Raw genomic sequence first — 288,358 nt, forward strand, 5'->3', positions numbered from 1 at the left:
AGCGAGTCCTTCAGCTGCCCCCTAGAGAGTCCTTCAGCTGCCCCCTAGCGAGTCCTTCAGCTGCCCCCAAGCGAGTCCTTCAGTTGTCCCCTAGCGAGCTCTTTGGCTGCCCCCCTAGCGAATCCTTCAGCTGCCCTCCTAGCGAGTTCCTCAGCTGCCCTCCTAGCGAGACCTTCAGCTGCCCTCCTAGCGACTCCTTCAGCTGCCCTCCTAGCGAGTTGTTTGGCTGCCCTCCTAGCGAGACCTTCAGCTGCCCCCCTAGCGAGTTCTTCAGCTGCCCTCCTAGCGAGTCCTTCAGCTGCCCCCCTAGCGAGACCTTCAGCTGCCCCCCTATCGAGCTCGTTGGCTGCCCTCCGTGCGAGACCTTCAGCTGCCCTCCTAGCGAGTCCTTCAGCTGCCCCCTAGCGAGTCCTTCAGCTGCCCTCCTAGCGAACTCTTCAGCTGCCCTCCTAGCGAGCTCTTCAGCTGCCCTCTTAGCGAGTCCTTCAGCTGCCCCCCTAGCGAGACCTTCAGCTGCCCTCCTAGCGAACTCTTCAGCTGCACCCCTAGCGAGCTCTTCAGCTGCCCCCATAGCGAGTCCTTCAGCTGCCCTCCTAGCGAGACCTTCAGCTGCCCTCCTAGCGAGCTCTTCAGCTGCCCTCTTAGCGAGTCCTTCAGCTGCCCCCCTAGCGAGTCCTTCAGCTGCCCCCCTAGCGAGTCCTTCAGCTGCCCCTTAGCGAGACCTTCAGCTGCCCTCCTAGCGACCTCTTCAGCTGCCCCCCTAGCGAGTCCTTCAGCTGCCCCCTAGCGAGTTCTTCAGCTGCCCCCCTAGCGAGTCCTTCAGCTGCCCCCCTAGCGAGCTCCTCAGCTGCCCTCCAAGCGAGCTCTTCAGCTGCCCTCCTAGCGAGACCTTCAGCTGCCCCCCTAGCGAGCTCTTCAGCTGCCCTCTTAGCGAGCTCTTCAGCTGCCCTCCTAGCGAGACCTTCAGCTGCCCTCCTAGCGAGACCTTCAGCTGCCCCCCTAGCGAGCCCCTCAGCTGCCCTCCAAGCGAGTCCTTCAGTTGCCCCTTAGCGAGCTCTTTGGCTGCCCCCCTAGCGAGTTCCTCAGCTGCCCTCCTAGCGAGACCTTCAGCTGCCCTCCTAGCGAGTTCTTCAGCTGCCCCCCTAGCGAGTCCTTCAGCTGCCCCCCTAGCGAGACCTTCAGCTGCCCTCCTAGCGAGTTCTTCAGCTGCCCCCCTAGCGAGACCTTCAGCTGCCCCCCTAGCGAGTCCTTCAGCTGCCCCCCTAGCGAGCTCTTCAGCTGCCCTCCTAGCGAGACCTTCAGCTGCCCTCCTCGCGAGTCCTTCAGCTGCCCCCATATCGAGTCATTCAGCTTCCCTCCTAGCGAGCCCCTCAGCTGCCCTCCAAGCGAGTCCTTCAGTTGCCCCCTAGCGAGCTCTTTGGCTGCCCCCCTAGCGAGTCCTTCAGCTGCCCTCCTAGCGAGTTCCTCAGCTGCCCTCCTAGCGACTCCTTCAGCTGCCCTCCTAGCGACTCCTTCAGCTGCCCCTTAGCGAGGTCTTCAGCTGCCCTCCTAGCGAGACCTTCTGCTGCCCTCCTAGCGAGACCTTCAGCTGCCCCCCTAACGAGTCCTTTAGCTGCTCCCCTAGCGAGTTCTTCAGCTGCCCTCCTAGCGAGTCCTTCAGCTGCCCCCCTAGCGAGACCTTCAGCTGCCCCCCTATCGAGCTCTTTGGCTGCCCTCCCTGCGAGTCCTTCAGCTGCCCCCCTAGAGAGCTCTTCAGCTGCCCTCTTAGCTAGCTCTTTGGCTGCCCCCCTAGCGAGTCCATCAACTGCCCTCCTAGCGAGTTCTTCAGCTGCCCCCCTAGCGAGTCTTTCAGCTGCCCCCTAGAAAGTCCTTCAGCTGCCCCCTAGCGAGTCCTTCAGCTGCCCTCCTAGCAAACTCTTCAGCTGCCCCCCTAGCGAATCCTTCAGCTGCCCCCCTAGCGAGTTCTTCAGCTGCCCCCCTAGCGAGACCTTCAGCTGCCCCCTAGCGAGTCCTTCAGCTGCCCCCATATCGAGTCATTCAGCTTCCCTCCTAGCGAGCCCCTCAGCTGCCCCCTAGCGAGTCCTTCAGCTGCCCCCCTAGCGAATCCTTCAGCTGCCCCCCTAGCGAGACCTTCAGCTGCCCCCTAGCGAGTCCTTCAGCTGCCCCCATATCGAGTCATTCAGCTTCCCTCCTAGCGAGCCCCTCAGCTGCCCTCCTAGCGAGTCCTTCAGCTGCCCCCCTAGCGAGTCCTTCAGCTGCCCTCCTAGCGAGTCCTTCTGCTGCCCTCCTAGCGAGTCCTTCAGCTGCCCCCATATCGAGACCTTCAGCTTCCCTCCTAGCGAGCCCCTCAGCTGCCCCCTAGCGAGTTCTTCAGCTGCCCCCCTAGCGAGACCTTCAGCTGCCCCCTAGCGAGTCCTTCAGCTGCCCCCATATCGAGTCATTCAGCTTCCCTCCTAGCGAATCCTTCAGCTGCCCCCCTAGCGAGACCTTCAGCTGCCCCCTAGCGAGTCCTTCAGCTGCCCCCATATCGAGTCATTCAGCTTCCCTCCTAGCGAGCCCCTCAGCTGCCCTCCTAGCGAGTCCTTCAGCTGCCCCACTAGCGAGTCCTTCAGCTGCCCTCCTAGCGAGCTCTTTTGCTGCCCTCCTAGCGACTCCTTCAGCTGCCCCCTAGCGAGCTCTTTGGCTGCCCTCCTAGCGAGTCATTCACCTGCCCCCCCTAGCGAGTCCTTCAGCTGCCCCCCTAGCGAGCTCTTCAGCTGCCCCCCTAGCGAGTCCTTCAGCTGCCCTCCTAGCGAGTTCTTCAGCTGCCCCCCTAGCGAGACCTTCAGCTGCCCTCCTAGCGAGTCCTTCAGCTGCCCCCATATCGAGTCATTCAGCTTCCCCCCTAGCGAGCTCTTCAGCTGCCCCCCCTAGCGAGTCCTTCAGCTGCCCTCCGAGCGAGACCTTCAGCTGCCCCCCCAAGCGAGTCCTTCAGCTGCCCTCCTAGCGAGTCCTTCAGCTGCCCCCTAGCGAGACCTTCAGCTGCCCTCCTAGCGAGACCTTCAGCTGCCCCCCTAGCGAGACCTTCAGCTGCCCCCAAGCGAGTCCTTCAGTTGTCCCCTAGCGAGCTCTTTGGCTGCCCCCCTAGCGACTCCTTCAGCTGCCCTCCTAGCGAGTTGTTTGGCTGCCCCCCTAGCGAGTCCTTCAGCTGCCCTCCTAGCGAGACCTTCAGCTGCCCCCCTAGCGAGACCTTCAGCTGCCCCCATAGCGAGCTCTTTGGCTGCCCTCCCTGCGAGTCCTTCAGCTGCCCCCCTAGCGAGCTCTTTGGCTGCCCTCCTAGCGAGACCTTCAGCTGCCCCCCTAGCGAGCTCTTCAGCTGCCCTCTTAGCTAGCTCGTTGGCTGCCCTCCCTGCGAGTCCTTCAGCTGCCCCCCTAGCGAGTTCTTCTGCTGCCTTCCTAGCTAGCTCTTTGGCTGCCCCCCTAGCGAGTCCATCAACTGCCCTCCTAGCGAGTTCTTCAGCTGCCCCCCTAGCGAGTCTTTCAGCTGCCCCCTAGAAAGTCCTTCAGCTGCCCCCTAGCGAGTCCTTCAGCTGCCCCCCTAGCGAGTCCTTCTGCTGCCCTCCTAGCGAGTCCTTCAGCTGCCTCCTAGCGAGTCCTTCAGCTGCCCTCCTAGCGAGACCTTCAGCTGCCCTCCTAGCGAGCTCTTCAGCTGCCCCCCTAGCGAATCATTCAGCTGCCCCCCTAGCGAGCTCTATGGCTGCCCCCCTAGCGAGTCCTTCAGCTGCCCTCCAAGGAGTCCTTCTGCTGCCCTCCTATCGAGCTCTTTAGCTGCCCCCCTAGCGAGTCCTTCAGCTGCCCCCTAGCGAGTCCTTCACCTGCCCCCCTAGCGAGCCCCTCAGCTGCCCTCCAAGCGAGTCCTTCAGTTGCCCCCTAGCGAGCTCTTTGGCTGCCCCTCCTAGCGAGTTCCTCAGCTGCCCTCCTAGCGACTCCTTCAGCTGCCCTCCTAGCGACTCCTTCAGCTGCCCCCCTAGCGAGTCCTTCAGCTGCCCCTTAGCGAGTTCTTCAGCTGCCCTCCTAGCGAGACCTTCTGCTGCCCTCCTAGCGACTCCTTCAGCTGCCCTCCTAGCGAGTTCCTCAGCTGCCCTCCTAGCGAGTCCATCAACTGCCCTCCTAGCGAGTTGTTTGGCTGCCCTCCTAGCGAGTCCTTCTGCTGCCCTCCTAGCGAGACCTTCTGCTGCCCTCCTAGCGAGTCCTTCAGCTGCCCCCCTAGCGAGTTCTTCAGCTGCCCTCCTAGCGAGTCCTTCAGCTGCCCCCCTAGCGAGACCTTCAGCTGCCCCCCTATCGAGCTCTTTGGCTGCCCTCCCTGCGAGTCCTTCAGCTGCCCCCCTAGCGAGACCTTCAGCTGCCCCCCTATCGAGCTCTTTGGCTGCCCCCCTAGCGAGTCCTTCAGCTGCCCCCCTAGCGAGACCTTCAGCTGCCCCCCTATCGAGCTCTTTGGCTGCCCCCCTAGCGAGTCCATCAACTGCCCTCCTAGCGAGTTCTTCAGCTGCCCCCCTAGCGAGTCTTTCAGCTGCCCCCTAGAAAGTCCTTCAGCTGCCCCCTAGCGAGTCCTTCAGCTGCCCCCCTAGCGCGCTCTTTGGCTTCCCCCCTAGCGAGCTCTATGGCTGCCCCCCTAGCGAGACCTTCAGCTGCCCCCCTAGCGAGTCCTTCAGCTGCCCCCCTAGCGAGTCCTTCAGCTGCCCTCCTAGCGAGTCCTTCAGCTGCCCTCCTAGCGAGTCCTTCAGCTGCCCTCCTATCGAGCTCCTCGAAAGCCCCCCTAGCGAGCTCTTCAGCTGCCCTTTTTACGAACTCTTCAGCTGCCCCCCTAGCGAGCTCTTTGGCTGCCCCCCTAGCGAGCTCTTTTGCTGCCCTCCTAGCGAGACCTTCAGCTGCCCTCCTAGCGAGTCCTTCAGCTGCCCCCTAGCGAGCTCTTCAGCTGCCCTCTTAGCGATTCCTTCAGCTGCCCTCCTAGCGAGTCCTTCAGCTGCCCCCCTAGCGAGCTCTTCAGCTGCCCCCCTAGCGAACTCTTCAGCTGCCCCCCTAGCGAGCTCTTCAGCTGCCCCCCTAGCGAGACCTTCAGCTGCCCTCCTAGCGAGTCCTTCAGCTGCCCTCCTAGTGAGTCCTTCAGCTGCCCTCTTAGCGAGTCCTTCAGCTGCCCTCCTAGCGAGTCCTTCAGCTGCCCCCCTAGCGAGCTCTTCAGCTGCCCCCCTAGCGAACTCTTCAGCTGCCCCCCTAGCGAGCTCTTTGGCTGCCCCCCTAGCGAGCTCTTTACTAAAATCCGCGTCTTTCTTGGCACGTGTTCGCGTCTCTAACATCGATGTGGAGGCATCGATATTGGCTGCCCACCACCTCGTGTTCCCTGCTGGCCATTCGTGGATTCACCTCGCTTAGAGCACTGCATGATGATGTGATGATGTGATGCTGTGATGATGTGATGATGTGATGATGTGATGGTGTGATGATGTGATGATGTGATGATGTGATGATGTGATGGTGTAATGATGTGATGATGTGATGCTGGGATAGTGTGATGATTTGATGCTGTGATGGTGTGATGATGTGATGGTGTGATGGTGTGATGATGTGATGGTGTGATGATGTGATGATGTGATGGTGTGATGGTGTGATGATGTGATGGTGTGATGGTGTGATGATGTGATGGTGTGACGATGTGATGATGTGATGGTGTGATGGTGTGATGATGTGATGGTGTGATGGTGTGATGATGTGATGGTGTGATGATGTGATGGTGTGATGGTGTGATGGTGTGATGGTGTTATGGTGTGATGGTGTGATGATGTGATGATGTGATGGTGTGATGATGTGATGGTGTGCTGATGATGTGATGATGTGATGATGTGATGATGTGATGCTGTGATGATGTTATGGTGTGATGATGTGTTGATGTGATGATGTGATGGTGTGATGATGTGATGATGTGATGCTGTGATGACGTGATGATGTGATGATGTGATGGTGTGAGGGTTTGATGATGTGATGGTGTGATGGTGTGATGATGTGATGATGTGATGGTGTGATGGTGTGATGGTGTTATGGTGTGATGGTGTGATGATGTGATGGTGTGATGATGTGATGATGTGATGGTGTGATGATGTGATGCTGTGATGGTGTGATGATGTGATGGTGTGATGATGTGATGGTGTGATGGTGTGATGAATTGATGATGTGATGGTGTGATGATGTGATGATGTGATGGTGTGATGATGTGATGCTGTGATGGTGTGATGATGTGATGGTGTGATGATGTGATGATGTGATGGTGTGATGATGTGATGCTGTGATGATGTGATGATGTGATGGTGTGATGATGTGATGATGTGATGGTGTGATGATGTGATGATGTGATGGTGTGATGATGTGATGGTGTGATGATGTGATGCTGTGATGCTGTGATGCTGTGATGATGTGATGGTGTGATGGTGTGATGATGTGATGGTGTGATGGTGTGATGGTGTGATGATGTGATGATGTGATGGTGTGATGATGTGATGGTGTGATCTTGTGATGATGTGATGGTGTGATGGTGTGATGATGTGATGGTGTGATGATGTGATGATGTGATGGTGTGATGATGTGATGATGTGATGATGTGATGATGTCATGATGTGATGATGTGATGATGTGATGGTGTGATGGTGTGATGATGTGATGGTGTGATAGTGTGATGCCGTGATGGTGTGATGGTGTGATGATGTGATGATGTGTTGATGTGATGATGTGATGATGTGATGGTGTAATGATGTGATGATGTGATGGTGTGATGATGTGATGGTGTGATGATGTGATGATGTGATGGTGTGATGGTGTGATCATGTGATGGTGTGATGGTGTGATGCTGTGATGGTGTGATGATGTGATGGTGTGATGCTGTAATGGTGTGATGATGTGATGATGTGATGATGTGATGATGTGATGCAGTGATGATGTGATGATGTGATGATGTGATGGTGTGATGATGTGATGCTGTGATGATGTGATGATGTGATGGTGTGATAATGTGATGGTGTGATGGTGTTATGGTGTGATGATGTGATGCTGTGATGGTGTGATGATGTGATGATGTGATGATGTGATGATGTGATGATGTGATGGTGTGATGGTGTGATGCTGTGATGATGTTATGATGTGATGATGTGATGGTGTGATGGTGTGATGCTGTGATGGTGTGATGATGTTATGATGTGATAATGTGATGCTGTGATGGTGTGATGATGTGATGCTGTGATGCTGTGATGATGTGATGATGTGATGATGTGAGGATGTGATGATGTGATGGTGTAATGATGTGATGGTGTGATGATGTGATGATGTGATGCTGTGATGCTGTGATGATGTGATGGTGTGATGATGTGATGATGTTATGATTTAATGGTGTGATGGTGTGATGATGTGATGATGTGAGGGTGTGATGGTGTGATGGTGTGATGCTGTGATGATGTGATGATGTGATGATGTGATGATGTGATGATGTGATGCTGTGATGATGTGATGATGTGATGGTGTGATGATGTGATGATGTGGTGGTGTGATGCTGTGATGATGTGATGGTGTGATGATGTGATGATGTGGTGATGTGATGGTGTGATGGTGTGATGATGTGATGCTGTGATGGTGTGATGATGTGATGGTGTGATGGTGTGATGATGTGATGATGTGATGATGTGATGGTGTGATGGTGTGATGGTGTGATGGTGTGATGATGTGATGCTGAGTCCGTGCAGACGGACGCAGCATCAACAAGGGTCCGATTCCCGCTCACGGCCAACACCAGTGTCGATTATCGGAACCGGTCGTGGGCCTCCCCTAGGTCGACTCAGCCTCAAATGAGTACCCGGTGCGGTGTGCGGTGAGCATCGCAACTGGGGAGACAAAGGCGGCCGGGCGTGGTGCTGGCCACCCACCACCTCGTGTGCCGTGCCGAACTTCACGGGTGCTCGCTAAGAGCACTTGCCCCTATAGTCTGTGCAGGCTACACGGCGGATCTTTGTCTTTGTCTATGATGGGAGGTGGTGATGGTGGTGGTGAGGGCGGCGGGGATGGTTGTAGTGGTGGTGATGGTGGTGATTGTGGTGATGGTGATGTTGGTTGTAGTGGTGGTGATGGTGGTGATGGTGTGATGGTGGTGATGGTTGTGGTGGTGGTGATGGTGGTGGTGGTTGTGTTGGTGGTGATGGTGGTGATGGTTGTAGTGGTGGTGATGGTGGTGATGGTGTGATGGTGGCGATGGTGTGATGGTGGTGATGGTTGTGGTGGTGGTGATGGTGATCATGGTTGTAGTGGTGGTGATGGTGGTGATGGTGTGATGGTGGTGATGGTTGTGGTGGTGGTGATGGTTGTGGTGGTGGTGATGGTGATGTTGGTTGTAGTGGTGGTGATGGTGGTGATGGTGTGATGGTGGTGATGGTTGTGGTGATGGTGGTGGTGGTTGTGTTGGTGGTGATGGTGGTGATGGTTGTGGTGGTGGTGGTGATGGTGGTGATGGTTGTGGTGGTGGTGGTGGTTGTGGTGGTGGTGATGGTGGTGATGGTTGTGGTGGTGGTGATGGTGGTGATGGTTGTGGTGGTGTTGATTTGGTGATGGTTGTGGTGGTGGTGCTGATGGTGGTGATGGTTGTAGTAGTGGTGATGGTAGTAATGGTTGTGGTGGTGGTGATGGTGGTGATGGTTGTCGTGGTGGTGATGGTGGTGATGGTTGTATTGGTGGTGATGGTGGTTGTGGCTATGCTGCTGCACGTGGTGGTGGTGGTGGTGGTAGTGGTGATAGTGGTGATGGTTGTGGTGGTGGTGATGGTTGTAGTCGTGGTGGTGGTGATGGTTGTGATGGAGGTGGCTATGCTGCTGCACGAGGTGATGGTGGTGGTGATGGTTGTGGTGGTGATGATTGTGGTGGTGGCAATGATTGTGGTGGTAGCAGTGATTGTTGTGGTGATGGTTGTGGTAGTGATGATTGTGGTGGTGGCAGTGATTGTGGTGGTGGGCGTGATAGTTGTGGTGGTGGTGATGATTGTGGTGGTAGCTGTGATTGTGGTGGTGATAGTGGTGATGATTGTGGTGGTGGTGATGGTTGTAGTGGTGGTTGTGGTGGTGATGATTGTGGTGGTGGCAGTTTTTGTGGTGGTGATAGTGGTGATGCTTGTGGTGGTGGTGGTGATGGTTGTGGTGGTGATGATTGTGGTGGCGGCAGTGATTGCGGTGGTGATAGTGTGATGGTTGTGGTGGTGGTTGTGGTGGTGGCAGTGATTGTGGTGGTGATGGTTGTGGTGGTTGCAGTGATTGTGGTGGTGATAGTGGTGATGGTTGTGGTAGTGGTGATGGTTGTGGTGGTGGTGATGGTTGTGGTGGTGGCAGTGATTGTGGTGGTGATAGTGGTGATGGTTGTGGTGGTGGTGGTGGTGGTGGTGGTGATGGTTGTGGTGGTGATGATTGTTGTGGTGGCAATGATTGTGGTGGTGATAGTGGTGATTGTGGTGGTGGCAGTGATTGTGGTGGTGGTTGTGGTGGTGGTGATGATTGTGGTGGTGATGACTGTGGTGGTGATGATTGTGGTGGTGATGATTGTGTTGGTGCATCAGCCACTCATTTTAGTCTGGGAACCCGTGGCACCTGCTGGGTCTGCCCCGTGACCTCCTGCCAGCAGCGAGGCCTTCAACACTTCACGTTGTCGCCTCGAAGTGCACCTAGCCTGGCACAGGCGCCGTGGTGAGGTCACTGTCACTCAGTGGCGAATGGCGGGGATTGGTATTGTTGGCGATGGTGGTGGTGGTGGTGGCGGTAGTAATTGTGGTGCTTACGCTGATGACGTGGTGGTGGTTGTGGTGATGGTGGTGATGCTGGTTGTGATGGTGATGGTGGTGTATGTGGCTGGGTGGTGGTGATGGTGATGATGATAATGGTGGTGTGGGTAGCTGCGTGATTTTAGCTGATGGTAGGTGATGGTGGTGGATGTGTGGCGGGGTGATGGTAATGGTGGTGGTGGTGATGGTGGGTGATGGTGGTGTGGGTGGCTGGGTGATGGTGGGTGATGGTGGTGTGGGTGGCTGGGTGATGGTGGGTGACGGTGGTGTGGGTGGCTGGGTGATGGTGGGTGATGGTGGTGTGATGGTAGTGTGATGGTGGGGTGATGGTGGTGTGGGTGGCTGGGTGATGGTGGGGTGATGGTGATGTGGGTGGCTGGGTGATGGTGGGTGATGGTGGTGTGGGTGGCTGGGTGAAGGTGGTTTGGGTGCCTGGGTTATGGTGGGTGATGGTGGTGTGGCTGGCTGGGTGATGGTGGGTGATGGTGGGTGATGGTGGTGTGGCTGGCTGGGTGATGGTGGGTGATGGTGGTGTGGGTGGCTGGGTGATGGTGGGTGATGGTGGTGTGGGTGGCTGCGTGATGGTGGGTGATGGTGGTGTGGGTGTCTGGGTGATGGTGGGTGATGGTGGTGTGGGTGGCTGCGTGATGGTGGGTGATGGTGGTGTGGGTGGCTGGGTGATGGTGGGTGATGGTGGGTGATGGTGGTGTGGCTGGCTGGGTGATGGTGGGTGATGGTGGTGTGGCTGGCTGGGTGATGGTGGGTGATGGTGGTGTAGGTGTCTGGGTGATGGTGGGTGACGGTTGTGTGGGTGGCTGGGTGATGGTGGGTGATGGTGGTGTGGGTGTCTGGGTGATGGTGGGTGACGGTTGTGTGGGTGGCTGGGTGATGGTGGGTGATGGTGGTGTGGGTGGCTGGGTGATGGTGGTGTGAGTGGCTGGGTGATGGTGGAGTGATGGTGGGTGATGGTGGTGTGGCTGGCTGGGTGTTGGTGGGTGATGGTGGTGTGGGTGGCTGGGTGATGGTGGGTGATGTTGGTGTGGGTGGATGGGTGATGGTGGTGTGAGTGGCTGGGTGATGGTGGGTGATGGTGGTGTGGGTGACTGGGTGATGGTGGGTGATGGTGGGTGATGGTGGTGTGGGTGGCTGGGTGATGGTTGAGTGATGGTGGGTGATGGTGGTGTGGCTGGATGGGTGATGGTGGGTGATGGTGGAGTGATGGTGGTATGGGTGACTGGGTGATGGTGGGTGATGGTGGGGTGATGGTGGGTGGATGTGCGGGCGGGCTGGTCGTTAAAACGAAACCTTCGAATAAATTAAAGCCGCTCTCGGAATTCGATCGACTGATCTACATGCAGGCCGACATCCTTCTCTCTCTCCCTCCCTCCTCTCCTCTCTGACACTGTGGGGGGCCAGCAACCACAGCGGCATCGCCATACACAGCACGGTTGACCGCTTCGTGCGGGGAAGTCGCCACCACCTCCACCACCACCCCACCACCACCCCCTGGGGCGCATCGATCAGCCCCTCCCTGCCCTCCCTCGCCTCCCCAGAGAACACATCCACGCGACCACGGGGGGAGAGAGACCGCAAACCCCGAATTTATAGCAGGCGCAGTGGACCTATTATCCAATTGGCCACAGTAGGCACTGTGCCTAGAGCCCACTCACTCAGTCAAACACTCACTCACCCACTCACCCACTCACTCACTCACCCACTCACTCACTCAGCCACTCACTCAGTCAACCAGCCACTCACTCAGCCAGCCACTCACTCACCCACTCACTCAGCCAGCCACTCACTCAGCCAGCCACACATTCAGCCAGCCACTCATCCATCCACTCACTCACCCACTCACTCACCCACCCACTCATCCAGCCACTCACTCAACCAGCCACTCACTCAGCCAGCCACTGACTCAGCGAGCGATTCACTCACCCATCCAGCCACTCACTCACCCACCCACTCATCCACCCAGCCACTAACTCACCCAGCCACCCACTCATCCAGCCAGCCACTCACCTTCTAGGCCAGCCACTTACTCAACCACCCAATCATCCAGCTAGCCACTCACTCACCCAGCCAGCCACTCACTCAGCCTGCCACTCACTCACTCACCCACCCACCCACTCATCCAGTCAGCCACTCAATCACCCCGCTACTTACTCACCCAGCCAGCCACTCACACACCCACCCACTCACCCTTCCACTCACTCAATCAGCCAACCACTCACTCAGCCAGCTACTCACTCAGCCACCCACTCATTCAGCCAGCCACTCACTCACCCACCCACTCATCCAGCCAGCCACTCAATCACAAAGCAAACCACTCACCCAGCCACCCACTCACCCAGCCAGCCACTCACTCACTCACCCACCCACACATCCACCCAGCCACTCACACACCCACCCACTCATCCAGCCAGCCACTCACTCACCCACCCACTCATCCGGCCAGCCACTCACTCACCCACCCACTCATCCAGCTAGCCACTCACTCACCCACCCACTCATCCGGCCAGCCACTCACTCCCCCACCCACTCATCCAGCCAGCCACTCACCCACCCACTCATCCAGCCAGCCACTCACTCACTCACCCACCCACTCACCCAGCCATCCAATCACCCACCCACTCACCCAGCCAGCCAGCCACTCACTCACCCACCGACTCATCCAGCAAGCCACTCATTCACCCAGCCAATCATACACCCAGCCACTCACTCACCCTCCCACTCACCCAGACAGCCAGCCACTCACTCAGCCAGCCAGCCACTCACTCACCCACCCACCCACTCATCCAGCCAATCACTCACCCAGCCATCCAATCACCCATCGACTCATCCACCCAGCCACTCACTCACCCACCCACTTACCCAGCCAGTCAGCCACTCACTCACCCAGCCGGTCACCCACTCACCCACACACCTGGGTGATATTGTCCAATAGTCCACAGTAGGCACCATGCTTAGGGCCCATAAGGTGAGAGATAAATTAACACGGGAGATTAATTTTTCGAGATTTTTTTTCATTGAAAAATTAGCAAATGCAAATCGTCGAATGCATTTTCCGCCCACAATCTCATTCTCAATGGAGAATGGTGGTGTGAGGAGAGACAAAGGCGGCGTTGTTGTCTAACTCGGATTGATCGAAATAGAAGCGCCTTAGAGCCTGCAAGAATCTTACTCCGGACCATAGCAGGCGCCAGGGTCGTGATCGAACCCACGACCTCTTGTATACCTATGAGTTGCAGTGTTGAGTCTATGGTGCAGTGTTGAGTCTATGGGCAGTGTTGAGTCTATGGGTAGTGTTGAGTCTGTGGTGCAGTGTTGAGTCTACGGGTAGTGTTGAGTCTTTGGGCAGTGGTGAGTCTATGAGTTGCAGTGATGAGTCTACGGTGGAGTGTTGAGTCTATGGGCAGTGTTGAGTCTATGGGCAGTGTTGAGTCTATGGGCAGTGGTGAGTCTCTGGGTGGCAGTGTTGAGTCTATGGGTAGCGGTTTTGTGTCTGTGGGTAGCAGTGTTGAGTCTATGGGAAAAAGTGTTGAGCCTATGGGCAGTGATGAGTCTATTGGTGGCAGTGTTGAGTGTATGGGTAGCAGTGTTCAGTCTATGGGGAGCAGTGATGAGTCTATGGGCAGTGTTGAGTGTATGGGTAGTATATTCTGAACAACTGCCAGTTGCTGTCCGTGGTGCTAACGTTAGTGACAAACGCCACTTTTTCAATTTTTTTTGCGGTGGTTTTCACACCTGATGATGATTGCTTGTGTTGCAATCGAAACGTTGTGAGACTTTTAATATTTCATTTGTATTATTTTAGTATTTCCCTTCAACGTGACTTTACCAAAAGAACCAAGAATATGAATCCCTGCAGTCACGAAAGCTTTAAATCGAAATCTATGGGTAGTGTTGAGTTTATGGGCAGTGCTGAGTCTATAGGTAGCAGTGTTGCGTCTATGGGTAGCAGCATTCAGTCTATGGGTAGCGGTGCTGAGTCTATGGTAGCGGTGTTGAGTCTATGGGTAGCGGTGCTGAGTCTATGGGTAGCGGTGTGGAGTCTATGGGTAGCGGTGTTGAGTCTATGGGTAGCGGGGCTGAGTCTATGGTAGCGGTGCTGAGTCTATGGGTAGCAGTGCTGAGTCTATGGTAGCGGTGCTGAGTCTATGGGTAGCGGTGCTGAGTCTATGTTAGCAGTGTTGAGTCTATGGGTAGCGGTGTGGAGTCTATGGGTAGCGGTGTTGAGTCTATGGGTAGCGGGGCTGAGTCTATGGGTAGCGGTGCTGAGTCTATGTTAGCAGTGTTGAGTCTATGGGTAGCAGTGCTGAGTCTATGGGAAGCAGTGTTGAGTCTATGGGTAGCAGTGTGCAGTCTATGGGGAGCAGTGTTGAGTCTATGGGTATCAGTGCTGAGTCTATGGGTAGTGGTGTTGAGTCTGTGGGTAGCAGTGCTGGGTTTATGGGTAGCAGTGCTCAGTCTATGGGTAGCAGTGCTGAGTCTATGGGTAGCGCTGCTGAGTCTATGGGTAGCGGTGCTGAGTCTATGGGTAGCGGGGCTGAGTCTATGGGTAGCGGGGCTGAGTCTATGTTAGCAGTGTTGAGTCTATGGGTAGCAGTGCTGAGTCTATGGGAAGCAGTGTTGAGTCTATGGGTAGCAGTGTGCAGTCTATGGGGAGCAGTGTTGAGTCTATGGGTATCAGTGCTGAGTCTATGGGTAGTGGTGTTGAGTCTGTGGGTAGCAGTGCTGGGTTTATGGGTAGCAGTGCTCAGTCTATGGGTAGCAGTGCTGAGTCTATGGGTAGCGCTGCTGAGTCTATGGGTAGCGGTGCTGAGTCTATGGGTAGCGGGGCTGAGTCTATGGGTAGCAGTGTTGAGTCTATGGGTAGCAGTGCTGAGTCTATGGGTAGCAGTGCTGGGTCTATGGGTAGCGCTGCTGAGTCTATGGGTAGCGGGGCTGAGTCTATGGGTAGCAGTGCTGAGTCTATGGGTAGCGCTGCTGAGTCTATGGGTAGCGGTGCTGAGTCTATGGGTAGCGGGGCTGAGTCTATGGGTAGCAGTGTTGAGTCTATGGGTAGCAGTGCTGAGTCTATGGGAAGCAGTGTTGAGTCTATGGGTAGCAGTGTTCAGTCTATGGGGAGCAGTGATGAGTCTATGGGCAGTGTTGAGTGTATGGGTAGTATATTCTGAACAGCCGCCAGTTGCTGTCCGTGGTGCTAAGGTTAGGAAAAAAACGCAACTTTAAAAAAAAATGTTGCCGTGGGTTTCACACCTGATGATGATTGCTTGTGTTGCAATCGAAACGTTGTGAGAATGTTATTGTTTCATTTGTATTATTTCAGCATTTCCCTTCTATGTGACTTTACCGAAAGAACCAAGAATATGAATCCCTGCAGTCACGAAAGCTTTAAATCGAAATCTATGGGTAGTGTTGAGTTCATGGGCAGTGCTGAATCTATAGGTAGCAGTGTTGAGTTTAAGGGCAGTGTTGAGTCTATGGGTAGCGGTGCTGAGTCTATGGGTAGCAGTGCTGAGTCTATGGGTAGCGGTGTTGAGTCTATGGGTAGCAGTGTTGAGTCTATGGGTAGAGGTGTTGAGTCTATGGGTGGCGGTGCTGAGTCTCTGGGTAGCGGTTCTGTCTATGGGTAGCGGGGCTGAGTCTATGGGTAGCGTTGCTGAGTCTATGGGTAGCGTTGCTGAGTCTATGGGTAGCGGGGCTGAGGCTATGGGTAACAGTGCTGAGTCTATGGGTAGCAGTGTTGAGTCTATGGATAGCGGGGCTGAGTCTATGGGTAGCAGTATTTAGTCTATGGGTAGCGGTGTTGAGTCTATGGGTAGCAGTGTTGAGTCTATGGGTAGCAGTGTTGAGCCTATGGGTAGCAGTGCTGAGTCTATGGGTAGCAGTGCTGAGTCTATGGGTAGCAGTGTTGAGTCTATGGGTAGCGGGGCTGAGTCTATGGGTAGCGGGGCTGAGTCTATGGGTATCAGTGTTGAGTCTATGGGTAGCGGTGTTGAGTCTATGGGTAGCAGGGCCAAGTCTATGGGTAGCAGTGCTGAGTCTATGGGTAGTGGTGCTGAGTCTATGGGTAGCGGGGCCAAGTCTATGGGTAGCAGTGCTGAGTCTATGGGTAGCAGTGTTGAGTCTATGGGTAGCGGTGCTGAGTCTAAGGGTAGCGGGGCTGAGTCTATGGGTATCAGTGTTGAGTCTATGGGTAGCGGTGTTGAGTCTATGGGTAGCAGGGCCAAGTCTATGGGTAGCAGTGCTGAGTCTATGGGTAGTGGTGCTGAGTCTATGGGTAGCGGGGCCAAGTCTATGGGTAGCAGTGCTGAGTCTATGGGTAGCAGTGTTGAGTCTATGGGTAGCGGTGCTGAGTCTAAGGGTAGCGATGTTGTGTCTATGGGTGGCGGTGTTGAGTCTATGGGTGGCGGTGTTGAGTCTATGGTTAGCAGTGCTGAGTCTATGGGTAGCGGTGTTGAGTCTATGGGTAGCGAGGCTGAGTCTATGGGTAGCGGGGCTGAGTCTATGGTTAGCGGGGCTGAGTCTATGGGTAGCGTTGTTGAGTCTATGGGTAGCAGTGTTGAGTCTATGGGTAGCGGGGCTGATTCTATGGGTAGCGGGGCTGAGTCTATGGGTAGCAGTGCTGAGTCTATGGGTAGCGGTGCTGAGTCTAAGGGTAGCGTGGCTGAGTCTATGGGTAGCGATGTTGTGTCTATGGGTGGCGGTGTTGAGTCTATGGTTAGCAGTGCTGAGTCTATGGGTAGCGGTGTTGAGTCTATGGGTAGCGAGGCTGAGTCTATGGGTAGCGGGGCTGAGTCTATGGGTAGCAGGGCTGAGTCTATGGGTAGCGGTGTTGAGTGTATGGGTAGCGGTGTTGAGTCTATGGTTAGCAGTGTTGAGTCTATGGGTAGCGAGGCTGAGTCTATGGGTGGCAGTGCTGAGTCTATGGGTAGCGAGGCTGAGTCTATGGGTAGCGGTGTTGAGTCTATGGGTAGCGAGGCTGAGTCTATGGGTGGCGGTGCTGAGTCTATGGGTAGCGAGGCTGAGTCTATGGGTAGCGTTGTTGAGTCTATGGGTAGCAGTGTTGAGTCTATGGGTAGCGAGGCTGAGTCTATGGGTGGTGGTGCTGAGTCTATGGGTAGCGAGGCTGAGTCTATGGGTAGCGTTGTTGAGTCTATGGGTAGCAGTGTTGAGTCTATGGGTAGCGAGGCTGAGTCTATGGGTAGCGGGGCTGAGTCTATGGGTAGCGGTGTTGAGTCTATGGGTAGCGAGGCTGAGTCTATGGGTAGCGGGGCTGAGTCTATGGGTAGCAGTGCTGAGTCTATGGGTAGCGGTGTTGAGTCTATGGGTAGCGAGGCTGAGTCTATGGGTGGCGGTGCTGAGTCTATGGGTAGCGAGGCTGAGTCTATGGGTAGCGTTGTTGAGTCTATGGGTAGCAGTGTTGAGTCTATGGGTAGCGAGGCTGAGTCTATGGGTAGCGGGGCTGAGTCTATGGGTAGCGGTGCTGAGTCTAAGGGTAGAGTGGCTGAGTCTATGGGTAGCGTTGTTGAGTCTATGGGTAGCAGTGTTGAGTCTATGGGTAGCGGGGCTGATTCTATGGGTAGCGGGGCTGAGTCTATGGGTAGCAGTGTTGAGTCTATGGGTAGCGGTGTTGAGTCTATGGGTAGCGGGGCTGAGTCTATGGGTAGCAGTGCTGAGTCTATGGGTAGCGGTGCTGAGTCTAAGGGTAGCGTGGCTGAGTCTATGGGTAGCGATGTTGTGTCTATGGGTGGCGGTGTTGAGTCTATGGGTAGCAGTGTTGAGTCTATGGGTAGCGGGGCTGATTCTATGGGTAGCGGGGCTGAGTCTATGGGTAGCAGTGTTGAGTCTATGGGTAGCGGTGTTGAGTCTATGGGTAGCGAGGCTGAGTCTATGGGTAGCGTTGCTGCGTCTATGGGTAGCGGGGCTGAGTCTATGGGTAGCGGGGCTGAGTCTATGGGTAGCGTTGCTGAGTCTATGGGTAGCGGGGCTGAGTCTATGGGTAGCGAGGCTGAGTCTATGGGTAGCGGGGCTGAGTCTATGGGTAGCGAGGCTGAGTCTATGGTTAGCGGGGCTGAGTCTATGGGTAGCGTTGTTGTGTTTATGGGTAGCGAGGCTGAGTCTTTGGGTAGCGGGCCTGAGTCTATGGGTAGCGGGGCTGCTCATTGTACTGCCGACGTTGATCCTAGTGGCGCGTCGCCGGGAGGGTTGATAGGATCGAAGCCGGGACCGGTTCCGCCGCTGCGTCGTCTGCGTCTGCACCAGCCGGAGACTCCTTCCACCACAGCACCCACGGTGAAGCCTTCTGGAACCACGAGGGCTGTGTGCACGCGGACCGGCCCGCGGGGGTCAACGCCGCTCTGCCCTGGGCCTTCCAGCGCACCGCCGCCATGGTCTTAACCCGGGAGGTGCGGTCGCGATGGCTACGGCGACGATGGACGTGGCGGTGCATGCGGTTGTGCTGGGCGGTGGTTGTGATGATGGTGCTGGTACCAGCGCTGTCAAGATCGACCTCTGTGGAGGAGGAAGAGGAGGAGGAGGAGGAGCAGGAGCAGGAGCAGGAGCAGGAGGAGGAGGATGAATAGGGCGGAGGAGCGACGCTCACAACCACGAGCGTGAGCTGAGCCGCCCTCTTTCACTCTCTGACTCGTCCTCTCTCTCCGACTTAACTTTATATTTCTCTCTCTCTCTCTGTATCATCCCCTCTCTCCAAATCGTTCTCTCTATCTGACTCGTCCCTTCTCCCTCCGAGTCGTCCTCTCTCTCTGAGTCGTTCTCTCTCTCTGAGTCGTCCTCTCTCTCTGAGTCGTTCTCTCTCTCTGAGTCGTTCTCTCTCTCTGAGTCGTTCTCTCTCTCTCTGAGTCGTCCTCTCACTCTCTGAGTCGTTCTCTCTCTCCGAGTCGTCCTCTCTCTCTGAGTCGTTCTCTCTCTCTGAGTCGTTCTCTCTCTCCGAGTCGTCCTCTCTCTCTGAGTCGTTCTCTCTCTCTGAGTCGTCCTCTCTCTCTGAGTCGTTCTCTCTCTCTGAGTCGTTCTCTCTCTCTCTGACTCGTCCCTTCTCCCTCCGAGTTGTCCTCTCTCTCTGAGTCGTTCTCTCTCTGAGTCGTCCTCTCTCTCTGAGTCGTTCTCTCTCTCTCTGAGTCGTCCTCTCTCTCTCTGAGTCGTCCTCTCTCTCTGAGTCGTCCTCTCTCTCTGAGTCGTTCTCTCTCTCTGAGTCGTTCTCTCTCTCTGAGTCGTTCTCTCTCTTTCTGAGTCGTCCTCTCTCTCTCTGAGTCGTCCTCTCTCTCCAAATCGTTCTCTCTCTCTCTCTGACTCGTCCCTTCTCCCTCCGAGTTGTCCTCTCTCTCTGAGTCGTTCTCTCTCTCTGAGTCGTTCTCTCTCTCTGAGTCGTCCTCTCTCTCTCTGAGTCGTCCTCTCTCTCCAAATCGTTCTCTCTCTCTCTGACTCGTCCCTTCTCCCTCCGAGTTGTCCTCTCTGTCTGAGTCGTTCTCTCTCTCTGAGTCGTCCTCTCTCTCTCTCTGAGTCGTCCTCTCTCTCTGAGTCGTCCTCTCTCTCTGAATCATCCTCTCTCTCTGAGTCGTCCTCTCTCTGAGTCGTCCTCTCTCTCTCTGAGTCGTCCTCTCTCTCTGAGTCGTCCCTTCTCCCTCCGAGTCGTCCTCTCTCTTTCTGACGCTGCCAGCGGCTCAAACTCAATGTTCCGCCTTTTGAGGGACATCTTCAGTAAACTGGGGGGTGCCCTTCTACAACAGCAGCTTCGTTTATGGGGTGGTGCCTTACCTGGCTAACAAGCGCCATGACCTCGCCAACTTCGCCTGTGCTCAGGCCAAGTTGGCGGTGTACAGGACGAGGAAGAAGACGCTGCAAGGTGACACTGACGGCTGCTCTGAGCTGCTTCCAGTGTTCAGGTTCCTGCTCAAGGCGCGGCTCCGGCTGGAGCACGCCACGTGACACAGCCACGTGTCGGTGATGTGCAGCGCGTCTTGTTCTAACGCTGGTGAGCCGGACAAGCCCCTCTCTGTACCAGCGTGGACGTCACCCCCCACGTGTTCACCTTCTGAAGCGCTCGCTCGTCACCGTGACGTGCGCGATGACCACCACCACCACGTGACTTTTATCTCGTGTTGTGCGCGGTGCATTTAGCGCCACAGCGCGTGGATTTACAGCGTTTGTTGTTTTTGTGTTGCTGGTGACTTTGTGTTATTTGTGTTGCTGGTGACTTTGTGTATTTCGTATCGGAATCGCCTCCCGTGCTGTTGTTGCTGCTGGCGGCAATGAAAGTTATTTAAAAGTCAAAAGTCTCTCTCTGTCTCTCTCTCTCTCTCCCGCACGCCGTGTCAACCGGAGAGCCCCTCCCGGGGACTTCGCGGGCCGAATTTGGCCCCTCGTGTCGATGGACTTAACAACACAAACACACACAAACACAACCGCCATTCGCCACTAAGTGACGGTGACGTCACCACGACGCTTGTGCCAGGCCATGTGCACCTTGAGGCCACGTGAAGTGTCGAACGCCCGCGGGCAGGAGGTCATGGGGCAGACCCAGCAGGTGCCACGGGTCGACTGACTGAGATGACTCAGATGACTGGCTGATGCACCACCTGTGCCCCCTACTGTGCCAATCTGCTGTGCTTTAGCAACCCGGCGCTCCGCTCGTTGTTGTGAGCGTCGCTCCTCCGCCCTCCGTTGTTGTTGGAGGGCGACTGCCTCCAACTGCCCAGTAGCGTCCTTCACGAGCCTCCTCCACAGAGGCCGATCTTGACACCGCTGGTACCAGTCATCGGCAAGTCCACTCAGCTCCACGTCCTCCTGTACTACATCACTCCATCTCTTCTCTAGCCCGTGCCGCGCCCGTTTAGACCCCTCGATCCGGCCGAACAAAAGCTGTTTCGGCATCCGGTGGCTGGACACAAACATACACACACACATACAAAGATCCCCCGTGTAGCCTGTAACAGACCGTAGGGGCAAGTGCTGTTAGCGAGCAACGCCTATGAAGGCCGGCACGGCACACGAGGGAGTGGGTGGCCAGCACCACGCCCGGCCGCCTTTGTCTCACCCCCACTGTCGATGTTCGCTACACACCGCACCAGGTACTCATTTGAGGCTGAGTCGACCTAGGTGGGGGGGGGGGGCAGGGGACCGGTTCAGATAATCGTCACGTGGTGGTGTTGGCCGTGAGCGGGAATCAAACACAAAACACCGAGATGATCTCGACCACCAGCTCCAAAGAGCCACGCGCGTGGCAGGAGAACAGCGAATCATAGAAGTGAGAAATAAAGGTTTGGCACGTAGAAGAAGACAACCCGATGATGATGATGGTGGTGGTGGTGCAGGCAGTGATGAGAAGGAAATTGGAAGAATTTGGACACGCGTTGTTGACGACATCAGATATCGGTGCCGGCAGGAAGAAGCCGCCGTTAACTTGAGCATGTTGGCACCACAAGACGGAGGACAGTGGAAACGTTTGGCGAAATGTGCAGCGGACACTCCCACCACTAGGACTATCTGCCCATGGATCGTGATGGTGATACACTACACTATACACTACACTACTATACACTACACTATATACTACACTACTATACACTACACTATATACTACACTACTATACACTACACTATACACTACTGTACACTACACTATACACTACACTACTATACACTACACTACTATACACTACACTAAACACTACACTACTATACACTACACTACTATACACTACACTACTATACACTACACTATACACTACACTATACACTACACTACTATACACTACACTATACACTACACTACTATACACTACACTATACACTACACTACTATACACTACATTACTATACACTACACTATACACTACACTACATACTACACTACTATACACTACACTATACACTACTATACACTACACTATACACTGCACTACTATACACTACACTATACACTACACTACTATACACTACACTATACACTACTATACACAACACTATACACTGCACAATACACTAAACTATACACTACACTATACACTACACTATACACTACTATACACAACACTATACACTACACTATACACTACACTATACACTACTCCACACTACATTATACACTGCACGATACACTACACTACTATACACTACACTATACACTACACCATATACTACTCTACACACTATGCTACTTTACACTACACAACTATACACTACACTATACACTGCACAATACACTAAACTATACACTACACTATACACTGCACTATACACTACACTATACACTACACTATACACTACTATACACTACACTACTATACACTACACTACTATACACTACACTACTATACACTACACTACTATACACTACACTACTATACACTACACTATACACTACACTTCTGTGATGTGCCACCACTTGAGCATGTCGGCATTACAAGAATCAGAGAATAAGTGGCCACCTCCTACAGGGATATCTCCCCATTCGTCGTGATGATGTTTCAACAAAAAAAAAAAACTGCTCTCGAATAAGCGAGACAATTGACAGCTTGCACGTTTTTCATCAGAAGATTTCCAGACGGGGACCCAGAGGCTCTTACGTTGGAGCCAGGCGCAGGGCTTCAGATTCCCGAAAGAGCGAAATGCTTCCAGGAGAGTCACCGACCGTAAAACACAAAACACAAAAGAGGAGAATGAATCTCAAAATGGGCCGTCGCCCCCGGAGAGAATGAAGGACGACCGTTTGATTTTGTATTTCTTTATTATTCATCTCGTCTCGGTAATCAGTTTGTGAAAAAGGGTCAGAGCGGTAAAATGAAGAAGCGTAAATCGTAGGCGGAACTCGCAAACCTTGATGGAATCAACCGAATCAAAACAAGATCCTGCCGGTAGCCGTAGTACCCAAATTGTCGATGCTAACCGTGGGCCGCAGGCAAGGCCTCCTCCCTGCCCCCCCCCCCCAACCCCCCAACCCCCAACCTCCTGCGCTCCAAACCACAGCCAGACTCGAACTCTCCATTAAACCCTTTCCCGTTCCGAGGCAACATCTGAAAGTTGCAGGGTGGGGGAATCCCGTTCCACCTTCGGATCTCGGGAACGCGCGAGAGCGGCTCGGCTTTGTTGTGGTTGTTGTTGTTTATTTTTTTTTTAAAGATGCCGTTTTGCTCAAGACGTCAAACTCGCCGCAGGTTTCAAACATCGGCGAACGCGACCGAGCTCCGCGAAAGCCCGTGCCGAAAACTGTGACGCACCCGCCCGTCCCACGTGGCCTCGTGGCGAGCCCCAGTACATCCTTCAGACCGGAAAAACGCACCGAGTTATCTTTTTCGGTTGAACGCTTTCTGCCGATTCGGTTTCCGAAGACGCACGCGTGCGTCATCGAAAACAAATGTTGGAGGAGGAACTCACAAAATCATCCGCTGCACGCGCACGAACGTCATCGGAATGGGAAAGGTTTAACCCTTGGCAAGAATATAAATAAAACGCGGGGGGCCTCTCACCAACACCCACAGCCAAACTTCCACACTAACCCCACCCTCCCACCCCCTGCCGAATGCCCCCTTACCCCGAGAACACATTTCTAGAACGCATCCCCATCGCCTCCCCACAAACAAACCCGGTCACCTATGGACTCACCCAACCATCGCCCACCCCCCCACCCACTCCCCCGCATCTCACAATAACACAACAACAACAACACGCAGCTTATTCCTTAGACAACAATCCCTCCATTCTACCCCCCCCCCCAACCTCACCATCCCACACACAAACCCACACATCCATCCCCTCCATCAATCTCACAACAGCAACACGCATCACAATCCCTTGGTCAACATTGCCCCCATTACCACTCCTCTCCCACAAACCCACACACAAGCCCACCTATCCACCCCCTGTTGTCACCCCAATCTTACAACAACAACAACAGCAACTTGCAGCATATTCCTCCGTCAACATGCCTCCCTTGCCCTCCATTCCACCCCACCTTTCACCGACGCGACAGTAATTGCCAGGCCATTTCCTCCCGAAAACCTCCTGTAACCGCTGCTTTAAGGCAAAATCTTCTTTGCATTCTGAGAAAAAAAAAACACACACACACAAGATGGCTGCCTGTAACGAGGAGATAAATAGCACGTGGCAGTTGTTGTTGTTGTTGTTGTTGCTGTTGTTGCTGTTGTTGCTGCTGCTGTTCATGTTGCGCTGAGGTGGTGTTGGCGGTGATGTTGGTTTGCCGTGTGGCTTCGAATGCAAAAATTAACTTCGTGCTCGAGACTGCACGCAGGGGAGAGTTGGCTATGGCTGCTGGCGGCCGGACGGAAAACAAATAATAAAATATTTTGGCGGCAACAATCCTCAACTGCAGCCATTCTGGGTGGGGCACACAATTCAAGGGGGGGGGGGGGGGCGAAACGGTCAGAGCAGAGACAGGTATGGTTTGGCGTATGGGTTCCGGGTAAGGGGCGGACCAGGATCAGGTCGTCGGGGTAAGGTTCGGATCAGGGGGCCCGGGTGCGGAGGGAAACGGGGGATGCATCTAAGTTATGGTGAGGGTGTGACATTTCCCCCCTTGTGTCCACGTTTCATTACCATCCCCTTCCACAACCACCCCCCCCCACTTAAACAAGGAAAAAATGGTCACGAGGCCGAAGTGACCCCCCCCCTTGGAGAGTCTGGCAGAGTAATCCGTATCAAATCCGGCGGTGGCTTCGTCCGACGAGAAAGGGATCTTTCTCTCCGTGTCTCTCGGTCTCTCTCTGGCGACGGACCTCTCCATCTCTCCCCGTATCACTCACACTCTCTCCCGCTCTCTCTCTCTCTCTCACCGTCTCTCTCTCTCTCTGCGCCGCTGTATATCCGATCGCGAAGCCAAGCCCCCCCCCCCCACCCCCCAACCCCTGCATCTGCCGGGGGCCAGTTCCTCGCGCGGTAAGAAACAAAAATCCACCACCACCACCACCACCCCATTGAACATCCACGTCCGGCTCAAATCTGCGTCTCCTGCACGTTCTCCTTGGAGCTCGATCGCAGCAGCAGCGGTTCGTGTACCGACGTGTGGTGGTACGAGTTGAGCGCCGGGTGTCCCAGCGTACCAGCGTGGTGCTGCTGCTGCTGCTGCTGGTGCTGGTGCTGGTGGTGGTGGTGGTTGTATCCGTACGGCAGCGGCGGCGGCGGCGGCAGCGGCAACGTCTTTCCGTAACCGTAGTGCGCGGCCAGCGACGATCCCGGCCCTCCGGCCATCCCGGCCGCGAGGGCCACGTTGGCGCTGCACAGGCCCACGCCCGGCCCTCCGCTGTCGTGCGGGCGCTTGCCGCTCGGTGGCGAGGGCAGGCCGAGAGCGAGATGCTGCTGCTGGTGGTGGTGGCGGCCGGGGCCGACGCCCAGAGGCCCGCCGGCGCCGCCCCCAGCGACGTCCTCGTCCACGCTAATGATCTCGATGGCGCGCGACTGCATCATGCGGTGGCCCTGCCGGTGGTGCTGCTTCCGCAGTTTGTAGAAGACCACCAGCATGGCGGCGGCCATCAGCGTGATGGCCACGAAGCAGCCGATGATGATCTTCGTCGTCTTCATCACCTCGTCGAGGCCCGCCGGGGCCGCCGGGGCGCCGGCCGCGCCGCCGGGCGGCTGCTGCCGGGGCGGCGGGGGGCCCTGGGACCCCGGCGGAGGGGTCAGCGGCGGGGGCCTCGGCTCGCCGGGGCCTCCCGGGGCGGCCGCCCCCTCGTCCCGCCCGGTCACCGGCTCCGCGGCCTCCGACGTCTCCACGGTGACGGTGGTGAAGTAGGTGTAGTTGGGGCCGGCGCCCGGCGGGGCCGGCGGGAACGCCGCCGGGGCGACGGCGAGGGTGGCCGAGGCCGAGGCGTTCCCGGCCGCGTTGCCGACCAGGCACGTGTAGAGGCCGGCGTCGCGCGCCGCCACGCTCGTGAAGTTCAGCGACCCCTCGGCCGTGAGCGACGGCCTGCGGAGGCCGGGGCCGGGGCCGCTGCCGGGGCCGGGGCCGCCGCGGCCCCGCCCCGCGGCCGGCGCCTCGGGCGCCAGGGCCACGGCCGCGCCGTCCGGCCCCAGCCACGTCACGGAGCTCGTGGGCGACGGCGCCCGGCAGCGCATCTCGGCGGCCGCCCCCTCGCTCACGTTGACGTCGGCGGGGCCCTCGACGATGACGGGCGGCGGGCAGCGCGAGGCCGCCGGCGGGTCGAGGCCGCCGACGTGTCGGCCTTTGAGCTCGGGCGGCGAGGAGCATCGGGCGCAGCACGTGACGTTGCCGGGCTCGTTGCCGCGGAGCCAGCGGGAGAGCCAGGCGACGTCGCAGTCGCACGCCCACGGGTTGTGGTGTAGGTGGACCCGCCGCAGGCCTCCGAGGGGCCCGAACAGCTCGTGGGGCAGCGACGCCAGCCGGTTGTGGGCCAGGTTGAGGTCCTGGAGGGAACGCAGGCCGTCGAGGGAGCCGCGCTGCACCAGGCGGACGCCCGCGTGCATCATCCACAGCTTGCGCAGGCTGCCGAGGCCGCGGAAAGAGGCCGGCCGCAGCGACTCGACGCGGTTGCCCGACAGGTCGAGCTCCTCGAGGCTGGCCAGCGGCTCCAGGTTGGGCACCTCGCGGAGCATGCACATGCCCAGGTTGAGGTACTGCAGGTTGCCGAGGCCCTCGAAGGCGCCCTCCGAGATGAACTGCAGGTGCTTGAGCTCGCCCAGGTCGAGGCGCTGCAGCGATTCGAGTGGGCGGAAGGCGAACGCGGGGATGCTCTCGATGGGGTTGCTGCGCAGCCACAGCTCCCGGAGGCCCGCGACGGGCCCGAACGCGGCGCTGGGCACGGCCGTGAGGCGGTTGTCGAAGAGCTCCAGCGTGGTGAGGCTCGCGAGGCCGTGGAAGGCGCCCGCCTCCACCTGGCGGATGGAGTTGCGGCTCAGCTGGAGCACGCGCAGCTGCCGCAGCTGCCGGAAGCTGTCGGCCTTCACCACGTGCAGGCTGTTCTCCTGCAGGTTCAGGAAGTGGGCGCCCGAGGGCACGCCCGACGGCGCCTCCCGCAGCGACTTGCGCGTGCAGATGACGCGGCTCAGCTCCTGCGTGCAGGTGCAGAGCGAGGGGCAGGCCCGGGCCGCCGCCGCCGAGGTCGGCGAGGCCCCGGCGCCGACTCCGGCGCCGACTCCGCCGCCGCCGCCGCCGGGCGCCAGCAGAGCCGTCGCGGCCAACGCGCAGAGCCACCAGCGGCCCCCGCCGACGCCGCCGCCGATGCCGCCGACGCCGACGCTGCCGCCGCCGCCGATACCGCGGTCGGCCGTGGTCGTTGACGGGGGAGCCGGCGACGGAGCCGGCGGTGGCGCTGCTGAGGCGCCACGGCCGTGCCCGAGCCTCCAGCAGTGGCGGCAGCACCACCACCACCACCACCAGCAGCAGCAGCGGCACCACCACCACCACCACCACCACCAGCAGCGGCGGCCGAGATGCCTCCAATCGAATTTTCTCTCCTCCTCCTCCTCCTCCTCCTCCTCTGCTGTCTTGTTTCCCTCCTCCTCCTCCTCCTCCGCTGTCTTGTTTCCCTCCTCCTCCTCCTCCTCCTCCGCTGTCTTGTTTCCCTCCTCCTCCTCCTCCTCCTTCGTCTTCCTCCGCCTCGCCCTCTCCGCCGCCTGCTGACGACGCCGATACTCCCGGCCCTGCTGCCGGGGAGCGGCGCGAGGAGATGTCGCGAGCGGTGGCGGAGGAGGTGGAAGGGAAGAAGGAGCTGGCGGAGGAGGCGGCGGAGGAGGTGGAAGGGAAGAAGGAGCTGGCGGAGGAGGTGGCGGAGGAGGTGGAAGGGAAGAAGGAGCTGGCGGAGGAGGTGGCGGAGGAGGTGGAAGGGAAGAAGGAGCTGGCGGAGGAGGTGGCGGAGGAGGTGGAAGGGAAGAAGGAGCTGGCGGAGGAGGTGGCGGAGGAGGTGGAAGGGAAGAAGGAGGTGGCGGAGGAGGTGGCGGAGGAGGTGGAAGGGAAGAAGGAGGTGGCGGAGGAGGTGGCGGAGGAGGAGGCGGAGGAGGCGGCGGAGGAGGAGGAGGCGGAGTTCCTCGTCGGCGAGACGCGGAGGTTGGCGGAACGCAGGGCGGTGAGACGGAGACCCGGGGGTGATCGGGAACCACCGAGCGTCGTGCACGCGCTGCTGCTGCTTCTGATGCTTCTACCGCTGCTTCTGATGCTTCTGATGCTTCTTCTGCTTCTACCGCTGCTGCTTCTCCCACTGCTGCTGCTGTTGCTTCTTCTGCTTCTGCTGCTTCTGCTGCTTCTTCCGCTGCTGTTGCTTCTTCTGCTTCTTCTGCTGCCGCTTCTCCCGCTGCTGTTGCTTCTCCCGCTGCTGCTGCTGCTGCTGCCGCTTCTCCTACTGCTTCCGCTGCTTCCGCTGCTGCTTCTCCTGCTGCTGCTGCTGCTACTCCCGCTGCTTTTGCTGCTGTTGCTTCCGGCGGCTGTGCGCGCATGTTTAGGTTTGCGAGCAACGGGTCCGGCCAGGGTGGGCAGGAATGCCGCTACAATGTTCATAGTGGGCTGGGAGACCCGAGCAGGTGAAGAAGGAGGTGGACGAGGAGGAGGAGGAGGTGGAGGAGGAGGTGGTGGTGTTGTAGGAGTAGGCAGAAGAGGGACGAGGCCGGAGGACGAGGAGAAGGTGAGGTCCTTGGGACGTTGAGGATGGAGTCCATGAGAGGCCTGTACCAGGCCTCAGGTGGCACGCTACAACACTGTCGAGAGAGAGAGATGAGAGGGGGTCAAGGCGGTGAGCAGAGAGAGAGACGGAGAGAGAGACGGAGACTTTGACTTTATAAGCAACTTGCGTTGCCGCCAGCAACAACAGCGCCGGATGGCGATTCCGATGGGGAACGCACAAAGTTCACCAGCAGACAAACAACACGAACGCTGTCCATCCACAGGCGCTGTGGCGCAAAACTCGAAATAAAAGCCACGTGGTGGTGGTGGTGGTGGGGGTCATGGGGGTCATCGCGAGCACTTCAGAAGGTGAACGTGAGGGTGCCGAGGGAGGGGATGGACGTTTACAGAACGACATGGAAAGGGAGTGACATGGGGGGGGAGGGGGTGGGAGGACATGGGGGAGGAGGAGGAGGGGGAAAGGTTAGGGGTGAAAGGGGATGGGGGAGAAGGGAGGGTGAGAGGGGAGGGGGGAGGGGGGAGGTGCGGAACGTGGCCGTCAAACGCAACTTGAGAATTGCTGCTGATGATGGTGACGATGGTGGTAGTGGTGACGATGGTTGTAGTGGTGAAGATGGTGACGGTGGTGGTAGTGGTGATGATGGTGACGGTGGTGGTAGTGGTGACGATGGTTGTAGTGGTGAAGATGGTGACGGTGGTGGTAGTGGTGATGATGGTGACGGTGGTGGTAGTGGTGATGGTGGTGGTAGTGGTGACGATGGTGGTAGTGGTTACGATGGTGGTAGTGGTGACGATGGTGGTGACGATGGTGGTAGTGGTGATGATGGTGACGGTGGTGGTAGTGGTGATGGTGGTGGTAGTGGTGACGATGGTGGTAGTGGTGACGATGGTGATAATGGTGGTAGTGGTGGTGATGGTGACGATGGTGGTAGTGGTGACGATGGTGGTAGTGGTGTTGGTGGTGGTAGTGGTGATGATGGTGTTGGTGGTGGTAGTGGTGATGGTGGTGGTAGTGGTGACGATGGTGATAATGGTGGTAGTGGTGACGATGGTGACGATGGTGGTAGTGGTGATGATGGTTGTAGTGGTGATGATGGTGTTGGTGGTGGTAGTGGTGATGGTGGTGGTAGTGGTGACGATGGTGGTAGTGGTGGTGTAGTGGTGATGATGGTAGTAGTGGTGATGATGGTGACGGTGGTGGTAGTGGTGATGGTGGTGATGATGGTGGTGATGACGGTGATGATGGTGGTAGTGGTGGTGGTAGTGGTGATGACGGTGATGATGGTGGTAGTGGTGACGATGGTGGTAGTGGTGGTAGTGGTGATGATGGTGGTGATGACGGTGATGATGGTGGTGATGACGGTGATGATGGTGGTAGTGGTGGTGTAGTGGTCAGTGCTACGCTGCGCTACGAATCCAACGACCTGAGTTCAATTCCCGCTCACGGCCAACACCACCAGTGACGATTATCTGAACCGGTCCTGGGCCTCCCCTAGGTCGACTCAGCCTCAAAGGAGTACCTGGTGCGGTGTGTAGTGAACATAGCCACTGGGGAGACAAAGGCGGCCGGGGACGGTGTTAGCCAATCACTCCACGGTGTGCCGTAGGTGCTCGCTAACAGCACTTGCCCCTACAGTCTGTGAAGGCTGCACGGGGGATCTTTGTCTTTGTGTCCCCCCCTCCCCCCAAAGCCCCTCCCCCCAAAGCCCCTCCCCCCAATGCCCCTCCCCCCGTGAGTGTCACGTGGGACCCCGAGTCTCTGAGTGGTGCTGGTGGAGTTCCACCCCTGTGGAGGGATCGGAGACTCGACGGAGTTCCACTCCTGGTGCTGCTGCCTCGAACCTCCCACAACTCCCTCCACTTCCGGCCCCCCCCGTTCTCCATCCCCCCTCCCTCCATCACCTCCCCCACTCCTCCATCTCCTACCCCCCCCATCTCCACCCCCTCCTCCCTCCCTCCTCCATCTCCTACCCCCCCCATCTCCACCCCCTCCTCCCTCCCTCCTCCATCTCCTACCCCCCTCTTCCACCTCCCTCCTCCACCCCCTCCACCCCTCTCTCTTCACCCCCCTCCCCATCCCCCTCATCCCCCCTCCTCCATCTCCTCTCTGTCCACAGCCCCCCTACATCTCCCCCCTCCTCCACCCCCTCCTCCACCCCTCCACCCCCTCCACCCCCTCCCCCCTCCTCCGTCTTTTGTTTCGCGCCGCCGATCTCTCCCACAGCGGCGGCGCGTGACGGGGAGAGCGAGAGGGAGAGAGGGGGGGAGTGCAGGGGGAGAGAGAGGGGGGAGAGTGAGAGGGGAGAGTGCAGGGGGAGAGTGAGAGGGAGAGAGGGGGGGGAGAGTGCAGGGGGAGAGTGAGGGGGGAGAGTGAGAGGGGAGAGTGCAGGGGGAGAGAGAGAGGGAGAGTGAGAGGGGAGAGTGCAGGGGGAGAGTGCAGGGAGAGTGAGAGGGGAGAGTGCAGGGGGAGAGAGAGAGAGGGGGGAGGGGGTAGAGTGCAGGGGGAGAGTGCAGGGGGAGAGTGCAGGGGGAGAGTGCAGGGGGAGAGTGCAGGGGGAGAGAGAGGGGGGAGAGTGCAGGGGGAGAGTGCAGGGGGAGGGAGAGTGCAGGGGGAGAGTGCAGGGGGGGGAGAGGGAGAGGGAGAGTGCAGGGGGAGAGTGCAGGGGGAGAGTGCAGGGAGAGTGAGAGGGGAGAGTGCAGGGGGAGAGAGAGAGAGGGGGGAGGGGGTAGAGTGCAGGGGGAGAGTGCAGGGGGAGAGTGCAGGGGGAGAGTGCAGGGGGAGAGTGCAGGGGGGGGAGAGGGAGAGGGAGAGTGCAGGGGGAGAGTGCAGGGGGAGAGTGCAGGGAGAGTGAGAGGGGAGAGTGCAGGGGGAGAGAGAGAGAGGGGGGAGGGGGTAGAGTGCAGGGGGAGAGTGCAGGGGGAGAGTGCAGGGGGAGAGTGCAGGGGGAGAGTGCAGGGGGAGAGAGAGGGGGGAGAGTGCAGGGGGAGAGTGCAGGGGGAGGGAGAGTGCAGGGGGAGAGTGCAGGGGGGGGAGAGGGAGAGGGAGAGTGCAGGGGGAGAGTGCAGGGGGAGAGTGCAGGGGGAGAGTGCAGGGAGAGTGAGAGGGGAGAGTGCAGGGGGAGAGAGAGAGAGGGGGGAGGGGGTAGAGTGCAGGGGGAGAGTGCAGGGGGAGAGTGCAGGGGGAGAGTGCAGGGGGAGAGTGCAGGGGGAGAGAGAGGGGGGAGAGTGCAGGGGGAGAGTGCAGGGGGAGGGAGAGTGCAGGGGGAGAGTGCAGGGGGGGGGAGAGGGAGAGGGAGAGTGCAGGGGGAGAGTGCAGGGGGAGAGTGCAGGGGGAGAGTGCAGGGGGGGGAGAGAGAGAGGGAGAGTGCAGGGGGAGAGTGCAGGGGGAGAGCGAGAGGGGGAGAGGGGGGGGAGAGTGCAGGGGGAGAGTGCAGGGAGGGAGTGCAGGGGGAGAGTGCAGGGGGAGGGAGAGTGCAGGGGGAGAGTGCAGGGGGGGGAGAGGGAGAGTGCAGGGGGAGAGTGCAGGGGGAGAGAGAGGGGGGAGAGTGCAGGGGGAGAGTGCAGGGGGAGAGTGCAGGGGGAGAGAGAGGGGGGAGAGTGCAGGGGGAGAGTGCAGGGGGAGAGCGAGAGGGGGAGAGAGAGGGGGTAGAGAGGGGGGGAGAGAGGGGGGAGAGAGAGAGGGGGTAGAGAGAGGGGGTAGAGAGAGGGGGGAGAGAGGGGGGGTGAGAGAGAGGGGAGAGAGAGGGGGTAGAGAGGGGGAGAGTGAGAGGGGGGTGAGAGGGGGGGGGCGAGTGAGACGCGAGAGGCGCGCATCGAATAAGAATGCAAGGAGGGGGTTGGGAGAGACGAGGGGAGCGGTGGCGCAGCGGTTAGCGCGCTGCGCTAGGATTTCACGTGTCCCTGTGTGTGTCTCTGCGTGTCCCCGTGTCTGTGTGTGTCTCTGTGTGTCCCTGTGTGTGTCTCTGCGTGTCCCCGTGTCTGTGTGTGTCTCTGTGTGTCTCTGTGTGTGTCTCTGCGTGTCCCCGTGTCTGTGTGTGTCTCTGTGTGTCCCTGTGTGTGTCTCTGCGTGTCCCCGTGTCTGTGTGTGTCTCTGTGTGTCCCTGTGTGTGTCTCTGCGTGTCCCCGTGTCTGTGTGTGTCTCTGTGTGTCTCTGTGTGTGTCTCTGCGTGTCCCCGTGTCTGTGTGTGTCTCTGTGTGTCTCTGTGTGTGTCTCTGCGTGTCCCCGTGTCTGTGTGTGTGTCTGTGTGTCCCTGTGTGTGTCTCTGCGTGTCCCCGTGTCTGTGTGTGTATCTGCGTGTCTCCGTGTGTTTCCCTGTCCCAGTGTGTCTGTGTGTGTGTCTGTGTGTGTCTCTGTGTGTGTGTGTGTCTGTGTGTGTCTCTGTCCGAGTGTGTCTGTGTGTGTCTCTGTCCGAGTGTGTCCCTGTGTGTCTCTGTGTGTGTCTGTGTGTGTCTGTGTGTGTGTGTCTGTGTGTGTGTCTGTGTCTGTGTGTGTCTCTGTGTGTGTGTGTGTCTGTGTGTGTGTCTGTGTGTGTCTCTGTGTGTCTGTGTGTGTGTCTGTGTCTGTGTGTGTGTCTGTGTGTATCTCTGTGTGTGTGTGTCCCCTATGAACTCGGTGTAGCCGAGTTCGATTCCCGCTCACGGCCAACACCAGTGACGAGTAAACGGTCATGGGCCAGCCCCTAGGTCCACTCAGCCTCAAAATGAGTGCGCTGCGTAGCAAAGCATCGCAACATGGGGAGACAAAGGCGGTCGGGCGTGGTTCCAGGCCATAGGTCCTGCTCGCTGACTGACAGCACTTTGCCCCGACAGCCTGCTGAGGCTATCCGGGAGAGGTGGGTATCTTTGCCTCTGTGTCTCAGAGGCGTGTCTGTGTGTGAGTCTCTGTGCGTGTGTGTGTCTGACTGTGCGAATGTGCTGTGAATGCGTAAACAAGCGGACAGGGGAGATGTGCTGGCCGTGTGTGTGTGTCAATATCTGTGCGGTTGTGCGTGCGGGGAGTGGTGGTGCAGCGGTTAGCGCTACGCTGCGCTACGATCCCGGCGGCCCGGGTTCGATTCCCGCTCAAGGGCAACACCGGTGGCGATTATCTGAACCGGTCCTGGGCCTCGCCTAGATCGACTCGGCCTCAAATGAGTACCTGGTGCGGTGTGTAAACATTGCCACTAGGGAGACAAAGGCGGTCGGGCGTGGTGCTGGCCACCCACCCCCTCGTGTACCGTTCCGGCCTTCATTAGTGCTCGCTAACAGCACTTGCCCCTACAGTCTGTTAAGGCTATACGAGGGATCTTTGTCTTTGTGTATGTGTGTATGTGTGTGTGGGTATGTGTGTGTGGGTATGTGTGTATGTATGTGTGTGGGTATGTGTGTGTGGGTATGTGTGTGTGTATGTGTGTATGTATGTGTCGGTGGGTTGGTGTGTGTGGGTATGTGTGTGTGTATGTGTGTATGTATGTGTCGGTGGGTTGGTGTGTGTGGGTACGTGTGTGTGTGTGTATGTGTGTCGGTACGTGTGTGTATGTGTGTGCGTCTTCGTGTAGGTGGGTTGGTGTGTGTAGGTACGTGTGTGTATATGTATGCCGGGAAAGGTCCTGGCAAAGGTTATTCAACATCGCCTTGCCAGGCACGCTGAGGAGCGGCTTGCAGAGCCCCACTGCGGTTTCAGGAAAGGGCGGTCCTGCACAGATGCCATATTTTCTGTCCGTCTGCTACAGCAGAGGTGTAGGAAATTCCAACAAGACCTACATCTCTGCTTTATACACCTGGTCAAGGCCTATGATACCATCAGTAGGCCTGGGCTCTTTCGGAGTCCCTGACCCTCTGCTCACGATCATTAAGGACCTTCATGATGGTGAGTGGGCTCGGGTAAAACTACGTGGCCGGGAGTCAGAGCCATTCCCTGTACACCTTGGGGTGTGACAGGGATGTCCTCTGGCTCCCACATTATTTAACATCTATTTTTACCACGTAGTTCGTGAAGCCTTCAATAGCTGTACCGGGGGAATCTCCATATGGTACAGATATAATGGGAGGTTGATCGATGGCCGGGAGCGGTCAAGGGATGACTCCCTATTGCGCAACCACGTTATGTATGCTGATGACTTGGTAATAGCTGCTCAGTCAGAGGAGGAGTTGGATACACTGCTGCTGAGACTGGAGCGTGCCACTAAGAGGTGGGGCCTTACCATCAGCCCCACAAAAACTAAGCACCTGCCTGGGTATTTTGTACCATCGGACCCTCCACCCCCACATCTCCCAATCGGTGATGGGGCAATTGTGGAGAGAGTGGAGAGTTTCCCATACCTGGGCAGTGTGCTTATGACTGGCTCCAGTTTAACAGCAGAGGTCTCACTCTGAAACAGTCGAGCGGCAATGTATTTTCATCGGTTGCGTAACGCTGTGTGGAAGCTACCTGGTCTGTCGCTCCGCACTAAGCATCAGGTCTTCTCGGCCAGGGTCATTCCCTCCCTTCTCTACGCTTGCAAAACGTGGACCCCCTTAATGGAATATCTTCGCCGGTTAGAAACATTTAGGCTGGCCTGCCTACGATCTATCCTGGGTTTAACCAGGCTGGATTGTGTGAGGAGCTCACAAATCCTCGAAAGATCTGGGCAAGGTCCCATCGGTGAGCTCCTCCGGCAGGCAAGGCTGCGTTGGCTGGGTCATGTAGCCCGCATGCCCAGCCACCACATGCCGAAACAGCTTTTGTTCAGCGGATCGAGGGGGCTAAATGGGTGCGGCACGGGTTAAAGAAGAGATGGAGTGATGTGGTACAGGAGGACGTGGAGCTGAGTGGACTTGCCGATGACTGGTACCAGTGGTGTCAATATCGGCCTCTGTGGAGGAGGCTCGTGAAGGATGGTACTGGGCAGTTGGATGCAGTCGCCCTCGAACAACAACGGAGGGCGAAGGAGCGACGCTCACAACAACGAGCAGAGCGCCGGGTTGCTAAAGCACAGCAGGTTGGCACAGTACGGGGCACAGGTGGTGCATCATCCAGTCATCTCAGTCATCTCAGTCAGTCGACCCGTAGCACCTGAGCCTGCCCCGTGACCTCCTGCCAGCGGGCATTCGACACTTCACGTGGCCTCACGGTGCACATGGCCTGGCACAAGCGTCGTGGTGACGTCACCGCCACTTAGTGGCGAATGGCGGTTGTTGTTGTTGTTGTGTGTATGTGTGTGTGTATGTGTACAGTGAGGGAAAAAAGTATTTGATCCCCTGCTGATTTTGTACGTTTGCCCACTGACAAAGAAATGATCAGTCTATAATTTTAATGGTAGGTTTATTTGAACATTGAGAGACAGAATAACAACAACAAAATCCAGAAAAAGGCATGTCAATAATGTTCTAAATTGATTTGCATTTTAATGAGGGAAATAAGTATTTGACCCCCTCTCAATGAGAAAGATTTCTGGCTCCCAGGTGTTTTTTATACAGGTAACGAGCTGAGATTAGGAGCACACTCTTAAAGGGAGTGCTCCTAATCATAGCTTGTTACCGGTATAAAAGACACCTGTCCACAGAAGCAATCAATCAGATTCCAAACTCTCCACCATGGCCAAGACCAAAGAGCTCTCCAAGGATGTCAGGGACAAGATTGTAGACCTACACAAGGCTGGAATGGGCTACAAGACCATTGCCAAGCAGCTTGGTGAGTACATGACAACATTTGGTGCGATTATTCGGAAATGGAAGAAACACAAAATAACTGTCAATCTCCCTCGGCCTGGGGCTCCATGCAAGATCTCACCTCGAGGAGTTGCAATGATCATGAGAACGGTGAGGAATCAGCCCAGAACTACACGGTAGGGTCTTGTCAATGATCTCAAGGCAGCTGGGACCACAGTCACCAAGAAAACAATTGGTAACACACTACGCCGTGAAGGACTGAAATCCTGCAGCGCCCGCAAGGTCCCCCTGCTCAAGAAAGCACATATGCATGCCCGTCTTAAGTTTGCCAATTAACAACTGAATGATTCAGAGGACAACTGGATGAAAGTGTTGTGGTCAGATGAGACCAAAATGGAGCTCTTTGGCATCAACTCAACTCGCCGTGTTTGGAGGAGGAGGAATGCTGCCTATGACCCCAGAAACACCATCCCCACCGTCAAGCATGGAGGTGGAAACATTATGCTTTTGGGGTGTTTTTCGGCTAAGGGGACAGTACAACTTCACCGCATCAAAGGGACGATGGACGGGGCCATGTACCGTCAAATTTTGGGTGAGAAGCTCCTTCCCTCAGCCAGGGCATTGAAAATGGAACGTGGATGGATATTCCAGCATGACAATGACCCAAAACACACGGCCAAGGCAATAAAGGAGTGGCTCAAGAAGAAGCACATTAAGGTCCTGGAGTGGCCTAGCCAGTCTCCAGAACTTAATCCCATAGAAAATCTGTGGAGGGAGCTGAAGGTTCGAGTTGCCAAACGTCAGCCTGGAAACCTTAATGACTTGGAGAAGATCTGCAAAGAGGAGTGGGTCAAAATCCCTCCTGAGATGTGTGCAAACCTGGTGGCCAACTGCAAGAAACGTCTGACCTCTGTGATTGCCAACAAGGGTTTTGCCACCAAGTACTAACTCATGTTTTGCAGAAGGGTCAAATACTCATTTCCCTCATTAAAATTGCAAATCAATTTATAACATTATTGACATGCGTTTATCCGGATTATCTTGTCGTTATCCTGTCTCTCACTGTTCAAATGAACCTACCATTACAATTATCGACTGATCATTTCTTCGGCAGTGGGCAAACGTACAAAATCAGCAGGGGATCAAATACTTGTTTTCCCTCACTGTACGTGTGTTTGTGTGTGTCTCTTTGATGAGGTGGGTTGGTGTGGGTAGGTACGAGTGTGTCAGAGTGTGAAGAGCGGTGACGCTCCCAAACCCGGCCACCGTAGTTCAATTCCCGCTCACGGCCAACACCGGTGACGATTAACCTGAAGCGGCGGTCCTGGGCCTCCCCTAGGTCGACTCGGCCAACAAACGAATTCCCGGTGCGGTGCGTAAACCCCAACGCCACAGGGGGGGGGTGGGGGAGGGGGGGGGGACAAAGGCGACCGAGCGTGTTTAGGGTCGGATATTCGTCACTGGCATTGGCCGTGAGTATTGGGTAGCGAACTTGGGAACCTGCTGGTTCAAAGACAGAGATTCCACTACCCCCCCCCACCACCACCACACCCCACCCATCACCACCCCCCTACAGCCTGAACGGACTGTTGGGGCAAACTGTGACCCGCGAGACTTTGCCGCGGTGTGAGGTCACGTTTACGAAACTCCGCTCGATGCTCATTTGAGGCTGAGTCGACGTAGGAGTGGCCCGGGGGCCTGCGTTGGGCCCTTTGAGCGGGCATCGAACTCCGCGTCAGTGGCCCGGCGAGCTAACCCCGCAAACACGCGCAACGTGTCCGCAATCGCACGCTTCATGCATAGATTCATAGCCATGCGTGCGTGCGTGTGCCATCAAGACATGCGAACACGAGGACAAAGATCACCCGTACCGCCTGGCCAGACTGGTACGGGGGCACGTGCTGTTGGCGGGACAGCAGCGGCGCCTGTGAAGGCCGGCGCGCGAGCGGGTGGCGTGGCCGGCAAAACCACGCCCGGCCGCCTTTGTCTTCCCCAGCGGCGATGGTTCACGCCACACTTGACCAGGCGCTCATTTTAGTCTGAGTCGACCTAGGGGAGGCCCAGGACCGTTGCAGATAATCGTCACCGGCGTTGGCCGTGAATGGAACTCGGCACGCGATGGCACAAAGACAAAGATCCCCGTATAGCGTCAACGGACTGTTGGGACAAGTGCTGCGATTGAGCACCGGCGAAGGCCGGCACGGCACGCGAGGGCGGCGGGCGGCCGGCACCACGCACGGCCGCCTTTGTCTCTCCCCAGTGGCGATGTCTACCTAGCGGAGGACCAGGACCGGGTCAGATAATCGACACGTGGTGTTGGTGGCCGTGAGCGGGCAAGGAACTCGGCTTGCCATGTCCGTAGGGCAGCGTAGCGCGGAAACACTACACTACCGCTCCCCAACTAATGTTGAAACACACACAGACACACACAGACACACACAGACACACACACACAGACACACACATAGATACACACACACAGACACACAGAGACACACACAGACACACACAGGCACACACACACAGATACACACACAGATACACACAGATACACACAGACACACACAGACACAGATACACACGCAGATACACACAGACACACAGACACACACAGATACACAGACACACACACAGACACACATAGACACACACACACAGATACACAGAGAGACACACACACACAGTTACACACACAGACACACAGAGACACACACATACAGATACACACACAGATACACACGCAGATGCACACAGCGACACACACAGACACACACACAGACACGCACAGACACACACAGATACAAAGACACACACACAGACACACACAGAGACACACACAGACACACACAGATACACAGACGCACACACAGATACACAGGCAGACACACACACCGATACACACAGAGACACACACAGATACACACTCAGAGACACACAGACACACACAGATACACACACAGACACACAAAACCCAAAGGCAAAGATCCCCCGTAAAGCCATCAACGGACTGTCGGGGCCAAGTGCTCCTAAAGGAGGAGTGGGTTTGGCGAGAACCACCAACACCCGGCCGTCTTTGTCTTACCCAGTGCTAATTTTAAGGCTGAGTTGACCGAAAACATAAAAAACATACGAACATTCACTTACACGACGCATGGCTTGTGTGTAGCAGTAGAGCATTGGATTGTTGAATCCATCTAAGCGGAGCTTTGAGTGTCAGCAGGTTTTTCAGTTACATCGGAAGCGAAGCTAAAACCCCCACACAAAGACTCACACAGAGACCCACAGATTAATACAGTGACCCACAGACTCACACAGAGACTCATACACTGACATAGATATACTGGAAACACATAGACACTCATAGACTCCTATAGAGACGCATATACTCACACAGACACACGCAGACTCACAAAGAGACCCACATACTCGCACAAAGACTCTTAGACTCACACAGAGACCAACAGACTCACAAAAAAGACCCACAGACCCACACAGACACTTGTACACTCACATATAGATATTAGCACACGTAGACACCCATATACTCCTATAGAGACACATAGACTTACATAGAGACCCATAAACTCACAGAAAGATCTACAGACTCACACAGAGACTCTGGAACTCACACAGAGATTGATACACGCACACAAAGACCCATACACTCGCATAGAGAACCACAGACTCACATAGATATATTGACAGACGTAGACACCCATAGGCTAATATAGATATCTAAAGAATCAAACAGAGACCTAAAGACGTATACATAGACTGACAAAGACTCACACAGAGACCCACAGATTCATACAGAGACCCACAGACTCACACAGAGACTCATACACTGACATAGATATACTGGCACACGTAGATATTCATAGTCTCCTAGAGAGAGGCATATACCCACACAGACACATGCAGACTTACAAACAGACCCACATTCTCACACGGAGAACCACAGACTCAGAAAGTGACCCAAATACTCACAGGGAGACCCACAAATTCGTATATAGACCCAGAGACTCACACAGAGATTCAGACAGAGACACACAGACTCCCACAGAGTCCCATAGACTCATATGGAGAAGCATAGACTCACATAGAGACTCACAGATTCACACAGAAACTCATGGACGCACATAGCGTTGTTGTCCCAGGTAGAGACGCATAAACTCATACAGAGACTAATAGATTCGCACAGAGACCCATAGACTCCAATTGAGACCATGAACTCGCATACATATATTGACCCACGTAGAATCCCAGACGTATTTAGAGACAAATAGACTCACAGTTACCCATAGACGTAAAGAAAGATCCTTAGACTCACATATAGACCCGTAGACACCCATACGCTCACAGCTATACACTTAGACTCACAAAGAGACCCACAAACTCACACAGAGACCCACAGGCTCACACATACAGCCAGAGACTCACATATAGACCCACAGACTCGCACAATTACCCACAGACTCACACAATTATCCACAGAGTCACACGGAGACCCATAGACTCACACAAAAACCCATAAACTCATGTAAAGATACACAAACTCTAACAGAGAACCACAAACTCACAAAGAGACCCACAGATCCACACAGAGACATATAGACTCACACAATGACCCGTATACTCACACAGAGACTAATATACTTATATAGAGACCCACAAACTCCCATAGAGACCCAAAGACACACACAAAGAGCAATATACTAAAATAGAGACCGACAGACTCACCGAGGTATATTGACATACGTAGACACCCATCAACTCACACAGAGAGCCACAGACTCACAGAGAGATAATATACACTCACAAACAGATATTGACACCCGTAGACACCCATAGACTCCTATAGAGACCCGTCGAATTCGCCAGGAACCTATAGACTCACACAGAGCCCCACAGACTAACACAGAGACCCAACGATCCACATAGAGTCTCACAGATACACATGGTGACTCACATACTCACGTAAAGATTTTGCACCACGTAGAGTCACATAGACTCATATCGAGACACATAGACTCACAGATACCCACAGACTTGAAGAGGTATTTATTGACTCACGAATAGACCCATAGACTCACAGAGATACCCATATTCTCACATTGAGACCCATAGACAACATATATATCCATAGACTCGCAGACAACCGTAGACTTGCAGAGACCCATATACTCATATAGAGACCCATAGACTCACAGAGACCCAAAGCCTCACAGGGCAACCCGTAGAGTCACTCACAGACCCACAGACTCACACAGAGACATTGACCCACGTAGAGACACATAGACTCACAGGGAGTTCCATAGAGTCAGACAGAGACCCATAGACTAATTTAGAGATCCGTATATTCACACAGAGACACACAGACTCACAAATAAAACGAATAGACTCACGTCAGAGACCCATAGACTCGCAGAGAGGCCCGTAGATTCACACAGAGACCCATCGAATCACATAGAGAACCATAGACTCACAGCGACGCACAGACTCACAAATAGACGAATAGACTTCACATCAGAGACCCATAGACTCACACAGAGACCCGTAGATTCACATAGAGACCGATAGACTCATATAGAGACCCATAAACTCACAGAGATCCACCGACACACAAATAACCAAATAGACTCACGTCAGAGACCCATAGACTTGCAGAGAAACCCGTAGATTCACACAGAGACCCATCAACTCATAAAGAGACCCATAAACTCACAGAGACCCACAGACTCACAAATAAACGAATAGACCCACACAGAGACCCATAGACTCGCAGATAGACTCGTATATTCACACAGAGAGCCACAGACTCACATAGAGACCCATAGACTCACAGAGACCCACAGACTTACAAATAGACGAATAGACTCACGTCAGAGACCCATAGACTCGCAGAGAGACCCGTAGATTCACACAGAGACCCATCGACTCACATAGAGACCCATAGACTCACCACGACCCAAAGACGCATAAATAGACGAATAGACTCACGTCAGAGACCCATACATTCGCAGAGAGACCCGTAGATTCACACAGAGACCCATTGACTCATATACAGACCCATAGACTCACAGAGACCCACAGATTCACAAATAAACGAATAGACTTACGCAGAGACCCATAGACTCGCAGATAGACACGTAGATTCACACAGAGACCCATCGACTCATATAGAGACCCGTATATTCACACAAAGACCCACAGACTAAAAAAAAAACGAAAAGACTCACGTCAGAGAAATATACACTCACAGAGACCCACAGACTCACAAATAAATGAATAGACTAACATCTTAGACCCATAGACTCGAAGATAAACCCGTTGATTCACACAGAGACCCATCGACTCGTATAGAGAACCATAGACTCATATAGAGACCCGTATATTCACACAGAGACACACAGACTCACATAGAGACCCATAGACTCACCGAGACCCACAGACTCACACATAGACGAATAGACTCATGTCAGAGACCCATAAACTCGCAACGAAACCTGTAGATTCACACAGAGACACATCGACTCATTTAGAGAACCTTAGACTCACAGAGACGCACAGACTCCCAAATAAACGAAAAAATCACGTCAGAGACCCATAGACTCGCAGAGAGACCCGTAGATTCACACAGAGACCCATAGACTCACAGCGCCCCACAGACTCACAAATAGACGAATAGCCTCACGTCAGAGACCCATATACTCGCAGATAAACCCGTAGATTCACATAAAGACCCATAGATTCACATAGAGACCCATATACTCACAGAGACCCACAGACTCACAAATAAACAAACAGACTCACGTCAGAGACCCATAGAATCGCAGAGAGAGCCGTAGATTCACACAGTGACCCACAGACTCACATAGAGACCCATAGACTCACCGAGACCCACAGACTCACACATAGACGAATAGACTAATGTCAGAGACCCATAAACTCGCAACAAAACCCGTAGATTCAAACAGAGACACATCGACTCATTTAGAGAACCTTAGACTCACGGAGACCCACAGACTCCCAAATAAACGAAAAAATCACGTCAGAGACCCATAGACTCGCAGATAAACGAATAGACTCACGTCAGAGACCCATAGAATCGCAGAGAGACCCGTAGATTCACACAGAGACCCATCGACTCATATAGAGAACCATAGACTCACAGCGACCCACAGACTCATAAATAGACGAATAGACTCACGTCAGAGACCCATAGAGTCGCAGAGAGACCCATATACCCATAAAGAGAACCATAAACTCACAGAGACACAAAGACTCACAAATAACCGAATAGACTCACGTCAGAAACCCAGAGACCCGCAGATAAACCCGTAGATTCACACAGAGTCCCAATGACTCATATAGAGACCTATAAACTCACAGACACCCACCGACACACAAATAACCGAATAGATTCACGTCAGAGACCCATAGACTCGTAGAGAAACCCGTAGATTCACACAGAGAACCATCAACTCATATAGAGACCCATGAACTCACAGAGACCCACAGACTCACAAATAAACGAATAGACTCACACAGAGACCCATAGACTCGCAGAGAGACCCGTAGATTCACACAGAGACCCATCGACTCACATAGAGAACCATAGACTCACAGAGAACCACAGACTCAAAAATAGACGAATAGACTCACGTCAAAGACCTATAGACTCACAGAGAAACCCGTAGGTTCACACAGAGACCCATCAACTCATATAGAGACCCATAGACTCACAGAGACCCACAGACTCACAAATAAACGAATAGACTCACGTCAGAGACCCATAGACTCGCAGAGAGAGCCGTAGATTCACACAGAGACCCATCGACTCATATAGAGACCTATAAACTCACAGAGATCCACTGACACACAAATAACCGAATAAACTCACGCAGAGACCCATAGCCTCGCAAAGAGACCTGTAGATTCACACAGAGGCCCATTGAATAATATAGAGACCCAGAGACTCACAGAGACCCACCGATACACAAATAACCGAATAGACTCACGTCAGAGACCCATAGACTCACAGATAACCCCATAGATTGACATAGAGTCCCATAGACTCACATTGAGACCCATAGACTCACAGAGACCCAAAGACACACAGATAACCAAATAGACTCACGTCGACTCACAGAGACGCACAGACTCACAGAGAGAAGCGTAGATTCACACAGAGACCCATTGACTCATATACCGACCCATAGACTCACAGACTCACGAATAAACGAATAGACTTACGCAGAGACCCATAGACTCGCAGATAGACACGTAGATTCACACAGAGACCCACAGACTAAAAAAAAAAACGAATAGACTTACGTCAGAGACCTATAGACTCACAGAGACCCACAGACTAACAAATAAATGAATAGACTAACATCTTAGACCCATAGACTCGCAGATAAACCCGCTGATTCACACAGAGACCCATTGACTCGTATAGAGAAAAATAGACTCACCGAGACCCACAGACTCACACATAGATGAATAGACTCACGTCAGAGACCCATAGACTCGCAACGAAACCCGTAGATTCACACAGAAACCCATCGACTCATATAGAGAACCATAGACTCACAGAGACCCAAAGACTCACAAATATACTAAAGAATCACGTCAGAGACCCATAGACTCGCAGAGAGACCCGTAGATTTACACAGAGACCCATAGACTCACATAGAGACCCACAGACTCACAGAGACCCACAGACTCACAAATAAACGAATAGACTCAGGTCAGAGACCTATAGAATCGCAGAGAGACCCGTAGATTCATACAGAGACCCATAGACTCACATAGAGACCCATAGACTCACAGAGACCCACAGACTCACAAATAAACGAAGTGACTCACGCAGAGACCCATAGACTCGCAGATAAGCCCATAGATTCACACAGTGACCCATCGACTCAGTTAGAGAACTATAGACTCACAGCGCCCCACAGACTCACAAATAGACGAATGGACTCACGTCAGTGACCCATAGACTCGCAGATAATCCCGTAGATTCACATAAAGACCCATAGGCTCACATAGAGACCCATAGACTCACAGAGACCCACATACTCACAAATAGACGAATAGACTCACGTCAGAGACCCATAGACTCGCATAAAATCCCGTAGATTCACATAAAGACCCATAGACTCACATAGAGACCCATAGACTCACAGAGACCCACGTACTCACAAATAACCAAATAGACTCACGTTAGAGACCCAAAGACTCGCAAAGAGACCCGTAGATTCACACAGAGATGCATAGACTCATATAGAGATCCATAGACTAACAGAGACCCACACACTCACAAATAAACGAATAGACTCATGTCAGAGACCCATAGACTCGCAGAGAGACCGGTAGATTCACACAGAGACCCATAGACTCATATAGAGACCCATAAACTCACAGCGACCCAAAGACTCACAAATAAACGAATAGACTCACGTCAGAGACCCATAGACTCGCAGAGAGACCTGTAGATTCACACAGAGACCCATCGACTCATATCAATACCCATAGACTCACAGAAACCCACAGACTCACAAATAAACGAAGTAGAGAACCACACTCAGCCATGCGATTCATGGCCAAGCATCCCAATGTAGCAGCAGCAGCGGCGGCGATGAGGACCCTCTTGAAAACTCTCAGTGATGCCTCGTCGGATTCATGAAGGATGATCAGTGTGCGTCACCGTGAGTGACCGTGAGTGACCGTGAGTGACCCTGAGTGACCCTGAGTGACCGTGAGTGACCGTGAGCGAGAGTGAGTGGATAACCTAAACGAAACTACATATATAAAAGGCAAAGTTGTGAACGTGTGCGTCTGCTCAAAATGTTTAGCGTACTTCCCGACATGCAACAAACTTGAAATTTGCCATGTGGGTACTTTCCAGGCTGTACGCCACGCAAAAATTATAAAAATACACTTTTTTTTTGTGGGGGGGGGGGGGGAGCTCAATAATGTATATTTTTTGCACGGCAAGTGAGCTTGCCGTGACGCATGCACGTGGAAGCGTAACGCATTGTAGTGTAGCGGTTAGCGTACTGTCGTCTGTGTGTGTGTCTGTGTGTGTGTCTGTGTGTGTGTGTCTGTGTGTGTGTGTCTGTGTTTGTATCTGTGTGTGTGTGTGTCTGTGTGTGTATCTGTGTGTGTGTCAGGAAAGGGCGGTCCTGCACAGATGCCATATTTTCTGTCCGTCTGCTACAGCAGAGGTGTAGGGAATTCCAACAAGACCTACATCTCTGCTTTATTTACCTGGTCAAGGCCTATGATACCATCAGTAGGCCTGGGCTCTGGGTCGTTCTTCGTGCTTTTGGAGTACCTGACCCTCTGCTCACGATCATTAAGGACCTTCATGATGGTGAGCGGGCCCGGGTAAAACTACGTGGCCGGGAGTCAGAGCCATTCCCTGTACACCTTGGGGTGCGACAGGGATGTCCTCTGGCTCCCACATTATTTAACATCTATTTTGACCACGTAGTTCGTGAAGCCTTCAATAGCTGTACCGGGGGAATCTCCATATGGTACAGATATAATGGGAGGCTAATCGACGCCCGGGTGCGGTCAAGGGATGGCTCCCTATTGCTCAACCACGTTATGTATGCTGATGACTTGGTAATAGCTGCTCAGTCAGAGGAGGAGTTGGAGACGCTGCTGCTGAGACTGGAGCGTGCCACTAAGAGGTGGGGCCTTACCATCAGCCCCACCAAAACTAAGCACCTCTCTGGGTATTTTGTACCATCGGACACTCCACCCCCACAACTCCCAATCGGTGATGGGGCAGTTGTGGAGAGAGTGGAGAGTTTCCCATACCTGGGCAGTGTGCTTATGACTGGCTCCAGTTTAACAGCAGAGGTCTCACTCCGAATCAGTCGAGCGGCAATATCTTTTCATTGGTTGCGTAACGCTGTGTGGAAGCTACCTGGTCTGTCGCTCCGCACTAAGCTTCAGGTCTTCTCGGCCACGGTCATTCCCTCCCTTCTCTACGCTTGCGAAACGTGGACCCCCCTAATGGAACATCTTCGCCGGTTAGAAACATTTAGGCTGGCCTGCCTACGATCCATCCTGGGTTTAACCAGACTGGATTGTGTGAGGAGCTCACAAATCCTTGAAAGATCTGGGCAGGGTCCCATCGGTGAGCTCCTCCGGCAGGCAAGGCTGCGATGGCTGGGTCATGTAGCCCGCATGCCCAGCCACCGCATGCCGAAACAGCTTTTGTTTGGCCGGATTGAGGGGGCTAAGCGGGCGCGGCACGGGCTAGAGAAGAGATGGAGTGATGTGGTACAGGAGGACGTGGAGCTGAGTGGACTTGCCGATGACTGGTACCAGCGGTGTCAAGATCGGCCTCTGTGGAGGAGGCTCGTGAAGGATGCTACTGGGCAGTTGGAGGCAGTCGCCCTCCAACAACAACGGAGGGCGGAGGAGCGACGCTCACAACAGCGAGCGGAGCGCCGGGTGGCTAAAGCACAGCAGGTTGGCACAGTAGGGGGCACAGGTGGTGCATCAGCCAGTCATCTCAGTCAGTCGACCAGTGGCACCTGGGTCTGCCCCGTGACCTCCTGCCAGCGGGCGTTCGACACTTCACGTGGCCTCAGGGTGCACATAGCCTGGCACAAGCGTCGTGGTGACGTCACCGCCACTTAGTGGCGAATGGCGGTTGTTGTGTTGTGTATCTGTGTGTGTGTCAGTGTGTGTGTCTGTGTGTGTGTCTGTGTGTGTATCTGTGTGTGTGTCTGTGTGTGTGGAGGGAGTTGTAGTGTAGTGCTTAGCGCTACGCCGCGCTACGAACCCGGCGACCCGAGTTCAATTTCCCGCTCACGGCCACCGCCGGTGACGATGATTTCAACCGCTCCTGGGCCTCCCCCTAGGTCGACTCAGCCTCAAACGACTAACTGCTGTGGTGTGTAGTGAACATCGCCACTGGGGAGACAAAGGCGAACTGGCGCGGTGGATCCAAGCCCCGGGCGAAGCCGGGGTAGTACAGCTAGTCCTGTATATATATATAAACGTACAGCGACTCATACTCCTTGGTTTCATTCGGAAAAAGTCACGCAAATAAAATAAAACAAAACAAAATAAAATAATGAAATCACGACGTTTCGGAGGCAACGCAAGCTTCCGCCTTCAGGTGGAAAAAGTCGACGCGGAATATTTCATTATTTTCTTTTATTTAGTCTTCATTTTACCTACGTGATTTCGCCGAATTAAAACCCAAAGAGTCTGAATGCTTGCAGTCACGAAAGCTTCGAATCTAGAAAGCACAGCGACTCCTCGACTTTCGTTCACTCTGACGGTCGTAGATTTCGCTCTGTCGGCCGTTTTCAACGGCAAACGACGTTTCGAATTTAGTCCGAATTCGTCGTGCGAGACTTCCGTTGAGCGAGCGTCTCGTATGTATGCGTGTACTCGTACGGTATTAATGCTCTACTTATCTCCGTGATTATGCTGTACGCAATTCGTAGGGGGGGTTTTTTCGTGTGCGTGTGTGTGTGTGTGTGATAACAGTATGATACTACAGTGTTCACAGTAATTTTCGTGATCATAAAACACGTTGTGCACAGCATTCATGCTCAGCTTCATTACACGGCATCGCACGAGACTTGGATTATCGTCTTGGATTAATGGACACGCCTACGCGGAGGGTTGGAGGGGGGGGGAAGGTGACGTCAGCAGGCACACTGAGTCACGCTGCCGCGTGCGGGTGACATGACAGGGATGTGACGTCACAGCTCACATGACGTGCAAAATGTATGCATTATTGCGCCCACCCACCCCCCCAAAAAAAAGAAATACAAAAGTTATTTTTTATAACGTTTGCATGGTGCACAGTCTGGAAAGTACCCGCATGGAAAATTTAAAGTTCGTTGCATGTCGGGAAGTACGCTAAACATTTTGAACAGACACACAGAATCACATATTTCCCTTTTTTTATATAAACATAGAGAGAGATTACTGTAAAATACTAAAGTCTTCACTTAAAGCTGTCGTGACTGCAGGAATTAATATGCTTTGGGTCTTTCGGAAAAGTCACGTGGACAGGTTGAGAGTCACGTGGACAGGTTGAGAGTCACGTGGACAGGTTGAGGGTCACGTGGACAGGTTGACAGTCACGTGGACAGGTTGACAGTCACGTGGACAGGTTGAGAGTCACGTGGACAGGTTGAGAGTCACGTGGACAGGTTGAAAGTCACGTGGACAGGTTGAGAGTCACGTGGACAGGTTAGGAGTCACGTGGACAGGGTGACAGTCACGTGGACAGGTTGAGAGTCACGTAGACAGGTTGAGAGTCACGTGGACATGTTGAGAGTCACGTGGACAGGTTGAGAGTCACGTGGACAGGTTTACAGTCACGTGGACAGGTTGAGAGTCACGTGGACAGGTTTACAGTCACGTGGACAAGTTTAGAGTCACGTGGACAGGCTGACAGTCACGTGGACAGGTTGAGAGTCACGTGGACAGGTTGAGAGTCACGTGGACAGGTTGAGAGTCACGTGGACAGGTTGAGAGTCACGTGGACAGGTTTACAGTCGCGTGGACAAGTTTAGAGTCACGTGGACAGGCTGACAGTCACGTGGACATGTTGAGAGTCACCTGGACAGGTTGAGAGTCACGTGGACAGGTTGAGAGTCACGTGGACAGGTTGAGAGTCACGTGGACAGGTTGAGAGTCACGTGGACAGGTTAAGGGTCACGTGGACAGGTTGACAGTCACGTGGACAGGATGAGCGTCACTTGGACAGGGGAAGAGTCACGTGGACAAGTTGAGAGTCACGTGGAGAGGTTGAGAGTCACGTGGACAGGTTGAGAGTCACGTGGTCAGGCTGAGAGTCACGTGGACAGGTTGAGAGTCACGTGGACAGGTTGGGAGTCACGTGGACAGGTTGACAGTCACGTGGACATGTTGAGAGTCACGTGGACATGTTGAGAGTCACGTGGACAGGTTGACAGTCACGTGGACAGGTTGAGAGTCACGTGGACAGGTTGACAGTCACGTGGACATGTTGAGAGTCACGTGGACAGGTCGCGAGTCACGTGGACAGGTCGAGAGTCACGTGGACAGGTTTAGAGTCACGTGGACAGGTTAAGTGTCACGTGGACAGGTCTCGAGTCACGTGGACAGGTTGATAGTCATGTGGACAGGTTGACAGTCACGTGGACAGGTTGACAGTCACGTGGACAGGTTGGGAGTCACGTGGACAGGGTGAGAGTCACATGGACATGTTGAGAGTCACGTGGACAAGTTGAGAGTCACGTGGACAGTTCGAGAGTCACGTGGACAGGTCGAGAGTCACGTGGACAGGTTAAGAGTCACGTGGACAGGTCTCGAGTCACGTGGACAGGTTGATAGTCATGTGAACAGGTTGACAGTCACGTGGACAGGTTGACAGTTACGTGGACAGTTCGAGAGTCACGTGGACAGGTTGAGAGTCACGTGGACAGTTTGAGAGTCACGTGGACAAGTTGAGAGTCACGTGGACAGGTTGAGAGTCACGTGGACAGGTTGAGAGTCACGTGGACAAGTTGAGAGTCACGTGGACAAGTTGAGAGTCACGTGGACAGGTTGAGAGTCACGTGGACAGTTTGAGAGTCACGTGGACAAGTTGAGAGTCACGTGGACAGGTTGAGAGTCACGTGGACAAGTTGAGAGTCACGTGGACAGGTTGAGAGTCACGTGGACAGGTTGAGAGTAAAGTGGACAGGTTAAGAGTCACGTGGACAGGTTTAGAGTCACGTGGACAGGTTTAGAGTCACGTGGACAGGTCTCGAGTCACGTGGACAGGTTGACAGTCACGTGGACAGGTTTGGAGTCACGTGGACAGGTTGAGAGTCACGTGGACAGATCGAGAGTCACGTGGACAGGTTGAGGGTCACGTGGACATGTTTAGAGTCACGTGGACAGGTTGAGAGTCACGTGGACAGGTTAAGGGTCACGTGGACAGGTTGAGAGTCACGTGGACAGGTTGAGAGTCACGTGGACAGGTCGAGAGTCACGTGGACAGGTTGAGGGTCACGTGGACAGGTTGAGAGTCACGTGGACATGTTGACAGTCACGTGGACAGGTTGACAGTCACGTGGACAGGTTGAGGGTCACGTGGACAGATTGAGCGTCACTTGGACAGGTTGAGAGTCACGTGGACAGGTTGAGTGTCACGTGGACAGGTTGAGAGTCACGTGGACAGGTTGATAGTCACGTGGACAGGTGAAGAGTCACGTGGACAAGTTGAGAGTCACGTGGACAGGTTGAGAGTCACGTGGACAGGTTGACAGTCACGTGGACAGGTTGAGAGTCACGTGGACAGTTTGAGAGTCACGTGGACATGTTGACAGTCACGTGGACAGGTTGAGAGTCACGTGGACAGGTTAAGAGTCACGTGGACAGGTTGAGAGTCACGTGGACAGGTTGATAGTCACGTGGACAGGTGAAGAGTCACGTGGACAAGTTGAGAGTCACGTGGACAGGTTGAGAGTCACGTGGACAGGTTGAGAGTCACGTGGACAGGTTGCCAGTCACGTGGACATGGTGATAGTCACGTGCACAGGTTGAGAGTCACGTGGACAGGTTTAGAGTCACGTGGACAGGTTGAGAGTCACGTGGACAGGTTTAGAGTCACGTGGACAGGTTGACAGTCATGTGGACAGGTTTACAGTCACGTGGACAGGTTGAGAGTCACGTGGAAAGGTTGACAGTCACGTGGACAGGTTGAGAGTCACGTGGACAGTTTGAGAGTCACGTGGACAGGTTGAGAGTCACGTGGACAGGTTGACAGTCACGTGGACATGGTGATAGTCACGTGCACAGGTTGAGAGTCACGTGGACAGGTTTAGAGTCACGTGGACAGGTTGAGAGTCACGTGGACAGGTTTAGAGTCACGTGGACAGGTTGACAGTCATGTGGACAGGTTTACAGTCACGTGGACAGGTTGAGAGTCACGTGGAAAGGTTGACAGTCACGTGGACAGTTTGAGAGTTACGTGGACAGTTTGAGAGTCACGTGGACAGGTTGAGAGTCACGTGGACAGGTTGACAGTCACGTGGACAGGTTGAGAGTCACGTGGACAGGTTGACAGTCACGTGGACAAGTTGAGAGTCACGTGGACAGGTTGAGAGTCACGTGGACAGGTTGAGAGTCACGTGGACAGGTTGACAGTCACGTGGACAGGTTGAGAGTCACGTGGACAGGTTGACAGTCACGTACGTAGGTTAAACCGATCGACCTAACTTTACCGAAAGACCCAAATAATAAGTTGCGCGTTCATTTTTGTGCTTTAACTTCTTCAAAATGGTTCCTACGTGTTGCGATTGCGAAGCTAAAATAATGCGTGGTGAGGTGCTCAAATTTGCAGGAGCAGCTTTACATCATCAAAGCTAACGTGCAAGGCTGAAATAAAGGCTCCGCTTTGGCATTCGCCCACGCTCTGGTCCGCAGTCCGATGAAGAGTTGCGACTCATCCCCCTGTATTCTTAGTTTTTTCGGTAAAGTCACGTTGAAAAGAAACAACAAAATAATAAAATATATATATAAAACAATAAAAAAAATTCTCACGACGTTTCGACCATAACTCAAACGGTCATCTTCAGGTGTGTTGGTTTGCATAAATTTATTTTTAAACGGCGCATTTATTTATTTATTTAAAAAAAAAACCGTTAGCGTCACGCGCAGCGATTTGGCAGTTTGCCCAGGACTAGTCCATCTATATTTTGAAAAGAGGAGGGGGGAGACGAAATTTTTTATAATGTATGCTAGTTAAAATAAATGCGCCGTTTAAAAATAAATTTATGCAAACCAACACACCTGAAGATGACCGTTTGAGTTATGGTCGAAACGTCGTGAGAATTTTTTTTATTGTTTTATATATATATATTTTATTATTTTGTTGTTTCCCTTCAACGTGACTTTACCGAAAAAAAACTAAGAATATGAATTACTGCAGTCACGAAAGCTTTAGATCAAAATTTCATCTCCCTGTGTTTACATTTTCACCTTACCAATGGAACTCCTGTTTTTTTTTCTCTCTCCCTCTCTCTCTCTCCTTCCCCCACCTCGCCGCGGGACAAAATGTACCGCCGCTTAACGGCGTGGCCGGGAGTCGCCGCCGCGTGCCTCCGAGGCGCGTCGGTGTTGATTCGAAATGGTGGAGGAGAGGATTCAGAAGAAAAAAATATATATTTTTTTTGTAAATAAAAGCGGCGAACCCAGCAAACGCGGAGTGGCATTGCTGTAGTCGTAGCTGTTAGCGGCCTGCACCAACACCCCGGTGGGCCTCCCCTAGGTCGGCTCAGCCTCAAAATTTGTAGTAAACGTCGCCAAACTGGGTGGGGGGGGGGGTGGGGTGGGGGGGGAGACAAAGGCAGCCGGGCATGGGGCTGGCCACCCCACAACTCCACACCCCGCCCACGTGACGTGCCGTGCCGGTCTTCGTAGGCGCTGCTACTCGCTGTGACAGCACTTGTCCCGACGGTCTGCCGATGCTACGGGGGAGGGTGGGTGGCGGAGCTTTGTCTCTGTTGGCATACACACGTGGTCACGCGCAGCCCCTCGGCCGATCCACTGCTGGATGGGCACGTGTTGGTGACGGGCGCACAGCACAAAGGCAAAAAAGATTCCCCCCGGGTGGCCATGCAGACGTTTCGGGCCAAGTGCTGTTAGCCAGCAGCAGCTCCGATGGAGTTCGGCACCGTTGCACGATGGGGGTGGGTGGCAAGCACCGCTCCCGGCCGCCTTTGTCTCCCCGCAGTGGCCATGTTTACTGCACACCGCACCTGGGTGCTCATTGTGAGGCTGAGTCGACCTAGGGGAGGAGCCCAGGACCAGGTTCAGATGATCGTCAATGGGTGTTGGCCGTGAGCGGGAATCGAACTCGGGCCGCCGGGTTCATAGAGCAGCGTAGAGCTACCGGCTACACCACCGCTCCCCATACACACTGACAAACTACCATACACACACACACACACTGACACACACACACACTCCCATACACTCACACACTAACACAACAACAACAACCGCCATTCGTCACTAAGTGGCGGTGACGTCACCACGACGCTTGTGCCAGGCTATGTGCACCCTGAGGCCATGTGAAGTGTCGAACGCCCGCTGGCAGGAGGTCACGTGGCAGACCCAGGTGCCACGGGTCGACTGATTGAGATGACTGGCAGATGCACCACCTGTGCCCCCTACTGTGCCAACCTGCTGCGCTTTATCCACCCGGCGCTCCGCTCGTTGTTGTGAGCGTCGCTCTTCCGCCCTCCGTGGCTACTGCCACCAACTGCCCAGTAGCGTCCTTCACGAGCCTCCTCCACAGAGGCCGATCTTGACACCACTGGTACCAGTCATCGGCAAGTCCACTCAGCTCCATGTCCTCCTGTACCAAATCACTCCATCTCTTCTCTAGCCCGTGCCACGGCCGTTTAGCCCCCTCGATCCGCCGAACAAAAGCTGTTTCGGCATGCGGTGGCTGGGCATGCGGGCTACATGACCCAGCCAATGCAGCCTTGCCTGCTGGAGGAGCTCACCGATGGGACCTTGCCCAGTTCTTTCAAGGATTTGTGAGCTCCTCACACAATCCAGCCTGGTTAAACACAGGATGGATCGCAGGCAGGCTAGCCTAAATGTTTCTAACTGGCGAAGATGTTCCATTAAGGGGGTCAACACACACACACTCCTATACACACACACACTGACATACACACACACTCCCATACACACACAGACTAACACACACTCACTCCCATACACACACTGACACACTGGAACACACGCACTCCCATACACACACTGACACACACACACTGACGCACACTGACACACACTGGCACACACACACACACACTGACAAAGACCCCCCATATAGCCTTAACAGACTGTAGAGGCAAGTGCTGTTAGCGAGCACCTATGAAGGCCGGAACGGTACACGAGGGGGTGGGTGGCCAGCACCACGCCCGACCGCCTTTGTCTCCCTAGTGGCAATGTTTACACACCGCACCAGGTACTCATTTGAGGCTGAGTCGACCTAGGGGAGGCCCGGGAGCGGTTCAGATCATCGTCACTGGTGTTGGCCGTGAGCGGGAATCGAATCCGTGTCGCTAGATTCATAGCGCAGCGCGCTAACCGCTACAATATCGCTCCCCACACACACTGACACACACTCCCATACACACACTCACACACACACACTCCCATATACACACACACACACTCCCATATACACACACACACACTCCCATACACACACACTGACACACTCCCACACACCCACTCCCATACACCCACACACACTATCATACACACACACACACACTGACACACACTCCCACACACATTCCCACACACACACTCCCATACACACACACTCCGATACACACACACACACTGACACACACACACACTCTCATACACACACACTGACACACACTCCCATACACAAACACACACTGACACGCACTGACACACACACTCTCCCATACACACACACTCCCATACACACACACACTGCCATACACACACACTCCCATACACACACACACTCCCATACACACACACTCCCATACACACACACACACACTCCCATACACACACACTCCCATACACACACACACTCCCATACACACACACACACACACTGACACACACACACTCCCATACACACACACACACACTGACACACACACACTCCCATACACACACACACACTGACACAAACTCCTATACACACACACACACTGACACACACCCTCATGACATATACGCAGATCACTGGGCTTACTACCGAAACCAAATCCATTATCACACGGATCCAGTAAGCATAAGCCGACATTACAATACAGACACGCCTATCTCGTATGTGTTATAGTGTTAATGTCACACATGCACAAAAACAGTGGCAAACACACACACTAGGACACACACAGATACACACTAGGACACACACACACACAGATATACACTTGAACAGAGACACACACAGATACACACTTGGACACACACACACACGGATACACACTAGGACACACACACACAGATACTAGTACACACACATAGACACACAGTAGGACACACACACACATAGACACACTAAGACACACACACGTACAACGACAAAGATCCCCCATATAGCCTGAACAGACTGTAGGGGCAAGTGCTGTTAGCGAGCACCTATGAAGGCCGGAACGGTACACGAGGGGGTGGGTGGCCAGCACCACGCCCGACCGCCTTTGTCTCCCTAGTGGCAATGTTTACACACCGCACCAGGTACTCATTTGAGGCTGAGTCGACCTAGGGGAGGCCCGGGACCGATTCAGGTAATCGTCACTGGTGTGGTCCGTGAGCGGGAATCGAACCCGGGTGGCCAAGTTCATAGCGCAGCATAGCGCTAACCGCTACACTATCGCTCCCCACACACACAGACACACACACACACTGAGACACACACAGACACACACGTACATACACTTAGATACACACGCGGACATATTAACAGGCACAGATAGACACACACACATACAAGACAAAGACACACATAGACAACAACAACCGCCATTCGCCACTAAGTGGCGGTGACGTCACCACAACGCTTGTGCCAGGCCATGTGCACCTTGAGGCCACGTGAAGTGTCGAACGCCCGCTGGCAGGAGGTGTCACGGGGCAGACCCAGGTGCCACGGGTCGACTGACTGAGATGACTGAGATGACTGGCTGATGCACCACCTGTGCCCCCTACTGTGCCAACCTGCTGTGCTTTAGCCACCGGGCGCTCCGCTCGTTGTTGTGAGCGTCGCTCTTCCGCCCTCCGTTGTTGTTGGAGGGCGACTGCCTCCAACTGCCCAGTAGCGTCCTTCACGAGCCTCCTCCACAGAGGCCGATCTTGACACCGCTGGTACCAGTCATCGGCAAGTCCACTCAGCTCCACGTCCTCCTGTACCACATCAATCCATCTCCTCTCTAGCCCGTGCCACGTCCGTTTAGCACCCTCGATCCGGCCGAACAAAAGCTGCTTCGGCATGCGGTGGCTGGGCATGCGGGCTACATGACCCAGCCATCGCAGCCTTGCCTGCCGGAGGAGCTAACCGATGGGACCTTACCCAGATTTTTTTTTGTCCGGCAAAAACAACCCCCTACCTCCTCGCAGTGTCGGACAGGCAACTCTGTCGTGGACAGTGCTGTGGGGAGAGGGCTAATTCCGATTGGCCCTCTCCCCTCATGGCGTCTGTCACCACCACAGTGGCTAAACGGTGGCTCTGGACGGGTGCGAGGGGCTGGTAACCCCTCCACCTTCAAAAAATTACCACCAAACCACGACTTAAATATCTAACTAATAATCTTGTGCCGGAGGCCCCGGGGGGACAGGCGTCTATGACGTCACCTGGCCAAACCCCAATTGGCGGAGCCAGGAAATTGAATCTCTACCCTCGGGGCTCCTCCAGAAACAACGAAAAGCCACTGCGTGTGGCCACGTGGAATGTTCGAACGCTTACTGCGGAGGAGAGGCTGCCACTCCTCTGCCGGGAGCTGGACCTGTACCGACTGGATCTCTGTGGCATTCAGGAGGTCCGGTGGACCGGTTCTGTCTCCTGCCACCATGAGGGGTGGACAGGCCTCTTCTCGGGGCAGCAGATTGCCAAACAACAGGGTGTGGCTCTCCTTTTGAACAAAATAATGAAGGTTGCGTGGGAGCGTGGCGTTGAGGTGTGGGAAGCTGTAAGCCCCAGGCTGCTTTGGGCTCGCCTTCCCATCAACCGGAGGCGAGGAGTGGTGGTCGTGGTTACTTATGCCCCCACCTAAGACGAACGGATGCAGGCAAAGCCGATGAGTAAGATGCCTTCTATGACCTCCTGTCACAGGTGCTGGCTGAAGTGGCCCCTCGGGATAGAGTCATCTTGTTGGGTGACTTCAATGCCCGAGTTGGTCATGATGCTGGCACCTGGTCTGGAGTGATTGGAGGGCATGGGCCAGATCAGCTCAATAACAACGGTAGGAGGCTGCTAGATTTTTGTGCAGCCCATGGGCTTGTAATTACCAACATGCTGTTCCGGCATCAGCGCATCCACACAACGTCATGGATGCATGCCGGGTCCAAACAAGAACATCTGCTGGACTACATAGTGACGGACTAGCGGATGCGAGCCCATGTCCTTGACACCAGGACCCACCGTGGAGCTGATCTGCCCTCTGATCATCGAATAGTCATCTGTAAGATGCGCCTGCCATTCTTCCACTCCGGTGGTGGGTGTACACCCAGGACACAAAGACAACAACAACAACCACCATTCGCCACTAAGTGGTGGTGACGTCACCACGACGCTTGTGCCAGGCTATGTGCACCCTGAGGCCACAAAGACACAAACTAGGACACACATACACATAGACACACTAGGAAACAAACGTACACACTCGGACATATATACACGCACAGATAGACACACACATACAAGACAAACACACACACATGCACACACACTTGGACACACACACACACATATACACACAATTAGGCACACATATATACACACACGTACACACTTGGACAAAGCCACATACTTAGATACACACTAGGACATATAAACATGCTTAGATAGACACACACATTAACAAGACAAACACACACACACGTTAGTGAGAATACCGACGTTAGTGAACATTCTAATGTTAGTGAACCTACCAACGTTAGTGAACCTACCAACGTTAGTGAACCTACCAACGTTAGTGCACCTACTAACGTTAGCGATCCTATAAACGTTAGTGAACCTACCAACGTTAGTGAAACTACCAACGTTGGTGAACCTACTAACGCCACTGAACCTACCGACGTTAGTGAACCTACCAACGTTAGTGAACCTACCGACGTTAGTGAACCTACCGACGTTAGTGAACCTACCAACGTTAGTGAGACTACCAACGTTGGTGAACCTACCGACGTTAGTGAACCTACCAACGTTAGTGAACCTACCGACGTTAGTGAACCTACCAACGTTAGTGAACCTAACAACGTTAGTGAACCTACCAACGTTAGTGAACCTGCTAACGTTAGTGAACCTACCAACGTTAGTGAACCTACTAACGTTAGTGAACCTACCGACGTTAGTGAACCTACCAACGTTAGTGAACCTAATAACGTTAGTGAACCTACCAACGTTAGTGAACCTAACAACGTTAGTGAACCTACCGACGTTAGTGAACCTACCAACGTTAGTGAACCTACTAACGTTAGTGAACCCACCAACGTTGGTGAACCTACCAACGTTAGTGAGACTACCAACGTTGGTGAACCTACTAACGTTAGTGAACCTACCAACGTTAGTGAACCTACCAACGTTTGTGAACCTACCAACGTTAGTGAGACTACCAACGTTGGTGAACCTACTAACGTTAGTGAACCTACCAACGTTAGTGAACCTACCGACGTTAGTGAACCTACCAACGTTAGTGAACCGACCAACGTTAGTGAACCTACCAACGTTAGTGAACCTACTAACGTTAGTGAACCTACCGACGTTAGTGAACCTACCAACGTTAGTAAACCTAATAACATTAGTGAACCTACCAACGTTAGTGAACCTAACAACGTTAGTGAACCTACCGACGTTAGTGAACCTACCAACGTTAGTGAACCCACCAACGTTGGTGAACCTACCAACGTTAGTGAGACTACCAACGTTGGTGAACCTACTAACGTTAGTGAACCTACCAACGTTAGTGAACCTACCAACGTTTGTGAACCTACCAACGTTAGTGAGACTACCAACGTTGGTGAACCTACTAACGTTAGTGAACCTACCAACGTTAGTGAACCTACCGACCTTAGTGAACCTACCAACGTTAGTGAACCGACCAACGTTAGTGAACCTGCTAACGTTAGTGAACCTAATAACGTTGGTGAACCTACAAACGTTAGTGAACCTGCTAACGTTAGTGAACCTAACAACGTTAGTGAACCTACCAACGTTAGTGAACCTACCGACGTTAGTGAACCTACCAACGTTAGTGAACCTAATAACGTTAGTGAACTTGCTAACGTTACTGCACCTGCTAACGTTAGTGAACCTACTACCGTTAGTGAACCTACCAACGTTAGTGAACCTACCAACGTTAGTGAACCTACCAACGTTAGTGAACCTACCAACGTTAGTGAACCTACCAACGTTAGTGAATCTGCTAACGTTAGTGAACCTACCAACGTTAGTGAACCTACCAACGTTGGTGAACCTACTCAAGTTAGTGAACCTACTAAGGTTAGTGAACCCACCAACGTTGGTGAACCTACTAACGCCACTGAACCTACCGACGATAGTGAACCTACCAACGTTAGTGAACTTACCAACGTTAGTGAACCTGCTAACGTTAGTGAACCTGCTAACGTTAGTGAAACTACCAACGTTAGTGAACCTACTAACGTTGGTGAACCTACCAACGTTAGTGAAACTACCAACGTTAGTGAAACTACTAACGTTAGTGAACCTACCAACGTTGGTGAACCTACTCAAGTTAGTGAACCTACTAACGTTAGTGAACCCACCAACGTTGGTGAACCTACTAACGCCACTGAACCTACCGACGATAGTGAACCTACCAACGTTAGTGAACTTACCAATGTTAGTGAACCTGCTAACGTTAGTGAACCTGCTAACGTTAGTGAAACTACCAACGTTAGTGAACCTACTAACGTTGGTGAACCTACCAACGTTAGTGAAACTACCAACGTTAGTGAAACTACTAACGTTAGTGAACCTACCAACGTTGGTGAACCTACTCAAGTTAGTGAACCTACTAACGTTAGTGAACCCACCAACGTTGGTGAACCTACTAACGCCACTGAACCTACCGACGATAGTGAACCTACCAACGTTAGTGAACCTAACAACGTTAGTGAACCTGCTAACGTTAGTGAACCTGCTAACGTTAGTGAAACTACCAACGTCAGTGAACCTAACAACGTTAGTGAAACTACTAACGTTAGTGAACCTGCTAACATTAGTGAATCTACTAACGTTAGTGAACCTACCAACGTTAGAGAACTACTAACGTTAGTGAACCTAATTACGTTAGTGCACCTAAAAACTATAGTGAACCTACCAACGTTGGTGAACCTACTAACGTTGGTGAACCTATCAACGTTAGTGAAACTACTAACGTTAGTGAACCTACTAACGTTGGTGAACCTAACAACGTTAGTGAACCTACCAATGTTAGTGAACCTACTATCGTTAGTGAACCTACCAACGTTAGTGAAACTAATGACGTTAGTGAACCTACCAACGTCGGTGAACCTATCAACGTTAGTGAACCTACCAACGTTAGTGAAGCTAACAACGTTAGTGAACCTACTATCGTTAGTGAACCCACCAACGTTGGTGAACCTACCAACGTTATTGAACCTACCAACGTTAGTGAACCTAACAACGTTAGTGAACCTACCAACGTTAGTGAACCTACCAACGTTAGTGAACCTACCAACGTTAGTGAACCTACTAACGTTATTGAACCTACCAACGTTAGTGAACCTACCGACGATAGTGAACCTACCGACGTTAGTGAACCTAACAACGTTAGTGAACCTACCAACGTTAGTGAACCTACCAACGTTAGTGAACCTACTAATGTTAGTGAACCTACTAACGTTAGTGAACCAACTCACGTTAGTTAACCTACCAACGTTAGTGAACCAACCAGCGATAGTTAACCAACTCACGTTAGTTAACCTACCAACGTTAGTGAACCTACCAACGATAGTGAAACAAATCAGGGTAGTGAACCTTCAAGACACAGGTCGTCGGTGTCGTCCGTGACCCAATTCCCACGACCATCTGCGCCGATTTCTACCCAGGCACCGCTTTAGTTGCGACCGCTACATTTTGAGTTTCATTTCAGTAGTTAAGGACCCCATCCCCACCCACCCCCCCCCCCCCCCCAATCTGAGCTTCAAGCATCTCTCGTGGTTTTTAACAGATAGCAAACCCTGCCTATCACTCATATAGTGGACCTGCCATGAGCTTAAGATGCAAACTCTCTAGACGCTCTCTAGACAGTCTCTAGACACTCTCTAGACACTCTCTAGACACACTCTAGACACTCTCTAGACACTCTCTAGACACACTCTAGACACTCTCTAGACACACTCTAGACACTCTCTAGACACACTCTAGACAATCTCTAGACACACTCTAGACACACTCTAGACACACTCTAGACGCTCTCTAGACAGTTTAGACACTCTCTAGACACTCTCTAGACACTCTCTAGACACACTCTGGACACTCTATAGACACTCTAGACGCTCTCCAGACAGTCTAGACACTCTCTAGACACACTCTAGACACTCTCTAGACTCACTCTAGACACTCTCTAGACACACTCTAGACACACTCTAGGCACACTCTAGATACTCTCTAGACACTCTCTAGACACTCTCTAGACACTCTCTAGACACTCTCTAGACATACTCTAGACACTCTCTAGGCACTCTCTAGACACTCTCTAGACACTCTCTAGACACTCTCTAGACACACTCTAGACACTCTCTAGACACTCTCTAGACACTCTCTAGACACTCTCTAGACACACTCTAGACACTCTCTAGGCACTCTCTAGACACTCTCTAGACACTCTCTAGACACTCTCTAGACACTCTCTAGACACACTCTAGACACTCTCTAGGCACTCTCTAGACACTCTCTAGACACTCTCTAGACACTCTCTAGACACTCTCTAGACACACTCTAGACACTCTCTAGACACACTCTAGACACACTCTAGACACTCTCTAGACACTCTCTAGACACACTCTAGACACTCTCTAGACACACTCTAGACACTCTCTAGACACACTCTAGACACACTCTAGACACTCTCTAGACACACTCTAGACACTCTCTAGACACTCTCTAGACACTCTCTAGACACACTCTAGAAACACTCTAGACACTCTCTAGATACTCTCTAGACACTCTCTAGACACTCTCTAGACACACTCTAGACACTCTCTAGGCACTCTCTAGACACTCTCTAGACACTCTCTAGACACTCTCTAGACACACTCTAGACACTCTCTAGACACTCTCTAGACACTCTCTAGACACACTCTAGACACTCTCTAGGCACTCTCTAGACACTCTCTAGACACTCTCTAGACACTCTCTAGACACACTCTAGACACTCTCTAGGCACTCTCTAGACACTCTCTAGACACTCTCTAGACACTCTCTAGACACACTCTAGACACTCTCTAGACACACTCTAGACACACTCTAGACACTCTCTAGACACTCTCTAGACACACTCTAGACACTCTCTAGACACACTCTAGACACTCTCTAGACACACTCTAGACACTCTCTAGACACACTCTAGACACTCTCTAGACACTCTCTAGACACTCTCTAGACACACTCTAGAAACACTCTAGACACTCTCTAGACACTCTCTAGACACTCTCTAGACACACTGTAGACACACTCTAGACACTCTCTAGACACTCTCTAGACACTCTCTAGACACACTCTAGACACACTCCAGACACTCTCTAGAAACTCTCTAGACACACTCTAGACACTCTCTAGACACTCTCTAGACACTCTCTAGACACTCTCTAGACACTCTCTAGACACACTCTAGACACTCTCTAGAACACTCTAGACACTCTCTAGACACTTTCTAAGACACTCTCTAGACACTCTCTAAGACACTCTATAGACACCATCTAGACACACTCTAGACAAACTCTAGACACTCTCTAGACACCCTCTAGACACACTCTAGACACACTCTAGACACTCTCTAGACAAGCTCTAAGACACTCTCTAGACACTCTCTAAGACACTCTCTAGACACTCTCTAGACACACTCTAGACACTCTTTAGACACTCTCTAGGCACTCTCTAGACACTCTATAGACACTCTCTAGACACTCTCTAGACACACTCTAGACACTCTCTAGACAGTCTAGACACTCTCTAGACACACTCTAGACACACGCTAGACACTCTCTAGACACTCTCTAGACACTCTAGACACAATCTACACACTCTCTAGACACTCTCTAGACACACTCTAGACACACTCTAGACACACTCTAGACACTCTCTAGACACTCTCTAGACACTCTCTAGACACTGTCTAGACACTCTCTAGACACTCTCTGGACACACTCTAGACACTATCTAGACACTCTTTAGACACTCTCTAGACACTCTCTAGACACGTTCTAGACACTTTCTAGACACACACTAGACACTCTCTAGACACTCTCTCGACACTCTCTAGACACACTCTAGACACTCTCTAGACATACTCTAGACACACTCTAGACACACTCTAGACACACACTAGACACTCTCTAGACACACTTTAGACACACTCTAGACACACTCTAGACACACACTAGACACTCTCTAGATACTCTCTAGACACAATCTAGACACTCTCTAGACACTCTCTAGACACTCTCTAGACACTCTCTAGACACACTCTAGACACTATCTAGACACTCTTTAGACACTCTCTAGACACTCTCTAGACACTTTCTAGACACTTTCTAGACACACACTAGACACTCTCTAGACACTCTCTCGACACTCTCTAGACATACTCTAGACACACTCTAGACACTCTATAGACACTCTAGACACACTCTAGACACACTCTAGACACACTCTAGACACACTCTAGACACACACTAGACACAATCTAGACACTCTCTAGACATAATCTAGACACACACTAGACACTCTCTAGACACTCTCTAGCCACTCACTAGACACTCACTAGACACTCTCTAGACACACTCTAGACACTCTCTAGACACACTCTAGACACACTCTAGACACACTCTAGACACACTCTAGACACACACTAGACACTCTCTAGACACTCTCTAGACACAATTTAGACACTCTCTAGACACTCTCTAGACACTCTCTAGACACTCTCTAGACACTCTCTAGACACTCTCTAGACACTTTCTAGACACTTTCTAGACACACACTAGACACTCTCTAGACACTCTCTCGACACTCTCTAGACACACTCTAGACACTCTCTAGACATACTCTAGACACACTCTAGACACTCTATAGACACTCTATAGACACTCTAGACACACTCTAGACACACTCTAGACACACTCTAGACACAATCTAGACACTCTCTAGACACACACTAGACACTCTCTAGACACTCTCTAGACACTCACTAGACACTCTCTAGACACACTCTAGACACACTCTAGACACACGCTAGACACTCTCTAGACACTCTCTAGACACTCTCTAGACACAATCTACACACTCTCTAGACACTCTCTAGACACACTCTAGACACACTCTAGACACACTCTAGACACTCTCTAGACACTCTCTAGACACTCTCTAGACACAATCTAGACACTGTCTAGACACTCTCTAGACACTCTCTGGACACACTCTAGACACTATCTATACACTCTTTAGACACTCTCTAGACACTCTCTAGACACGTTCTAGACACTTTCTAGACACACACTAGACACTCTCTAGACACTCTCTCGACACTCTCTAGACACACTCTAGACACTCTCTAGACATACTCTAGACACACTCTAGACACACTCTAGACACACACTAGACACTCTCTAGACACACTTTAGACACACTCTAGACATACTCTAGACACACACTAGACACTCTCTAGATACTCTCTAGACACAATCTAGACACTCTCTAGACACTCTCTAGACACTCTCTAGACACTCTCTAGACACACTCTAGACACTATCTAGACACTCTTTAGACACTCTCTAGACACTCTCTAGACACTTTCTAGACACACACTAGACACTCTCTAGACACTCTCTCGACACTCTCTAGACACACTCTAGACACTCTCTAGACATACTCTAGACACACTCTAGACACTCTATAGACACTCTAGACACACTCTAGACACACTCTAGACACACTCTAGACACACTCTAGACACACACTAGACACAATCTAGACACTCTCTAGACATAATCTAGACACACACTAGACACTCTCTAGACACTCTCTAGCCACTCACTAGACACTCACTAGACACTCTCTAGACACACTCTAGACACTCTCTAGACACTCTCTAGACACACTCTAGACACACTCTAGACACACTCTAGACACACTCTAGACACACATTAGACACACATTAGACACTCTCTAGACACTCTCTAGACACAATCTAGACACTCTCTAGACACTCTCTAGACACTCTCTAGACACTCTCTAGACACTATCTAGACACTCTTTAGACACTCTCTAGACACTCTCTAGACACTTTCTAGACACTTTCTAGACACACACTAGACACTCTCTAGACACTCTCTCGACACTCTCTAGACACTCTCTCGACACTCTCTAGACACACTCTAGACACTCTCTAGACATACTCTAGACACACTCTTGTCACTCTATAGACACTCTAGACACACTCTAGACACACTCTAGACACACTCTAGACACACTCTAGACACACTCTAGACACACACTAGACACAATCTAGACACTCTCTAGACATAATCTAGACACACACTAGACACTCTCTAGACACTCTCTAGCCACTCACTAGACACTCACTAGACACTCTCTAGACACACTCTAGACACTCTCTAGACACTCTCTAGACACACTCTAGACACACTCTAGACACTATCTAGACCCTCTTTAGACACTCTCTAGACACTCTCTAGACACGTTCTAGACACTTTCTAGACACACACTAGACACTCTCTAGACACTCTCTCGACACTCTCTAGACACACTCTAGACACTCTCTAGACATACTCTAGACACACTCTAGACACACTCTAGACACACACTAGACACTCTCTAGACACACTCTAGACATACTCTAGACACACTCTAGACACACACTAGACACTCTCTAGACACTCTCTAGACACAATCTAGACACTCTCTAGACACTCTCTAGACACTCTCTAGACACACTCTAGACACTATCTAGACACTCTTTAGACACTCTCTAGACACTCTCTAGACACTTTCTAGACACTTTCTAGACACTCTCTAGACACTCTCTCGACACTCTCTAGACACACTCTAGACACTCTCTAGACATACTCTAGACATACTCTAGACACACTCTAGACACTCTACAGACACTCTAGACACACTCTAGACACACTCTAGACACACTCTAGACACACTCTAGACACAATCTAGACACTCTCTAGACATAATCTAGACACACACTAGACACTCTCTAGACACTCTCTAGCCACTCACTACACACTCACTAGACACTCTCTAGACACACTCTAGACACTCGCTAGACACTCTCTAGACACACTCTAGACACACTCTAGACACACTCTAGACACACTCTAGACACACACTAGACACTCTCTAGACACTGTCTAGACACAATCTAGACACTCTCTAGACACTCTCTAGACACTCTCTAGACACACTCTAGACACTATCTAGACACTCTTTAGACACTCTCTAGACACTCTCTAGACACTTTCTAGACACTTTCTAGACACACACTAGACACTCTCTAGACACACTCTAGACACTCTCTAGACATACTCTAGACACACACTAGACACAATCTAGACACTCTCTAGACATAATCTAGACACACACTAGACACTCTCTAGACACTCTCTAGCCACTCACTAGACACTCACTAGACACTCTCTAGACACACTCTAGACACTCTCTAGACACTCTCTAGACACACTCTAGACACACTCTAGACACACTCTAGACACACACTAGACACTCTCTAGACACTCTCTAGACACAATCTAGACACTCTCTAGACACTCTCTAGACACTCTCTAGACACTCTCTAGACACTTTCTAGACACTTTCTAGACACACACTAGACACTCTCTAGACACTCTCTCGACACTCTCTAGACACACTCTAGACACTCTCTAGACATACTCTAGACACACTCTAGACACTTTATAGACACTCTAGACACACGCTAGACACACTCTAGACACACACTAGACACAATCTAGACACTCTCTAGACATAATCTAGACACACACTAGACACTCTCTAGACACTCTCTAGCCACTCACTAGACACTCACTAGACACACTCTAGACACTCTCTAGACACTCTCTAGACACACTCTAGACACACTCTAGACACACACTAGACACAATCTAGACACTCTCTAGACATAATCTAGACACACACTAGACACTCTCTAGACACTCTCTAGCCACTCACTAGACACTCACTAGACACTCTCTAGACACACTCTAGACACACGCTAGACACTCTCTAGACACTCTCTAGACACTCTCTAGACACAATCTACACACTCTCTAGACACTCTCTAGACACACTCTAGACACACTCTAGACACACTCTAGACACTCTCTAGACACTCTCTAGACACTCTCTAGACACAATCTAGACACTGTCTAGACACTCTCTAGACACTCTCTGGACACACTCTAGACACTATCTAGACACTCTTTAGACACTCTCTAGACACTCTCTAGACACGTTCTAGACACTTTCTAGACACACACTAGACACTCTCTCGACACTCTCTAGACACACTCTAGACACTCTCTAGACATACTCTAGACACACTCTAGACACACTCTAGACACACACTAGACACACACTAGACATTCTCTAGACACACTTTAGACACACTCTAGACACACACTAGACACTCTCTAGATACTCTCTAGACACTCTCTAGACACTCTCTAGACACTCTCTAGACACTCTCTAGACACTCTCTAGACACACTCTAGACACTATCTAGACACTCTTTAGACACTCTCTAGACACTTTCTAGACACTTTCTAGACACACACTAGACACTCTCTAGACACTCTCTCGACACTCTCTAGACACACTCTAGACACTCTCTAGACATACTCTAGACACACTCTAGACACTCTATAGACACTCTAGACACACTCTAGACACACTCTAGACACACTCTAGACACACTCTAGACACACACTAGACACAATCTAGACACTCTCTAGACATAATCTAGACACACACTAGACACTCTCTAGACACTCTCTAGCCACTCACTAGACACTCACTAGACACTCTCTAGACACACTCTAGACACTCTCTAGACACTCTCTAGACACACTCTAGACACACTCTAGACACACTCTAGACACACTCTAGACACACACTAGACACTCTCTAGACACTCTCTAGACACAATCTAGACACTCTCTAGACACTCTCTAGACACTCTCTAGACACTCTCTAGACACTATCTAGACACTCTTTAGACACTCTCTAGACACTCTCTAGACACTTTCTAGACACTTTCTAGACACACACTAGACACACACTAGACACAATCTAGACACTCTCTAGACATAATCTAGACACACACTAGACACTCTCTAGACACTCTCTAGACACTCTATAGACACTCACTAGACACTCTCTAGACACACTCTAGACACTCTCTAGACACTCTCTAGACACACTCTAGACACACTCTAGACACACTCTAGACACACACTAGACACTCTCTAGACACTCTCTAGACAAAATCTAGACACTCTCTAGACACTCTCTAGACACTCTCTAGACACTCTCTAGACACTCTCTAGACACACTCTAGACACACTCTAGACACTTTCTAGACACTTTCTAGACACACACTAGACACTCTCTAGACACTCTCTCGACACTCTCTAGACACACTCTAGACACTCTCTAGACATACTCTAGACACACTCTAGACACTTTATAGACACTCTAGACACACGCTAGATACACTCTAGACACACACTAGACACAATCTAGACACTCTCTAGACATAATCTAGACACACACTACACACTCTCTAGACACTCTCTAGCCACTCACTAGACACTCACTAGACACTCTCTAGACACACTCTAGACACTCTCTAGACACTCTCTAGACACACTCTAGACACACTCTAGATACACTCTAGACACACTCTAGACACTCTCTAGACACAATCTAGACACTCTCTAGACACTCTCTAGACACACTCTAGACACTATCTAGACACTCTTTAGACACTCTCTAGACACTCTCTAGACACTTTCTAGACACACTCTAGACACTCTCTAGACATACTCTAGACACACTCTAGACACACTCTAGACACACACTAGACACACACTAGACATTCTCTAGACACACTTTAGACACACTCTAGACACACACTAGACACTCTCTAGATACTCTCTAGACACTCTCTAGACACTCTCTAGACACTCTCTAGACACTCTCTAGACACTCTCTAGACACACTCTAGACACTATCTAGACACTCTTTAGACACTCTCTAGACACTTTCTAGACACTTTCTAGACACACACTAGACACTCTCTAGACACTCTCTCGACACTCTCTAGACACACTCTAGACACTCTCTAGACATACTCTAGACACACTCTAGACACTCTATAGACACTCTAGACACACTCTAGACACACTCTAGACACACTCTAGACACACTCTAGACACACACTAGACACAATCTAGACACTCTCTAGACATAATCTAGACACACACTAGACACTCTCTAGACACTCTCTAGCCACTCACTAGACACTCACTAGACACTCTCTAGACACACTCTAGACACTCTCTAGACACTCTCTAGACACACTCTAGACACACTCTAGACACACTCTAGACACACTCTAGACACACACTAGACACTCTCTAGACACTCTCTAGACACAATCTAGACACTCTCTAGACACTCTCTAGACACTCTCTAGACACTCTCTAGACACTATCTAGACACTCTTTAGACACTCTCTAGACACTCTCTAGACACTTTCTAGACACTTTCTAGACACACACTAGACACACACTAGACACAATCTAGACACTCTCTAGACATAATCTAGACACACACTAGACACTCTCTAGACACTCTCTAGACACTCTATAGACACTCACTAGACACTCTCTAGACACACTCTAGACACTCTCTAGACACTCTCTAGACACACTCTAGACACACTCTAGACACACTCTAGACACACACTAGACACTCTCTAGACACTCTCTAGACAAAATCTAGACACTCTCTAGACACTCTCTAGACACTCTCTAGACACTCTCTAGACACACTCTAGACACACTCTAGACACTTTCTAGACACTTTCTAGACACACACTAGACACTCTCTAGACACTCTCTCGACACTCTCTAGACACACTCTAGACACTCTCTAGACATACTCTAGACACACTCTAGACACTTTATAGACACTCTAGACACACGCTAGATACACTCTAGACACACACTAGACACAATCTAGACACTCTCTAGACATAATCTAGACACACACTACACACTCTCTAGCCACTCACTAGACACTCACTAGACACTCTCTAGACACACTCTAGACACTCTCTAGACACTCTCTAGACACACTCTAGACACACTCTAGATACACTCTAGACACACTCTAGACACTCTCTAGACACAATCTAGACACTCTCTAGACACTCTCTAGACACACTCTAGACACTATCTAGACACTCTTTAGACACTCTCTAGACACTCTCTAGACACTTTCTAGACACACTCTAGACACTCTCTAGACATACTCTAGACACACTCTAGACACTCTATAGACACTCTAGACACACTCTAGACACACTCTAGACACACTCTAGAAACACACTAGACACAATCTAGATACTCTCTAGACATAATCTAGACACACACTAGACACTCTCTAGACACTCTCTAGCCACTCACTAGACACTCACTAGACACTCTCTAGACACACTCTAGACACTCTCTAGACACTCTCTAGACACACTCTAGACACTATCTAGACACTCTTTAGACACTCTCTAGACACTCTCTAGACACGTTCTAGACACTTTCTAGACACACACTAGACACTCTCTAGACACTCTCTCGACACTCTCTAGACACACTCTAGACACTCTCTAGACATACTCTAGACACACTCTAGACACACTCTAGACACACACTAGACACTCTCTAGACACACTCTAGACATACTCTAGACACACACTAGACACTCTCTAGACACTCTCTAGACACACTCTAGACACTCTCTAGACACTCTCTAGACACAATCTAGACACTCTCTAGACACTCTCTAGACACTCTCTAGACACTCTCTAGACACACTCTAGACACTATCTAGACACTCTTTAGACACTCTCTAGACACTCTCTAGACACTTTCTAGACACTTTCTAGACACACACTAGACACTCTCTAGACACTCTCTCGACACTCTCTAGACACACTCTAGACACTCTCTAGACATAATCTAGACACACACTAGACACTCTCTAGACACTCTCTAGCCACTCACTAGACACTCACTAGACACTCTCTAGACACACTCTAGACACTCTCTAGACACTCTCTAGACACACTCTAGACACACTCTAGACACACTCTAGACACTCTCTAGACACAATCTAGACACTCTCTAGACACTCTCTAGACACTCTCTAGACACTCTCTAGACACTCTCTAGACACACTCTAGACACTTTCTAGACACACACTAGACACTCTCTAGACACTCTCTCGACACTCTCTAGACACACTCTAGACACTCTCTAGACATACTCTAGACACACGCTAGACACTCTATAGACACTCTAGACACACGCTAGACACACTCTAGACACACACTAGACACAATCTAGACACTCTCTAGACATAATCTAGACACACACTAGACACTCTCTAGACACTCTCTAGCCACTCACTAGAGACTCACTAGACACTCTCTAGACACACTCTAGACACTCTCTAGACACTCTCTAGACACACTCTAGACACACTCTAGACACACTCTAGACACACTCTAGACACACTCTAGACACACACTAGACACTCTCTAGACACTCTCTAGACACTCTCTAGACACTCTCTAGACACTCTCTAGACACTCTCTAGACACACTCTAGACACTATCTAGACACACTCTAGATACTATCTAGACACTCTTTAGACACTCTCTAGACACTTTCTAGGCACTTTCTAGACACACACTAGACACTCTCTAGACACTCTCTCGACACTCTCTAGACACACTCTAGACATACTCTAGACACACTCTAGACACTCTATAGACACTCTAGACACACTCTAGACACACTATAGACACACACTAGACACAATCTAGACACTCTCTAGACATAATCTAGACACACACTAGACACTCTCTAGACACTCTCTAGCCACTCACTAGACACTCACTAGACACTCTCTAGACACACTCTAGACACTCTCTAGACACTCTCTAGACACACTCTAGACACACTCTAGACACTATCTAGACACTCTTTAGACACTCTCTAGACACTCTCTAGACACGTTCTAGACACTTTCTAGACACACACTAGACACTCTCTAGACACTCTCTCGACACTCTCTAGACACACTCTAGACACTCTCTAGACATACTCTAGACACACTCTAGACACACTCTAGACACACACTAGACACTCTCTAGACACACTCTAGACATACTCTAGACACACTCTAGACACACACTAGACACTCTCTAGACACTCTCTAGACACAATCTAGCCACTCTCTAGACATTCTCTAGACACTCTCTAGACACACTCTAGACACTATCTAGACACTCTTTAGACACTCTCTAGACACTCTCTAGACACTTTCTAGACACTTTATAGACACACACCAGACACTCTCTAGACACTCTCTCGACACTCTCTAGACACACTCTAGACACTCTCTAGACATACTCTAGACACACTCTAGACACTCTATAGACACTCTAGTCACACTCTAGACACACTCTAGACACACTCTAGACACAATCTAGACACTCTCTAGACATAATCTAGACACACACTAGACACTCTCTAGACCCTCTCTAGACACACTCTAGACACACTCTAGACACACTCTAGACACACACTAGACACTCTCTAGACACTGTCTAGACACAATCTAGACACTCTCTAGACACTCTCTAGACACTCTCTAGACACACTCTAGACACTTTCTAGACACTTTCTAGACACACACTAGACACTCTCTAGACACTCTCTCGACACTCTCTAGACACACTCTAGACACTCTCTAGACATACTCTAGACACACACTAGACACAATCTAGACACTCTCTAGACATAATCTAGACACACACTAGACACTCTCTAGACACTCTCTAGCCACTCACTAGACACTCACTATACACTCTCTAGACACACTCTAGACACTCTCTAGACACTCTCTAGACACACTCTAGACACACTCTAGACACACTCTAGAGACACACTAGAAACTCTCTAGACACTCTCTAGACACAATCTAGACACTCTCTATACACTCTCTAGACACTCTCTAGACACTCTCTAGACACACTCTAGACACTTTCTAGACACTTTCTAGACACACACTAGACACTCTCTAGACACTCTCTCGACACTCTCTAGACACACTCTAGACACTCTCTAGACATACTCTAGACACACTCTAGACACTCTATAGACACTCTAGACACACTCTAGACACACTCTAGACACACACTAGACACAATCTAGACACTCTCTAGACATAATGTAGACACACACTAGACACTCTCTAGACACTCTCTAGCCACTCACTAGACACTCACTAGACACTCTCTAGACACACTCTAAACACTCTCTAGACACTCTCTAGACACACTCTAGACACACTCTAGACACACTATAGACACTCTCTAGACACTCTCTAGACACTCTCTAGACACACTCTAGACACTCTCTAGACACTCTCTAGACACTCTCTAGACACACTCTAGACACTCTCCAGACCCTCTCTAGACACACTCTAGACACTCTCTAGACACACTCTAGACACAATCTAGACACTCTTTAAAAACACTCTAGACACACTCTAGACACTCTCTAGACACTCTCTAGACACTCTCTAGACACACTCTAGACACTCTATAGACACACTCTAGACACTCTCTAGACACAATCTAGACACACTCTAGACACTCTCTAGACACTCTCTAGACACACTCTAGACACACTCTAGACAGTCTCTAAGACACTATCTAGACACTCTCTAGACACTCTCTAAGACACTCTCTAGACACTCTCTAGACACTCTCTAGACACTCTCTAGGCAGTCTAGACACTCTCTAGACACACTCTAGACACACGCCAGACACTCTCTAGACACTCTCTAGACACTCTCTAGACACAATCTAGACACTCTCTAGACACACTCTAGAAACACTCTAGACACTATCTAGACACTCTTTAGACACACTCTAGACACACTCTAGACACACACTAGACACAATCTAGACACTCTCTAGACATAATCTAGACACACACTAGACACTCTCTAGACACTCTCTAGCCACTCACTAGACACTCACTAGACACTCTCTAGACACACTCTAGACACTCTCTAGACACTCTCTAGACACACTCTAGACACACTCTAGACACACTATAGACACTCTCTAGACACTCTCTAGACACACTCTAGACACTCTCTAGACACTCTCTAGACACTCTCTAGACACACTCTAGACACACTCTAGACACTCTCCAGACCCTCTCTAGACACACTCTAGACACTCTCTAGACACACTCTAGACACAATCTAGACACTCTTTAAAAACACTCTAGACACACTCTAGACACTCTCTAGACACTCTATAGACACTCTCTAGACACACTCTAGACACTCTATAGACACACTCTAGACACTCTCTAGACACAATCTAGACACACTCTAGACACTCTCTAGACACTCTCTAGACACACTCTAGACACACTCTAGACACTCTATAGACACACTCTAGACACTCTCTAGACACAATCTAGACACACTCTAGACACTCTCTAGACACTCTCTAGACACACTCTAGAAACACTCTAGACACTATCTAGACACTCTTTAGACACACTCTAGACACTCTCTAGACACAATCTAGACACTCTCCAGACACTCTCTATACACACTCTGAACACACTCTAGACACAATCTAGACACACTCTAGACACACTCTAGACACACTCTAGACACTCTCTAGACACTTTCTAGACACTCTCTAGACACTTTCTAGACACTCTCTAGACACACACTAGACACTCTCTAGACACTCTCTCGACACTCTCTAGACACTCTCTAGACACAATCTAGACACTCTCTAGACACTCTCTAGACACACTCTAGACACACTCTAGACAGTCTCTAAGACACTATCTAGACACTCTCTAGACACTCTCTAAGACACTCTCTAGACACTCTATAGACACCCTCTAGACACTTTCTAGACACTCTCTAGACACACACTAGACACTCTCTAGACACTGTCTCGACACTCTCTAGTCACTCTCTAGACACAATCTAGACACTCTCTAGACACTCTCTAGACACACTCTAGACACTATCTAGACACTCTTTAGACACACTCTAGACACTCTCTAAACACTCTCTAGACACTCTCTAGACACACACTAGACACTCTCTAGACACTCTCTCGACACTCTCTAGACACACTCTAGACACTCTCTAGACACACTCTAGACACTCTCTAGACACAATTTAGACACCCTCTAGACACTCTCTAAACACTCTCTAGACACACTCTAGACACTCTCTAGACACTCTCTAGACACTCTCTAGACACTCTCTAGACACACTCTAGACACTCTCTAGACACTCTCTAGACACACTCTAGACACACTCTAGACACTCTCTAGACACTCTCTAGACACACTCTAGACACTCTCTAGACACACTCTAGACACACTCTAGACACTCTTTAAGACAGTCTCTAGACACTCTCTAGACACTCTCTAAGACACTCTCTAGACACTCTCTCGACACTCTCTAGACACACTCTAGACACTCTCTAGACACACTCTAGACACTCTCTAGACACACTTTAGACACCCTCTAGACACTCTCTAAACACTCTCTAGACACTCTCTAGACACACTCTAGACACTCTCTAGACACTCTCTAGACACTCTCTAGACACTCTCTAGACACTCTCTAGACACTCTCTAGACACACTCTAGACACACTCTAGACACTCTCTAGACACTCTCTAGACACACTCTAGACACTCTCTAGAAACTCTCTAAGACACTCTCTAGACACTCTCTAGACACCCTCTAGACACACTCTAGACACACTCTAGACACTCTCTAGACACTCTCTAAGACACTCTCTAGACACTCTCTAAGACACTCTCTAGACACTCTCTAGACACACTATAGACACTCTTTAGACACTCTCTAGACACTCTCTAGACACTCTCTAGACACTCTCTTGACAGTCTAGACACTCTCTAGACACACTATAGACACAAGCCAGACACTCTCTAGACACTCTCTAGACACTCTCTAGACACAATCTAGACACTCTCTAGACACACTCTAGACACAATCTAGACACTATCTAGACACTCTTTAGACACACTCTAGACACTCTCTAGACACTTTCTAGACACTCTCTAGACACTTTCTAGGCACTCTCTAAACACACACTAGACACTCTCTAGACACTCTCTCGACCCTCACTAGACACACTCTAGACACTCTCAAGACACACTCTAGACACTCTCTAGACACACTTTAGACACACTCTAGACACACTCTAGACACAATCTAGACACTCTCTAGACACTCTCTAGCCACTCACTAGACACTCTCTAGACACTCTCTAGACACACTCTAGACACTATCTAGACACTCTTTAGACACTCTCTAGACACTCTCTAGACACTTTCTAGACACTCTCTAGACATTTTCTAGACACTTTCTAGACACACTAGACACTCTCTAGACACTCTCTCGACACTCTCTAGACACACTCGAGACACTCTCTAGACATACTCTAGACACACTCTAGACACTCTCTAGACACTCTAGACACAATATAGACACACTCTAGACACACATTAGACACACTCTAGACACTCTCTAGACATAATCTAGACACACACTAGACACTCTCTAGACACTCTCTAGCCACTCACTAGACACTCACTAGACACTCTCTAGACACTCTCTAGACACACTCTAGACACTCTCTAGACACTCTCTAGACACTCTCTAGACACTCTCTAGACACTCTCTAGACACTCTCTAGACACACTCTAGACACTCTCTAGACACTCTCTAGACACTCTCTAGACACACTCTAGACACACTCTAGACACTCTCTAGACCCTCTCTAGAAACACTCTAGACACTCTCTAGACACACTCTAGACACAATCTAGACACACGCTAGACACACTCTAGACACTCTCTAGACACTCTCTAGACACACTCTAGATACTCTTTAGAAACACTCTATACACACTCTAGACACTCTCTAGAAACTCTCTAGACACTCTTTAGACACACTCTAGACACTCTCTAGACACACTCTAGACACTCTCTAGACACAATCTAGACACACTCTAGACACTCTCTAGACACACTCTAGACACTCTCTAGACACACTCTAGACACACTCTAGACAGTCTCTAAGACACTATCTAGACACTCTCTAGACACTCTCTAAGACACTCTCTAGCCACTTTCTAGACACTCTCTAGACACTCTCTAGACAGTCTAGACACTCTCTAGACACACTCTAGACACACGCCAGACACTCTCTAGACACTCTCTAGACACTCTCTAGACACAATCTAGACACTCTCTAGACACACTCTAGACACTATCTAGACACTCTTTAGACACACTCTAGACACTCTCTAGACACAATCTAGACACTCTCTAGACACTCTCTAGACACACTCTGGACACACTCTGGACACACTCTAGACACAATCTAGACACACTCTAGACACACTCTAGACACTCTCTAGACACTTTCTAGACACTCTCTAGACACTTTCTAGACACTCTCTAGACACACACTAGACACTCACTAGACACTATCTCGACACTCTCTAGACACTCTCTAGACACAATCTAGACACTCTCTAGACACTCTCTAGACACACTCTAGACACACTCTAGACACTATCTAGACACTATCTAGACACTCTTTAGACACACTCTAGACACTCTCTAAACACTCTCTAAACACTCTCTAGACACTCTCTAGACACTCTCTCGACCCTCACTAGACACACTCTAGACACTCTCAAGACACACTCTAGACACACGCCAGACACTCTCTAGACACTCTCTAGACACTCTCTAGACACAATCTAGACACTCTCTAGACACACTCTAGACACTATCTAGACACTCTTTAGACACACTCTAGACACTCTCTAGACACAATCTAGACACTCTCTAGACACTCTCTAGACACACTCTGGACACACTCTGGACACACTCTAGACACAATCTAGACACACTCTAGACACACTCTAGACACTCTCTAGACACTTTCTAGACACTCTCTAGACACTTTCTAGACACTCTCTAGACACACACTAGACACTCACTAGACACTATCTCGACACTCTCTAGACACTCTCTAGACACAATCTAGACACTCTCTAGACACTCTCTAGACACACTCTAGACACACTCTAGACACTATCTAGACACTATCTAGACACTCTTTAGACACACTCTAGACACTCTCTAAACACTCTCTAAACACTCTCTAGACACTCTCTAGACACTCTCTCGACCCTCACTAGACACACTCTAGACACTCTCAAGACACACTCTAGACACTCTCTAGACACACTTTAGACACACTCTAGACACACTCTAGACACAATCTAGACACTCTCTAGACACTCTCTAGCCACTCACTAGACACTCTCTAGACACTCTCTAGACACTATCTAGACACTCTTTAGACACTCTCTAGACACTCTCTAGACACTTTCTAGACACTCTCTAGACATTTTCTAGACACTTTCTAGACACACTAGACACTCTCTAGACACTCTCTCGACACTCTCTAGACACACTCTAGACACTCTCTAGACATACTCTAGACACACTCTAGACACACTCTAGACACTCTCTAGACACTCTAGACACAATATAGACACACTCTAGACACAATCTAGACACACTCTAGACACACATTAGACACACTCTAGACACTCTCTAGACATAATCTAGACACACACTAGACACTCTCTAGACACTCTCTAGCCACTCACTAGACACTCACTAGACACTCTCTAGACACACTCTAGACACTCTCTAGACACTCTCTAGACACACTCTAGACACTCTCTAGACACTCTCTAGACACTCTCTAGACACACTATAGACACTCTCTAGACACTCTCTAGACACACTCTAGACACTCTCTAGACACTCTCTAGACACTCTCTAGACACACTCTAGACACACTCTAGACACTCTCTAGACCCTCTCTAGAAACACTCTAGACACTCTCTAGACACACTCTAGACACAATCTAGACACACGCTAGACACACTCTAGACACTCTCTAGACACTCTCTAGACACTCTTTAGACACACTCTAGACACTCTCTAGACACACTCTAGACACTCTCTAGACAATCTAGACACACTCTAGACACTCTCTAGACAAACTCTAGAAACACTCTCTAGACACACTCTAGACACACTCTAGACAGTCTCTAAGACACTATCTAGACACTCTCTAGACACTCTCTAAGACACTCTCTAGACACTTTCTAGACACTCTCTAGACACTCTCTAGACAGTCTAGACACTCTCTAGACACACTCTAGACACACGCCAGACACTCTCTAGACACTCTCTAGACACTCTCTAGACACAATCTAGACACTCTCTAGACACTCTCTAGACACACTCTAGACACACTCTAGACACACTCTAGACACTATCTAGACACTCTTTAGACACACTCTAGACACTCTCTAGACACAATCTAGACACTCTCTAGACACTCTCTAGACACACTCTGGACACACTCTAGACACAATCTAGACACACTCTAGACACACTCTAGACACTCTCTAGACACTTTCTAGACACTCTCTAGACACTTTCTAGACACTCTCTAGACACACACTAGACACTCACTAGACACTCTCTAGACACTCTCTAGACACAATCTAGACACTCTCTAGACACTCTCTAGACACACTCTAGACACACTCTAGACACACTCTAGACACTATCTAGACACTCTTTAGACACACTCTAGACACTCTCTAAACACTCTCTAAACACTCTCTAGACACTCTCTAGACACATACTAGACACTCTCTAGACACTCTCTCGACACTCTCTAGACACACTCTAGACACACTCTAGACACTCTCTAGACACACTCTAGACACTCTCTAGACACACTTTAGACACCCTCTAGACACTCTCTAAACACTCTCTAGACACTCTCTAGACACACTCTAGACACTCTCTAGACACTCTCTAGACACTCTCTAGACACTCTCTAGACACAATCTAGACACACTCTAGACACTCTCTAGACACTCTCTAAACACACTCTAGACACTCTCTAGACACACTCTAGACACACTCTAGACAGTCTCTAAGACACTATCTAGACACTCTCTAGACATTCTCTAAGACACTCTCTAGACACTCTCTAGACACCCTCTAGACACACTCTAGACACACTCTAGACACTCTCTAGACACTCTCTAAGACACTCTCTAGACACTCTCTAAGACACTCTCTAGACACTCTCTAGACACTCTCTAGACACTCTCTAGACAGTCTAGACACTCTCTAGACACACTCTAGACACACGCCAGACACTCTCTAGACACTCTCTAGACACTCTCTAGACACAATCTAGACACTCTCTAGACACTCTATAGACACACTCTAGACACACTCTAGACACTATCTAGACACTCTTTAGACACACTCTAGACACTCTCTAGACACAATCTAGACACTCTCTAGACACTCTCTAGACACACTCTGGACACACTCTAGACACACTCTAGACACACTCTAGACACTCTCTACACACTTTCTAGACACTCTCTAGACACTTTCTAGACACTCTCTAGACACACACTAGACACTCTCTAGACACTCTCTCGACACTCTCTAGACACTCTCTAGACACAATCTAGACACTCTCTAGACACTCTCTAGACACACTCTAGACACACTCTAGACACTATCTATACACTCTTTAGACACACTCTAGACACTCTCTAAACACTCTCTAGACACTCTCTAGACACAATCTAGACACTCTCTAGACACTCTCTAGACACACTCTGGACACACTCTAGACACACTCTAGACACACTCTAGACACTCTCTACACACTTTCTAGACACTCTCTAGACACTTTCTAGACACTCTCTAGACACACACTAGACACTCTCTAGACACTCTCTCGACACTCTCTAGACACTCTCTAGACACTCTCTAGACACAATCTAGACACTCTCTAGACACTCTCTAGACACACTCTAGACACACTCTAGACACTATCTATACACTCTTTAGACACTCTCTAGACACTCTCTCGACCCTCTCTAGACACACTCTAGACACTCTCTAACCACTCTCTAGACACTCTCTAGACACACTCTAGACACTCTCTAGACACTCTCTAGACACTCTCTAGACACACACTAGACACTCTCTAGACACTCTCTAGTCACTCTCTAGACACACTCTAGACACTCTCTAGACACTCTCTAGACACTCTCTAGACACACTCTAGACAGTCTCTAGACACTCTCTAGACACACTGTAGACACACTCTAGACACTCTCTAGACACTCTCTAGACACACTCTAGACACTCTCTAGACACACTCTAGACACACTCTAGACATTCTCTAAGACACTCTCTAGACACTCTCTAGACACTCTCTAGACACCCTCTAGACACACTCTAGACACACTCTAGACACTCTCTAGACACTCTCTAAGACACTCTCTAGACACTCTCTATGACACTCTCTAGACACTCTCTAGACACACTATAGACACTCTTTAGACACTCTCTAGACACTCTCTAGACACTCTCTAGACACTCTCTTGACAGTCTAGACACTCTCTAGACACACTCTAGACACACGCCAGACACTCTCTAGACACTCTCTAGACACTCTCTAGACACAATCTGGACACTCTCTAGACACTCGATAGACACACTCTAGACACAATCTAGACACTATCTAGACACTCTTTAGACACACTCTAGACACACTCTAGACACTTTCTAGACACTCTCTAGACACTTTCTAGGCACTCTCTAGACACACACTAGACACTCTCTAGACACTCTCTCGACCCTCACTAGACACACTCTAGACACTCTCAAGACACACTCTAGACACTCTCTAGACACTCTCTAGCCACTCACTAGACACTCTCTAGACAATCTAGACACACTCTAGACACTCTCTAGACAAACTCTAGAAACACTCTCTAGACACACTCTAGACACACTCTAGACAGTCTCTAAGACACTATCTAGACACTCTCTAGACACTCTCTAAGACACTCTCTAGACACTTTCTAGACACTCTCTAGACACTCTCTAGACAGTCTAGACACTCTCTAGACACACTCTAGACACACGCCAGACACTCTCTAGACACTCTCTAGACACTCTCTAGACACAATCTAGACACTCTCTAGACACTCTCTAGACACACTCTAGACACACTCTAGACACTATCTAGACACTCTTTAGACACACTCTAGACACTCTCTAGACACAATCTAGACACTCTCTAGACACTCTCTAGACACACTCTGGACACACTCTAGACACAATCTAGACACACTCTAGACACACTCTAGACACTCTCTAGACACTTTCTAGACACTCTCTAGACACTTTCTAGACACTCTCTAGACACACACTAGACACTCACTAGACACTCTCTAGACACTCTCTAGACACAATCTAGACACTCTCTAGACACTCTCTAGACACACTCTAGACACACTCTAGACACACTCTAGACACTATCTAGACACTCTTTAGACACACTCTAGACACTCTCTAAACACTCTCTAAACACTCTCTAGACACTCTCTAGACACATACTAGACACTCTCTAGACACTCTCTCGACACTCTCTAGACACACTCTAGACACACTCTAGACACTCTCTAGACACACTCTAGACACTCTCTAGACACACTTTAGACACCCTCTAGACACTCTCTAAACACTCTCTAGACACTCTCTAGACACACTCTAGACACTCTCTAGACACTCTCTAGACACTCTCTAGACACTCTCTAGACACAATCTAGACACACTCTAGACACTCTCTAGACACTCTCTAAACACACTCTAGACACTCTCTAGACACACTCTAGACACACTCTAGACAGTCTCTAAGACACTATCTAGACACTCTCTAGACATTCTCTAAGACACTCTCTAGACACTCTCTAGACACCCTCTAGACACACTCTAGACACACTCTAGACACTCTCTAGACACTCTCTAAGACACTCTCTAGACACTCTCTAAGACACTCTCTAGACACTCTCTAGACACTCTCTAGACACTCTCTAGACAGTCTAGACACTCTCTAGACACACTCTAGACACACGCCAGACACTCTCTAGACACTCTCTAGACACTCTCTAGACACAATCTAGACACTCTCTAGACACTCTATAGACACACTCTAGACACACTCTAGACACTATCTAGACACTCTTTAGACACACTCTAGACACTCTCTAGACACAATCTAGACACTCTCTAGACACTCTCTAGACACACTCTGGACACACTCTAGACACACTCTAGACACACTCTAGACACTCTCTACACACTTTCTAGACACTCTATAGACACTTTCTAGACACTCTCTAGACACACACTAGACACTCTCTAGACACTCTCTCGACACTCTCTAGACACTCTCTAGACACAATCTAGACACTCTCTAGACACTCTCTAGACACACTCTAGACACACTCTAGACACTATCTATACACTCTTTAGACACACTCTAGACACTCTCTAAACACTCTCTAGACACTCTCTAGACACTCTCTAGACACACTCTGGACACACTCTAGACACACTCTAGACACACTCTAGACACTCTCTACACACTTTCTAGACACTCTCTAGACACTTTCTAGACACTCTCTAGACACACACTAGACACTCTCTAGACACTCTCTCGACACTCTCTAGACACTCTCTAGACACAATCTAGACACTCTCTAGACACTCTCTAGACACACTCTAGACACACTCTAGACACTATCTATACACTCTTTAGACACTCTCTAGACACTCTCTCGACCCTCTCTAGACACACTCTAGACACTCTCTAACCACTCTCTAGACACTCTCTAGACACACTCTAGACACTCTCTAGACACTCTCTAGACACTCTCTAGACACACACTAGACACTCTCTAGACACTCTCTAGTCACTCTCTAGACACACTCTAGACACTCTCTAGACACTCTCTAGACACTCTCTAGACACACTCTAGACAGTCTCTAGACACTCTCTAGACACACTGTAGACACACTCTAGACACTCTCTAGACACTCTCTAGACACACTCTAGACACTCTCTAGACACACTCTAGACACACTCTAGACATTCTCTAAGACACTCTCTAGACACTCTCTAGACACTCTCTAGACACCCTCTAGACACACTCTAGACACACTCTAGACACTCTCTAGACACTCTCTAAGACACTCTCTAGACACTCTCTATGACACTCTCTAGACACTCTCTAGACACACTATAGACACTCTTTAGACACTCTCTAGACACTCTCTAGACACTCTCTAGACACTCTCTTGACAGTCTAGACACTCTCTAGACACACTCTAGACACACGCCAGACACTCTCTAGACACTCTCTAGACACTCTCTAGACACAATCTGGACACTCTCTAGACACTCGATAGACACACTCTAGACACAATCTAGACACTATCTAGACACTCTTTAGACACACTCTAGACACACTCTAGACACTTTCTAGACACTCTCTAGACACTTTCTAGGCACTCTCTAGACACACACTAGACACTCTCTAGACACTCTCTCGACCCTCACTAGACACACTCTAGACACTCTCAAGACACACTCTAGACACTCTCTAGACACACTTTAGACACACTCTAGACACACTCTAGACACAATCTTGACACTCTCTAGACACTCTCTAGCCACTCACTAGACACTCTCTAGACACTCTCTAGACACACTCTAGACACTCTCTAGACACTCTCTACACACACTATAGACACTCTCTAGACACTCTCTAGACACTCTCTAGACACTCTCTAGACAAACTCTAGACACTCTCTAGACACTCTCTAGACACTTTCTAGACATTCTCTAGACACACACTAGACACTCCCTAGACACTCTCTCGACACTCTCTATACACTCTCTAGACACTCTCTAGACACTCTCTAGACACACTCTAGACACACTCTAGACACTATCTACACACTCTTTAGACACACTCTAGACACTCTCTAGACACTCTCTAGACACTCTCTTGACAGTCTAGACACTCTCTAGACACACTCTAGACACACGCCAGACACTCTCTAGACACTCTCTAGACACTCTCTAGAAACAATCTGGACACTCTCTAGACACTCGATAGACACACTCTAGACACAATCTAGACACTATCTAGACACTCTTTAGACACACTCTAGACACACTCTAGACAATTTCTAGACACTCTCTAGACACTTTCTAGGCACTCTCTAGACACACACTAGACACTCTCTAGACACTCTCTCGACCCTCACTAGACACACTCTAGACACTCTCAAGACACTCTCAAGACACTCTCTAGACACTCTCTAGACACACTCTAGACACACGCCAGACACTCTCTAGACACTCTCTAGACACTCTCTAGACACAATCTGGACACTCTCTAGACACTCTTTAGACACACTCTAGACACAATCTAGACACTATCTAGACACTCTTTAGACACTCTCTAGACAGTTTAACACGTAGGCTTTCGCGACCAATATTATTCATAATAAAGGTTTTTGGGTTAGATCGCGTTTATTTATAAATGTGTCGTAACCCTCCACCACCCGACACGGCCAATCAGCAAAGAAAAGTGTCACGTTGACAAAAGACAAATAATTCACTACTTCAGCCCACCGGTGTGTTGAAGAGTTAATCCACATTTACAGTTTGAGTACGACGTTTCGCTGGTAAATACTTCCAGCATCATCGGGCAATTCGCCAGAATGGTAAAGCCCTCGCTTGCTCCCGGTTTTATATAGAGCAGAAGAGTGACGTCATCACTTAACTCATCAGGTGCAGTGATTAGAGGCGGAGGGGGGGGTAATGTAATTATATAATCGATTAGTAATCAGTCATTGGTTATGATTAGTAATGAGTTGTAGATTAGTAATTCTTTAAATCAAAATGTAATGTGTATTATTTAATAATACGCTTCCAGGCCGCACTGAGCCGGTAGCTGTCAGAGCGATTAAAGTTATTCTTGTTCCTCTCAATTTCAATGGATTCTCTAATTAGTCTTTGCCAGTAATAATTAGTTTTACACACCACTGCAACATTGTCAAAATCAATTGAGTGTCCTTGTTGACAAGCATGTTCTGCCACTGCCGACAGTTGTGTTTGAGATAATTTAATATTTCTCTGATGTTCTTTTAGTCTTACGCTGATGTTACGTCCCGTCTGCCCAATGTAGCAGCTGCCACATGAACAACTAAGGTTCCAGTGGACGAATCGCTTAAATTACTTGATACACTAGTAAAGAATACCGGTTTACAAAAAGACATTCCGAAACTTGCTGGCCATTGCTTAAATAACACTTACTTCTTATGGAGAGGGGATTTCTTTAAACAAAAGGAAGGAGCAGCAATGGGTTCTCCTTTATCCCCTGCTATAGCAAATTTGTACATGGAAAACTTTGAAATAAGAGCACTTGCCTCGAGCACATTAAAACCATCCTTTTGGTTTAGGTATGTGGATGACACTTTGGTTGTCTGGCCACATGGTAAAGATACACTTAATGATTTTCTAAATCATCTCAATGCACAAAACCCGGCCATCCAGTTCACCATGGAAATGGAGGTGAATAATACACTCCCATTCCTAGATATTTTGCTTGGACATGGCCTAAACGGTAAAATAACACACAGCGTTTACAGAAAGCAAACGCACACTGATGCCTATCTGAATGCAGAATCACATCATCATCCAGCTCAAAAATCCTCTCTTATTAAGACGCTCGTGCATCGGGCGAAAACAGTGTCAGATGGTGAGAGTCTAGTGAGAGAGATTAAACACGTTAAAGACGCACTACGACAGAATGGCTACAATAATGCTCAAATTAACAGAGCACTGAATGCCAAATCACGATCGCAAAGCAATACTACTGAAAGCGACCAGATTGTTAAAACAATAAAAATTCCATATATCTCAGGAGTAACTGACAAATTAGCCCGCGTTTTGCAAAAGCAAAACATTACAGTAAGATTTGGTACAGTACACAAAATTCAAAAACTAGTATCTTGCACTAAAGACGCATTACCTAAACTATCAACAGAAGGTGTATATCGGATTAATTGTTCATGTGGCAGCTGCTACATTGGGCAGACGGGACGTAACATCAGCGTAAGACTAAAAGAACATCAGAGAAATATTAAATTATCTCAAACACAACTGTCGGCAGTGGCAGAACATGCTTGTCAACAAGGACACTCAATTGATTTTGACAATGTTGCAGTGGTGTGTAAAACTAATTATTACTGGCAAAGACTAATTAGAGAATCCATTGAAATTGAGAGGAACAAGAATAACTTTAATCGCTCTGACAGCTACCGGCTCAGTGCGGCCTGGAAGCGTATTATTAAATAATACACATTACATTTTGATTTAAAGAATTACTAATCTACAACTCATTACTAATCATAACCAATGACTGATTACTAATCGATTATATAATTACATTACCCCCCCCTCCGCCTCTAATCACTGCACCTGATGAGTTAAGTGATGACGTCACTCTTCTGCTCTATATAAAACCGGGAGCAAGCGAGGGCTTTACCATTCTGGCGAATTGCCCGATGATGCTGGAAGTATTTACCAGCGAAACGTCGTACTCAAACTGTAAATGTGGATTAACTCTTCAACACACCGGTGGGCTGAAGTAGTGAATTATTTGTCTTTTGTCAACGTGACACTTTTCTTTGCTGATTGGCCGTGTCGGGTGGTGGAGGGTTACGACACATTTATAAATAAACGCGATCTAACCCAAAAACCTTTATTATGGACTCTCTAGACACTCTCTAGACACTCTCTAGACAAACTCTAGACACTCTATAGACACTCTCTCGACCCTCACTAGACACACTCTAGACACTCTCTCGACCCTCACTAGACACACTCTAGACACTCTCAAGACACACTCTAGACACTCTCTAGACACAATCTAGACACTCTCTAGACACACTCTAGACACAATCTAGACACTCTCTAGACACTCTCTAGACACACTCTAGACACTCTCTAGACACTCTCTACACACACTATAGACACTCTCTAGACACTCTCTAGACACTCTCTAGACAAACTCTAGACACTCTCTAGACACTCTCTAGACACTTTCTAGACACTCTCTGGACACACACTAGACACTCCCTAGACACTCTCTCGACACTCTCTAGACACTCTCTAGACACAATCTAGACACTCTCTAGAAACTCTCTAGACACACTCTAGACACACTCTAGACACTATCTAGACACTCTTTAGACACACTCTAGACACTCTCTAGACACACTCTAGACACTCTCTAGACACAATCTAGACACACTCTAGACACTCTCTAGACACTCTCTAGACACACTCTAGACACACTCTAGACAGTCTCTAAGACACTATCTAGACACTCTCTAGACACTCTCTAAGACACTCTCTAGACACTCTCTAGACACCCTCTAGACACACTCTAGACACACTCTAGACACTTTCTAGACACTCTCTAAGACACTCTCTAGACACTCTCTAAGATACTCTCTAGACACTCTCTAGACACTCTCTAGACACTCTCTAGACAGTCTAGACACTCTCTAGACACACTCTAGACACACGCCAGACACTCTCTAGACACTCTCTAGACACTCTCTAGACACAATCTAGAAACTCTCTAGACACTCTATAGACACACTCTAGACACTCTCTAAACACTCTCTAGACACACTCTAGACACTCTCTAGACACACTCTAGACACACTCTAGACACTCTCTAAGACACTCTCTAGACACTCTCTAGACACTCTCTAAGACACTCTCTAGACACTCTCTAGACACCCTCTAGACACCCTCTAGACACACTCTAGACACACTCTAGACACTCTCTAAGACACTCTCTAGACACTCTCTAGACACTCTCTAAGACACTCTCTAGACACTCTCTAGACACCCTCTAGACACACGCTAGACACACTCTAGACACTCTCTAGACACTCTCTAGACACTCTCTAGACACACTCTAGACAGTCTCTAGACACTCTCTAGACACACTGTAGACACACTCTAGACACTCTCTAGACACTCTCTAGACACACTCTAGACACTCTCTAGACACACTCTAGACACACTCTAGACACTCTCTAAGACACTCTCTAGACACTCTCTAGACACTCTCTAAGACACTCTCTAGACACTCTCTAGACACCCTCTAGACACACTCTAGACACACTCTAGACACTCTCTAGACACTCTCTAAGACACTCTCTAGACACTCTCTAGACACACTATAGACACACTATAGACACTCTTTAGACACTCTCTAGACACTCTCTAGACACTCTCTAGACACTCTCTTGACAGTCTAGACACTCTCTAGACACACTCTAGACACACGCCAGACACTCTCTAGACACTCTCTAGACACTCTCTAGACACAATCTGGACACTCTCTAGACACTCGATAGACACACTCTAGACACAATCTAGACACTATCTAGACACTCTTTAGACACACTCTAGGCACACTCTAGACACTTTCTAGACACTCTCTAGACACTTTCTAGGCACTCTCTAGACACACACTAGACACTCTCTAGACACTCTCTCGACCCTCACTAGACACACTCTAGACACTCTCAAGATACACTCTAGACACTCTCTAGACACACTTTAGACACACTCTAGACACACTCTAGACACAATCTAGACACTCTCTAGACACTCTCTAGCCACTCACTAGACACTCTCTAGACACTCTCTAGACACACTCTAGACACACTCTAGACACTCTCTACACACACTATAGACACTCTCTAGACACTCTCTAGACACTCTCTAGACAAACTCTAGACACTCTCTAGACACTCTCTAGACACTTTCTAGACATTCTCTAGACACACACTAGACACTCCCTAGACACTCTCTCGACACTCTCTATACACTCTCTAGACACTCTCTAGACACTCTCTAGACACACTCTAGACACACTCTAGACACTATCTAGACACTCTTTAGACACACTCTAGACACTCTCTAGACACTCTCTAGACACTCTCTTGACAGTCTAGACACTCTCTAGACACACTCTAGACACACGCCAGACACTCTCTAGACACTCTCTAGACACTCTCTAGACACAATCTGGACACTCTCTAGACACTCGATAGACACACTCTAGACACAATCTAGACACTATCTAGACACTCTCTAGACACACTCTAGACACTATCTAGACACTCTTTAGACACACTCTAGACACTCTCTAGACACACTCTAGACACTCTCTAGACACAATCTAGACACACTCTAGACACACTCTAAACACTCTCTAGACACACTCTAGACACACTCTAGACAGTCTCTAAGACACTATCTAGACACTCTCTAGACACTCTCTAAGACACTCTCTAGACACTCTCTAGACACCCTCTAGACACACTCTAGACACACTCTAGACACTTTCTAGACACTCTCTAGACACTTTCTAGACACTCTCTAGACACTTTCTAGACACTCTCTAGACACACACTAGACACTCACTAGACACTCTCTAGACACTCTCTAGACACTCTCTAGACACTCTCTAGACACACTCTAGACACACTCTAGACACACTCTAGACACTATCTAGACACTCTTTAGACACACTCTAGACACTCTCTAAACACTCTCTAAACACTCTCTAGACACTCTCTAGACACATACTAGACACTCTCTAGACACTCTCTCGACACTCTCTAGACACACTCTAGACACTCTCTAGACACACTCTAGACACTCTCTAGACACACTTTAGACACCCTCTAGACACTCTCTAAACACTCTCTAGACACTCTCTAGACACACTCTAGACACTCTCTAGACACTCTCTAGACACTCTCTAGACACTCTCTAGACACTCTCTAGACACAATCTAGACACTCTCTAGACACTCTCTAAACACACTCTAGACACTCTCTAGACACACTCTAGACACACTCTAGACAGTCTCTAAGACACTATCTAGACACTCTCTAGACATTCTCTAAGACACTCTCTAGACACTCTCTAGACACCCTCTAGACACACTCTAGACACACTCTAGACACTCTCTAGACACTCTCTAAGACACTCTCTAGACACTCTCTAAGACACTCTCTAGACACTCTCTAGACACTCTCTAGACACTCTCTAGACAGTCTAGACACTCTCTAGACACACTCTAGACACACGCCAGACACTCTCTAGACACTCTCTAGACACTCTCTAGACACTCTCTAGACACAATCTAGACACTCTCTAGACACTCTATAGACACACTCTAGACACACTCTAGACACTATCTAGACACTCTTTAGACACACTCTAGACACTCTCTAGACACAATCTAGACACTCTCTAGACACTCTCTAGACACACTCTGGACACACTCTAGACACACTCTAGACACACTCTAGACACTCTCTACACACTTTCTAGACACTCTCTAGACACTTTCTAGACACTCTCTAGACACACACTAGACACTCTCTAGACACTCTCTCGACACTCTCTAGACACTCTCTAGACACAATCTAGACACTCTCTAGACACTCTCTAGACACACTCTAGACACACTCTAGACACTATCTATACACTCTTTAGACACACTCTAGACACTCTCTAAACACTCTCTAGACACTCTCTAGACACAATCTAGACACTCTCTAGACACTCTCTAGACACACTCTGGACACACTCTAGACACACTCTAGACACACTCTAGACACTCTCTACACACTTTCTAGACACTCTCTAGACACTTTCTAGACACTCTCTAGACACACACTAGACACTCTCTAGACACTCTCTCGACACTCTCTAGACACTCTCTAGACACAATCTAGACACTCTCTAGACACTCTCTAGACACACTCTAGACACTATCTATACACTCTTTAGACACTCTCTAGACACTCTCTCGACCCTCTCTAGACACACTCTAGACACTCTGTAACCACTCTCTAGACACTCTCTAGACACACTCTAGACACTCTCTAGACACTCTCTAGACACTCTCTAGACACACACTAGACACTCTCTAGACACTCTCTAGTCACTCTCTAGACACACTCTAGACACTCTCTAGACACTCTCTAGACACTCTCTAGACACACTCTAGACAGTCTCTAGACACTCTCTAGACACACTGTAGACACACTGTAGACACACTCTAGACACTCTCTAGACACTCTCTAGACACACTCTAGACACTCTCTAGACACACTCTAGACACACTCTAGACATTCTCTAAGACACTCTCTAGACACTCTCTAGACACTCTCTAAGACACTCTCTAGACACTCTCTAGACACCCTCTAGACACACTCTAGACACACTCTAGACACTCTCTAGACACTCTCTAAGACACTCTCTAGACACTCTCTAAGACACTCTCTAGACACTCTCTAGACACACTATAGACACTCTTTAGACACTCTCTAGACACTCTCTAGACACTCTCTAGACACTCTCTTGACAGTCTAGACACTCTCTAGACACACTCTAGACACACGCCAGACACTCTCTAGACACTCTCTAGACACTCTCTAGACACAATCTGGACACTCTCTAGACACTCGATAGACACACTCTAGACACAATCTAGACACTATCTAGACACTCTTTAGACACACTCTAGACACACTCTAGACACTTTCTAGACACTCTCTAGACACTTTCTAGGCACTCTCTAGACACACACTAGACACTCTCTAGACACTCTCTCGACCCTCACTAGACACACTCTAGACACTCTCAAGACACACTCTAGACACTCTCTAGACACACTTTAGACACACTCTAGACACACTCTAGACACAATCTAGACACTCTCTAGACACTCTCTAGCCACTCACTAGACACTCTCTAGACACTCTCTAGACACACTCTAGACACTCTCTAGACACTCTCTACACACACTATAGACACTCTCTAGACACTCTCTAGACACTCTCTAGACACTCTCTAGACAAACTCTAGACACTCTCTAGACACTCTCTACACACTTTCTAGACACTCTCTAGACACTTTCTAGACACTCTCTAGACACACACTAGACACTCTCTAGACACTCTCTCGACACTCTCTAGACACTCTCTAGACACAATCTAGACACTCTCTAGACACTCTCTAGACACACTCTAGACACACTCTAGACACTATCTATACACTCTTTAGACACACTCTAGACACTCTCTAAACACTCTCTAGACACTCTCTAGACACAATCTAGACACTCTCTAGACACTCTCTAGACACACTCTGGACACACTCTAGACACACTCTAGACACTCTCTACACACTTTCTAGACACTCTCTAGACACTTTCTAGACACTCTCTAGACACACACTAGACACTCTCTAGACACTCTCTCGACACTCTCTAGACACTCTCTAGACACAATCTAGACACTCTCTAGACACTCTCTAGACACACTCTAGACACACTCTAGACACTATCTATACACTCTTTAGACACTCTCTAGACACTCTCTCGACCCTCTCTAGACACACTCTAGACACTCTCTAACCACTCTCTAGACACTCTCTAGACACACTCTAGACACTCTCTAGACACTCTCTAGACACTCTCTAGACACACACTAGACACTCTCTAGACACTCTCTAGTCACTCTCTAGACACACTCTAGACACTCTCTAGACACTCTCTAGACACTCTCTAGACACACTCTAGACAGTCTCTAGACACTCTCTAGACACACTGTAGACACACTCTAGACACTCTCTAGACACTCTCTAGACACACTCTAGACACTCTCTAGACACACTCTAGACACACTCTAGACATTCTCTAAGACACTCTCTAGACACTCTCTAGACACTCTCTAGACACCCTCTAGACACACTCTAGACACACTCTAGACACTCTCTAGACACTCTCTAAGACACTCTCTAGACACTCTCTATGACACTCTCTAGACACTCTCTAGACACACTATAGACACTCTTTAGACACTCTCTAGACACTCTCTAGACACTCTCTAGACACTCTCTTGACAGTCTAGACACTCTCTAGACACACTCTAGACACACGCCAGACACTCTCTAGACACTCTCTAGACACTCTCTAGACACAATCTGGACACTCTCTAGACACTCGATAGACACACTCTAGACACAATCTAGACACTATCTAGACACTCTTTAGACACACTCTAGACACACTCTAGACACTTTCTAGACACTCTCTAGACACTTTCTAGGCACTCTCTAGACACACACTAGACACTCTCTAGACACTCTCTCGACCCTCACTAGACACACTCTAGACACTCTCAAGACACACTCTAGACACTCTCTAGACACACTTTAGACACACTCTAGACACACTCTAGACACAATCTTGACACTCTCTAGACACTCTCTAGCCACTCACTAGACACTCTCTAGACACTCTCTAGACACACTCTAGACACTCTCTAGACACTCTCTACACACACTATAGACACTCTCTAGACACTCTCTAGACACTCTCTAGACACTCTCTAGACACTCTCTAGACAAACTCTAGACACTCTCTAGACACTCTCTAGACACTTTCTAGACATTCTCTAGACACACACTAGACACTCCCTAGACACTCTCTCGACACTCTCTATACACTCTCTAGACACTCTCTAGACACTCTCTAGACACACTCTAGACACACTCTAGACACTATCTACACACTCTTTAGACACACTCTAGACACTCTCTAGACACTCTCTAGACACTCTCTTGACAGTCTAGACACTCTCTAGACACACTCTAGACACACGCCAGACACTCTCTAGACACTCTCTAGACACTCTCTAGAAACAATCTGGACACTCTCTAGACACTCGATAGACACACTCTAGACACAATCTAGACACTATCTAGACACTCTTTAGACACACTCTAGACACACTCTAGACAATTTCTAGACACTCTCTAGACACTTTCTAGGCACTCTCTAGACACACACTAGACACTCTCTAGACACTCTCTCGACCCTCACTAGACACACTCTAGACACTCTCAAGACACACTCTAGACACTCTCTAGACACTCTCTAGACACACTCTAGACACACGCCAGACACTCTCTAGACACTCTCTAGACACTCTCTAGACACAATCTGGACACTCTCTAGACACTCTCTAGACACACTCTAGACACAATCTAGACACTATCTAGACACTCTTTAGACACTCTCTAGACAGTTTAACACGTAGGCTTTCGCGACCAATATTATTCATAATAAAGGTTTTTGGGTTAGATCGCGTTTATTTATAAATGTGTCGTAACCCTCCACCACCCGACACGGCCAATCAGCAAAGAAAAGTGTCACGTTGACAAAAGACAAATAATTCACTACTTCAGCCCACCGGTGTGTTGAAGAGTTAATCCACATTTACAGTTTGAGTACGACGTTTTGCTGGTAAATACTTCCAGCATCATCGGGCAATTCGCCAGAATGGTAAAGCCCTCGCTTGCTCCCGGTTTTATATAGAGCAGAAGAGTGACGTCATCACTTAACTCATCAGGTGCAGTGATTAGAGGCGGAGGGGGGGGTAATGTAATTATATAATCGATTAGTAATCAGTCATTGGTTATGATTAGTAATGAGTTGTAGATTAGTAATTCTTTAAATCAAAATGTAATGTGTATTATTTAATAATACGCTTCCAGGCCGCACTGAGCCGGTAGCTGTCAGAGCGATTAAAGTTATTCTTGTTCCTCTCAATTTCAATGGATTCTCTAATTAGTCTTTGCCAGTAATAATTAGTTTTACACACCACTGCAACATTGTCAAAATCAATTGAGTGTCCTTGTTGACAAGCATGTTCTGCCACTGCCGACAGTTGTGTTTGAGATAATTTAATATTTCTCTGATGTTCTTTTAGTCTTACGCTGATGTTACGTCCCGTCTGCCCAATGTAGCAGCTGCCACATGAACAACTAAGGTTCCAGTGGACGAATCGCTTAAATTACTTGATACACTAGTAAAGAATACCGGTTTACAAAAAGACATTCCGAAACTTGCTGGCCATTGCTTAAATAACACTTACTTCTTATGGAGAGGGGATTTCTTTAAACAAAAGGAAGGAGCAGCAATGGGTTCTCCTTTATCCCCTGCTATAGCAAATTTGTACATGGAAAACTTTGAAATAAGAGCACTTGCCTCGAGCACATTAAAACCATCCTTTTGGTTTAGGTATGTGGATGACACTTTGGTTGTCTGGCCACATGGTAAAGATACACTTAATGATTTTCTAAATCATCTCAATGCACAAAACCCGGCCATCCAGTTCACCATGGAAATGGAGGTGAATAATACACTCCCATTCCTAGATATTTTGCTTGGACATGGCCTAAACGGTAAAATAACACACAGCGTTTACAGAAAGCAAACGCACACTGATGCCTATCTGAATGCAGAATCACATCATCATCCAGCTCAAAAATCCTCTCTTATTAAGACGCTCGTGCATCGGGCGAAAACAGTGTCAGATGGTGAGAGTCTAGTGAGAGAGATTAAACACGTTAAAGACGCACTACGACAGAATGGCTACAATAATGCTCAAATTAACAGAGCACTGAATGCCAAATCAAGATCGCAAAGCAATACTACTGAAAGCGACCAGATTGTTAAAACAATAAAAATTCCATATATCTCAGGAGTAACTGACAAATTAGCCCGCGTTTTGCAAAAGCAAAACATTACAGTAAGATTTGGTACAGTACACAAAATTCAAAAACTAGTATCTTGCACTAAAGACGCATTACCTAAACTATCAACAGAAGGTGTATATCGGATTAATTGTTCATGTGGCAGCTGCTACATTGGGCAGACGGGACGTAACATCAGCGTAAGACTAAAAGAACATCAGAGAAATATTAAATTATCTCAAACACAACTGTCGGCAGTGGCAGAACATGCTTGTCAACAAGGACACTCAATTGATTTTGACAATGTTGCAGTGGTGTGTAAAACTAATTATTACTGGCAAAGACTAATTAGAGAATCCATTGAAATTGAGAGGAACAAGAATAACTTTAATCGCTCTGACAGCTACCGGCTCAGTGCGGCCTGGAAGCGTATTATTAAATAATACACATTACATTTTGATTTAAAGAATTACTAATCTACAACTCATTACTAATCATAACCAATGACTGATTACTAATCGATTATATAATTACATTACCCCCCCCTCCGCCTCTAATCACTGCACCTGATGAGTTAAGTGATGACGTCACTCTTCTGCTCTATATAAAACCGGGAGCAAGCGAGGGCTTTACCATTCTGGCGAATTGCCCGATGATGCTGGAAGTATTTACCAGCGAAACGTCGTACTCAAACTGTAAATGTGGATTAACTCTTCAACACACCGGTGGGCTGAAGTAGTGAATTATTTGTCTTTTGTCAACGTGACACTTTTCTTTGCTGATTGGCCGTGTCGGGTGGTGGAGGGTTACGACACATTTATAAATAAACGCGATCTAACCCAAAAACCTTTATTATGGACTCTCTAGACACTCTCTAGACACTCTCTAGACAAACTCTAGACACTCTCTAGACACTCTCTCGACCCTCACTAGACACACTCTAGACACTCTCTCGACCCTCACTAGACACACTCTAGACACTCTCAAGACACACTCTAGACACTCTCTAGACACAATCTAGACACACTCTAGACACAATCTAGACACTCTCTAGACACTCTCTAGACACACTCTAGACACTCTCTAGACACTCTCTACACACACTATAGACACTCTCTAGACACTCTCTAGACACTCTCTAGACAAACTCTAGACACTCTCTAGACACTCTCTAGACACTTTCTAGACACTCTCTAGACACACACTAGACACTCCCTAGACACTCTCTCGACACTCTCTAGACACTCTCTAGACACAATCTAGACACTCTCTAGACACTCTCTAGACACACTCTAGACACACTCTAGACACTATCTAGACACTCTTTAGACACACTCTAGACACTCTCTAGACACACTCTAGACACTCTCTAGACACAATCTAGACACACTCTAGACACTCTCTAGACACTCTCTAGACACACTCTAGACACACTCTAGACAGTCTCTAAGACACTATCTAGACACTCTCTAGACACTCTCTAAGACACTCTCTAGACACTCTCTAGACACCCTCTAGACACACTCTAGACACACTCTAGACACTTTCTAGACACTCTCTAAGACACTCTCTAGACACTCTCTAAGATACTCTCTAGACACTCTCTAGACACTCTCTAGACACTCTCTAGACACTCTCTAGACAGTCTAGACACTCTCTAGACACACTCTATACACACGCCAGACACTCTCTAGACACTCTCTAGACACAATCTAGAAACTCTCTAGACACTCTATAGACACACTCTAGACACTCTCTAAACACTCTCTAGACACACTCTAGACACTCTCTAGACACACTCTAGACACACTCTAGACACTCTCTAAGACACTCTCTAGACACTCTCTAGACACTCTCTAAGACACTCTCTAGACACTCTCTAGACACCCTCTAGACACCCTCTAGACACACTCTAGACACACTCTAGACACTCTCTAAGACACTCTCTAGACACTCTCTAGACACTCTCTAGACACTCTCTAGACACCCTCTAGACACACGCTAGACACACTCTAGACACTCTCTAGACACTCTCTAGACACTCTCTAGACACACTCTAGACAGTCTCTAGACACTCTCTAGACACACTGTAGACACACTCTAGACACTCTCAAGACACTCTCTAGACACACTCTAGACACTCTCTAGACACACTCTAGACACACTCTAGACACTCTCTAAGACACTCTCTAGACACTCTCTAGACACTCTCTAAGACACTCTCTAGACACTCTCTAGACACCCTCTAGACACACTCTAGACACACTCTAGACACTCTCTAGACACTCTCTAAGACACTCTCTAGACACTCTCTAAGACACTCTCTAGACACTCTCTAGACACACTATAGACACTCTTTAGACACTCTCTAGACACTCTCTAGACACTCTCTAGACACTCTCTTGACAGTCTAGACACTCTCTAGACACACTCTAGACACACGCCAGACACTCTCTAGACACTCTCTAGACACTCTCTAGACACAATCTGGACACTCTCTAGACACTCGATAGACACACTCTAGACACAATCTAGACACTATCTAGACACTCTTTAGACACACTCTAGGCACACTCTAGACACTTTCTAGACACTCTCTCGACCCTCACTAGACACACTCTAGACACTCTCAAGATACACTCTAGACACTCTCTAGACACACTTTAGACACACTCTAGACACACTCTAGACACAATCTAGACACTCTCTAGACACTCTCTAGACACTCTCTAGACACTCTCTAGACACTCTCTACACACACTATAGACACTCTCTAGACACTCTCTAGACACTCTCTAGACAAACTCTAGACACTCTCTAGACACTCTCTAGACACTTTCTAGACATTCTCTAGACACACACTAGACACTCCCTAGACACTCTCTCGACACTCTCTATACACTCTCTAGACACTCTCTAGACACTCTCTAGACACACTCTAGACACACTCTAGACACTATCTAGACACTCTTTAGACACACTCTAGACACTCTCTAGACACTCTCTAGACACTCTCTTGACAGTCTAGACACTCTCTAGACACACTCTAGACACACGCCAGACACTCTCTAGACACTCTCTAGACACTCTCTAGACACTCTCTAGACACAATCTGGACACTCTCTAGACACTCGATAGACACACTCTAGACACAATCTAGACACTATCTAGACACTCTCTAGACACACTCTAGACACTATCTAGACACTCTTTAGACACACTCTAGACACTCTCTACACACACTCTAGACACTCTCTAGACACAATCTAGACACACTCTAGACACTCTCTAGACACACTCTAGACACACTCTAGACAGTCTCTAAGACACTATCTAGACACTCTCTAGACACTCTCTAAGACACTCTCTAGACACTCTCTAGACACCCTCTAGACACACTCTAGACACACTCTAGACACTTTCTAGACACTCTCTAAGACACTCTCTAGACACTCTCTAAGACACTCTCTAGACACTCTCTAGACAGTCTAGACACTCTCTAGACACTCTATAGACACACTCTAGACACTCTCTAAACACTCTCTAAACACACTCTAGACACTCTCTAGACACACTCTAGACACACTCTAGACACTCTCTAAGACACTCTCTAGACACGCTCTAGACACTCTCTAAGACACTCTCTAGACACTCTCTAGACACCCTCTAGACACATTCTAGACACACTCTAGACACTCTCTAAGACACTCTCTAGACACTCTCTAGACACTCTCTAAGACACTCTCTAGACACTCTCTAGACACCCTCTAGACACACTCTAGACACACTCTAGACACTCTCTAGACACTCTCTAAGACACTCTCTAGACACTCTCTAAGACACTCTCTAGACACTCTCTAGACACACTATAGACCCTCTTTAGACACTCTCTAGACACTCTCTAGACACTCTCTAGACACTCTCTTGACAGTCTAGACACTCTCTAGACACACTCTAGACACACGCCAGACACTCTCTAGACACTCTCTAGACACTCTCTAGACACAATCTGGACACTCTCTAGACACTCGATAGACACACTCTAGACACAATCTAGACACTATCTAGACACTCTTTAGACACACTCTAGACACACTCTAGACACTTTCTAGACACTCTCTAGACACTTTCTAGGCACTCTCTAGACACACACTAGACACTCTCTAGACACTCTCTCGACCCTCACTAGACACACTCTAGACACTCTCAAGACACACTCTAGACACTCTCTAGACACACTCTAGACACACTCTAGACACAATCTAGACACTCTCTAGACACTCTCTAGCCACTCACTAGACACTCTCTAGACACTGTCTAGACACACTCTAGACACTCTCTAGACACTCTCTACACACACTATAGACACTCTCTAGACACTCTCTAGACACTCTCTAGACAAACTCTAGACACTCTCTAGACACTCTCTAGACACTTTCTAGACATTCTCTAGACACACACTAGACACTCCCTAGACACTCTCTCGACACTCTCTATACACTCTCTAGACACAATCTAGACACTCTCTAGACACTCTCTAGACACACTCTAGACACACTCTAGACACTATCTAGACACTCTTTAGACACACTCTAGACACTCTCTAGACACTCTCTAGACACTCTCTTGACAGTCTAGACACTCTCTAGACACACTCTAGACACACGCCAGACACTCTCTAGACACACTCTAGACACTCTCTAGACACACTTTAGACACCCTCTAGACACTCTCTAAACACTCTCTAGACACTCTCTAGACACACTCTAGACACTCTCTAGACACTCTCTAGACACTCTCTAGACACACTCTAGACACTCTCTAGTCACACTCTAGACACTCTCTAGACACAATCTAGACACACTCTAGACACTCTCTAAGACACTCTCTAGACACTCTCTAGACACCCTCTAGACACACTCTAGACACACTCTAGACACTTTCTAGACACTCTCTAAGACACTCTCTAGACACTCTCTAAGATACTCTCTAGACACTCTCTAGACACTCTCTAGACACTCTCTAGACAGTCTTGACACTCTCTAGACACACTCTAGACACACGCCAGACACTCTCTAGACACTCTCTAGACACTCTCTAGACACAATCTAGACACTCTCTAGACACTCTATAGACACACTCTAGACACACTCTAGACACTCTCTAAACACTCTCTAGACACACTCTAGACACTCTCTAGACACACTCTAGACACACTCTAGACACTCTCTAAGACACTCTCTAGACACTCTCTAGACACTCTCTAAGACACTCTCTAGACACTCTCTAGACACCCTCTAGACACTTTCTAGACACTCTCTAAGACACTCTCTAGACACTCTCTAAGATACTCTCTAGACACTCTCTAGACACTCTCTAGACACTCTCTAGACATTCTAGACACTCTCTAGACACACTCTAGACACACGCCAGACACTCTCTAGACACTCTCTAGACACAATCTAGACACTCTATAGACACACTCTAGACACTCTCTAAACACTCTCTAGACACACTCTAGACACTCTCTAGACACACTCTAGACACACTCTAGACACTCTCTAAGACACTCTCTAGACACTCTCTAGACACTCTCTAAGACACTCTCTAGACACTCTCTAGACACCCTCTAGACACACTCTAGACACACTCTAGACACTCTTTAGACACTCTCTAGACACTCTCTAGACACTCTCTAGACACTCTCTAGACACTCTCTAGACACTCTCTAGACACACTCTAGACAGTCTCTAGACACTCTCTAGACACACTGTAGACACACTCTAGACACTCTCTAGACACTCTCTAGACACACTCTAGACACTCTCTAGACACACTCTAGACACACTCTAGACATTCTCTAAGACACTCTCTAGACACTCTCTAGACACTCTCTAGACACCCTCTAGACACACTCTAGACACACTCTAGACACTCTCTAGACACTCTCTAAGACACTCTCTAGACACTCTCTATGACACTCTCTAGACACTCTCTAGACACACTATAGACACTCTTTAGACACTCTCTAGACACTCTCTAGACACTCTCTAGACACTCTCTTGACAGTCTAGACACTCTCTAGACACACTCTAGACACACGCCAGACACTCTCTAGACACTCTCTAGACACTCTCTAGACACAATCTGGACACTCTCTAGACACTCGATAGACACACTCTAGACACAATCTAGACACTATCTAGACACTCTTTAGACACACTCTAGACACACTCTAGACACTTTCTAGACACTCTCTAGACACTTTCTAGGCACTCTCTAGACACACACTAGACACTCTCTAGACACTCTCTCGACCCTCACTAGACACACTCTAGACACTCTCAAGACACACTCTAGACACTCTCTAGACACACTTTAGACACACTCTAGACACACTCTAGACACAATCTTGACACTCTCTAGACACTCTCTAGCCACTCACTAGACACTCTCTAGACACTCTCTAGACACACTCTAGACACTCTCTAGACACTCTCTACACACACTATAGACACTCTCTAGACACTCTCTAGACACTCTCTAGACACTCTCTAGACACTCTCTAGACAAACTCTAGACACTCTCTAGACACTCTCTAGACACTTTCTAGACATTCTCTAGACACACACTAGACACTCCCTAGACACTCTCTCGACACTCTCTATACACTCTCTAGACACTCTCTAGACACTCTCTAGACACACTCTAGACACACTCTAGACACTATCTACACACTCTTTAGACACACTCTAGACACTCTCTAGACACTCTCTAGACACTCTCTTGACAGTCTAGACACTCTCTAGACACACTCTAGACACACGCCAGACACTCTCTAGACACTCTCTAGACACTCTCTAGAAACAATCTGGACACTCTCTAGACACTCGATAGACACACTCTAGACACAATCTAGACACTATCTAGACACTCTTTAGACACACTCTAGACACACTCTAGACAATTTCTAGACACTCTCTAGACACTTTCTAGGCACTCTCTAGACACACACTAGACACTCTCTAGACACTCTCTCGACCCTCACTAGACACACTCTAGACACTCTCAAGACACACTCTAGACACTCTCTAGACACTCTCTAGACACACTCTAGACACACGCCAGACACTCTCTAGACACTCTCTAGACACTCTCTAGACACAATCTGGACACTCTCTAGACACTCTCTAGACACACTCTAGACACAATCTAGACACTATCTAGACACTCTTTAGACACTCTCTAGACAGTTTAACACGTAGGCTTTCGCGACCAATATTATTCATAATAAAGGTTTTTGGGTTAGATCGCGTTTATTTATAAATGTGTCGTAACCCTCCACCACCCGACACGGCCAATCAGCAAAGAAAAGTGTCACGTTGACAAAAGACAAATAATTCACTACTTCAGCCCACCGGTGTGTTGAAGAGTTAATCCACATTTACAGTTTGAGTACGACGTTTTGCTGGTAAATACTTCCAGCATCATCGGGCAATTCGCCAGAATGGTAAAGCCCTCGCTTGCTCCCGGTTTTATATAGAGCAGAAGAGTGACGTCATCACTTAACTCATCAGGTGCAGTGATTAGAGGCGGAGGGGGGGGTAATGTAATTATATAATCGATTAGTAATCAGTCATTGGTTATGATTAGTAATGAGTTGTAGATTAGTAATTCTTTAAATCAAAATGTAATGTGTATTATTTAATAATACGCTTCCAGGCCGCACTGAGCCGGTAGCTGTCAGAGCGATTAAAGTTATTCTTGTTCCTCTCAATTTCAATGGATTCTCTAATTAGTCTTTGCCAGTAATAATTAGTTTTACACACCACTGCAACATTGTCAAAATCAATTGAGTGTCCTTGTTGACAAGCATGTTCTGCCACTGCCGACAGTTGTGTTTGAGATAATTTAATATTTCTCTGATGTTCTTTTAGTCTTACGCTGATGTTACGTCCCGTCTGCCCAATGTAGCAGCTGCCACATGAACAACTAAGGTTCCAGTGGACGAATCGCTTAAATTACTTGATACACTAGTAAAGAATACCGGTTTACAAAAAGACATTCCGAAACTTGCTGGCCATTGCTTAAATAACACTTACTTCTTATGGAGAGGGGATTTCTTTAAACAAAAGGAAGGAGCAGCAATGGGTTCTCCTTTATCCCCTGCTATAGCAAATTTGTACATGGAAAACTTTGAAATAAGAGCACTTGCCTCGAGCACATTAAAACCATCCTTTTGGTTTAGGTATGTGGATGACACTTTGGTTGTCTGGCCACATGGTAAAGATACACTTAATGATTTTCTAAATCATCTCAATGCACAAAACCCGGCCATCCAGTTCACCATGGAAATGGAGGTGAATAATACACTCCCATTCCTAGATATTTTGCTTGGACATGGCCTAAACGGTAAAATAACACACAGCGTTTACAGAAAGCAAACGCACACTGATGCCTATCTGAATGCAGAATCACATCATCATCCAGCTCAAAAATCCTCTCTTATTAAGACGCTCGTGCATCGGGCGAAAACAGTGTCAGATGGTGAGAGTCTAGTGAGAGAGATTAAACACGTTAAAGACGCACTACGACAGAATGGCTACAATAATGCTCAAATTAACAGAGCACTGAATGCCAAATCAAGATCGCAAAGCAATACTACTGAAAGCGACCAGATTGTTAAAACAATAAAAATTCCATATATCTCAGGAGTAACTGACAAATTAGCCCGCGTTTTGCAAAAGCAAAACATTACAGTAAGATTTGGTACAGTACACAAAATTCAAAAACTAGTATCTTGCACTAAAGACGCATTACCTAAACTATCAACAGAAGGTGTATATCGGATTAATTGTTCATGTGGCAGCTGCTACATTGGGCAGACGGGACGTAACATCAGCGTAAGACTAAAAGAACATCAGAGAAATATTAAATTATCTCAAACACAACTGTCGGCAGTGGCAGAACATGCTTGTCAACAAGGACACTCAATTGATTTTGACAATGTTGCAGTGGTGTGTAAAACTAATTATTACTGGCAAAGACTAATTAGAGAATCCATTGAAATTGAGAGGAACAAGAATAACTTTAATCGCTCTGACAGCTACCGGCTCAGTGCGGCCTGGAAGCGTATTATTAAATAATACACATTACATTTTGATTTAAAGAATTACTAATCTACAACTCATTACTAATCATAACCAATGACTGATTACTAATCGATTATATAATTACATTACCCCCCCCTCCGCCTCTAATCACTGCACCTGATGAGTTAAGTGATGACGTCACTCTTCTGCTCTATATAAAACCGGGAGCAAGCGAGGGCTTTACCATTCTGGCGAATTGCCCGATGATGCTGGAAGTATTTACCAGCGAAACGTCGTACTCAAACTGTAAATGTGGATTAACTCTTCAACACACCGGTGGGCTGAAGTAGTGAATTATTTGTCTTTTGTCAACGTGACACTTTTCTTTGCTGATTGGCCGTGTCGGGTGGTGGAGGGTTACGACACATTTATAAATAAACGCGATCTAACCCAAAAACCTTTATTATGGACTCTCTAGACACTCTCTAGACACTCTCTAGACAAACTCTAGACACTCTCTAGACACTCTCTCGACCCTCACTAGACACACTCTAGACACTCTCTCGACCCTCACTAGACACACTCTAGACACTCTCAAGACACACTCTAGACACTCTCTAGACACAATCTAGACACACTCTAGACACAATCTAGACACTCTCTAGACACTCTCTAGACACACTCTAGACACTCTCTAGACACTCTCTACACACACTATAGACACTCTCTAGACACTCTCTAGACACTCTCTAGACAAACTCTAGACACTCTCTAGACACTCTCTAGACACTTTCTAGACACTCTCTAGACACACACTAGACACTCCCTAGACACTCTCTCGACACTCTCTAGACACTCTCTAGACACAATCTAGACACTCTCTAGACACTCTCTAGACACACTCTAGACACACTCTAGACACTATCTAGACACTCTTTAGACACACTCTAGACACTCTCTAGACACACTCTAGACACTCTCTAGACACAATCTAGACACACTCTAGACACTCTCTAGACACTCTCTAGACACACTCTAGACACACTCTAGACAGTCTCTAAGACACTATCTAGACACTCTCTAGACACTCTCTAAGACACTCTCTAGACACTCTCTAGACACCCTCTAGACACACTCTAGACACACTCTAGACACTTTCTAGACACTCTCTAAGACACTCTCTAGACACTCTCTAAGATACTCTCTAGACACTCTCTAGACACTCTCTAGACACTCTCTAGACAGTCTAGACACTCTCTAGACACACTCTATACACACGCCAGACACTCTCTAGACACTCTCTAGACACTCTCTAGACACAATCTAGAAACTCTCTAGACACTCTATAGACACACTCTAGACACTCTCTAAACACTCTCTAGACACACTCTAGACACTCTCTAGACACACTCTAGACACACTCTAGACACTCTCTAAGACACTCTCTAGACACTCTCTAGACACTCTCTAAGACACTCTCTAGACACTCTCTAGACACCCTCTAGACACCCTCTAGACACACTCTAGACACACTCTAGACACTCTCTAAGACACTCTCTAGACACTCTCTAGACACTCTCTAGACACTCTCTAGACACCCTCTAGACACACGCTAGACACACTCTAGACACTCTCTAGACACTCTCTAGACACTCTCTAGACACACTCTAGACAGTCTCTAGACACTCTCTAGACACACTGTAGACACACTCTAGACACTCTCAAGACACTCTCTAGACACACTCTAGACACTCTCTAGACACACTCTAGACACACTCTAGACACTCTCTAAGACACTCTCTAGACACTCTCTAGACACTCTCTAAGACACTCTCTAGACACTCTCTAGACACCCTCTAGACACACTCTAGACACACTCTAGACACTCTCTAGACACTCTCTAAGACACTCTCTAGACACTCTCTAAGACACTCTCTAGACACTCTCTAGACACACTATAGACACTCTTTAGACACTCTCTAGACACTCTCTAGACACTCTCTAGACACTCTCTTGACAGTCTAGACACTCTCTAGACACACTCTAGACACACGCCAGACACTCTCTAGACACTCTCTAGACACTCTCTAGACACAATCTGGACACTCTCTAGACACTCGATAGACACACTCTAGACACAATCTAGACACTATCTAGACACTCTTTAGACACACTCTAGGCACACTCTAGACACTTTCTAGACACTCTCTCGACCCTCACTAGACACACTCTAGACACTCTCAAGATACACTCTAGACACTCTCTAGACACACTTTAGACACACTCTAGACACACTCTAGACACAATCTAGACACTCTCTAGACACTCTCTAGACACTCTCTAGACACTCTCTAGACACACTCTAGACACTCTCTAGACACTCTCTACACACACTATAGACACTCTCTAGACACTCTCTAGACACTCTCTAGACAAACTCTAGACACTCTCTAGACACTCTCTAGACACTTTCTAGACATTCTCTAGACACACACTAGACACTCCCTAGACACTCTCTCGACACTCTCTATACACTCTCTAGACACTCTCTAGACACTCTCTAGACACACTCTAGACACACTCTAGACACTATCTAGACACTCTTTAGACACACTCTAGACACTCTCTAGACACTCTCTAGACACTCTCTTGACAGTCTAGACACTCTCTAGACACACTCTAGACACACGCCAGACACTCTCTAGACACTCTCTAGACACTCTCTAGACACAATCTGGACACTCTCTAGACACTCGATAGACACACTCTAGACACAATCTAGACACTATCTAGACACTCTCTAGACACACTCTAGACACTATCTAGACACTCTTTAGACACACTCTAGACACTCTCTACACACACTCTAGACACTCTCTAGACACAATCTAGACACACTCTAGACACTCTCTAGACACACTCTAGACACACTCTAGACAGTCTCTAAGACACTATCTAGACACTCTCTAGACACTCTCTAAGACACTCTCTAGACACTCTCTAGACACCCTCTAGACACACTCTAGACACACTCTAGACACTTTCTAGACACTCTCTAAGACACTCTCTAGACACTCTCTAAGACACTCTCTAGACACTCTCTAGACAGTCTAGACACTCTCTAGACACTCTATAGACACACTCTAGACACTCTCTAAACACTCTCTAAACACACTCTAGACACTCTCTAGACACACTCTAGACACACTCTAGACACTCTCTAAGACACTCTCTAGACACGCTCTAGACACTCTCTAAGACACTCTCTAGACACTCTCTAGACACCCTCTAGACACATTCTAGACACACTCTAGACACTCTCTAAGACACTCTCTAGACACTCTCTAGACACTCTCTAAGACACTCTCTAGACACTCTCTAGACACCCTCTAGACACACTCTAGACACACTCTAGACACTCTCTAGACACTCTCTAAGACACTCTCTAGACACTCTCTAAGACACTCTCTAGACACTCTCTAGACACACTATAGACCCTCTTTAGACACTCTCTAGACACTCTCTAGACACTCTCTAGACACTCTCTTGACAGTCTAGACACTCTCTAGACACACTCTAGACACACGCCAGACACTCTCTAGACACTCTCTAGACACTCTCTAGACACAATCTGGACACTCTCTAGACACTCGATAGACACACTCTAGACACAATCTAGACACTATCTAGACACTCTTTAGACACACTCTAGACACACTCTAGACACTTTCTAGACACTCTCTAGACACTTTCTAGGCACTCTCTAGACACACACTAGACACTCTCTAGACACTCTCTCGACCCTCACTAGACACACTCTAGACACTCTCAAGACACACTCTAGACACTCTCTAGACACACTCTAGACACACTCTAGACACAATCTAGACACTCTCTAGACACTCTCTAGCCACTCACTAGACACTCTCTAGACACTGTCTAGACACACTCTAGACACTCTCTAGACACTCTCTACACACACTATAGACACTCTCTAGACACTCTCTAGACACTCTCTAGACAAACTCTAGACACTCTCTAGACACTCTCTAGACACTTTCTAGACATTCTCTAGACACACACTAGACACTCCCTAGACACTCTCTCGACACTCTCTATACACTCTCTAGACACAATCTAGACACTCTCTAGACACTCTCTAGACACACTCTAGACACACTCTAGACACTATCTAGACACTCTTTAGACACACTCTAGACACTCTCTAGACACTCTCTAGACACTCTCTTGACAGTCTAGACACTCTCTAGACACACTCTAGACACACGCCAGACACTCTCTAGACACACTCTAGACACTCTCTAGACACACTTTAGACACCCTCTAGACACTCTCTAAACACTCTCTAGACACTCTCTAGACACACTCTAGACACTCTCTAGACACTCTCTAGACACTCTCTAGACACACTCTAGACACTCTCTAGTCACACTCTAGACACTCTCTAGACACAATCTAGACACACTCTAGACACTCTCTAAGACACTCTCTAGACACTCTCTAGACACCCTCTAGACACACTCTAGACACACTCTAGACACTTTCTAGACACTCTCTAAGACACTCTCTAGACACTCTCTAAGATACTCTCTAGACACTCTCTAGACACTCTCTAGACACTCTCTAGACAGTCTTGACACTCTCTAGACACACTCTAGACACACGCCAGACACTCTCTAGACACTCTCTAGACACTCTCTAGACACAATCTAGACACTCTCTAGACACTCTATAGACACACTCTAGACACACTCTAGACACTCTCTAAACACTCTCTAGACACACTCTAGACACTCTCTAGACACACTCTAGACACACTCTAGACACTCTCTAAGACACTCTCTAGACACTCTCTAGACACTCTCTAAGACACTCTCTAGACACTCTCTAGACACCCTCTAGACACTTTCTAGACACTCTCTAAGACACTCTCTAGACACTCTCTAAGATACTCTCTAGACACTCTCTAGACACTCTCTAGACACTCTCTAGACATTCTAGACACTCTCTAGACACACTCTAGACACACGCCAGACACTCTCTAGACACTCTCTAGACACAATCTAGACACTCTATAGACACACTCTAGACACTCTCTAAACACTCTCTAGACACACTCTAGACACTCTCTAGACACACTCTAGACACACTCTAGACACTCTCTAAGACACTCTCTAGACACTCTCTAGACACTCTCTAAGACACTCTCTAGACACTCTCTAGACACCCTCTAGACACACTCTAGACACACTCTAGACACTCTTTAGACACTCTCTAGACACTCTCTAGACACTCTCTAGACACTCTCTTGACAGTCTAGACACTCTCTAGACACACTCTAGACACACGCCAGACACTCTCTAGACACTCTCTAGACACTCTCTAGACACAATCTGGACACTCTCTAGACACTCGATAGACACACTCTAGACACAATCTAGACACTATCTATACACTCTGTAGACACACTCTAGACACACTCTAGACAATTTCTAGACACTCTCTAGACACTTTCTAGGCACTCTCTAGACACACACTAGACACTCTCTAGACACTCTCTCGACCCTCACTAGACACACTCTAGACACTCTCTAGACACTCTCTAGACACTCTCTAGACACTATCTAGACACACTATAGACACTCTCACACTCTCTCGACCCTCACTAGACACACTCTAGACACTCTCTAGACACTCTCTAGACACTCTCTAGACACTATCTAGACACACTATAGACACTCTCTAGACACTCTCTAGACACACTCTAGAAACACTCTAGATACTCTCTAGACACGCTCTAGACATTCTCTAGACACACTCTAGACACACTCTAGACACTCTCTAGACACTCTCTAGACACTCTCTAGACACCCTATAGACACTCTCTAGACACACTCTAGACACTCTCTAGACACTCTCTAGACACACTCTAGACACTCTCTAGGCACACTCTAGACACACTCTAGACACTCTCTAGACACTCTACACACACTATAGACACTCTCTAGACACTCTCTAGACACTCTCTAGACAAACTCTAGACACTCTCTAGACACTCTCTAGACACTTTCTAGACACTCTCTAGACACACACTAGACACTCCCTAGACACTCTCTCGACACTCTCTAGACACTCTCTAGACACAATCTAGACACTCTCTAGACACTCTCTAGACACACTCTAGACACACTCTAGACACTCTCTCGACACTCTCTAGACACACTCTAGACACTCTCTAGACACACTCTAGACACTCTCTAGACACACTTTAGACACCCTCTAGACACTCTCTAAACACTCCCTAGACACTCTCTCGACACTCTTTAGACACACTCTAGACACTCTCTAAACACTCTCTAGACACTCTCTAGACACACACTAGACACTCTCTAGACACTCTCTCGACACTCTCTAGACACACTCTAGACACTCTCTAGACACACTCTAGACACTCTCTAGACACACTTTAGACACCCTCTAGACACTCTCTAAACACTCTCTAGACACTCTCTAGACACACCCTAGACACTCTCTAGACACTCTCTAGACACTCTCTAGACACTCTCTAGACACTCTCTAGACACTCTCTAGACACACTCTAGACACTCTCTAGACACAATCTAGACACACTCTAGACACCCTCTAGACACTCTCTAGACACACTCTAGACACTCTCTAGACACACTCTAGACACACTCTAGACAGTCTCTAAGACACTATCTAGACACTCTCTAGACACTCTCTAAGACACTCTCTAGACACTCTCTAGACACCCTCTACACACACTCTAGACACACTCTAGACACTCTCTAGACACTCTCTAAGACACTCTCTAGACACTCTCTAAGATACTCTCTAGACACTCTCTAGACACTCTGTAGACACTCTCTAGACAGTCTAGACACTCTCTAGACACACTCTAGACACACGCCAGACACTCTCTAGACACTCTCTAGACACTCTCTAGACACAATCTAGACACTCTCTAGACACTCTATAGACACACTCTAGACACACTCTAGACGCTATCTAGACACTCTTTAGACACACTCTAGACACTCTCTAGACACAATCTAGACACTCTCTAGACACTCTCTAGACACACTCTGGACACACTCTAGACACAATCTAGACACACTCTAGACACACTCTAGACACACTCTAGACACTCTCTACACACTTTCTAGACACTCTCTAGACACTTTCTAGACACTCTCTAGACACACACTAGACACTCTCTAGACACTCTCTCGACACTCTCTAGACACTCTCTAGACACAATCTAGACACTCTCTAGACACTCTCTAGACACACTCTAGACACACTCTAGACACTATCTAGACACTCTTTAGACACACTCTAGACACTCTCTAAACACTCTCTAGACACTCTCTAGTCACACACTAGACACTCTCTAGACACTCTCCTGACACTCTCTAGACACACTCTAGACACTCTCTAGACACACTCTAGACACTCTCTAGACACACTTTAGACACACTCTAGACACTCTCTAAACACTCTCTAGACACTCTCTAGACACACTCTATACACTCTCTAGACACTCTCTAGACACTCTCTAGACACTCTCTAGACACACACTAGACACTCTCTAGACACTCTCTAGACACTCTCTAGACACACTCTAGACACTCTCTAGACACTCTCTAGACACACTCTAGACACTCTCTAGACACACTCTAGACACACTCTAGACACTCTCTAAGACACTCTCTAGACACTCTCTAAGACACTCTCTAGACACTCTCTAGACACCGTCTAGACACACTCTAGACACACTCTAGACACTCTCTAGACACTCTCTAAGACACTCTCTAGACACTCTCTAAGACACTCTCTAGACACTCTCTAGACTCACTATAGACACTCTTTAGACACTCTCTAGACACTCTCTAGACTCACTATAGACACTCTCTAGACACTCTCTTGACAGTCTAGACACTCTCTAGTCACACTCTAGACACACGCCAGACACTCTCTAGACACTCTCTAGACACTCTCTAGACACACTATAGACACTCTTTAGACACTCTCTAGACACTCTCTAGACACTCTCTTGACAGTCTAGACACTCTCTAGACACACTCTAGACACACGCCAGACACTCTCTAGACACTCTCTAGACACTCTCTAGACACAATCTGGACACTCTCTAGACACTCGATAGACACACTCTAGACACAATCTAGACACTATCTAGACACTCTTTAGACACACTCTAGACACACTCTAGACACTTTCTAGACACTCTCTAGACACTTTCTAGGCACTCTCTAGACACACACTAGACACTCTCTAGACACTCTCTCGACCCTCACTAGACACACTCTAGACACTCTCAAGACACACTCTAGACACTCTCTAGACACACTCTAGACACACTCTAGACACAATCTAGACACTCTCTAGACACTCTCTAGCCACTCACTAGACACTCTCTAGACACTCTCTAGACACACTCTAGACACTCTCTAGACACTCTCTACACACACTATAGACACTCTCTAGACACTCTCTAGACACTCTCTAGACACTCTCTAGACAAACTCTAGACACTCTCTAGACACTCTCTAGACACTTTCTAGACATTCTCTAGACACACACTAGACACTCCCTAGACACTCTCTCGACACTCTCTATACACTCTCTAGACACTCTCTAGACACTCTCTAGACACTCTCTAGACACAATCTGGACACTCTCTAGACACTCGATAGACACACTCTAGACACAATCTAGACACTATCTAGACACTCTTTAGACACACTCTAGACACACTCTAGACAATTTCTAGACACTCTCTAGACACTTTCTAGGCACTCTCTAGACACACACTAGACACTCTCTAGACACTCTCTCGACCCTCACTAGACACACTCTAGACACTCTCAAGACACACTCTAGACACTCTCTAGACACACTTTAGACACACTCTAGACACACTCTAGACACAATCTAGACACTCTCTAGACACTCTCTAGCCACTCACTAGACACTCTCTAGACACTCTCTAGACACACTCTAGACACTCTCTAGACACTCTCTACACACACTATAGACACTCTCTAGACACTCTCTAGACACTCTCTAGACAAACTCTAGACACTCTCTAGACACTCTCTAGACACTTTCTAGACACTCTCTAGACACACACTAGACACTCCCTAGACACTCTCTCGACACTCTCTAGACACTCTCTAGACACAATCTAGACACTCTCTAGACACTCTCTAGACACACTCTAGACACTATCTAGACACTCTTTAGACACACTCTAGACACTCTCTAGACACACTCTAGACACTCTCTAGACACAATCTAGACACACTCTAGACACTCTCTAGACACTCTCTAGACACACTCTAGACACTCTCTAGACACACTCTAGACACACTCTAGACAGTCTCTAAGACACTATCTAGACACTCTCTAGACACTCTCTAATACACTCTCTAGACACTCTCTAGACACCCTCTAGACACACTCTAGACACACTCTAGACACTTTCTAGACACTCTCTAAGACACTCTCTAGACACTCTCTAAGATACTCTCTAGACACTCTCTAGACACTCTCTAGACAGTCTAGACACTCTCTAGACACACTCTAGACACACGCCAGACACTCTCTAGACACTCTCTAGACACTCTCTAGACACAATCTAGACACTCTCTAGACACTCTATAGACACACTCTAGACACTCTCTAAACACTCTCTAGACACACTCTAGACACTCTCTAGACACACTCTAGACACACTCTAGACACTCTCTAAGACACTCTCTAGACACTCTCTAGACACTCTCTAAGACACTCTCTAGACACTCTCTAGACACCCTCTAGACACACTCTAGACACACTCTAGACACACTCTAGACACTCTCTAAGACACTCTCTAGACACTCTCTAGACACTCTCTAAGACACTCTCTAGACACTCTCTAGACACCCTCTAGACATACTCTAGACACACTCTAGACACTCTCTAGACACTCTCTAAGACACTCTCTAGACACTCTCTAAGACACTCTCTAGACACTCTCTAGACACACTATAGACACTCTTTAGACACTCTCTAGACACTCTCTAGACACTCTCTAGACACTCTCTTGACAGTCTAGACACTCTCTAGACACACTCTAGACACACGCCAGACACTCTCTAGACACTCTCTAGACACTCTCTAGACACTCTCTAGACACAATCTGGACACTCTCTAGACACTCGATAGACACACTCTAGACACAATCTAGACACTATCTAGACACTCTTTAGACACACTCTAGACACACTCTAGACACTTTCTAGACACTCTCTAGACACTTTCTAGGCACTCTCTAGACACACACTAGACACTCTCTAGACACTCTCTCGACCCTCACTAGACACACTCTAGACACTCTCAAGACACACTCTAGACACTCTCTAGACACACTCTAGACACACTCTAGACACAATCTAGACACTCTCTAGACACTCTCTAGCCACTCACTAGACACTCTCTAGACACTCTCTAGACACACTCTAGACACTCTCTAGACACTCTCTACACACACTATAGACACTCTCTAGACACTCTCTAGACACTCTCTAGACAAACTCTAGACACTCTCTAGACACTCTCTAGACACTTTCTAGACATTCTCTAGACACACACTAGACACTCCCTAGACACTCTCTCGACACTCTCTATACACTCTCTAGACACAATCTAGACACTCTCTAGACACTCTCTAGACACACTCTAGACACACTCTAGACACTATCTAGACACTCTTTAGACACACTCTAGACACTCTCTAGACACTCTCTAGACACTCTCTTGACAGTCTAGAAACTCTCTAGATACACTCTAGACACACGCCAGACACTCTCTAGACACACTCTAGACACTCTCTAGACACACTTTAGACACCCTCTAGACACTCTCTAAACACTCTCTAGACACTCTCTAGACACACTCTAGACACTCTCTAGACACTCTCTAGACACTCTCTAGACACTCTCTAGACACTCTCTAGACACACTCTAGACACTCTCTAGACACAATCTAGACACACTCTAGGCACTCTCTAAGACACTCTCTAGACACTCTCTAGACACCCTCTAGACACACTCTAGACACACTCTAGACACTTTCTAGACACTCTCTAAGACACTCTCTAGACACTCTCTAAGATACTCTCTAGACACTCTCTAGACACTCTCTAGACACTCTCTAGACAGTCTAGACACTCTCTAGACACACTCTAGACACACGCCAGACACTCTCTAGACACTCTCTAGACACTCTCTAGACACAATCTAGACACTCTCTAGACACTCTATAGACACACTCTAGACACACTCTAGACACTCTCTAAACACTCTCTAGACACACTCTAGACACTCTCTGGACACACTCTAGACACACTCTAGACACTCTCTAAGACACTCTCTAGACACTCTCTAGACACTCTCTAAGACACTCTCTAGACACTCTCTAGACACCCTCTAGACACTTTCTAGACACTCTCTAAGACACTCTCTAGACACTCTCTAAGATACTCTCTAGACACTCTCTAGACACTCTCTAGACACTCTCTAGACAGTCTAGACACTCTCTAGACACACTCTAGACACACGCCAGACACTCTCTAGACACTCTCTAGACACACTCTAGACACTCTCTAAACACTCTCTAGACACACTCTAGACACTCTCTAGACACACTCTAGACACACTCTAGACACTCTCTAAGACACTCTCTAGACACTCTCTAGACACTCTCTAGACACACTCTCTAGAAACACTCTCTAGACACACTCTAGACAATCTCTAGACACTCTCTAGACACTCTCGAGACACTCTCTAGACACACTCTAGACACTCTCTAGACACTCTCTAGACACTCTCTAGACACACTCTAGACACTCTAGACACACACTAGACACTCTCTAGACACACTCTAGACACTCTCTAGAAACACTCTCTAGACACACTCTAGACATACGCCAGACACTCTCTAGACACTCTCTAGACACTCTCTAGACACAATCTAGACACTCTCTAGACACTCTCTAAACACACTCTAGACACAATCTAGACACTATCTAGACACTCTTTAGACACTCTCGACACTCTCTAGACACTTTCTAGACACTCTCTAGACACTTTCTAGGCACTCTCTAGACACACACTAGACACTCTCTAGACACTCTCTCGACCCTCTCTAGACACACTCTAGACACTCTCTAGACACACTCTAGACACTCTCTAGACACTCTCTAGACACACTTTAGACACACTCTAGACACACTCTAGACACTCTCTAGACACTCTCTAGCCACTCACTAGACACTCTCTAGACACTCTCTGGACACTCTAGACACTCTCTAGACACACTCTCTAGACACACTCTAGACACTCTCTAGACACTCTCTAGACAATCTCTAGACACTCTCTAGACACTCTCTAGACACACTCTCTAGACACACTCTAGACACTCTCTAGACAATCTCTAGACACTCTCTAGACACTCTCGAGACACTCTCTAGACACACTCTAGACACTCTCTAGACACTCTCTAGACACTCTCTAGACACACTCGAGACACACTCTAGACACTCTCTAGACAGTCTAGACACTCTGTAGACACTCTCTAAACACTCTCTAGACACACTCTAGACACTCTCTAGACACTCTCTAGACACACTCTAGACATACTCTAGACACTCTCTAGACACTCTCTAGACACTCTCTAGACACTCTCTAGACACTCTCTACACACTCTCTAGACACACTCTAGACACTCTCTAGACACTCTCTAGACCCTCTCTAAACACTCTCTAGACACACTCTAGACACTCTCTAGACACTCTCTAGACACACTCTAGACATACTCTAGACACTCTCTAGACACACTAGGGACACTCTCTAGACACTCTCTAGACACAATCTAGACACTGTCTACATACTCTCTAGACACTCTAGACACTCTCTAGACAATCTTTAGACACTCTCTAGACACTCTCTAGACACAATCCAGACACACTCTAGACACTTTCTAGGCACTCTCTAGACACACACTAGACACTCTCTAGACACTCTCTCGACCCTCTCTAGACACACTCTAGACACTCTCAAGACACAATCCAGACACACTCTAGACACTTTCTAGGCACTCTCTAGACACACACTAGACACTCTCTAGACACTCTCTCGACCCTCTCTAGACACACTCTAGACACTCTCAAGACACACTCTAGACACTCTCTAGACACACTTTAGACACTCTCTAGACACACTCTAGACACTCTCTAGACACTCTCTAGACAAACTCTAGACACTCTCTAGACACACTATAGACACTCTCTAGACACAATCTAGACACACGCCAGACACTCTCTAGACACTCTCTAGACACTCTCTAGACACAATCTAGACACTCTCTAGACACTCTATAGACACACTCTAGACACACTCTAGACACTCTCTAAACACTCTCTAGACACACTCTAGACACTCTCTGGACACACTCTAGACACACTCTAGACACTCTCTAAGACACTCTCTAGACACTCTCTAGACACTCTCTAAGACACCCTCTAGACACTCTCTAGACACCCTCTAGACACTTTCTAGACACTCTCTAAGACACTCTCTAGACACTCTCTAAGATACTCTCTAGACACTCTCTAGACACTCTCTAGACACTCTCTAGACAGTCTAGACACTCTCTAGACACACTCTAGACACACGCCAGACACTCTCTAGACACTCTCTAGACACACTCTAGACACTCTCTAAACACTCTCTAGACACACTCTAGACACTCTCTAGACACACTCTAGACACACTATAGACACTCTCTAAGACACTCTCTAGACACTCTCTAGACACTCTCTAGACACACTCTCTAGAAACACTCTCTAGACACACTCTAGACAATCTCTAGACACTCTCTAGACACTCTCGAGACACTCTCTAGACACACTCTAGACACACTCTAGACACTCTAGACACACACTAGACACTCTCTAGACACACTCTAGACACTCTCTAGAAACACTCTCTAGACACACTCTAGACATACGCCAGACACTCTCTAGACACTCTCTAGACACTCTCTAGACACAATCTAGACACTCTCTAGACACTCTCTAAACACACTCTAGACACAATCTAGACACTATCTAGACACTCTTTAGACACTCTCGACACTCTCTAGACACTTTCTAGACACTCTCTAGACACTTTCTAGGCACTCTCTAGACACACACTAGACACTCTCTAGACACTCTCTCGACCCTCTCTAGACACACTCTAGACACTCTCTAGACACACTCTAGACACTCTCTAGACACTCTCTAGACACACTTTAGACACACTCTAGACACACTCTAGACACTCTCTAGACACTCTCTAGCCACTCACTAGACACTCTCTTGACAGTCTAGACACTCTCTAGACACACTCTAGACACACTATAGACACTCTTTAGACACTCTCTAGACACTCTCTAGACACTCTCTAAGACACTCTCTAGACACTCTCTAGACACACTATAGACACTCTTTAGACACTCTCTAGACACTCTCTAGACACTCTCTAGACACTCTCTTGACAGTCTAGACACTCTCTAGACACACTCTAGACACACGCCAGACACTCTCTAGACACTCTCTAGACACTCTCTAGACACTCTCTAGACACAATCTGGACACTCTCTAGACACTCGATAGACACACTCTAGACACAATCTAGACACTATCTAGACACTCTTTAGACACACTCTAGACACACTCTAGACACTTTCTAGACACTCTCTAGACACTTTCTAGGCACTCTCTAGACACACACTAGACACTCTCTAGACACTCTCTCGACCCTCACTAGACACACTCTAGACACTCTCAAGACACACTCTAGACACTCTCTAGACACACTCTAGACACACTCTAGACACAATCTAGACACTCTCTAGACACTCTCTAGCCACTCACTAGACACTCTCTAGACACTCTCTAGACACACTCTAGACACTCTCTAGACACTCTCTACACACACTATAGACACTCTCTAGACACTCTCTAGACACTCTCTAGACAAACTCTAGACACTCTCTAGACACTCTCTAGACACTTTCTAGACATTCTCTAGACACACACTAGACACTCCCTAGACACTCTCTCGACACTCTCTATACACTCTCTAGACACAATCTAGACACTCTCTAGACACTCTCTAGACACACTCTAGACACACTCTAGACACTATCTAGACACTCTTTAGACACACTCTAGACACTCTCTAGACACTCTCTAGACACTCTAGACACTCTCTAGATACACTCTAGACACACGCCAGACACTCTCTAGACACACTCTAGACACTCTCTAGACACACTTTAGACACCCTCTAGACACTCTCTAAACACTCTCTAGACACTCTCTAGACACACTCTAGACACTCTCTAGACACTCTCTAGACACTCTCTAGACACTCTCTAGACACTCTCTAGACACACTCTAGACACTCTCTAGACACAATCTAGACACACTCTAGGCACTCTCTAAGACACTCTCTAGACACTCTCTAGACACCCTCTAGACACACTCTAGACACACTCTAGACACTTTCTAGACACTCTCTAAGACACTCTCTAGACACTCTCTAAGATACTCTCTAGACACTCTCTAGACACTCTCTAGACACTCTCTAGACAGTCTAGACACTCTCTAGACACACTCTAGACACACGCCAGACACTCTCTAGACACTCTCTAGACACTCTCTAGACACAATCTAGACACTCTCTAGACACTCTATAGACACACTCTAGACACACTCTAGACACTCTCTAAACACTATCTAGACACACTCTAGACACTCTCTGGACACACTCTAGACACACTCTAGACACTCTCTAAGACACTCTCTAGACACTCTCTAGACACTCTCTAAGACACTCTCTAGACACTCTCTAGACACCCTCTAGACACTTTCTAGACACTCTCTAAGACACTCTCTAGACACTCTCTAAGATACTCTCTAGACACTCTCTAGACACTCTCTAGACACTCTCTAGACAGTCTAGACACTCTCTAGACACACTCTAGACACACGCCAGACACTCTCTAGACACTCTCTAGACACACTCTAGACACTCTCTAAACACTCTCTAGACACACTCTAGACACTCTCTAGACACACTCTAGACACACTCTAGACACTCTCTAAGACACTCTCTAGACACTCTCTAGACACTCTCTAGACACACTCTCTAGAAACACTCTCTAGACACACTCTAGACAATCTCTAGACACTCTCTAGACACTCTCGAGACACTCTCTAGACACACTCTAGACACTCTCTAGACACTCTCTAGACACTCTCTAGACACACTCTAGACACTCTAGACACACACTAGACACTCTCTAGACACACTCTAGACACTCTCTAGAAACACTCTCTAGACACACTCTAGACATACGCCAGACACTCTCTAGACACTCTCTAGACACTCTCTAGACACAATCTAGACACTCTCTAGACACTCTCTAAACACACTCTAGACACAATCTAGACACTATCTAGACACTCTTTAGACACTCTCGACACTCTCTAGACACTTTCTAGACACTCTCTAGACACTTTCTAGGCACTCTCTAGACACACACTAGACACTCTCTAGACACTCTCTCGACCCTCTCTAGACACACTCTAGACACTCTCTAGACACACTCTAGACACTCTCTAGACACTCTCTAGACACACTTTAGACACACTCTAGACACACTCTAGACACTCTCTAGACACTCTCTAGCCACTCACTAGACACTCTCTAGACACTCTCTGGACACTCTAGACACTCTCTAGACACACTCTCTAGACACACTCTAGACACTCTTTAGACACTCTCTAGACAATCTCTAGACACTCTCTAGACACTCTCTAGACACACTCTCTAGACACACTCTAGACACTCTCTAGACAATCTCTAGACACTCTCTAGACACTCTCGAGACACTCTCTAGACACACTCTAGACACTCTCTAGACACTCTCTAGACACTCTCTAGACACACTCGAGACACACTCTAGACACTCTCTAGACAGTCTAGACACTCTGTAGACACTCTCTAAACACTCTCTAGACACACTCTAGACACTCTCTAGACACTCTCTAGACACACTCTAGACATACTCTAGACACTCTCTAGACACTCTCTAGACACTCTCTAGACACTCTCTAGACACTCTCTACACACTCTCTAGACACACTCTAGACACTCTCTAGACACTCTCTAGACACTCTCTAAACACTCTCTAGACACACTCTAGACACTCTCTAGACACTCTCTAGACACACTCTAGACATACTCTAGACACTCTCTAGACACACTAGGGACACTCTCTAGACACTCTCTAGACACAATCTAGACACTGTCTACATACTCTCTAGACACTCTAGACACTCTCTAGACAATCTTTAGACACTCTCTAGACACTCTCTAGACACAATCCAGACACACTCTAGACACTTTCTAGGCACTCTCTAGACACACACTAGACACTCTCTAGACACTCTCTCGACCCTCTCTAGACACACTCTAGACACTCTCAATACACAATCCAGACACACTCTAGACACTTTCTAGGCACTCTCTAGACACACACTAGACACTCTCTAGACACTCTCTCGACCCTCTCTAGACACACTCTAGACACTCTCAAGACACACTCTAGACACTCTCTAGACACACTTTAGACACTCTCTAGACACACTCTAGACACTCTCTAGACACTCTCTAGACAAACTCTAGACACTCTCTAGACACACTATAGACACTCTCTAGACACAATCTAGACACACGCCAGACACTCTCTAGACACTCTCTAGACACTCTCTAGACACAATCTAGACACTCTCTAGACACTCTATAGACACACTCTAGACACACTCTAGACACTCTCTAAACACTCTCTAGACACACTCTAGACACTCTCTGGACACACTCTAGACACACTCTAGACACTCTCTAAGACACTCTCTAGACACTCTCTAGACACTCTCTAAGACACTCTCTAGACACTCTCTAGACACCCTCTAGACACTTTCTAGACACTCTCTAAGACACTCTCTAGACACTCTCTAAGATACTCTCTAGACACTCTCTAGACACTCTCTAGACACTCTCTAGACAGTCTAGACACTCTCTAGACACACTCTAGACACACGCCAGACACTCTCTAGACACTCTCTAGACACACTCTAGACACTCTCTAAACACTCTCTAGACACACTCTAGACACTCTCTAGACACACTCTAGACACACTATAGACACTCTCTAAGACACTCTCTAGACACTCTCTAGACACTCTCTAGACACACTCTCTAGAAACACTCTCTAGACACACTCTAGACAATCTCTAGACACTCTCTAGACACTCTCGAGACACTCTCTAGACACACTCTAGACACTCTCTAGACACTCTCTAGACACTCTCTAGACACACTCTAGACACTCTAGACACACACTAGACACTCTCTAGACACACTCTAGACACTCTCTAGAAACACTCTCTAGACACACTCTAGACATACGCCAGACACTCTCTAGACACTCTCTAGACACTCTCTAGACACAATCTAGACACTCTCTAGACACTCTCTAAACACACTCTAGACACAATCTAGACACTATCTAGACACTCTTTAGACACTCTCGACACTCTCTAGACACTTTCTAGACACTCTCTAGACACTTTCTAGGCACTCTCTAGACACACACTAGACACTCTCTAGACACTCTCTCGACCCTCTCTAGACACACTCTAGACACTCTCTAGACACACTCTAGACACTCTCTAGACACTCTCTAGACACACTTTAGACACACTCTAGACACACTCTAGACACTCTCTAGACACTCTCTAGCCACTCACTAGACACTCTCTTGACAGTCTAGACACTCTCTAGACACACTCTAGACACACTATAGACACTCTTTAGACACTCTCTAGACACTCTCTAGACACTCTCTAGACACTCTCTAAGACACTCTCTAGACACTCTCTAGACACACTATAGACACTCTTTAGACACTCTCTAGACACTCTCTAGACACTCTCTTGACAGTCTAGACACTCTCTAGACACACTCTAGACACACGCCAGACACTCTCTAGACACTCTCTAGACACTCTCTAGACACTCTCTAGACACAATCTGGACACTCTCTAGACACTCGATAGACACACTCTAGACACAATCTAGACACTATCTAGACACTCTTTAGACACACTCTAGACACTTTCTAGACACTCTCTAGACACTTTCTAGGCACTCTCTAGACACACACTAGACACTCTCTAGACACTCTCTCGACCCTCACTAGACACACTCTAGACACTCTCAAGACACACTCTAGACACTCTCTAGACACACTCTAGACACACTCTAGACACAATCTAGACACTCTCTAGACACTCTCTAGCCACTCACTAGACACTCTCTAGACACTCTCTAGACACACTCTAGACACTCTCTAGACACTCTCTACACACACTATAGACACTCTCTAGACACTCTCTAGACACTCTCTAGACAAACTCTAGACACTCTCTAGACACTCTCTAGACACTTTCTAGACATTCTCTAGACACACACTAGACACTCCCTAGACACTCTCTCGACACTCTCTATACACTCTCTAGACACAATCTAGACACTCTCTAGACACTCTCTAGACACACTCTAGACACACTCTAGACACTATCTAGACACTCTTTAGACACACTCTAGACACTCTCTAGACACTCTCTAGACACTCTCTTGACAGTCTAGACACTCTCTAGATACACTCTAGACACACGCCAGACACTCTCTAGACACACTCTAGACACTCTCTAGACACACTTTAGACACCCTCTAGACACTCTCTAAACACTCTCTAGACACTCTCTAGACACACTCTAGACACTCTCTAGACACTCTCTAGACACTCTCTAGACACTCTCTAGACACTCTCTAGACACACTCTAGACACTCTCTAGACACAATCTAGACACACTCTAGGCACTCTCTAAGACACTCTCTAGACACTCTCTAGACACCCTCTAGACACACTCTAGACACACTCTAGACACTTTCTAGACACTCTCTAAGACACTCTCTAGACACTCTCTAAGATACTCTCTAGACACTCTCTAGACACTCTCTAGACACTCTCTAGACAGTCTAGACACTCTCTAGACACACTCTAGACACACGCCAGACACTCTCTAGACACTCTCTAGACACTCTCTAGACACAATCTAGACACTCTCTAGACACTCTATAGACACACTCTAGACACACTCTAGACACTCTCTAAACACTCTCTAGACACACTCTAGACACTCTCTGGACACACTCTAGACACACTCTAGACACTCTCTAAGACACTCTCTAGACACTCTCTAGACACTCTCTAAGACACTCTCTAGACACTCTCTAGACACCCTCTAGACACTTTCTAGACACTCTCTAAGACACTCTCTAGACACTCTCTAAGATACTCTCTAGACACTCTCTAGACACTCTCTAGACACTCTCTAGACAGTCTAGACACTCTCTAGACACACTCTAGACACACGCCAGACACTCTCTAGACACTCTCTAGACACACTCTAGACACTCTCTAAACACTCTCTAGACACACTCTAGACACTCTCTAGACACACTCTAGACACACTCTAGACACTCTCTAAGACACTCTCTAGACACTCTCTAGACACTCTCTAGACACACTCTCTAGAAACACTCTCTAGACACACTCTAGACAATCTCTAGACACTCTCTAGACACTCTCGAGACACTCTCTAGACACACTCTAGACACTCTCTAGACACTCTCTAGACACTCTCTAGACACACTCTAGACACTCTAGACACACACTAGACACTCTCTAGACACACTCTAGACACTCTCTAGAAACACTCTCTAGACACACTCTAGACATACGCCAGACACTCTCTAGACACTCTCTAGACACTCTCTAGACACAATCTAGACACTCTCTAGACACTCTCTAAACACACTCTAGACACAATCTAGACACTATCTAGACACTCTTTAGACACTCTCGACACTCTCTAGACACTTTCTAGACACTCTCTAGACACTTTCTAGGCACTCTCTAGACACACACTAGACACTCTCTAGACACTCTCTCGACCCTCTCTAGACACACTCTAGACACTCTCTAGACACACTCTAGACACTCTCTAGACACTCTCTAGACACACTTTAGACACACTCTAGACACACTCTAGACACTCTCTAGACACTCTCTAGCCACTCACTAGACACTCTCTAGACACTCTCTGGACACTCTAGACACTCTCTAGACACACTCTCTAGACACACTCTAGACACTCTCTAGACACTCTCTAGACAATCTCTAGACACTCTCTAGACACTCTCTAGACACACTCTCTAGACACACTCTAGACACTCTCTAGACAATCTCTAGACACTCTCTAGACACTCTCGAGACACTCTCTAGACACACTCTAGACACTCTCTAGACACACTCGAGACACTCTCTAGACAGTCTAGACACTCTGTAGACACTCTCTAAACACTCTCTAGACACACTCTAGACACTCTCTAGACACTCTCTAGACACACTCTAGACATACTCTAGACACTCTCTAGACACTCTCTAGACACACTCTAGACACTCTCTAGACACTCTCTACACACTCTCTAGACACACTCTAGACACTCTCTAGACACTCTCTAGACACTCTCTAAACACTCTCTAGACACACTCTAGACACTCTCTAGACACTCTCTAGACACACTCTAGACATACTGTAGACACTCTCTAGACACACTAGGGACACTCTCTAGACACTCTCTAGACACAATCTAGACACTGTCTACATACTCTCTAGACACTCTAGACACTCTCTAGACAATCTTTAGACACTCTCTAGACACTCTCTAGACACAATCCAGACACACTCTAGACACTTTCTAGGCACTCTCTAGACACACACTAGACACTCTCTAGACACTCTCTCGACCCTCTCTAGACACACTCTAGACACTCTCAAGACACAATCCAGACACACTCTAGACACTTTCTAGGCACTCTCTAGACACACACTAGACACTCTCTAGACACTCTCTCGACCCTCTCTAGACACACTCTAGACACTCTCAAGACACACTCTAGACACTCTCTAGACACACTTTAGACACTCTCTAGACACACTCTAGACACTCTCTAGACACTCTCTAGACAAACTCTAGACACTCTCTAGACACACTATAGACACTCTCTAGACACAATCTAGACACACGCCAGACACTCTCTAGACACTCTCTAGACACTCTCTAGACACAATCTAGACACTCTCTAGACACTCTATAGACACACTCTAGACACACTCTAGACACTCTCTAAACACTCTCTAGACACACTCTAGACACTCTCTGGACACACTCTAGACACACTCTAGACACTCTCTAAGACACTCTCTAGACACTCTCTAGACACTCTCTAAGACACTCTCTAGACACTCTCTAGACACCCTCTAGACACTTTCTAGACACTCTCTAAGACACTCTCTAGACACTCTCTAAGATACTCTCTAGACACTCTCTAGACACTCTCTAGACACTCTCTAGACAGTCTAGACACTCTCTAGACACACTCTAGACACACGCCAGACACTCTCTAGACACTCTCTAGACACACTCTAGACACTCTCTAAACACTCTCTAGACACACTCTAGACACTCTCTAGACACACTCTAGACACACTATAGACACTCTCTAAGACACTCTCTAGACACTCTCTAGACACTCTCTAGACACACTCTCTAGAAACACTCTCTAGACACACTCTAGACAATCTCTAGACACTCTCTAGACACTCTCGAGACACACTCTAGACACTCTCTAGACACTCTCTAGACACTCTCTAGACACACTCTAGACACTCTAGACACACACTAGACACTCTCTAGACACACTCTAGACACTCTCTAGAAACACTCTCTAGACACACTCTAGACATACGCCAGACACTCTCTAGACACTCTCTAGACACTCTCTAGACACAATCTAGACACAATCTAGACACTCTCTAAACACACTCTAGACACAATCTAGACACTATCTAGACACTCTTTAGACACTCTCGACACTCTCTAGACACTTTCTAGACACTCTCTAGACACTTTCTAGGCACTCTCTAGACACACACTAGACACTCTCTAGACACTCTCTCGACCCTCTCTAGACACACTCTAGACACTCTCTAGACACACTCTAGACACTCTCTAGACACTCTCTAGACACACTTTAGACACACTCTAGACACACTCTAGACACTCTCTAGACACTCTCTAGCCACTCACTAGACACTCTCTAGACACTCTCTGGACACTCTAGACACTCTCTAGACACACTCTCTAGACACACTCTAGACACTCTCTAGACACTCTCTAGACAATCTCTAGACACTCTCTAGACACTCTCTAGACACACTCTCTAGACACACTCTAGACACTCTCTAGACAATCTCTAGACACTCTCTAGACACTCTCGAGACACTCTCTAGACACACTCTAGACACTCTCTAGACACTCTCTAGACACTCTCTAGACACACTCGAGACACACTCTAGACACTCTCTAGACAGTCTAGACACTCTGTAGACACTCTCTAAACACTCTCTAGACACACTCTAGACACTCTCTAGACACTCTCTAGACACACTCTAGACATACTCTAGACACTCTCTAGACACTCTCTAGACACACTCTAGACACTCTCTAGACACTCTCTACACACTCTCTAGACACACTCTAGACACTCTCTAGACACTCTCTAGACACTCTCTAAACACTCTCTAGACACACTCTAGACACTCTCTAGACACTCTCTAGACACACTCTAGACATACTCTAAACACTCTCTAGACACACTAGGGACACTCTCTAGACACTCTCTAGACACAATCTAGACACTGTCTACATACTCTCTAGACACTCTAGACACTCTCTAGACAATCTTTAGACACTCTCTAGACACTCTCTAGACACAATCCAGACACACTCTAGACACTTTCTAGGCACTCTCTAGACACACACTAGACACTCTCTAGACACTCTCTCGACCCTCTCTAGACACACTCTAGACACTCTCAAGACACAATCCAGACACACTCTAGACACTTTCTAGGCACTCTCTAGACACACACTAGACACTCTCTAGACACTCTCTCGACCCTCTCTAGACACACTCTAGACACTCTCAAGACACACTCTAGACACTCTCTAGACACACTTTAGACACTCTCTAGACACACTCTAGACACTCTCTAGACACTCTCTAGACACACTATAGACACTCTCTAGACACTCTCTAGACACTCTCTAGACAAACTCTAGACACTCTCTAGACACACTATAGACACTCTCTAGACACAATCTAGACACTCTCTAGACACTCTCTAGACACACTCTAGACACACTCTAGACACTATCTAGACACTCTTTAGACACACTCTAGACACTCTCTAGACACTCTCTTGACAGTCTAGACACTCTCTAGACACACTCTAGACACACGCCAGACACTCTCTAGACACACTCTAGACACTCTCTAGACACACTTTAGACACCCTCTAGACACTCTCTAAACACTCTCTAGACACTCTCTAGACACACTCTAGACACTCTCTAGACACTCTCTAGACACTCTCTAGACACTCTCTAGACACTCTCTAGACACTCTCTAGACACACTCTAGACACAATCTAGACACACTCTAGGCACTCTCTAAGACACTCTCTAGACACTCTCTAGACACCCTCTAGACACACTCTAGACACACTCTAGACACTTTCTAGACACTCTCTAAGACACTCTCTAGACACTCTCTAAGATACTCTCTAGACACTCTCTAGACACTCTCTAGACACTCTCTAGACAGTCTAGACACTCTCTAGACACACTCTAGACACACGCCAGACATTCTCTAGACACTCTCTAGACACTCTCTAGACACAATCTAGACACTCTCTAGACACTCTATAGACACACTCTAGACACACTCTAAGACACTCTCTAGACACTCTCTAGACACTCTCTAGACACTCTCTAGACAGTCTAGACACTCTCTAGACACACTCTAGACACACGCCAGACACTCTCTAGACACTCTCTAAACACTCTCTAGACACACTCTAGACACTCTCTGGACACACTCTAGACACACTCTAGACACTCTCTAAGACACTCTCTAGACACTCTCTAGACACTCTCTAAGACACTCTCTAGACACTCTCTAGACACCCTCTAGACACTTTCTAGACACTCTCTAAGACACTCTCTAGACACTCTCTAAGATACTCTCTAGACACTCTCTAGACACTCTCTAGACACTCTCTAGACAGTCTAGACACTCTCTAGACACACTCTAGACACACGCCAGACACTCTCTAGACACTCTCTAGACACTCTCTAGACACTCTCTAAACACTCTCTAGACACACTCTAGACACTCTCTAGACACACTCTAGACACACTCTAGACACACTCTAGACACTCTCTAAGACACTCTCTAGACACTCTCTAGACACTCTCTAGACACACTCTCTAGAAACACTCTCTAGACAATCTCTAGACACTCTCTAGACACTCTCGAGACACTCTCTAGACACACTCTAGACACTCTCTAGACACTCTCTAGACACTCTCTAGACACACTCGAGACACACTCTAGACACTCTAGACACACACTAGACACTCTCTAGACACACTCTAGACACTCTCTAGAAACACTCTCTAGACACACTCTAGACATACGCCAGACACTCTCTAGACACTCTCTAGACACTCTCTAGACACAATCTAAACACTCTCTAGACACTCTCTAAACACACTCTAGACACAATCTAGACACTATCTAGACACTCTTTAGACACTCTCGACACTCTCTAGACACTTTCTAGACACTCTCTAGACACTTTCTAGGCACTCTCTAGACACACACTAGACACTCTCTAGACACTCTCTCGACCCTCTCTAGACACACTCTAGACACTCTCTAGACACACTCTAGACACTCTCTAGACACTCTCTAGACACACTTTGGACACACTCTAGACACACTCTAGACACTCTCTAGACACTCTCTAGCCACTCACTAGACACTCTCTAGACACTCTCTGGACACACTCTAGACACTCTCTAGACACACTCTCTAGACACACTCTAGACACTCTCTAGACACTCTCTAGACAATCTCTAGACACTCTCTAGACACTCTCTAGACACACTCTCTAGACACACTCTAGACACTCTCTAGACAATCTCTAGACACTCTCTAGACACTCTCGAGACACTCTCTAGACACACTCTAGACACTCTCTAGACACTCTCTAGACACTCTCTAGACACACTCGAGACACACTCTAGACACTCTCTAGACAGTCTAGACACTCTGTAGACACTCTCTAAACACTCTCTAGACACACTCTAGACACTCTCTAGACACTCTCTAGACACACTCTAGACATACTCTAGACACTCTCTAGACACACTCTAGACACTCTCTAGACACTCTCTACACACTCTCTAGACACACTCTAGACACTCTCTAGACACTCTCTAGACACTCTCTAAACACTCTCTAGACACACTCTAGACACTCTCTAGACACTCTCTAGACACACTCTAGACATACTCTAGACACTCTCTAGACACACTAGGGACACTCTCTAGACACTCTCTAGACACAATCTAGACACTGTCTACATACTCTCTAGACACTCTAGACACTCTCTAGACAATCTTTAGACACTCTCTAGACACTCTCTAGACACAATCCAGACACACTCTAGACACTTTCTAGGCACTCTCTAGACACACACTAGACACTCTCTAGACACTCTCTCGACCCTCTCTAGACACACTCTAGACACTCTCAAGACACAATCCAGACACACTCTAGACACTTTCTAGGCACTCTCTAGACACTCTCTAGACACTATCTAGACACACTATAGACACTCTCTAGACACTCTCTAGACACACTCTAGACACTCTCTAGACACTCTCTAGACACACTCTAGAAACACTCTAGATACTCTCTAGACACGCTCTAGACACTCTCTAGACACACTCTAGACACACTCTAGACACTCTCTAGACACTCTCTAGACACTCTCTAGACACCCTATAGACACTCTCTAGACACTCTCTAGACACACTCTAGACACTCTCTAGACACTCTCTAGACACTCTCTAGACACACACTAGACACTCTCTAGACACTCTCTCGACCCTCTCTAGACACTCTCTAGACACAATCCAGACACACTCTAGACACTTTCTAGGCACTCTCTAGACACACACTAGACACTCTCTAGACACTCTCTCGACCCTCTCTAGACACACTCTAGACACTCTCAAGACACAATCCAGACACACTCTAGACACTTTCTAGGCACTCTCTAGACACTCTCTAGACACTATCTAGACACACTATAGACACTCTCTAGACACTCTCTAGACACACTCTAGACACTCTCTAGACACTCTCTAGACACACTCTAGAAACACTCTAGATACTCTCTAGACACGCTCTAGACACTCTCTAGACACACTCTAGACACACTCTAGACACTCTCTAGACACTCTCTAGACACTCTCTAGACACCCTATAGACACTCTCTAGACACTCTCTAGACACACTCTAGACACTCTCTAGACACTCTCTAGACACTCTCTAGACACACACTAGACACTCTCTAGACACTCTCTCGACCCTCTCTAGACACACTCTAGACACTCTCAAGACACACTCTAGACACTCTCTAGACACACTTTAGACACTCTCTAGACACACTCTAGACACTCTCTAGACACTCTCTAGACACACTATAGACACTCTCTAGACACTCTCTAGACACTCTCTAGACAAACTCTAGACACTCTCTAGACACTCTCTAGACACTCTCTAGACACTATCTAGACACACTATAGACACTCTCTAGACACTCTCTAGACACACTCTAGACACTCTCTAGACACTCTCTAGACACACTCTAGAAACACTCTAGATACTCTCTAGACACGCTCTAGACACTCTCTAGACACACTCTAGACACACTCTAGACACTCTCTAGACACTCTCTAGACACTCTCTAGACACCCTATAGACACTCTCTAGACACTCTCTAGACACACTCTAGACACTCTCTAGACACTCTCTAGACACACACTAGACACTCTCTAGACACACTCAAGACACACTCTAGACACTCTCTAGACACTCTCTCGACTCTCTCTAGACACACTCTAGACACTCTCAAGACACACTCTAGACACTCTCTAGACACACTTTAGACACACGCTAGACACACTCTAGACACAATCTAGACACACTCTAGATACTCTCTAGACACACTCTAGAAACTCTCTAGACACTCTCTAGACACACTATAGACACTCTCTAGACACTCTCTAGACACTCTCTAGACAAACTCTAGACAGTATCTAGACACACTATAGACACTATCTAGACACTCTCTAGACACACTCTATACACTCTCTAGACACTCTATAAACACACTCTAGACACACTCTAGATACTCTCTAGACACTCTCTAGACACACTCTAGACACACTCTAAACACTCTCTAGACACTCTCTAGACACTCTCTAGACACCCTCTAAACACTCTCTAGACACTCTCTAGACACTCTCTAGACACACTCTAGACACTCTCTAGACACTCTCTAGACACTCTCTAGACACACACTAGACACTCTCTAGACACACTCAAGACACACTCTAGACACTCTCTAGACACTCTCTAAGACACTTTCTAGACACTCTCTAGACACCCTCTAGACACACTCTAGACACACTCTAGACACTCTCTAGACACTCTCTAAGACACTCTCTAGACACTCTCTAAGACACTCTCTAGACACTCTCTAGACATACTTTAGACACTCTTCAGACACTCTCTAGACACTCTCTAGACACTCTCTAGACACTCTCTAGACACTCTCTTGACAGTCTAGACACTCTCTAGACACACTCTAGACATACGCCAGACACTCTCTAGACACTCTCTAGACACTCTCTAGACACAATCTAGACACTCTCTAGACACTTTCTAGGCACTCTCTAGACACACACTAGACACTCTCTAGACACTCTCTCGACCCTCTCTAGACACACTCTAGACACTCTCAAAACATACTCTAGACACTCTCTAGACACACTTTAGACACACTCTAGACACACTCTAGAAACAATCTAGACACTCTCTAGACACTCTCTAGCCACTCACTAGACACTCTCTAGACACTCTCTAGACACACTCTAGACACTCTCTAGACACTCTCTAGACACACTATAGACACTCTCTAGACACTCTCTAGACACTCTCTAGACAAACTCTAGACACTCTCTAGACACTATCTAGACACTCTCTAGACACTATCTAGACACACTATAGACACTCTCTAGACACTCTCTAGACACAATCTAGACACTCTCTAGACACTCTCTAGACACACTCTAGACACTCTCTAGACAATCTCTAGACACACTCTAGAAACACTCTAGATACTCTCTAGACACTCTCTAGACACTCTCTAGACACACTCTAGACACTCTCTAGACACTCTCTAGACACTCTCTAGACACTCTCTAGACACACTCTAGACACTCTCTAGACACTCTCTAGACACTCTCTAGACACACACTAGACACTCTCTAGACACACTCAAGACACACTCTAGACACTCTCTAGACACTCTCTACACACTCTCTAGACACTCTATAGACACACTCTAGACACTCTCTAAACACTCTCTAGACACTCTCTAGACACACTCTAGACACTCTCTAGATACTCTCTAGACACTCTCTAGACACACTCTAGACTCTCTCTAGACACTCTCTAGACACTCTCTAGACACTCTCTAGACACACTAGGGACACTCTCTAGACACTCTCTAGACACAATCTAGACACTGTCTAGATACTCTCTAGACACTCTAGACACTCTCTAGACAATCTCTAGACACTCTCTAGACACTCTCTAGACACAATCCAGACACACTCTAGACACACTCTAGACACTCTCTAGACACACTCTAGACACTCTCTAGACACTCTCTAGACACTCTCTAGACACAATCTAGACACTCTCTAGACACTCTCTAGACACACTCTAGACACAATCTAGACACTATCTAGACACTCTTTAGACACACTCTCGACACTCTCTAGACACTTTCTAGACACTCTCTAGACACTTTCTAGGCACTCTCTAGACACACACTAGACACTCTCTAGACACTCTCTCGACCCTCTCTAGACACACTCTAGACACTCTCAAGACACACTCTAGACACTCTCTAGACACACTCTCTAGACACACTCTAGACACTCTCTAGACAATCTCTAGACACGCTCTAGACACTCTCTAGACACACTCTAGAAACACTCTAGATACTCTCTAGACACACTCTAGATACTCTCTAGACACTCTCTAGACACTCTCTAGACACTCTCTAGACACAATCTAGACACTCTCTAGACACTCTCTAGACACTCTCTAGACACAATCTAGACACTCTCTAGACACTCTCTAGACATTCTCTCGACTCTCTCTAGACACACTCTAGACACTCTCAAGACACACTCTAGACACTCTCTAGACACACTTTAGACACACGCTAGACACACTCTAGACACAATCTAGACACTCTCTAGAAAATCTCTCTAGACACTCTCTAGACACACTATAGACAAACTCTAGACACTCTCTAGACACTCTCTAGACAAACTCTAGACACTCTCTAGACACTCTCTAGACACTCTCTAGACACTATCTAGACACACTATAGACACTCTCTAGACACTCTCTAGACACACTCTAGACACTCTCTAGACACTCTCTAGACACACTCTAGAAACACTCTAGATACTCTCTAGACACGCTCTAGACACTCTCTAGACACACTCTAGACACACTCTAGACACTCTCTAGACACTCTCTAGACACTCTCTAGACACCCTATAGACACTCTCTAGACACACTCTAGACACTCTCTAGACACTCTCTAGACACACACTAGACACTCTCTAGACACACTCAAGACACACTCTAGACACTCTCTAGACACTCTCTCGACTCTCTCTAGACACACTCTAGACACTCTCAAGACACACTCTAGACACTCTCTAGACACACTTTAGACACACGCTAGACACACTCTAGACACAATCTAGACACACGCTAGACACACTCTAGACACAATCTAGACACTCTCTAGACACTCTCTAGACACTCTCTAGACACACTATAGACAAACTCTAGACACTCTCTAGACACTCTCTAGACAAACTCTAGACACTCTCTAGACACTCTCTAGACACTCTCTAGACACTATCTAGACACACTATAGACACTCTCTAGACACTCTCTAGACACACTCTAGACACTCTCTAGACACTCTCTAGACACACTCTAGAAACACTCTAGATACTCTCTAGACACGCTCTAGACACTCTCTAGACACACTCTAGACACACTCTAGACACTCTCTAGACACTCTCTAGACACTCTCTAGACACCCTATAGACACTCTCTAGACACACTCTAGACACACTCTAGACACTCTCTAGACACTCTCTAGACACACACTAGACACTCTCTAGACACACTCAAGACACACTCTAGACACTCTCTAGACACTCTCTCGACTCTCTCTAGACACACTCTAGACACTCTCAAGACACACTCTAGACACTCTCTAGACACACTTTAGACACACGCTAGACACACTCTAGACACAATCTAGACACACTCTAGACACTCTCTAGACACACTCTAGAAACTCTCTAGACACTCTCTAGACAAACTCTAGACAGTATCTAGACACACTATAGACACTATCTAGACACTCTCTAGACACACTCTATACACTCTCTAGACACTCTATAAACACACTCTAGACACACTCTAGATACTCTCTAGACACTCTCTAGACACTCTCTAGACACACTCTAGACACACTCTAAACACTCTCTAGACACTCTCTAGACACTCTCTAGACACCCTCTAGACACTCTCTAGACACTCTCTAGACACTCTCTAGACACACTCTAGACACTCTCTAGACACTCTCTAGACACTCTCTAGACACACACTAGACACTCTCTAGACACACTCAAGACACACTCTAGACACTCTCTAGACACTCTCTAAGACACTCTCTAGACACACTCTAGACACACTCTAGACACTCTCAAGAACACTCTATAGACACTCTCTGGACACACTCTAGACACTCTCTAGACACACTCTCTAGACACACTCTAGGCACTCTCTAGACAATCTCTAGACACTCTCTAGACACTCTCTAGACACACTCTCTAGACACACTCTAGACACTCTCTAGACAATCTCTAGACACTCTCTAGACACTCTCTAGACACAATCCAGACACACTCTAGACACACTCTAGACACACTCTAGACACTCTCTAGACACACTCTAGACACTCTCTAGAAACACTCTCTAGACACACTCTTAACAATCTCTAGACACTCTCTAGACACTCTCGAGACACTCTCTAGACACACTCTAGACACTCTCTAGACACTCTCTAGACACACTCTAGACACTCTCTAGACACTCTCTAGACACACTCTAGAAACACTCTAGATACTCTCTAGACACGCTCTAGACACTCTCTAGACACACTCTAGACACACTCTAGACACTCTCTAGACACTCTCTAGACACTCTCTAGACACCCTATAGACACTCTCTAGACACTCTCTAGACACACTCTAGACACTCTCTAGACACTCTCTAGACACACACTAGACACTCTCTAGACACACTCAAGACACACTCTAGACACTCTCTAGACACTCTCTCGACTCTCTCTAGACACACTCTAGACACTCTCAAGACACACTCTAGACACTCTCTAGACACACTTTAGACACACGCTAGACACACTCTAGACACAATCTAGACACACTCTAGACACTCTCTAGACACACTCTAGAAACTCTCTAGACACTCTCTAGACACACTATAGACACTCTCTAGACACTCTCTAGACACTCTCTAGACAAACTCTAGACAGTATCTAGACACACTATAGACACTATCTAGACACTCTCTAGACACACTCTATACACTCTCTAGACACTCTATAAACACACTCTAGACACACTCTAGATACTCTCTAGACACTCTCTAGACACTCTCTAGACACACTCTAGACACACTCTAAACACTCTCTAGACACTCTCTAGACACTCTCTAGACACCCTCTAAACACTCTCTAGACACTCTCTAGACACTCTCTAGACACACTCTAGACACTCTCTAGACACTCTCTAGACACTCTCTAGACACACACTAGACACTCTCTAGACACACTCAAGACACACTCTAGACACTCTCTAGACACTCTCTAAGACACTTTCTAGACACTCTCTAGACACCCTCTAGACACACTCTAGACACACTCTAGACACTCTCTAGACACTCTCTAAGACACTCTCTAGACACTCTCTAAGACACTCTCTAGACACTCTCTAGACATACTTTAGACACTCTTCAGACACTCTCTAGACACTCTCTAGACACTCTCTAGACACTCTCTAGACACTCTCTTGACAGTCTAGACACTCTCTAGACACACTCTAGACATACGCCAGACACTCTCTAGACACTCTCTAGACACTCTCTAGACACAATCTAGACACTCTCTAGACACTTTCTAGGCACTCTCTAGACACACACTAGACACTCTCTAGACACTCTCTCGACCCTCTCTAGACACACTCTAGACACTCTCAAAACATACTCTAGACACTCTCTAGACACACTTTAGACACACTCTAGACACACTCTAGAAACAATCTAGACACTCTCTAGACACTCTCTAGCCACTCACTAGACACTCTCTAGACACTCTCTAGACACACTCTAGACACTCTCTAGACACTCTCTAGACACACTATAGACACTCTCTAGACACTCTCTAGACACTCTCTAGACAAACTCTAGACACTCTCTAGACACTATCTAGACACTCTCTAGACACTATCTAGACACACTATAGACACTCTCTAGACACTCTCTAGACACAATCTAGACACTCTCTAGACACTCTCTAGACACACTCTAGACACTCTCTAGACAATCTCTAGACACACTCTAGAAACACTCTAGATACTCTCTAGACACTCTCTAGACACTCTCTAGACACACTCTAGACACTCTCTAGACACTCTCTAGACACTCTCTAGACACTCTCTAGACACACTCTAGACACTCTCTAGACACTCTCTAGACACTCTCTAGACACTCTCTAGACACACTCAAGACACACTCTAGACACTCTCTAGACACTCTCTACACACTCTCTAGACACTCTATAGACACACTCTAGACACTCTCTAAACACTCTCTAGACACTCTCTAGACACACTCTAGACACTCTCTAGATACTCTCTAGACACTCTCTAGACACACTCTAGACTCTCTCTAGACACTCTCTAGACACTCTCTAGACACTCTCTAGACACACTAGGGACACTCTCTAGACACTCTCTAGACACAATCTAGACACTGTCTAGATACTCTCTAGACACTCTAGACACTCTCTAGACAATCTCTAGACACTCTCTAGACACTCTCTAGACACAATCCAGACACACTCTAGACACACTCTAGACACTCTCTAGACACACTCTAGACACTCTCTAGACACTCTCTAGACACTCTCTAGACACAATCTAGACACTCTCTAGACACTCTCTAGACACACTCTAGACACAATCTAGACACTATCTAGACACTCTTTAGACACACTCTCGACACTCTCTAGACACTTTCTAGACACTCTCTAGACACTTTCTAGGCACTCTCTAGACACACACTAGACACTCTCTAGACACTCTCTCGACCCTCTCTAGACACACTCTAGACACTCTCAAGACACACTCTAGACACTCTCTAGACACACTCTCTAGACACACTCTAGACACTCTCTAGACAATCTCTAGACACGCTCTAGACACTCTCTAGACACACTCTAGAAACACTCTAGATACTCTCTAGACACACTCTAGATACTCTCTAGACACTCTCTAGACACTCTCTAGACACTCTCTAGACACAATCTAGACACTCTCTAGACACTCTCTAGACACTCTCTAGACACAATCTAGACACTCTCTAGACACTCTCTAGACATTCTCTCGACTCTCTCTAGACACACTCTAGACACTCTCAAGACACACTCTAGACACTCTCTAGACACACTTTAGACACACGCTAGACACACTCTAGACACAATCTAGACACTCTCTAGAAAATCTCTCTAGACACTCTCTAGACACACTATAGACAAACTCTAGACACTCTCTAGACACTCTCTAGACAAACTCTAGACACTCTCTAGACACTCTCTAGACACTCTCTAGACACTATCTAGACACACTATAGACACTCTCTAGACACTCTCTAGACACACTCTAGACACTCTCTAGACACTCTCTAGACACACTCTAGAAACACTCTAGATACTCTCTAGACACGCTCTAGACACTCTCTAGACACACTCTAGACACACTCTAGACACTCTCTAGACACTCTCTAGACACTCTCTAGACACCCTATAGACACTCTCTAGACACACTCTAGACACTCTCTAGACACTCTCTAGACACACACTAGACACTCTCTAGACACACTCAAGACACACTCTAGACACTCTCTAGACACTCTCTCGACTCTCTCTAGACACACTCTAGACACTCTCAAGACACACTCTAGACACTCTCTAGACACACTTTAGACACACGCTAGACACACTCTAGACACAATCTAGACACACGCTAGACACACTCTAGACACAATCTAGACACAATCTAGACACTCTCTAGACACTCTCTAGACACTCTCTAGACACACTATAGACAAACTCTAGACACTCTCTAGACACTCTCTAGACAAACTCTAGACACTCTCTAGACACTCTCTAGACACTCTCTAGACACACTATAGACACTCTCTAGACACTCTCTAGACACACTCTAGACACTCTCTAGACACTCTCTAGACACACTCTAGAAACACTCTAGATACTCTCTAGACACGCTCTAGACACTCTCTAGACACACTCTAGACACACTCTAGACACTCTCTAGACACTCTCTAGACACTCTCTAGACACCCTATAGACACTCTCTAGACACACTCTAGACACACTCTAGACACTCTCTAGACACTCTCTAGACACACACTAGACACTCTCTAGACACACTCAAGACACACTCTAGACACTCTCTAGACACTCTCTCGACTCTCTCTAGACACACTCTAGACACTCTCAAGACACACTCTAGACACTCTCTAGACACACTTTAGACACACGCTAGACACACTCTAGACACAATCTAGACACACTCTAGACACTCTCTAGACACACTCTAGAAACTCTCTAGACACTCTCTAGACAAACTCTAGACAGTATCTAGACACACTATAGACACTATCTAGACACTCTCTAGACACACTCTATACACTCTCTAGACACTCTATAAACACACTCTAGACACACTCTAGATACTCTCTAGACACTCTCTAGACACTCTCTAGACACACTCTAGACACACTCTAAACACTCTCTAGACACTCTCTAGACACTCTCTAGACACCCTCTAGACACTCTCTAGACACTCTCTAGACACTCTCTAGACACACTCTAGACACTCTCTAGACACTCTCTAGACACTCTCTAGACACACACTAGACACTCTCTAGACACACTCAAGACACACTCTAGACACTCTCTAGACACTCTCTAAGACACTCTCTAGACACACTCTAGACACACTCTAGACACTCTCAAGAACACTCTATAGACACTCTCTGGACACACTCTAGACACTCTCTAGACACACTCTCTAGACACACTCTAGGCACTCTCTAGACAATCTCTAGACACTCTCTAGACACTCTCTAGACACACTCTCTAGACACACTCTAGACACTCTCTAGACAATCTCTAGACACTCTCTAGACACTCTCTAGACACAATCCAGACACACTCTAGACACACTCTAGACACACTCTAGACACTCTCTAGACACACTCTAGACACTCTCTAGAAACACTCTCTAGACACACTCTTAACAATCTCTAGACACTCTCTAGACACTCTCGAGACACTCTCTAGACACACTCTAGACACTCTCTAGACACTCTCTAGACACTCTCTAGACACACTCGAGACACACTCTAGACACTCTAGACACACACTAGACACTCTCTAGACACACTCTAGACACTCTCTAGAAACACTCTCTAGACACACTCTAGACATACGCCAGCCACTCTCTAGACACTCTCTAGACACTCTCTAGACACAATCTAGACACTCTCTAGACACTCTCTAAACACACTCTAGACACAATCTAGACACTATCTAGACACTCTTTAGACACACTCTCGACACTCTCTAGACACTTTCTAGACACTCTCTAGACACTTTCTAGGCACTCTCTAGACACACACTAGACACTCTCTAGACACTCTCTCGACCCTCTCTAGACACACTCTAGACACTCTCTAGACACAATCTAGACACTGTCTAGATACTCTCTAGACACTCTAGACACTCTCTAGACACTCTCTAGACACACTCTAGACACACTCTAGACACTCTCAAGAACACTCTCTAGACACTCTCTGGACACACTCTAGACACTCGATAGACACACTCTCTAGACACACTCTAGACACTCTCTAGACAATCTCTAGACACGCTCTAGACACTCTCTAGACACTCTCTAGACACACTCTCTAGACACACTCTAGACACTCTCTAGACAATCTCTAGACACTCTCTAGACACTCTCGAGACACTCTCTAGACACACTCTAGACACTCTCTAGACACTCTCTAGACACACTCGAGACACACTCTAGACACTCTCTAGACAGTCTAGACACTCTGTAGACACTCTCTAAACACTCTCTAGACACACTCTAGACACTCTCTAGACACTCTCTAGACACACTCTAGACATACTCTAGACACTCTCTAGACACTCTCTAGACACACTCTAGACACTATCTAGACACTCTCTACACACTCTCTAGACACACTCTAGACACTCTCTAGACACTCTCTAGACAGTCTCTAGACACTCTCTAGACACACTCTAGACACTCTAGACACTCTCTAGACACTCTCTAGACAATCTCTAGACACACTCTAGAAACACTCTAGATACTCTCTAGACACTCTCTAGACACTCTCTAGACACACTCTAGACACACTCTAGACACTCTCTAGACACTCTCTAGACACTCTCTAGACACTCTCTAGACACTCTCTAGACACACTCTAGACACTCTCTAGACACTCTCTAGACACTCTCTAGACACACACTAGACACTCTCTAGACACACTCAAGAAACACTCTAGACACTCTCTAGACACTCTCTACACACTCTCTAGACACTCTATAGACACACTCTAGACACTCTCTAAACACTCTCTAGACACTCTCTAGACACACTCTAGACACTCTCTAGATACTCTCTAGACACTCTCTAGACACTCTTAACACACTCTCTAGACAGTCTAGACACTCTCTAGACACTCTCTAGACACTCTCTAGACACACTAGGGACACTCTCTAGACACTCTCTAGACACAATCTAGACACTGTCTAGATACTCTCTAGACACTCTAGACACTCTCTAGACAATCTCTAGACACTCTCTAGACACTCTAGACACACTCTAGACACACTCTAGACACTCTCTAGACACACTCTAGACACTCTCTAGACACTCTTAACACACTCTCTAGACAGTCTAGACACTCTCTAGACACTCTCTAGACACTCTCTAGACACACTAGGGACACTCTCTAGACACTCTCTAGACACAATCTAGACACTGTCTAGATACTCTCTAGACACTCTAGACACTCTCTAGACAATCTCTAGACACTCTCTAGACACTCTAGACACACTCTAGACACACTCTAGACACTCTCTAGACACACTCTAGACACTCTCTAGACACTCTCTAGACACTCTCTAGACACAATCTAGACACACTCTAGACACAATCTAGACACTATCTAGACACTCTTTAGACACTCTTTAGACACACTCTCGACACTCTCTAGACACTTTCTAGACACTCTCTAGACACTTTCTAGGCACTCTCTAGACACACACTAGACACTCTCTAGACACTCTCTCGACCCTCTCTAGACACACTCTAGACACTCTCAAGACACACTCTAGACACTCTCTAGACACACTTTAGACACACTCTAGACACACTCTAGACACAATCTAGACACTCTCTAGACACTCTCTAGCCACTCACTAGACACTCTCTAGACACTCTCTAGACACTCTCTAGACACACTATAGACACTCTCTAGACACTCTCTAGACACTATCTAGACACTCTCTACACACTCTCTAGACACACTCTAGACACTCTCTAGACACTCTCTAGACAGTCTCTAGACACTCTCTAGACACTAAAGACACTCTCTAGACACTCTCTAGACAGTCTAGACACTCTCTAGACACTCTCTAGACACACTCTAGACACTCTCTAGACACTCTCTAGACACAATCTAGACACTGTCTAGATACTCTCTAGACACTCTAGACACTCTCTAGACACTCTCTAGACACACTCTAGACACACTCTAGACACTCTCAAGAACACTCTCTAGACACTCTCTGGACACACTCTAGACACTCTCTAGACACACTCTCTAGACACACTCTAGACATACTCTAGACACTCTCTAGACACTCTCTAGACACACTCTAGACACTATCTAGACACTCTCTACACACTCTCTAGACACACTCTAGACACTCTCTAGACACTCTCTAGACAGTCTCTAGACACTCTCTAGACACACTCTAGACACTCTAGACACTCTCTAGACACTCTCTAGACAATCTCTAGACACACTCTAGAAACACTCTAGATACTCTCTAGACACTCTCTAGACACTCTCTAGACACACTCTAGACACACTCTAGACACTCTCTAGACACTCTCTAGACACTCTCTAGACACTCTCTAGACACACTCTAGACACTCTCTAGACACTCTCTAGACACTCTCTAGACACACACTAGACACTCTCTAGACACACTCAAGAAACACTCTAGACACTCTCTAGACACTCTCTACACACTCTCTAGACACTCTATAGACACACTCTAGACACTCTCTAAACACTCTCTAGACACTCTCTAGACACACTCTAGACACTCTCTAGATACTCTCTAGACACTCTCTAGACACACTCTAGACTCTCTCTAGACACACTCTAGACACTCTCTAGACACTCTTAACACACTCTCTAGACAGTCTAGACACTCTCTAGACACTCTCTAGACACTCTCTAGACACACTAGGGACACTCTCTAGACACTCTCTAGACACAATCTAGACACTGTCTAGATACTCTCTAGACACTCTAGACACTCTCTAGACAATCTCTAGACACTCTCTAGACACTCTAGACACACTCTAGACACACTCTAGACACTCTCTAGACACACTCTAGACACTCTCTAGACACTCTCTAGACACTCTCTAGACACAATCTAGACACACTCTAGACACAATCTAGACACTATCTAGACACTCTTTAGACACTCTTTAGACACACTCTCGACACTCTCTAGACACTTTCTAGACACTCTCTAGACACTTTCTAGGCACTCTCTAGACACACACTAGACACTCTCTAGACACTCTCTCGACCCTCTCTAGACACACTCTAGACACTCTCAAGACACACTCTAGACACTCTCTAGACACACTTTAGACACACTCTAGACACACTCTAGACACAATCTAGACACTCTCTAGACACTCTCTAGCCACTCACTAGACACTCTCTAGACACTCTCTAGACACACTCTAGACACTCTCTAGACACTCTCTAGACACACTATAGACACTCTCTAGACACTCTCTAGACACTCTCTAGACAAACTCTAGACACTCTCTAGACACTCTCTAGACACTCTCTAGACACTATCTAGACACACTATAGACACTCTCTAGACACTCTCTAGACACACTCTAGACACTCTCTAGACACTCTCTAGACACACTCTAGAAACACTCTAGATACTCTCTAGACACTCTCTAGACACTCTCTAGACACACTCTAGACACACTCTAGACACTCTCTAGACACTCTCTAGACACTCTCTAGACACTCTCTAGACACTCTCTAGACACACTCTAGACACTCTCTAGACACTCTCTAGACACACACTAGACACTCTCTAGTCACACTCAAGACACACTCTAGACACTCTCTAGACACTCTCTACACACTCTCCAGACACTCTATAGACACACTCTAGACACTCTCTAAACACTCTCTAGACACTCTCTAGACACACTCTAGACACTCTCTAGATACTCTCTAGACACTCTCTAGACACACTCTAGACTCTCTCTAGACACACTCTAGACACTCTCTAGACACTCTCTACACACTCTCTAGACAGTCTAGACACTCTCTAGACACTCTCTAGACACACTCTAGACACTCTCTAGACACTCTCTAGACACAATCTAGACACTGCCTAGATACTCTCTAGACACTCTAGACACTCTCTAGACACTCTCTAGACACACTCTAGACACACTCTAGACACTCTCAAGAACACTCTCTAGACACTCTCTGGACACACTCTAGACACTCTCTAGACACACTCTCTAGACACACTCTAGACACTCTCTAGACAATCTCTAGACACGCTCTAGACACTCTCTAGACACTCTCTAGACACACTCTCTAGACACACTCTAGACACTCCCTAGACAATCTCTAGACACTCTCTAGACACTCTCGAGACACTCTCTAGACACACTCTAGACACTCTCTAGACACTCTCTAGACACTCTCTAGACACACTCGAGACACACTCTAGACACTCTCTAGACAGTCTAGACACTCTCTAAACACTCTCTAGACACACTCTAGACACTATCTAGACACTCTCTACACACTCTCTAGACACACTCTAGACACTCTCTAGACACTCTCTAGACAGTCTCTAGACACTATCTAGACACTCTCTACACACTCTCTAGACACACTCTAGACACTCTCTAGACACTCTCTAGACAGTCTCTAGACACTCTCTAGACACACTCTAGACACTAAAGACACTCTCTAGACACTCTCTAGACAGTCTAGACACTCTCTAGACACTCTCTAGACACTCTCTAGACACACTCTAGACATACTCTAGACACTCTCTAGACACTCTCTAGACACACTCTAGACACTATCTAGACACTCTCTACACACTCTCTAGACACACTCTAGACACTCTCTAGACACTCTCTAGACAGTCTCTAGACACTCTCTAGACACACTCTAGACACTAAAGACACTCTCTAGACACTCTCTAGACAGTCTAGACACTCTCTAGACACTCTCTAGACACACTCTAGACACTCTCTAGACACTCTCTAGACACAATCTAGACACTGTCTAGATACTCTCTAGACACTCTAGACACTCTCTAGACACTCTCTAGACACACTCTAGACACACTCTAGACACTCTCAAGAACACTCTCTAGACACTCTCTGGACACACTCTAGACACTCTCTAGACACACTCTCTAGACACACTCTAGGCACTCTCTAGACAATCTCTAGACACTCTCTAGACACTCTCTAGACACACTCTCTAGACACACTCTAGACACTCTCTAGACAATCTCTAGACACTCTCTAGACACTCTCTAGACACAATCCAGACACACTCTAGACACACTCTAGACACACTCTAGACACTCTCTAGACACACTCTAGACACTCTCTAGAAACACTCTCTAGACACACTCTAGACAATCTCTAGACACTCTCTAGACACTCTCGAGACACTCTCTAGACACACTCTAGACACTCTCTAGACACTCTCTAGACACTCTCTAGACACACTCGAGACACACTCTAGACACTCTCTAGACACACTCTAGACACTCTCTAGAAACACTCTCTAGACACACTCTAGACATACGCCAGACACTCTCTAGACACTCTCTCGACACTCTCTAGACACAATCTAGACACTCTCTAGACACTCTCTAAACACACTCTAGAAACAATCTAGACACTATCTAGACACTCTTTAGACACACTCTCGACACTCTCTAGACACTTTCTAGACACTCTCTAGACACTTTCTAGGCACTCTCTAAACACTCTCTAGACACTCTCTCGACCCTCTCTAGACACACTCTAGACACTCTCTAGACACAATCTAGACACTGTCTAGATACTCTCTAGACACTCTAGACACTCTCTAGACACACTCTAGACACACTCTAGACACTCTCAAGAACACTCTCTAGACACTCTCTGGACACACTCTAGACACTCTCTAGACACACTCTCTAGACACACTCTAGACACTCTCTAGACAATCTCTAGACACGCTCTAGACACTCTCTAGACACTCTCTAGACACACTCTCTAGACACACTCTAGACACTCTCTAGACAATCTCTAGACACTCTCTAGACACTCTCGAGACACTCTCTAGACACACTCTAGACACTCTCTAGACACTCTCTAGACACTCTCTAGACACACTCGAGACACACTCTAGACACTCTCTAGACAGTCTAGACACTCTGTAGACACTCTCTAAACACTCTCTAGACACACTCTAGACACTCTCTAGACACTCTCCAGACACACTCTAGACATACCCTAGACACTCTCTAGACACTCTCTAGACACACTCTAGACACTCTCTAGACAGTCTCTAGACACACTCTAGACACTCTAGACACTCTCTAGACACTCTAGACAGTCTAGACACTCTCTAGACACTCTCTAGACACTCTCTAGACACACTCTAGACACACTCTAGACACTCTCAAGAACACTCTCTAGACACTCTCTGGACACACTCTAGACACTCTCTAGACACACTCTCTAGACACACTCTAGGCACTCTCTAGACAATCTCTAGACACTCTCTAGACACTCTCTAGACACACTCTCTAGACACACTCTAGACACTCTCTAGACATTCTCTAGACACTCTCTAGACACTCTCTAGACACAATCCAGACACACTCTAGACACACTCTAGACACAGTCTAGACACTCTCTAGACACACTCTAGACACTCTCTAGAAACACTCTCTAGACACACTCTAGACAATCTCTAGACACTCTCTAGACACTCTCTAGACACACTCTAGACACTCTCTAGACACTCTCTAGACACTCTCGAGACACACTCGAGACACACTCTAGACACTCTAGACACACACTAGACACTCTCTAGACACACTCTAGACACTCTCTAGACACTCTGTAGACACTCTCTAGACACACTCTCTAGACACACTCTAGACACTCTCTAGACAATCTCTAGACACTCTCTAGACACTCTCTGGGCACACTCCAGACACACTCTAGACACACTCTAGACACTCTCTAGACACACTCTAGACACTCTCTAGAAACACTCTCTAGACACACTCTAGACATTCTCTAGACACTCTCTATACACTCTCTAGATACTCTCTAGACACTCTCTAGACACTCTCTAGACACACTTTAGACACACTCTAGACACACTCTAGACACAATCTAGACACTCTCTAGACACTCTCTAGCCACTCACTAGACACTCTCTAGACACTCTCTAGACACACTCTAGACACTCTCTAGACACTCTCTAGACACACTATAGACACTCTCTAGACACTCTCTAGACACTCTCTAGACAAACTCTAGACACTCTCTAGACACTCTCTAGACACTCTCTAGACACTATCTAGACACACTATAGACACTCTCTAGACACTCTCTAGACACACTCTAGACACTCTCTAGACACTCTCTAGACACACTCTAGAAACACTCTAGATACTCTCTAGACACGCTCTAGACACTCTCTAGACACACTCTAGACACACTCTAGACACTCTCTAGACACTCTCTAGACACTCTCTAGACACCCTATAGAAACTCTCTAGACACTCTCTAGACACACTCTAGACCCTCTCTAGACACTCTCTAGACACACACTAGACACTCTCTAGACACACTCAAGACACACTCTAGACACTCTCTAGACACTCTCTACACACTCTCCAGACACTCTATAGACACACTCTAGACACTCTCTAAACACTCTCTAGACACTCTCTAGACACACTCTAGACACTCTCTAGATACTCTCTAGACACTCTCTAGACACACTCTAGACTCTCTCTAGACACACTCTAGACACTCTCTAGACACTCTCTACACACTCTCTAGACAGTCTAGACACTCTCTAGACACTCTCTAGACACACTCTAGACACTCTCTAGACACTCTCTAGACACAATCTAGACACTGCCTAGATACTCTCTAGACACTCTAGACACTCTCTAGACACTCTCTAGACACACTCTAGACACACTCTAGACACTCTCAAGAACACTCTCTAGACACTCTCTGGACACACTCTAGACACTCTCTAGACAATCTCTAGACACTCTCTAGACACTCTCTAGACACAATCCAGACACACTCTAGACACACTCTAGACACACTCTAGACACTCTCTAGACACACTCTAGACACTCTCTAGAAACACTCTCTAGACACACTCTAGACAATCTCTAGACACTCTCTAGACACTCTCGAGACACTCTCTAGACACACTCTAGACACTCTCTAGACACACTCTAGACACTCTCTAGACACTCTCTAGACACTCTCTAGACACACTCTAGACACTCTAGACACACACTAGACACTCTCTAGACACACTCTAGACACTCTCTAGAAACACTCTCTAGACACACTCTAGACATACGCCAGACACTCTCTAGACACTCTCTCGACACTCTCTAGACACAATCTAGACACTCTCTAGACACTCTCTAAACACACTCTAGACACAATCTAGACACTATCTAGACACTCTTTAGACACACTCTCGACACTCTCTAGACACTTTATAGACACTCTCTAGACACTTTCTAGGCACTCTCTAGACACACACTAGACACTCTCTAGACACTCTCTCGACCCTCTCTAGACACACTCTAGACACTCTCTAGACACTCTCTAGACAATCTCTAGACACGCTCTAGACACTCTCTAGACACTCTCTAGACACACTCTCTAGACACACTCTAGACACTCTCTAGACAATCTCTAGACACTCTCTAGACACTCTCGAGACACTCTCTAGACACACTCTAGACACTCTCTAGACATTCTCTAGACACTCTCTAGACACACTCGAGACACACTCTAGACACTCTCTAGACAGTCTAGACACTCTGTAGACACTCTCTGAACACTCTCTAGACACACTCTAGACACTCTCTAGACACTCTCTAGACACACTCTAGACATACCCTAGACACTCTCTAGACACTCTCTAGACACACTATAGACACTCTCTAGACAGTCTCTAGACACTCTCTAGACACACTCTAGACACTGTAGACACTCTCTAGACACTCTCTATACAGTCTAGACACTCTCTAGACACTCTCTAGACACTCTCTAGACACACTCTCGACACTCTCTAGACACTCTCTAGACACAATCTAGACACTGTCTAGATACTCTCTAGACACTCTAGACACTCTCTAGACACTCTCTAGACACACTCTAGACACACTCTAGACACTCTCAAGAACACTCTCTAGACACACTCTAGACACTCTCAAGAACACTCTCTAGACACTCTCTGGACACACTCTAGACACTCTCTAGACACACTCTCTAGACACACTCTAGACACTCTCTAGACAATCTCTAGACACGCTCTAGACACTCTCTAGACACTCTCTAGACACACTCTCTAGACACACTCTAGACACTCTCTAGACAATCTCTAGACACTCTCTAGACACTCTCGAGACACTCTCTAGACACACTCTAGACACTCTCTAGACACTCTCTAGACACTCTCTAGACACACTCGAGACACACTCTAGACACTCTCTAGACAGTCTAGACACTCTGTAGACACTCTCTAAACACTCTCTAGACACACTCTAGACACTCTCTAGACACTCTCTAGACACACTCTAGACATACCCTAGACACTCTCTAGACACTCTCTAGACACACTCTAGACACTCTCTAGACAGTCTCTAGACACACTCTAGACACTCTAGACACTCTCTAGACACTCTCTAGACAGTCTAGACACTCTCTAGACACTCTCTAGACACTCTCTACACACTCTAGACACTCTCTAGACACTCTCTAGACACAATCTAGACACTGTCTAGATACTCTCTAGACACTCTAGACACTCTCTAGACACTCTCTAGACATACTCTAGACACACTCTAGACACACTCTAGACACACTCTAGACACTCTCAAGAACACTCTAGACACTCTCTGGACACACTCTAGACACTCTCTAGACACACTCTCTAGACACACTCTAGGCACTCTCTAGACAATCTCTAGACACTCTCTAGACACTCTCTAGACACACTCTCTAGACACACTCTAGACACTCTCTAGACATTCTCTAGACACTCTCTAGACACTCTCTAGACACAATCCAGACACACTCTAGACACACTCTAGACACAGTCTAGACACTCTCTAGACACACTCTAGACACTCTCTAGAAACACTCTCTAGACACACTCTAGACAATCTCTAGACACTCTCTAGACACTCTCTAGACACACTCTAGACACTCTCTAGACACTCTCTAGACACTCTCGAGACACACTCGAGACACACTCTAGACACTCTAGACACACACTAGACACTCTCTAGACACACTCTAGACACTCTCTAGACACTCTGTAGACACTCTCTAGACACACTCTCTAGACACACTCTAGACACTCTCTAGACAATCTCTAGACACTCTCTAGACACTCTCTGGGCACACTCCAGACACACTCTAGACACACTCTAGACACTCTCTAGACACACTCTAGACACTCTCTAGAAACACTCTCTAGACACACTCTAGACATTCTCTAGACACTCTCTATACACTCTCTAGATACTCTCTAGACACTCTCTAGACACTCTCTAGACACACTTTAGACACACTCTAGACACACTCTAGACACAATCTAGACACTCTCTAGACACTCTCTAGCCACTCACTAGACACTCTCTAGACACTCTCTAGACACACTCTAGACACTCTCTAGACACTCTCTAGACACACTATAGACACTCTCTAGACACTCTCTAGACACTCTCTAGACAAACTCTAGACACTCTCTAGACACTCTCTAGACACTCTCTAGACACTATCTAGACACACTATAGACACTCTCTAGACACTCTCTAGACACACTCTAGACACTCTCTAGACACTCTCTAGACACACTCTAGAAACACTCTAGATACTCTCTAGACACGCTCTAGACACTCTCTAGACACACTCTAGACACACTCTAGACACTCTCTAGACACTCTCTAGACACTCTCTAGACACCCTATAGAAACTCTCTAGACACTCTCTAGACACACTCTAGACCCTCTCTAGACACTCTCTAGACACACACTAGACACTCTCTAGACACACTCAAGACACACTCTAGACACTCTCTAGACACTCTCTACACACTCTCCAGACACTCTATAGACACACTCTAGACACTCTCTAAACACTCTCTAGACACTCTCTAGACACACTCTAGACACTCTCTAGATACTCTCTAGACACTCTCTAGACACTCTCTAGACACTCTCTAGACACACTCTAGACACTCTAGACACACACTAGACACTCTCTAGACACACTCTAGACACTCTCTAGAAACACTCTCTAGACACACTCTAGACATACGCCAGACACTCTCTAGACACTCTCTCGACACTCTCTAGACACAATCTAGACACTCTCTAGACACTCTCTAGACACACTCTAGACACTCTCTAGACACTCTCTAGACACAATCTAGACACTGCCTAGATACTCTCTAGACACTCTAGACACTCTCTAGACACTCTCTAGACACACTCTAGACACACTCTAGACACTCTCAAGAACACTCTCTAGACACTCTCTGGACACACTCTAGACACTCTCTAGACAATCTCTAGACACTCTCTAGACACTCTCTAGACACAATCCAGACACACTCTAGACACACTCTAGACACACTCTAGACACTCTCTAGACACACTCTAGACACTCTCTAGAAACACTCTCTAGACACACTCTAGACAATGTCTAGACACTCTCTAGACACTCTCGAGACACTCTCTAGACACACTCTAGACACTCTCTAGACACACTCTAGACACTCTCTAGACACTCTCTAGACACTCTCTAGACACACTCTAGACACTCTAGACACACACTAGACACTCTCTAGACACACTCTAGACACTCTCTAGAAACACTCTCTAGACACACTCTAGACATACGCCAGACACTCTCTAGACACTCTCTCGACACTCTCTAGACACAATCTAGACACTCTCTAGACACTCTCTAAACACACTCTAGACACAATCTAGACACTATCTAGACACTCTTTAGACACACTCTCGACACTCTCTAGACACTTTATAGACACTCTCTAGACACTTTCTAGGCACTCTCTAGACACACACTAGACACTCTCTAGACACTCTCTCGACCCTCTCTAGACACACTCTAGACACTCTCTAGACACTCTCTAGACAATCTCTAGACACGCTCTAGACACTCTCTAGACACTCTCTAGACACACTCTCTAGACACACTCTAGACACTCTCTAGACAATCTCTAGACACTCTCTAGACACTCTCGAGACACTCTCTAGACACACTCTAGACACTCTCTAGACATTCTCTAGACACTCTCTAGACACACTCGAGACACACTCTAGACACTCTCTAGACAGTCTAGACACTCTGTAGACACTCTCTGAACACTCTCTAGACACACTCTAGACACTCTCTAGACACTCTCTAGACACACTCTAGACATACCCTAGACACTCTCTAGACACTCTCTAGACACACTATAGACACTCTCTAGACAGTCTCTAGACACTCTCTAGACACACTCTAGACACTGTAGACACTCTCTAGACACTCTCTATACAGTCTAGACACTCTCTAGACACTCTCTAGACACTCTCTAGACACACTCTCGACACTCTCTAGACACTCTCTAGACACAATCTAGACACTGTCTAGATACTCTCTAGACACTCTAGACACTCTCTAGACACTCTCTAGACACACTCTAGACACACTCTAGACACTCTCAAGAACACTCTCTAGACACACTCTAGACACTCTCAAGAACACTCTCTAGACACTCTCTGGACACACTCTAGACACTCTCTAGACACACTCTCTAGACACACTCTAGACACTCTCTAGACAATCTCTAGACACGCTCTAGACACTCTCTAGACACTCTCTAGACACACTCTCTAGACACACTGTAGACACTCTCTAGACAATCTCTAGACACTCTCTAGACACTCTCGAGACACTCTCTAGACACACTCTAGACACTCTCTAGACACTCTCTAGACACTCTCTAGACACACTCGAGACACACTCTAGACACTCTCTAGACAGTCTAGACACTCTGTAGACACTCTCTAAACACTCTCTAGACACACTCTAGACACTCTCTAGACACTCTCTAGACACACTCTAGACATACCCTAGACACTCTCTAGACACTCTCTAGACACACTCTAGACACTCTCTAGACAGTCTCTAGACACACTCTAGACACTCTAGACACTCTCTAGACACTCTCTAGACAGTCTAGACACTCTCTAGACACTCTCTAGACACTCTCTACACACTCTAGACACTCTCTAGACACTCTCTAGACACAATCTAGACACTGTCTAGATACTCTCTAGACACTCTAGACACTCTCTAGACACTCTCTAGACATACTCTAGACACACTCTAGACACACTCTAGACACTCTCAAGAACACTCTCTAGACACTCTCTAGACACACTCTCTAGACACACTCTAGGCACTCTCTAGACAATCTCTAGACACTCTCTAGACACTCTCTAGACACACTCTCTAGACACACTCTAGACACTCTCTAGACATTCTCTAGACACTCTCTAGACACTCTCTAGACACAATCCAGACACACTCTAGACACACTCTAGACACAGTCTAGACACTCTCTAGACACACTCTAGACACTCTCTAGAAACACTCTCTAGACACACTCTAGACAATCTCTAGACACTCTCTAGACACTCTCTAGACACACTCTAGACACTCTCTAGACACTCTCTAGACACTCTCTAGACACACTCGAGACACACTCGAGACACACTCTAGACACTCTAGACACACACTAGACACTCTCTAGACACACTCTAGACACTCTCTAGACACTCTGTAGACACTCTCTAGACACACTCTCTAGACACACTCTAGACACTCTCTAGATACTCTCTAGACACTCTCTAGACACTCTCTAGACACACTTTAGACACACTCTAGACACACTCTAGACACAATCTAGACACTCTCTAGACACTCTCTAGCCACTCACTAGACACTCTCTAGACACTCTCTAGACACACTCTAGACACTCTCTAGACACTCTCTAGACACACTATAGACACTCTCTAGACACTCTCTAGACACTCTCTAGACAAACTCTAGACACTCTCTAGACACTCTCTAGACACTCTCTAGACACTATCTAGACACACTATAGACACTCTCTAGACACTCTCTAGACACACTCTAGACACTCTCTAGACACTCTCTAGACACACTCTAGAAACACTCTAGATACTCTCTAGACACGCTCTAGACACTCTCTAGACACACTCTAGACACACTCTAGACACTCTCTAGACACTCTCTAGACACTCTCTAGACACCCTATAGAAACTCTCTAGACACTCTCTAGACACACTCTAGACACTCTCTAGACACTCTCTAGACACACACTAGACACTCTCTAGACACACTCAAGACACACTCTAGACACTCTCTAGACACTCTCTACACACTCTCCAGACACTCTATAGACACACTCTAGACACTCTCTAAACACTCTCTAGACACTCTCTAGACACACTCTAGACACTCTCTAGATACTCTCTAGACACTCTCTAGACACACTCTAGACTCTCTCTAGACACACTCTAGACACTCTCTAGACACTCTCTACACACTCTCTAGACAGTCTAGACACTCTCTAGACACTCTCTAGACACACTCTAGACACTCTCTAGACACTCTCTAGACACAATCTAGACACTGCCTAGATACTCTCTAGACACTCTAGACACTCTCTAGACACTCTCTAGACACACTCTAGACACTCTCAAGAACACTCTCTAGACACTCTCTGGACACACTCTAGACACTCTCTAGACACACTCTCTAGACACACTCTAGACACTCTCTAGACAATCTCTAGACACTCTCTAGACACTCTCTAGACACAATCCAGACACACTCTAGACACACTCTAGACACACTCTAGACACTCTCTAGACACACTCTAGACACTCTCTAGAAACACTCTCTAGACACACTCTAGACAATCTCTAGACACTCTCTAGACACTCTCGAGACACTCTCTAGACACACTCTAGACACTCTCTAGACACTCTCTAGACACTCTCTAGACACACTCGACACACTCTAGACACTCTAGACACACACTAGACACTCTCTAGACACACTCTAGACACTCTCTAGAAACACTCTCTAGACACACTCTAGACATACGCCAGACACTCTCTAGACACTCTCTCGACACTCTCTAGACACAATCTAGACACTCTCTAGACACTCTCTAAACACACTCTAGACACAATCTAGACACTATCTAGACACTCTTTAGACACACTCTCGACACTCTCTAGACACTTTATAGACACTCTCTAGACACTTTCTAGGCACTCTCTAGACACACACTAGACACTCTCTAGACACTCTCTCGACCCTCTCTAGACACACTCTAGACACTCTCTAGACACTCTCTAGACAATCTCTAGACACACTCTAGACACTCTCTAGACACTCTCTAGACACACTCTCTAGACACACTCTAGACACTCTCTAGACAATCTCTAGACACTCTCTAGACACTCTCGAGACACTCTCTAGACACACTCTAGACACTCTCTAGACATTCTCTAGACACTCTCTAGACACACTCGAGACACACTCTAGACACTCTCTAGACAGTCTAGACACTCTGTAGACACTCTCTAAACACTCTCTAGACACACTCTAGACACTCTCTAGACACTCTCTAGACACACTCTAGACATACCCTAGACACTCTCTAGACACTCTCTAGACACACTCTAGACACTCTCTAGACAGTCTCTAGACACTCTCTAGACACACTCTAGACACTCTAGACACTCTCTAGACACTCTCTAGACAGTCTAGACACTCTCTAGTCACTCTCTAGACACTCTCTAGACACACTCTCGACACTCTCTAGACACTCTCTAGACACAATCTAGACACTGTCTAGATACTCTCTAGACACTCTAGACACTCTCTAGACACTCTCTAGACACACTCTAGACACACTCTAGACACTCTCAAGAACACTCTCTAGACACTCTCTGGACACACTCTAGACACTCTCTAGACACACTCTCTAGACACACTCTAGGCACTCTCTAGACAATCTCTAGACACTCTCTAGACACTCTCTAGACACACTCTCTAGACACACTCTAGACACTCTCTAGACATTCTCTAGACACTCTCTAGACACTCTCTAGACACAATCCAGACACACTCTAGACACACTCTAGACACAGTCTAGACACTCTCTAGACACACTCTAGACACTCTCTAGAAACACTCTCTAGACACACTCTAGACAATCTCTAGACACTCTCGAGACACTCTCTAGACACACTCTAGACACTCTCTAGACACTCTCTAGACACTCTCTAGACACACTCGAGACACACTCTAGACACTCTAGACACACACTAGACACTCTCTAGACACACTCTAGACACTCTCTAGACACTCTGTAGACACTCTCTAGACACACTCTCTAGACACACTCTAGGCACTCTCTAGACAATCTCTAGACACTCTCTAGACACTCTCTAGACACACTCTCTAGACACACTCTAGACACTCTCTAGACATTCTCTAGACACTCTCTAGACACTCTCTAGACACAATCCAGACACACTCTAGACACACTCTAGACACAGTCTAGACACTCTCTAGACACACTCTAGACACTCTCTAGAAACACTCTCTAGACACACTCTAGACAATCTCTAGACACTCTCTAGACACTCTCTAGACACACTCTAGACACTCTCTAGACACTCTCTAGACACTCTCTAGACACACTCGAGACACACTCGAGACACACTCTAGACACTCTAGACACACACTAGACACTCTCTAGACACACTCTAGACACTCTCTAGACACTCTGTAGACACTCTCTAGACACAATCTCTAGACACACTCTAGACACTCTCTAGACAATCTCTAGACACTCTCTAGACACTCTCTGGGCACACTCCAGACACACTCTAGACACACTCTAGACACTCTCTAGACACACTCTAGACACTCTCTAGAAACACTCTCTAGACACACTCTAGACATTCTCTAGACACTCTCTATACACTCTCTAGATACTCTCTAGATACTCTCTAGACACTCTCTAGACACTCTCTAGACACACTTTAGACACACTCTAGACACACTCTAGACACAATCTAGACACTCTCTAGACACTCTCTAGCCACTCACTAGACACTCTCTAGACACTCTCTAGACACACTCTAGACACTCTCTAGACACTCTCTAGACACACTATAGACACTCTCTAGACACTCTCTAGACACTCTCTAGACAAACTCTAGACACTCTCTAGACACTCTCTAGACACTCTCTAGACACTATCTAGACACACTATAGACACTCTCTAGACACTCTCTAGACACACTCTAGACACTCTCTAGACACTCTCTAGACACACTCTAGAAACACTCTAGATACTCTCTAGACACGCTCTAGACACTCTCTAGACACACTCTAGACACACTCTAGACACTCTCTAGACACTCTCTAGACACTCTCTAGACACCCTATAGAAACTCTCTAGACACTCTCTAGACACACTCTAGACACTCTCTAGACACTCTCTAGACACTCTCTACACACTCTCCAGACACTCTATAGACACACTCTAGACACTCTCTAAACACTCTCTAGACACTCTCTAGACACACTCTAGACACTCTCTAGATACTCTCTAGACACTCTCTAGACACACTCTAGACTCTCTCTAGACACACTCTAGACACTCTCTAGACACTCTCTACACACTCTCTAGACAGTCTAGACACTCTCTAGACACTCTCTAGACACACTCTAGACACTCTCTAGACACTCTCTAGACACAATCTAGACACTGCCTAGATACTCTCTAGACACTCTAGACACTCTCTAGACACTCTCTAGACACACTCTAGACACACTCTAGACACTCTCAAGAACACTCTCTAGACACTCTCTGGACACACTCTAGACACTCTCTAGACACACTCTCTAGACACACTCTAGACACTCTCTAGACACTCTCTATACACTCTCTAGATACTCTCTAGACACACTCTAGACACTCTCTAGACACACTCTAGACACTCTCTAGAAACACTCTCTAGACACACTCTAGACAATCTCTAGACACTCTCTAGACACTCTCGAGAGACTCTCTAGACACACTCTAGACACTCTCTAGACACTCTCTAGACACTCTCTAGACACACTCGAGACACACTCTAGACACTCTAGACACACACTAGACACTCTCTAGACACACTCTAGACACTCTCTAGAAACACTCTCTAGACACACTCTAGACATACGCCAGACACTCTCTAGACACTCTCTCGACACTCTCTAGACACAATCTAGACACTCTCTAGACACTCTCTAAACACACTCTAGACACAATCTAGACACTATCTAGACACTCTTTAGACACACTCTCGACACTCTCTAGACACTTTATAGACACTCTCTAGACACTTTCTAGGCACTCTCTAGACACACACTAGACACTCTCTAGACACTCTCTCGACCCTCTCTAGACACACTCTAGACACTCTCTAGACACTCTCTAGACAATCTCTAGACACGCTCTAGACACTCTCTAGACACTCTCTAGACACACTCTCTAGACACACTCTAGACACTCTCTAGACAATCTCTAGACACTCTCTAGACACTCTCGAGACACTCTCTAGACACACTCTAGACACTCTCTAGACATTCTCTAGACACTCTCTAGACACACTCGAGACACACTCTAGACACTCTCTAGACAGTCTAGACACTCTGTAGACACTCTCTAAACACTCTCTAGACACACTCTAGACACTCTCTAGACACTCTCTAGACACACTCTAGACATACCCTAGACACTCTCTAGACACTCTCTAGACACACTCTAGACACTCTCTAGACACTCTCTAGACACACTCTAGACACTCTAGACACTCTCTAGACACTCTCTAGACAGTCTAGACACTCTCTAGACACTCTCTAGACACTCTCTAGACACACTCTCGACACTCTCTAGACACTCTCTAGACACAATCTAGACACTGTCTAGATACTCTCTAGACACTCTAGACACTCTCTAGACACTCTCTAGACACACTCTAGACACACTCTAGACACTCTCAAGAACACTCTCTAGACACTCTCTGGACACACTCTAGACACTCTCTAGACACACTCTCTAGACACACTCTAGGCACTCTCTAGACAATCTCTAGACACTCTCTAGACACTCTCTAGACACACTCTCTAGACACACTCTAGACACTCTCTAGACATTCTCTAGACACTCTCTAGACACTCTCTAGACACAATCCAGACACACTCTAGACACACTCTAGACACAGTCTAGACACTCTCTAGACACACTCTAGACACTCTCTAGAAACACTCTCTAGACACACTCTAGACAATCTCTAGACACTCTCTAGACACTCTCGAGACACTCTCTAGACACACTCTAGACACTCTCTAGACACTCTCTAGACACTCTCTAGACACACTCGAGACACACTCTAGACACTCTAGACACACACTAGACACTCTCTAGACACACTCTAGACACTCTCTAGACACTCTGTAGACACTCTCTAGACACACTCTCTAGACACACTCTAGACACTCTCTAGACAATCTCTAGACACTCTCTAGACACTCTCTGGGCACACTCCAGACACACTCTAGACACACTCTAGACACTCTCTAGACACACTCTAGACACTCTCTAGAAACACTCTCTAGAGACACTCTAGACATTCTCTAGACACACTCTAGACACTCTCTAGACACTCTATATACACTCTCTAGATACTCTCTAGACACTCTCTAGACACTCTCTAGACACACTCTAGACACTCTCTAGACACTCTCTAGACAGGCTCTAGACACTCTCTAGACACACTCTAGACACTCTAGACACTCTCTAGACAGTCTCTAGACACTCTCTAGACACACTCTAGACACACTCTAGACACTCTCTAGACACACTCTAGACACTCTCTAGACACTCTCTAGATACTCTCTAGATACTCTCTAGACACACTCTAGACACACTCTAGACACTCTCTAGACACTTTCTAGACACTCTCTAGACACTTTCTAGGCACTCTCTAGACACACACTAGACACTCTCTAGACACTCTCTCGACCCTCTCTAGACACACTCTAGACACTCTCAAGACACACTCTAGACACTCTCTAGACACACTTTAGACACACTCTAGACACACTCTAGACACAATCTAGACACTCTCTAGACACTCTCAAGCCACTCACAAGACACACTCTAGACACACACTAGACACTCTCTAGACACACTCTAGACACTCTCTAGACACTCTCTAGACACTCTCTAGACACACTCTCTAGACACACTCTAGACACTCTCTAGACAATCTCTAGACACTCTCTAGACACTCTCTAGACACAATCCAGACACACTCTAGACACACTCTAGACACACTCTAGACACTCTCTAGACACACTCTAGACACTCTCTAGAAACACTCTCTAGACACACTCTAGACAATCTCTAGACACTCTCTAGACACTCTCGAGACACTCTCTAGACACACTCTAGACACTCTCTAGACAGTCTCTAGACACACTCTAGACATTCTCTAGACACACTCTAGACACTCTCTATACACTCTCTAGATACTCTCTAGACACTCTCTAGACACTCTCTAGACACACTCTAGACACTCTCTAGACACACTCTAGACACACTCTAGACACTCTCTAGACACACTCTAGACACTCTAGACACTCTCTAGACAGTCTCTAGACAGTCTCTAGACACTCTCTAGACACTCTCTAGACACACTCTCTAGACCCACTCTAGACACTCTCTAGACACACTCTAGACACACTCTAGACACACTCTAGACACACTCTAGACACTCTCTAGACACTCTCTAGATACTCTCTAGATACTCTCTAGACACTGTCTAGACACACTCTAGACACTCTCTAGACACTTTCTAGACACTCTCTGGACACTTTCTAGGCACTCTCTAGACACACACTAGACACTCTCTAGACACTCTCTCGACCCTCTCTAGACACACTCTAGACACTCTCAAGACACACTCTAGACACTCTCTAGACACACTTTAGACACACTCTAGACACACTCTAGACACAATCTAGACACTCTCTAGACACTCTCAAGCCACTCACAAGACACTCTCTAGACACACTCTAGACACTCTCTAGACACTCTCTAGACACACTATAGACACTCTCTAGACACTCTCTAGACACTCTCTAGACAAACACTAGACACTATCTAGACACTCTCTAGACACCCTCTAGACACACACTAGACACTCACTAGACACACTCAAGACACACTCTAGACACTCTCTAGATACTCTCTAGACACTCTCTAGACACACTCTAGACTCTCTCTAGACACACTCTAGACACTCTCTAGACACTCTCTACACACTCTCTAGACAGTCTAGACACTCTCTAAACACTCTCTAGACACTCTTTAGACACACTCTAGACACTCTCTAGACACTCTCTAGACACAATCTAGACACTGTCTAGATACTCTCTAGACACTCTAGACACTCTTTAGACACTCTCTAGACACACTCTAGACACACTCTAGACACTCTCAAGAACACTCTCTAGACACTCTCTGGACACACTCTAGACCCTCTCTAGACACACTCTCTAGACACACTCTAGACACTCTCTAGACAATCTCTAGACACTCTCTAGACACTCTCTAGACACTCTCTAGACACACTCTCTAGACACACTCTAGACACTCTCTAGACAATCTCTAGACACTCTCTAGACACTCTCTAGACACAATCCAGACACACTCTAGACACACTCTAGACACACTCTAGACACTCTCTAGACACTCTCTAGACACACTCTAGACACTCTCTAGAAACAATCTCTAGACACACTCTAGACAATCTCTAGACACTCTCTAGACACTCTCGAGACACTCTCTAGACACACTCTAGACACTCTCTAGACACTCTCTAGACACTCTCTAGACACACACGAGACACACTCTAGACACTCTCTAGACAGTCTAGACACTCTGTAGACACTCTCTAAACACTCTCTAGACACACTCTAGACACTCTCTAGACACTCTCTAGACACACTCTAGACATACTCTAGACACTCTCTAGACACTCTCTAGACACACTCTAGACACACTCTAGACACTCACTAAACACTCTCTAGACACTCTCTAGACACACTCTAGACACTCTCTAGATACTCTCTAGACACTCTCTAGACACACTCTAGACTCTCTCTAGACACACTCTAGACACTCTCTAGACACTCTCTAGACACTCTCTACACACTCTCTAGACACACTCTAGACATTCTCTAGACACTCTCTAGACACTCTCTAGACAGTCTAGACACTCTCTAGACACTCTCTAGACACTCTCTAGACACACTCTAGACACTCTCTAGAAACTCTCTAGACACAATCTAGACACTGTCTAGATACTCTCTAGACACTCTAGACACTCTCTAGACACACTCTAGACACACTCTAGACACTCTAAAGAACACTCTCTAGACACTCTCTGGACACACTCTAGACACACTGTCTAGACACACTCTAGACACTCTCTAGACAATCTCTAGACACTCTCTAGACACTCTCTAGACACACTCTCTAGACACACTCTAGACACTCTCTAGACAATCTCTAGACACTCTCTAGACACTCTCTAGACACTCTCTACACACACTCGAGACACACTCTAGACACTCTAGACACACACTAGACACTCTCTAGACACACTCTAGACACTCTCTAGACACTCTCTAGACACACTCTCTAGACACACTCTAGACACTCTCTAGACAATCTCTAGACACTCTCTAGACACTCTCTAGACACACTCCGGACACTCTATAGAAACACTCTAGACACACTCTAGACACAGTCTAGACACTCTCTAGACACTCTCTAGACACACTCTAGACACACTCTAGACACACTCTCTAGACACAATCTAGACACACTCTAGACACTCTCTAGACACTCTCGAGACACTCTCAAGACACACTCTAGACACTCTCTAGACACTCTCTAGACACTCTCTAGACACACTCGAGACACATTCTAGACACTCTAGACACACTCTAGACACTCACTAGACACTCTCTAGACACTCTCTAGACACACTCTAGACACTCTCTAGACACTCTCTAGAAACTCTCTAGAAACTCTCTATACACACTCTAGACACTCTCTAGACGCTCTCTAGACACACTCTAGACACTCTCTAGACACACTCTAGACACTCTCTAGACACTCTCTATACACTCTCTAGAAACTCTCTAGACACTCTCTAGACACTCTCTAGACACACTCTAGACACTCTCTAGACACTCTCTAGACAGTCTCTAGACACTCTCTAGACACACTCTAGACACTCTAGACACTCTCTAGACAGTCTCTAGACACTCTCTAGACACACTCTAGACACACTCTAGACACACTCTAGACACTCTCTAGATACTCTCTAGATACTCTCTAGACACACTCTAGACACTCTCTAGATACTCTCTAGACACACTCTAGACACTCTCTAGACACTCTCTAGACATTATCTAGACAAACTCTAGACACTCTCTAGACACTCTCTAAGACACTCTCTAGACACTCTCTAGACACTCTCTAAGACACTCTCTAGACACTCTCTAGACACTCTCTAGACATTCTCTAGACAAACTCTAGACACTCTCTAGACACTATCTAAGGCACTCTCTAGACACTCTCTAGACACTCTAAGACACACTCTAGACACACTCTAGACAATCTCTAGACACAGTCTAGACACTCTCTAGACACTCTCTAGACACACTCTAGACACACTCTAGACACACTCTCTAGACACAATCTAGACACACTCTAGACACTCTCTAGACACTCTCGAGACACTCTCAAGACACACTCTAGACACTCTCTAGACACTCTCTAGACACTCTCTAGACACTCTCTAGACACTCTCTAGACACACTCTAGACACTCTCTAGACACTCTCTAGACACTCTCTAGACACACTCTAGAAACTCTCTATACACACTCTAGACACTCTCTAGACGCTCTCTAGACACACTCTAGACACTCTCTAGACACACTCTAGACACTCTCTAGACACTCTCTATACACTCTCTAGAAACTCTCTAGACACTCTCTAGACACTCTCTAGACACACTCTAGACACTCTCTAGACACTCTCTAGACAGTCTCTAGACACTCTCTAGACACACTCTAGACACTCTAGACACTCTCTAGACAGTCTCTAGACACTCTCTAGACACACTCTAGACACACTCTAGACACACTCTAGACACTCTCTAGATACTCTCTAGATACTCTCTAGACACACTCTAGACACTCTCTAGATACTCTCTAGACACTCTCTAGACACACTCTAGACACTCTCTAGACACTCTCTAGACATTCTCTAGACAAACTCTAGACACTCTCTAGACACTCTCTAAGACACTCTCTAGACACTCTCTAGACACTCTCTAAGACACTCTCTAGACATTCTCTAGACACTCTCTAGACATTCTCTAGACAAACTCTAGACACTCTCTAGACACTCTCTAAGACACTCTCTAGACACTCTCTAGACACTCTAAGACACACTCTAGACACACTCTAGACAATCTCTAGACAATCTCTAGACACTCTCTAGACACGCACTAGACACACTCTAGACACTCTCTAGACACTCTCTAGACACTCTAGACACTCTTTAGACACTCTCCAGACACTCTGTAGACACTCTCTAGACACACTCTAGACACTCTCTAGACACTCTCTAGACACTCTCTGGACACACTCTAGACACTCTATAGACACACTCTTTGGACACACTCTAGACACTCTTTAGACACACTCTACGCACTCTCTAGACACACTCTCTAGACACACTCTAGACACTCTCTAGACACTCTCTAGACACTCTCTAGACACTCTCTAGACACACTCTCTAGACACTCTCTAGACACTCTCTAGACACTCTCTAGACACACTCCATACACACTCTAGACACACTCTAGACACTCTAGACACTCTCTAGACACTCTCTAGACACTCTCTCGACACACTCTAGACACTCTCTAGACACACTCTAGACACTCTCTAGACACTCTCTAGACACTCTCTAGACACTCTCTCGACACACTCTAGACACTCTCTAGACACTGTAGACACACTCTAGACACTCTCTAGACACTCTCTAGACACACTCTCTAGACACTCTCTAGACACTCTCTAGACACTCTCTAGACACTCTCTAGACACACTCTAGGCACTCTCTAAACACACTCTATACACTCTCTAGACACTCTAGACACACTCCAGACACACTCTAGACACTCTCTAGACACTCTATAGACACTCTCTAGACACTCTAGACACACTCCAGACACACTCTAGACACTCTACAGACACTCTAGCCACTCTCTAGATACTCTCTAGACACTCTCTAGACACTCTCTAGACACTCTAGACACACTCCAGACACACTCTAGACACTCTCTAGACACTCTCTAGACACTCTCTACACACAATCCAGACACACTCTAGACACACTCTAGACACACTCTAGACACTCTCTAGACACTCTCTAGACACTCTCTAGACACACTCTCTAGACACACTCTAGACACTCTCTAGACAATCTCTAGACACTCTCTAGACACTCTCTAGACACAATCCAGACACACTCTAGACACACTCTAGACACACTCTAGCCACTCTCTAGATACTCTCTAGACACTCTCTAGACACTCTCTAGACACACTCTCTAGACACACTCTAGACACTCTCTAGACAATCTCTAGACACTCTCTAGACACTCTCTAGACACAATCCAGACACACTCTAGACACACTCTAGACACTCTCTAGACACTCTCTAGACACACTCTAGACACTCTCTAGAAACAATCTCTAGACACACTCTAGACAATCTCTAGACAATCTCTAGACACTCTCTAGACACTCTCTAGACACTCTCGAGACACTCTCTAGACACTCTCTAGACACTCTCTAGACACACACGAGACACACTCTAGACACTCTCTAGACAGTCTAGACACTCTGTAGATACTCTCTAAACACTCTCTAGACACACTCTAGACACTCTTTAGACAATCTCTAGACACACTCTAGACAATCTCTAGACATACTCTAGACACTCTCTAGACACTCTCTAGACACACTCTAGACACACTCTAGACACTCACTAAACACTCTCGAGACACTCTCTAGACACACTCTAGACACTCTCTAGATACTCTCTAGACACTCTCTAGACACACTCTAGACTCTCTCTAGACACACTCTAGACACTCTCTAGACACTCTCTACACACTCTCTAGACACACTCTAGACATTCTCTAGACACTCTCTAGACACTCTCTAGACAGTCTAGACACTCTCTAGACAATCTCTAGACACTCTCTAGACACAATCCAGACACACTCTAGACACACACTAGACACACACTAGACACTCTTTAGACACACTCTAGACACTCTCTAGAAACACTCTCTAGACACACTCTAGACAATCTCTAGACACTCTCGAGACACTCTATAGACACACTCTAGACACTCTCTAGACACTCTCTAGACACTCTCTAGACACACTCGAGACACACACTAGACACTCTCTAGACACTCTCTAGACACTCTCTAGACACTCTCTAGACACACTCTCTAAACACACTCTAGACACTCTCTAGACAATCTCTAGACACTCTCTAGACACTCTCTAGACACACTCCAGACACACTCTAGACACTCTCTAGACACACTCTAGACACTCTCTAGAAACACTCTCTAGACACACTCTAGACACTCTCTAGACACTCTCTAGACACACTCTAGACACTCTCTAGAAACACTCTCTAGACACACTCTAGACACTCTCTAGACACTCTCTAGACACTCTCGAGACACTCTCAAGACACACTCTAGACACTCTCTAGACACTCTCTAGACACTCTCTAGACACACTCGAGACACATTCTAGACACTCTAGACACACTCTAGACACTCACTAGACACTCTCTAGACACTCTCTAGACACTCTCTAGACACACTCTAGACACTCTCTAGACACTCTCTAGACACTCTCTAGACACTCTCTAGACACACTCTAGAAACTCTCTAGACACACTCTACACACTCTCTAGACACTCTCTAGACACACTCTAGACACTCTCTAGACACACTCTAGACACTCTCTAGACACTCTAGACACTCTCTAGACACACTCTCTAGACACACTCTGGACACTCTCTAGACCCTCTCTAGACACTCTCTAGACACACTCTAGACACTCTCTAGACACTCTCTAGACACTCTCTAGACACTCTCTAGACACACTCTAGACACTCTCTAGACACACTCTAGACACTCTCTAGACACTCTCTAGACACTCTCTCAACACACTCTAGACACTCTCTAGACACACTCTAGACACTCTCTAGACACTCTCTAGACACTCTCTCGACACACTCTAGACACTCTCTAGACACTGTAGACACACTCTAGACACTCTCTAGACACTCTCTAGACACTCTCTAGACACACTCTAGGCACTCTCTAAACACACTCTATACACTCTCTAGACACTCTAGACACACTCCAGACACACTCTAGACACTCTCTAGACACTCTCTAGACACTCTCTAGATACTCTCTAGACACTCTCTAGACACTCTCTAGACACACTCTAGACAATCTAGACAATCTCTAGACAGTCTCTTGACTCTCTCTAGACACACTCTAGACACACTCCAGACACTCTCTAGACACTCTCTAGACACTCTAGCCACTCTCTAGATACTCTCTAGACACTCTCTAGACACACTCTAGACACACTGTAGACACACTCTAGACACTCTCTAGACACTCTCTAGAAACTCTCTAGACACTCTCTAGACACAATCTAGACACTCTCTAGACACTCTCTAGATACTCTCTAGACACTCTCTAGACACTCTCTAGACACTCTCTAGAAACTCTCTAGACACTCTCTAGACACAATCTAGACACTCTCTAGACACTCTCTAGACAATCTCTAGACACTCTCTAGATACTCTCTAGACACAATCTAGACACACTCTAGACACTCTCTAGATACTCTCTAGACACTCTCTAGACACTCTCTAGACACACTCTAGACACTCTCTAGACACTCTCTAGACACTCTCTAGACACTCTCTAGACACACTCTAGACACTCTCTAGACACTCTCTAGACACACTCTAGACACTCTCTAGACACTCTCTAAACACTCTCTAGACACACTCTAGACACTCTCTAGACACTCTCTAGACACTCTCTAGACACTCTCTAGACACACTCTAGACACATTCTCTAGACACTCTCTAGACACACTCTAGACACACTCTAGACACTCTCTAGACACTCTCTAGACACTCTCTAGACACAATCTAGACAGTCTCTAGACACTCTCTAGACACTCTCTAGACACACTCTAGACACACTCTAGACACTTTCTAGACACTCTCTAGACACACTCTAGACACTCTCTAGACACTCTTTAGACCGCCGATTCTTCAACTAACCACGCCACCACGGGCAGACAGAAAGAGAATTCCACTGTGTACAGGCGTTGTGATCGAAATCGAAACCCACAACTCTCCTGCATACCGGGCGTGGTATCAGTGAAGTGGCCGATATCATCATCAAGATATCATCATGATGATAATGATATCATCATTATCATGATATCATCATGATGATAATGATGCTTATTATTACTTATCATTACATTTACTCTGCACTTTTCATCAATGAAATCGCTGTGCCGGCAGCACCAGGAGCAGACACTCAGCAGGAAAATTATTGGATTCTAAAAATACATTAAAGACCGTCAGTACACTCGCTCAGCTTAATGACCAGGCTACAGTCTACATTATAGACTGTCAGTACACTCACTCAGCTTAATAGCCAGGCTACAGTCTACATTATAGACTGTCAGTACACTCGCTCAGCTTAATGACCAGGCTACAGTCTACATTAAAGACCGTCAGTACACTCATTCTGCTTAATGACCAGGCTACAGTCTACATTATAGACTGTCAGTACACTCGCTCAGCTTAATGACCAGGCTACAGTCTACATTATAGACTGTCAGTACACTCACTCAGCTTAATGACCAGGCTACAGTCTACATTATAGACTGTCAGTACACTCACTCAGCTTAATAACCAGGCTACGGTCTACATTATAGACTGCCAGTACACTCAGCTTAATGACCAGGCTACGGTCTACATTATAGACTGTCAGTACACTCACTCAGCTTAATGACCAGGCTACAGTCTACATTATAGACTGTCAGTACACTCAGCTTAATGACCAGGCTACAGTCTACATTATAGACTGTCAGTACACTCAGCTTAATGACCAGGCTACGGTCTACATTATAGACTGTCAGTACACTCACTCAGCTTAATGACCAGGCTACAGTCTACATTATAGACTGTCAGTACACTCAGCTTAATGACCAGGCTACAGTCTACATTATAGACTGTCAGTACACTCACTCAGCTTAATGACCAAGCTACAGTCTACATTATAGACTGTCAGTACACTCACTCAGCTTAATGACCAGGCTACAGTCTACATTATAGACTGTCAGTACACTCACTCAGCTTAATGACCAGGCTACAGTCTACATTATAGACTGTCAGTACACTCAGCTTAATAACCAGGCTACGGTCTACATTATAGACTGTCAGTACACTCACTCAGCTTAATGACCAAGCTACAGTCTACATTATAGACTGTCAGTACACTCACTCAGCTTAATGACCAGGCTACAGTCTACATTATAGACTGTCAGTACACTCAGCTTAATGACCAGGCTACGGTCTACATTATAGACTGTCAGTACACTCACTCAGCTTAATGACCAGGCTACAGTCTACATTATAGACTGTCAGTACACTCAGCTTAATGACCAGGCTACAGTCTACATTATAGACTGTCAGTACACTCACTCAGCTTAATGACCAGGCTACAGTCTACATTATAGACTGTCAGTACACTCAGCTTAATAACCAGGCTACGGTCTACATTATAGACTGTCAGTACACTCACTCAGCTTAATGACCAAGCTACAGTCTACATTATAGACTGTCAGTACGCTCACTCAGCTTAATGACCAGGCTACAGTCTACATTATAGACTGTCAGTACACTCACTCAGCTTAATAGCCAGGCTACAGTCTACATTAAAGACTGTCAGTACACTTACTCAGCTTAATAACCAGGCTACAGTCTACATTAAAGACTGTCAGTACACTCACTCAGCTTAATAACCAGGCTACAGTCTACATTATAGACTGTCAGTACACTCACTCAGCTTAATAACCAGGCTACAGTCTACATTATAGACTGTCAGTACACTCACTCAGCTTAATAACCAGGCTACAGTCTACATTAAAGACCGTCAGTACACTCGCTCAGCTTAATAACCAGGCTACAGTCTACATTATAGACTGTCAGTACACTCAGCTTAATAGCCAGGCTACAGTCTACATTATATACTGTCAGTACACTTACTCAGCTTAATGACCAGGCTACAGTCTACATTATAGACTGTCAGTACACTCACCAAACTTAATAACCAGGCTACAGTCTACATTATAGACTGTCAGTACACTCAGCTTAATAACCAGGCTACAGTCTACATTACAGACTGTCAGTACACTCGCTCAGCTTAATGACCAGGCTACAGTCTACATTATAGACTGTCAGTACACTCACTCAGCTTAATGACCAGGCTACAGTCTACATTATAGACTGTCAGTACACTCACCACACGTAATAACCAGGCTACAGTCTACATTATAGACTGTCAGTACACGCAGCTTAATAACCAGGCTACAGTCTACATTATATACTGTCAGTACACTCACTCAGAATAATAACCAGGCTACAGTCTACATTATAGACTGTCAGTACAATCAGCTTAATAACCAGGCTACAGTCTACATTATAGACTGTCAGTACGCTCACTCAGTTTAATAAACATCGCTACAGTCTACATTATATACTGTCAGTACACTCACTAAGAATAATAACCAGGCTACAGTCTACATTATAGACTGTCAGTACAATCAGCTTAATAACCAGGCTACAGTCTACATTATAGACTGTCAGTACAATACAGCTTAATAACCAGGCTACAGTCTACATTATAGACTGTCAGTACACTCAGCTTAATAACCAGGCCACAGTTTACATTATAGACTGTCAGTACACTCACTCAGCTTAATAACCATCGCTACAGTCTAGGATTAAAGGCGATGATAAATCAACGCTCTGTAGCCTGGGAGCTAAACGGGCAAAATCTCGGTTGACCCATAGACCGAAACGTCGACCTTTCGGGGTGCACACAAACACACACACGGGGTGGTGCGTGCCAATGATGCAGATTGGGGGCGAGATGGTTCGTCGAGTGTGAATGTTCAGCTGTAGCCAAATAACTCAGAAACGCCTTAACGTGAAATTTAAATGTGGTGGGAGGGGGGGAGATTAAACACAAACTCCCGACGCATACACAGACACACATACACAGACACACGCATAGACATACACAGACAGACACACACATAGACACACACACAGACACACACATAGACATACACACACAGACACACACATATACACACACATAGACATACACACATAGACATACACACACAGACACACACAGACACACACATAGACATACACACATAGACATACACACACAGACACACACACAGATACACACATAGACATACACACACAGACACACACACAAACACACACATAGACATACACACAGACACACACATAGACATACACACACAGACACACACATAGACATACACAGACACACACACAGACACACACATAGACATACACACACAGACACACACAGACACACACATAGACATACACACAGACACACACATAGACATACACACACAGACACACACATAGACATACACACACAGACACACACATAGACATACACACACAGACACACACATAGACATACACACAGACACACACATTGACATACACACACATAGAAATACACATAGACATACACACACAGACATACACACACAGACACACACACAGACACACACACAGACACACACATAGACATACACACATAGACATACACACACAGACACACACACAGACAAACACACAGACACACACATAGACATACACACAGACACACAGACACAAACATAGACATACACACAGACACACACAGACATACACACAGACACACACATAGACATACACACAGACACACACATAGACATACACACAGACACACACATAAACATACACACACAGACACACACATAGACATACACAGAGACACACACATTGACATACACACACATAGACATACAAATAGACATACACACACAGACATACACACACACACACATAGACACACACACATAGCCATACACACACAGACACACACATAGACATACACACACATAGACATACACACACAGAGACACACATAGACATACACACAGACGCACACATAGACATACACACACAGACACACACATAGACATACACACAGACACACACACAGACACACGCACAGACACACACACAGACATACACACACAGACACACACATAGACAAACACACACAGACACACACATAGACATACACACAAAGACACACACAGACACACACATAAACATACACACAGACACACACACAGACACACATAGACATACACACAGACACACATAGGCATACACACACAGACACACACATAGACATACACACACAGACACACACATAGACATACACACACAGACACACACAAATACACACATAGACATACAACAACAACCAACAACCGCCATTCGCCACAAAGTGGCGGTGACGTCACCACGACGCTTGTGCCAGGCTATGTGCAGCCTGAGGCCACGTGAAGTGTCGAACGCCCGCTGGCAGGAGATCACGGGGCAGACCCAGGTGCCACGGGTCGACTGACTGAGATGACTGGCTGATGCACCACCTGTGCCCCCTACTGTGCCAATCCGCTGTGCTTTAGCCACCCGGCGCTCCGCTCGTTGTTGTGAGCGTCGCTCCTCCGCCCTCCGTTGTTGTTGGAGGGGGACTGCCTCCAACTGCCTAGTAGCATCCTTCACGAGCCTCCTCCACAGAGGCCGATCTTGACACCGCTGGTACCGGTCATCGGCAAGTCCACTCAGCTCCACGTCCTCCTGTACCACATCACTCCATCTCTTCTCTAGCCCGTGCCGCGCCCGTTTAGCCCCCTCGATCCGGCCGAACAAAAGCTGTTTCGGCATGCGGTGGCTGGGCATGCGGGCTACATGACCCAGCCATCGCAGCCTTCCCCGCCGGAGGAGCTCACCGATGGGACCTTGCCCAGATCTTTCAAAGATTTGTGAGCTCCTCACACAATCCAGTCTGGTTAAACCCAGGATGGATCGTAGGCAGGCCAGCCTAAATGTTTCTAACCGGCGAAGATGTTCCATTAGGGGGGGTCCACGTTTCGCAAGCGTAGAGAAGGGAGGGAATGACCGTGGCCGAGAAGACCTGAAGCTTAGTGCGGAGCGACAGACCAGGTAGCTTCCACGCAGCGTTATGCAACCGATGCAAATATATTGCCGCTCGATTGATTCGGAGTGAGACCTCTGCTGTTAAACTGGAGCCGGTCATAAGCACACTGCCCAGGTATGGGAAACTCTCCACTCTCTCCACCACAGCCCCATCACCGATTGGGAGTTGTCGGGGTGGAGTGTCCGATGATACAAAATACACCCGCACACAGACACACACACAGCTGCAGCAGGCATTTTCAGGGTCGGTATCGAACCCACGACCTCCTGTACACCATGCGAGGTAGTTAACATCTCCTAGCCACCGTGATGATGGTGATGAGAGAGAGACCCAGACCTCCTGTACACCAGGCGAGGTAGTCAACATCTCCTAGCCACCGTGATGATGATGATGATGAGAGAGACACGCAAACTCCAAATATACAGCAGCAGCAGGCATCGTCAGGGTCGGGATCGAACCCACGACCTCCTGTAAACCAGGCGAGGAAGTTAACATCTCCTAGCCACCGCGGCGGTCCATCATCACAACAAAAACAGCGGTGACGTCACCACGGCGCGTGTGCCAGGCTAGGTGCACCTTATACCATCACACACACACACACACGTACACACTCTAACACGTTCACATAATAAAGATATAGACCCCCATCGCCCTCTCCGTAAAGCCTCCACGGACTTGGGGCAAGTGCTGTTAACGAGCAGCACCTATGAAGGCCGGCACGGCACACGAGGAAGTGGGTGGCCAGCACCACGCCCGGCCGCCTTTGTCTCCCCAGTGGCGATGTTTACTACACACCGCACCAGGTACTCATTTCAGGCTGAGTCGACCTAGGGAAGGCCCAGGATCGGTTCAGGTAATAGTCAATGGTGGTGTTGGCCGTGAGCGGGAATCGAACCCGGGTCGCCGGGTTTATAGCGCAGTGCGCTAACCGCTGCACCACCGCTCCCCCCACACACTCACAGACACACAGGGCAGACACACAGACAGACACACAGACATACACACAGACACACACACAGACACACACAGACAGACACATAGACACACACACAGACACACACACACACACACGGCAGACACACAGACATACACACAGACAGACACACAGACACACAGACATACACACAGACAGACACACAGACACACAGACAGACACACACACACACAGACACACACACAGACCCACACACACACAGACAGACACACAGACCCACACACACACAGACAGACACACAGACATACACACACACAAAAACACACAAACACACACACACGCGGCAGGCAGACAGACAGACATACACGCAGACACACACACTGACAGACACACACTCAGACACACACACAGCAAACACACAGACACACACAGACAGACACACACACACGGCAAACAGACAGACAGACACTCACGTCAGAAACACAGACACACACACGGCAAACACACAGACACATACACACGGCAAACACACAGACAGACACACACGGCAAACACAAAGACACACACGGCAAACACACAGACACATACACACGGCAAACACACAGTCACACACACGGCAAAACACACAGACACACACGGCAAACAGACAGACACATACACACGGCAAACAGACACACACGGCAAACACACAGGCACTAAAACACGACAAACACACAGACACACACACACGGCAAACACACAGACAGACACACACACACGGCAAACAGAGACACACACACACGGCAAACACACAGACACACACACGGCAAACACACAGACACACACACGGCAAACACACAGACACACATACGGTAAACACACAGACACACAGACAGATACACACACGGCAAACAGACACACACACACGGCAAACACACATACAGACACAGCCGGGAAACATACAGAGACACACACAGACACCTACACACCAAGACACACATACAGACACACACACAGAGACACACACAGACACACACACAGACACACACAGACACCTACACAAACACAGACACCTACACAGACACACACAGACACCTACGCAAACACACACACACACACAGACACACACACACAGACACACACACACAGACACACACACACAGACACACACACACAAACACACACAGACACACAAACACACAAAGATCCCCCATATAGCCTTAACAGACTGTAGGGGCAAGTGCTGTTAGCGAGCACCTATGAAGGCCCGAACGGTACACGAGGGGGTGGGTGGCCAGCACCACGCCCGACCGCCTTTGTCTCCCTAGTGGCAATGTTTACACACCGCACCAGGTACTCATTTGAGGCTGAGTCGACCTAGGGGAGGCCGGGACCGGTTCAGATAATCGTCACTGGTGTTGGCCGTGAGCGGGAATCGAACCCGGTTCGCCAGGTTCATAGTGCAGCGCGCTAACCGCTACACACACACACAGACACACACACACAGACACACACACAGACACAGACACACAGACACACACACACACACATCTACACGCACACAGACACACACACACAGACACACACAGACACAAACACACACACAGACACACACACACACAGACACACACAGTCACACACACTTACACACACACAGACACAGACACACACACATAGACACACACACAGACACACAGACACACACACAGACACACACAGACACACACACACACACAGACACACACACACACAGACACACACAGACACACACACACACAGACACACACACACAGACACACACACACAGACACACACACACAGACACACACAGACAGACACACACAGACAGACACACACAGACACACACACAGACACACACACACAGACACACACAGACAGACACACACAGACACACACACACACACAGACACACACAGACACACACAGACACACACACACAGACACACACACACACACAGACACACACACAGACACACACACACACACAGACACACACAGACACACACAGACACGCACACACACACAGACACACAGACACACACACACACAGACACACACACACAGACACACACACAGACACACACACACACAGACACACACAGACACACACACACACAGACACACACACACAGACACACACACACAGACACACACACAGACACACACACACACAGACACACACAGACACACACACACACAGACACACACACACAGACACACACACAGACACACACACACAGACACACACACACAGACACACACACAGACACACACACACAGACACACACACACACAGACACACACACAGACACACACACAGACACACACACAGACACACACACACACAGACACACAAAGCATGAACAATGCGCGAACCTCGCTCACTCACCCCTCGTCGACGCTGCGTCAGAAGCCGCGGAGCCGTTAGCAGTGCCGGGACCAAGTACATCCTCTTCGGCCCCAAGTCCAGAGCCAATCCCGACGGGCATTGAGGAGGAGGAGGCTTTGATGGTGATGATGTTACGCGAGACGAAGCGTGAGGAGGAGACGAATTCTCTCCGTGTCACTAACGCCATCAGCTTCCCCCCCTCCCTCCGCCCCTGGGAACGTGCGCGGACTCGCCGCAGGAACGTCGAAATCGACGCGGAGGAGGTGGAGGAGGAATCTTACGCGCTCCACCCTCAGCCCGAGCTCCTTAGCGATCCGTACGCGCGCTCTCTCTCGCTCTCGCTCCCTCTCTCCCCCCCCACTCTCTCTCTCTCTCTCTCCCTCTCTCTCTCTCTCTCCCAATCTCTCTCTCTCCCACTCTCTCTCTCCCCCACTCTCTCTCTCTTCCACTCTCTCTCTCTTCCACTCTCCTTTCGCGCTCTCTCTCCCACTCTCTCACCCTGTCTCTCCCCCACTCTCTCCTACTCTCTCTCTCCTACTCTCTCTCTCCCGCTCTCTCCCCCACTCTCGCTCACACTCTCTCTCCCACTCGCTCTCTCCCACTCTCTCCTACTCTCTTTCTCACTCTCCCCCACACTCTCCCCCACTCTCTCACTCTCTCTCCCACTCTCCCACTCTCCCCACTCTACCCTCCCCCACTCTCTCTCCCACTCTCCCACTCTCTCTCCCACTCTCTCCCACTCTCTCTCACTATCTCTCCCCTACTCTCTCCCACTCTCTCTCTCTCTCCCACTCTCCCCCACTCTCTCTCTCTCTCCCACTCTCTCCCCAACTCTCTCTCACTATCTCTCTCTCTCTCCCACTCTCCCCCACTCTCCCCCACTCTCTCTCTCTCCCACTCTCACTCTCCCCCACTCTCTCTCCCACTCTCTCCCCCACTCTCTCTCTCCCACTCTCTCCCACTCTCTCTCTCCCCCACTCTCTCTCCCACTCTCCCCCACTCTCTCTCTCCCCCACTCTCTCCCACTCTCCCCCACTCTCTCTCCCACTCTCTCTCCCACTCTCCCCCACTCTCTCTCTCCCCCACTCTCTCCCACTCTCCCCCACTCTCTCTCCCACTCTCTCTCCCACTCTCCCCCACTCTCTCTCTCTCCCCCACTCTCTCTCTCCCCCACTCTCTCCCACTCTCCCCCACTCTCTCTCCCACTCTCTCTCCCCCACTCTCTCTCTCTCTCCCCCACTCTCTCCCACTCTCCCCCACTCTCTCTCCCCCACTCTCTCTCTCTCTCCCCCACTCTCTCTCTCCCCCACTCTCTCTCTCTGTGCTGCAGCGAGCGAGCTGTGTGATGCAGCGACGCGTGCGTGCGCGCGGACTCCCTCTAGGTCGACTCAGCCTCAAAATGAGTACCCCTGGTTTTCGCTTCTGGGGAGACAAAGGCGGTCGGGCCTAGGGCTGACCATCCACCCGCCCGTGCATCGTGCCGGCTTTCATAGGTGCTCGCTAACAGCACTTGTCCCCAACAGTCTGCTAAAGCCTACACGGGGGATCTTTGTCTTTGTGTCTGTGTGTGCGTGTCTGTGTGTACGTGTCTGTGTGTACGTGACTGTATATGTGTACGCGTACGTGTCTTGTGTGTACGTGTCTATGTGTACGTGTGTCTGTGTGTACGTGGCTGTGTCTGTGTGTCTATGTGTACGTGTCTGTATATGTGTACGTGTCTGTTTACGTGTCTGCATATGTGTACGTGGCTGTGTCTATGTGTACGTGTCTGTGTGTACGTGTCTGTATATGTGTACGTGTCTGTGTGTACGTGTGTCTGTGTGTACGTGTCTGTATATGTGAACGTGTTTGTGTGTACGTGTCTATGTTTACGTGTCTATGTGAACGTGTCTGTGTGTACGTGTCTGTGTGTACGTGTCTGTGTGTACGTTAAGGCTATACGGGGGGATCTTTGTCTTGGTATATGTGTACGTGTCTGTGTGTACGTGTCTGTGTGTACGTGTCTGTATATGTGTACGTGTCTGTGTACGTGTCTGTATGTACGTGCCTGTGGGTATGTGTACGTGTGCGCGTGTGTATCTGCGTACGTGCCCTTGACACGCGCAGGGGTATATTGCGTGCTAGTGTGTCTTCGTGTGTGTACGCATGTGTGCGTGTATGTGTACCTGTGTGTGTCTGTGTGTATGTGTGTGTACCTGTGTGTCTGTGTGTGTGTACGTATGTGTGTACCTGTGTGTGTATGTGTGTGTGTAACTGTGTGTGTCTGTGTATATCTGTGTGTGTGTCTGTGTGTGTGTGTACCTGTGGAGCGGTGGTGCAGCAGTTAGCGCTACGAACCCGGCGACTCCGAGTTCGATTCCCGCTCACTGCCAACACCACCACGTGACGATTATCTGAACGGGTCCTGGGCCTCCCCTAGGTCGACTCAGCCTCAAATGAGCACCTGGTGCGGTGTGTAGCAAACATCGCCACTCGGGAAGACAAAGGCGGCCGGGGTTTGGTGCTGTCCACCAACCCCCTTGTGTGCCACAGTGCCAGCCTTCATTGGTGCTACTCGCTGACAGCACTTGCGCGTGTGTGTGTGTCTGTGTGTGTGTCTGTGTGTGTGTTTGTCTGTGTGTGTGTACCTGGGAACGCACACACGCACACGCAAGTGCTCGGATAGACCGCACAAACGGAACCGATGAGAACCCGCGATCTCGAACCGCTCACTCGATCGCTCCCTCTCTTCATTCCCAAAATCCGCGTTTCGTTCTTCGTTCGCCTTGGCTTAGATGCGAGGGGACTCTTGACATCCTTGTTTCAGCGATGATCATCGATCATCGTCTTCGTCATCTGATGATGGTGATGATGGTGATGTTTATGATGATGATGTTGATGTTGTTGATAATGATGATGATGATGTTGTCGATGTTGTTCAATGCACCGCTCGGTGATGTCTTCTTCACTCTGTCGCATCGGATCCACTCACGATGAAGACGTCAAATGATGTCTCTGCCTCCCTCGCTCTCTCTCTCTCATTCCCCTCCAGATGTCTCCCCATGCACAGCTCCAACCACCACCTCCCCTCTCCGATCGTCAGGGTCCTGGGAGATATCTCTTGCCAAGGTTCGCAGATTTGTACCCTTTAATGTAAACAAAAATAGAAATTATACGGTAGGTATATATATAATTGTTTTTCTTCTATATTTCACATATCCAAACAGATCGAGAAATCTCCTGTTTTTTTAACACGATTGGGCTTCCCTCGATTGTCAATTTCCAAGCGATGTTGAGTCTTAAATGTCCACGTCCATGGAGCGGATCTCCTCGATTCCGTATTGCTCATCAAGAGCACACGAGCGCCTCCACCACGAATATCACCTTCGTCACCGTCTCAATAATCCGAGTTGCTGGATGCTCGTTTGATGCTAACGCTCTGTCTCTCTGTGCGTGCGCGTGTCATCCAGAGCCGAGATTGCATTTCACGAATGATCCGAGGTCCATGCGAACGTTCTAAAAGTCCACAAAGACCTATGGATCTTCTCGTTGAATTAACGTCCACGATTCACCACCATCACCACCGCCAGCAGCAGCAGCAGCAGCAGAATTATCAGCTCAAATCATCAGGATCGGAAGAGTTCAGTATAATTTCTCCCAACACATGTCCGGCAGGTAGCGTTCACGGACGTCTCGGTAAAGCCTCCTCGATTCTCTCCCCGCGTGTCGCCAACAGTGTTCTCGTCGTCTTCGAGTTTCCGAACTGCGAATTCATTCGTCCATTCATCTATTCATTCATCTATTCATTCCCCCCACACACAGCCCTGCCTCGTCTGTCAGTGCCCGGCGATCCGTCGATCTCAGGACGTGGAGCACGCTTCTTCAGGGTCTCTCGAATTGCGTCCACGTTCATTACCACCAACACCACCACCACCACAGTACCACCCACGTGCGTCAACGACCTTGCATCGCGTCCGTCACTCGCCCACCGACTCTGACATTCGCCCGCGAGGCCTTTGCGATGGTGCTGGGGTCAGCGTCGTGATGGAGGCGTCGATCGAGCGGATCCAACGTTTCGTGGATGCTCGATCCTCCTCCCTGCATCCAGATCCTCGTCGCCCGGAACCGCAGGGGGTCCGCCGGACGAGAGGATGATGATGTCTGACGTCGAGTCCGGTCGCGACACGGCGAAAACAATCCTGGAAAACCTCACCGCGATCCGTCAGAGACGACTTCACCCACTCCGATACAGTATGCAATATTGCGGACTGAATTGAAGTGATATCCAGCAAGAGAGCTCGGAGTCGAGACGCGTGAGAAGAGGCGGAGAAGACGAGGTGAGTGATGGTGACGATGGTGGTGGTTACATAATGTTGTTAATTGATGGGAGAGATGTGATCGATGGTGATGGCGGTGGTGCGTGGAGGAGGAGGATGATGATGATGGTGGTGGTGGTGATGATGATCATGAGGAGGTGCCCTTGACGAGGTGTGAGGAGGAGTTACGTAGCTCTCGCTGTTCGCTCGCAGCGAGCGCGGATCGAGATGAGCGCAGATGGAAAATCACATCAGCCTCCATCCCTTGCTCCCCCAGTCTCCCTCTCCCCCCCAATCCCTTCCTCCCCACATCCCCCATCACCCTCAGCCATCCCCCACCTCTCCCATCCCTCCCACCCACCCCTCCACCTCCCACCTACCCACCCCACCCCCTCTCCCACCTTACACCCCCACCCATTTCGCACCAATGTCCCGATAGCCCACTCTTGCCTTCGTCCCCCCCCCCATCCTCTATCACACCGCTCCCTCCCTCCCTCCCCCCTCTCTCTCCCGCTCTAATTCACCATCTCCTTTCCCTCCTCCCTCCCAACTCGCAGCTCCGCCCGACCGCCCATTACCTCGCTCCATCCCTCACTCACTCACTCACTTCCTCCCTCCATCTCCCTCGCTCCATCTCCCTCCTTCCCCCCATCTCGCTCCCCCCATCTCCCTCCCCCCATCTCCCTCCCCCCATCTCCCTCCCCCCATCTCCCTCCCCCCATCTCCCTCCCTCCCCCATCTCCCTCCCCCCATCTCCCTCCCCCCATCTCCCTCCCTCCCCCATCTCCCTCCCCCCATCTTGCTCCCTCCATCTCCCTCCCTCCATCTCCCTCCCCTCATCTCCCTCCTCCCATCTCCCTCCCCCCATCTCCCTCCCCCCATCTCCCTCCCCCCATCTCCCTCCCCCATCTCCCTCCCCCATCTCCCTCCCCCCATCTCCCTCCCTCCCCCCATCTCCCTCCCCCCATCTTCCTCCCTCCATCTCCCTCCCCCCATCTCCCTCCCCCCTTGACCCTCACTCTTTCCTTCCCACTCCCTCCCTGCCCGTCTCCCCACTCTCTCCGCACTCCCTCCCTCTCTCCCTCCCTCTCTCCCTCCCTCCCTCCCTCTCTCCCTCCACTCCCTCCCTCTCTCCCTCCCTCTCTCCCTCCCTCTCTCCCTCCCTCTCTCCCTCCCTCTCTCCCTCCTTCTCTCCCTCCCTCCCTCCCTCTCTCCCTCCCTCTCTCCCTCCCTCTCTCCCTCCCTCTCTCCCTCCCTCTCTCCCTCCCTCTCTCCCTCCCTCTCTCCCTCCATCTCTCCCTCCCTCTCTCTCTCCCTCTCTCCCTCCCTCTCTCCCTCCCTCTCTCCCTCCCTCTCTCCCTCCCTCTCTCCCTCCCTCTCTCCCTCCCTCTCTCCCTCCCTCTCTCCCTCCCTCTCTCCCTCCATCTCTCCCTCCCTCTCTCTCTCCCTCTCTCCCTCCCTCTCTCCCTCCCTCTCTCCCTCCATCTCTCCCTCCCTCTCTCTCTCCCTCTCTCTCTCCCTCTCTCTCTCCCTCTCTCCCTCCCTCTCTCCCTCCCTCTCTCCCTCCCATTCACTGCGTCCGTTCCGCATCTCGCCCACCCACCTCACCCGATTCCCGTGCTCGCAAAAAACGAGACGAATTTCCCCCCGTGTGGACATTCACGAGGGGGTGGGTGGCCATCACCGAGCCCGGCCGCCTTTGTCTCCCCCAGTGGCGATGTTTACTGCACACCGCACCAGGTAACTCATTTGACCTAGGGGAGGCCCAGAACCGGTTCAAATAATCGTCACTGGTGGTGTTGGCCGTGAGCGGGAATCGAACCCGAAGTCGCCAGGTTCGAAGCGCGGCGTAGCGCTAACCGCTGCACCACCGCTCCCCACATCGACACAAAGATCCCCCAAATAGCCTTAAAAGACTGTAGGGGCAAGTGCTGTTAGCGAGCACCTATGAAGGCCGGAACGGTACACGAGGGGGTGGGTGGCTAGCACCACGCCCGACCGCCTTTGTCTCCCTAGTGGCAATGTTTACACATGGCACCAGGTACTCATTTGAGGCTGAGTCGACCTAGGGTAGGCCCGGGACCGGTTCAGATAATCGTCACTGGTGTTGACCGTGAGCGTGAATCGAACCCGGGTCGCCAGGTTCATAGCGCAGCGCGCTAACCGGTACACTACATCGACACACCCACACATTCACACACAACAAACACACACATCGACACACACACATTCACACACACCAAACACACACATCCACACACACACACCCACACCACGCAACAACAACAAACAACAACCGGCATTCGCCACTAAGTGGCGGTGACGTCACCACGACGCTTGTGCCAGGCTATGTGCACCCTGAGGCCACGTGAATTGTCGAATGCCCGCTGGCAAGTCACGGGGCAGACCCAGCAGGTGCCATGGGTCGACTGACTGAGATGGCTGACTGGCTGATGCACCACCTGTGCCCCCTAAAATGCCAACTTGCTGTGCTTTAGCCACCCGGCGCTCCGCTCGTTGTTGTGAGCTTCGGTCCTCCGCCCTCTGTCGTTGTTTGAGGGCGACTGCCTCCAACCGCCCAGCAGCATCCTTCACGAGCCTCCTCCACAGAGGCCGATTTAGACACCGCTGGTACCAGTCATCGGCAAGTCCACTCAGCTCCACGTCCTCCTGTGTCACATCACTCCATCTCTTCTCTAGCCCGTGCCGCGCCCGTTTAACCCCCGCTATCCGGCCGAACAAAAGCTGTTTAGGCATGCAGTGGCTGGGCATGCGGGAAACGTGACTCAGCCAACGCAGCCTTGCCTGCCGGAGGAGCTCACCGATGGGACTTTGCCCAGATTTTTCAAGGATTTGTGAGCTCCTCACACAATATAGCCTGGTCAAAACCCAGGATGGATCGTTGGCAGGCCAGCCTAAATGTTTCTAACCGGCGATGATGCTCCATTAGGGGGGTCCACGTTTCACCAGCGTAGAGAAGGGAGGGAATGACCGTGCCCGAGAAGACCCGAAGCTTCGTGTGGAGCGACAGACCAGGTAGCTTACACACAGCGTTATGCAACCTATGAATAGATATTCCCGCTCCACTGTTTCTGAGTGAGACCTCTGCTGTTAAATCGGATCTAGTCATGAGCACACTGCCCAGGAATGAGAAACTCTCCACTATCTCCACAACTGCCCCATAACCGATTGGGAGTTGTGGTACAAAATAGCCAGGCAGGTGCTTAGTTTTTGTGGGGGTGATGGTAAGGCCCCACCTCTTCGTGGCACGCTCCAGTTTCAGCAGCAGCGTCTCCAACTCCTCCTTTGAATGAGCAGCAATTACCAAATTATCGGCATACATAATGTGGTTGACCTATAGGGAGCCATCCCTTGACCACACACGGGCATCGATCAGCCTCCCATTATATCTGTACCAAATGGAAAATCCGCTGGTACAGCCATCAAAGGCTTCACGAACTAAATGGTCGAAAAATATGTTAAATAATATGGGACCCAGAGGACATCCCTGTCGCACCCCAAGGTGAACAAGGAATGGCTCTGAATCCCAGCCACGTAGTTTAACCTGGGCCCGATCAACATCATGAAGGTCCTTAATGATCGTGAGCAGAGGGTCAGGGACTCTGAAAGCACGAAGAACAACCCAGACCCCAGGCCTACTGATGGTATCATAGGCCTTGAACAGGTCAATAAAGCAGAGATGTAGGTGTTCTTGGAATTCCCTACACCTCTGCTGTATCAAACAGACAGAAAATATGGCATCTGTGCAGGATCGTTCTTTCCTGAAACCACATTGAGGCTCCGCAAGCCTCTCCCCAGCGATCCTGGTAAGGCAATGTTGAATAATCTTTGCCAGGACTTTTCCCGGCACACTGAGGAGTGAGATGCCCCTGTAGTTGTTACAGTCTGTGCGGTCCCCCTTATTAAAGAGGGGGACCACAAGGGCATCCTTCCAATCCTGCGGAACCCGTCCAGTGGTCCAGACTGTTGTTATGATGTCATGTAGGGCAGTCTGTGCCCGGTGCCTTTCCTGGTCTCAAACTCTGGATCGCCTTTAGTACTTCCTCAACAGATGGCACCTCAGCCAGCCACTCGCAGGGGGGGGTGACTTCTTCTTCTAATATTTGAGGCACCGCAGCCTCAGCAGGGTCATCCCCACTTTGTCCACGATGTTTTCCATGTCAAGGGATTTCTCCTCCCCCAGGTCTTCACAGAAATGCTCAGCAAATCTGCAAACCTGTTCCTGGGGGTTGGAGATTGGATCACCGTTTTTTCCCCTATTAATGGTAATGGGTGTGGCGCTGCAGGTTATTTTTTTAATGGAGTTAAATAGGGATTTGTGATCGTGGGCCATTGAGGCAGACTCCATCTCCTCAGCAACCCGCAACCACCACGGCTCTCCGAACCTCAAAGGCTGGGAAGCCTCCTCATTCTCTGACGTGGGATGCTGTCGACGATTAAAGTGGGCTTGTCACTTTTTTTCAGCCATCCTGAAAACCTCCTCTGTCAGCCAGGGTCTCGGGGAGGTCTGGACCTCGTACCCAAAGCAACCATTGCAGCTGCCTGAGTCACAGTCCTAAGCCTCTCCAATTTACCCTCGACATCTGGAGGAGTGGGGGACGATGCCAACCCCAGCCGCAAGTGATGATGAAATTCTCGCTTGCAACTTTAATCAGCTAGCTGAGACCAGGCCACCTTAGGTTGGAATGGGGTCCTGGGTGTACACCCACCACCGGAGTGGAAGAATGGCAAGCGCATCTTACAGATGACAAGTCAATAGTCAGAGGGCAGATCAGCTCCACGGTAGGTCTTGGTGTCAAGGACATGGGCTTGCATCCGCTGTTCCGTCACTATGTAGTCCAGCAGATGTTCTTGCTTGGACCCGGCATGCATGCATGATGTTGTGTGGATGTGCCGATGACGGAACAGCGTGTTGTTAATTACAAGCCCATGGGCTGCATAAAAATCTAGCAGCCTCCTACCGTTGTTATTGAGCTGATGTGGCCCATGCCTTCCAATCACTCCAGACCAGGTGCCAAGATCATGAACAATTCGGGCATTGAAGTCACCCAACAAGATGACTCTATCCTGAGGGGCCACTTTAGCCAGCACCTGTGACAGGCGGTCATAGAAGGCATCTGACTCATCGGCCTTGCCTACATCCCTCCACAGATGTTCGTCTTCGGTGGGGGCATAAGTAACCACGACCACCACTCTTCACCTCCGGTTGATGGGAAGACGAGCCCAAAGTAGCCTGGGGCTTACAGCTTCCCACACCTCACCGCCACGCTCCCATGCCCCCTTCATTATTTTGTTCAGAAGAAGAGCCACTCCCTGTTGTTTGGCAGTCTCCTACCCCGAGTAGAGGACTGTCCACCCCTCATGGTGGCAAGAGCCAGAACCGTTTCACCGGACCTCCTGAATACCACAAAGATCCAGGCGGTACCGGTCCAGCTCCCAACAGAGGAGTGGCAGCCTCTCCTCCGCAGTGAGCATTCGAACATTCCACGTGGCCACACGAAGTGGCTTTTTGTTGTTTCTGGAGGAGCCCCGAGGGTAGAGATTCAATCTCCTGGCTCTGGCAATTGGGGTTTGGCCAGGAGACGTCATAGACGCCTGTCCCTCCGGCACAAGCTTATTAATGAGATATATTTATACGTGGTTTTGTGGTAATTTATTGAAGGTGGAGGGCTACCAGCCCCTCGCACCCGTCCCTTGCCCCAATTTGGCCACTGTGGTGGTTACCAACGCCCTGAAGGGAAAGGCCAATCAGAATCGGCACTCCCCCCCCCCCCCACACAGCACTGTCCACGACAGCGTTGCCCGCCCGGCACCACAAGGAGGTAGGGGGCTGTTTTTGCCGCACACACACACCAACACACACACATCCACACACACATCCACACACATCTACACACACACATATACACACATCCACACACACATCCACACACACACAGATATACACACACACATATACACACATCCACATCCACACACACATCCACACACACACACACCTACACACACACCCACACACACATCAACACACATCTACACACACACACACATCTACACACACACATACACACACACATCCACACACACATCCACACACACACATCCACACACATCTACACACACACATCCACACACACACACATCCACACACACACACACACATCCACACACACTCACACACACATCAACACACATCTACACACACACACATATACACACATCCACATCCACACACACATCCACACACACACACCTACACACACACACCCACACACACATCAACACACATCTACACACACACACACATCTACACACACACATACACACACACACATCCACACACACACATCAACACACATCTACACACACACATCCACACACACACATCCACACACACATCCACACACACACCTACACACCCACACACACATCAACACACATCTGCACACACACATCCACACACACACACACATCCACACACACATCCACACACACACACATCCACACACATCTACACACACACACATCCACACACACACACACACATCCACACACACACATGCACACACACACACACACATCCACACACATCTACACACACACATCCACACACACATACATCGACACACACAACAACAACAACCGCCATTCGCCACTAAGTGGCGGTGACGTCACCACGACGCTTGTGCCAGGCTATGTGCACCTTGAGGCCACGTGAAGTGTCGAACGCCCGCTGGCAAGAGGTCATGGGACAGACCCAGGTGCCACGGGTCGACTGACTGAGATGACTGGCTGATGCACCACCTGTGCCCCCTACTGTGCCAACCTGCTGTGCTTTAGCCACGCGGCGCCCCGCTCGTTGTTGTGAGCGTCGCTCCTCCGTCCTCCGTTGTTGTTGGAGGGCGACTGCCTCCAACTGCCAAGTAGCATCCTTCACGAGCCTCCTCCACAGAGGCCGATCTTGACACCGCTGGTACCGCTCATCGGCAAGTCCACTCAGCTCCACGTCCTCCTGTACCACATCACTCCATCGCTTCTCTAGCCCGTTTAGCCCTCTCTATCCGGCCAAACAAAAGCTATTTAGGCATGCGGTGGCTGGGCATGCGGGCTACGTGACCCAGCAAAACGCAGCCTTGCCTGCCGGATGGGAATGTGTCCAGAGTTTTCAAGGGTTTGCGGGATCCTCACACAATCCAGCCTGCTGGTTAAACCCAGGATGGATCGTAGGCAGGCCCAGCCTCAATGTTTCTCATCGGCGAAGATGTTCCATTAGGTGGGTGGGTGGGGGGGTCTATGGCGCTCACAGCACACATAGACACCCACTCCCCTCTACCCACACTCCCCTCTGCCCACACTCCCCTCTGCCCACGCTCCCCTCTACCCACGCTCCCCTCTACCCACTCCCCTCTACCCACGCTCCCCTCTACCCACACTCCCCTCTACCCACACTCCCTTCTACCCACACTCCCCTCTATCCACACTCCCCTCTACCCACTCTTCTCTACCCACACTCCCCTCTACCCACGCTCCCCTCTTACCCACTCCCCTCTACCCACTCTCCCCTCTACCCACACTCCCCTCTGCCCACTCCCCTCTACCCACTCCCCTCTACCCACTCTCCCCCTACCCACTCCCCTCTACCCACACTCCCCTCTACCCACACTCCCCTCTGCCCACTCCCCTCTACCCACTCCCCTCTACCCACACTCCCCTCTACCCACACTCCCCTCTGCCCACTCCCCTCTACCCACTCCCCTCTACCCACTCTCCCCCTCTACCCACACTCCCCTCTGCCCACTCCCCTCTGCCCACTCCCCTCTACCCACTCCCCTCTACCCACACTCCCCTCTGCCCACTCCCCTCTGCCCACTCCCCTCTACCCACACTCCCCTCTGCCCACTCCCCTCTGCCCACTCCCCTCTGCCCACACTCCCCTCTACCCACGCTCCCCTCTGCCCACACTCCCCTCTACCCACACTCCCCTCTGCCCACTCCCCTCTACCCACTCCCCTCTACCCACTCTCCCCTCTACCCACACTCCCCTCTGCCCACTCCCCTCTACCCACTCTCCCCTCTACCCCACTCCCCTCTACCCACACTCCCCTCTACCCACACTCCCCTCTGCCCACTCCCCTCTACCCACTCCCCTCTACCCACACTCCCCTCTACCCACACTCCCCCCTCTGCCCACTCCCCTCTACCCACTCCCCTCTACCCACTCTCCCCTCTACCCACACTCCCCTCTGCCCACTCCCCTCTGCCCACTCCCCTCTGCCCACTCCCCTCTACCCACTCCCTCTACCCACACTCCCCTCTGCCCACTCCCCTCTGCCCACTCCCCTCTGCCCACACTCCCCTCTACCCACGCTCCCTCTGCCCACACTCCCCTCTGCCCACTCCCCTCTGCCCACTCCCCTCTGCCCACACTCCCCTCTACCCACGCTCCCCTCTGCCCACACTCCCCTCTACCCACACTCCCCTCTGCCCACTCCCCTCTACCCACTCCTCTCTACCCACTCTCCCCTCTACCCACACTCCCCTCTGCCCACTCCCCTCTACCCACTCCCCCTCTACCCACTCTCCCCTCTACCCACTCCCCTCTACCCACACTCCCCTCTACCCACACTCCCCCTCTGCCCACTCCCCTCTACCCACTCCCCTCTACCCACACTCCCCTCTACCCACACTCCCCTCTGCCCACTCCCCTCTACCCACTCCCCTCTACCCACTCTACCCACACTCCCCTCTGCCCACTCCCCTCTACCCACTCCCCTCTACCCACTCTCCCCTCTACCCACTCCCCTCTACCCACACTCCCCTCTACCCACACTCCCCTCTGCCCACTCCCTTACCCACTCCCCTCTACCCACACTCCCTCTACCCACACTCCCCTCTGCCCACTCCCCTCTACCCACTCCCCTCTACCCACAACCCACCCCCCTACCCACTCTCTCCCCACTCACCCACACCTCCCCTCTACCCACGCTCCCCTCTGCCCCACGCTCTCCGCTCCCTCCCTCTCTTCCCATCCTCTTCTCTGTCCACTCCCCTTCTCCCTCCGTCTCCACCTCCAGCTCCTCCTGCTCATCTCTCGCTCCTCCTCCCCTCCTCTTTGTCTCTCGCCCCACCCCCCGCCCCTCTCCTCTCCTCTGTCTCTCTGTGCTCAATGCGCGTCGCCTGGGAGAGGAGAGAGAGCGCGAAACACGGAGAGCTCAGCCCCATTCACCCACACCCATTGCACCCCTCCCACCCCCCATTCACCACCCCCCATTCACCCCTCCCCCCCCATCACCCCCTGCCTCCCCCCATTCACCCCCCCACCCCCTCACCCCCCATTCACCCCTCCCACCCCCCAGGTTCACCACCCCCTCACCCCTCCCTGGACCACCCCTCCCACCCCCCATTCACCCCTCCCACCCCCCATTCACCCCTCCCACCCCCCATTCACCCCTCCACCCCCCATTCACCCCCTCCCATTCACCCCCTCCCACCGCCCATTCACCCCCTCCCACCCCCCATTCACCCCTCCCACCCCCATTCACCCCTCCCACCCCCCATTCACCCCTCCCACCGCCCATTCACCCCCTCCCACCCCCCATTCACCCTCCCACCCCCATTCACCCCCTCCCACCCCCCATTCACCCCTCCCACCCCCCATTCACCCCCTCCCACCCCCCATTCACCCCTCCCACCCCCCATTCACCCCCTCCCACCGCCCATTCACCCCCTCCCACCCCCCATTCACCCCTCCCACCCCCCATTCACCCTCCCACCCCCATTCACCCCCTCCCACCCCCCATTCACCCCTCCCACCCCCCATTCACCCACCCCCCATTCACCCCTCCCATTCACCCCCTCCCACCCCCCATTCACCCCTCCCACCCCCATTCACCCCCACCCCCCATTCACCCCCTCCCCATTCACCCCCTCCCACCGCCCATTCACCCCCTCCCACCCCCCATTCACCCCTCCCACCCCCCATTCACCCCCTCCCATTCACCCCCTCCCACCGCCCCATTCACCCCCTCCCACCCCCCATTCACCCCTCCCACCCCCATTCACCCCCTCCCACCCCCCATTCACCCTCCCACCCCCCATTCACCCCTCCCACCCCCATTCACCCCCTCCCACCGCCCATTCACCCCCTCCCACCCCCCATTCACCCCTCCCACCCCCCATTCACCCCTCCCACCCCCCATTCACCCCCTCCCACCCCCATTCACCCCTCCCACCCCCCATTCACCCCCTCCCACCCCCCATTCACCCCTCCCACCCCCCATTCACCCCCTCCCACCCCCCATTCACCCCTCCCACCCCCCATTCACCCCCTCCCACCGCCCATTCACCCCTCCCACCCCCCATTCACCCCCTCCCACCCCCATTCACCCCCTCCCACCCCCCATTCACCCCCTCCCACCCCCCATTCACCCCTCCCACCCCCCATTCACCCCCTCCCACCCCCCATTCACCCCTCCCACCCCCCATTCACCCCCTCCTACCCCCATTCACCCCCTCCCACCCCCCATTCACCCCTCCCACCCCCCATTCACCCCTCCCACCCCCCATTCACCCCCTCCCACCCCCCATTCACCCCCTCCCACCCCCCATTCACCCCCTCCCACCGCCCATTCACCCCCTCCCACCCCCCATTCACCCCTCCCACCCCCATTCACCCCCTCCCACCCCCATTCACCCCCTCCCACCCCCCATTCACCCCCTCCCACCCCCCATTCACCCCCTCCCACTGCCCATTCACCCCCTCCCACCCCCCATTCACCCTCCCACCCCCCATTCACCCCCTCCACCCCCATTCACCCCCTCCCACCCCCATTCACCCCTCCCACCCCCCATTCACCCCCTCCTACCCCCATTCACCCTCTCCTACCCCCCATTCACCCCTCCCAACCCCCATTCACCCCTCCCACCCCCCATTCACCCCTCCCACCCCCATTCACCCCCTCCCACCCCCCATTCACCCCTCCCACCCCCCTATTCACCCCTCCCTAACCCCATTCACCCCTCCCACCCCCCTATTCACCCCTCCTTAACCCCATTCACAGTCAACCCACGGCACCTGCCGGGTCTGCCCCGTTACCTCCTGCACCTAGCCTGGCACAGTAGGGAACCCACGTGGTGCATTGGTCAGTCAGTGTGTCAGTGTGTTAGTATGTGTGTGTGTCAGTGTGGGTAGTGTGTGTCAGTGTGTCTGTGTGTAGTGTGTGTGTAGTGTGTGTCAGTGTGTAGTGTGTGTCAGTGTGTCTGTGTGTAGTGTGTCAGTGTGTCAGTGTGTAGTGTGTGTCAGTGTGTCAGTGTGTAGTGTGTGTCAGTGTGTCTGTGTGTGTGTGTCAGTGTGTCTGTGTGTAGTGTGTCAGTGTGTCAGTGTGTAGTGTGTGTCAGTGTGTCTGTGTGTAGTGTGTCAGTGTGTCTGTGTGTAGTGTGTCAGTGTGTCTGTGTGTAGTGTGTAGTGTGTGTCAGTGTGTAGTGTGTGTCAGTGTGTCTGTGTGTAGTGTGTCAGTGTGTCAGTGTGTAGTGTGTGTCAGTGTGTCTGTGTGTAGTGTGTCAGTGTGTCTGTGTGTGTGTGTCAGTGTGTCTGTGTGTAGTGTGTCAGTGTGTCAGTGTGTAGTGTGTGTCAGTGTGTCTGTGTGTAGTGTGTCAGTGTGTCTGTGTGTAGTGTGTCAGTGTGTCTGTGTGTAGTGTGTAGTGTGTGTCAGTGTGTAGTGTGTGTCAGTGTGACTGTGTGTAGTGTGTGTGTGTGTAGTGTGTGTCAGTGTGTAGTGTGTGTCAGTGTGTCTGTGTGTAGTGTGTCAGTGTGTAGTGTGTGTGTGTGTGTAGTGTGTGTCAGTGTGTAGTGTGTCAGTGTGTCTGTGTGTAGTGTGTCAGTGTGTCTGTGTGTAGTGTGTAGTGTGTGTCAGTGTGTAGTGTGTGTCAGTGTGACTGTGTGTAGTGTGTGTGTGTGTAGTGTGTGTCAGTGTGTAGTGTGTGTCAGTGTGTCTGTGTGTAGTGTGTCAGTGTGTAGTGTGTGTGTGTGTGTAGTGTGTGTCAGTGTGTAGTGTGTCAGTGTGTCTGTGTGTAGTGTGTCAGTGTGTCTGTGTGTAGTGTGTAGTGTGTGTCAGTGTGTAGTGTGTGTCAGTGTGTCTGTGTGTAGTGTGTCAGTGTGCAGTGTGTGTGTGTTTGTAGTGTGTGTCAATGTGTGTGTCAGTGTGTAGTGTGTGTGTTTGTCAGTGTGTAGTGTGTGTGTAGTGTGTCAGTGTACAGTGTGTGTGTGTGTGTAGTGTGTGTCAATTTGTGTGTCAGTGTGTAGTGTGTGTGTAGTGTGTCAGTGTGCAGTCTGTGTGTGTCAGTGTGTGTGTCAGTGTGTGTGTGTCAGTCTGTGTGTGTCAGTGTGTAGTGTGTGTGTGTCAGTGTGTAGTGTGTGTCAGTGTGTGTGTCAGTGTGTAGTGTGTGTGTGTCAGTGCGTAGTGTGTGTCAGTGTGTCTGTATGTAGTGTGTCAGTGTGTGTGTCAGTGTGTAGTGTGTGTCAGTGCGTAGTGTGTGTCAGTGTGTCTGTATGTAGTGTGTCAGTGTGCAGTGTGTGTGTGTGCACTGTGTGTCAATCTGTGTGTCAGTGTGTAGTGTGTGTGTAGTGTGTCAGTGTGCAGTGTGTGTGTGTGTCAGTGTGTCTGTGTGTAGTATGTGTGTGTCAGTGTGTCTGTGTGTAGTGTGTGTGTCAGTGTGTAGTGTGTCTCAGTGCGTAGTGTGTGTCAGTGTCTGTGTGTGTCAGTGTGCAGTGTGTGTGGGTGTGTGTGTGTAGTGTGTGTGTAGTGTGTGTCAGTGTGTGTGTAGTGTGTCAGTGTGCAGTGTGTGTGTGTCAGTGTGTCAGTGTGTAGTATGTGTGTGTGTCAGTGTGTAGTGTGTCAGTGTGTCTGTGTGTAGTGTGTGTGTGTCAGTGTGGGTAGTGTGTGTCAGTGTGTAGTGTGTGTGTAGTGTGTGTGTAGTGTGTGTCAGTGTGTGTGTAGTGTGTCAGTGTGCAGTGTGTGTGTGTCAGTGTGTCAGTGTGTAGTATGTGTGTGTGTCAGTGTGTAGTGTGTGTGTAGTGTGTGTGTAGTGTGTGTCAGTGTGTGTAGTGTGTGTCAGTGTGTCAGTGTGTGTGTGTGTGTAGTGTGTGTCAATGTGTGTGTCAGTGTGTAGTGTGTGTGTAGTGTGTAGTGTGTGTGTGTCAGTGTGTGTAGTGTGTGTCAGTGTGTCAGTGTGTGTGTGTGTGTAGTGTGTGTCAATGTGTGTGTCAGTGTGTAGTGTGTGTGTAGTGTGTAGTGTGTGTGTGTCAGTGTGTAGTGTGTGTGTGTGTCAGTGTGTAGTATGTGTGTGTGTCAGTGTGTAGTGTGTGTGTGTGTCAGTGTGTAGTGTGTGTGTAGTGTGTGTGTAGTGTGTGTCAGTGTGCAGTGTGTGTGTGTCAGTGTGTCTGTGTGTAGTATGTGTGTGTCAGTGTGTCTGTGTGTAGTGTGTGTCAGTGTGCAGTGTGTGTGTGTGTCAGTGTGTCTGTGTGTAGTATGTGTGTGTCAGTGTGTGTGTGTGTCAGTGTGTCTGTGTGTAGTGTGTGTATGGGTCAGTGCGTAGTGTGTCTCAGTGCGTAGTGTGTGTCAGTGTCTGTGTGTGTCAGTGTGCAGTGTGTGTGGGTGTGTGTGTGTAGTGTGTGTAGTTTGTGTGTGTCAGTGTGACTGTGTGTAGTGTGTCAGTGTGCAGTGTGTGTGTGTCAGTGTGTCTGTGTGTAGTGTGTGTGTGTCAGTGTGTAGTGTGTCTCAGTGCGTAGTGTGTGTCAGTGTCTGTGTGTGTCAGTGTGCAGTGTGTGTGGGTGTGTGTGTCAGTGTGTAGTGTGTGTGTCAGTGTGTAGTGTGTGTGTGTGTGTATGTGTCAGTGTGTCTGTGTGTAGTGTGTGTGTGTGTCAGTGTGTAGTGTGTGTGTGTCAGTGTGTAGTGTGTGTGTGTATGTGTGTGTCAGTGTGCAGTGTGTGTGGGTGTGTGTGTCAGTGTGTAGTGTGTGTGTCAGTGTGTAGTGTGTGTGTGTGTGTGTATGTGTCAGTGTGTCTGTGTGTAGTGTGTGTGTGTGTCAGTGTGTAGTGTGTGTGTCAGTGTGTAGTGTGTGTGTGTATGTGTCAGTGTGTCTGTGTGTAGTGTGTGTGTGTCAGTGTGTAGTGTGTGTCAGTGTGTCTGTGTGCAGTATGTGTGTGTCTGTGTGTAGTGTGTCTGTGTGTAGTGTATGTGTGTGTCAGTGTGTCTGTGTGTGTGTGTCCGACTGCAGTGTGTGTGTGTCACTGTGTGTGTGGGGAGCGGTGGTGTAGCGGTTAGCGCGCTGCGCTACGAACCCCTGGTGTATGAACCGGGTTTCATACACCAGGGGCACGGCCAAGGCCCTGTGACAATTTTCTGAACCGGTCCAGGGCCATCCCCTAGGTCGACTTAGCCTCAAACGAGCACCTGGTAGCGGTGTGTAGTAAACACCGCTACTAAAACGCGACCGGGCGTGTTGCTGGCCACCAATCCACACCCTCGTGTGACGTCGTGCCGGCCTTCACAGGTGCTCGCTAACAGCACTTGCCCCAACAGTCTGTTAAGGCTATACGGGGGTGGGGAAACTTCCGCCTGTGTGTGTGTGTGTGTGGGCAGCGGTGATCGTCTAGAGCAGTGATTCGTCTTCATCTGAGTTGCACGCTGATTGCGAAATTCCCTTTCTTGCGGGGGGAACGAGACGTGTCCCGACTCCTTAATTTTTTTTTTGCGACGCTAAACCATCGACAAGGCAGATTAAGCCACGGGTGCAACGCAAGCGCACAACGCACATTCGTGTAATCGACACCCTCTCTGTAGTTGTTACATTGTGTTATTTTTGTTGTTGTTGTTATAACGACTGAGATCCCAAAAGGGGGTTTTGCAAGAATGCAGTTAACAAAGGTCTAAACGCCACTTGACCGGATTGTGTGGCGAGTGTTGTGGCAACAACAACAACAACCACCACGACAACAACAACAACAACAACCGCCTGTCGCCACAAAGTGGCGGTGACGTCACCACGACGCTTGTGCCAGGCCATGTGCACCTTGAGGCCACGTGAAGCGTCGAACGCCCGCTGGCAGGAGGTCGCGGGGCAGACCCAGCAGGTGCCACGGGTCGACTGACTCAGATGACTGGCTGATGCACCACCTGTGCCCCCCCTACTGTGCCAACCTGCTGTGCTTTAGCCACCCGGCGCTCCGCTCGTTGTTGTGAGCGTCGCTCCTCCGCCCTCCGTTGTTGTTGGAGGGCGACTGCCTCCAACTGCCCAGTAGCATCCTTCACGAGCCTCCTCCTCCACAGAGGCCGATCTTGACACCGCTGGTACCAGTCATCGGCAAGTCCGCTCAGCTCCACGTCCTCCCGTACCACATCACTCCATCTCTTCTCTAGCCCGTGCCGCGTCCGTTTAGCCCCCTCGATCCGGCCGAACAAAATCTGTTTAGTTCATGCGGTGGCTGGGCATGCGGGCTACATTACCCAGCCATCGCACATTTGTGTGTCTCAAACACACACACACACACAACCATAGACGCACGGAAGAACGGATTGTCTCGATGGAGAGGAACTCGTTCACTGGAGAACACGCGTCTGGGTGGAGACATCATCCGGACAACATCGTCATCGTCATCATCATCATCCAGCAGTAGATAGACCAAAGTTTGCGATGATGATCATTCCACTCGTAGACCGCGAGATAGAGAGGCGAGCCTTGGTGGAGACATCATCCAGAGGACATTGTGACACCCCATGGTCATCATTATCAGCATGGTGTTCTTCAGCCAGCAGTGGATAGACCCTGATGACGGAGGTCATGGTGGCGATGATGATACATGCGATGGAGAGACCCGTGCTGATCATTCCACTGATGGACGTCGTGCGTTGGAGAACATCTTTACAACGAGGTTCATCCAGCGGTTGATTGACCACGGCTGATCATGGTCCATGATGGTGGAGGAGGATGTCGGGCGGGATGAGGGGGGAGGGAGGAGGTGGAGCAGGGAGAAGGGAGGAGGAGGTGGAGGAGAGGGGGGTGCAAGCGGAGGAGGTGGTTGAGGAGGTGGGGGCGGAGACAGAGACAGAGGAGTAGGAGGTGGAGGGGGAGGAGGAGATGGAGGAGGAGGAGTAGGAGGAGGAGGAGGAGGAGGGAGGAGGAGGTGGAGGAGTTGGAGGAGGTGGAGGAGACAGAGGAGGAGGTGGAGGAGGTGGTGGAGGAGAAGGAGGGAGGAGGAGGTGGAGTTGGAGGAGGTGGAGGAGACAGAGGTGGAGGTGGAGGCAGAGACAGAGGAGGAGGTGGAGGAGGTGGAGAAGGAGGAGGATACGGAGATATTATCGGTGGCGGAGATTTCTCTCCAATGACCTTGATCCGGATTTAAACTCCAAAGCGAATGCCCCGAGACAGATTCTCCATAGCGGCGCCTCATTTGTGCTCTCCCATTCATCACATTCCACGCAGCCCCGGGGGCCTGGAACTGTGCGGCAGTGAACCTGATGGTGGCGGGGGGAGAGTCTCTCTGTGTGTGCCTGTGTGTGTGTCTGTGTGTCTCTGTGTGTGTCTGTGTGTCTCTGTGTGTGTGTCTCTGTGTGTGTGTCTCTGTGTGTGTGTGTCTGTGTGTGTCTTTGTGTGTCTGTGTCTCTGTGGAGCTGACCGACTGGCCGATGACTGGTACCAGCGGTGTCAAGATCGGCCTCTGTGGAGGAGGCTCCTGAAGGACGCTACTGGGCAGTTGGAGGCAGTCGCCCTCTAACAACAACGGGGGCGGAGGAGCGACGCTCACAACAACGAGCGGAGCGCCGGGTGGCTATAGCACAGCAAGTTGGCACGGTAGGGGGCACAGGTGGTGCATCTCAGTCAGTCGACCCGTGGCACCTGGGTCTGCCCCGTGACCTCCTGCCAGCAGGCGTTCGACACTTCACGTGGCCTCAAGGTGCACCTAGCCTGGCACAAGCGTCGTGTTGATGTCACCGCCACTTAGTGGCGAATGGCGGTTGTTGTTGTCGTGTGTGTCTCTGTGTGTGTGTGTCTCGGGTGCAGTCAAGGGGTGGCTCCATATAGCTCAACCACGTTATGTATGCCGATGATTTGGTAATAGCTGCTCATTGAGAGGAGGAGTTGGAGACGCTGCTGCTGAGACTGGAGCGTGCCACTAAGAGATGGGGCCTTACCATCAGCCCCACCAAAACTAGCACCTGCTTTGGTATTATGTACCATCGGACACTCCACCCCCACAATTCCCAATCGGTGATGGGGCAGTTGTGGAGAGAGTGGAGAGTTTCCCATACCTGGGCAGTGTGCTCATGACCGGCTCCAGTTTAACAGCAGAGGTCTCACTCCGAATCAGTCGAGCGGCAATATCTTTTCATCGGTTGCCTAACGCTGTGTGGAAGCTACCTGGTCTGTCGCTCCGCACTAAGCTTCGGGTCTTCTCGGCCACGTTCATTCCCTCCCTTCTCTACGCTTGCGAAACGTGGACCCCCCTAATGGAACATCTTCGCCGGTTAGAAACATTTGGGCTAGCCTGCCTACGATCCATCCTGGGTTTAACCAGGCTGGATTGTGTGAGGAGCTCACAAATCTTTGAAAGATCTGGACAAGGTTCCATCGATGAGCTCCTCCGGCAGGCAAGGCTGCATTGGCTGGGTCATGTAGCCCGCATGCCCAGCCACCGCATGCCGAAACAGCTTTTGTTCGGCCGGATCGAGGGGGGTAAACGGGCGCGGCACGGGCTAGAGAAGAGATGGTGTGATGTGATACAGGAGGACGTGGAGCTGAGTGGACTTTCCGATGACTGGTACCAGCAGAGTCAAGATCGGCCTCTGTGGAGGAGGCTCGTGAAGGACGCTACTGGGCAGTTGGAGGCAGTCGCCCTCCAACAACAACGGAGGGCGGAGGAGCGACGCTCACAACAACGAGCGGAGCCCCAGGTGGCTAAAGCACAGCAGGTTAGCTCAGTACGGGGCACAGGTGGTGCATCAGCCACTCATCTCGGTCATCTCAGTCAGTCGACCCGTGGCACCTGCTGGGTCTGCCCCGTGACCTCCTGCCAGCGGGCGTTCGACACTTCACGTGGCCTCAAGGTGCACATAGCCTGGCACAAGCGTCGTAATGACGTAACCGCCACTCCGTGGCGAATGGCGGTTGTTGTTGTTGTGTTTGTTGCTGTCTCTGTGTGTGTGTCAGTTTGTGTATCTGTGTGTCTGGGGAGCAGTGGTGTAGCGGTTAGCGCGCTGCGCTATGAACTTGGCGACCCGGGTTCGATTCCCGCTCACGGCCAATACCGATGACGATTATCTGAACCGGTCCTGGGCCTCCCTTAGGTCGACTCAACCTCAAATGAGTACGTGGTGCGGTGTGTAGTAAACATCGCCACTGGGGAGACAAAGGCGGCCGGGCGTGGTGCCGGCCACCCACCCCCTCGTGTGCCGTACCGGCCTTCATTAGTGCTTGCTAACAGCACTTGCCCCTACAGTCTGTTCAGGCTACACGGGGGATATTCGTCTCTGCATCTCTATTACCAAGTTGATGCGCATCTGTCTCTCTGTTCACGTCGCAGCACTTGCCCCAACATTCTATCCATGCTATACGGGGGACCTTTATCTCTATTCACAATACAGTGAGGGAAAAAAGTATTTGTTCCCCTGTTGATTTTGTACGTTTGCCCACAGTCTATAATTTTAATGGTAGGTTTACTTGAACAGTGAGAGACAGAATAACAACAACAAAATCCAGAAAAACGCATGTCAAAAATGTTAATAAGTATTTGACCCCTCTGCAAAACATGACTTAGTACTTGGGGGCAAAAATCCTTGTTGGCAATCACAGAGGTCAGACGTTTCTTGTAGTTGGCCACCAGGTTTGCACACATCTCAGGAGGGATTTTGTCCCACTCCTCTTTGCAGATCTTCTCCAAGTCATTAAGGTTTCGAGGATGACTTTTGGCAACTCGAACCTTCAGCTCCCTCCACAGATTTTCTATGGGATTAAGGTCTGGAGACTGGCTAGGCCACTCCAGGACCTTAATGTGCTTGTTCTTCTTGAGCCACTCCTTTGTTGCCTTGGCCGTGTGTTTTGGGTCATTGTCATGCTGGAATACCCATCCACGACCCATTTTCAATTCCCCGGCTGAGGGAAGGAGGTTCTCACCCAAGATTTGACGGTACATGGCCCCGTCCATCGTCCCTTTGATGCAGTGAAGTTGTCCTGTCCCCTTAGCAGAAAAACACCCCCAAAGCATAATGTTTCCACCTCCATGTTTGACGGTGGGGATGGTGTTCTTGGGGTCATAGGCAGCATTCCTCCTCCTCCAAACACGGCGAGTTGAGTTGATGCCGAAGAGCTCCATTTTGGTCTCATCTGACCACAACCCTTTTCCCAGAGTTGTCCACTGAATCATTCAGATGTTCATTGGCAAACTTCAGACGGGCATGTATTTGTGCTTTCTTGAGCAGGGGGACCTTGCGGGTGCTGCAGGATTTCAGTCCTTCACGGCGTAGTGTGTTACCAATTGTTTTCTTGGTGACTATGGTCCCAGCTGCCTTGAGATCATTGACAATATCCTAACGTGTAATTCTGGGCTGATTCCTCACCGTTCTCATGATGATAGCAAATCCACGAGGTGAGATCTTGCATGGAGCCCCAGGCCGAGGGAGATTGACAATTCTTTTGTGTTTCTTCCATTTGCGAATAATCGCACCAACTGTTGTCACCTTCTCACTAAGCTGCTTGGCAATGGTCTTGTAGCCCATTCCAGCCTTGTGTAGGTCTACAATCTTGTCCCTGACATCCTTGGAGAGCTCTTTGGTCTTGGCCATGGTGGAGAGTTTGGAATCTGATTGATTGCGTCTGTGGACAGGTGTCTTTTATACAGGTAACAAGCTGAGATTAGGAGCACTCCATTTAAGTGTGCTCCTAATATCAGCTCGTTACCTGTATAAAAGACACCTGGGAGCCAAAAATCTTTCTGATTGATAGGGGGTTAAGTACTTATTTCCATAATTAAAATGCAAATTAAATTATAACATTTTTGACATGCGTTTTTCTGGATTTTTGTTGTTGTTATTCTGTCTCTCACTGTTCAAATAAACCTACCATTAAAATTATAGACTGATAATTTCTTTGTCAGTGGGCAAACGTACAAAATCAGCAGGGGATCAAATACTTTTTCCCCTCACTGTGTGTGTGTGGGTGTCTGCTCGCTAACAGCACTTGCCCTAAAAGTTTGTTAAGGGGCCGTCCATAAATGACGTCACGCGTTTTTTGACGATTTTTGACCCACCCCCCTCGTCACACGGCGTCATAAAAAGTCAGACCCCCCCCCCCTCATATATGACGTCACAAAGCTCTGCCCCCCCCCCTCCACCCAAAAAAATAAAACATGCTTCAAATCGCTTTAAACTATTGTCATTGGAGTGCGTATTTAATGTGGCGCTGCACTCTGATGTTGTAGGAGAAAACATTTATGAAAAAGTCTATTTAAATTTAGTAGAACGTGTTAAATTTTTATTTAAAGGATTCATATTCTTGGTTCTTTCGGTAAAGTCACGTTGAAGGGAAACAATAAAATAATAAAAATATATAAAACAAGAAAATTATCACGACGTTTCGACTGCAACACAAACAATCGTCATCAGGTGTGAAAACCACAGCAAGAATTTTAATTTAAAAAGTGGCGGTTTTTATTTATTTAAAGTTGCGCATCTTGATGTGACGTCACGTTTCTGACCCCCCCCCCCCCCGCCTAGGTGCGTGACGTCATTTATGGACGGCCCCTAAACCTATACGGGGGATCTGTATGTTGGCGTGTCTGCAATTGGGAGCGGTGGGGCAGTTGTTAGCGCAGAGCCGTCGCCTGAAAGATCACAAAGTTCACCAAGTCTGACCTCGCTGGTGAGACACTGCTACATCGAAACCCGGCCAGATTTTTTTTTTACGAATTGACGCATTAGTTCAAGCGAGCCTGACCCTGCTGATGAGACACTGCTACATCGAAACCCGTCCAGAGTTTTTTTTTACGAATTGACGCATTAGTTCAAGCGAGCCTGACGTGCTGATGAGACACTGCTACATCGAAACCCGTCCAGAGTTTTTTTTACGAATTTACACATTAGTTCAAGCGAGCGTGACTTGCTGATGAGACACAGCAATATCGAACCCTGTCCAGAGTTTTTTTTTTACGAATTGACGCATTAGTTCAAGCGAGCCTGACTTGCTGATGATACACTGCAATATCGAAACCCGGCCAGATTTGTTTTTTTTTACGAATTGACGCATTAGTTCAAGCGAGCCTGACTTGCTGATGAGACACTGCAATAGCGAAACCGGTCCAGAATTGATTTGCTTCAATCGAAGCGACGGTTCAAGCGAGCTTGGCGCTGCTGATGAGACACTGCAATATCGGAACTGGTCCAGATTATTTCTTGCTTGAAATTGCGAAGTAGTTCAAGCGAGCCTGACCCTGCTGATGAGACCTCGCAATATCGAAACCCGTGCAGAGTTTTCTGCGCGAATTTACGCATTGTTTCAAGCGAGCCTGGGCCTAATAAAGTATTAAAGCTTTCGTGACTGCATAAAATTACTCGTTTGTTTTCTCGGTAAAGTCACGTATGTAGAAATACAATAAAATTACATTTAAACAAAACAATCACGACGTTTCGATCACAACGCAAGCGATCTTCATCAGGTGTCAAGAACAAATCACGGAGGTGAATACAACAAAAAGATGAGAGACGAGAAAATTCAACAAACCTGGAAAAAAAGCATTACGTGAAGCCACATCCAGTCAGGCCAACAACACAGTTAGACCACGTGGTCCGCCAGGAAGTGAACCTGAGCCTGCTGATGAGACACTGCAACATCGAATCCCGTTCCAGGGATTTGTGCTTCAATCGAAGCGACGGTTCAAGGGAGCTCGGCACTGCTGATGAGACACTCCAAAATCGAAACCCGACCAGATTTTTATTTTTTTTTTGTCCACGCGTTTCTACTGAAAACCGAGTAAATTAAAAAAAAAATGATCTCTCTCTCTCTCTCTCTGCAGATACGACGGGCTGTGATGTCGGCTAATTGGATACTATTTGACACGCAAATTCGTGAAGCGTTCCATATTTTTGTGAGAATATTATTGTGTTATTTTATTTTATCAATTTATTATTTTATTATCATTCTACGTGGTGACTTTACCGAAAGAACCAAAGAAGATGAATCATTGCAGTCACGAAAGCTTTAAATCAAAATTTAAGACGGTGATGACTAATTTCGTTCGGAGAACGGCATCCTAAAAAAAAAACCGAAACCGACGAGACTTCAATATCGCGTTCACAAGTTGCGAATTGACAGATTTCCCCTTCGGAGTGACCTCCTGATGATGACAATGATTATTACTTAAAACACAAAGACAAAGATCACCCGTGTAGCCTTGACAGACTGTAGGGGCAAGTTGCTGTTAGCGAGCAGCGCCTATGAAGGCCGGCACGGCACACGAGGGGGTGGGTGGCCAGCACCACGCCCGACCGCCTTTGTCTCCCCCAGTGGCGATGTTTACTGCACACCGCACCAGGTACTCATTTTGAGGCTGAGTCGACCTAGGGGAGGCCCAGGACCGGTGCAGACAATCGTCACTGGTGGTGTTGGCCGTGAGCGGTAATCGAACCCGGATCGCCTGGTTTCACAGCGCAGCCTAGCGCTAACCGCTGCACCACCGCTCCCCAACTATTTGAAACACACACAGACACACACAGACACACACACACAGACACACACACAGACACACACACACACAGACACACACAGACACTGACACACACACGCACGCGCGCGTATGTATTTAATATAATATACGGAAACATCGATCTTCACGTGAAACGACGGGGGAGTCCAAACATCTCGCTCACAGGAGTAACCCCACTTGTCCACCCACAGACCACCTCGTACCCTCGCGCGTGCCCCGGTATCTTGCCACTGGGGGGGGGGGGGGGAGACAAAGGCGGCCGGGAGTGGTGGCACTTGCCCCGAGTGTCTGTCGAGGCCACGCGGGGGATCTTTGTCTTTGTCTATCGACGTGGGGAGCGTTCAGCGTCCACAGCCACCGCCTGTGATGATCATCGGAACCGGTTCGAGGCCTCCCCTCCCCCCCTCTAGGTCGACTCAGCCTCAAAAGGGGCCGTCCATAAATGACATCACGCACCTGGGGGGGGGGGGTGGGGGGAGGGGTCAGATATTTGTGACGATGTGTGACGAGGGGGGGATGTGGGGGGTGGGGCGGTTTGAGAAATGTGACGTCACATCAAAACGCGCAACTTTAAATAAATCTAGAATTAAATTTTGATTTAAAGCTTTCGTGACTGCAGTAATTCATATTCTTAGTTTTTTCGGTAAAGTCACGTTGAAGAGAAACAACAAAATAACAAAATATATATATAAAACAATAAAAAATTCTCACGACGTTTCGACCATAACTCAAACGGTCATCATCAGGTGTGTCGGTTTTCATAAATTTATATATATTTTTTTTAAACGGCATATTTATTTATATATATAAAAAAAACGTTTGCGTCACGCGCAGCGATTGGCAGTTTGCCCAGGACTAGTCCATCTATTTTTGAAAAGAGGAGGGGGGAGACGAATTTTTTTTTTAATGTATGCTGTCTGAAAGCCACTGTAAGCGTGAACAATCAATCAAGAACTGAAATGATTTATCAAATCTTTCCAATGATTGCTAAGATAGAATCCATCTTCTCGGTTGAAATTGTCTCTGTGCTTGTATATGTGGATAGCCTCATGAACGAATCTCTCATGGAAGCCAGATGGCTTACAAAGAACCTCCGTCTTGGAAAAGTCAATGGCATGTGAGCCTACTGAATTAGAACAATGATCTGCTACGGCCGAGGTGTTGGTCCTACCGTGTTTAAGGTCTGCTTTATGTTCACGAATGCGGTCCGAGATATGGCGTTTGGTTTCTCCAATGTAACTACTACCACAGAGGCAACTTAGTTTGTAGACACCAGGGTATTGTATGTCCGGAATCACATCTTTTACAGATGGAACCAGATCACGGATTTTATGTAATGTGTTGAAACGGACCTGGATCTTGTGTTTATTCAAGATTTTGGAGATCTTTTTTGTGATCCCAGCAATGTAGGGTAAAGTGATGGTTTTGAAAGGCTCCTCAAGAGGGTTCTTCTTCATGGTTTGAGTGATAGCTTTGCGGATTGTATAGTCGGAGTAACCATTAGCCCTAAGAGCTTGGTGTACGTGCTTGAGTTCACTGCTTATGTGTTCCTGGTCGGATATGCATTGGGCTCTATGATACAGAGTCTTGATGAGAGAATTCTTCTGTGATGGATGGTGGTGGGAATCCGGTTTCAGATAAGCATCCGTATGGGTAGCTTTCCTGTAGACAGAGTGGCTCATTGAACCATCAGGTCTCTTTTTAATTAGGACATCCAAAAAAGGTATCTTGCCATCTATTTCGACTTCCATGGTAAATCTGATGGCTGGGTGTATGGAATTGATGTGGTCGAAGAATTGGTCTAGAGCAGGCCGGCCATGTGGCCAGATGACAAAAGTGTCATCCACGTACCTCTTCCATAAGGTTGGGCGCAGAGTGGCAGTCTGGATGGCGTCAGTCTCAAATTTCTCCATGAAAATGTTAGCTATAACTGGAGAAAGGGGGGAGCCCATTGGGGTGCCCTCAGTTTGTTTGTAGAAAGTTCCATTCCAAGTGAAGTATGTATTGGTTAAACAGTGTCTCACCAGGGGGGGTACCTCAGTGTTTAGTCCTTGATGAACCAAGTCTTCAATGATTGCAATGGTGTCAGGTACAGGAACCTTGGTGAATAAGGAAACTACATCAAAACTGACAAGCAGGTCGTCTGGGGACAGGGAAATACCCTTGATTGTTGATACCAGGTGAGTAGAATTTTGTACCGCAGAGGTGGTCTTTCCAGTGAAAGGACGCAGGATTTCAGACAAAAAACGAGCTAGTTTGTAGGTGGGGGAGCTGATAGTAGAGACTATGGGACGAAGAGGTGTATCAACTTTATGTATTTTTGGTAAGCCGTATAATCTTGGTGGCCTGGCAGCAGAAGGTTTCAACGAAAACTGTTTAGATTGATCAATTAATGCGGTTGAATCAGAAATTATTTTGTTGGTTTGTGTGACGAGGCTGTTGGTGGGATCTCTTTTTATTTTTGTATAACTACCATCGTCGAGTAATTCTTTAATTTTGTTGTTGTATTCTATTTTATCCATGATGACAGTAGCATTGCCTTTGTCAGCTGAGAGAACTACAATATCATTCCTCTTTTTTTAATTTATATAATTCAAAACGCTCATCTTTGCTGAGGTTGCTAGCTGGCATCTTAGCGTTTTTGAGGGTTGCAGCGATTTCAGATCTTGCTACGTCTGCAGCGATGTGACCCAGGCCCCTGAGAGCAACGTCTACTTGGGCAATTATATCATTAACTGGTATGTGTTTAGGTGTGACTGCAAAGTTTAGACCTTTAGCTAAAACGGATTTCAGACCATCGGAAATAGAACTGTTACTGCGATTAATTACGACTTTATTAACGTCTAACTTTTTGGTGTGTGGGTCCGGTCTTTTGTTGAAGAGGAGGTTAAATTTGGAAATCAGGTTTTCCTTACATTTGGTCGACATAGTAGCAGCTGAAGAGGCAGTTATATATAAATAAATAAATACACCGTTTTAAAAATAAATTTATGCAAACCGACACACCTGATGATGACCGTTTGAGTTATGGTCGAAACGTCGTGAGAATTTTTTATTGTTTTATATATATATTTTGTTATTTTGTTGTTTCTCTTCAACGTGACTTTACCGAAAAAACTAAGAATATGAAATCTAGAATTGTTATGACGGTACCAAATTGTTTGGGCAAAAACACTCGCACGACGTCAGAGTGCTGCGCGCACATGAATTAAATACGCACCTACAATGACGATGGTTTAAAGCGACTTGACGCAAGTTTTACTTTAAAAATGGAAATATGGTTTTTGGGGGGTGGGGTGGGAGGGGGTGGGGGGGGAGGGGGAGGGGCAGAGCTTTGTGACGTCATATTTGAGGGGGTGGGAGGGGGTCTGACTTTTTGTGACGTGACGGGTGGGTGGGTGGGTGGTCAAAAATCGTCCAAAATAGCGTGACGTCATTTATGTACGGTCCCAAATGAGTCACCGGCGTGAGAGGCTCACCCACGAGGTCCGCTCACCGATGGAGCGGGGCCTGGAGCTCGACCCCCCCCTTGGGGCAAGTGAGCCGCCCCTTGAACCGCCTCGCTCCGCACGGTCTCTGAGTCCACTGTGTAGTGAGCTAAATGTGCGTTGTTTTTAATCGTTACTGGGTGGTAAGTGTTCACTTTTCACTTGTCCATAATTGCTTACGCCTCAAAAAGTACACGAAGTGGTTATTTTTTTTTTCAATTTTTATTTAAAGCTTTCATGAATGCAGGGTTTAATTTTCTTGGTTCGTTCGGTAAAGTCGCCACCACGTAGAAGGGAAACAATAAAATAATAATTAAATATAAAACAATGAAATTATTGTAAAATAATAAAATTGTTATTCTTGGTTCTTTCGGTAAAGTCACCACCACGTAGAAGGGAAACAATAAAATAATAAAAATATAAAACAATAAAATTGTTATTCTTGGTTCTTTCGGTAAAGTCACCACCACGTAGAAGGGAAACAATACAATAATAAAAATATAAAACAATAAAATTCTCACGATGTTTCGACTGCAACCACAAGCAATCATCATCAGGTGTGAAAACCAATCATCATCATTTTTCTTGTTGTGGTTTTCACACCTGATGATGATTGCTTGTGTTGCAGTCGAAACGTCGTGAGAATTTTATTGTTTCATAATTGTATTATTTTATTGTTTCCCTTTTACGTGGTGGTGACTTTGCCGAAATAACCAAGAATAAACAATTTTATTGTTTTACAATAATTTCATTGTTTTATATTTTTATTATTTTATTGTTTCCCTTCTACGTGGTGGTGACTTTACCGAAAGAACCAATAATATGAACTAAGCTGCTCGTGAATAAAAAACCTCGAAGTTTCTTCACGTCTCGATTTGAAGCTTTCGTCACGGCAGGGATTCAATATTATTTTATTATATTGTTTCTCTTCTACGTGACTTTACCGAAAGAACCAAGAATATAAAGTACTTATTGTTCCACCGCAAACTTTGATTTTGTGATTAGGACCGCACAAGCAAAGGTAATAATCAACTCCATTCATAACACTGTGTAACAAATGAATTATTTATTGATTGGAAGCTTTCGTGACTGCAGTAATCCATACTCTTTCGTTCTTTCGGTAGAGTCACGTAGGTATAAAATAATAATAATAACAGATCACGACATTTCGATCGCAACAGCAGCAATCGTCATCAGGTGAGACAAACACATCGATCGTAACGTCGTGACCTGTTAGTATTTTTCTACCTACGTGACATTACCGAATTAATCAAATAGTCTACATTTATTATTTTAGTTTGTTCCGGAGTAGTTAGTGTTAGTTCCTAATTGGTTATGTTATTATTAGGTGTGTTGTGTGTGTAGTGTGTGTGTGTAGTGTGTATGTAGTGTGTGTAGTGTGTAGTGTGTGTGAGTAGTGTGTGTGTGTAGTGTGTGTGTAGTGTGTGTAGTGTGTGTAGTGTGTGTGGTGTGTGTGTGTAGTGTGTGTGTAGTGTGTGTAGTGCAGTGTGTGTGTAGTGTGTGTGTGTAGTGTGTATGTAGTGTGTGTAGTGTGTGTGTGTAGTGTGTGGTGTGTAGTGTGTGTAGTGCAGTGTGTGTGTAGTGTGTGTGTAGTGTGTATGTAGTGTGTGTAGTGTGTGTGTGTAGTGTGTGGTGTGTGTGGTGTGTGTAGTGTGTGTGAGTAGTGTGTGTAGTGTGTGTGTGTAGTGTGTGTGGTGTGTGTAGTGTGTGTAGTGTGTGTGTGTGTCGTGTGTGTAGTGTGTGTGTGTAGTGCGTGTGTAATGTGTGTAGTGTCTGGTGTAGTGTGTGCGTAGTGTGTGTGTAGTGTGTGTGTGGTGTGTGTAGTGTGTGTAGTGTGTATGTAGTGTGTGTGTAGTGTGTGTGTAGTGTGCGTGTAGTGTGTGTGTAGTGTGTGTAGTGTGTAGTGTAGTGTGTGTGTAGTGTGTGTGTAGTGTGTGTGTAGTGTGTGTGTGTAGTGTGTGTGTGTAGTGTGTGTAGTGTGTGTAGCGTGTGTCAGTAGTGTGTGTGTGTAGTGTGTGTGTGTAGTGTGTTAGTGTAGTGTGTGCAGTGTGTGACCAGGACATTGACATTTTGAAATCTAACAATTTGACGGTGAGAAACGTCATTCCTCCACGTGAAGTCGTGGTGGCGAAAAGCAAAGTTTGTGGGGAATAACTTAAAGCCGTTCAATATACTTCAAAGGCATAAGCAATTAGAAAATAACACGTATTACCCAGGGTCACAAATCGTGTTACATAACGAATTATCGCAAAGCGACCGGGCCGCCTTTGTCTCCCGCGTGCGTACCTGTGTCTGACTTTGCCCTAGGTCGGCTCAGCCTAAAAATGAGTGCCTGCCTGCGGGGTGTGTTCAGCGAGGATTTTTGCCACCAGGGAGACAAAGGCGGCCGGGGGTGGTGCCGGCCCCCCGGAACTCATCGTGTGCCGCACTGCCGGCGTTCTCAGCTGCTGCTCGCTAACAGCACTTGCCCCGAGAGGCCGCTAGTTCTGCACGGGGGAGCTTTGTCTTTGTGGTGTTGTGGGCAGAGAGGCGCACGGAGTTTGATTGACGCTCAGGGCCATCAGAGTGGGGAGCTGGGGGGAGGTGGGGGGGGAGGGATGGTGGGGTGGGGGGGTGGTGGGGGGGAGGTGGGGGGAGGCGAGGGGGGGGGTCACGTGGTTTACGGGAGGCTCGAGCTGGTTTTGAATCCAAACAGAAGTGATGTCGATGGTGATGGTGGTGATAACGATGGCGGTTTGTGATGATGGTGATTGTGATGATGATCATGATGATGATGCTAGTTATGATGTCGATGGTGATGGTGGTGAAAACGATGGCGGTTTGTGATGATGGTGATTGTGATGATGATCGTCATGATGATGCTAGTTATGATGTCGATTGTGATGGTGGTGATAACGATGGCGGTTTGTGATGATGGTGATTGTGATGATGATCATCATGATCATGCTAGTTATGATGTCGATTGTGATGGTGGTGATAACGATGGCGGTGGTGATGATGGTGATTATGATGATGATGCTAGTTATGATGTCGATGGTGATGGTGGTGATAACGATGGCGGTGGTAATGATGGTGATTGTGATGATGATCATGATGATGATGCTAGTTATGATGTCGATGGTGATGGTGGTGATAACGATGGCGGTGGTGATGATGGTGATTATGATGATGATCATGATGATGATGCTAGTTATGATGTCGATGGTGATGGTGGTGATAACGATGGCGGTGGTGATGATGGTGATTGTGATGATGATCATGATGATGATGCTAGTTATGATGTCGATCGTGATGGTGGTGATAACGATGGCGGTGGTGATGATGGTGATTGTGATGATGATCATCATGATGATGCTAGTTATGATGTTGATTACGATGGTGGTGATGACGATGGTGGTGATAACGATGGTGGTGGTAATGATGATAATGATGATGATCACGGTGGTGATGATGATCATGGTGATGATGATGGTGATGGTGGTGATGATAATCTTGGTGATGATGATGATGGTGATGGTCATCATAATGGTGATGATGGTGTTTATGACGCTGATGACGATGATGACGATGCTGATTGTGACGATGATGATGGTTTTGGTGATGATGGTGGTTATTAATGTGACGATGATGGTGACAACGATGATGGTGATAATGGTGGTGATGATGATCATGGTGATGATGGTGTTCATGACGGTGGTTATTAATGTGACGATGATGGCGATGACGATGATGATGGTAATGTTGATGACGGTGATGACGATGATGATTGTGATAATAATGGTGATGATGATCAGGTGATGATGATGATGATGGTAATGGTGATGATGATGATGATGACGGTGATGATGATGGTGATGATGATGGTGATGATGATGGTGATGATGGTAATGATGATGGTAATGATGATGGTAATGGTGATGATGATGGTGATGATGTTGGCGGTGATGATGATCATGATCATGATGATGGTTATGATGGTGATGATGGTGATGATGATGATGTCGATGATGGTGACGATGATCATGGTGATGATGGTGACGATGATGGTGACGATGATGGTGATGATGATGATGGTGATGATGATGATGATGTCGATGATGTCGATGATGTCGATGATGATTATGAGTGCTGCTGATGATGATGTTGATGAGCCCACGAGGCCCCGGCTGAGTGGAACATTGATCGGAGAGAATGTCCTTGTACACGTTGCGATGATGGTGATGATGGTGATGATGATGTCGATGATGTCGATGATGATGATGATGAGTGCTGATGATGATGATGTTGATGAGCCCACGAGGCCCCGGCTGAGTAGAACATTGATCGGAGAGAATGTCCTTGTACACGTTGCGAATCTCACACCCGTGCTCTGCGGCATAAACAAAACATTTTCACCTCGCCTGCAACAAAATCTCTCCTCGTTCCCTTAAGCTGCGACAAACGCTACGATTGTCATATAAATATATAAAAAAAAATTGCGCTGTAAAAATAAAATTCTCATCACACCTTTTTTTATCTCGCACCACGCCGGAAACAACGGGATAAAGGTGCCCCGTGTAGCCTCGACAGAGTTGTTGGGGCAAGTGCTGTTAAAGAGCAGCACCTATGAAGGCTGCAGGCGATGTGGCACGCGAGGTGGGGTGGGTGGTCAGCACCACGCCCGACCGCCTTTGTCTCCCCAGTGGGCGATGTTTCGTGCACACCGCACCAGGTAACTCATTTGAGGCTGAGACGACCTAGGGGAGGCCCAGGACTGGTTCAGATGATCGCCCGCTGGGTGTTTGCCGTGAGCGGAGCGCTAACCGCTGCGCCACCGCTCCCCCCCACACACACACTACACACACACACTACACGGACTACACACACACTACACACACACACTACACACAGACACTACACACACTACACACACACTACACACACACACTACACACACACTACACACACAGACACTACACACAGACACTACACACACACACACTACACACACTACACACACACTACACACACACTACACACACTACACACACACACACTACACACACTACACACACACTACACACACACTACACACACAGACACTACACACAGACACTACACACACTACACACGCACACTACACACAGACACTACACACACACACTACACACACACTACACGGACTACACACACACTACACACACACTACACACAGACACTACACACACACACTACACACACACTACACACACACACTACACACACACTACACACACAGACACTACACACAGACACTACACACACACACACTACACACACTACACACACACTACACACACACTACACACACTACACACACACACACTACACACACTACACACACACTACACACACACTACACACACAGACACTACACACAGACACTACACACACTACACACGCACACTACACACAGACACTACACACACACACTACACACAGACACTACACACACACACTACACACACACTACACACACACTACACACACAGACACTACACACAGACACTACACACACACACTACACACACACTACACACACACTACACACACAGACACTACACACAGACACTACACACACTACACACGCACACTACACACACACTACACACACACGACACACACACTACACACACTACACACACACACTACACACAGACACTACACACACCCTACACACACTACACACACAGACACACACTACACACACACGACACACACCACACACACACTACACACACACTACACACACTACACACACACACACACTACACACACTACACACACATTGCACACACACACTACACACAGAGAGATAAAGTGCAGGGCCAACTACAGTATATAAATATTAGCACGGCTATTTTAACACAACCCATATTGTCATTCGAGCGAGGACGGATGAGGAACGCCTCACTCGACCAGTGCGTGTGTGTGTCAGTGCGTGTGTGTGTCAGTGTGTGTGTCAGTGTGTGTCTGTGTGTACAAGGCGATGATCTGTGTGTGTGTGTCTGTGTGTGGGTGTCAGTGTGTGTGTGTGCCTGTGTCTGTGTGTCAGTGTGTGTGTCAGTGTGTGTCAGTGTTTGCGTGTCAGTGTGTGTCAGTGTGTGTGTGTCATGAGGTCCTTAATGCTCACGATCATTAAGGACCTTCATGATCGTGAGAGGGCCCGGGTAAAACTACGTGGCCGGAGTCAGAGCCATTCCCTGTACACCTTGGGGTGCGACAGGGATGTCCTCTGGTTCCCACATTATTTAACATCTATTTTGACCACGTCGTTCGTGAAGCCTTCAATAGCTGTACCGGGGGAATCTCCATTTGGTACAGATATAATGGGAGGCCGATCGATGCCCGGGTGCGGTCAAGGGATGGCTCCCTATTGCTCAACCACGTTATGTATGCCGATGATTTGGTAACAGCTGCTCATTCAGAGGAGGAGTTGGAGACGCTGCTGCTGAGACTGGAGCGTGCCACTAAGAGATGGGGCCTTATCATCAGCCCCACCAAAACTAAGCACCTGCTGGGTATTTTGTACCATCTGACACTCCACCCCCACAACTCCCAATCGATGATGGGGCAGTTGTGGAGAGAGTGGAGAGTTTCCCATACCTGGGCAGTGTGCTTATGACCGGCTCCAGTTTAACAGCAGAGGTCTCATTCCGAATCAGTCGAGCGGCAATATCTTTTCATCGGTAGCGTAACGCTGTGTGGAAGCTACCTGGTTTGTCGCTCCGCACTAAGCTTCAGGTCTTCTCGGCCACGATCATTCCCTCCCTTCTCTACGCTTGCGAAACGTGGACCCCCCTAATGGAACATCTTCGCCGGTTAGAAACATTGGGGCTGGTCTGCCTACGATCCATCCTGGGTTTAAGGAGACTGGATTGTGTGAGGAGCTCACAAATCCTTGAAAGATCTGGGCAAGGTCCCATCGGTGAGCTCCTCCGGCGGGCAAGGCTGCGATGGCTGGGTCATGTAGCCCGCATGCCCAGCCACCGCCTGCCGAAACAGCTCTTGTTCGGCCGGATCGAGGGGGCTAGGCGGGCGCGGCACGGACTAGAGAAGAGATGGAGTGATGTGGTACAGGGACGTGGAGCTGAGTGGACTTGCCGATGACTGGTACCAGCGGTGTCAAGATCGGCCTCTGTGGAGGAGGCTCGTGAAGGACGCTGCTGGGCAGTTGGAGGTAGTCGCCCTCCAGCAACAACGGAGGGCGGAGGAGCGACGCTCACAACAACGAGCGGAGCGCCGGGTGACTAAAGCACAGCAGTTTGGCACGGTAGGGGGCACAGGTGGTGCATCAGCCAGTCATCTCAGTCAGTCGACCCATGGCACCTGCTGGGTCTGCCCCGTGACCTCCTGCCAGCGGGCGTTCGACACTTCACGTGGCCTCAAGGTGAACATGGCCTGGCACAAGCGTCGTGGTGACGTCACCGCCACTTAGTGGCGAATGGCGATTGTGTTGGTGTGTGTTTTGGTGTGTGTGTGTGTTGTCTGTTGGTGTGTGTGTTTGTGTGTGTTGATGTGTGTGTTGGTTTGTGTGTTGGTGTGTGTGTGTGTTGGTGTTGTGTGTTGGTGTGTGTTGTTGTTGTTGTGTGTGTCAGTGTGTGTGTCAGTGTGTTTGTGTCTGTGTGTGTGTCACGGTGTGTGGGATCGATAGTGTAACGGTTAGCGCTACGCTGCGCTATGAACCTGGCGACCCGGGTTCGATTCCCGCTCACGGCCAACACCACCAGTGACGATTATCTGAACCGGTCCCGGGCCTCCCCTAGATCGACTCAGCCTCAAAAGAGTACCTGGTGCGGTGTGTAGCAAACATCGCCCACTGGGGAGACAAAGGCGGCCGGGCGTGGTGCTGGCCACCCACCCCCTCGTGTGCCACAGCGCTGGTGGCCTTCAATAGGCGCTGCTACTCGCCACTAACAGCACTTGCCCCAACAGTCTGTCGCAGGCTATACGGGGGCTCTCTGCCTTTGTGTTTTCTACCCGCCCACCTAATTAATAATGCAAATCATTTAGGGGACGTTTAACGATGATCATTATCGGAGGCCCTTTGCTAGTAACCTACAAGTCCCATTGTGGCGATTGCTTGGAATGTGTTTGCTGTCGATAAATAAATAAATATTAATTAACGTTTCGATTTCTTTTTTGCTGTCTTAATTACCCATGTCGCTATCGACGGGACAGCCCGTCGTCAATATGGAGGAGATGATGATGATGGTGAGGACGACTACGATGTCTTTGGGCAACGTTCAAGTCTTCTTTGGTTCTTTCGGTAAAGTCACCACGTAGAATGAGAATAAAATAATAAATTGATAAAATAAAATAACACAATAATATTCTCACGACGTTTCGGCCACAACACAAGCGGCCTTCATCAGGTGAAGGGACGAGACTGTCTGGAGGACAGCGCTGATGAAGGCCGCTTGTGTTGTGGCCGAAACGTCGTGAGAATATTATCGTGTTATTTTATTTTTTATCAATTTATTATTTTATTCTCATTCTACGTGGTGGTGACTTTACCGAAAGAATCAAAGAAGATGAATCCTTGCAGTCACGAAAGCTTTAAATCGAAATTCAACGTGCACGTGTTTGTGCCGCTGTCATCCAGCAGTGGATCGACCAATGGGGGCTGCACCTGATCGTGTGTGCTTGCAAGCAGAGGCAAAGGTGCCCCGTGTAGCCTCAAGGGACTGCCGGGGCAAGTGCTGGTAAGCGAATAGCAGCGCCTGTGTAGGCCGGCACGGTTACGGGAGCAGGTGCCGTTTTGGCCACCACCACCACCACCATCACCACCACCACCACCACCACCACCACCACCACCACCACCACACCCTGCCATAGGAATGTGGAATGTCCAATCACTCCGAGTGGTGGTTTGCGCTGGATTGGCAATTGAACTGCACGGAGGAAGAGTTCACCTTCTCAAGTTTCTGGCTCGCGAAACCCCCGACAATCTCATTATAGAGGGTCGACGGGGGGGGGGGGTGGGGGTGTTCATGTTGGGTCGGATGGCGGTGAATGTAATCGTTGTGTCGTACAAACCCGCCACCACCCAACACAGCCCGATGAGTAAAGGCTCGCGTCGCGTGAACGCAAAAAAAAGAAAAACGTGCCAATGAGTTTGGTGTTTTGGGGTTTGGCTGTGGCTAGCGTAGAAATAACCCAACCGTCAATGGATACGCAGTCATTTATTCATTAACCCACCACCACCACATCTCCATTTAAAGCTTTCGTGACTGCAGGGATTCATCTCCTGGGTTCTTTCGGTAAAGTCGAGTAGAATGTAGATAATTATTATTTTTTATAATTGTATCTCCATTCTACGCGACTTTACCGAAAGAACCCAGAAAATGACACCACCACATCACTCATGAAGTGCTCGCAAGTGATGGCATCACATCTACACCCATCTAATGATGACATCACGTCTACACCCATCTATCAATACCACCACATCTACACCCATTTATCAATGTCACCACATCTACACCCATCGATGTCACCACATCTACACCCATCTATCAATGTCACCACATCTACAACCATCGATGTCACCACATCTACATCCATCTATCAATGTCACCACATCTACACTCATCTATCAATGTCACCACATCTACACTCATCTAACAATACCACCACATCTACACCCATCTATCAATACCACCACATCCCCACCCATCTATCAATGCCACCACATCTACACCCATCTATCAATACCACCACATCTACAACCATCTATCAATGCCATCACATCTACACTAATCTATCAATACCACCACATCTACACCCATCGATGTCACCACATCTACACCCATCTATCAATGTCACCACATCTACACTCATCTGTCGATGTCACCACATCTACACCCATCTATCGATGACACCACATCTACAACCATCTATCAATGCCATCACATCTACACCCATCTATCAATACCACCACATCTACACCCATCTATCAATGACACCACATCTACACCCATCGATGTCACCACATCTACACCCATCTATCAATGCCATCACATCTACACCCATCTATCGATGACACCACATCTACAACCATCTATCAATGCCATCACATCTACACCCATCTATCAATGCCATCACATCTACACCCATCTATCAATGTCACCACATCTACACCCATCTATCAAAATCATCACATCTACACCCATCTATCAATTTCATCACATCTACACTCATCTATCAATGTCACCACATCTACACCCATCGATGTCACCACATCTACACTCATCTATCAATACCATTCCATCTACACCCATCTATCAATGCCACCACAACTACACCCATCTATTGGTGCCATCACATCTACACCCATCTATCGATGGCATCACATCTACACCCATCTATCAATGCCACCACATCTACACCCATCTATCAATGCCATCACATCTACACCCATCTATCAATGCCATCACATCTACACCCATCTATCGATGGATTCACATCTACACCCATCGATGCCATCACATCTACACCCATCGATGCCATCACATCTACACCCATCTATCAATGCCACCACATCTACACCCATCTATCAATGCCACCACACCTACACCCATCTATTTAATGAACGAAACAGGAGGATTTTTTGTTCCCCAGAAATCTGGGCCCTCGAGCGATGAGGCCACGTGTAATAACTGGCGAAACGTCGTACTCAGATTGCAGATGTTGTGGACTTGCTGTACTGGTGACGAATTGGCCACGTTCTGTTTACGTGACAACCCCTGACTGGTTGGCTGTGTCAGGTGGTGGCGGGTTTAACGACGCAACATTTATACATTTAATGCGATCTAACCCCACTCCCCCCCCCAAAAAAAATACCTGTATTCTGGATGACATTGGTCGCGAATACGCACGCGTGAAACTGTGTTTAACGGAACACATTTATACGAGAACAAAAATACACGAATAGCTTTTACCCTTCCCGGCAAATAGAGCAGGAGGTGTGTTAAGATATGCACACACCAAATAGGAACCTTTTTGCCAAGGAATATGAGTCACTGCATCAACCACACACAGTGCTTGTGGTGAACATGTAAACATGGCTCTGATATCTTGATTTGAAGCTTTCGTGACTGCAGAGATCCATACTCTTTGGTTGTTTTGGTAAAGTCACGTAGGTTTAAAAAATAACTTCAACCGAGAGGATGGGTACAAACTGAGCAATCATTGGAAGGACGGTATTATTAACCAGGTAAAGTCTTAACTGACTGTGCTGTTTCCATCCAACCTGCCTATGTCAGCTGTTATTTCAACTCTCTGTCTCTCTCTCTCTCTATGCCTCTCTCACATGTCCGTTGCATTGCACTCTCATGCCGTTGGATTACACTCTCATACTCACATGTCCTTTAGATTACACTCTCATACTCACATGTCACTAGGATTACACTCTCATACTCACATGTCACTAGGATTACACTCTCATACTCACATGTCACTAGGATTACACTCTCATACTCACATGTCACTAGGATTACACTCTCATGCTCACATGTCACTAGGATTACACTCTCATGTTCACATGTCACTAGGATTACACTCTCATACTCACATGTCACTAGGATTACACTCTCATACTCACATGTCCTTTAGATTACACTCTCATGCTCACATGTCACTAGGATTACACTCTCATGCTCACATGTCACTAGGATTACACTCTCATACTCACATGTCACTAGGATTACACTCTCATGCTCACATGTCACTAGGATTACACTCTCATACTCACATGTCTTTTGGATTGCACTCCCATACTCACATGTCACTAGGATTACACTCTCATGCTCACATGTCCTTTGGATTACACTCTCATACTCACATGTCACTAGGATTACACTCTCATGCTCACATGTCACTAGGATTACACTCTCATGTTCACATGTCACTAGGATTACACTCTCATGCTCACATGTCCTTTGGATTACACTCTCATACTCACATGTCACTAGGATTACACTCTCATATTCACATGTCCTTTAGATTACACTCTCATGCTCACATGTCACTAGGATTACACTCTCATACTCACATGTCACTAGGATTACACTCTCATGCTTACATGTCACTAGGATTACACTCTCATACTCTCGTGTTCTTTGGATTACACTCTCATGCTCACATGTCATTTGTATTGCACCTTGGAGAAGGAGAAGAGTGGCCTCGAAGAGGCCTCGAAGAGGCCACTCTTCTCCTTCTTGTCTACAGTTACACGCTAATTTCTCACATTAACATAGTCACTCCCGTGCCCTCGAATTTCTCACATTAACATCATGATAATGTCTCACATTAACATAGTCACTCTCGTGCCCTCTAATTTCTCACATTAACATCACGCTAATCTCTCACATTAACATTGTCACTCCCGTGCCCGCTAATTTCTCACATTAACATCACGCTAATCCCTCACATTAACATAGCCACTTCGTGCCCTCTAATCTCTCACATTAACATCATGCTAATTTCTCACATTAACATCATGCTAATCCCTCACATTAACATAGCCACTTCCGTGGCCTCGTTTAGGAGGCCGCTCTCCTATCTTACAGTTCCATACGAATTTCCCAACATTAACATCACCAGCCCCGGCCACTTCTTTTTGACCCTTGAGCCACGCCCATTTCACACCTTTTGAAACAGTCTGCCTCAGCAGCAGGCCACGCTTTCCCACATTGATGACGGACACTTGGTGTTGCGCCTGAAACGTCGTGATATTTTTTTTTATTTTATACCTACGTGACTTTAACGAAAGAACCAAAGAGAATGGCTCTGATGGTGATGTGTGATGCAATTGTCTTGGAAACAGGTTAAGGCCGACACCGTTTGACCTTCTGTGGTCTGACACTGGTGGTGAGACCGGGCCCCTGAAGAAGGCTGCCGTCTCTGGCGTAGGCCAGTCAGTATCAAAGACAACTCCAAGTAACATTGTTACTTTCAGAGCCATGTGTTCGTCTTTGCATGTTCACCACAAGTCGCGCGTGCGCTTAATGCAGTGAACTTGAATCCCTACAAAAAAGTTTCTATCCTGATTTGAAGCTTCCGTGACTGCAGTAATCCATTCTCTCTGGTTCTTTCGGTGAAGTCCACGTAGGTAGAAAATTCGACCTGCGTTTACTTTACCGAAAGAACCAAAGAGGCAAAGGTTTCTAACTGGTACTTGAACATCTTAACAGAACCCCTGCCAGAAAGGGCAAAACCTTTTATGTTTCAGGTATCCCATGTTAAAGCTTCTCACGCCGAGCTATGAATGATCTGACACGTGTGGCATTGCCATTGTGTTGGTCGCCTTTTGCCGTCAGTTCTCTGGTCTGATACTGGCGGTGAGACTGGGGCCTAACGAAGGCTTCTATCACTCTGGTGTAGGCCAATCAGTTGCAAAGCACAATGCTCAATATTACACTGCATTACCAATTTATTTTTAGACGCCAATCTGCTTCAGAGATTAAAAGTGCTGTGCATTATGGATGTTGATGTGCTGAATTCAAATGAGGCAATTAAAACCACTGATTGGCTACTGTTCCCAAGATATAGATATATATGGTTACATTTTACGTCTATGTACTTTGTGTAGATCGTAGAGTTTTATTTATAATTTGAAAACCTAGGTCGTTTCAAGTGTTTATGGATGCTTTACATGCTAACATGTCACGTGTCCTGTTCATGTAATACTTTAATAATCAGAAAAAAAAGGGTTAGATCAATAAAATTTATTACGAAACAAAAGGCAAAAAAACTATTATGTATATATAAGTACAGAGTTTAGTCCATATTCATGTCTACTCGGCGCTTCTTGGCTTGTCTCTTGTATTCATGAAATGAAACATCTCCTGTCACTGCCCTGCGATAGTCTGCAAGCATTGATGGGCTCTATTTGCCTTGATAGCGTTTCTCCATTGTCGCAGTGTCCTCGGTGAAATCGCTCGCCTAGCTCGTCGCTCGCTGCTCCGCAGTTCGGTGGGACGAAAAAATCCAGATGAGAGTACACATTTTTTTTTTATCTTTAGTGACATGTTGCAACCAAGGCTTTTGTATACCTTGAGGAAGTTTTCCAACCAACTCCCTGCAGTTGCCTGCCTTGTTGTTTCCGAGAAGATTTGTTGCCACTAACTGGAAGGCTTTCCATGCCGTCTTTTCCTTGCCACGAAGTGCACCGTCAAATGCGTCATCTCGAAGAAGTTCACGAATCCGAGGACCAACAAAGACACCTTCCGTGATCTTAGCCTCACTTGACCTTGGAATATTTCCAACGGAGGTACTTGAAAGCGGCTTAGGTTTTGTCCATGGCATTGACCAAGCACTTGACCAGCTTGAAGTGTAAGAGTGGTAACACAACATCTTCCTTGATTCAACAAGTGGTGGATGCTGATCACTTTTGCTCCGAGGCTCCAATGACTGTCGGAGAGGCCAAGCTGTCTCGATGAGGTGGGAATCTCTCGCGCGAATATCCCATTCGCAGAGAGAACAGCGGCAGTACTTTGTGTATCCAGTCTGCAGACCGAGCAAGAGAACAACAACCTTCAAATCGCCACAACACCGCCACTGATGTTGGTCGTAGTTTATGCATCCCAAAGGTTGTTTCATGTTGTCATAGGTTGCCTTCATATGGACTGCATGACCGACTCTGGAATTGATGGCAAAACATTGCCATTATGCAGCAAAACAGCTTTAAGACTCATCTTCGATGGATCAATGAAGAGTCTCCACTCATCGGGATCGTGAACGATGTTGAGGGCTGCCCATCACACCATCGAAGTTGTTGCAGGCTACGAGATCACCTTCCTCGAAGAAGAATGGGACAAGGTCATTTTGACGGTCACGGAACATGGAAACACTAACATCACCTGCCAGGAGATGCCACTGCTGCAGCCTGGAGCCCAACAGCTCTGCCGACTTACTCTCCGGTAGTTCCAAATCCCTGACAAAAGGTCCTTCAGTTCACCTTCTGTGTTATGATGTGTGGTTCACAGGAGGAGGATGGGAGAAAATCTGAGTCACGTGACCTTCATGGTTCAGGACCAGACGTCTCATCATCTTCCTCGTCTGACTCAAACGAGAATGATTCTGGTGCATCAGGCACCATCAGTCCTTCTCCGTGGGTCGCTGGGCGTATCGCCGATGGAATGTTTGGATAATGCACAGTCCACTTTTTCGTCTTTGACACACTTTTCCCAACTGGAGGCGCCATGCAGAAGTAAGGATTGCCGATGTGATCTGTTGGCTCTCTCCAAAGTCATTGGCACTGCAAAAGGCATCGATTTCCTTTTCCTGTTCAACCACTGGCGAATATTCGTTGCACAAGCGTTGCAGCATATGTGTGGGGGCCCACATCTTGTACTGATCTCCAATTTTGCAGCCAAAATAAAGGTGATTGTTTTTCTTAAACCATAGCGGTTATACTGGGCTTTTGTGATGCAAAAGTCACTACACCACAAACTCAGCAGAAGTTATCTGAAATTTTATTTAAAGCTTTCGTGATTGCATTGATTCATATTCTTGGTTCTTTCGGTAAAGTCTAAAACAATAAAATGATCACGACGTTTCGACTGCAACACAAGCAGTCATCATCAGGTGTGACAACTAACGGTAAGAAACATTTGAAAGAAGTGGCGGTTTGTATTTATCTATTGATTTTAAACGTTAGCACCACGGATAGCGATTTGACAGTTTGTTTAGATGGACGAGTCCATCTATATTCTTGGTTCTTTCGGTAAAGTCACGTTGAAGGGAAACAATAAAATAATAAAATATATATAAAACAATAAAATTCTCACGACGTTTCGACTGCAACACAAACAGTCATCATCAGGTGTGAAAACCAACGGCAAGAAACATTTGAAAGAAGTGGCGGTTTGTATTTATCTATTGATTTTTAAACGTTAGCACCACGGATAGCGATTTGACAGTTTGTTTAGATGGACGAGTCCACCTATGTGACTTTACCGAAGGAACCAAGAATGATAAGTTATCTGCTTTGCTCACACGAGTACGAGGCATATCTGCTCACTGTCGCTAAATATAAATGCATCGCTTTGCAAAATCAAACACTGACAAATAAGGGAGCACGACGCTGTATGATTTCTAGAGCTGATATAGAGGATTTTGTTCAGCAGAGTGATGCAAGCCTAGTCATGATTGCATCATCCATGACTTCTAGGAATAACACGATGCAATCCATGTCACGTATGACGCAATACCAGGTTCAGATTGCCTCATTCATTGTTTTACTAAAAAAGCACGCACTGTCCAAACCCAGTCATAGATTTATTCATAGATCGAGTCAAACATGTATTTTAATCATTTCTGGTTTAAATTGAGATCCCTTCCCTTTATAACTCACTTATCCTCCGCCATTTCCAAGTCAAGGGTCGCATACATTGACCCAGTAGCTTAGCTTAAAAACTAGAGCCATTCAACAGTTTTAAGCATCATTTTGATTCTCAGTGACCCAGAAGTAGTAAAGCCGGATTATATTTATTTCGGAAGCACATTGGCTGTTGGACAGTGCTATCAGAGGAATGTTTGTTTGCATGTTCACTAAAAGGCACTGTGTGTGATTCATGCAGTTACTTGATCCCTTGCACAAGGTCTCTGGTGTCTGAACATCTTAACACCTCTTCTGTTTAATTGCCAGAAAGGATAAAACCGATTCTCATTTTTTCATACATTCATGCTGGCAAAAAGGCCCGATTTTGACACGCATTCCTATTTACTCGATCTTACACAAAACAAATAAACACATATCTAATGGATAAACAGATCTACATTCTCTCCTCTCCTCTCCTATGATTCCGAATGAAAAAAATATATATATATACATTTTATAATACATGTAAATATGTTATGTTTATTGGTACGTAATATATAATTATGTATCGGCTTTGCTCTCCAACACACCGATGTGCTGCCCTATGGACGAATTGGCCGTGTTCTGTTTAAGTGACAAAAGCCCCTTATTGATTGGGTGTGTCGGGTGGTGGCGGGTTTAACGACACAACATTTATATATTTTAGACGATCAAACCCCCCCAAAAAACCCCTGTGTTACGAATGTATATGTGTATGGAATATATGTAACATTACATACAAATGTATAATGTATATTCTTCCCCAAAAAAGAACGATCATTCAGATGTCTCAAAGACTCCGGCTCGTTATCGCGTGCTGTTCAATGACGCGTGGGCGTTGATGCGATTATGAATTCAGAACGTTTCCGAGACACAAGAAGGCACGTGGTAATGACGTGTCTCTAAATATATCCAAATATGCCATGGTGCTTAGCTGTGAAATCTCCGTTAATCGCTCCGTCCACAGCCAATAGAGGGGGGAAAAAAAAACACGATAAAAACCGTGTCAACTTCCTCCGGAAGATGCGCTTAAACTATTAAAACGATTTCTTTACTTTACCAGGTAAGACGTCCGCCCAGCACTGAGGTGTGCAGCCTCTTTTATCAGAAACGGAGCCGGTGCCTATCGCAAATGATGCGGTGGCTTCATCATCATCACCATCATCATCACCATCATCATCATCACCATCATCATCACCATCATCATCATCACCATCATCATCACCATCATCATCACCATCATCATCAGCACCAGCGGCAGCGGCATCGTCGTCGTGTTGACATTGATGGCAGCGGCTACATTATTCCTCCTGAACGCGTGGTGACGTTGACTCTAAATGTGGATGGGGGAGGGGGGGAGGTGGAAACCCGGAGAGGACCCGGAGATGAAATCTACGCGACCACAGAGAGAGACAGAGAGAGAGAGAGAGACACCGCAAACTACAAATATACAGCTGCAGCAGCAGGCATCGTCAGGGTCGGGATCGAACCCACGGCATCCTGTAAACCAGGCGAGGTAGTTAACATCTCCTAGCCACAGTGATGATGATGATGATGAGATAGAGAGACACGGAAACTCCAAATATACAGCAGCAGCAGGCGTCAGGGTCGGGATCGAACCCACGGCATCCTGTAGACCAGGCGAAGTAATTAACATTTCCTAGCCACCGTGATGATGATGATGAGAGAGAGAGACACGGAAACTCCAAATATACAGCAGCAGCAGCAGCAGGCGTCAGGGTCGGGATCGAACCCACGGCATCCTGTAGACCAGGCGAGGTAATTAACATCTCCTAGCCACCGTGATGATGATGAGATAGAGAGACACGGAAACTCCAAATATACAGCTGCAGCAGCAGGCGTCAGGGTCGGGATCGAACCCACGGCATCCTGTAGACCAGGCGAGGTAATTAACATCTCCTAGCCACCGTGATGATGATGAGATAGAGAGACACGGGAACTCCAAATATACAGCAGCACGCATCGCCAGGGTCGGGATCGAACCCACGGCATCCTGTAGACCAGGCGAGGTAGTTAACATCTCATAGCCACCGTGATGATGATGAGAGAGAGACACGGAAACTCCAAATATACAGCAGCAGCAGTAGCAGGCGTCAGGGTCGGGATCGAACCCACGACCTCCTGTATACCAGGCGAGGTAGTTAACATATCTTTGCCACAGTGATGATGATGATGAAAGAGAGAGAGACACTCAAACTCCAAATATACAGCAGCAGCAGGCGTCAGGGTTTCAAGCTATCAATTCCGGTTCAGTGATTCTGCACTTTGCTTCATACTATAGTACTATACTGCCTTCAACTTTTGCGAACGACCGGGTGTTTAAGGTGAGCCATTTGTCGTATTATCTGGCTTCATAGCGAATGCAAAAAATACAATCACTTTCCTGCACAAGTAAAAAAATGTGAAGTGTTTTAATATTTGCGTGTTTTATATTTTTTGTTATTAAGGGCCCCTTCATAACATATGCTACAGGCCCCCCACTCGCTTCCTCCGGCAATGTCTATTACTACAGTACTATACTGCCTTCAACTTTTACAAACGGCCGGGTGTTTAAGGTTAACGGTTTGTCTATTATCTGTCTGCATAACGGATTTCACAATGCAATGACTTTACTACTCAAGTAGAAAATGCGCGTGTGTTAATATTTGCGTGTTGTTTGAATTAATTTATTTAAGGCCCCTTAATAACAACGTGTGTTCCAGACCCCCACGTCGTCATTAGTCGACTCCGATCGTCCTGGAGGCTTTTAAAAGTTTCAAGCTTCATGCATTAGGTGCTAGCCCTGTGAGCCGTACGGATCTCGAGTTGTGTTGCAACCGCAGCAAAACTAAAATACGAACGGAGAAACGTCTTCTTCAAGCGACGACGCGCATCCGGGGGAAACATCCTGGGATCATCTGGTAAAGTCGCGTAGGCAAAAAAAAATCAAACAACAAACATCACGACGTTTCGGCCACAACACAAGTGGCCTTCATCAGGTGAAGGGATCGTGCTGTCTCGAAGGCCGCTCGTGTTGTGGCCGAAACGTCGTGATTTTTGTTGTTTTATTATTATTATTATTATTTTTTAACCTAGGTGACTTTACCGAACAGAACCAAAGAGTGTGGATCCTTGCAGTCACGAAAGCTTCAAATCTAGAATCCTGGGATAAATCAGCAAAACAATCTTCCAGAAAAAAAAAATCAACTTGCATCTCCCCGCCCCGTTCCACGCACGTCGAGGGACTCGGGCTCCGAGTGTTACAACAACAAACGAGCAACAACAACAACAACTAAACACCGATCGGCGTGCAAATTACAGGGGAGGTAAGCAAATCACTCCTCAAAAATATTAATATAAACATATGGGATTATAGGATAGCGCAAATTATACAAATAAATAACGAAACGTGGATGTTTCATCGTACTTTCGTCCTTCCGACGGCATGGTGGAACGCTTACACAGGACGCTAACATCACGTGCCGTGTAACCAGGTCAATGAAGATCAGCCTGACTGGGCCCCGCACATTGCTGGTGTCCTCGCTGCGAACAGATTGTCCCCGAACGCATCTGCCGGCTTCTCGCCATTCATTTCCAAGTATTGGAGGGAGTAGGCCGAAAACATCGAAGGTGCAATTGAACCCTGACCTGGGGCTGAGTAAACTCGCCGACCCCCGTGCGCCTTACCCTCAAGCGCTTGTCAGGGGCTAGGGGGGGGCCTCCCGGGGAAATTCGGTGCCGGAGGCAAGCCGCAAACGAACGCCTGCTTGCTCTCCGTGAATCCGGGACTAAATGGGAGCCGGGTGATAAGGCATGGGGCTGAACTGCCCTCCCCTCCCAAGTCGCGGTGGGTACATCCCCAACATTGTACAAGCCCTGGCAGGGTCCCGTCGCAATCATTGAGGCGGCAAGACCGCAGAGTGTAACAAATTCAGATCGATGGCAGGCGCTGGTTCGTGAACGCGTCGCGACTCAAATCGTTTCATCCACCCCATGGTGTCGCATCGTCTCCACTAACCTGCGGCTGCGTGTCGGGCGGCGAACCGGCGAGCCCCGGGGGCCATGAACTGGGGGACGTTGTCCCTCGGGCGTCTGCGGAGTCTCTGCCCCGCGGGATCCCAGTGCTTAAGGACCCCCGGAAGCGACCGGCTCCCTCCTGCAAGAGGCGGACCGCCTCCGACGTCTCGTCATCCCTGCCGTCCTCCGGAGAAGACCAAAACATCAAGGGGTTTCACGTCCGCCTGTCCCCGGAGGACCAGCGACAAGGACGCGCTGGGAAAACCAGCCACTTAAAGCGACTCTCGCGTTCACTTGGAGCGAAAAGGTCCCACTACCGCTGGATTGCTTTCCGTAATTTGTGTTTGCCACTGTAGGCCGGTCACAAGCGTGGGTCGGCTGTAACCTACCTAGTGTAAATGCCGGTACATTCCGTCACTCGGGAAATCAGGGGCGCAGGCCTGCTAGGGGGTCCCAGAAGGAGGATGCAGACAGAGGGCGGGGAGGAGGCACCGCTATGGAGTTAAAAAGGGGGCAGCGTGCTACGGTGAAAGGGGTCGCCGTTGTGGGTGTAACGCTCGGTGGGTCGGGTCACGCCGTCGGGGGTCGTGACCTTCAAAAGCCTCGTGAGTAAGGGGGTTACACAGTGTGTAACAGTGTGTAACAGTGTTACATAGTGTGTTACACAGTGTTACACACCGTGTAACACACTGTTACATAGTGTGTTACACAGTGTTACACACCGTGTAACACACTGTTACATAGTGTGTTACACAGGGTTACACACCGTGTAACACACTGTTACATAGTGTGTTACACAGTGTTACACACCGTGTAACACACTGTTACATAGTGTGTTACACAGTGTTACACACGGTGTTACACGGTGTGTAACAGTGTTACACAATGTTACACACTGTGTTACACAGGGTTACACACCGTGTAACACACAGTTACATAGTCTGTTACACAGTGTTACACAGTGTTACACGGTGTTACACGGTGTCACACAGTGTTACAAAGTGTCACACAGGGTTACACACTGTTACACGGTGTTACACAGTGTTACACGGTGTTACATAGTGTTACACACTGTTACACGGTGTTACACACGGTTACACACTGTTACACACTGTAACACGCTGTTACACAGTGTTACACGGTGTTACACGGTGTTACACAGTGTGGCACAGTGTTACACAGTGTTACACACTGTTACACACTGTTACACGGTGTTACACACTGTTACACGGTGTTACACAGTTTTTACACAGTGTTACGCACTATTACATGGTGTTACACAGTGTGTAACACCATGTAACAGTGTGTAACACTGTTACATGGTGTTACACACTGTTACACGGTCTTACACGGTGTGGCACACTGTTACACGGTGTTACACAGTTTTTAACACAGTGTTACACACTATTACATGGTGTTACACAGTGTGTAACACCATGTAACAGTGTTACACACTGTTACACTGTGTTACACGGTGTTACACAGTGTTACACACTGTTACACGGTGTTACACACTGTTACACAGTGTTACACACTGTTACACGGTGTTACACACTGTTACACAGTGTTACACACTGTTACACGGTGTTACACACTGTTACACAGTGTTACACACTGTTACACGGTGTTACACACTGTTACACAGGGTTACACACTGGTACACACTGTTACATAGTGTGGCACAGTGTTACACACTGTTACACGGTGTTACACACTGTAACACAGTGTTACACGGTGTTACACTGTGTTACACACTGTTACACGGTGTTTCACAGTGTGTCGCACACTGTTACACAGTGTGCGACACAGTGCTACACAGTTTTACATGGTGTCACACAGGGTTACACAGTGTTACACGGTGTGACACTGTGTTACACAGTGCTACACAGTGGGTTACACAGCGTGACCAGTGTTACACAGTCTTACACTGTGTTGCACACTGTTACACTGTGTCACACAGGGTTGCACAGTGTAAAAGAAAATCCACATTCGTGATAGCCCAAATAACAACTACATTTTTATCTCAGTGGCGGGGGCCTTACCTGGTTAAATACAAATAACACACGTGTATATTTAAGTGATGATATTTGTGGCGAAAGCCCCCTACGTTTGGACCAAAATAATATAACGGCCTTTTTTTCAGAATCAGAAGAGGAGGAATCAGATGAGCTATGAAGCTCTTCTCCCCCTACCCCCACCACCCACACCTAATGGAACATCGTCGCCGATCAGAAACATTCAGGGCTGCCCTGCCTACGATCCATCCTGGGTTTAACCTGCAGGCTGGATTCTGTGAGGAGCTCGCAAATCCTTGAAAACTCTGGACACATTCCCATCGGTGGGCTCCATCGGGCAGGGCGATACTGCGTTTTGCTGGGTCACGTAGCCCGCATGCCCAGCCACCGCGCGCCTAACCAGCTTTTGTTCGGCCGGATAGATGGGGGCTAAACGGTCTAGAGAAGAGACTAGTAGTTTAGCTTACCTATTCGAGACTGCGAAACGATGATGGGGAGCGGGGGGTGGTGGTGAGAGTCTGGGGAAAACCTTCTTCGCCTGTGTTCGTGACCTCCTCTCTCGGCGGGTCAAGGTTAAGTTTTGATATCCTCTACGAATGTAAACCTGCCCGTCAAATGGCTCCACCCCCCCCCCCATCCCCACGCTCTAGTTTATTTATTATTGAAGTGCGTTGGCGAAAGATTGAGATTCGAGGGCACGCGAAGGACGAATTCACACGGACACACACAGACACACACCGCGTGCGGCGATGTTTACATACCAAAACAAAGCAAAGATAAAGGTGCCACTCTACCTCCCTCTCCTCCACCTCCGGTGAACCCTTGGTTGATTGGTCGAGGCAAGTGCTGCTAGCGAGCAAAAAAACACAAAGACAAAGATTACCCGTATAGCCTAGGCAGACTATTGGGGCAAGTGCTGTTAGCGAGCACCTATGAAGGCCGGCACGGCACACGAGGGGGTGAGTGGCCAACACCACGCCCGGCCGCCTTTGTCTCCCTAGTGACGATGTTTACTCCACACAGCACCACGTACTCATTTGAAGGCTGAGTCGACCTAGGGGAGTAGGCCCTGGACGGGTTGAGTGGGAATCGACCTCGGGGCATCGCTGGGATTGCAGCGCAGCGCTAACCACTGCACCAATGCTCCCCACATACAAATGTACAAAGACACATACGACACCACCACGACAACAACAACAACAACAACAGCGGTGGCGGTGACGTTGCCACGGTGCCTGTGCCAGGCTAGGTGCACTCTGAGGCCACGTGAAGTGTCGAAGGCTCGCTACTGGCAGGAGATCGCGGGGAAGACCCAGAAGGTGCCGTGAGATTATCCTCGTAGCAAAAGTAGCGACATATGTAGTAGCTACTACACATGTGCAATAGCTACATGTGTAGTAGCTACATGTGTAGCAGCTACACACGTAGCTATGGGCCCCGCACTTTCAAGGGCCCCGCGCTAAATGCTTTCAAGCTTTCAATTCCGGTTCAGTCATTCTGCACTTGCTCCACTACTATAGTACTACACTGTCTTCAACTTTTACGAACGACTTGGTGTTCATGGTTCGCGATTTATCCGGCTGTGTAGCAAATGAAAAAATACAATCACTTTTTTACTATGCAGATGTAATGGCCTGGAAGGGAAATCACTGCCACGGTTAGAGTAACAACCAATCAGAGAAGGAGGTGTATCTGGGGCAAAGGTATCAGGTGGGGCTAGCCGAGACACTCCGGGAACCTGCAGGAATGTTCCACGAGAGGGCGTGGCCGGAGGCGGGGCCTAGCCACGCCTGGGGGTATATAAGGGGGAGCAGACCCGGGGCTCGGGGCGCGTGTGTGGGGTCTTGGGTCCAGGCTGCGTCGCTGCTTGCCGACATCTTTCTCCATCGTCCGGCCACGTGGAAGATCTCCCGCGGGGTTCCCATCGCCGTCGTCGTCATGCCAGCCAGTGGCGTGGCCAAGTGAGGGTGGTGGGACCACGCCGAGTGATCGGCTGTGCGGGTAGCCAGTAGAGACGTTGGCAAGTCCACTAAGCTCCACATCCTCCTGTACCGCATCACTCCATCTCTTCTCTAGCTCCACATCCTCCTGTACCGCATCACTCCATCTCTTCTCTAGCTCCACATCCTCCTGTACCACATCACTCCATCTCTTCTCTAGCTCCACAGCCTCCTGTACCACATCACTCCATCTCTTCTCTAGCTCCACATCCTCCTGTACCACATCACTCCATCTCTTCTCTAGCCCACATCCTCCTGTACCACATCACTCCATCTCTTCTCTAGCTGCACATCCTCCTGTGCCACATCACTCCATTTCTTCTCTAGCTCCACATCTGTACCACATCACTCCATCTCTTCTCAAGCCCCACATCCTTCTGTACCACATCACTCCATCTCTTCTCTAGCTCCACATCCTCCTGTGCCACATCACTCCATCTCTTCTCTAGCTCCACATCTGTACCACATCACTCCATCTCTTCTCTAGCGCCACATCCTCCTGTACCACATCACTCCATCTCTTCTCTAGCTCCACATCCTCCTGTGCCACATCACTCCATCTCTTCTCTAGCTCCACATCCTCTTGTACCGCATCAGCTCCACCTCTTCTCTAGCTAAACATCCTCCTGTACCACATCACTCCATCTCTTCTCTAGCCCCACATCCTCCCGTACCGCATCATTCCATCTCTTCTCTAGCCACACGTCCTCCTGTACCGCATCACTCCATCTCTTCTCTAGCTCCACATCTGTACCACATCACTCCATCTCTTCTCTAGCCCCACATCCTCCTGTACCGCATTACTCCATCTCTTCTCTATCCCCACATCCTCCTGTACCGCATCACTCCATCTCTTCTCTAGCTCCACATCCTTCTGTACCACATCACTCCATCTCTTCTCTAGCTCCACATCTGTACCACATCACTCCATCTCTTCTCTAGCGCCACATCCTCCTGTACCACATCACTCCATCTCTTCTCTAGCCCCACATCCTCCTGTACCACATCACTCCATCTACTCTAGCCCCACATCCTCCTGTACCATATCACTCTATCTCTTCTCAAGCCCCACATCCTCCTGTGCCACATCACTCCATCTCTTCTCAAGCCCCACAGCCTCCTGTACCACATCACTCCATCTCTTCTCTAGCCCCACATCCTCCTGTACCACATCACTCCATCTCTTCTCTAGCTGCACATCCTCCTGTGCCACATCACTCCATTTCTTCTCTAGCTCCACATCTGTACCACATCACTCCATCTCTTCTCAAGCCCCACATCCTTCTGTACCACATCACTCCATCTCTTCTCTAGCTCCACATCCTCCTGTGCCACATCACTCCATCTCTTCTCTAGCTCCACATCTGTACCACATCACTCCATCTCTTCTCTAGCGCCACATTTTCCTGTACCACATCACTCCATCTCTTCTCTAGCTCCACATCCTCCTGTGCCACATCACTCCATCTCTTCTCTAGCTCCACATCCTCTTGTACCGCATCAGCTCCACCTCTTCTCTAGCTAAACATCCTCCTGTACCACATCACCCCCTCTCTTCTCTAGCTCCACATCCTCCTGTGCCACATCACTCCATCTCTTCTCTAGCTCCACATCCTCTTGTACCGCATCAGCTCCACCTCTTCTCCAGCCCGTGTCGTGCCCGTTAGACCCCCTCTATCTGGCCAGACATACAAAAATGTAAGCCAAAACAGAAATTAAAGCAATTATCGAATATCGTCAATTATCGTCGATTCTCGTAAATTATCGTCGGTTATCTTTAAGTTGCCAATAATGATCGATTATCATCAATTGTCAATTATCGTCGATTAATCATCAATCATCAATATTATCGTAAACCATCAATAATCATTGATCGCCAATTATTTTCGATTCTCGTAGATCGCCAATCATCGTCGATTATCATCAATTGTCAATCATTGTCAATTATTGTCAATTTCCAATTATCGCCTATTATCGTACATCTTCAATTATCGACGATTGTCGCCAATCGTTGATGCCGTCGATTAATCAACAATCGTCAATCTCGTCGATTACCGTACGCCGTAAATCATCGCCGTCAACACCACCGACCATACATATATCGTCACTTACCTGCGACAAATCAAACGGACGCTTGTCCCGTGCGTTTAATTGTAATTCGTAGGCTTTGTTTCATTGATTGAATAATCTGTTGTTGTGGATACGTTTGGCCTGTTTTTTTTCGTTTGGTCTGCTTTTCATGTAGATAAAGCACTCTAGGGGTTCACAAACATCACCTGCTGTTTACTTTCATTGAAACCGTCTGTCCTTCACTTGCCTTGTCTGCGAGAATGACACAATCTGAATTCAAACGTGCATATTAAATCATTTACCGGTATGAGTGTAGTGATTTCCGGCGAGACTTGTAGAGGCCGCGTTCTTTATTATGCACACCACGCCAACTACTGCACGCTAACTACTCGTACAGCCTCTCTCACGTATTTCTTCCACACAGCCTCTCGTACGCCTCCTACGTAAGCGTGCCTACCCCGGCTACGCTCCAGTTCCTCCGGTTATGATACCCTACGGGAGGCTGTCTCACCTGACCCGGCCAAGGTACAGGTCCATCCACTGGCTCCTCAGACCCGGCCCTTAAAAGGGTCCACCACCAGCGTCACAGAGCCGCGGCCCTTACAAGGGCGGCGGGGCTAGGGGGCCAGGGTCCTACACCAGCAGGTCTTCACCCTTCGGTCTTCAACTGCCACGAGCCTCTCCGGAGGTTCGGTTTTTATACACTTCTCAGCCGAGGCGCGGGGCTCTGTGGGATCCTAGAAGCCCCCACAGCCCACAACCGCTTCTAGGGCTGTCTGCCTGTCGCAGGCAACCGCAGCCCATCTATGGCGCTACGTTAGAATAGCAAAATAGGCGGGCAAGAAGGGTCGCGTTTCGGGCTGTTTTTTTTTTTTAAACATGAGCCGAGATTATTCGGATGGTTTGGGGAGTTATTGGGGTTGCTGCTATAAAGGTCGACACGGTGATGAAGACGACGAAGACGACGAAGATGATGAAGATGATGATGATAAGCAGCTGCTCCGTTGACCTGCTATTGTTAGTTGACAGGCCAGGTCGCTTCGGGAGAAAAATAAGTGGGGCCTTAACTGGTAAAATTTAAACAAACTTTAGTTTAGCGTTACGTAGATCAGTGGTTGCCTAATCTGGTTAAAATAAATAAATAAAATGTTGAGCGTTAATTGCATATTCTTTGTTCTTTCGATAAAGTCGGGTAGAAGGGAAAAACTAATGACTTTACCAAAAGAACCAAGAATATGAATCCCTGCAGTCACGAAAGCTTTAAATCATTAATTGCATATTTTGATTTTAATTTAAACTTTCGTGACTGCAGGCAGTCATCTTCTTTGGTTCCTTAGATGAAGTCACGAAGTTAGAAAATAAAATATAAAATAAAGTGAAGAAAAAAACCCCCACTAATGTAGACTGTGGCCTGGTCATTAAGTTTGGTGAGTGTACTGGCAGTTTATAATGTAGACTGTAGTGATGGTTATTAAACTGAGTGAGTGTACTGACAGTCTATAATGTAGACTGTAGCCTGGTTATGAAGCTGGGTGAGTGTACTGACAGTCTATAATGTAGACTGTAGCCTGGTTATTAAGCTGAGTGTACTGACAGTCTATAGTGTAGACTGTAGCCTGGTTATTAAGCTGAGTGTACTGACAGTCTATAGTGTAGACTGTAGCCTGGTTATTAAGCTGAGTGAGTGTACTGACAGTCTATAATGTAGACTGTAGCCTGGTTATTAAACTGGGTGAGTGTACTGACAGTCTAAAATGTAGACTGTAGCCTGGTTATTAAGCTGAGTGAGTGTACTGGCAGTCTAAAATGTAGACTGTAGCCTGGTTATTAAACTGAATGAGTGTACTGACAGTGTATAATGTAGACTGTAGCCTGGTTATTAAGCTGAGTGAGTGTATTGACAGTCTATAATGTAGACTGTAGCCTGGTTATTAAACTGGGTGAGTGTACTGACAGTCTATAATGTAGACTGTAGCCTGGTTATTAAGCTGAGTGAGTGTACTGACAGTCTGTAATGTAGACTGTAGCCTGGCTATTAAACTGAGTGAGTGTATTGACAGTCTATAATGTAGACTGTAGCCTGGTTATTAAGCTGAGTTAGTGTACTGGCAGTCTATAATGTAGACTGCAGCCTGGTTATTAAGCTGAGTGAGTGTACTGACAGTCTATAATGTAGACTGTAGCGATGTTTATTAAACTGAGTGAGCGTACTGACAGTCTATAATGTAGACTTATTATTATTATTATCATTTTTTCTATCTACGTGACTTTACGGAAAGAACCACAGAATATGTTGATTTTGTGTTCAGAGTGATTCGATTACCCGCCTTGTACTTTGCACTGATATCACGTCATTTGTCGTGTTTGTTGTTGTAACGATCTTACCCCCTGCCCCGACTGGCCATCTGCGAGCAAAGAGCTTCACAGCTCATCGGATTCCCTCCTCCAGCAGTCCAACAGATTATTGATTCTCATCCTAAGCGTTGATTCCTCCTTGGGGCCGTCCATAAATGACGTCACGCGATTTTTGACGAGGCACCCTCTCAAATATGACGTCACAAAGCTCCCGCCCCCCGCCCCCCCCAAAAAAAAATATAAAACATGCTTCAAATCGCTGTAAACTATTGTTGTCATTGTAGGTGCGTATTTAACGTGGCGCTGCTGCACTCTGATGTTGTAGGAGAAAACCATTTATTAAAAAGTCTATTTAATTTTAGTAGAACGCATTTTTACGTGACGTCACATTTCTCAACTCCCCCCCCTCCCCACCCTCGTCACACATCGTTACAAATGTCTGACCCCCCCCCCCTCACACCCCCCTAAGTGCGTGACGTCATTTATGGACGCGGTTGGAGTCGTTTGGCGGTAGGGATTTGGGGGATGGACGAGGCGGCGGCGGTGGTGGTGGTGGTGGTGGGAGGAAGGGTGGGTGGAGGGAGTTGGTGGGGGGAGGGGCACCTAACCCCCCCCCCTCCACACCCCCCACACTACTGATTGTTACTGATGCTGGTTGTTAAACGCCGAGTCTGGGGTCGGTGACTCGGCGGTGAGGCGGTCTGACCGCTGATACCGCTAATGGGCAGCGCGCAGCGGTGATCTCGCTCGCTCGCTCGCTCCCTCCTCACGCACAGAGACAGAGACACACACACACAGAGAGAGAGAGATTTAGAGAGAGAGAGATGTGGAAAACACCAAGAATTTAATGCCCTGGGCCATACAATTAGAGGAGCAGGCATTCCGTACCCTGCTTAAACCACGGGCACCCCGCATCATCGGCACGATTCTCCCGTGCGCCGGGGCTGCCGGTGAATACAAAAAAATCCGATCGGTTGAAATATCATCTTTCTTATTTTTTTTTAAAACCACACCATCGCTCGCCAATGAGCGCTTGCACACACCTCAGAGCCCCCCGCGAGCCCGTGCGAGGCTTGCGCGCTCCATTTAGCCCGGCGGATGTCAGAAGCTTCTTTTTTTTTAAATTTGCTGTTGCCCATCACAATCAAAGCTGAAACGCCAGACGAAGGCACAGCACACTGGGCGCACAAACGTGCAGCCCGATGTTGCCCGTCGCTTTACGATGAGGACCCAGTCAGTGTGGAAAACAGGCCCGTGATCGTACAATCTGCTGCTGCTAGCTGCTGCTAGCTGCTGCTGCTGCTGCTAGCTGCTGCTAGCTGCTGCTGCTGCTGCTAGCTGCTGCTGCTGCTGCTAGCTGCTGCTGCTGCTAGCTGCTGCTGCTGCTGCTAGCTGCTGCTGCTAGCTGCTGCTGCTAGCTGCTGCTGCTGCTAGCTGCTGCTGCTGCTAGCTGCTGCTAGCTGCTGCTGCTAGCTGCTGCTGCTGCTAGCTGCTGCTGCTGCTGCTGCTAGCTGCTGCTAGCTGCTGCTGCTGCTGCTGCTAGCTGCTGCTGCTGCTGCTAGCTGCTGCTAGCTGCTGCTGCTGCTAGCTGCTGCTGCAGCTGCTAGCTGCTGCTGCTGCTAGCTGCTGCTGCTGCTGCTAGCTGCTGCTAGCTGCTGCTGCTGCTAGCTGCTGCTGCTAGCTGCTGCTGCTAGCTGCTGCTGCAGCTGCTGCTGCAGCAGCAGCAGCAGCTAGCAGCAGCTAGCTGCTGCTAGCTGCTGCTAGCTGCTGCTAGCTGCTGCTGCTGCTGCTAGCTGCTGCTGCTGCTGCTAACTGCTGCTGCTGCTGCTAGCTGCTGCTGCTGCTAGCTGCTGCTGCTGCTGCTAGCTGCTGCTGCTGCTGCTGCTGCTAACTGCTGCTGCTGCTGCTAGCTGCTGCTGCTGCTGCTAGCTGCTGCTGCTGCTGCTGCTAGCTGCTGCTAGCTGCTGCTGCTGCTAGCTGCTGCTGCTAGCTGCTGCTGCTAGCTGCTGCTGCAGCTGCTGCTGCAGCAGCAGCAGCAGCTAGCAGCAGCTAGCTGCTGCTAGCTGCTGCTAGCTGCTGCTAGCTGCTGCTAGCTGCTGCTGCTGCTGCTAGCTGCTGCTGCTGCTGCTAACTGCTGCTGCTGCTAGCTGCTGCTAGCTGCTGCTGCTGCTAGCTGCTGCTGCTGCTGCTAGCTGCTGCTGCTGCTGCTAGCTGCTGCTGCTGCTAGCTGCTGCTAGCTGCTGCTGCTGCTAGCTGCTGCTGCTAGCTGCTGCTGCTAGCTGCTGCTGCAGCTGCTGCTGCAGCAGCAGCAGCAGCTAGCAGCAGCTAGCTGCTGCTAGCTGCTGCTAGCTGCTGCTGCTGCTGCTAGCTGCTGCTGCTGCTGCTAACTGCTGCTGCTGCTGCTAGCTGCTGCTGCTGCTGCTGCTAGCTGCTGCTGCTGCTGCTGCTAGCTGCTGCTAGCTGCTGCTAGCTGCTGCTAGCTGCTGCTGCTGCTAGCTGCTGCTGCTGCTGCTAGCTGCTGCTGCTGCTGCTGCTAGCTGCTGCTAGCTGCTGCTAGCTGCTGCTGCTGCTGCTGCTAGCTGCTCCTGCTGCTGCTAGCTGCTGCTGCTGCTAGCTGCTGCTGCTGCTAGCTGCTGCTGCTGCTGCTAGCTGCTGCTGCTGCTAGCTGCTGCTGCTGCTGCTGCTGCTAGCTGCTGCTGCTGCTAGCTGCTGCTGCTGCTAGCTGCTGCTGCTGCTGCTGCTGCTAGCTGCTGCTGCTGCTAGCTCCTGCTGCTGCTAGCTGCTGCTGCTGCTAGCTGCTGCTGCTGCTAGCTGCTGCTGCTAGCTGCTGCTGCTAGCTGCTGCTGCTGCTGCTAGCTGCTAGCTGCTGCTGCTGCTAGCTGCTGCTGCTAGCTGCTGCTGCTGCTGCTAGCTGCTGCTGCTAGCTGCTGCTAGCTGCTGCTGCTGCTGCTGCTGCTAGCTGCTGCTGCTAGCTGCTGCTGCTGCTGCTGCTGCTAGCTGCTGCTGCTGCTGCTGCTAGCTGCTGCTGCAGCTAGCTGCTGCTGCTAGCTGCTGCTGCTGCTAGCTGCTGCTGCTGCTGCTGCTAGCTGCTGCTGCAGCTAGCTGCTGCTGCTAGCTGCTGCTGCTGCTAGCTGCTGCTGCTAGCTGCTGCTGCTAGCTGCTGCTGCTGCTAGCTGCTGCTGCTGCTGCTGCTAGCTGCTGCTGCAGCTGCTAGCTGCTGCTGCTGCTAGCTGCTGCTGCTGCTGCTGCTAGCTGCTGCTGCTGCTGCTGCTGCTGCTGCTAGCTGCTGCTACTGCTAGCTGCTGCTGCTGCTAGCTGCTGCTGCTAGCTGCTGCTAGCTGCTGCTGCTAGCTGCTGCTAGCTGCTGCTGCTGCTGCTGCTGCTAGCTGCTGCTGCTAGCTGCTGCTAGCTGCTGCTGCTGCTAGCTGCTGCTGCTGCTGCTAACTGCTGCTGCTGCTGCTAGCTGCTGCTGCTGCTGCTGCTGCTGCTGCTAGCTGCTGCTGCTGCTGCTGCTGCTGCTAGCTGCTGCTGCTGCTGCTAGCTGCTGCTGCTGCTGCTGCTGCTAGCTGCTGCTAGCTGCTGCTGCTGCTAGCTGCTGCTGCTGCTAGCTGCTGCTGCTAGCTGCTGCTGCTGCTGCTAGCTGCTGCTGCTAGCTGCTGCTGCTGCTAGCTGCTGCTGCTGCTGCTAGCTGCTGCTGCTAGCTGCTGCTGCTGCTAGCTGCTGCTAGCTGCTGCTGCTGTTGCTGCTAGCTGCTGCTGCTGCTGCTGCTAGCTGCTGTTGCTGCTAGCTAGCTGCTGCTGCTGCTAGCTGCTGCTGCTGCTGCTGCTAGCTGCTGCTGCTGCTAGCTGCTGTTGCTGCTAGCTAGCTGCTGCTGCTGCTAGCTGCTGCTGCTGCTGCTAGCTGCTGCTAGCTGCTGCTGCTGCTGCTAGCTGCTGCTGCTGCTGCTGCTAGCTGCTGCTGCTGCTGCTAGCTGCTGCTAGCTGCTGCTGCTGCTGCTGCTAGCTGCTGCTAGCTGCTGCTGCTAGCTGCTGCTGCTGCTAGCTGCTGCTAGCTAGCTGCTGCTGCTGCTAGCTGCTGCTGCTGCTGCTAGCTGCTGCTAGCTGCTAGCTGCTGCTGCTAGCTGCTGCTGCTGCTGCTAGCTGCTGCTGCTGCTGCTAGCTGCTGCTGCTGCTGCTGCTAGCTGCTGCTGCTGCTGCTAGCTGCTGCTAGCTGCTGCTGCTGCTGCTGCTAGCTGCTGCTGCTGCTAGCTGCTGCTGCTGCTAGCTGCTGCTGCTGCTGCTAGCTGCTCCTGCTGCTGCTAGCTGCTGCTGCTAGCTGCTGCTGCTGCTAGCTGCTGCTGCTGCTGCTAGCTGCTCCTGCTGCTGCTAGCTGCTGCTGCTAGCTGCTGTTGCTGCTAGCTGCTGCTGCTAGCTGCTGCTGCTGCTAGCTGCTGCTGCTAGCTGCTGCTGCTAGCTGCTGCTGCTGCTAGCTGCTGCTGCTGCTGCTAGCTGCTCCTGCTGCTGCTAGCTGCTGCTGCTAGCTGCTGTTGCTGCTAGCTGCTGCTGCTAGCTGCTGCTGCTGCTAGCTGCTGCTGCTGCTGCTGCTGCTAGCTGCTGCTGCTGCTAGCTGCTGCTGCTGCTAGCTGCTGCTGCTGCTAGCTGCTGCTGCTGCTGCTAGCTGCTGCTGCTGCTAGCTGCTGCTGCTGCTAGCTGCTGCTGCTGCTAGCTGCTGCTGCTGCTAGCTGCTGTTGCTGCTGCTAGCTGCTGCTGCTGCTAGCTGCTGCTGCTGCTAGCTGCTGCTGCTGCTGCTAGCTGCTGCTGCTGCTAGCTGCTGCTGCTGCTGCTGCTAGCTGCTGCTGCTGCTAGCTGCTGCTGCTGCTAGCTGCTGCTGCTGCTGCTGCTGCTAGCTGCTGCTGCTGCTAGCTCCTGCTGCTGCTAGCTGCTGCTGCTGCTAGCTGCTGCTGCTAGCTGCTGCTGCTAGCTGCTGCTGCTGCTGCTAGCTGCTAGCTGCTGCTGCTGCTAGCTGCTGCTGCTAGCTGCTGCTGCTGCTGCTAGCTGCTGCTGCTAGCTGCTGCTAGCTGCTGCTGCTGCTGCTGCTGCTAGCTGCTGCTGCTGCTGCTAGCTGCTGCTGCTAGCTGCTGCTGCTGCTGCTGCTGCTAGCTGCTGCTGCTGCTGCTGCTAGCTGCTGCTGCAGCTAGCTGCTGCTGCTAGCTGCTGCTGCTGCTAGCTGCTGCTGCTGCTGCTGCTAGCTGCTGCTGCAGCTAGCTGCTGCTGCTAGCTGCTGCTGCTGCTAGCTGCTGCTGCTGCTGCTGCTAGCTGCTGCTGCAGCTAGCTGCTGCTGCTAGCTGCTGCTGCTGCTAGCTGCTGCTAGCTGCTGCTGCTAGCTGCTGCTAGCTGCTACTGCTGCTGCTGCTAGCTGCTGCTGCTAGCTGCTGCTGCTGCTAGCTGCTGCTGCTGCTGCTGCTAGCTGCTGCTGCAGCTGCTAGCTGCTGCTGCTGCTAGCTGCTGCTGCTGCTGCTGCTGCTAGCTGCTGCTGCTGCTGCTGCTGCTGCTGCTAGCTGCTGCTACTGCTAGCTGCTGCTGCTGCTAGCTGCTGCTGCTAGCTGCTGCTAGCTGCTGCTGCTAGCTGCTGCTAGCTGCTGCTGCTGCTGCTGCTGCTAGCTGCTGCTGCTAGCTGCTGCTAGCTGCTGCTGCTGCTAGCTGCTGCTGCTGCTGCTAACTGCTGCTGCTGCTGCTAGCTGCTGCTGCTGCTGCTGCTAGCTGCTGCTGCTGCTGCTGCTGCTGCTAGCTGCTGCTGCTGCTGCTAGCTGCTGCTGCTGCTGCTGCTGCTAGCTGCTGCTAGCTGCTGCTGCTGCTAGCTGCTGCTGCTGCTAGCTGCTGCTGCTAGCTGCTGCTGCTGCTGCTGCTAGCTGCTGCTGCTAGCTGCTGCTGCTAGCTGCTGCTGCTAGCTGCTGCTGCTGCTAGCTGCTGCTGCTGCTGCTGCTAGCTGCTGCTAGCTGCTGCTGCTAGCTGCTGCTGCTGCTAGCTGCTGCTGCTGCTGCTAGCTGCTGCTGCTAGCTGCTGCTGCTAGCTGCTGCTGCTGCTAGCTGCTGCTGCTGCTGCTGCTAGCTGCTGCTAGCTGCTGCTGCTAGCTGCTGCTGCTGCTAGCTGCTGCTGCTGCTGCTGCTAGCTGCTGCTAGCTGCTGCTGCTGCTGCTGCTAGCTGCTGCTGCTGCTGCTAGCTGCTGCTAGCTGCTGCTGCTGCTAGCTGCTGCTGCAGCTGCTAGCTGCTGCTGCTGCTAGCTGCTGCTGCTGCTGCTAGCTGCTGCTAGCTGCTGCTGCTGCTAGCTGCTGCTGCTAGCTGCTGCTGCTAGCTGCTGCTGCAGCTGCTGCTGCAGCAGCAGCAGCAGCTAGCAGCAGCTAGCTGCTGCTAGCTGCTGCTAGCTGCTGCTAGCTGCTGCTGCTGCTGCTAGCTGCTGCTGCTGCTGCTAACTGCTGCTGCTGCTGCTAGCTGCTGCTGCTGCTAGCTGCTGCTGCTGCTGCTAGCTGCTGCTGCTGCTGCTGCTGCTAACTGCTGCTGCTGCTGCTAGCTGCTGCTGCTGCTGCTAGCTGCTGCTGCTGCTGCTGCTAGCTGCTGCTAGCTGCTGCTGCTGCTAGCTGCTGCTGCTAGCTGCTGCTGCTAGCTGCTGCTGCAGCTGCTGCTGCAGCAGCAGCAGCAGCTAGCAGCAGCTAGCTGCTGCTAGCTGCTGCTAGCTGCTGCTAGCTGCTGCTAGCTGCTGCTAGCTGCTGCTGCTGCTGCTAACTGCTGCTGCTGCTAGCTGCTGCTAGCTGCTGCTGCTGCTAGCTGCTGCTGCTGCTGCTGCTGCTAGCTGCTGCTGCTGCTGCTAGCTGCTGCTGCTGCTAGCTGCTGCTAGCTGCTGCTGCTGCTAGCTGCTGCTGCTAGCTGCTGCTGCTAGCTGCTGCTGCAGCTGCTGCTGCAGCAGCAGCAGCAGCTAGCAGCAGCTAGCTGCTGCTAGCTGCTGCTAGCTGCTGCTGCTGCTGCTAGCTGCTGCTGCTGCTGCTAACTGCTGCTGCTGCTGCTAGCTGCTGCTGCTGCTGCTGCTAGCTGCTGCTGCTGCTGCTGCTAGCTGCTGCTAGCTGCTGCTAGCTGCTGCTAGCTGCTGCTGCTGCTAGCTGCTGCTGCTGCTGCTAGCTGCTGCTGCTGCTGCTGCTAGCTGCTGCTAGCTGCTGCTAGCTGCTGCTGCTGCTGCTGCTAGCTGCTCCTGCTGCTGCTAGCTGCTGCTGCTGCTAGCTGCTGCTGCTGCTAGCTGCTGCTGCTGCTGCTAGCTGCTGCTGCTGCTAGCTGCTGCTGCTGCTGCTGCTGCTAGCTGCTGCTGCTGCTAGCTGCTGCTGCTGCTAGCTGCTGCTGCTGCTGCTGCTGCTAGCTGCTGCTGCTGCTAGCTCCTGCTGCTGCTAGCTGCTGCTGCTGCTAGCTGCTGCTGCTGCTAGCTGCTGCTGCTAGCTGCTGCTGCTAGCTGCTGCTGCTGCTGCTAGCTGCTAGCTGCTGCTGCTGCTAGCTGCTGCTGCTAGCTGCTGCTGCTGCTGCTAGCTGCTGCTGCTAGCTGCTGCTAGCTGCTGCTGCTGCTGCTGCTGCTGCTGCTAGCTGCTGCTGCTAGCTGCTGCTGCTGCTGCTAGCTGCTGCTGCTGCTGCTGCTAGCTGCTGCTGCAGCTAGCTGCTGCTGCTAGCTGCTGCTGCTGCTAGCTGCTGCTGCTGCTGCTGCTAGCTGCTGCTGCAGCTAGCTGCTGCTGCTAGCTGCTGCTGCTGCTAGCTGCTGCTGCTAGCTGCTGCTGCTAGCTGCTGCTGCTGCTAGCTGCTGCTGCTGCTGCTGCTAGCTGCTGCTGCAGCTGCTAGCTGCTGCTGCTGCTAGCTGCTGCTGCTGCTGCTGCTGCTGCTAGCTGCTGCTGCTGCTGCTGCTGCTAGCTGCTGCTACTGCTAGCTGCTGCTGCTGCTAGCTGCTGCTGCTAGCTGCTGCTAGCTGCTGCTGCTAGCTGCTGCTAGCTGCTGCTGCTGCTGCTGCTGCTAGCTGCTGCTGCTAGCTGCTGCTAGCTGCTGCTGCTGCTAGCTGCTGCTGCTGCTGCTAACTGCTGCTGCTGCTGCTAGCTGCTGCTGCTGCTGCTGCTGCTGCTAGCTGCTGCTGCTGCTGCTGCTGCTGCTAGCTGCTGCTGCTGCTGCTAGCTGCTGCTGCTGCTGCTGCTGCTAGCTGCTGCTAGCTGCTGCTGCTGCTAGCTGCTGCTGCTGCTAGCTGCTGCTGCTAGCTGCTGCTGCTGCTGCTGCTAGCTGCTGCTGCTAGCTGCTGCTGCTGCTAGCTGCTGCTGCTGCTGCTAGCTGCTGCTGCTAGCTGCTGCTGCTGCTAGCTGCTGCTAGCTGCTGCTGCTGTTGCTGCTAGCTGCTGCTGCTGCTGCTGCTAGCTGCTGTTGCTGCTAGCTAGCTGCTGCTGCTGCTAGCTGCTGCTGCTGCTGCTGCTAGCTGCTGCTGCTGCTAGCTGCTGTTGCTGCTAGCTAGCTGCTGCTGCTGCTAGCTGCTGCTGCTGCTGCTAGCTGCTGCTAGCTGCTGCTGCTGCTGCTAGCTGCTGCTGCTGCTGCTGCTAGCTGCTGCTGCTGCTGCTAGCTGCTGCTAGCTGCTGCTGCTGCTGCTGCTAGCTGCTGCTAGCTGCTGCTGCTAGCTGCTGCTGCTGCTAGCTGCTGCTAGCTAGCTGCTGCTGCTGCTAGCTGCTGCTGCTGCTGCTAGCTGCTGCTAGCTGCTAGCTGCTGCTGCTAGCTGCTGCTGCTGCTGCTAGCTGCTGCTGCTGCTGCTAGCTGCTGCTGCTGCTGCTGCTAGCTGCTGCTGCTGCTGCTAGCTGCTGCTAGCTGCTGCTGCTGCTGCTGCTAGCTGCTGCTGCTGCTAGCTGCTGCTGCTGCTAGCTGCTGCTGCTGCTGCTGCTAGCTGCTCCTGCTGCTGCTAGCTGCTGCTGCTAGCTGCTGCTGCTGCTAGCTGCTGCTGCTGCTGCTAGCTGCTCCTGCTGCTGCTAGCTGCTGCTGCTAGCTGCTGTTGCTGCTAGCTGCTGCTGCTAGCTGCTGCTGCTGCTAGCTGCTGCTGCTAGCTGCTGCTGCTAGCTGCTGCTGCTGCTAGCTGCTGCTGCTGCTGCTAGCTGCTCCTGCTGCTGCTAGCTGCTGCTGCTAGCTGCTGTTGCTGCTAGCTGCTGCTGCTAGCTGCTGCTGCTGCTAGCTGCTGCTGCTGCTGCTGCTGCTAGCTGCTGCTGCTGCTAGCTGCTGCTGCTGCTAGCTGCTGCTGCTGCTAGCTGCTGCTGCTGCTGCTAGCTGCTGCTGCTGCTAGCTGCTGCTGCTGCTAGCTGCTGCTGCTGCTAGCTGCTGCTGCTGCTAGCTGCTGCTGCTGCTAGCTGCTGTTGCTGCTGCTAGCTGCTGCTGCTGCTAGCTGCTGCTGCTGCTAGCTGCTGCTGCTGCTGCTAGCTGCTGCTGCTGCTAGCTGCTGCTGCTGCTGCTGCTAGCTGCTGCTGCTGCTAGCTGCTGCTGCTGCTAGCTGCTGCTGCTGCTGCTGCTGCTAGCTGCTGCTGCTGCTAGCTCCTGCTGCTGCTAGCTGCTGCTGCTGCTAGCTGCTGCTGCTAGCTGCTGCTGCTAGCTGCTGCTGCTGCTGCTAGCTGCTAGCTGCTGCTGCTGCTAGCTGCTGCTGCTAGCTGCTGCTGCTGCTGCTAGCTGCTGCTGCTAGCTGCTGCTAGCTGCTGCTGCTGCTGCTGCTGCTAGCTGCTGCTGCTGCTGCTAGCTGCTGCTGCTAGCTGCTGCTGCTGCTGCTGCTGCTAGCTGCTGCTGCTGCTGCTGCTAGCTGCTGCTGCAGCTAGCTGCTGCTGCTAGCTGCTGCTGCTGCTAGCTGCTGCTGCTGCTGCTGCTAGCTGCTGCTGCAGCTAGCTGCTGCTGCTAGCTGCTGCTGCTGCTAGCTGCTGCTGCTAGCTGCTGCTGCTAGCTGCTGCTGCTGCTAGCTGCTGCTGCTGCTGCTGCTAGCTGCTGCTGCAGCTGCTAGCTGCTGCTGCTGCTAGCTGCTGCTGCTGCTGCTGCTGCTAGCTGCTGCTGCTGCTGCTGCTGCTGCTAGCTGCTGCTACTGCTAGCTGCTGCTGCTGCTAGCTGCTGCTGCTAGCTGCTGCTAGCTGCTGCTGCTAGCTGCTGCTAGCTGCTGCTGCTGCTGCTGCTGCTAGCTGCTGCTGCTAGCTGCTGCTAGCTGCTGCTGCTGCTAGCTGCTGCTGCTGCTGCTAACTGCTGCTGCTGCTGCTAGCTGCTGCTGCTGCTGCTGCTAGCTGCTGCTGCTGCTGCTGCTGCTGCTAGCTGCTGCTGCTGCTGCTAGCTGCTGCTGCTGCTGCTGCTGCTAGCTGCTGCTAGCTGCTGCTGCTGCTAGCTGCTGCTGCTGCTAGCTGCTGCTGCTAGCTGCTGCTGCTGCTGCTGCTAGCTGCTGCTGCTAGCTGCTGCTGCTGCTAGCTGCTGCTGCTGCTGCTAGCTGCTGCTGCTAGCTGCTGCTGCTGCTAGCTGCTGCTAGCTGCTGCTGCTGTTGCTGCTAGCTGCTGCTGCTGCTGCTGCTAGCTGCTGTTGCTGCTAGCTAGCTGCTGCTGCTGCTAGCTGCTGCTGCTGCTGCTGCTAGCTGCTGCTGCTGCTAGCTGCTGTTGCTGCTAGCTAGCTGCTGCTGCTGCTAGCTGCTGCTGCTGCTGCTAGCTGCTGCTAGCTGCTGCTGCTGCTGCTAGCTGCTGCTGCTGCTGCTGCTAGCTGCTGCTGCTGCTGCTAGCTGCTGCTAGCTGCTGCTGCTGCTGCTGCTAGCTGCTGCTAGCTGCTGCTGCTAGCTGCTGCTGCTGCTAGCTGCTGCTAGCTAGCTGCTGCTGCTGCTAGCTGCTGCTGCTGCTGCTAGCTGCTGCTAGCTGCTAGCTGCTGCTGCTAGCTGCTGCTGCTGCTGCTAGCTGCTGCTGCTGCTGCTAGCTGCTGCTGCTGCTGCTAGCTGCTGCTGCTGCTGCTAGCTGCTGCTAGCTGCTGCTGCTGCTAGCTGCTGCTGCTGCTAGCTGCTGCTGCTGCTAGCTGCTGCTGCTGCTGCTAGCTGCTCCTGCTGCTGCTAGCTGCTGCTGCTAGCTGCTGCTGCTGCTAGCTGCTGCTGCTGCTGCTAGCTGCTCCTGCTGCTGCTAGCTGCTGCTGCTAGCTGCTGTTGCTGCTAGCTGCTGCTGCTAGCTGCTGCTGCTGCTAGCTGCTGCTGCTAGCTGCTGCTGCTAGCTGCTGCTGCTGCTAGCTGCTGCTGCTGCTGCTAGCTGCTCCTGCTGCTGCTAGCTGCTGCTGCTAGCTGCTGTTGCTGCTAGCTGCTGCTGCTAGCTGCTGCTGCTGCTAGCTGCTGCTGCTGCTGCTGCTGCTAGCTGCTGCTGCTGCTAGCTGCTGCTGCTGCTAGCTGCTGCTGCTGCTAGCTGCTGCTGCTGCTGCTAGCTGCTGCTGCTGCTAGCTGCTGCTGCTGCTAGCTGCTGCTGCTGCTAGCTGCTGCTGCTGCTAGCTGCTGCTGCTGCTGCTAGCTGCTGCTGCTGCTAGCTGCTGCTGCTGCTAGCTGCTGCTGCTGCTGCTGCTAGCTGCTCAAATGCTGTTGGGTCTCTGCCTCTGTTCAAGTCCAGACTCGAGACCTTTCTAATAACTGTGTAGGAACCTCCTGGTTACTAAACCACCAGCCCACAGGGGATTATTATTATTATTGTTGTGTCCGTCCGTCGTGCATCCAAACATGGGAGGGGTGGGGCTGGGTGGGGAGGGGAGGGTGGGGAGGGGCTGGGTGGGGAGGGTGGGGCTGGGTGGGGTGTGGGTGGGGTGGGGGCTGGGTGGGGAGGGGCTGGTCACCCCGTGGTGCCCTTATATGGACTGGAGGACCAACCGGGATTAATTCACAGGAGGCAAGGGATTAATTGTGGATGTCTGTGGATGTCTGTCCACGTGGGAGGGGTGGGGCTGAGTGGAGAGGGGAGGGTAGGGAGGGGCTGGGTGGGGAGGGGCGGGGCTGGGTGGGGAGGGGCTGGTCACCCCGTGGTGCCCCCCTTATAAAACTCAACGTTTCACCTACTCACGCCGGCTTGTGCCCGCCCTCACAGTCGGGCACATTGTTGCTGAACACACCACGTGGTGGTGCCACCGTTGTTGTTGTTGTTGACCCTGGCCACTGACCGAGCAACCCAACGTTCCTACCAGCTGCCTTACGCAGGAGAATCTGTTATCCTTGGCCTATGACCGACAGCCTCTCTCTATGAACTACGTCTGCAGACCAGCGCTGGGTAGGTGCTGGGATGGTCCCACGTGACAGCTCTGCTGGAGCAAGGCCTGCACGTCTCAGCATCTTGAGATGCTATACACACACAAACACAGACGATGCGCATTGCGTTCAGACAAGGGCACGCTTATAACCAGGGGCTTCAATTCAGCCAGCACACTGCATCCAGCATGACTTGCAGGGGCTGTTGGCTATGACTCTACCAACGATCCGGAAAACATTCAGACTCACGGGAGATGGTTTTGGTTAGGCCACGTAACGATCTCACCACGGGACAATTAAATTTCTTTGGCCGCGTCGGGTGCCGGAGGGTTACTCGAACGTCGTGATTTTTTGTTGTTTTATTTTTTTATTCTACCTACGTGACTTTACCGAATAGAACCAAAGAGTGTGGTTACTCGAACGACAAAAAAAGGTAAATCTGGCCACATCATTGCGTGGCCGAACCCAAACTTCTGCTCAATTATGAATCTGAATATTTTGGTAGGCGCAGAGACACCGCGTTCTAGAGCAACGATTCAGTGAGAGATGAAGGCCGGGTTGGCCCACACACCCGCCGGTACAAACGAGCGGATCTCTCTCTCTCTCTCTCTTCCCCACGACGGGGCGGACGGCAGTTCGACATCGCCACGATGTCCCCCAGAGATCGACTGTGAGCGTGATGACGCCGCCGCCGAAAACAGCAGAGGAACTTCTGCCCATTTTCTCGGGATGTCTTCTCGTCGCCACGATCCGAACATGATGTTCAGCAAGGCATTGAACCCCGAACACCAGCCGGACGCTTGCTTCAGTCAATGGCACCTTCTCTCTCGCTGCTCCCACTTACGGGGGGAGGGCTCTGTGAATAAGTCGGCTAGCTGGCCAGCAGCAGAGAGGGAGAAAGACTCACGGAGAGAAATTACTACAGAGAGAGAGAGACACGCAGAGACCCAGAGAGAGAGAGAGACTCACAGAGACTCACACAGAGAGAGAGAGACTCACAGAGACTCACAGAGAGGGAGACTCACAGAGACCCACAGAAAGAGAGAGAGAGACTCACAGAGACTCACACAGAGAGAGAGACTCACAGAGACTCACAGAGAGAGAGATAGACTCACAGTAACTCACACAGAGAGAGAGTGAGAGACTCAGAGAGATAGAGAGACTCACAGAGACTCACAGAGAGAGAAAGACTCACAGAGAGAGAGCCTCACAGAGAGACTAACAGAGACTCACAGAGAGACACAGAGAGAGAGACTCACAGAGACTCACACAATGAAAGACTCACAGAGACTCACCGAGACAGAGAGACTCACAGAGAGAGAGACTCACAGAGACTCACAGAGAGAGAGACTCACAGAGACTCACACACAGAGAGAGACTCACAGAGATAGAGAGACTCACAGAGACTCAGAGAGACAGAGAGAGACTCACAGAGACTCACACAGAGAAAGACTCACAGAGACCCACAGAGACAGAGAGACTCACAGAGAGAGAGACTCACAGAGACTCACACAGAGAAAGACTCACAGAGACTCACAGAGAGAGAGACTCACAGAGACTCACAGAGAGAGAGAGGGACTCACAGAGACTCACACAGAGAGAGACTCACAGAAACCCACAGAGAGAGAGAGAGACTCACAGAGATAGAGAGACTCACAGAGACTCACACAGAGAGAGAGAGTGCTGTAGGCGAGGAGCACCTATGAAGGTAGACACAGACAAAGATCCCCCGTGTAGCCTGCAACAGACTGTCGGGGCAAGTGCGGTTACCAGCAACACAAATGAAAGTCACCAGCAACACAAATGAAAATAAACGCTACAAATCTACGCGCTGTGGCGCTAAAAGCACCGCGCACAACACGAAATAACAGTCACGTGGTGGTGATGATGGTGGTGGTCATCGCGCACGTCACGGTGACGAGCGAGCGCTTCAGAAGGTGAACACGTGGGGGGTGACGTCCACGCTGGTACAGAGAGGGGCTGGTCCGGCTCACCAGCGTACGAGGAAGACGCTCTGCACATCACCGACACGTGGCTGTGTGGTACGTGGCGTGCTCCAGCCGCGCCTTGAGCAGGCCTCTGAACACTGGAAGCACGGAGCAGCCGTCAGTGTCACCTTGCAGCGCCTTCTTCCTCGTTCTGTACAAAGACTCACACACACAGAGAGGGAAGAGAGACTCACAGAGAGAGAGAGAGACTCACAGAGAGAGGGAGTCACAGAGAGAGAATCACAGAGACCCACAGAGAGAGAGACTCACAGAGAGAGAGACTCACAGAGACTCACAGAGACTCACAGAGAAAAAGATTCAGCGACTCACAGAGAGAGACTCACAGAGACTCACAGAGAGGGAGTGACTCACAGAGACTCACAGAGAGAGAGATACTCACAGAGAGAGAAACTCACAGAGACTCACAGAGAGAGAGAGACTCAGAGAGAGAGAGAGAGACTCACAGAGACTCACAGAGAGAGAGAGAGACTCACAGAGAGAGAAACTCACAGAGACTCACAGAGAGAGACTCACAGAGAGCCTCACAGAGACCCACTTGAGAGAGAGAGACTCGCAGAGAGAAAGACTCACAGAGACTCACAGAGAGAGAGACTCACAGAGACTCACAGAGAGAGAGGCTCACAGAGACTCACACAGAGAGAGAGACTCACAGAGAGAGAGACTCACAGAGAGAGAGACTCACAGAGACCCACTTGAGAGAGAGAGAGACTCACAGAGAGAGCGAGAGACTCACAGAGAGAGAGACTCACAGAGAGAGACTCACAGAGACCCACAGAGAGAGACTCACAGAGAGAGATACTCACAGAGACTCACAGAGACTCATACAGAAAAAGATTCAGCGACTCACAGAGAGAGACTCACAGAGACTCACAGAGAGAGTGTGACTCACAGAGACTCACAGAGAGAGAGATACTCACAGAGAGAGAGATACTCACAGAGACTCACAGAGAGAGAGAGACTCACAGAGAGAGAGAGACTCACAGAGAGAGACTCACAGAGACCCACAGAGAGAGAGACTCACAGAGAGAGATACTCACAGAGACTCACAGAGACTCACGCAGAAAAAGATTCAGCGACTCACAGAGAGAGACTCACAGAGACTCACAGAGAGAGAGTGACTCACAGAGACTCACAGAGAGAGAGATACTCACAGAGACTCACAGAGAGAGACTCACAGAGAGAGAGAGACTCACAGTGACTCACAGAGAGAAATACTCACAGAGACTCACAGAGAGAGAGAGACTCACAGAGACTCACAGAGAGAGAGATACTCACAGAGACTCACAGAGAGAGAGACTCACAGAGAGAGAGAGACTCACAGTGTCTCACAGAAAGAAATACTCACAGAGACTCACAGAGAGAGAGAGAGACTCACAGAGACTCACAGAGAGAGACTCACAGAGAGAGAGAGAGAGACTGACAGAGACTCACAGAGAGAGACTCACAGAGAGACTCACAGAGACCCACTTGAGAGAGAGAGACTCACAGAGAGACTCACAGAGACTCACTGAGAGAGAGACTCACAGAGACTCACACAGAGAGAGAGAGAGACTCACAGAGAGAGACTCACAGAGAGAGAGACTCACAGAGACCCACTTGAGAGAGAGACTCACAGAGAGAGAGAGACTCACAGAGAGAGAGAGAGAGACCCACAGAGACTCACAGAGAGAGACTCACAGAGACCCACTTGAGAGGGAGAGCGACTCATAGAGAGAAAGACTCACAGAGACTCACAGAGAGAGAGACCCACAGAGACTCACACAGAGAGAGACTCACAGAGACTCACAGAGAGAGAGACTCACAGAGACTCACACAGAGAGAGACTCACAGAGAGAGACTCACAGAGAGAGAGACTCACAGAGACCCACTTGAGAGAGAGAGAGACTCACAGAGACTCACAGAGAGAGAGACTCACAGAGAGAGAGAGAGAGACTCACAGAGACTCACAGAGAGAGACTCACAAAGACCCACTTGAGAGAGAGAGAGACTCATAGAGAGAAAGACTCACAGAGACTCACAGAGAGAGAGATTCACAGAGACTCACAGAGAGAGACTCACAGAGAGCCTCACAGAGACCCACTTGAGAGAGAGAGACTCGCAGAGAGAAAGACTCACAGAGACTCACAGAGTGAGAGACTCACAGAGACTCACACAGTAAGAGACTCACAGAGACTCACACAGAGAGACTCACAGAGACCCACTTGAGAGGGAGAGAGACTCATAGAGAGAAAGACTCACAGAGACTCACAGAGAGAGAGACTCACAGAGACTCACACAGAGAGAGACTCACAGAGACTCACACAGAGAGAGACTCACAGAGAGAGAGACTCACAGAGACTCACACAGAGAGAGACTCACAGAGACTCACACAGAGAGAGACTCACAGAGACTCACACAGAGAGAGACTCACAGAGACTCACACAGAGAGAGACTCACAGAGACTCACACAGAGAGAGAGTCTCACAGAGACTCACAGAGAGAGACTCACAGAGACCCACTTGAGAGAGACTCACAGAGAGAGAGAGACTCACAGAGACTCACACAGAGAGAGACTCACAGAGACTCACAGAGACTCACAGAGAGACTCACAGAGACCCACTTGAGAGAGAGAGACTCACAGAGAGAGAGACTCACAGAGACTCACACAGAGAGAGACTCACAGAGACTCACACAGAGAGAGAGTCTCACAGAGACTCACAGAGAGAGACTCACAGAGACTCACACAGAGAGAGACTCACAGAGAGAGAGACTCACAGAGACTCACACAGAGAGAGACTCACAGAGACTCACACAGAGAGAGACTCACAGAGACTCACACAGAGAGAGACTCACAGAGACTCACACAGAGAGAGACTCACAGAGAGACTCACAGAGACCCACTTGAGAGAGACTCACAGAGAGAGAGAGACTCACAGAGACTCACACAGAGAGAGACTCACAGAGACTCACAGAGACTCACAGAGAGACTCACAGAGACCCACTTGAGAGAGAGAGACTCACAGAGAGAGAGACTCACAGAGACTCACACAGAGAGAGACTCACAGAGACTCACACAGAGAGAGAGTCTCACAGAGACTCACAGAGAGAGACTCACAGAGACTCACACAGAGAGAGACTCACACAGAGAGAGACTCACAGAGACTCACATAGAGAGAGACCCACAGAGACTCACATAGAGAGAGACCCACAGAGACTCACACACAGAGAGACTCACAGAGACTCACACAGAGAGAGACTCACACAGAGAGAGACTCACACAGAGAGAGACTCACAGAGACTCACACAGAGAGAGACTCACAGAGACTCACACAGAGAGAGAGTCTCACAGAGACTCACACAGAGAGAGACTCACAGAGACTCACACAGAGAGAGTCTCACAGAGACTCACAGAGACTCACAGAGACTCACACAGAGAGAGACTCACACAGAGAGAGAGACTCACAGAGACTCACACAGAGAGAGACTCACAGAGACTCACACAGAGAGAGACTCACAGAGACTCACACAGAGAGAGAGTGCTGTTAGGTAGACACAGACAAAGATCCCCCGTGTAGCCTGCAACAGACTGTCGGGGCAAGTGCTGTTAGCGAGCAGCATCTACGAAGGCTACCGGCGCTGTGTCACGTGACGGGGTGGGTGGCCAGCACCACGCCCGGCCGCCTTTGTCTCCCTCGCGTCGATTCCGGACACGCAAGGTACAAACCCAAAGACAAAGATCCCCCGTATAGCCCCGACGGGCTGTTGGGGCAAGTGCTGTCAAGGGAGGGGGTTTATATTATTCCACCGCTGGATGAAATAATGCCTCTTAAGCAAAATGAGCTGCAAGTAAGGATATTGAGTTGTATTTTACTAAATGTGTATCAAAGAGAATCAATTTCTTTTTCACGTAATTTTTTTTTATGTTGGGGATTTCTGTCTTCGCCTTGAAGATTTTAGCTTCTGACAAAAAAAAACAATTTCAATGTATAATCTAAACAATGTGAAAGCATTGAAGGTTTAAAAAAAATTAGAAAATTTTAATTAAAAACGGCGCTTCATATATATGTGGAATATGACATCGATATTGTTGCTGACTCATTTCTAACGGATGTGGCAGTTACCCACATTTGACTCCACTAACCATTAACATAATTCATGAGTTAATTAAAAAAAATACATATTAATGCTTGTATATAATAAAAATGCAATCATTAATATGATAAAAAAAAACAATACAACAACGACCTTGAGAATTATTCCACGTGCCTGGCCTGGAGATGGCAGTACAGCGAATTCAGATGCGCCGCTAAAGGCGGGTCCGTCTGGAACGTTCCTCGCTCAACCAACATCAGCAAGGCCAATGGGAGCTCCGCTGAACTTTTAAATCACCGTCGTTTCGTCTGACAAACTCATTTATTGTTGCAGCTGCTGTTGTTGTTTAGTGTGTTGTTGTTGTTGTTGGTGTTGTTGTTGTTTTGATTTAAAGCTTTCGTGACTGCAGTGATTTATATGCTTAGTTATTTCGGTAAAGTCACGTTGAAGGGAAACAATAAAATACTAATATATAAAACAAGCTTGTGTTGCAGTCGAAACGTCGTGATAATTTTATTGTTTTATAAATATTTTATTATTTTATTGTTTCCCTTCAACGTGACTTTACCGAAAGAACCAAGAATATAGTTGTTGTTGTTGTTTAGTGTGTTGTTGTTGTTGTTGGTGTTTAGCTCTCTGTATTTCTACCCGCACCTCCGATTAGTACGCAGCTGGGCTACGTACGGTGCGAAAGAAGTTCAGGTTACAGCACGTACACTATTAAAACTATTAAATTATTTAGTTTTATATTTTTTTTACCAAGCAAGCCACATCGATCTATAAAGCTTTCTTTTTTTAGAAACGACCTGGCCAAGTCTTACACAAATTGGCTCTTCATCATCATCATCAAATCCTCTAAACGCGTGGCGATTTTGATTTTAAACGTAGTTAACATCTCATAGTCACCGTGATGATGATGATGATGAGAGAGAGAGAGAGACACAGATTCCAAATATATACAGTAGCAGGCATCGACGGGGTCGGGATCGAACCCACGACCTCCTGTATACCAGGCGAGGGAGTCAACATCTCCTAAAAACCGTGATGATGATGAGAGAGAGACACGCAAACTCCAAATATACAGCAGCAGCAGGCATCGCCTGGGTCAGGGATCGAATCCACGCCCTCCTGTATACCAGGCGAGATAGTTAACATCTCCTAGCCACCGTGATGATGATGGTGGTGGAACCCACGACCTCCTGTACACCAGGCGAGGTAGTCAACATCTCCTAGCCACCGAGATGATGATGGTGGTGGTGGTGGTGGAACCCACAACCTCCTGTACACCAGGCGAGGTAGTCAACATCTCCTAGCCACCGTGATGATGGTGGTGGTGGTGGTGGAACCCCCGACCTCCTGTACACCAGGCGAGGTAGTCAACATCTCCTAGCCACCGTGATGATGATGGTGGTGGTGGTGGTGGAACCCACGACCTCCTGTACACCAAGCGAGGTAGTTAACATCTCCTAGCCACCGTGATGATGATGGTGTTGGTGGTGGTGGTGGAACCCACGACCTCCTGTACACCAGGCGAGGTAGTCAACATCTCCTAGCCACCGTGATGATGATGGTGGTGGTGGTGAAACCCACGACCTCCTGTACACCTGGCGAGGTAGTTAACATCTCCTAGCCACCGTGATGATGGTGGTGGTGGAACCCACGATCTCCTGTACACCAGGCGAGGTAGTCAACATCTTCTAGCCACGGTGATGATGATGGTGGTGGAACCCACGACCTCCTGTACACCAGGCGAGGTAGTCAACATCTCCTAGCCACCGTGATGATGATGTTGGTGGAACCCACGACCTCCAGTACACCAGGCGAGGTAGTCAACATCTCCTAGCCACCGTGATGATGATGGTGGTGAAACCCACGACCTCCTGTACACCAGGCGATGTAGTCAACATCTCCTAGCCACCGTGATGATGAGGGTGGTGGAACCCACGACCTCCTGTACACCAGGTGAGGTAGTCAACATCTCCTTATCACCGTGATGATGACGATGGTGGTGGTGGAACCCACGACCTCCTGTACACCACGCGAGGTAGTCAACATCTCCTAGCCACCGTGATGATGATGGTGGTGGTGGTGGAACCCACGACCTCATGTACACCAGTCGAGGTAGTCAACATCTCCTAGCCACCGCGATGATGAAGGTGGTGGAACCCCCGACCTCCTGTACACCAGGCGAGGTAGTCAACATCTCCTAGCCACCGTGATGATGATGATGGTGGTGGAACCCACGACCTCCTGTATACCAGGCGATGTAGTCAACATCTCCTAGCCACCGTGATGATGATAGTGGTGGAACCCCCGACCTCCTGTATACCAGGCGAGGGAGTCAACATCTCCTAGCCACCGTGATGATGATGATGGTGGTGGAACCCACGACCTCCTGTATACCAGGCGAGGTAGTCAACATATCCTAGCCACCGTGATGATGATGGTGGTGGTGGTGGAACCCACGACCTCCTGTACACCAGGCGAGGTAGTCAAAATCTCCTAGCCACCGTGATGATGATGGTGGTGGAACCCCCGACATCCTGTACACCAGGCGAGGTAGTCAACATCTCCTAGCCACCGTGATGGTGGTGGTGGAACCCACGACCTCCTGTATACCAGGCGAGGTAGTCAACATCTCCTAGCCACCGTGATGATGATGGTGGTGGTGGTGTAACCCACGACCTCCTGTATACCAGGCGAGGTAGTCAACATCTCCTAGCCACCGTGATGGTGGTGGTGGTGGAACCCCCGACCTCCTGTATACCTGGCGAGGTAGTCAACATCTCCTAGCCACCGTGATGGTGGTGCTGGTGGAACCCCCGACCTCCTGTATACCAGGCGAGGTAGTCAACATCTCCTAGCCACCGTGATGGTGGTGGTGGTGGTGGTGGAACCCCCGACCTCCTGTATACCAGGCGAGGTTGTCAACATCTCCTAGCCACCGTGATGATGATGGTGGTGGAACCCCCGACATCCTGTACACTAGGCGAGGTAGTCAACATCTCCTAGCCACCGTGGTGATGATGGTGGTGGAACCCCCGACCTCCTGTATACCAGGCGAAGTAGTCAACATCTCCTAGCCACCGTGATGGTGGTGGTGGTGGTGGAACCCCCGACCTCCTGTACACCAGGCGAGGTAGTCAACATCTCCTAGCCACCGTGATGATGATGATGGTGGTGGAACCCACGACCTCCTGTATACCAGGCGATGTAGTCAACATCTCCTAGCCACCGTGATGATGATAGTGGTGGAACCCCCGACCTCCTGTATACCAGGCGAGGGAGTCAACATCTCCTAGCCACCGTGATGATGATGATGGTGGTGGAACCCACGACCTCCTGTATACCAGGCGAGGTAGTCAACATATCCTAGCCACCGTGATGATGATGGTGGTGGTGGTGGAACCCACGACCTCCTGTACACCAGGCGAGGTAGTCAAAATCTCCTAGCCACTGTGATGATGATGGTGGTGGTGGAACCCACGACCTCCTGTACACCAGGCGAGGTAGTCAACATCTCCTAGCCACCGTGATGGTGGTGGTGGAACCCACGACCTCCTGTATACCAGGCGAGGTAGTCAACATCTCCTAGCCACCGTGATGATGATGGTGGTGGTGGTGTAACCCACGACCTCCTGTATACCAGGCGAGGTAGTCAACATCTCCTAGCCACCGTGATGGTGGTGGTGGTGGAACCCCGGACCTCCTGTGTTCCAGGCGAGGTAGTCAACATCTCCTAGCCACCGTGATGGTGGTGGTGGTGGTGGAACCCCCGAGCTCCTGTATACCAAGCGAGGTAGTCAACATCTCCTAGCCACCGTGATGGTGGTGGTGGTGGAACCCCCGAGCTCCTGTATACCAGGCGAGGTAGTCAACATCTCCTAGCCACCGTGATGGTGGTGGTGGTGGTGGTGGAACCCCCGACCTCCTGTATACCAGGCGAGGTTGTCAACATCTCCTAGCCACCGTGATGATGATGGTGGTGGAACCCCCGACATCCTGTACACTGGGCGATGTAGTCAACATCTCCTAGCCACCGTGGTGATGATGGTGGTGGAACCCCCGACCTCCTGTATGCCGGACGAAGTAGTCAACATCTCCTAGCCACCGTGATGGTGGTGGTGGTGGTGGAACCCACGACCTCCTGTACACCAGTCGAAGTAGTCAACATCTCCTAGCCACCGTGATGATGATGGTGGTGTAACCCACGACCTCCTGTATACCAGGCGAGGTAGTCAACATCTTCTAGCCACCGTGATGATGATGGTGGTGAAACCCACGACCTCCTGTACACCAGGCGATGTAGTCAACATCTCCTAGCCACCGTGATGATGAGGGTGGTGGAACCCACGACCTCCTGTACACCAGGTGAGGTAGTCAACATCTCCTTATCACCGTGATGATGACGATGGTGGTGGTGGAACCCACGACCTCCTGTATACCACGCGAGGTAGTCAACATCTCCTAGCCACCGTGATGGTGGTGGTGGTGGTGGAACCCACGAACTCCTGTACACCAGGCGAGGTAGTCAACATCTCCTAGCCACCGTGATGATGATGGTGGTGGTGGTGGAACCCACGACCTCATGTACACCAGTCGAGGTAGTCAACATCTCCTAGCCACCGCGATGATGAAGGTGGTGGAACCCCCGACCTCCTGTACACCAGGCGAGGTAGTCAACATCTCCTAGCCACCGTGATGATGATGATGGTGGTGGAACCCACGACCTCCTGTATACCGGCGATGTAGTCAACATCTCCTAGCCACCGTGATGATGATAGTGGTGGAACCCCCGACCTCCTGTATACCAGGCGAGGGAGTCAACATCTCCTAGCCACCGTGATGATGATGATGGTGGTGGAACCCACGACCTCCTGTATACCAGGCGAGGTAGTCAACATATCCTAGCCACCGTGATGATGATGGTGGTGGTGGTGGAACCCACGACCTCCTGTACACCAGGCGAGGTAGTCAACATCTCCTAGCCACCGTGATGGTGGTGGTGGAACCCACGACCTCCTGTATACCAGGCGAGGTAGTCAACATCTCCTAGCCACCGTGATGATGATGGTGGTGGTGGTGTAACCCACGACCTCCTGTATACCAGGCGAGGTAGTCAACATCTCCTAGCCACCGTGATGGTGGTGGTGGTGGAACCCCCGACCTCCTGTATACCAGGCGAGGTAGTCAACATCTCCTAGCCACCGTGATGTTGGTGGTGGTGGTGGTGGAACCCCCGACCTCCTGTATACCAAGCGAGGTAGTCAACATCTCCTAGCCACCGTGATGGTGGTGGTGGTGGAACCCCCGACCTCCTGTATACCAGGCGAGGTAGTCAACATCTCCTAGCCTCCGTGATGGTGGTGGTGGTGGTGGAACCCCCGACCTCCTGTATACCAGGCGAGGTTGTCAACATCTCCTAGCCACCGTGATGATGATGGTGGTGGAACCCCCGACATCCTGTACACTAGGCGAGGTAGTCAACATCTCCTAGCCACCGTGGTGATGATGGTGGTGGAACCCCCGACCTCCTGTATACCGGGCGAAGTAGTCAACATCTCCTAGCCACCGTGATGGTGGTGGTGGTGGTGGTGGAACCCACGACCTCCTGTACACCAGGCGAAGTAGTCAACATCTCCTAGCCACCGTGATGATGATGGTGGTGGAACCCCCGACCTCCTGTATACCAGGCGAGGTAGTCAACATCTCCTAGCCACCGTGATGATGATGGTGGTGGTGGTGGTGGAACCCACGACCTCCTGTACCCCAGGCGAGGTAGTCAATATCTCCTAGCCACCGTGATGATGATGGTGGTGGAACCCACGACCTCCTGTATACCAGGCGAGGTAGTCAACATCTCCTAGCCACCGTGATGATGATGGTGGTGGAACCCCCGACCTCCTGTATACCAAGCGAGGTAGTCAACATCTCCTAGCCACCGTGATGATGATGGTGGTGGAACCCCGACCTCCTGTATACCTTGCGAGGTAGTCAACATCTCCTAGCCACCGTGATGATGATGGTGGTGGAACCCACGACCTCCTGTATACCGGGCGAGGTAGTCAACATCTCCTAGCCACCGTGATGATGATGGTGGTGGAACCCACGACCTCCTGTATACCAGGCGAGGTAGTCAACATCTCCTAGCCACCGTGATGGTGGTGGTGGTGGTGGTGGAACCCCCGACCTCCTGTATACCAGGCGAGGTAGTCAACGTCTCCTAGCCACCGTGATGGTGGTGGTGGTGGAACCCACGACCTCCTGTACACCAAGTGAGGTAGTCAACATCTCCTAGCCACCGTGATGGTGATGGTGGTGGAACCCGCGTCCTCCTGTATACCAGGCGAGGTAGTCAACATCTCCTAGCCACCGTGATGGTGGTGGTGGTGTTGGTGGAACCCACGACCTCCTGTACACCAGGCGAAGTAGTCGACATCTCCTAGCCACCGTGATGATGATGGTGGTGGAACCCCCGACCTCCGGTATACCAGGCGAGGTAGTCAACATCTCCTAGCCACCGTGATGATGATGGTGGTGGTGGTGGTGGAACCCACGACCTCCTGTACCCCAGGCGAGGTAGTCAACATCTCCTAGCCACCCTGATGATGATGGTGGTGGTGGAACCCACGACCTCCTGTACACCAGGCGAGGTAGTCAACATCTCCTAGCCACCGTGATGATGATGATGGTGGTGGTACCCCCGACCTCCTGTATACCAGGCGAGGTAGTCAACATCTCCTAGCCACCGTGATGATGATGGTGGTGGAACCCCCGACCTCCTGTATACCAGGCGAGGTAGTCAACATCTCCTAGCCACCGTGATGATGATGGTGGTGGAACCCACGACCTCCTGTATACCAGGCGAGGTAGTCAACATCTCCTAGCCACCGTGATGATGGTGGTGGAACCCACGAACTCCTGTATACCAGGCGAGGTAGTCAACATCTCCTAGCCACCGTGATGATGATGGTGGTGGAAACCACGACCTCCTGTATACCAGGCGAGGTAGTCAACATCTCCTAGCCACCGTGATGGTGGTGGTGGTGGTGGAACCCACGACTTCCTGTACACCAGGCGAGGTAGTCAACATCTCCTAGCCACCGTGATGGTGATGGTGGTGGAACACCCGACCTCCTGTAAACCAGGCGAGGTAGTCAACATCTCCTAGCCACCGTGATGGTGGTGGTGGTGGTGGTGGAACCCACGACCTCCTGTACACCAGGCGAGGTAGTCAACATCTCCTAGCCACCGTGATGGTGATGGTGGTGGAACCACCAACCTCCTTTACACCAGGCGAGGTAGTCAACATCTCCTAGCCACCGTGATGGTGGTGGTGGTGGTGGAACCCCCGACCTCCTGTAAACCAGGCGAGGTAGTCAACATCTCCTAGCCACCGTGATGATGATGGTGGTGGTGGAACCCACGACCTCCTGTACACCAGGCGAGGTAGTCAACATCTCCTAGCCACCGTGATGGTGGTGGTGGTGGAACCCACGACCTCCTGTATACCAGGCGAGGTAGTCAACATCTCCTAGCCACCGTGATGATGATGGTGGTGGTGGTGTAACCCACGACCTCCTGTATACCTGGCGAGGTAGTCAACATCTCCTAGCCACCGTGATGGTGGTGGTGGTGGAACCCCCGACCTCCTGTATACCAGGCGAGGTAGTCAACATCACCTAGCCCCGGTGATGGTGGTGGAACCGCCGACCTCCTGTATACCAGGCGAGGTAGTCAACATCTCCTAGCCACCGTGATGGTGGTGGTGGTGGAACCCACGACCTCCTGTATACCGGGCGAGGTAGTCAACATCTCCTAGCCACCGTGATGATGATGGTGGTGGAACCCACGACCTCCTGTATACCAGGCGAGGTAGTCAACATCTCCTAGCCACCGTGATGGTGGTGGTGGTGGTGGTGGAACCCCCGACCTCCTGTATACCAGGCGAGGTAGTCAACGTCTCCTAGCCACCGTGATGGTGGTGGTGGTGGAACCCACGACCTCCTGTACACCAAGTGAGGTAGTCAACATCTCCTAGCCACCGTGATGGTGATGGTGGTGGAACCCGCGTCCTCCTGTATACCAGGCGAGGTAGTCAACATCTCCTAGCCACCGTGATGGTGGTGGTGGTGTTGGTGGAACCCACGACCTCCTGTACACCAGGCGAAGTAGTCGACATCTCCTAGCCACCGTGATGATGATGGTGGTGGAACCCCCGACCTCCGGTATACCAGGCGAGGTAGTCAACATCTCCTAGCCACCGTGATGATGATGGTGGTGGTGGTGGTGGAACCCACGACCTCCTGTACCCCAGGCGAGGTAGTCAACATCTCCTAGCCACCCTGATGATGATGGTGGTGGTGGAACCCACGACCTCCTGTACACCAGGCGAGGTAGTCAACATCTCCTAGCCACCGTGATGATGATGATGGTGGTGGTACCCCCGACCTCCTGTATACCAGGCGAGGTAGTCAACATCTCCTAGCCACCGTGATGATGATGGTGGTGGAACCCCCGACCTCCTGTATACCAGGCGAGGTAGTCAACATCTCCTAGCCACCGTGATGATGATGGTGGTGGAACCCACGACCTCCTGTATACCAGGCGAGGTAGTCAACATCTCCTAGCCACCGTGATGATGGTGGTGGAACCCACGAACTCCTGTATACCAGGCGAGGTAGTCAACATCTCCTAGCCACCGTGATGATGATGGTGGTGGAAACCACGACCTCCTGTATACCAGGCGAGGTAGTCAACATCTCCTAGCCACCGTGATGGTGGTGGTGGTGGTGGAACCCACGACTTCCTGTACACCAGGCGAGGTAGTCAACATCTCCTAGCCACCGTGATGGTGATGGTGGTGGAACACCCGACCTCCTGTAAACCAGGCGAGGTAGTCAACATCTCCTAGCCACCGTGATGGTGGTGGTGGTGGTGGTGGAACCCACGACCTCCTGTACACCAGGCGAGGTAGTCAACATCTCCTAGCCACCGTGATGGTGATGGTGGTGGAACCACCAACCTCCTTTACACCAGGCGAGGTAGTCAACATCTCCTAGCCACCGTGATGGTGGTGGTGGTGGTGGAACCCCCGACCTCCTGTAAACCAGGCGAGGTAGTCAACATCTCCTAGCCACCGTGATGATGATGGTGGTGGTGGAACCCACGACCTCCTGTACACCAGGCGAGGTAGTCAACATCTCCTAGCCACCGTGATGGTGGTGGTGGTGGAACCCACGACCTCCTGTATACCAGGCGAGGTAGTCAACATCTCCTAGCCACCGTGATGATGATGGTGGTGGTGGTGTAACCCACGACCTCCTGTATACCTGGCGAGGTAGTCAACATCTCCTAGCCACCGTGATGGTGGTGGTGGTGGAACCCCCGACCTCCTGTATACCAGGCGAGGTAGTCAACATCACCTAGCCCCGGTGATGGTGGTGGAACCGCCGACCTCCTGTATACCAGGCGAGGTAGTCAACATCTCCTAGCCACCGTGATGGTGGTGGTGGTGGTGGTGGAACCAACGACCTCCTGTACACCAGGCGAAGTAGTCAACATCTCCTAGCGACCGTGTTGATGATGGTGGTGGAACCCCCGACCTCCTGTATACCAGGCGAGGTAGTCAACATCTCCTAGCCACCGTGATGATGATGGTGGTGGTGGTGGAACCCACGACCTCCTGTACCCCAGGCGAGGTAGTCAACATCTCCTAGCCACCGTGATGATGATGGTGGTGGAACCCACGACCTCCTGTATACCAGGCGAGGTAGTCAACATCTCCTAGCCACCGTGATGATGATGGTGGTGGAACCCCCGACCTCCTGTATACCAGGCGAGGTAGTCAACATCTCCTAGCCACCGTGATGATGATGGTGGTGGAACCCCCGACCTCCTGTATACCAAGCGAGGTAGTCAACATCTCCTAGCCACCGTGATGATGATGGTGGTGGAACCCCGACCTCCTGTACACCTTGCGAGGTAGTCAACATCTCCTAGCCACCGTGATGATGATGGTGGTGGAACCCACGACCTCCTGTATACCAGGCGAGGTAGTCAACATCTCCTAGCCACCGTGATGATGATGGTGGTGGAACCCACGACCTCCTGTATACCAGGCGAGGTAGTCAACATCTCCTAGCCACCGTGATGGTGGTTGTGGTGGTGGTGGTGGAACCCCCGACCTCCTGTATACCAGGCGAGGTAGTCAACGTCTCCTAGCCACCGTGATGGTGGTGGTGGTGGAACCCACGACCTCCTGTACACCAAGTGAGGTAGTCAACATCTCCTAGCCACCGTGATGGTGATGGTGGTGGAACCCGCGTCCTCCTGTATACCAGGCGAGGTAGTCAACATCTCCTAGCCACCGTGATGGTGGTGGTGGTGTTGGTGGAACCCACGACCTCCTGTACACCAGGCGAAGTAGTCGACATCTCCTAGCCACCGTGATGATGATGGTGGTGGAACCCCCGACCTCCGGTATACCAGGCGAGGTAGTCAACATCTCCTAGCCACCGTGATGATGATGGTGGTGGTGGTGGTGGTGGAACCCACGACCTCCTGTACCCCAGGCGAGGTAGTCAACATCTCCTAGCCACCCTGATGATGATGGTGGTGGAACCCACGACCTCCTGTACACCAGGCGAGGTAGTCAACATCTCCTAGCCACCGTGATGATGATGATGGTGGTGGTACCCCCGACCTCCTGTATACCAGGCGAGGTAGTCAACATCTCCTAGCCACCGTGATGATGATGGTGGTGGAACCCCCGACCTCCTGTATACCAGGCGAGGTAGTCAACATCTCCTAGCCACCGTGATGATGATGGTGGTGGAACCCACGACCTCCTGTATACCAGGCGAGGTAGTCAACATCTCCTAGCCACCGTGATGATGGTGGTGGAACCCACGAACTCCTGTATACCAGGCGAGGTAGTCAACATCTCCTAGCCACCGTGATGATGATGGTGGTGGAACCCACGACCTCCTGTATACCAGGCGAGGTAGTCAACATCTCCTAGCCACCGTGATGGTGGTGGTGGTGGTGGAACCCACGACTTCCTGTACACCAGGCGAGGTAGTCAACATCTCCTAGCCACCGTGATGGTGATGGTGGTGGAACACCCGACCTCCTGTAAACCAGGCGAGGTAGTCAACATCTCCTAGCCACCGTGATGGTGGTGGTGGTGGTGGAACCCACGACCTCCTGTACACCAGGCGAGGTAGTCAACATCTCCTAGCCACCGTGATGGTGATGGTGGTGGAACCACCGACCTCCTTTACACCAGGCGAGGTAGTCAACATCTCCTAGCCACCGTGATGGTGGTGGTGGTGGTGGAACCCCCGACCTCCTGTAAACCAGGCGAGGTAGTCAACATCTCCTAGCCACCGTGATAATGATGGTGGTGGTGGAACCCACGACCTCCTGTACACCAGGCGAGGTAGTCAACATCTCCTAGCCACCGTGATGGTGGTGGTGGTGGAACCCACGACCTCCTGTATACCAGGCGAGGTAGTCAACATCTCCTAGCCACCGTGATGATGATGGTGGTGGTGGTGTAACCCACGACCTCCTGTATACCTGGCGAGGTAGTCAACATCTCCTAGCCACCGTGATGGTGGTGGTGGTGGAACCCCCGACCTCCTGTATACCAGGCGAGGTAGTCAACATCACCTAGCCCCGGTGATGGTGGTGGAACCGCCGACCTCCTGTATACCAGGCGAGGTAGTCAACATCTCCTAGCCACCGTGATGGTGGTGGTGGTGGTGGAACCAACGACCTCCTGTACACCAGGCGAAGTAGTCAACATCTCCTAGCGACCGTGTTGATGATGGTAGTGGAACCCCCGACCTCCTGTATACCAGGCGAGGTAGTCAACATCTCCTAGCCACCGTGATGATGATGGTGGTGGTGGTGGAACCCACGACCTCCTGTACCCCAGGCGAGGTAGTCAACATCTCCTAGCCACCGTGATGATGATGGTGGTGGAACCCACGACCTCCTGTATACCAGGCGAGGTAGTCAACATCTCCTAGCCACCGGGATGATGATGGTGGTGGAACCCCCGACCTCCTGTATACCAGGCGAGGTAGTCAACATCTCCTAGCCACCGTGATGATGATGGTGGTGGAACCCCGACCTCCTGTATACCTAGCGAGGTAGTCAACATCTCCTAGCCACCGTGATGATGATGGTGGTGGAACCCACGACCTCCTGTATACCAGGCGAGGTAGTCAACATCTCCTAGCCACCGTGATGATGATGGTGGTGGAACCCACGACCTCCTGTATCCAGGCGAGGTAGTCAACATCTCCTAGCCACCGTGATGGTGGTGGTGGTGGAACCCCCGACCTCCTGTATACCAGGCGAGGTAGTCAACGTCTCCTAGCCACCGTGATGGTGGTGGTGGTGGAACCCACGACCTCCTGTACACCAAGTGAGGTAGTCAACATCTCCTAGCCACCGTGATGGTGATGGTGGTGGAACCCGCGACCTCCTGTATACCAGGCGAGGTAGTCAACATCTCCTAGCCACCGTGATGGTGGTGGTGGTGTTGGTGGAACCCACGACCTCCTGTACACCGGGCGAAGTAGTCGACATCTGCTAGCCACCGTGATGATGATGGTGGTGGAACCCCCGACCTCCGGTATACCAGGCGAGGTAGTCAACATCTCCTAGCCACCGTGATGATGATGGTGGTGGTGGTGGTGGAACCCACGACCTCCTGTACCCCAGGCGAGGAAGTCAACATCTCCTAGCCACCCTGATGATGATGGTGGTGGAACCCACGACCTCCTGTACACCAGGCGAGGTAGTCAACATCTCCTAGCCACCGTGATGATGATGATGGTGGTGGAACCCCCGACCTCCTGTATACCAGGCGAGGTAGTCAACATCTCCTAGCCACCGTGATGATGGTGGTGGAACCCCCGACCTCCTGTATACCAGGCGAGGTAGTCAACATCTCCTAGCCACCGTGATGATGATGGTGGTGGAACCCACGACCTCCTGTATACCAGGCGAGGTAGTCAACATCTCCTAGCCACCGTGATGATGATGGTGGTGGAACCCACGAACTCCTGTATACCAGGCGAGGTAGTCAACATCTCCTAGCCACCGTGATGATGATGGTGGTGGAACCCACGACCTCCTGTATACCAGGCGAGGTAGTCAACATCTCCTAGCCACCGTGATGGTGGTGGTGGTGGAACCCACGACCTCCTGTACACCAGGCGAGGTAGTCAACATCTCCAAGCCACCGTGATGGTGATGGTGGTGGAACACCCGACCTCCTGTAAACCAGGCGAGGTAGTCAACATCTCCTAGCCACCGTGATGGTGGTGGTGGTGGAACCCACGACCTCCTGTACACCAGGCGAGGTAGTCAACATCTCCTAGCCACCGTGATGGTGATGGTGGTGGAACCACCGACCTCCTTTACACCAGGCGAGGTAGTCAACATCTCCTAGCCACCGTGATGGTGGTGGTGGTGGAACCCCCGACCTCCTGTAAACCAGGCGAGGTAGTCAACATCTCCTAGCCACCGTGATGGTGGTGGTGGTGGTGGAACCCACGACCTCCTGTACACCAGGCGAGGTAGTCAACATCTCCTAGCCACCGTGATGGTGATGGTGGTGGAACCCCCGACCTCCGGTATACCAGGCGAGGTAGTCAACATCTCCTAGCCACCGTGATGATGATGGTGGTGGAACCCCCGACCTCATGTATACCGGGCGAAGTAGTCAACATCTCCTAGCCACCGTCATGATGATGGTGGTGGAACCCCCGACCTCCTGTATACCAGGCGAGGTAGTCAACATCTCCTAGCCACCGTGATGATGATGGTGGTGGTGGTGGTGGTGGAACCCACGACCTCCTGTACCCCAGGCGAGGTAGTCAACATCTCCTAGCCACCGTGATGATGATGGTGGTGGAACCCACGACTTCCTGTATACCAGGCGAGGTAGTCAACATCTCCTAGCCACCGTGATGATGATGGTGGTGGAACCCACGACCTCCTGTATACCAGGCGAGGTAGTCAACATCTCCTAGCCACCGTGATGATGATGGTGGTGGAACCCACGACCTCCTGTATACCAGGCGAGGTAGTCAACATCTCCTAGCCACCGTGATGGTGGTGGTGGTGGTGGTGGAACCCACGACCTCCTGTACACCAGGCGAGGTAGTCAACATCTCCTAGCCACCGTGATGGTGATGGTGGTGGAACACCCGACCTCCTGTAAACCAGGCGAGGTAGTCAACATCTCCTAGCCACCGTGATGGTGGTGGTGGTGGTGGAACCCACGACCTCCTGTACACCAGGCGAGGTAGTCAACATCTCCTAGCCACCGTGACGGTGATGGTGGTGGAACCCCCGACCTCCTTTATACCAGGCGAGGTAGTCAACATCTCCTAGCCACCGTGATGGTGGTGGTGGTGGTGGTGGAACCCACGACCTCCTGTACACCAGGCGAGGTAGTCAACATCTCCTAGCCACCGTGATGGTGATGGTGGTGGAACCCCCGACCTCCTGTATACCAGGCGAGGTAGTCAACATCTCCTAGCCACCGTGATGGTGGTGGTGGTGGTGGAACCCCCGACTTCCTGTACACCAGGCGAGGTAGTCAACATCTCCTAGCCACCGTGATGATGATGGTGGCGCAACCCACGACCTCCTGTATACCAGGCGAGGTAGTCAACATCTCCCAGCCACCGTGATGGTGGTGGTGGTGGTGGAACCCCCGACCTCCTGTACCCCAGGCGAGGTAGTCAACATCTCCTAGCCACCGTGATGATGATGGTGGCGCAACCCACGACCTCCTGTATACCAGGCGAGGTAGTCAACATCTCCTAGCCACCGTGATGGTGGTGGTGGTGGAACCCCCGACTTCCTGTACACCAGGCGAGGTAGTCAACATCTCCTAGCCACCGTGATGGTGATGGTGGTGGAACCCACGACCTCCTGTACCCCAGGGCGAGGTAGTCAACATCTCCTAGCCACCGTGATGGTGGTGGTGGTGGTGGTGGAACCCACGACTTCCTGTACACCAGGCGAGGTAGTCAACATCTCCTAGCCACCGTGATGGTGGTGGTGGTGGAACCCCCGACTTCCTGTACACCAGGCGAGGTAGTCAACATCTCCTAGCCACCGTGATGATGATGGTGGCGCAACCCACGACCTCCTGTATACCAGGCGAGGTAGTCAACATCTCCCAGCCACCGTGATGGTGGTGGTGGTGGTGGAACCCCCGACCTCCTGTACCCCAGGCGAGGTAGTCAACATCTCCTAGCCACCGTGATGATGATGGTGGCGCAACCCACGACCTCCTGTATACCAGGCGAGGTAGTCAACATCTCCTAGCCACCGTGATGGTGGTGGTGGTGGAACCCCCGACTTCCTGTACACCAGGCGAGGTAGTCAACATCTCCTAGCCACCGTGATGGTGATGGTGGTGGAACCCACGACCTCCTGTACCCCAGGGCGAGGTAGTCAACATCTCCTAGCCACCGTGATGGTGGTGGTGGTGGAACCCACGACTTCCTGTACACCAGGCGAGGTAGTCAACATCTCCTAGCCACCGTGATGGTGATGGTGGTGGAACACCCGACCTCCTGTAAACCAGGCGAGGTAGTCAACATCTCCTAGCCACCGTGATGGTGGTGGTGGTGGAACCCACGACCTCCTGTACACCAGGCGAGGTAGTCAACATCTCCTAGCCACCGTGATGGTGATGGTGGTGGAACCACCGACCTCCTTTACACCAGGCGAGGTAGTCAACATCTCCTAGCCACCGTGATGGTGGTGGTGGTGGAACCCCCGACCTCCTGTAAACCAGGCGAGGTAGTCAACATCTCCTAGCCACCGTGATGGTGGTGGTGGTGGTGGAACCCACGACCTCCTGTACACCAGGCGAGGTAATCAACATCTCCTAGCCACCGTGATGGTGATGGTGGTGGAACCCCCGACCTCCGGTATACCAGGCGAGGTAGTCAACATCTCCTAGCCACCGTGATGATGATGGTGGTGGAACCCCCGACCTCATGTATACCGGGCGAAGTAGTCAACATCTCCTAGCCACCGTCATGATGATGGTGGTGGAACCCCCGACCTCCTGTATACCAGGCGAGGTAGTCAACATCTCCTAGCCACCGTGATGATGATGGTGGTGGTGGTGGTGGTGGAACCCACGACCTCCTGTACCCCAGGCGAGGTAGTCAACATCTCCTAGCCACCGTGATGATGATGGTGGTGGAACCCACGACTTCCTGTATACCAGGCGAGGTAGTCAACATCTCCTAGCCACCGTGATGATGATGGTGGTGGAACCCACGACCTCCTGTATACCAGGCGAGGTAGTCAACATCTCCTAGCCACCGTGATGATGATGGTGGTGGAACCCACGACCTCCTGTATACCAGGCGAGGTAGTCAACATCTCCTAGCCACCGTGATGGTGGTGGTGGTGGTGGTGGAACCCACGACCTCCTGTACACCAGGCGAGGTAGTCAACATCTCCTAGCCACCGTGATGGTGATGGTGGTGGAACACCCGACCTCCTGTAAACCAGGCGAGGTAGTCAACATCTCCTAGCCACCGTGATGGTGGTGGTGGTGGTGGAACCCACGACCTCCTGTACACCAGGCGAGGTAGTCAACATCTCCTAGCCACCGTGACGGTGATGGTGGTGGAACCCCCGACCTCCTTTATACCAGGCGAGGTAGTCAACATCTCCTAGCCACCGTGATGGTGGTGGTGGTGGTGGTGGAACCCACGACCTCCTGTACACCAGGCGAGGTAGTCAACATCTCCTAGCCACCGTGATGGTGATGGTGGTGGAACCCCCGACCTCCTGTATACCAGGCGAGGTAGTCAACATCTCCTAGCCACCGTGATGGTGGTGGTGGTGGTGGAACCCCCGACTTCCTGTACACCAGGCGAGGTAGTCAACATCTCCTAGCCACCGTGATGATGATGGTGGCGCAACCCACGACCTCCTGTATACCAGGCGAGGTAGTCAACATCTCCCAGCCACCGTGATGGTGGTGGTGGTGGTGGAACCCCCGACCTCCTGTACCCCAGGCGAGGTAGTCAACATCTCCTAGCCACCGTGATGATGATGGTGGCGCAACCCACGACCTCCTGTATACCAGGCGAGGTAGTCAACATCTCCTAGCCACCGTGATGGTGGTGGTGGTGGAACCCCCGACTTCCTGTACACCAGGCGAGGTAGTCAACATCTCCTAGCCACCGTGATGGTGATGGTGGTGGAACCCACGACCTCCTGTACCCCAGGGCGAGGTAGTCAACATCTCCTAGCCACCGTGATGGTGGTGGTGGTGGTGGTGGAACCCACGACTTCCTGTACACCAGGCGAGGTAGTCAACATCTCCTAGCCACCGTGATGGTGGTGGTGGTGGAACCCCCGACTTCCTGTACACCAGGCGAGGTAGTCAACATCTCCTAGCCACCGTGATGATGATGGTGGCGCAACCCACGACCTCCTGTATACCAGGCGAGGTAGTCAACATCTCCCAGCCACCGTGATGGTGGTGGTGGTGGTGGAACCCCCGACCTCCTGTACCCCAGGCGAGGTAGTCAACATCTCCTAGCCACCGTGATGATGATGGTGGCGCAACCCACGACCTCCTGTATACCAGGCGAGGTAGTCAACATCTCCTAGCCACCGTGATGGTGGTGGTGGTGGAACCCCCGACTTCCTGTACACCAGGCGAGGTAGTCAACATCTCCTAGCCACCGTGATGGTGATGGTGGTGGAACCCACGACCTCCTGTACCCCAGGGCGAGGTAGTCAACATCTCCTAGCCACCGTGATGGTGGTGGTGGTGGAACCCACGACTTCCTGTACACCAGGCGAGGTAGTCAACATCTCCTAGCCACCGTGATGGTGGTGGTGGTGGAACCCACGACCTCCTGTACACCAGGCGAGGTAGTCAACATCTCCTCTCCAGATTGAACATCCAGCAGCGTGCGAACGCCAACGCCTGTGGGATACAAAGCGGGCTGGGGGTTGAATGGGGGGGGGGTCTGGGGGGGTCTTAGGGGAGGGGCTCGTGGGGGTGGTGTGGCTGGGTGGGAGTGGTGTGGCTGGGTGGGGGTGGTGTGGCTGGGTGGGGGTGGTGTGGCTGGGTGGGGGTGGTGTGGCTGGGTTGGGGTGTTGTGGCTGGGTGGGGGTGGAGTGGCAGGGTGGGGGTGGTGTGGCTGGGTGGGGGTGGTGTGGCTGGGTGGGGGTGGTGTGGCTGGGTGGGAGTGGTGTGGCTGGGTTGGGGTGTTGTGGCTGTCCCCACTCTCGTGATGAGATTCGCTTCTGAGACTGCGACAGGGAGAGAGGAGGAGGGTGGAGGTGGAGGTTGTTGTGGTGGTGGGGGGGAGATGGTGGAGGGGTGGTGGGGGGGGTGGTGGGATATGGTGGGGGGGTGGCTGGAGGGATGGTGGGGGGATGATGGGGGGGATGGTGGGGGGGGGTAGTGGGGGGTAGATTTTATCACAATGGCTGTTCACGAGGCAGTAATTCACGCGGCTAAATATAGCGGCACGCGCGTGGGCTGTAGCGGGTAGCCGGGATTGTGTGTGGGGGGTGGGTGGGTGGCAGTGTGGAGTGTGTGTGTCCGTGTGTGTGTGTCCGTGTGTGTCCGTGTGTGTGTGTGTCCGTGTGTGTCCGTGTGTGTGTGTGTCCGTGTGTGTGTGTTCGTATGTGTGTCAGTGTGTGTGTGTCCGTGTGTGTCCGTGTGTGTGTGTTCGTATGTGTGTGTGTGTCCGTGTGTGTCTGTGTGTGTGTTCGTGTGTGTGTGTCGCTGTGTGTGTGTGTGTCCGTGTGTGTGTGTCCTTGTGTGTGTTCGTGTGTGAGTGTCCGTGTGTGTGTTCGTCCGTGTGTGTTCGTCCGTGTGTGTGTGTCCGTTTGTTTGTTCGTGCGTGTGTGTTCGTGTGTTTGTGTCCGTGTGTGTGTTCGTGTGCGTGTGTTCGAACGCTCACTGCGGAGGAGAGGCTGCCACTCCTCTGTCGGGAGCTGGACCGGTGACGCCTGGATCTATGTGGCATTCAGGAGGTCCGGTGGACCGGTTCTGGCTCCTGCTACCATGAGGGGTGGACAGCCCTCTACTCGGGGCAGCAGACTGCCAAACAACAGCGTGTGGCTCTTCTTTTGAAAAAAAGATTGAAGGGGGCGTGGGAGCGTGGCGGTGAGGTGTGGGAAGCTGTAAGCCCCAGGCTACTTTGGGCCCGCCTTCCCATCAACCGGAGGCGAGGAATGGTGGTCGTAGTTACTTATGCCCCCACCGAAGATGAACATCCGTGGAGGTATGCAGGCAAAGCCGATGAGTCAGATGCCTTCTATGACCTCCTGTCACAGGTGCTGGCTAAAGTGGCCCCTCGGGATAGAGTCATCATGTTGGGTAACTTCAATGCCCGAGTTGGTCATGATGCTGGCACCTGGTCTGGAGTGATTGGAGGGCATGGGCCAGATCAGCTCAATAACAACGGTAGGAGGCTGCTAGATTTTTGTGCAGCCCATGGGCTTGTAATTAACAACACGCTGTTCCGTCATCGGCACATCCACACAACATCATGCATGCATGCCGGGTCCAAGCAAGAACATATGCTGGACTACATAGTGACGGACCAGCGGATGCGAACCCATGTCCTTGACACCAGGACCTACCGTGGAGCTGATCTGCCCTCTGACCATCGACTAGTCATCTGTAAAAAGCGCCTGCAATTCTTCCACTCCGGTGGTGGGTGTACACCCAGGACCCCATTCCAACCTAAAGTGGCCTGGTCTCAGTTATCTGATGAAAGTTGCAAGCGAGAATTTCATCATCGCTTGCGGCTGGGATTGGCATCGTCCCCGACTCCTCCTGATGTCGAGGGTAAATGGGCGAGGTTTAGGACTGTGACTCATGCAGCTGCAATGGCTGCTTTAGGTACGCGGTCCAGACCTCCCCAGAGACCCTGGCTGACAGAGGAGGTGTTCAGGATGGTTGAGAAAAAGCGACAGGCCCACTGTCATCGGCTACAGAATCCCACGTCAGAGAATGTGGAGGCTTACCACAGTCTTCGCTCGGAGGTTCGGAGAGCCGTGAGGCGCTGCAAGGATGGGTGGTGGTCGCGGGTTGCTGAGGAGATGGAATCTGCCTCAGTGGCCCGTGATCACAAATCTCTATTTAACTCCATCAAAAAAGTAACCTGCAGAGCCACACCTGTTACCATCATTAGGGGAAAAAAACGGTGATCCAATATCCGACCCCCAGGAACAGGTTTGCAGATTTGCTGAGCATTTCTGTGAGGTCCTGGGGGAGAGAAAATCCCTCAGCCAGGAAAACATCGTGGCACAAAGTGAGGATGACCCTGCTGAGGCTGCGGTGCCTCAAATATTGGAAGAAGTCACCCCCTGTGAGTATCTGGCTGAGGTGCCATCTGTTAAGGAAGTACTGAAGGCGATCCGGAGTCTGAGACCAGGAAAGACAGCGGGCAGAGATGATCTCCCAATCGAAATGCTGAGGGAGGGTGGCGTTTGTGCACAGACTGCCCTATATGACATCATAACAACAGTCTGGACCACTGGACAGGTTCCGCAGGATTGGAAGGATGCCCTGGTGGTCCCCCTTTTTTAAGAAGGGGGACCGCACAGACTGTAACAACTACAGGGGCATCTCACTCCTCAGTGTTCCGAGAAAGGTCCTGGCAAGGATTATTCAGCATCGCCTTGCCAGGCACGCTGAGGAGAGGCTTGTGGAGCCCCAGTGCGGTTTCAGGAAAGGGCGGTCCTGCACAGATGCCATATTTTCTGTCCGTCTGCTACAGCAGAGGTTTAGGAAATTCCTAAAAGACTTACATCTCTGCTTTATTGACCTGGTCAAGGCCTATGATACCATCAGTAGGCCTGGGCTCTGGGTTGTTCTTCGTATTTTTGGAGTACCTGACCCTCTGCTCACGATCATTAAGGACCTTCATGATGGTGAGCGGGCCCGGCTAAAACTACGTGGCCGGGAGTCAGAGCCATTCCCTGTACACCGTGGGGTACAACAGGGATGTCCTCTGGCTCCCACATTATTTAACATATATTTTGACCACGTAGTTCGTGAAGCCTTCAATAGCTGTACCTGGGGAATATCCATATGGTACAGATATAATGGGAGGCTGATCGATGCCCGAGTGCGGCCAAGGGATGGCTCCCTATTTCTCAACCACGTTATGTATGCTGATGATTTGGTAATAGCTGCTCATTCAGAGGAGGAGTTTGAGACACTGCTGCTGAGACTGGAGCGTGCCGCTAAGAGGTGGGGCCTTACCATCAGCCCCACGAAAACTAAGCACCTGCCTGGGTATTTTGTACCATCGGACACTCCTCCCCCACAACTCCCAATCGGTGATGGGGCAGTTGTGGAGCGAGTGGAGAGTTTCCCATACCTGGGCGGTGTGCTTATGACTGGCTCCAGTTTAACAGCAGAGGTCTCACTTTGAATCAGTCGAGCGGCAATATATTTTCATCGGTTGCGTAACGCTGTGTGGAAGCTACCTGGTCTGTTGCTCCGCACTAAGCTTCAAGTCTTCTCGGCCACGGTCATTCCCTCCCTTCTCTACCCTTGCGAAACGTGGACCCCCCTAATGGAACATCTTCGCCGGTTAGAAACATTTAGGCTGGCCTGCCTACGATCCATCCTGGGTTTAACCAGACTGGATTGTGTGAGGAGCTCACAAATCCTTGAAAGATCTGGGCAAGGTCCCATCGGTGAGCTCCTCCGGCGGGCAAGGCTGCGATGGCTGGGTCATGTAGCCCGCATGCCCAGCCACCGCATACCGACACAGCTTTTGTTCGGCCGGATATAGGGGTCTAAACGGGCGCGACACGGGCTAGAGAAGAGATGGAGTGATGTGGTACAGGAGGACGTGGAGCTGAGTGGACTTGCCGATGACTGGTACCAGCGGTGTCAAGATGGGCCTCTGTGGAGGAGGCTCGTGAAGGACGCTGCTACTGGGCAGTTGGAGGTAGTCGCCCTCCAACAACAACGTAGAGCAGAGGAGCGACGTGCACAACAACGAGCGGAGCGCCGGGTGACTAAAACACAGCAGGTTGGCACAGTAGGGGGCACAGGTGGTGCATCAGCCAGTCATCTCAGTCATCTCAGCCAGTCGACCCGTGGCACCTGGGTCTGCCCCGTGACCTCCTGCCAGCGCGCGTTCGACACTCCACGTGGCCTCAAGGTGCACATGACCTGGCACAAGCGTCGTGGTGACGTCACCGCCACTTAGTGGCGAATGGCGGTTGTTGTTGTTGTGTCTGTGTGTCTCTCTTTCTTTATGTGTGTGTCTCTGTGTGTGTCTCTATCAGAGACACACACAGAGACACACACAGAGACGCACACACAGAGAGACACACACACCCAGAGACACGCACACACAGAGACACACGCAGAGACACACACTCAGAGAGAGACACACACGCAGAGATACAGACACACCGAGACACACACACAGAGACACACACACAGAGACACACACAGAGAGAAACATACACAGACAGACACACACACAGACACACACACAGACATACACATAGACACTTTAGAGCCCATTTCGTAAGTTGGAAACTATAGAAATGATCCCTGAAAGTATAGTCTTACACATAGACATACACATAGAGAGAGAGACACACAGACACACACACATATACAGAGACACACGCAGACACACACACAGAGAAACACACACAGAGAAACACACGCAGAGAGACACAGAGAGAGAGAGGGACACACAGAGACACACACATAGAGAGAGAGACACACACACACACACGCAGAGACACACACACAGAGACACACATAGAAAGAGAGACACACACAGAGACACACACAGAGACACACAGAGAGAGAGAGACACACAGAAACATACATAGAGAGAGAGACACACAGACACACACACAGACACACACAGAGACACACAGAGAGAGAGAGAGACACACACAGAGACACACATATAGAGACACACAGACACACACACAGAGACACAGACAGAGACACACAAACGGGGACACACACGTAGAAACACACACACAGAGACACACACAAAGACACAGACACACAGAGAGACACACAGAGACACACCTACAGAGACACACACGCGGAAAGACACATAGAGACACACACAAAGACACACACAGAGACACACACAGAGACACAGACACACAGAGAGACACACAGAGTCACACACATTGAGAGAGAGACACAGACACACACACAGAGACACACACAGAGACACACCTACAGAGACACACACGCAGAGAGACACACTGAGACACACACACAGAAAGACACACACAGAGACACACACATTGAGAGAGACACACAGACACACACACAGAGACACACACAGAGACACAAACGGGGACACACACACATAGACACACAGAGAGACACACCTACAGAGACACAGAGACACACAGAGATACACTCAGAAAGACACACACAGAGACACACACATTGAGAGAGACACACAGACACACACAGAGACACACAGAGACACACCTACAGAGACACACACTCAGAGAGACACACACGAAGAGACATGGAGACACACAGAGACACACCTACAGAGACACACACGCAGAGAGACACACACGAAGAGACATGGAGACACACGCAGAGACGCAGAGACAAGGAGACACACATAGACACAGAGACACGGAAATGCATGCAGAGACACAGGCAGAGACACTGAGACACATCCAGAGACACCGACACACGCAGAGTCACAGATACAACAAAGACAAAGTTCCCCCGTATAGCCTGTAACAGACTGTAGGGGCAAGTGCTGTTAACGAGCACCTATGAAGGCCGGCACGGTACACGAGGGGGTGGGTGGCCAGCACCACGCCCGGCCGCCTTTGTCTCCCCAGTGGCGATGTTTGCTACACACCGCACCTGGTTCTCATTTGAGTCTGAGTCGACCTAGGGGAGGCCAAGGACCGGTCCAGATAATCGTCACTGATGGTGTTGAGCAACAACTCGTGTCGGCGCTGCTGCGAGATGTTAACTACCTCGCTTGGTATACAGGAGGTCGTGGGATCGATCCCGACACTAACACCTGCTGCTGCTGTATATTTGGAGTTTGCGTGTCTCTCTCTCTCATCATCATCACTACGGTGGCTAGGAGATGTTAACTACCTCGCCTGGTGTGCAGGAGGTCGTGGGATCGATCCCGACCCTGACGCCTGCTGCTGCTGTATATTTGGAGTTTGCGTGTCTCTCTCTCATCATCATCATCATCACGGTGGCTAGGAGATGTTCACTACCTCGCCTGGTATACAGGAGGTCGTGGTGTTCGATCCCGACACTGATGCCTGCTGCTGCTGCTGTATAATTGGTGTTTGAGGTGCGTCTCTCTCTCTCTCTCTCATCATCACGGTGGCTAAGAGATGTTAACCACCTCGCCTGGTATACAGGAGGTCGTGGTGTTCGATCCCGACACTGATGCCTGCTGCTGCTGCTGTATAATTGGTGTTTGAGGTGCGTCTCTCTCTCTCTCTCATCATCACGGTGGCTAAGAGATGTTAACCACCTCGCCTGGTATACAGGAGGTCGTGGTGTTCGATCCCGACACTGATGCCTGCTGCTGCTGCTGTATAATTGGTGTTTGAGGTGCGTCTCTCTCTCTCTCATCATCATCACGGTGGCTAAGAGATGTTAACCACCTCGCCTGGTATGCAGGAGGTCGTGGGTTCGATCACAACCCTGACGCCTGCTACTGCTGTATATTTGGAGTTTGCGTGTCTCTCTCTCTCATCATCATCACGGTGGCTAAGAGATGTTGACTTCCTCGCCTGGTATACAGGAGGTCGTGGGTTCCACCACCACCACCAGCATCATCATCACGGTGGCTAAGAGATGTTAACTACCTCGCCAGGTATACAGGAGGTCGTGGGCTCGATCACAACCCTGACGCCTGCTGCTGTATATTTGGAGTTTGAGTGTCTCTCTCTCTCATCATCATCACGGTGGCTAGGAGATGTTAACCACCTCACCTGGTATACAGGAGGTCGTGGGATCGATCCCGACACTGACGCCTGCTGCTGCTGCATAATTGGTGTTTGAGGGGCGTCTCTCTCTCTCTCATCATCATCACGGTGGCTAACAGATGTTAACCACCTCGCCTGGTATACAGGAGGTCGTGGTGTTCGATCCCGACACTGATGCCTGCTGCTGTATAATTGGTGTTTGAGGTGCGTCTCTCTCTCTCATCATCATCATCACGGTGGCTAGGAGATGTTAACTACCTCGCCTGGTGTACAGGAGATCGTGGGGTTCGATCATAACCTTGACGCCTGCTACTGCTGTTTATTTGGAGTTTGCGTGTCTCTCTCTCATCATCATCACGGTGGCTAGGAGATGTTAACCACCTCGCCTGGTATACAGGAGGTCGTGGGCTCGATCACAACTCTGACGCCTGCTGCTGCTGCTGTATAATTGGTGTTTGAGGTGCGTCTCTCTCTCTCTCTCTCCCCGTGCTCGCGGTGGATTGTTTCTCCGGGACCTCCGGGAAGTGACATCGAGGACGCGTCTCGAGCGTCTGCCTCGAGCTCGTGATGTTGATGATGTCAGCAGCTTGCTTAGAGCCGTGATCGGTGAGAGCCGGGTCGCCTCTGTCGACACGGGTAACATCAGCACGCACTGTGATGCTGATGTTGTGGATGATGATGCTGATGATGCTGCTGATAATTATGATGATGCTGATGATGATGCTGATGATGATGCTGATGATGCTGCTGATGATGCGGCTGATGATGTAGATGATGATGCAGATGATGCTGCTGCTGATAATGATGATGCTGCTGCTGCTGATGATGATGCTGATGATGCTGCTGCTGATGATGATGCTGCTGCTGCTGATCATCATGCTGCGTTCGTATCGCGGGGTGCAGCTTTGCACCCCGCGATCGCTCCATTCCCCCTCCCCATCTTCTCGATTCACAATCCCGAGTCTGCCGCGTTCACAATGCCACTTACAGCTCTGTGATCTTGTCAGCAACCGGTACCTGTGCTTAGCTGAGTCGGGATTTGGTGGGGGGTGTGGGGGGCTGCGTGGGGGGTGGGGCTGGCTGGGGGGGGGGGGGGCTGTTGGGGGTGGGGGCTCCTGGGGGAAGGCGGCTATAATGGCCATGTCTGTGACACATCGCTCAGAATAATTTCACAATCCGACACGTCGTGTTTTTTGATGGATTGGGTGACTTCATTTCCCTTCCCTGTCTCTCTGTCTCTCTCTGTGGGGGAGGGGAGGGGGGGGTTCATAATGGCCGTGTCAGACGCTCTCAGCCTACAGAGCTGAGATTCTGGGTTCGAGCCCTGGGTCTGGGTGTGTCTCTCTCTTGGGGTTCATAATGGCCGTGTCAGACACTCACAGCCTACAGAGCTGAGATTCTGGGTTCGAGCCCTGGGTCTGGGTGTGTGTCTCTCTGGGGGTTTATAATGGCCGTGTCAGACACTCACAGCCTACAGAGCTGAGATTCTGGTGTTCGAGCCCTGGGTCTGGGTGTGTGTCTCTCTCTCTGGGGGTTCATAATGGCCGTGTCAGACAATCTCAGCCTACAGAGCTGAGATTTTGGGTTCGAGCCCTGGGTCTGGGTGTGTCTCTCTCTTGGGGTTCATAATGGCCGTGTCAGACACTCACAGCCTACAGAGCTGAGATTCTGGGTTCGAGTCCTGGGTCTGGGTGTGTGTCTCTCTGGGGGTTTATAATGGCCGTGTCAGACACTCACAGCCTACAGAGCTGAGATTCTGGTGTTCGAGCCCTGGGTCTGGGTGTGTGTCTCTCTCTCTGGGGGTTCATAATGGCCGTGTCAGACAATCTCAGCCTACAGAGCTGAGATTTTGGGTTCGAGCCCTGGGTCTGGGTGTGTGTCTCTCTCTGGGGGTTCATAATGGCCGTGTCAGACACTCACATCCTACATAGCTGAGATTCTGGGTTCGAGTCCTGGGTCTGGGTGTGTGTCTCTCTCTCTGGGGGTTCATAATGGCCGTGTCAGACACTCACATCCTACAGAGCTGAGATTCTGGGTTCGAGTCCTGGGTCTGGGTGTGTGTCTCTCTCTCTGGGGGTTCATAATGGTCGTGTCAGACGATCTCAGCCTACAGAGCTGAGATTCTGGGTTCGAGCCCTGGGTCTGGGTGTGTCTCTCTCTGGGGGTTCATAATGGCCGTGTCAGACGCGCACATCCTACAGAGCTGCGATTTTGGGTTCGACCCCTGGGTCTGGGTGTGTGTCTCTCTCTGGGGGTTCATAATGGCCGTGTCAGACACTCTCAGCCTACAGAGCTGAGATTCTGGTGTTTGAGCCCTGGGTCTGGGTGTGTCTCTCTCTCTCTGGGGGTTCATAATGGCCGTGTCAGACACTCACAGCCTACAGAGCTGAGATTCTGGGTTCGAGCCCTGGGTCTGGGTGTGTGTCTCTCTCTGGGGGTTCATAATGGCCGTGTCAGACGCTCTCAGCCTACAGAGCTGAGATTCTGGGTTCGAGCCCTGGGTCTGGGTGTGTCTCTCTCTTGGGGTTCATAATGGCCGTGTCAGACACTCACATCCTACAGAGCTGAGATTCTGGGTTCGAGCCCTGGGTCTGGGTGTGTCTCTCTCTTGGGGTTCATAATGGCCGTGTCAGACACTCACAGCCTACAGAGCTGAGATTCTGGTGTTCGAGCCCTGGGTCTGGGTGTGTGTCTCTCTCTCTGGGGGTTCATAATGGCCGTGTCAGACAATCTCAGCCTACAGAGCTGAGATTTTGGGTTCGAGCCCTGGGTCTGGGTGTGTGTCTCTCTCTGGGGGTTCATAATGGCCGTGTCAGACACTCACATCCTACATAGCTGAGATTCTGGGTTCGAGTCCTGGGTCTGGGTGTGTGTCTCTCTCTCTGGGGATTCATAATGGCCGTGTCAGACACTCACATCCTACAGAGCTGAGATTCTGGGTTCGAGTCCTGGGTCTGGGTGTGTCTCTCTCTGGGGGTTCATAATGGCCGTGTCAGACGCGCACATCCTACAGAGCTGAGATTCTGGGTTCGAGCCCTGGGTGTGTGTGTCTCTCTCTCTGGGGGTTCATAATGGTCGTGTCAGACGCTCTCAGCCTACAGAGCTGAGATTCTGGGTTCGAGCCCTGGGTCTGGGTGTGTCTCTCTCTGGGGGTTCATAATGGCCGTGTCAGACGCGCACATCCTACAGAGCTGCGATTTTGGGTTCGACCCCTGGGTCTGGGTGTGTGTCTCTCTCTGGGGGTTCATAATGGCCGTGTCAGACACTCTCAGCCTACAGAGCTGAGATTCTGGGTTCGAGCCCTGAGTCTGGGTGTGTCTCTCTCTGGGGGTTCATAATGGCCGTGTCAGACACTCACATCCTACAGAGCTGATATTCTGGGTTCGAGTCCTGGGTCTGGGTGTGTGTCTCTCTCTCTGGGGGTTCATAATGGCCGTGTCAGACACTCACATCCTACAGAGCTGAGATTCTGGGTTCGAGCCCTGGGTCTGGGTGTGTCTCTCTCTGGGGGTTCATAATGGCCGTGTCAGACACTCTCATCCTACAGAGCTGAGATTCTGGGTTCGAGCCCTGGGTCTGGGTGTGTCTCTCTCTGGGGGTTCATAATGGTCGTGTCAGACGCGCAC

General features: G+C 49.6%; 2 pseudogenes; both read right to left on the bottom strand.

Moving 5' to 3' along the window:
- Positions 1-22,564: 22,564 nt before the first annotated feature.
- Positions 22,565-184,887, bottom strand: LOC116938058 (leucine-rich repeat-containing protein 4B pseudogene; annotated as a pseudogene).
- A 97,380-nt stretch (positions 184,888-282,267) lies between these two features.
- Positions 282,268-282,340, bottom strand: LOC116956523 (small nucleolar RNA U3; annotated as a pseudogene).
- Positions 282,341-288,358: the final 6,018 nt, after the last annotated feature.

This window comes from Petromyzon marinus, chromosome 65 (assembly GCF_048934315.1).
Source record: "Petromyzon marinus isolate PM22_M1 ecotype Great Lakes invasive population chromosome 65, UKy_Petmar_22M1.pri1.0, whole genome shotgun sequence".
Classification (NCBI taxonomy): Eukaryota; Metazoa; Chordata; class Hyperoartia; order Petromyzontiformes; family Petromyzontidae; genus Petromyzon; species Petromyzon marinus.